Here is a 288,358-nt window from a genome sequence, read left to right on the forward strand (position 1 = left end):
CACACCGATCACACCAAATTGCAGTAACTTTTCAACAAGAAAGAGAAGAGAGAGCTTGCAGAAAAGTACGGGAACGGTTTTGCTTCAACTTCTACCTCTCTCATTGCAGAAGTTCTGCCTGAGAGAAAAGTTACTTTTGTTGCAGAAAAGTACGGGAATGCTCTGCTGCCGTTTTTGTGCAGAATTGCAGAATTCTGCAGTACGGGAATAGACCTATTGTTTTGATTCACAGCATGTTGAACGAACTGTTGTGGATGTACCTAGAACATCGCAGCACGGGGTATTTCTTCTGCACATTTCCAACAACAGTATACTTGTTCGGTAACTTGGCTGAGAATGTAGCACAGTTACCGAATGCTGCTCGTAAACTGGGCTGAACGAAAAATGACGAGGGGACCGATGCATAACATTTTCTCTACAAATGTAAAATGATGGTTGCTTAAATTTCTTTCAGAGCTCACCTTTAATTTTTCCTTAAATTTTGACTTAACATTTCATTAAAACTTAAATATGATTTCTAATTTGCTGAACTTGCTTGTGCATCCAGCTTGTGACCCCTCATCATTCCGGTTTGTTTGGTTATTTTACGTTTGTCTGCTTTTTAAGTGGGCTACAGCCCAAGTAGTTCAGTCAAACAAGCTCAGTTACCGAACCAGTACTGTACTTTAATTTTGCTTCACTCATCTTTCTACTCTTCTTCTCTCATTTCCCAATAAATACTGAAACGTGTTTTCCCTAACCAAAACAGTTTACCTTAATATGTAAACGAAACGATGTTAACTGCTGTTTATCATTGATCTTTCCTTTACTTATTTATTTATTAAAATGTAATTTTCATCGGCTTCTACTCTTCTTTCCTTCAAACTACAATTATTCTTTCAGTATCGAACTTTATGTAGTTTGCTTTCTTTTATTGTCTATTGTTTAAATCTACGCCCTTTTCTTGAAACAAGTATGGTTCGAGTCCTTACTTAATATATTGAATGATCACACACATAAAATTATTGTATTTTTGGTAAACTTTTGAATAACATGCTTAGGTCCAAAACATTGTAACAAAACACCGCGACAGAAGAAATAGCAACAGATTAACACGATTCAACATTAGGGAAGATTTCAGGAGAAAACAGTACACAGTAGAATAACAACTAGTTTTTGAATTGAAACAAAAAATAAAACAGTACTTGCTTTAATGAAAATTGATAGGCACACTATAAATGGTTAGGTGCTTATACTTACATCAAACCCTACGTAATGTACCACCCCCGGCCGAGTTAAAATGCGTAACCGGAAAAGAAGGTGTGCATGCCTGGCACGAACACTCAAAGCGTGTTCTAGCGTGCTGCTCGTACTGACTCAGAGCAAGGGTGAGATGTAGGTGTAAGGGCAGTGCGTGTTCGTCGGGAACCTTGTGCATAAGATCGGTCAAGGCCCGTTCTTACACTGAAAATTGCGAATTGCGAATTGCGAATTGCGACTTTTCAAGGCGAATCTGCATTTGTAAACAAGCAGTCTATCCCACCGCTCGTTACAAAATTTCCAAATAAATTTAAAAAAAGAAATATTAAATTAATGTTTATTCGTCAAGCTTATGTAGACTACTTACAATTTTTAATGTATTTATTTAGTTTCTCTGCAAAACGCTTCGATGCTTAAATTAAAATAAAACTGAGATTTAAAATTTTCTTCCAAACAGTTTTCGACCAAAAAAATTCCACTACCCTGTTTGACAGATCTTTCCCTTTTTGTTTTGCCCTCGTCTTCGTGTGATGTGGAGCTGTTTTTCCTTCCGTACGATTTGAGTGAGCCAGCAGCTGGTCCTGTGATTTTATCCGCAGTTTTTCCAGAATTTCCCAGTGCTAAACGAAGCGAAACCCTTTTTCCACGATGACTTCCGACTGGGACGAAATCAAGCGGCTCGCGTCCGACTTCCAGAAGGCCCAGCTGACGACCAGCTTGCAGAGGTAGGTTCCTGCGATTCTTTTGATGTGGCACTTTCACTTTTGGAATCTTCTTCCGGACAGGTTGTCGGAACGGAACTGCGTCGAGGTTGTGAGCCTGCTGATTGAGAAGGGTCTGCTGGAGGTGATTTACACGACCGATGGCAAGGAGTATTTGACGCAGGTCCATTTGAAGCAGGAGGTGCGGGACGAGATGTTCGTGCGGGGAGGCCGGGTTAATCTGGTCGATTTGGCCAAGGCGTTGAACGTGGACTTTGAGAAGGTGCAGGTTGTGGCGGAGCAGATCGTGGTGGAGGACCGGAGTGTGAAGTTCATTTTGGGTCAGCTGATTGAGCAGTTTTATATGGAGCGGGTGGCGTCGGAGATTAACGAGAAGTTGGCTCAGGTTGGGGAGATTAATGTGGCTGATTTGACGGTGCAGTACGATCTGCCGGCGGATTTCATTTTGAACAATATCATTTTGAGGCACTTGAACAAGACCATTATGGGCAAGCAGGACTCGTCGAATGCGAACATCTTCTTTACGCAATCGTACGTGGCACGGAGCAAGGCCAAGGTCCGAGGTGCCCTGGCGGCGATCACAAAGCCAACGCCGGTGTCGGCCATCCTGGCGCAGTGTGGAATCCCGGACCGGTTGTTTAACCTGCTTGTGAACGAAGTGGCTACGCTGGGAAGTGTCACGTCGAGGACTCCCGGGGCGTTGTACATTCCGCACATTTACACCAAGACCCAGGTCGAGTGGGTTCAGAACTTTTACCGCCAGAACGGCTACTTGGAGCACGATTCCGTCGCCGGACTGGGCGTCACGGACGTGAAGAACTTCATCGTAAACCAACTCCCGAACGAGAAAATTGTCCACCTGAAAAAGTGCAGCGTTGGAGAGAAGCTCATCGATCAGGTGGCCTCCTCGCTGGAAGAGTGCATCTCAACCAGCACGTACTTGGACGTTTCCACGGTCCTCCCCTCAATCATGAGCGACGAAGATGTGGATCAACTGCTCACGATCGTCCTAACGGCGCCCATGCAAAAGCAAGTTCTCATCTTCAACAGCACAATCCTCACCACCAAGTTCGTCGAAGACATGATCAAACCGTGCTACGAAATCGCCGTTGAAAACGCGAAGAAATCCGTCGACAGCGGAACCTACCAGCAGTACATGGCGGAGAAAATGATGAAGCACCAGGACGTGATTCCGGACAAGGAATCGGCGGAAAACAAGGCGGACAAGCGTGACGAACGTCGCAAGAAGGCTGCGGGTGGAAAGGCCGGTGGAGGTGCGCAGGGTCGGGAAACGAAGACCAAGTCGACGAAGAAGCACGCCCGCGGACATCGTGGAAACGTGTCCGATTCGGATGAAGATTTCGGGCCTGCTGAGAAGAGTGCCGGGGGAAAGAAGGGTGCCAAGGAGGCGAGCATTGAGTTGATTACGGTGAAGGACATTTCCAAGGTGCTGCACGGAGGGTTGGAAGAGGAGGGACTGGAGGATTTGGCGAAGCAGCTGGCGCAGCATTACTATCCGTGAGTATGGGTTTGGTGTTGGGTTTTGGTAGATGTCAGTTTACTACTGAAAATTGTCATCGATTTTTTTTTAAGTCGACAGATTTGTTGGTATAGAGTCAACAAGGCTACATCTCAAAAGTGAGTCTTCAGGACACATAACTTCGGTCGGTTGAGAAGTTCTAAAAAAAGAACACCAGCCTAAAATCAATCAATCTTACTCAAAGGTACTGGTGTGCCATTGCGAAAAACTTTGGCGCAGGTCGGCCAGATAATAGTACCTACGTCACTGTACAAATGGTTATATCTCTGTTCAGACAAATCGATCTTTCAAACAAAACGTGCGCTTCCCAAACGCCGACGTGAACTTCAAGTACCTAGAAATGCATAACATTTTGGAGAATAATTAGCAATACGTTACTACCGAACGTGATGTATGACTCTAGTGGCTTTGTTCCATAGCTTACAGTTAGGATAAGCCATGTTATTGCTGAATACGAACTAATATTTGTTTGTGCAATAGTATTCAGTTATGATCGAAGTTGTCGGCTTCTATTTTTGTTACTGGTGGGTCTTCTGGTACCGCTGCGTCTGTGTTGTTTAAATGCACTTGCTTTTGATCACAGCCGCTGCTTCAAATGGCCTTGCTGCTGCTGCGCCGCCACAACGAGTTCAAATCCCAGAGGCTGTTGTTCATGAACGAATGCCTGTGTTTGACTATATAAGTCCGTGGACATTATTGATAACATCCGCCACATGCTTCAGTATCTTGTGCACTGTTGCCGGCAGGTAGTACATACCAGGGATATAATGCAACCAACAACTCAGCAGTGTCTCTACAATACTTCGCAAATTAGTTCGTGTTGATGTTGTTACTTGACGTCAATACTTGTAGAATTACTGAGCATCGCTCTAGCGCATTTTCGTCGTGCAAAAAATAGATTATTTGCAATAATTGTTGAAGTATTAATAATGAATATATTATACAATTTACCTGTGCATTTTGCTGTTTTAGCCGGGCCCGCAAAGGACAATCGTGAAGTATTCGCAGTGTTAAACGATCCAATTCCTGAAGATCGCACCTGGTCGACATGCAGACTCATTTCTGTACGAAATTTTTCTTGAATTTTCGTTTTTCGTTCCTCAACTAGTTTCATCTCTTTTGCATCAACCTTCCACTTTTTGATCTCCAGTTTAAATGCAATGTGGAATGTAGGAAAACATTTCTGAGATCCTCGCCAAAAAACACTTATTCCTTCGAACCACTCAACCGTACAAGCACCTCCTCGGGCCGTTTCATCGAAGCGGTCGATCCTGCTGATCCTCTGGGGCTCTGCTTTGCGCCTGCTTCTGATCTTACCGAGCCGATACAGACCGCTGATACTTGCCGCGCTATCGCCGTACGGCAGCTCACAATTTCCACCGTTGAAGGTGGTCATAACTCCTTTTGTCACCAGCTAACCAGACATACATGAGTTCCTGAAGACAAAAGCAGATCGACTCACCAGAAAATGCCGCTTCCCGCGCCACGAAGTCGATCTGGATGAGGTTCGCGTCCGCTGATGAAAAGTTCTCTCGTTCTTCTCCCCGTCTCGTCCACCCAGAACCGAAGAGTAAAGAATTGTAACGCACAAAAATGATTAGTTCTAAATTGTATGCATTTATTGGCCTATTTGGGGGGGAATATCAAAAAAATCAAATGAAAAAGAAAGTTTTACATATTTGGATCCAATATTTAATGGCGCTCCTTCTTGTGCGACTTTATTTTGCTGCATTGATTAGCAGTCGAAATGCTGTTGGCCAAACTGCATCCGTAGACTCCTTCAAACGGCCCGGTCTTCGTGACCCGCCGTCATTCCAGCATCCCGCCGAAATGAAGGGACCGCACCGGCTCCCAGCCGTTTCTCCAGCCGATTCTCCTGCTGTACCGCTCGTCCAGCGCTGCTCGATCCACTGCTGCAGAAGTTGTACTCCTTTAGCCGCCATTTTGTTGAATGTCTTGAAGTAATGTGGAAAAGAAAAAAGGGCCTGGACATAGTCCAAAAAGGGCATTAGAAAATGAATCGTTAAAAAAAAACTGTCCCAAACATCCAGGGCTGCGGAGTCGGGTCATATTTCAAACGACTCCGACTCCGGCTTTCTCAGATTAGCCGACTCCGACTCCGACTCCGGCTCCGGCTTTCAACAAATGATTGGCTCCGACTCTGGCCTACCAACTCTAGCCGACTCCGACTCCAACTCCGACTCCAGCTTTCAACAAATGGTTGGCTCCGACTCCGACTCCACGTATTTTTAAATGTTTCAAAAGTTAGTTAACTATTATTAGTTAATTATTTTTAAAACATTGATAAATAGGATTATTTAAATACTCTCTAAGCGTCATGTTTTCTCAAGAAAAATAAGTAAAGTAAAGTAAATAAACGGAAAAAAGTTTCTAGTTTACATGTATGTTATGGAAACAGAAATAAAAAAATATCTTCAGTTTTAGAGGCATTTTAAGAAGAACAGTTATGTTAGTAAATTTGGATTTATTTGCTTAACCTCAAATTTGAAAATATTTTTTTTTTCAAAGCTAATAAATTTAAATATTTAATTGTTATTTTTGAATGAATAATTTAAAGAAACCTGGCCTTAACGATCTATTGGACATTACAATTCAATTTGCTCACTTTCAGGCTGACATTTATAAGAAACACAGTGACAGGCACCTTGTTTTTTAAATGACAATTTTAAACGAAACATTTTTTTTGTTTTTTTTTTTTAAGACGTACATGGACATCACGCCATGGCTAAGATGTCCTTTTCAAATATCGGTGACATGAAAAATATTTTACCCTGGAAATTTTTAATTTATTTTAATTTTAAAATTTTATATACTTTAAAAAGGAGGCGCACGATACTTCGTGAATCTTCACCTAAAACGAAGCTTTATGAATGATCTTGCGCCTCCATCAGAATATATGAAAAAAACTTAAAATATTATAAAAAATAAATATCCACAAGTAAAATATTTTCTAGGTCACAAATATTTCATTTTTTTTAATGTACATTGATTTGCAATGATTATCAACTTCCGTTATATTGACGTGGGATATACAGTATGAGGAAATTCGTACCAGTTGATAGTTTGTTAATTTTGTTTTTTTTATAATATTTGAAAAATAAATTAAAATCCTATATTTTGTTCTATACATTTTTTTATTTGTTCATTTTTGTACTGAACTCTTGAGATTTGTTCAACGATAATTTGCAACGATATCAAAATAGTTTACCTAAAATCAACATCAATATCAACAATCAATGATTATTTCAAAATTATTTGCAACTTCTTTTGATATTTTTTGTTAGTTTTAATTATTTTAAATGCAACACTTTGATTTTCTTGTACTCAGTTATAAACAAAATGCGCATGTTGAGTTCCAAGTAAGAGATTCACGCAGAAAAATGTTTTGTAGAATCAGCCTGTACGAGGCTTGATTCAACAAAATATTTTGTTGAATATAATCGACAAAATTATTGGACTGAATCAACCCTCGCATTTTGTTGTTTCAAATGGAGATATTTTGTTGTTTCAAACCTATTTTTTTGTTGAATCTACCCTCATTTTTGTTGATCAAAATTTGACAGAAAGTGCGTTCAAATCAGATTTTTGTTGAAACAAAGTAATGTTTTTGTTGAAATAAGACCTGGAATTTATTTGATACAAAAAAAAACAATGAATTGAAATAAGAATGGTCATTTTCGCAATTTACTTTATTTATTTGACAAAAAATTAACAATTTCAATCGGCACCTCCAAGCGTTAAAGCACGATCTCGAGCACGATCGGTTCGTGTGCAGTTAAGCAGAACTGCACCTGATGCCAATGCTGTCGCCGTCCCGGAAGGAATCAATGACGAGCTGTATCCGCGGGTTGAATGGGTCGTGTTGCCACTCGCATCCATCATATTGAGGTTGTTTCCCGCAGAGGTCTACAAGAGTCAAAATGGGCGTTTAGACGGGGTCATTTGAGATAGAATGCCGAGGCTCTTACCAAGCGTGTTCCGTAGAGGTTATGGACAAAACCGGGACGGTTCTCCGCCGCGGGAGTAACAGACGGTGTAATTGCTGGCACCTGCTGCATCCGTTTCTCAATTGTCAAAACTGGGTCGGCCTGGTGGTTACGGTACTGTTGATCCCACCCATTTCACGCACAAATGTATTGAACATTACGAAATTTGGCCAACAGCGGACAGCCCTTGGATGGGTAGATCACGTGAACGGAACAGACGAAAAATCCGGAAAACAGACTTTAAAGACTGAACCGCAACGTTGAAGAATATTTAAAGCTATATGTTTTGACGGATGGTGGGCACGTGTAAACAACAATTATTTTTATTTAATCAATAAAACGGCTAAGTTGATTCAATGCCGTTTTTTGGTAGAATCAACGCAATAATTTTGTTGTTATTTCTTACAAGGGTTGACACGAGGGGGGTGTCACTCCCGCGTTGACCGAGCGATAAAGCTTCCTTTTCATACCTTTGCAGCGCTAACTTTTGCTTTTCCGCTTTAACGCGCGATAACCGCGTTAACTCGCTTTTTGCCTTACCTTTTCTTGCGTTCACGCATCAGACTGCTCGATTTTTTTTGACAGCGAGAACTGTCAACAGCAAATGACAGATCTCGTTGTCAAATCATTCGAGCAGTTTGTTTTGCTTTTTTTTCTTGAAAAATAAAATCTCCTGCCAACTTTTCGTAAAGAAACAAAAGTTTAAACCAAAAAAGGAGCGGTGTACCAGGAAACATTTGCAGCTGCCTTCAAGGGTCATGTTTCAGAGACTTGAAACGGCCAACCTTGTTGGATGATGACTTTGGCAACAGGTTCAACCTGCAGAAACGGATCCCGGAGTTTGCATTGCGGAGATCAACATTGACGAAACGTTTAAAATCGTACCACCTGGCCCGACACCTGTAAAAGCCCGCTAATCTGAGCTACAGCCGCTAACCAAACCGATCTTCGCAACCTGCTGTTGGTGAGTTTTGATCGTGAAGTGGCTTACTCGAGTTTTAACTCTAGTTATTTCAAACCTGTCCAACAGAACGGCGTGATTAAGCTTCTGGCGCGGGCAACAACAACAAATCGCCGATAGAAACATGCAACGCGGCCAGCTCGACTGCAGCCGGTACAGAATAGAAGCCGCAGTTGTTCCGGAGACCGTCGCGGTTACAAATCAATAACACGGCCACGTTGCTGAACCTGCTGATCGCGGCCAACAAGGAGTTAAGTCGTTCTTCCACTCGCTAAACAAAAGAAGAATCGAAGCCGTCGGGGAAGATCAAGAAGCAACTTTCGTTGGTGGAGGATCGTGAAGAAGGGGAGGAGGTGAAAAGTACACCGACGAGGGTTTCGTAGTGCGGAATATGCCTTCAAGCGGGACAATTCCGTGCTCCGGGTCAACAAGTTCCACAAGTCCCACGCCAAGAAACGAAAAGTGGAGCAGGATGATCCTCCGGAAGACAATAAACCATAAATTTAAATATATTTTTTGATTTATTTCATACTACTCGATCAACTCCAGATTGCCCTTCCAGAATTGATTTCATGAACTTGCCACGGTCAGCTTTTTGATCGACTCGTTGCAATCCTGCAGCTGGTCCCGAATCTCCAAATCGCGACGCATTCAGCCTCCTCCTGCCTCCCATTCTGCTAACTCTTCCTGGTTCGTTGAGCACCTCCTTCTTGTTCTTGTCACCGTGGAACAGCTGCTGAGGAACTTGAACTCTTGAACTTCCGGACCGACAGTCGCTGCTTATTACGGTTAGGTCGCGCTACACGTACGTTCGCGAATGATTTTTTTGGCAGGACCGGAAGGCATTCTGTATCCACGTCCACCTCTTCCTCGTCCAGCGTTTCAACGCTCTCGGAGTCCATTTCGAATCCGTCGCGCCCCCGGATTATGCTACGCTCATCGTCATTGCTGATCTTTAGCCGCATCAGCAGTTCCCTGGCCAAGGCGATGGTTCTCGAGCCCTTGAAGAAATTCGTTAGCTGCTTGGCGAACATTTCGGCGATACACTGGAGGGACGGTAACAATTAAAATCCTAAACTCGACCGCTCAAAAAAATCTTGCCCTCGAAATCTTACCTCCTCCTTGAGTTTGCAGTCAGAAGATTTTCCGTCTTCCCTTCCATGTCCACCCGTCCGTTCCCGTTCACCTCAACAAACCCTGTCGGCATATTCTTCGGCGACCGCATCTGCACCACAATACGAGACGATTTCACCTGCTCCGTGGGGACCACCAGCGAAGCGGCACAAACCAGCACCGATTTCGTCACCGAGGGGGGAAAATAAAACTCACAGATTACTTTGTTTATTTTTCCTGAAACTGCAGGAAAAATAAACCAAAACAAATACCGAGTTGCCAAACCCGATCAAAAACTACTCGACTTAAGACAGCAAGGTTGCAAGATCGATTCGGTTGGTTCAAAAGTCGAGCAGACGCTGGCCGCTTTAACTCGCTTTAACGCGCGTTAACATGCGATAACTTGCTTTAAGGTGGCGTTATGTGAAAACTCGGCACGATGAGAAGCGTTGATGCTTTTCGAGCTCGTTTTTGTGCGTTTTAGTGTGTTATCGCGGAGTGACGTCCCCCTCGGGTTGACAAAATACATCGAGTCAATTCAACGCAAAATTTTGAGTTGTTCCAATTAGAGAGCCTGGATCTTATTAGAGAACGGACATCTCAAACCAAAAGTACCAATCGAAGCACGAGAACTGTCAAACGGAGGTACCAATCGAGCAAAATCCTTTGTCTTTTGCTCGATTGGTACCTCCGTTTGACAGTTCTCGTGCTTCGATTGGTACTTTTGGTTTGAGATGTCCGTTCTCTAATAAGATCCAGGCTCTCTAGTTCCAATTGGTTTTGAGGGTTATTTCAACAAAAAATCGTAAAATTGAAACAACAAAAAATATTGTTAATTCAAACAGGCCTGATTTTTTTGCGTGTAGGGCTCTGTGTGTAAGTGATATTGAACTGCAGGGCTGTGCCCATTTGGACATCTTTTATAAGACCCTTGCCTTATAGTTGGTCTAACGTGTTATAACGACTGAACCAATCGTTCTCAAACTTTGTGGTAGCTGTTTGACACGTGGCGTCGCGGTGTTCATCAAGCATTCATAGCATGCTAAGGGAAATTTGATGCTTTTCTCGGGGAAACCGTTGGTTCCGAAGACCCCAGATGTATTGCCGTTGAGCTCGATGGGGGTTGAACGAATCGACCTGGTCCCCAGGCCTGTAGGAGCGAATGAACGAAAATTCATAAAATCGGGAATTCGAAGAAAACATAAAAACCAAAACGTTTTCATTTCAAAAGCTTTATTCAAAGTTCTTTGTCATATGAATCATATGTAACATAACCACCTGCACCCATTTTGGAACTGTGTCTTCAAATTTATTATATCTCAGTAAGTTTCTGACCAAACGAAGCAAAACTAATATTTTAAGCAACTGAAAATAATTTTACTAATTTGAATTTCATAAATAAGCACAGAGTTCATACCATCACTTACAAATTTGACCTGTTACATGTATGTAACGATGTAACCCCTTTACACGAAGAGTCATCATTAAAATCATGATACAGAAACTAAGTTTAAAATAACCATGTTTTCAATCGACTTCTCATCCCACCCACTTCAGCCAATTCAGCCGACTGGCCCTGGCCAAGGCCCACGAGCTGTACGAGATTTCGCTGCACCAAAACAACCAGAACCGGCGCCAAACGCACGCCAACCTGCAGGACAAGCTCAACAACCTGTTCAACGACATCCGCCTCTACGAGAAGGGCATCAAACTGCTCCCCGCGGACGTGCAGCCCCAGCTGGTCAAGTATCTGCTCAAATCGCTCGGGACGGACTTTTGCAACGAAATTTTCTTCTACGTCGCGGCCGAGTGCAATCTGAACAGCAACGGCACCACGCTGACCGTCGAGCAGCGCAATAAAATCGCCGCGGACTGCGGCCAGGAGTATCGGGGGGCGTTGCAGGCGCTGAACAAGGCGACCGCCAGCAGTGCCGCCGTTGATGATTTCTTGATCGTGGCGGAAAACTCGCTCCAGGCGTGCAGCATGATACTGAAGAAGATTGACAAGAAGAAGGATAGGTAATTAACAATCAACAGTAAACAACGGGGTGGCTCTAATTGACGTCGATTAATTTCAGGAACCTAATTCTTTGCCACAAGCACGGTCTGCTCGAGCAGCTGGCCAACTGTTCCGATCCGGCGCTGGTGCTTCATCTGGCCGTCCTGATTCTCTTCACCATTTCCACCCAGAGCATGCTGCACGCGTCCGGACGGCACGTGTCCGCGATTCTCAGCTTCCTGCAGCCGGCACTGGCTCCGGAGCAGGCCCAAACGCTGACCACGTATCACGGTGAGTTGATTCACTGTTTGGAATAAGTTTAGAGCAATTAAATGATTTGTTTTGTTTGCTTCCGTCAACAGATCTTGTGCTGAAGCTGCTGAGCGTGGAGAATGCATCGGACGACAGCAAGGCGGACGCCGACGAGGTGAAGCAGCAGCTCGAGAAGCTTACGCCGACCGTTAAGGATATTGCCGGGAATTACAAGAAGGCTGGGCTGACCAGTGCGGAGTAGATGGTTGGGGAAATTTTTCAGTGATGTTGCATGCTTGTTGGCGGGAAGGGGTTTGCCGGATGCCTTGACTTAGGGAAATAAACGATTTTTTTCTTTGATTGCGATAAATGTTATTGTTTTGTTTGTTGTCTCCGGAATGTCCTGAATCTCTTTATTTATTTCTGTCTTGCCATTTTTTCTATTTATTTTGTTTTTTTTTTTCATATCTAACATTGTAATTTGGGTGAATTGGTACTACCCTATGAATAGGGAGAGCTATTTTCAAAGCAAATAAAAACTTGAAATTTCCGAAAACGATGCACAAATTTTGTTGATATTTGTCTGTTCTATTCGAAACCATTAAAAACGTTACTTAACCTAGAGGTGGTTGGTCAATTCTTCACATTCATAAAGTATATTAGGTGGCATTTTTAAAGTTTTTTTTTTGAAAAGGTCCTTTAAACATATGAAACACAATAACTTAGTGGTCGTTTTTTTAAACTCTAGATTTATAAAATTGTCTATTCACTTGCAACATATGTCGTGATCGCGGACTTTCTTTTATAATAAAAACACAGATATTTTGCATTTAACAAACACACACCTTATTCCACACAAATCAACCTTAAATCTGATTTGACAATCTTCATTCTCTCTTTCGCCGGCCGCGCGCATCTCGCTGTTTTCTCGCTCGTTGTTCTCTCTCGCAGCTCGCTAGCGCGCTCTCGCACTCAATGCGCAATCTGTCAGCTAACAAGGCAATATTTATGAAGGTGCGCACTTTTTGCGGCGCTCTAAACTCTTATTTATGAATTTTAATCTTATTATTATGATCTTATAATAAGTTCTCATTTAATAATTTATTACATATTCAATCCTGCAACCCATAACCCCCAATCCAACAATAAAAGATCCAACGATAGGTCGCATGGTTGATTCTGACATCATTTTCATCAAAATTTCTAAGATTCGGCCTAAAAATGTGCGTAATTAACACTTAAGTGCTCCTAACTTTTGATAGGGTTGTCAGATCTTCAATCTTTTGGGCTCACACACATACATTTGCTCAGAACATGATTCTGAGGTTTTTTCATAACATCATATCTCGGAATTTTGTAAATGAACTCCAATAATTTTTGAGTTTGTTACGTAAAATTTTCCGAGGAATCCGATAAAAATATTTTCATGCAAAGGCTTTTGGTACAGTTTTCATATTTTTTTTTCAAATGTTTGGCAATATTTCTGGAATTAAAAAAAAAAAACATTTTTTCCTTTCACTTCTTAAATGCAACCCGCTGAATTCGGTTGAAACGGTGCGGAGTTATAATTTTTTGACACTTTTTCGAACCACCCTGACTCGGTGTAGGTCACCGTAAGGGTCAATAAAAAAGAATCGGGTCAAAATATTTCTGCCAGGGAGCTCCCAGTCCAATTTTGGGATCAATCGGAGAACTTTTGTTTGTTGCCGTGCTGAGGTTCACCGAGTGCCCACGTGGTTTATGGATTTTCATATCGATTTGGTGTCTTCGGCAAAGTTGAGAATAAAAAAAATCCTGTTTTTTTTTTTAAATTGACTTTAAATCACTAAAAGTTGAATTCTCAACAGTATTACTCAATATTCTATTTTTATATGTTAAGAGGACTAAAAAAGGCATCTTTTGCGCTAGAGTTCGGGACGGTGCAAAATCTGGTGAGATATGTTTTTTCAATTGTGATTTTTGGAAAAAATTGAAAATTTTGCCAAACAAAACTTTAAAAATCATTTTTAGATGCAAAATCAAATTTCCAATCGAAAATTTACAGTCATCCCCCATATTCGGAACAGTTTACAGTTTTGCCAATGTTCAACAAATCATATAAAATAGATTATTGAACAAAACGATTTTCTTTTTCCTTCATGTGAAAGCTTTTCTTGCGATCTTTCGATTGATGTATAGACCGGCTGTACATTTTTACGTTTTATATCAAGTTTTTAAAGAAAAACATTTAGGGGAGTTTGGGGTAATATGGACAGTGGGGGTAATTTGGACACCCCTTGAAAAATCACGTTTTCTTCGGATATAAAGTGAAAACGGCAATTTAAGTGATAAGGCTAGTACTAGAAATGGCCTAGGAGTATGAACAAATAAAAAAAGTTGGAATAGGTTAAGTAGTTTTGGTATAGTATGTGAAAGTTTCCAAAGGCCGGTTGGCACTGCCTTAAGTTCTAATATTTGAGGGTTGGGAAATAAGGTTTTGCAAAGGTTATATGGCAAAAAAGTGGACATTTTTTGTTTAAGGGGGTTGCTTGGACGATGTCTGAGATATGTACGTATAAAAATTGTGCATTTTATCAATTTTTATCATCAAAAATTGCAATTTATGATAGAACATGCTATGGGGTAATTTGGACATGGCTTGTGGGGTAATTTGGACATACCTGAAAGTCTACCTGTCAGGTAAAAAATAACTTTCATGGTTGGTTGAGTTCTTAAAGGGATTTAGAGGGATTTAAAATGTCAAAACACTCAAAAAGGAATGTGAGCAATCAGAACATTCACAAAACCCCTATTTTTTAATTTAGATAAATTTATTGCAATATTCAAATGGATGAAATTTGATTACTGCACGTTTTGCTTTTAGTCAATTTCTGTTACATTTCTAATTTCTATGCTGGTTTACAAAAATATTAAAATTTGAAGGGCTACATGTAAAATTAAAAAAAAAAGATGGTTTCAGGTGAATTAGTTTTATATAAAGATTGATTTATATAAATCTAAACAATACCTTAATCACTAAAAACTATACTATGCCTAATCCAGAATCAATGTTTAAATCATTTCAGAATTAATGATTGAATTATGTATACAACACTGAACAATTTGTTATCTTCCTATTGAATTATAGTTCTATCACAAAATCATTATTTAAACCAAATTTAAACCTTTGATGAAATATTGTGAGCAAAATAAACACATCAAAATATAAAACAATTACAAAAACATGCTCAAAAAATCAAATGTTAAACTTATTCTTCAACATGCACACTAAAAAATAACTAATATTACATTTTACGTAATCCTTAATTTAACCGAAAATTCAAACGTGTAATGGCATATTGAATGTAATTTTACAACCTACGAGCCGTTTTTATCATCAAAAGATGTAAAGTTAGATCAATGTGAATTCACGCTAAAAATTCTATCAAAAGTAACCTAATTTTACATCAAATTTGATGCACATATTTGGAGCATCAAATTAGACGTAATATTCGATCTATTAACGTGTAATGCTACATGATTCAAACTTACATTAGCGTATCCCTCGTGGCATCAAAAATAAGGCAGCCATCTTTGAAAGTGCAGTGCAAGTTGATGAGTGCAAGTAAATTTTTCATTAAAACTTTATTTTGTGCATAAAATGGTTGAATTTAAGTGCCCAGCGTGCGACTTAGCGTTCGGAGATGTAGAAGCCTGCTTCAGGCACATCCGGATTCACCAGCAACGCACGATTCAGTGCCCTGAATGCCGGGTCGACTTCCGGTCGCTGGAAGCGTTCAAAAAACATTTCCGGCAGCGCCATTTGGCCAAATCCGCTGGCCCAGTTTTCAAGTGTTCCGTTGACGGTTGCGAATTTTTCGAAAACAACATAAACAAAGTGTATAAACATGCATCGTGGCACGTTGCCAAAGGTCAACCCGTGTTCTGTCCGTTTGGATGCAAGACATCCAAGCCACTTCCGACTTCAAACGCGCTGCGCATCCACCAAATGTATTTCCATCGGAACCGGTCCGCCAAAGCAACCAGCGTTGAAACTGAGTGCCATCCAGAACCCGATCAGATACAGCAGGACGAACCCATGGAGCTGGATACTGCAGGAACTGGGGGAATGTGCATCCGGCCGGTCGCAACGGATCTGCATCGAGTAGAAATGGTTTTCGGTGGCTTGTTTCTGAAGCTCTTGTCCAAGAACCATGTTCCGGATTCCGCAATTCAGGAGATAGTTGTAGCATTGGGAGAAGCAGAAACTGCTCAAACTGAGTTACTTCGCAGCGCACTCCGGCAGGCAGCTAGAACCGTGGAAATGAACGAGTCGAGTCGAACCAACCTGGAAAATCTTCTGGGAAAAACAAACGTGATGGGTCGATGCTTCGGGCAGGCCGGAGTGTTTCGCACAGCACACATGCGAAAGAAATACTTCCGGGGAAATTTTCGATTCGTCGAGCCCGTTAATATTCCCCTGCAACGAAATGACGAACACAACCAGTGCAACTACTACTATGTCCCAATTTTGGAAACGCTTAAATCTATGCTGGAAGATGAAAAGTTGTTCAAGGTGTTATTCCGCGAGAGAAACACTAATGCCGGATTTATGTCAGACTACACCGACGGACAAAAATTTCAGAACAGCACCTTTTTCTCGAACAACACCCTGAATATCTTCATCTATCAGGACGCGGCGGAAGTAGTTGTTAATGCCATTGGCAACGCCACTGGTCGCCACAAATTGCTCTGTGTTTACATGGTTTTAGGAAATTTACCGCCACATTTGAGATGCCTAACAGAGAACGTGCAACTGGTTCTACTCTGCAAGAACAAGGACTTTGCGTATTTCGGCCCCAACAAGATCTTCCGGAGACTGATCGAGGACATGAAAGTGCTGGAACAGGAGGGAATTGAAATCAATCGAGGATCTGAAAATATCCGGATCTTTGGGTCCATTTTTACCACGATGAATGACAACCTTGGAGCTCACCAGATTTCCGGCCTCACTGAAAACTTTTCCCGCAGTCCTTATTTTTGCCGAACCTGTTACATTGTTCATGATCAGTTCAGCTCAGACTGTTTGTACCAAGCGAGGCCAAGAACGCCAGTAACCCACGCAGAAGATCTTCGTGTTTTGAGTGAAAACCCTACTGTGCCATATCGGGAAGTCAAATCCACGACAATATTCAACGAGCTGGCCTACTTCAACATGTTCGACTACGGTGCTGCTCCATGCGTGGCACACGATTTGTTTGAAGGATGGGCAAATTTCGACATTTTCTTGATTTTGCGCAGACTGGTACAAGAGCGGTTGGTTACGAAAAATTATCTGCAAATTCGGGCAAACTTTATTCTAAAAAAGCTCAAAATCAAGACACAAATTGCCCTAGATTTCACCCGCAGAACGAAAACGATTAAGGCGAAGGCATGCGATGTGTGGCACCTCATACAAATCATGCCGCTGTTGTTGTTGAAGTGCAACATTGATGATTCTAATCCCATGCTGTCAATGCTATTGTTGATTAAGAACATCTGCGACATCGTTACTTCTCCCGTTATATCGAACGATCAAATTTATCTACTGGCCGCGCTGATAAGAGATTACATGGAAAAGAGAGCAACTGAATTTGACGTCCCACTCAGACCAAAACACCACTTCACAGCTCATTACCCAAAAATGATTTTGTGGCTTGGGCCATTGATGCAGTACTGCACGATGTACTGTGAAAGAAAGCATTGTTTCTTCAAACGAGCTCTTCGCAGCACTCTCAACTTCAAGAATGTGCTGAAGTTCTGCAGTGAGCATCATCAGTACTATCAAGGAGTTCTCAACGTTCAAAACCGCCGATTCGAAGACAAAATCACAATTGAAAAGTTTGTCGAAAAGTACCAAGACCTGCCCGCTTCAACACAAGATCAGTTGAACACATTCTCACTTCTCGAGCCTAACATGATCTACATTGAAACCGGTTGTTATCAGGGACACACATACAGCAAAAACGATTACCTTTACCTGCAACATGACGAGTATTCGAATAGTATTATCTTTTTGAAGCTGAAGTTGGTAATTTTCGATAGTGCACTGAACCGCATTCACGTTCTCGGCGAGAAGTGGATCGTTGTAGATATTCACGAGAGGGGCATCTTAGAAGTTGATCGCACCGGAGGGGAAATCGATTGCAAACTCATTGAAGATTTCGTCGACAAGACTCCGATTACATCATATTTTGAAAACAAAAAGGAGTACCTTTTCATTAAACACGCGATTCCACTGCAGTAACAACAACAACATCGATACAAAATGGAAAAGCCGGAGGAAACCATCGAGAGTGCATTGCTGGAAGATTTTGCGGTGTTCCGAGTATGCGACCTACAACTACACAACAGGCAGTTGATCGGCTGCGCACCCACCGTCCAGAGTGTGTTGTACCATGGTAATGTTGATCAAAATAGTCCTTGCAAAACAATTTCAACAATTTAATTTTTTCTACAGGTGCAATGGCAATGCGTAAAGAAGTTGACAGGATCGTTCTTGCTTCCGATGGCTGCGAAATCTCGTCTGATCTAGTTCTGATGGCGTTGCAAGGCCAGATGATGATTTTGCTGAGTCCCGAAGAAACGTGGATGCCGTACGGCCCTGCCAGCGTACCTTACGACCCCAGCATTAATCCTCCGTACGTCTTCCAACCAAACGGTATGTTTAACTATATTTAACCTTATTTACGAGAATTTAAACAGGTTCTAGATTGATTAAGGTAACTAGCTTAAATTACGAATGTTTTTGTTCCGCACAGTTTGACGTTTGAGGTCGAGTTGAATCAATGTAAACATAAAGTACACTCTTAACGAATAATATCAAAGTGCTGAGGTTACACGTGGGTTACACGCATATTTATATCCCTTAAAAATACTTAAAAAACAAAATAAAAAAAAAACAAAACCAGTTTAACACGATTCAACGCAGGATAGAATAACTTGCCTTTCTTTTACAAGAGGGCTTTTGTTAATTTGATTTGGTTAACCGCGGTGGATTTTCTTGAAATAATTCGAACTGTCAAAAATCCACCAAAGCATCTACCGGTGGATACTTTTCTACCACAGATTTTAGTGCGATCAATGTGGTAGATGCTCTGGTGGATTTTTGACAGTTAAAATTATTTCAAGAAAATCCACCGCGGTTAACCAAATCAAATTAACAAAAGCCCTAAGGTTTATTATTAAAAATTATTGTAATTTAAAAAAGAAAATTTTACACAGCGCAACATTTGCTATTAGTATGAAATTTACCAACACTTTCAAAGTATGTTTACATTGCAGCTGGGGGTTTGTTTGCATTCAGCATAAAAATTAAAATAAAAAGCCTTCCTCCGACGACATGACAAAACACTCGGTGCTAAAATCTAAGTGAAAAATTGTCCCACCGTGAATCCCGTGAAATCACCGTGATTGACAAAAGCCGCGGACCTCCAATACGGAAATTCTGTTGTTGGCAAATAACAATCCCAGCGCAAAAAGCATCCCCACGTTGACTATTACGCCTCTTCCGGAACATCTTCGTATTCAACAGCGACCTTTTGGAAGTTCTGGAACCGGTCCAAAGCGCTAGCAGTTATTGTCGTTAGGATGGTAGAACTAGGAAGTGGACGCCGGCGCTGGCGGAACTAGAACTTAACAACAACGGATCTGTTCCGTTTATGTTGGTAGGACCGCCTGCTAAACAACTAATTCAAACGCAATAATGAGTAGTACTGGTTCTTTGTGTAAGCTGAATGTAATCTTTTTTTGTTTCTTTTTAACGTGTAATGTTTCTGACGTCTCCCGCTTGTATATTTGTCATAGTTTTATTGTAACTTAAAGTAAATCAATGTAGTGATAAGTTTCAGTGTAATTTGTTAGTTAATTGGTAACGAAGTTAGTAACAAATGTCGGTTTTACTAAAATTTTAGGCTGTTTTCTACGCGAAGCAATCTGGTGCCCGAGAAAAATACTCTTCAGATGAACGTACTAAACGTTCCAACATTTCCGTAGAAACGTTTTGTTGTGACAGAAATGAAGTGAAGTAAGCACAACAAAACAAAAGCTTGCGGTTGAAATTCTTCTCCTGCTCGGAATCTGCGGATGTGTTGAACAGCGTCGGTGGCTTCAGCAGGTCCAGCGATGTGCGATGCCGTCTTCCCAGCAGGAGTTCTGCTTAGGTTTTGCTCTGCAACACTCTTCGACAAGAAGTGGATTTTATTCATTGCGCGCTTAAACTTGATCACGAGGCGCTCAACTAGCCCATTCGACTGCGGGTGGTACGACGTTATCTTCAGGTGCCCTCGCGGGTAATTGCGTGCCTTAGTCGGTGACCAGTGTCTCCGGCATGCCATGCAGCGAGGGGTTAAAGTTGTTTTTTTTGCATTTTTGGCACACTCGTTGCACGAATGAATTTTGGCGCTGGGTGATGTGTTCGTTGCACGTGTTGATCAGTGAGGTCGGTTCTTTTTGTCAGCCAACCCGTCTGCACAACTGGATCACCTGCTTGAGCCTATCTAAAGCTTTCCGTCCGGATGTACAGGATCGCAAAGTCGTAGAACACGCTGCCCAACGCTGCAATTTGTTCGCCGTGTACATCGGGATGCCCTTTTTGCTTCCGAAAATCGCCAGCAACCGCCAAATTTTTCTAAATCTGACTGTAGTTTGCTGCAGCGGGAGTGAGACTGCAAGATGCGAAGGATATCGCTTTAACGGTACCGTCTGGCAACTTGTGGGCGATGCGCGCGCTGGTTCTGTATTGTGAAGCGTCCGCCAATGCTAAAATGTCCAGTTCAGGGTCCTTGGTCTATGGGATACTGGAGTTTGCACAATCCGTCCTCACTCGCCATCCTCCTCCGCCTTTTATTCTTCTTAGGATTGGATTTGTGATTAGGCTAACGATAGAAGAAAAATATTTCTCAAAATTTAATTCGATACATTAAATGTTATTCGAGAGAATGATGTTTTTAAAACTATTTTTTTTTGTTCTTTAGATTTAACAAACGTTTTAATTCTCTATTTTGCAGCAAACGAAACCTCAACTAACGCAGAAGAGTCTAGTGAAGATCACATTGCCGGCGCGTCATCATCAAACGGTGAAATTGAAATACTCATCGAAGAAAATCCTGTCAAGACCCCACTGTCCCCTATCAACGATTTGCGTGACGGTCACTCTGCCGGCGCGTCATCATCAAACGGTGAAATTGAAATACTCATCGAAAAAAATCCTGTCAAGACCCCACTCTCCCCTATCAACGATTTGCGTGACGATCAGGGTGATGCATCTGTTGACGGGGAGAACCAATCACCAAATGTGCAACATAAACGACCTGCTGATCCGATAACTGTTGAGAAGAGGAAGCGTAGGGCAACAAATGACATGAAATTTCAGTCCTTTCAAATAAACTGGAGCAAAGTTAGCGACCGCTTGATGCAGCAGCTCGATCTCTTCCAAAGTGCATGTAACATCAGCCCAAAACAACCCGTTCCACGAGAGAAGCGGGTCACCAACGAGGATTTGAATGAACTCGTGGCAGTAGTAGTAGATCAACTGCGTACAATTGACAAAGCCGTATCGGCTGGAATAATGGACACAGTGGCGAAACAAATTACGGCGAGATATCCCTGTCTAGACTTCTCCGACGATGACGGGTTTAAGGACGGGAAAGGTTTCGTTGCCATTAAGTTGAAGCTGATCCACCGGAACTCATATAAGAACCGATTCAAAGAAGAGGGTGAAGCCACCCAATCGCGATCACAAAAGGCAAAGTTGCGCCACGTACAGAGCGGTACCCTTCAAGAATACTGGCAAACCACGTCCCAAGATTGCCCTACCAGCGTGAAATCAGTTCTGCAGAGAGATGAACCCGACCAGTTGACGAACGACTTTCTGATAGAATCCCAACCATACGTGAGATTTTTGTTTGATAATGAAGAGCTGGATGAACTGCTCTCCCGATTCTCAGTCCTACGAAGAACCGTTTTGCTCAATTATCATTTTGAAAAAGCAACTGGTGTAAACATATCCGACTTGAGCAAATACTTTCTGGCCAAAAAACGCAAGATTATTGATTACTCGCGAAAATCAAAGAAGCAAACCCTCGGAGAGGAGGCCTCAACTTTAGAAATTCTCGATTTTTTGGCACATCTTGTCAACGAAAAGCTCGAGAATCTGATCATTCAAAAAGAGGTAATTGGTTACTATCATTTAATTATCAGTTTTTTGACGATCATCTCTATTTTCAGATGGGCACAAACATTTCGGCGATCAAAACAGACGTAACTGGACCTATTCTTGTCTGTATTGGTGAGTAACTATTATTGATCCTCAACAACCTTACCCAGCCTCCGAACAACAAAAAAAAATAGCAAAAAATCCATTTTTTATCAATTTAGTGTCTTAGAAAAACATTTTTAAAAATACAAAATTTCTGAAAAAAATTAGGATTTGTTTCCGCTTATTTCTTGCACACAGAAAAATAAGGCATATTTTCTTGATTAATTATACTCGATTTATTTTTTGGTTCTATTTGTAGTATTTTATATGCATTTTCTTGTTTAAATATTCTGTTTTTAAACGGTTTATTTTACAACGTTCAGCTTATATCTTTTGTCTTTGTTTTTTTTTTTAAATAATAGATTGTATTATTAGCATGATGTTTTAATAAGAGCAATTAAACTGTGTTTCAAAACAAATGCAGGGTTGTTACGGACGGCGCGGATCGCGCGGATGGCGCGGATGGCGCGTATCGCGCGGATCTGGCGCGGATTTGCTGGCTAATTTTGCTCAGGCGCGGATTTCGCGCGGTATGGCGATTGTCCACGATCCATACAAAAAAGATTTTTTTTGTATGGACAATTGTCCACGAAGGGGGGGGGGGGGGGTAAAAGATTCCCAAAAAAGTGGTTTATGGATGGTCCCATACCAATTTTATTAAAATCAAAATAAAAAAATTCGAAAAAATTACAAAATTTTAAAATTTAAAGCTATGAAACTTTTTAGATTTTCTATGTTTTTTCAATATAAAAATTTAATTTTTTAAATTTTTGGTTTATTGAAAAAAATTCTGTTGCCATTCTGAAGCAGGTAGAATTGATTCTACTCCCAATTATCACAACATGACGAAATCCACTTAGAAATCTGCTAAAATCTCCGTCTAAAAGCGAAATGTAATGTTAAAATAAAAATAAATAAGAAATCTGCAGTTCAACAATTAGAAATTTCAGAATTTACATATTCAAATAATAAAAAAATAGAATTCATTATTTGAAATTGTCAAAACTTACAGAACCAAAAAACGTAAAAAAGTACGAATTATTAAATTGAAAAATTACGAAAATATGACAATTGATTTTTTTTTTGTTAATTTTTAATTTTTCAAGAAAGTTCTTAAGTTATCAAATTATTAAATTATTAAATTGTTAAATTATTAAATTATTAAATTATTAAATTATTAAATTATTAAATTATTAAATTATTAAATTATTAAATTATTAAATTATTAAATTATTAAATTATTAAATTATTAAATTATTAAATTATTAAATTATTAAATTATTAAATTATTAAATTATTAAATTATTAAATTATTAAATTATTAAATTGTTAAATTATTAAATTATTAAATTATTAAATTATCAAATTATTAAATTATTAAATTATGAAATTATTTAATTATTAAATTATTAAATTATTAAATAATTAAATAATTAAATTATTAAATTATTAAATTATTTAATTATTAAATTATTAAATTATTAAATTATTAAATTATCAAATTATTAAATTATTTAATTATTAAATTATTAAATTATTAAATTATTTAATTATTTAATTATTTAATTATTTAATTATTTAATTATTTAATTATTTAATTATTAAATTATTGAGTTATTGAGTTATTGAGTTATTAAATTTTTAAACTATTAAATTATTTTTTTGCCGTTTTCTTAGTTTGGATCATTTTTGGAGTCATATTTTAGTTTAGAGAAATTTAGAGAAGAAAATAATAGAAATTTCGTGTTTCGATTTTCCAGAGTAAAGTTTTGGCGGGAATTATCAATACTAAATCCCTAGATTTTATTATTTGGTGATTTATTTTATGGTTTTAAATTATTTTAATTTTCTAATTTTTTTTCTGAATTTGTTTTTAAAGCAACGATATTTAAAGTGTTGCAAAAAATGCTAATATTGTTTCAGAAATGGCAAAAAATGTTCCATTTGATACAGGAGGGATATGAATCCACAACTGATCAACGGTACTGATCCAAATGCCTTCTGTATTATTCTTTTATCGTTTAAAGTTTCATTCATTATGTTACTCTCTTCTATGTTTGTAGCAATTTTTTTATATGGCGCGGATTTCGCGTGGATTGGGTTTTGGGGTCGGCGCGGATCTGGCGCGGATTTTTTCTCGACTTTTCCGTAACAACCCTGCATGGCTTAAAATGCAATTTTTTGATTTTTCTTTCTTTTTTTTCACAGACATGGGCGATGACAACTGTATGTATTACGTCTACGCTGAGAAAACACGTCTGACCGAGGGAACTCCCTGCATCCTTGGTGCCGTCGAAAACTTGATGACCGTGTATTATGTACATAATTTTATGTATGTAGAACGCTGCTCTAAAATTCTTGAATTGATTCAAGAATACTTTCTTAAAATACTGCCAGCCACGGGCTCCAAAAGTCAGGCGACCAGAGTAGGTGGAAGGCAACGGCTTGTTAAGCGAGTGATTCTTGCACTCTCTGCTCATGAAGTGGAAGTTCCCGAATAGCATAGCTAGTAACTGATATTTGTTATATTTTGATAATACAAAAATAATGCTTAGTTCATAAGTGAGTGAGAAACCAAAAGTAAGAATTGAAATGCATTTTTACATAGAAAGATAAGCATTTGTATTAAATATAATTAGTTTGACTAAGTGTATGCTACAGGTAGTATTAGGTGTTCAGTTGAAATAAACAAAAAACGTGTTGAAGTTATAAACATTGTTGTACGTGTTTTAATCCATTACACCGTGCAACAAAAATCGAATAATGTTGAAGAATTAAGTTGAAATTCCTCCTTCATGCTTCTATTTGAAATGTCATGATTCAATTCGTCGCTTACATTTAAAATAGCGCCAAGTACATAACCTTTGCATGAGGCATGGCGCTATTTGAAATGTAAGCGATGAATTGGTGTTGCACGGTAGATTTAAAAAATCCGTTTATTAGTTTTACGTAAAGTATTCATTACATCATTTGATGTTTACATAAATGTAACTTTACAATACTCGATATGAAACGATTCATGTAAAATTACACGAACGTACTTGAAGTTCTGATGTATTTTTACGTCATTTTTGACGCTCCAGTTATGTGCATCAAATAAGACGTAAAATTACACGTTTTTTTTTAGTGTGTGTGTCCATATTACCCCACAAGGTATGTCCATATTACCCCACAAGGTATGTCCATATTACCCCACAAGGCATGTCCAAATTACCCCACAAGGCATGTCCAAATTACCCCATAGGGGTGTTCATATTACCCCCACACAAAAATGTGGGGGTAATTTGGACACCTTTTAATTTTTGCGGTAAAAATGGGGTTTTTATCAAAATTTATCGAAATGAATGACATTTTTCCATCAAATATGGTCTCTATCTAGGACTCTATTATCCTCTGGTGTCATCCACATTCCTTTAAAATATCCATACAGCCCGTGGCAGAGCAATTTCCTTAGGGTGTCCAAATTACCCCACACTCCCTACACAGAAAAAAAAGTGTGAATTTACACGGCACTGAATTGTTGTTTTAAACGTAAACATGCTCAATGTAAATTTGAAATTCACTTTAAAAAGTTGTATCGCATTTAAACAGCCTTAATGTAAAATGAGATTGAATGTAATGCATGTATGTCATGTAAACCGGTTTGATTTTGCTGTCAAATGGATAATTTTAATTCATGAAAGTCATGTAAATGATAATTTCATGTAAAACTTACTTAACGTAAATGTTGGAGACACATAAATTTAATTGTTGCTGTTTGTTTCATTCAATGACAGTTCATTATTGTTGTCGATTGCGGGTGAAGTTGCGGGAGTGTTTTGTTGACAAATGTTGATGTTTTAAGGTATGTTCAAGTATTTAGTGATCACTTACGATGCTCAAGTACAATTCTCGATATTTTTAATAAAGGTTTCCTCAAGTTGGTTTCGTAAGGGCCGAAAAGCGATAAATTCCAAAGCAAAACAACACTCCGCTGGAATTGGACGAAATGTTTAGAATTCAAATGTAAACAACGGAAGCACCAGTTCATTTCTCAGTCCAGTCGATGTCACCCGGCATGTTTTTGCCGGAAGCGAATCTGTCCGGAAGTCTCCTATTCAGGCAGGTTTACCAAGTAAGTTAAATTAAATGATAACAAATATACAGATACCATTAACATAACTTAATTTGATTACCAGGTACGAGGAGGACATTCAAATTCCCGTTCAGTGATGAAACCTTTCCTCGTATAAGTTAATAATTTTCAAAAATTCCGTCTCCAGTGTTAAAAAATGCTGATTCACACTATTTCTTCCGGAAGCCAATCGTGGACCCGAATTTCTCATATTATCACCCTGCGATTAAACGTTACTCCATCGCCCACATCTTACCGAATAATCTGTTGTTAGAACTCGATCGTCCCACGGATACGTGCCCCTCCTCCAGCGATTGTCCCTGAATCTGCTGATCTGTTTTCCGCCACATACTGAGATCGTTGATGGCCATAATCTGGATCAAGCACCGCGCAGTCAACCTGACGAATGGCAAATATCGTCAACCTTGACCTCCTGCAGCCTGAAGGTGCTTCCAGAACTTCTGCTTCCGGCTGGGCATGTCGCTTTCATCCGGCGTCGGAAATGAATCTTTCTCAAAAGGAACAGTTTCCGATTTCGGTTCCTCCAAACTTGTTGTCCTGCATTTGTTTGGTTCGCACACATTTCCGTATCGTTTCTCGTTTTGGGACAACCGCTTCGGTAACTATAATTTTTTGTTGTTTGATTTACAGTTTACAGGTGACAGTTATCTCAACAGAAACCATTCGTGACGAACACTTCAAAAAGCCGTAAGCGTAACGTAAAAAACAGTCTGTCTCACTCTCACACACTCATTCAAATGGTCGAGACATTCGGTGCGAACGAGATAAACAATGTACAACACTGAGCAGTGCCTATTTGGAATGTTTGTCGCGCATTTTCAGGATGACAATAGCGCAAGGTGTGAACTTATAAAGGTATATGTAGTAAGCTGTCGGAGTTGCAAACCATTTTGGATTAGGGTGATCTAAATAAATATTTTAAGATCTTTCAAAAATCGTGCAAAGTGGTTTTGGCAACAACCATTTATTAAATTTATTGAAAATCGATTTTTAATGTTTGTCATTACAGTAAATATTCATAAAACTTTTTTTTAAATTGGGTCCTAAAATGAAGTTTAAATTTGTGATATTATTGCTCATAACGATAAAGCTTATTTTTCTGAGTACAATGACCCTTTGTACGACCACAAAGAGTTTAAAATGGATTTTTAAATCAATTTTGAAAAATTAACCTCACGGTCCTTCTTGACAGAAAAGCTCCTATTTGACAGCTCGTTCCAAGGGGACCATAGTTGATCCATCGAAATAATGTTGTCTTGTCAAAAAAAAAATTTTGCTTTAAAATGAAAAAAAGTAATCAGAAATGGTTTTTAATCGTGTTTTTTACCGTTGTACATAAAAATTGACATAGGGCTTTAGTACCCAATTACTTATTAGATTCATGTTTATTACAAGCCTGTGGTTTTTTCAATGACTTTTTTTGATTGAGTTATTCAATGTTATGCGTTAGCGATTGTCCATACAAATTCTTGTATGGCCAATTTTCCACGACGGGGAGGGGGGTTTAGAATTTCAAAATAGCGAATATAAGACCATTGTTTTTGTATTGAAAATTTACTGGAGTATTTTTAAATGTCCAAATAATCAATTTTTATTTTTTGGTTTTTGGATGTTTTGTAGCTTGGATCCAAAAAACTAAATTTTTATATACCGGATTTTGAGTGTTCTTGAATATCCCTAACACAAGACAGTTTCAAAAACACCCAAAATATAAAAAATATATAATTTTATTTATTTGACCATTTAAAACCAAAAAATACTCCAGTTTTGCAGTGTCATATAAAAAATGTCAATAGGGTTTTAAAATTCCTATGTTATGTTTTATGTATAGCGATAATAGACACGCCTGAAAACAATTTGTGATCACTTTATTATGTAAATACAAGAAATTAAATTTCACAAGATGCCATTTAACGCTGGATCAACCATGAAATGAGTCATTGTGCTCAGAAAAATAAGCTTTATCAAAATGAAAACAAGAAAATTCGCAACTTTAAAAATCGTGTTTCAAAAAGTTAAAAAAAACTCAAGATAGGGGAACAGCATCTAACTCAATCATGCCTATAATGTTGACAAATTAGCACTTTGATGTTTAATTGCAACTAATAAAAAGCGATTTCAACTTAAACCGATTGATAAATAGCTCAATCGAGAAATTAAAAGTGAGAGTGTGTGCAACATGGAGTTAAACTTTCTGTGAAGCTGCCGTGAAGATTACCATGGCACTTTGAAAAGTTTAACTCCATGTTGCACGCACACACTCTCACTTTTAATTTCTCGATAGGATGTGAGCAAGTAAATTTCTATCAACAGTTTTACAAAATTAGTTGTATAAATAGTGAAAATCAGCAAATTGGATGGAGTTAGGAACGAGAGTTTAACTTGCCAAACATACGGGAATTTCCCCTTTATGATAAAATCAGTAATTGAAACTCGAATTGAAACTTAATTTTAGGACCCAATTACAAAATAATTACTACCAACAAAAGTCTGCAAAGGAATGTTGTCTGCATCTGACTCCGACAAGAACTCCGACATTTCATCACCTGCTTGCCCAACCTGTTTTCCAAATCATTGAAACAAAATGACAGTTTTGACTTCTCTTGCAAACCCTTAAATGTAAACATCAAAGGACCAAGCGAGTTGTTTTTGTTTCATGGAAAAGTAAGTATTTGAATTTTGTTATTAAATAGTTTATTTTCTATGAAAATACATTTTGAAATCATTTTTACTTTACAGAGTATGTTCAACTCAATCAGCTGGTCAAGGACAACATCCGTAAGTTCGTTACTGCTTCAAGTTTGGTCTTCTGTGAGTAAATATTTTAGTTATTTTCGTATTTTTTTCACTCAAAATGAGTTTATTTCTAGTTCTAACAAAACGCAAAAGCAGATCGACCAGGAAGAGTTTTATTTTTTTAAATCCGCGATGCCAAGATCGTATTTGTTTGAACTAAATTTACGATATGAAGGTCAAGGAAAATTGTGGCAAGAAATCACTCATGTCAGTTGCTGGGAATCACCGCGCTGCTGGAAACCGACCCAGGATCTGCTGCACAGCCGGTGCTCCTTTCTACGAATGAGTTCTTTATGAAAATTTTCCCTTGGGACCAAATGTTAACCGATGACAGCCGAAATGGATCAAGTACAACATAGGTCAAGTAAGTTTAGCAACATAGTTTTTAAACAGAAACTAGTCAAACTCGACCGCTGAGAGTAAGTTTTACTAGCTCGGTCAGTCATAATCCGAAGATATACAAATGTTTACCCCCAGGAATGGGTTTTCAATCCAGAGGTCATGAAATCGATTTCGGGTTTATGTTTATTCAATTTCCAAACGCTCAGTGAGTCAGTTTCTTTCAACTATCTTCATTTCATTCATTCATTTAGTATAACTCCGTTGAATTTAGAATCTGATACAAATTTTCAAACACTTTAAGTGCCCTGCAGTCTTTGAATCTTTCTTTCCAAACAAAAGCATTTTTTATCCGTAACTTGGTTTTTTAAAACGGCCAATGTGCCACATGTACAAATTCAGTACATCCCGCTCACTTTAATTTGTGTTTAGAAGGTGTGAGCAAGATGAAGTTTACATGTGGCGCATTGAACTTTTTTTAAACAATAAAACCAATCGGTGCTTTGATTAGAAAGAAAATAATAGATTACTGCACACGGGTACACAAGCATTTGAAAATTACATCGGATTCTAGATTCAACGGGGGAATTTTTTTTGGGTAAATTTACGTCGATTTCATCGGAAATTTACATGTTTACGAAGAACTATCGATTCGGCACATTTACATCGGATGGCATTTAAATTTACAATGAAGTTGATGTAAATTCGCATCATTAATGACGTGCACTTTTGGTACATCATTAATGATGTAAATTTACCCGATTTTTTTTTTCTGTGTACCCTTGAAATCCACAAATTCGGAACACTTTTTTCTTACGATGTAAACAAACTTTTTTTTCTCTGCTCTTCTGTACTCCAATTTTTTTACAAAAAAAAAAAAATACTTCACACTATGAAACCAATAAAACTCAAGCTACGTGATGTTTTAAACATGGTCCGATAACTTCATTTGTGAAAATATCAATTAAATTCAGGTGTTCCACAATTGTGGGAGGCACAATAACATCCCACAATTATGGAACAGACAATTTGGAGGCAGTATTTTGCTGCTCTGGAGAAAACAGTCTTAAAATGAAGTTTTGTGTTCAATAAGTACTATTTTTAATAGTGGAATAGCAAGAGAATGTCCAAATAAAGGTGCTAAAATTAGCAGAGACGACAGAAAAGTTGCATTTTGCATCCTACTGACAAATTACCATGAAAGTGTTCCGAATTTGTGGGTGTTTCGAATATGTGGGATGACAGTATCTTCATCTACAATCAAACTTGTCTGACATCGAAGTAACAAAGTTGGGAAAAGGTGACAGACGTAACATTCCGCGATTTGCCATTGTACATCAGGCTTTAATGCATTTTTTTTGATAAAAAGCATCGTTTTAAGGAAAAACACGCCCCCAAAAATATTTTCATAACGCTGCAAAATTTCCTCATTTTTTCGTTGTTTGACTTTGTTGATTGGACTATAAAGACATTCATATCGACTTAGCGGACTGAATACTAATTTTAAACGGGATAAGCAGAAGTATAAGGCGGGAACTCGCGCTCTATAGCAACTTAGGGATCAGCGGCCGAAGCCGCAAATTGAAAATGATTGATTTTTATTCAAAGTTATCGTCCCGAAAAATCTGAAGGTAAATTCAAAATATTGTTAAATTGGGTTGAGACATCAACTATATGACTATATGTTAACTAGGGGAACAGCATCTAATTCCAGCGTGCCTCTAATGTTGGCAGGTCAGTACTTTGACATTCAATTAAGGTGAAGCCGTTGATCATTTTCGAAGAAAATTGATCATCACTATAAAATATTCTGTATTAAATTCAATTTAACGAATTTCAGCACCAAAAGGAATCAGCATGTGCCGGTTGTTGCCTTCTTGAAGCCACTGAAAGATTTTTTTATCTAAATCAATTGTGCTTCAAAATTTATATAATTTTGTGGCACAGTCACTGACGTCTTAGTTGGCAATCATTGATTAATGACGATTTCCATAACTTTACAGGGAACGGGATAATCGTTACCAAAAGGAATCAGCATGTGTAGGGCACTTTTCTAAACAACTTGTTGAAGGAATTTTATCAAAATATTGAAAGCGACGCAAAATTTATATCTTTGAACGAAAAATCATGATAATGATGGAAGTCTTCACGTTTGATAATTAAAAGCGTTTTCATCTGAAATCGAGTGATAAATAGCTCAATAAGAAGTGAGCAAACAAGTTTCTATCAAAAGTTTTGCAAAATTAGTTGTTTGAATAGTGAAAATCAGCAAATGGGATGGACTTAGGAGCGAGTGCTTAACCTGCCAAACATACGAGAATTTCCCCTAACTATTATTTTAATTTTTTTTTTATTTTTTTTTTACGTCACCGGATGTTTCGGCTTTGCGCAAGCTCAGGGTTGAACGGATGACCATGAACCCTTAGAGAAAATGTTCCTTGGACCACCCCCGACACGGCTACCTAGTGTAAGTGTGGGTTAAAGTTTGTCGCTTAGCTTGTAGGAGCGTTTGAAGTAAAATCGCGCATTTCCCATAGTAATTTCCATGTAAACTTTAACCCCCGAGCGACAAGCCAGTTTTCAACCAAATGAGCTCAAATTTGGTATGAGAGTCCCTACACGGAAAGAAGGTTTATCGTGAATCTTACTAATTTTCGGTTAAAACCCTAAAAAAATTGGTTGTTTTTTCAACCACGATTTTTTTTAGCTGGAAATCCTAAAAATAAATCCTGGATTTGACCTCCTGGAATGATAAATCCAGCTAAATTTTTAGTAAATTTTACTAATTTGCAAGCTGGAAAAATGCTGTCAGTCTCAAAAGCTGTATGTTTTGAGAAGGTCTGTTAGCTATTTTAGCTAGATTTTTTGGTATTCTAGGAAGTTTTCTAGTTAGCCCAGCAAGTTTTTAGGCTGTTTCAACTAGTTTTTTTGGAATCATTCTCAAAATTTGCCATTGATGGCTGCGAAGCCAGGTATTTTCACACATCTTTTGAGCTAGTTTAGCTAACTTTGTCACTATTCTTGGTAGGTGTTTTGGTTGGAATAGCTAATTTTTCCACTATTTCTACAAGTTTTCTTTCAAAAGCCTCCGTTGCTGCCTGCAAAGCACGCATTATTCACCCAGCCTTTTGGCTGATTTAGCTCGTTTCTTTTTTGTTCTTGCTTCGTTTTTCGGTAAGTCCAGCTAATTTTTCGACTGTTTTAACTGGTTATTTCGAAATCATTTTAAAAATCCCTTGCTGCCTGTAAAGTTGTTTTTTTTATTTTCAAAAAGACTTTTTGCTGGTGTAGCATGATTTTCCGCTATTCTTGGTACGTTTTTTGGTAGTCCAGCAAGTTTTTTGGATGTTTCAAAAGTTTCCAGGCTTTTTAAACTATGTTATAGTTGATCATCCTTGCGGCTTTGTTATTCTATTGACAAATTTAAAAAAATAAAAACGGTAATACAAAAACACAAAAATACAAAAATACAAAAATACAAAAATACAAAAATACAAAAATACAAAAATACAAAAAAACAAAAATACAAAAATACAAAAATACAAAAATACAAAAATACAAAAATACAAAAATACAAAAATACAAAAATACAAAAATACAAAAATACAAAAATACAAAAATACAAAAATACAAAAATACAAAAATACAAAAATACAAAAATACAAAAATACAAAAATACAAAAATACAAAAATACAAAAATACAAAAATACAAAAATACAAAAATACAAAAATACAAAAAATACAAAAATACAAAAATACAAAAATACAAAAATACAAAAATACAAAAATACAAAAATACAAAAATACAAAAATACAAAAATACAAAAATACAAAAATACAAAAATACAAAAATACAAAAATACAAAAATACAAAAATACAAAAATACAAAAATACAAAAATACAAAAATACAAAAATACAAAAATACAAAAATACAAAAATACAAAAATACAAAAATACAAAAATACAAAAATACAAAAATACAAAAATACAAAAATACAAAAATACAAAAATACAAAAATACAAAAATACAAAAATACAAAAATACAAAAATACAAAAATACAAAAATACAAAAATACAAAAATACAAAAATACAAAAATACAAAAATACAAAAATACAAAAATACAAAAATACAAAAATACAAAAATACAATAAATTTAACTTAATTTAACTTAATTTAACTTAATTTAACTTAATACAACTTATTTTAACCTAATTTATCTTAATTTAACTTAATTTAACTTAATTTAACTGAATTTAACTGAATTTAACTGAATTTAACTGAATTTAACTGAATTTAACTGAATTTAACTGAATTTAACTGAATTTAACTTAATTTAACTTAATTTAACTAAATTTAACTAAATTTAACTAAATTTAACTTAATTTAACTTAATTTAACTTAATTTAACTTAATTTAACTTAATTTAACTTAATTTAACTTAATTTGACTTAATTTAACTTAATTTATCTTAATTTTACTTAATTTAACTTAATTTAACATAATTGACTTTAATTCAACTCAATTTAATTGAATTTAACTTAATTTAACTTAATTTAGCTTAATTTAACTTATGTTAACTTAATTTAACTGAATTTATTTGAATTTAACTGAATTTAACTGAATTTAACTGAATTTAACTTAATTTAGCTTAATTTAACTTAATTTAACTTAATTTTACTTAATTTAACTTAATTTAACTGAATTTAACTGAATTTAACTAAATTCAACTGAATTTAACTAAATTCAACTGAATTTAACTTAATTTAACTTAATTTAACTTAATTTAACTTAATTTAACTTTATTGAATTTAATTTAACTTAATTTGACTTTATTGACTTTTATTTAACTTAATTTAACTTAATTTAACTTAATTTAATTAAATTTAACTTAATTTAACTTTATTGACTTTAATTTAACTTAATTTAACTTAATTTATCTTAATTTAACTTAATTTAACTTAATTTAACTTAATTTAACTTAATTTAACTTAATTTAACTTAATTTAACATAATTTAACTTAATTTAACTTAATTTAACTTAATTTAACTTAATTTTACTTAATTTAACTTAATTTTACTTAATTTAACTTAATTTAACTTAATTTTACCAAACAACTTTTAACAACAATTGAACTAAATTCTACCAAATGTAACAAAATTTCAAAAAATGTATCTTAGTTTAATTAAATTTAACAAAAATTTCTAGATATAACCACATTTGACTAAATTAATTTCTTTTTTACTATGTTCAGTTTAATTATACTGAACTTAACTTTACTTAATTAAACTTGATTTTTAATTAATCATGATTTAACTAAATTTAATTACATTTATCTAAATTTTACTGATTTTAACAAAATTTAATCAATTTAACTTAATTTAACTGAATTCTACTTTTTTCTAAATTCAACCAAATGTAATTCAAATTAACTTTCACTTAATTTAAAGTAATTTAACATTATTTAACTCTATTTTTTGATGTGCTTCAAAGGCATAAAGTGCCCTGCTCGTACGGATCTGTCAAACATTGGCCAGTCTATATCTAGACACTCTGTACCCGCAGCCTCCCCCCACGTAGACAGATGTCCATACAAAAAAAGTGGAGTGTGGATAAACGCCAGCCTCCACCTCCCCCGCCAAAGGGTTCACGACAAAGGGATGCCACCAATCGTCCAAACAAAAATTAGAGGCTCAACTTCTAACCTCTTTCCCTCAACACAAAAAAAAACTTCTCACCTAATCAACTGAACTTTCGACTTTCAAACGCAGAATCGTCACAAAACTCCGCGAACTGAGCGGCTTAAACAGGATCAAACACGATACGAGACGTTCTCATGCCTTGTGTTGGTCTCGAACTGATGATCTGTCAAAAAATCCATGCTGCCGGTTCCAGCTAGTTTTTCGGTAAAAAGTAGGCAAAATTGTGCTGAAACACCATTATTTTTGGTGAAATCTCTCCTGCCATTTTGATTTGGGCTGTCAGTTTTGGATAGCAAATCAGCAATCAGGGTTAGCTGTTTCACCAATCCCAAGTTGGTAAATTTACCTATAATTTTAGCTAATTTAGCCAAAAAAATCACTGTTCCACAAATTTGAAGCCAGCTAATTTGAATTGTTAAATTTAAGATGGAACTCCTTTCCGTGTATGGGTCCCCTCTACAATATGGTCTTTATTTCAGCCGGATCCGAGCACATTCGAAAAAAATGACCCACCCTAATGTTTAATCATTTGTAACACTTCAATAAAATAAATTAAATAAAATTGGATTAATTGGAAAATCGAAAAAAAAACTATAGAAATTTTTTTGGGAAGAATCAATAAACCAAAAAAATTCCTATAGTTTTTCGATTTTCCCATTTTTGACATTAGCATAATTGTAATAATTCTTTGAGCATTTTGTTATACCTTTTGCAATTTTTTCCGATGGTTTAGTGGTAATAAGCGTGGTGTGGTGGACCCTCACGTTAGGTGTTCTGGGTTCAATCCCAGTCGAGCTAGAGACCCTGAATAGACAGACTGATCTAAGTTTGCTAAATCGATATGGCAACGTCTGTTTTAAGCTTGGCAACACTGATAAGTTTTGCTGGGCGTAAAAGCAAATGCTCGTTTGGATACGTCAAACTCCTGTCTGTTTGTGTACGTCAAATTCACTTCGACCAGTCTTTCTAATTAGGATCTCTAAGTCGACCCCGGTTAGCGGTTAGCAACGAGAAATCCCTAATCAATAAAATGTTGGTCCCAGCATGGCTGTAAGGCTAGGACGTTAAGTCATTTCAGATGTAGGTCATCGTATTATTCACCCCACACAAATTTTTTTTTGTAAATTTGGAAAGTATAATTTTGAAAGGTTGAATATTACCTCTTTTATGATGTAATTTTACCTCAATTTGAACTGAAAAAGCGTCATTACAACAGAAAAGTAGTAAAATTATGCATTTTTTCTGACATAAAAGATGTACCCCTTTCCAGATGTAATATTACCATGTTTTTTTTCTGTGCAGCAAAGGTTGATTCACACGTGCTGTAGATCATCCTACTATAGTAGGAGATAAGCACTCTACCATTTGGGCGGAAGTTACTGGTTACTGTACCGTTGACTGACACCAAACATGAATCGTCAAGGAAAACGCACTTTTGATTTACGCAGATCGTTTCCACCCTAACTTCGTGCGTAACCGAAAAACTTCAAGTTCAAGTTTACGTCTACTGCAACGTAAAACACGAAAACTAAAAATAAATGGCGTCTCGTCTCTGAATAACGGAAATAGCGCGCGCAATGGCGTGATTATGAAATCCTGTCTCGTGTCGTAATACTGAAACGGACAGGCAAAGTGAAGGGGGAGGAGGAGGACGACACAGAAAAGTTTAAATTTAGAATAATTTTAGAATGTGGAGGCTCGTTCGCAGAACGAATTTCGGTTTCAAGCAGACAGCGATTTTGTTTGCTTGTAACGATTACTTAATATCCCTTCGGTTTTGTTGTTGCTAAAAAGAGAGAGTTCTACCTCCGGTTCGATGCTCTTGGTTAAGTCGTCTCAAGCTGTGAAATTTACAATTTTGTTATGCACTTTTAACTTGAATTTGCGTTTAAACATGTTAAATAAGATAAACATTCCCTTATCACTGGAATTGCATTATGTCATCAGTCGTTGTTGGTCTGGACAAAAAGACAATTTCTCAAATTTACTGAAGCTATCTTGTTTACCAAACACAGTGCATGCAAATATTCTAAAATAAATTTTAATAAATATTCATAAAGCTTTCACTGAAAACTGGAGCAAAGAGAACTGTGACTGTTATTTGTCAAATTTTAAAATATTGGAGATTAGGGATCCCTGCTTAAAATTATGAGTACGTTTGTAAGTTTTATAAAACATGTTGCATTGTATTACATTGAATAATAAATCTAATTTGGTGATACACCAACGCAATATTATATAAAAATACATTTGCTCACCAAAAACTGTCCAATACTAACCTACGCTAACTATTGTGAACCTTTTCAACTATCCTCATGAATGATCCGGACTACCACGCTTTGTGATCAAATTAGAAACATCTTTATTGAATTGGATCTTCGTCTCAAAAGCAAACTACACGCGAACCAACTGCCAACAATCGTCGAACGTCGACCGACCGCGACGCCAAAGCTGAGTCGTACGAGTAAATTCCAATCAACGCCCGCGTCAAAATATTTGAACTCGCGCCGGGTTCGCCAGCCGTTCCTTAAATTGGCCACTCCCGTTCCGTCCCATCTGGGGCCACGGGACCAGGATGATTCAACCGGCGTCGAATGTTGCGTCAGGTTTTTGCGCGTCGCACTGCGACTGCAGTTTGGCGCCAAGTCCGGACACGTGAGAGAGAAAAGGGAAAATTCGTTTGAGAGAAACTGAGCGGGAGCGACGCTGCTTTTCAATAACAAGTGAGAGTGGGTGGCGTCGGTGGGTGGGATGGCGGTTTTTCATCGCTTGCACTAATAAAAATCGACTACCTCGCGACGATTCCAAACTACCACCACAACAGTCGAAGTGACCACGTTGCTATCCGGTTCGAGGGTGAGAGCAACTGCTGTGAGGGGGAGGTTATGACGTTCTCGCCAGGACTGTAGCGTAGGAGGTTCAGGTTATTTTGTATGGTAGAAATAAATCGATGATGAGGTTTTCCACCTGTCGATATTTTTTAACTTTATGCCGACGAAAACAATTTTCATTTTTTCCGTTGTTTTACCAGAAATAGATCAAATCATCGCTGTCGTGCTAAGTTAAAAACGCCATTTTGTGCAGCTAACAATGCCTCACCTTTTGACCTTCACAGATCCCCAAAATCGATTTCAATCATGAGATATTCAATAAAAATCGAAAAAACTCCGTGCATTGTTTCAATCATGTCGTGCCATCTTTTCACTTCCTGAAAATTGATGTAAGTGCGACAACTGGCCAAAGGGATTCCAGGTCAAAAAGCGTTTGACGCACGTACAAGTTAGACTACCGTAAACATTTATAACTCGGGACTCCAGCAACCAACCTCAACCAAACTTCGATACAATTGGACAATTTTTAATACCCGGCCCTGACTCAAGGCGGTTTCAAAAACACCCAAAAAGCAAAAACTGGAAATTTGGTTTATTAGACATAAAAAAAAACTGAAGAGTATTTCATCAAAAACTATTTATGTCGAAAATAGGTTCACATTCCCACTTCCAATCCTCTGCGATATTACATCAATAGTGACTTTCTCCAGAAGATGGATTTAATTCCCTCTCACATGATGAACAAAGCCTACTCAGATTATTGTTAAAATGATGATGTTTTGTTGAATGAAAAATGAAATTAATCAAATTTTGATGAAATTCATGGAAATTATTTTATATGAATCGTAAAAAATCTCAGTAGGCGGTGATCATTGTGCAAAAGGGATTAAAATTCACAAATTTAGAAGAAAGGCGTGTTTTGTTTTACAAAGTCAGGAATATATTTGATCATTTCGAACCAAAACTGTTACTTTTTTTAGGGAACTCGTGTTGCAAACTGTTCTCTATAATCAAAAATGTTTTAAAATGTAATTCTGTATGACATATAATTGAAGAAATAAATTGTGGGAACCTATTGGGTCATAAGTGGCTTTTTTTTAAAGAAATACTCTAAGTTTATTATTGATTGATTGATTTATTGGTATCCAGGCAATCTTTTGCTGTATTTTCATGAAAAGTTCTAGAGTGCGTACCACTGTAATTAAGACAGGCTCGACAGCGCTGCGTCGAGACTGCATCAAAAATGGGTCGGATTGAAAAATGGTGGAGTTTCCCTCTTGAAAAGATTAGTAGGGAGAAGTGGAATTTTAACGCCGATTAGGGGTCTTTTTCCATTCAGGCGTCCATGTGGTTAGTCGAGTGTCCCAGTGTCAGTCCCGTTTTCGTACTGATCACGCTCTGCATTCCGGAAGAGGAAGTGCTCCGGCGGAAGTCAATAATCCGCAACTCACGGGTTTTGGTCGGTACAGGCCTGTGAGTGTGCAGGGGCCATTGCCTGCACCGAAACTTCAAGGACCATCTTCACCTCTGCACAGTAAAAAAATCTGTGTAAAATCGCATGCAAAAGCTTGCACATCACCTTTGTGAGCAAAAGCATGTAATATTGTATGACAAAACGTGTAAACAAAAAGCATGTACCGAAGAAAAAAACATGTCGGCTCACCCCAAAAATAACATTAATCCGGTGAGTGTCACACTCAGATTACCAAGCCCACGCCCCAACCCTCTCGGCTATCTTGTCGCTGTGTAAATGGTCGGATCAATGCCAATGTAACAGTAGGTTTTCCGTACGTCGTTTACTGTGTTATCTGCATACGATGTATGGGGAACCTACAGCTACATCGGTGAAGATCCAATTGTATTCATAGCGGCGAGATAGCCGAGAGAGTTGGGGCGCGGACTTGGTAATCTGAACATGACTCTCGCGGGATCGATGTTATTTTTGGGGTGAGCAGACCTTATTTTTTTCTTCTGTACATGCTTTTTGTGTACACGTTTTCTCATACAATATTACATGCTTTTGCTCACAAAGGTGATGTGCATGCTTTTGCATGCGATTTTACCATCGGATTTTTTGCTGTGTGGTGCGGAACGCGCCATCATTGTCAAGTTCCCCTCTCGGTTCAACCGGATCAGTCAGGTGCTGGGTTGGCCGAAGACCACGATTCCACAGTCGGAACAAGTCGTTGACCCTATAATCACTTAGATGGTCCGAAACACTTCCTCTGGGCCGGACTAGCTTTCTGAAGTACCAAAAATAAAGAAAAAAAGTAAACAACCTGCCATAGCAACGAATATCTTCGTCATCACTGTGAAGAAAAATCACTGTGATGAAAAAATACTGTGATGAAAATAATTGCGCAAGACTCTAGTAATGTGCAAAATGCGTAATACAAAGAAAAGATTTTTTTCGGTCATCATGGTTCTTTCAGCATTGATTTTGGATTATTTTAAAGAAAGCTAGAAATCTGGGGAATTGAGATTCATTTTTTTTATTGGAGGTTAAATTAATATTGGTCAAATTTGTAAATTAGATTCTCTCGAGGTATATTAAAAAGAAAATTAATGGATGTGTTCATGAATCCATCGATTCCTGATACCTGAAAATTTCTGGAGACAAATCAAACCTTGTTTGTTGTTTGTTGTTTGTTGTTTGTTGTTGTTTGTTGTTTGTTGTTTGTTGTTTGTGAGTGCATAATTGACAAAGGGAGCGCGTGGTCGTAAAAAAATATTCGGAGTGAAAAGTGATTTTTTTGTGTGTGCCTTTTGTTTCATATTTTTGTCGTGTATTGTGCGCTGCGAGGAGAAGATCGCCCTCTGAAAATGCAGCGTCATCAGTGCATAATTGACAAAGGGAGCGGGTGGTCGAAAAAAAATATATTCGGAGTGAAAAGTGATTTTTTTTTGTGTGTGCCTTTTGTTTCGCATTTTTGTCATGAATTGTGATATTGTTTTCGATTAAAACGATCCGAGTTCGTTAGGTTTATCGCGTAACAAAATTATTTTGATTCATCAAGAACGTCGTGTGGTGCGCGAGTCTTTTTTTTTGTGTTGAAAAGACCTTCCCATAGCTCCGTAGCTCGGAGGGCTCGACGTCGGTTGGTTGTGGGTTAAGCCCTCTCCATAGCATCGTAGCTCGAGAGGCAACAAAAAACAATACCTTATCTAGCTAACAGAAAGAAGATCGCAAGGCACTTGATGATTGAGTTCGTCGCGTCTATTCCGTAACAAATTCATGAACTAAATGATTATATAATTAAAAATCAGACTACGCTATCATTGCAGCATTGCGTTTAACACCTCATTTTATAAATAAATATTATTTGGTTTTATCTTTCCACAGCCGGCTGTCTAAGATTATACCATTTCATTAAAAATTTAACAACAGTTAAACGGAAAATGTCTCATCCGCAGCAACCGATTGTTTGCCTTGAGAATAAAATATAATACCTTTCAACAAACACTATGATTTTGGGTCGCATCATCATCTTCTATGATGAATCCTGACCAAAAACCCTATCCTACTAACAAGTTTTCAGGTTCCTGGCGCTCGTGGGGTGTAAGCACAGAGTAAATCAGCTGCCCTAGTAGCAACCTGCGCTAACTAACATTCCCGTCCCTTAAAATCGAGATCTACAAACTGACATGGCGGGCGCCGTTGGTGGCCAATGACTGTTACCTATTCGCAACTGATCTTGTTCTGGAAATCATTATGTTTTATCTTTTCAGCGCATTCATACATGCTGTTGATAAGGGAAATACCAATTGATAGTCGAAGCCTATGATCAGTAGTGCTGAAAGGATATTACGGTTCTGTTCAGCAACGGAGAAGGACAACCATGGGTGGTCTCTCATGCTCATGCTCATGCTCATGCTCATGCTCATGCTGTTGTTTGTTGTTTGTTGTTTGTTTAGTTGACGCAAAGATTCTAGTTTTTTGTTAACACTAAGATTCTACACCCAAAGGAAAAATATATATCAAAATCTTCAACAGTGGATTTGCTGCAGAAAATGTTACATTTTCTAACAGTTTTTGCAGCAAGCTCATAGCTCATTTTTGCCCGCGTGTAAACATGTCAGCGATCTGCAGTTCTCACCAACACATATAATGTCCCCGCGCCCCCGAGCAACACTCCAGAGAGAAGATTTTGTTGGTGCCCTGTCCCTCTCAATTCATCAAGCGTCCATAGCGCGGTGGTAGCGTGTCGGACCAATAACCAAGAAGTTGATGGTTCAATCCTCGTTCTGTTTAGATTTTTTTTCTCCAATACAATCAATCAGCCGTCGGTAATGTCGATAATTGTCGGTAACGGGCAAAAATGTCATACCCCTATATCGCAAAAAATGCATGAGGACAGATTTCATGCAGATTCTGATATACTTTCATGCCGTCATGCATCACAATCATGCGACTGCCAGTTGGGTATAGTTTTTTGTTAACGCATAGTTTTTAGGTTAAAGAAAACCCAAGTTTTTATTCTGAATTAGAATCATTGCTCGATTTTCACTTTGAACTATGAAAATATTGAAGTATCAAGCCATTAGTCCTTCGCAAATTAGATTTCCATATAAAGTTTGCCACACCCAAAGGAAAAATATATCTCAAAATCTGCAACGTTGGATTTGCTGCAGAAAATGTCATATTTTATAACATTTTTTGCAGCAAGCCCGTAGATCATTTTTGCCCGCGTGTAAAAATTTCAGCAATCTGCAGTTCTCACCAACACATATAAAGCTGGCCCGTCCCCGAGCAACACTCCAAAGAGAAGCATATGTTGGTGCTCTTTCACTCACTTTTCATCAAGGTGGTAGCGTGTCGGATCAATAACCAAGAAGTTGGTGGTTCAATCCTCGTTCTGCTAAGTGTTTTTTTGTGAAATACAACCAAAAAGCCGTCGGTAATGTCGATAATTGTCGGTAACGGGCAAAAATGTCATGTGTGTGTGTGGTCCAATCCAATACCCGCTAACCGGTACCGAAAAGGATTTTTTTTTAAAAAGTTGCTCTAGACTCTCGACGAAATATTTCGATTCTCCCAGCAAAATGTCGGGAAGGAACCTCTTTTATGATGTCAATACGACGATACGATATACTTATTATACAATATTCTTTATATATCAATCCTCCCCAGCTACATCTCTGGCGTTCCTCGTGGGAGTTGGTAGAGAACGCTAACCAGATTGGTAGTCATCGCCAGTGCCTTACGCGAGAAAGTATTCGCCGATCCACGTGCTCCGACAAAAATGCTCGTAAATGGTTCGCCGATGAGTATACCGCCCTTCTCGTGATATTAGTGTAATTTTAATGCGTTCTGTGATAAGATAAATGCAATTCGGTGTCGATTCGTTATCAGGTGCTGTACGATGTTCGCGGCATGTTCGGTGGGGTAAATAAATCTTTGCGCGCGTTACACTATCAGTAAACGTGGACCACGCGTCGTCGCTAGTACGAGTTGTGGCACTGATTGTGAACAAAATGTTGGAATTCCCGCGGACCGGAACTCTTGACGGAATTAGCGGGTCGAGAAGTGGCGTCCAGTTACGTTCGGTTGATGCCAAGTGTTGTATAATAGGATTAGCTTCAGTGCGGCGAAGAGTTCCCGGCACCCTTGTTTGATATACGGATTCTCAATTGGAGAGGTACGTGCACACGTGTGTATATTTTTACCTCTACAAAAAATAATACCGCAACCACGATACCGAGCCCATGCCGGCATAGCTAGTGTCCCTGGGCAGAGAGTTCGCCGTCAGCGAAAAAGCTGCGCCACCTGTGTGTATGTTTTTGGGATATTTTCAACACACGGATACCTCGCGATGTTTTTGCTTGCTCTCTGAGCGACATTTGTGGTGACGTTGCAAACTCAATCGATAATGGATTAATGATTGGGCGGCACTTTCCTTTTCGTTGTTTGTTATCAGCAAATAATTGAAATTTGATCGCCAACAAACAACACCTTATGACCGGCTTTACCGGGGAGGGGGGGTTTAATCAAAACAAAGTGCAGGTGGAGGAGCGTGTTGGTTTGTTGAGAGAAATTGATGGATAGTTTCGGTTTGTTAAACAAAAAATAGAAGAATGATAGTAAAATCGTTAGAATTGTTAGAATCGCAATGCTGCAATAGCATTTCAATTCAAAATCTTTAAGTTACAAACCAGTTGTAGATGCTTTTATTGACTTTTTTTTGTTAATTTTTGAAATATTATAGATTAATATTTTTTGCTGCATGCAGAACAAAACGACTGGCTGATGCAATCGAATTCTTATTTTCGTTAGCTAATAGAACGAAACATAATCAGCAAGTGTTACATTATTCAAACTAGGTTGGGTGAGATAACGTATATTATTTCATGCGAGGATTTTGCAACTGGTTCAAAATTCCTTAAGCTGCAAGAGTGGAACCAAATAGAATAAACACATTTTGGCTACGGTTTTCTTTACAGCTGTATTCATCTTTTAAAAAATGCTATCATAGAGTTTAACTCTTTCAGGCCCGTACTAAAATTCGATTATATGAAATTTGTGGAATCATCCTGCTAGGATTCGAGGATTATTTTAATACGCTGAAAGTGTCATGTATTTCTCAATGAAAATGAGTTTGAGTTGGTAAATTTACTGCATTATCGTTTTTTATTTATATACACAAAGAATAGTTAAAATTATTTGCAAAGTTACAAGTTTTCATTCTTATTGAATTTGAATTTAAAAATATTTTCAGATTTGTAGTAATTTTCATTAAAAAACAGGTTTCTTAGTATATTGTTTATTCGTGCTACAAAATGGTTCTTGATGGCTACACAAATTCATAAAATTATTTTCAAATTTATATGATCACTTTCCATTTTTATTTTAAATCAAACTTGTATGTTTTTATTATCTTTTTTCAAATTTGTATACAATTATTTAAAGGTAATAAAAACTTAGATTTACAAAATCAAAAAAAAAGATTTACAAAAAAAAACCCTAAATTTTAGAAATGAAACATTAAATAAAAGTCTTAAAAAGTTCAATTTAACGTGACCAATTCAATTTGCAATTTGGTTTTTATAGAGCGTCCAATTTCCCGGGAATTCCCAAGATTTCCCGAGAAAAAATATTTTCCGTTTCCCAGGAAATTTGTAAATTTCCTGGGAATTCCCAAAATTTAAGCGGAAGTATACATTTTCACCACTTAATCAAACTTTTTGAAATAAAAAGAAAAAGTGAACGAACTCAACTCACTGATAAGTTCAATAAGTTAATAACAGTAAATTGAATTGAACAATTCACTATTCTTATTGAACTTAGAAGTTCGTCTAAAAAAATCATTGTTTCAGATGACATTTATTTCTTAAGCAATCACAACTGTAAATAGATCTTGTTTATTTGTTGGGCAACAAAAATTACGATATTAGGCCGATGCAAATATTTAAAAAAGTTTTTGTCCCTCGGCCCTGGCCGAAGTCAAGGGGGGGGGGGGGGGGCAAAAAAATAAAAAAATATAAAAATTTAAATAACAAGCCAAAGTCTTCACATTTAAATGAAAAAAATGTTTTAAAATGCATTTTACACTAGTTGAGTTGTTTTACAATCATTAGTTTTCAAAAAATCTAAGATCTGACAAAAACAAAAATTGTATCGAAAAAAAAGATTTGGCATCGAAAATTTTCAAAAAATCTCAATAAAACCAAATAATGCTAAAAATGATTTTAAACGCAGAAGAATGTATTTTAATTTGATTTCAGCTGGTTGCACTTGAATTTTCATTGAAATTTTGAAGTTGATTGTAAAAATATTTTTTTTGCCCCCTGATTTTTCGGGCCAATTTTGAAGGGGGGGGAGGGGGGGGGGGGTGACAAAAACTTTTAAAAATATTTGTACCAGCCTTATGGAATTTAAAAAAATATTATTATTTTGGTAGGTTTTTCGAAGGAAAATTGTTGTTATACCAGGTAAAAAAAGTACATCATCTTCTACAGTTCTATGTTTTTGTCAACTATTACCAAATTGGATGAACATTGAATTGGTATCATTAAATGTCTCAAAGAGGGTTGTGCTAGAAGAATTAGGTTAATTTGATTTAAAGTGTACGAGAAATTATAGTTTAAAGTTGAAAATTTATAGAACACTACAGCTTCCAAGGGCGTAAGAGGTTAAAATATGAAACTACTAAACTATTTATTTGCTATGATTTTTTTAAACCGAAGTCATTTATTAGGCTGCATCATAAAAAAATCAATGAAAAACCAAACCTTAAAAAACTCGCTCCAAGTATTTGAAAATTTTGAGTTGTGATTGCATAAAAATGGTATTTCAAGTGAAAAAGATGATTTTTATGCAAATTCAATGCTTATCTATTTATTCATGAGCTCAAACAGGTAAGATTTGGTCTGGACATATCTTCTGCATTATTAACCATTGCTATTAAAATTCTATACAATTTTGTTGCAAAATAATAATCAGAACCAGGATCAGATCAATTTTCGATAAATTTCAAATTTCCCGGGAATTCCCGGGAAATTTGTTAAAAATTTCCCGTTCCCCGAAAATTTTGTAACCCCGGGAAATTGGACGCTCCAGTTTTGAAATAACAATTTCTAACAAAACTATTGAAAAAACCTTTTTTGAATAAAACGTACATTGACACACAGAAAAAAATCCGATGGCAAAATCCCATGCAAAAGCACCTTCGTAAATCACCTTCGTAAAAAAACGCTTGATATTACACACTGCATGTACAATTTTTGCTAACACAAAAAAAAAAGTTGCATCCAATGGGATTCAAACCCAACACCTACAGAAAGGACTGGCGCCTTGGCCCATTCGGCAATCAGACCAATGAAGAATTAATAGGATAAACGCATATATGAACTTGACATTTCGGTCAAGTAGGTTTCCCATATAGGGACTTGGCGTTACATCGTGCTGCCATCTGGATTTTTTAAGTGCAAGAGTGGAAAAGTGCTGAGTCATTGCCTAAAAATAGATGGCGTCCAAAATGAAGTCGATAAAGTAGTCGATTTAGATGGAGAAAAAGTGGAAAACGTGGTCTAAAAATAGCGACGCCATTCCCCTATTGATAAGCTACATATTTCAGGGTGTAATATTACTTAGAATTTCCGCTCTCTCGGACTCGTTACAAAGTGTCTTTTTTGACGAAGGTGATGTGCATGCTTTTGCATGCGATTTTACCATCGCATTTTTTGCTGTGTGCCAACAGGATTCTAACAAAATTTCGATCGTGGTCCTCTGTGTTTGGCATCACTTTTAACTCTTAGAAAAACTTTTGGGATTTCCTCCAGAGTTTCCGAGAATACAGATTATGGAGTTTACCGCCGTCGTTACACGATTCGGTTCGATCATAGGGACGTGGCGTTACATCGTGCTGCCACCTGGTTTTTTAAAGTGCAAGAGTGGAAAAGTGCTGAGTCATCGTCTAAAAATAGACGGCGTCCTATCTCGCCCAGCAAAATGAAGTCGATAAAGTAGTCGGTTTCGATGAGAAAAAGTGGAAAACGTGGTCTAAAAATAGCGACGCCATCCCCCTATGGTTCAAATTCAGTGATGTCCCGGGTCCCTTTGACATCAATTTGAACTTTTGGGATGTTCTGGGTACTCCAAAGAGTCCTGGAATATAAATTCTGGATCGGCAGTAGACTGTTAATAATCGATCTTCTGAAATCTTGAATATCATGTACCGTAAACTGGGGTGACTTTGATAGCCCGGGGTGACATTGATAGAAATTTGATTTGGCCACTAATTTTGATACATCCAATGTAACAGTCATATTTTTGCATATATGTTCGATAATAAGCTATCCCTTAATGTTTGCATACTCAAAATTCTCAAAAATGTTTAGATATTAATCTGACGGGCATTTGAAAAACCTATCAAAGTCACCCCGAGCTATCAAAGTCACCCCAGTTTACGGTACTATAAGCACAAGTTAAATATTTGTTTGCATTATTTTTTATTAAATTACAATTGCACTTTTTAAAATAGGAAACTCGCATACAATAAGTTATCAGAATGCAACAGTTTGTTTCATTTCATCTCGTGTTGGTCGTTAAAATTTCCCCCACGCTTTCACTCCGCTAATAATAGGTTAAAATTTCGCACAACAATTTCTTTTTATTATAGAATCACTTTCTGTCTGGTGACTAAAACATCGAAAGATCGGTGCGTGAAGACTGACCGCAAACTGAGTGGGTGTGTTTACCCCCCTCACCAACACGTGCGTTTGTCTCTTTTCCGAGTTTTGTGGGTGCTCAACAAACATTTTTCCGGCTTCCCACCTACTTGCGGTTTTTGTGTGCGCAGACTCGTTGGATTTGCGAGATTGGTTTAAGGTTTTTACCATCTCTGCAGACATGGTTTCCTTTAAGTCATGTTTTAATTGCAGTCACTTTCGCAACTCAGGTGGTCAAATACCTGGAACCAATTTCAACGGTAATATTGAGTTATTTGATCCAATTCTCTATTGTGACTCAGTGACCTGACTCACCGCACCAAGCACATGGTTTACAAAACGATTCGCAAAACGTAAACATAACGTTACGTTGATAGCTTTAAACTGGCGTTTTTCATCCGCTAACAAATCAACCGAAGACTGTCGAGTGAAGCACGTGTATTCTCAATCGTTTGAACATCTCTCGATTCTCACGAGCCGGCAAATATTTACTCAAAATGTACTACCACAATCCCTGAAACGAATGTGTTAGTAGACTTTTTTGCAATTCCGTCGTGAAACTACTTACTTTTCCTGTCATTCTTGAACGACGAAATAGCCTTCTTTTCTGTACCAAAAATAACAGAATCGAATAGCAACACTTTTCAAAATAAATGCTGAAAAGTTCTACTTTTCAGCACTGAAATGAGTGCTGAAAAGTTGAACTTTTCAGCACTTGTTTCGAAAAGTAACACTTTTCAACATTTTTTTGATTTAAACGATTTATTGACAAAATACATGAAAATTCGACTTAAAATTTCACTCAAATGGTGTTTTTTGAAATTGCAAAAAATTTTGTATGGAACTCGTTGCAAAACTTGATTTTTTCAGCACTCGTCGTATTTATCCAACTCGGTGAACCTCGTTGGATAAATGTACGACTCGTGCTGAAAAAATCCTCTTTTTGCAACTTGTTGCATAAACTACTATTATTGCTCTCTCACGACAACAGAGCGCATAGTTTTTCCGAGGTTGGTCGTGATTTGCTCTCACTCTTTCGCTCTCTGCCAGGGTTTGCCTTGCCCGTTATCAGGCTTTGGCGCGAAACTTTCTCGGGTGTCGATTTTCGGTCCGATTCATGGCGAAGATCAGTCATGCGCTTTGCTGGCGGCAAGAAAAATACACATAAAACGGAAGGTTTACGACGGGCAGTGGGTACAGAACTGACGGAAATAGATTGACTTGTGTTTGATGGGAAAGTTATCAATATAATTTATGTACAGCGATAACAATATCATAGTAAAAATAGTTTTAATGATTCTAGAGAAGATTTATTCGTTGCAGTTATTTTAAAATTTTATGGTCCAAATATGGTTATCTTACAATCCAAAGGTCGTCAGTTTGAATCCCGAGGTGGATGGAAGCTAAGGTGTAAAAAGAGGTTTGCAATTGTCTCAACAATCAAGCCTTCGGACACTTAGTTTCGAATAGGAATCTCGCAATCGAGAACGCCAAGGCAATGCTGTAGAGCGAATAATATGATATGATGGTTATCAACAAATTTGAAACTTTGCTTGAGTTTCAGTCAAATCTAATGAAATTTTAAGTAGGTATAAGTAGGCTGGAAGTTGCAGGCTGGAACGTCAATTGATTTTTGAAGAACTTTGCTATACATTATCGTGTTAAAGATATTGTCAATGTTCTAAAAACTACACATTTTTTTTAAAATTTCATGTACCTGGTATCGAAATATGATTTTTGAAAAATATTCACGATGTGGTCTGTAAGCATTCCTTTTCGATTATTTTTAATTTACAATCTAAAAGGGGGAGAACAGCATGAAAAAAAAAATGCTAAAGAAATCTCGTTTCAAGGATAAATCCTGGTCATTCAAGCAGCTGTCTTAAACTTGAGGTACGTTTTGGCCAAAATAACCTCTCGAACCTCACCCTTTTGTTATATTTTTTGAAATTGCTCGAAAATTACTCCATCTTCTTTTATTACTTTTAGACTTGTTTTCTAAAATGTTTTGTGTTATTTTTCATTGCTTTTTCCACACGGAATTTCTGCGAAACAAAACAATTATAAAATTATAAAGAAAAAAAAAAAACAAAATTAAATTTAATAATTATTCTCGCAAAATAAAATGTTCAATTTAACTTCAATTGTGTCCAATTCACCGCACAAAGGGTGTCATTTTTTTAAGTAATTGGAGAAAAGTGGATTTTAAAAACTGTTTAAATTTCCATATTGCCCAAACATAACCATTAGGCGAGGAAAAAAGTTACGAATTTTTTTAAAAAAATTGGTCCATTTCACTTATGATGATTCATAAACAATTTTTTTATCGCGTTTTGTCAAAAAACAACCCCTATCATAATTTTCCCAAATGTTTATCTACTTTTAAACCATTTTTTTTGAATTGATTTGTTTATTTTTCCTTAAGTATGTTTGAAATGCTGGTTGCAAGTTTCAATTATGATGATGATGATTAGGGCTAGTGATTTTTCGCGATTTCCCGGAAGCCGTCAATTACAGTGAAATGCAGCTCATGGCAGTGCGTGGCCGAATGGGTTCGATTCCCATCTGCTCCAACCTTCCATCGGATGAGGAAGTAAAATGTCGGTCCCGGCATTGGTTGTTAGGCCGTTAAGTCATTCCAGGTGTAGGAGTCGTCTCCATGCCATAAGTACAAACAACACACCAAACCAAGCCTACTCCGGTGGAATCGCTGGCGGCGGTTGAACTCACAATCCAAGGGTCGTCAGTCCAAACACTGGGGTGGAAGGTTCCTTGGAGTAGAAAGAGGTTTGGGTGCTCTCCCCATTCAAGCCTTCGGACTCCTAGGTTCGAGCAGAAACTTGCAATAGAGACCACAAAAGACCCGGGGGTCGTTAATGTGGATGGTTTGTTTTTTTTTTGTTTTTGCCGCTCATCAGTGTATTTAAATTTTAATTTTTGAATTCAAATTAATCACTAGATTTTACAAGCATTATCACAGTAGTTGTTGGGATGGTACAAATTTTATTTTAAGTTCATCCCCCATTTTTCAATGAACATTCAAGTGAAATCATTGTTATATACATTACCCTGCGTTTTGAGTAATTTTTAACAGGTTTTGGTTAATTCAAAAATTCTTTCGAATTTTAGTAAATTTTCGATGTACAAAATTGCAAAAAGTTTTTTTTTCGCATTTTTTTACAACATTTTACAACATTACACCTTAATTGCTTACCAACTGTGCGGGTGTACAATGCTATTTCCAATAGTTTTTTCATTGAAATTTTCCGGCTTGTAATTTCAATTATCATTTTTTTTTGCCCCTCCCTCAACCTCGGCCAGAGTCGAGGACAAAAACTTTGGAAATCTCTGCATCGGCTTTATAATAAAATTCATAACAATGTTCCAACGAAATTAGATTTGATTGTATCGTTGTAATATTTTAAGAACATCATTCCAAACATCAAGAAAGTGCAAATCTCTGTAAAATAAGGATAATAAATTTAGAACGTGGCGAAAATTTGAAAAGAGATTCGAATGTTTTAGCTTCAAAAAGTTGAAAAGGCATTGGAGGGTTGATATTTTATTTTTAATGAATTCCTTGGAAAATTTTCCTATAAAACGCAACCAGAAAAAAGTCTTTTGATCTAATAGTTGTAAAATTAAGAAAAAAAAAGTTTTTTTTGAAAATCGTCATAGAAGAGGGTGGTGCCAAAGAAAGAGAGATCATTGCTCCGGCAGAAGTCTCAGCGGTAAGTCGTGTTTTTTCGCGGTGTGTTTGGCGCGTTTTTCACGGCGATTCCGAGGCGTGTGCGAGCGGACAAGCCCGTTCCGGTGGTCAGAGAGGCCACAATCTGGTCGTCGTGGACACGGCGGCGGTGCAGCAGCGGAAGAGGAACGAGTTCCTGCATCCGAGCAGCAGCAGCAGGAGGAGTGAGCAGCAGCGGCCGCGGAGGCAGCTGAGGCGAGAGACGGTCGTTGGTCGGTGGAATCGGCCCCGGAGAGTCGACTGCGGTCGGCGGACCAGTTTTCGGCCAGGCCAGGTCGGAGACAACCCCGTTGTTTACGTGGCTGGCAGCAGGCAGCACAACAACAACAACAAGCGCGCGAAAACGAGCTTCCCGCGCATCCCGCTGCGGGCGGCAGCCAGTGCGGCCAATTCGGCGGTGAGTGCGAAAGGCGAGTTTTTTGTTAGCGTTTAGTTTTTTTTTTTTTTTTTTTTTCTCATAGTTTTTTTTCGGTTAGTTTTTTTTTTTCTTTCTCCTTTTTTATTTTTGCGATTAGTTTCATCACTTTCATTTTCGTTTAGTTTATCGCGTTTCTTCGCAAACATGGATCCGACCGAGTCGGACCATGAGGAATTCGACTCCGATTCAACCCTTGAGGGTGACGAGGACGTGGAAATGGAGGACTCTGTTTTGGGAGTTCCTTCAAACACCACCAACAGGGACCTCTTCCTGAAGGATAAGGATCCTGGCGGTAAAGGGGGATCCTCGGACGGGTCTAAGAGGACGAAGCGAAAGCGTTCTAAATCAGATCCGAATCCGGTTCCCCCTCAACCACCGATTCCTCCCTTTAATCCAGACCCGATTCCTCCCAATCCAGATCCAATTCCTCCCAATCCAGATCCAATTCCTCCTAAAACACCGGTGCCGAATCCGGATCCAAATCCCCCCCCGCCCCTGAATCCTCATTCCCAAAAACCGATTCCTCGTCCTCGTCAGTATCAAGAGGGATCGCAAACGGAATGGGTGGTCTTCTTCCGGCCCAAACAGAAGCCGTTAAACTTTGTACAGATCACCAAGGATTTGCAGAAGCACTATCCTGGGGTGGTCGAATGTACCAAGCTGAACAAGAGCAAGCTCCGCGTGATCGTGAACTCCGCGGTGCAAGCTAATCAGATCGTAACTGATCTGCGGTTCAGCATTGAGTACCGTGTTTGGATTCCGGCCCACAAAGTCGAGATCGACGGCGTGGTGACCGATGACAGTCTGTCGCTTGTCGACCTCTCAAGGGCGGTGGGACGCTTCAAGAACCCTAAACTTCCAGCTGTGGAGGTACTCGAGTGCCGGCAACTGGGCAACGTCACCACCGAGGGTGGCCAGAAGAAGTTCATTCCTTCTGCCTCGTTCCGGGTGACTTTTGCAGGGTCAGCTCTGCCGGACTACATTGAGCTGTACAAGCTTCGGCTTCCAGTTCGATTGTACGTTCCGCGAGTGATGAGCTGCGAAAACTGCCAGCAGTTGGGACACACCAAGACCTACTGCAGCAACAAGAGCAAGTGCTCAAAGTGCGCCGGCCCCCACAAGGACGTGGATTGCCAAAAGCAGGCTGAAAAATGCCTGCTTTGTGGCGGGGAACCGCACAAAACTCGACAGTGCCCAAAGTACAAGGAGCGCGAGGACAAGATGAAGCGATCCTTGAGGGAACGCTCCAAGAAGTCCTTCGCGGAAATCCTTAGTCAGGTGACCCACCCCAATCGCTTCGCTCCTTTGGCGGACGAAGATTCGGGGGACGAAGATTCCGATGTGGAGGTCCTCTTCCAGAGAGACGAGGAAAGTGACTCTTCCGGGCCAAACCCGAAGCGCAACAAGGCTTCCAAGTCCAAAAAAGCCGCTGGCGTCAAGGGTAAGGAAAGTGACTCGTTGAACTTCGAGGAGGATTTTCCTTTCGGTCCGTCGGGTAAGCCCGCTCCGAAGCCGGCACCGAAGCCCGTTCCCAAGCCGCTGAAGCCCGTTCCCAAGCTGCCAAAGATCCCCCTGAAACCGGTTCCTCAACCGAATCCGATCACCGATGCCTTCAAAGGAGTCCTTCCTTTTTCCACAATCGTGGAATGGCTGTGCTCTTTTGTGAGTGAACCGACACGTTTAATCATAAAGCGGTTTGAGCCTCTCGCTAGACACATCGGGAAACAGCTTGCTAGCACGATGCCCCTCTTGTCGTTCATTTCCTTTGATGGGTAATACACCAAAAACGAAAAACGGCATCTCCTTTCTACAATGGAATTGTAGAAGTTTAACCCCCAAGTTAAACGATTTTCAACAATTCGCATTCGAACGGGACTGTGATGTGTTTGCGCTGAGCGAAACGTTTCTTATCGGAGATGAGACGCCAGCTTTCCGGGGGTACAACATCATCACAGAGAGCAGGGCAGGACCAAATAGAGGTGGAGGCGTACTGATTGGGATCAGGAAATGCCACACTTTTAGAAAGGTCACGCTCCCGAAGCTAGGAGGAATCGAAGCAGTCGCAGTACAGGCCAGGATCAGAGGACTGGACATTTGCATTGTGTCCGTCTACGTTCCTCCACAGGTGTCGTTAACTCGACAAAAGTTGTGGGGTATGCTTGAGCTGTTGCAGGCACCGCGACTGGTTCTGGGTGACTTTAATCTTCACAGCACCGAGTGGGGAAGTCACAAGACAGACCCTCAAGCATACCTGATTCATGAACTGTGCGACGACTTCCAGATGACCCTCCTAAACAGGGACAAGCAAGTTACGCGCATTGCAACACCACCAACGCCAACCACGTCCGGTACGAAGGCGAGTGCCATCGACTTGTCGCTCTGTTCCAACAGTCTGGCAGTTCTCTGTGACTGGAACGTGCTCCAAGATCCTCGTGGCAGTGATCATTTGCCGATCGCTATTCTGGTTAGCCATGGCCCACAGCATTCGACAACGGTGGAGATGCCTTACGATCTGACGCGAAATATCGACTGGAAACAGTACGCGGAGGCAGTCTCCATTGGAGTTGAGTTGCGAGCAGGGTTGGCACCGCTTGAAGAATATGCGTTTTTGGCTAATTTGATCTATGACAGTGCGTTACAAGCTCAGACAAAACCCGTCCCGGGACCATACATCCGAACGCGCCCTCCACTTCCCTGGTGGGACAAGGAGTGTACGGATCTCTCGGCGGCCAGGTCAGAAGCTTATGTGGACTTCTGCAAGTGTGGAATCCGAGCGAACTTCCAAAAGTACAGAGCTCTTGATCGCAGGTACAGTAATACTCTGAAGCGAAAGAAGCGAATGTACTGGCGGGAGTTCGTTGAAGGACTACCAGCAGATACGTCCATGAGCACTCTGTGGCGCGTTGCGAGGGCCATGCGTAGAGGTTCCGTTCCGAACGAGAGTGTGGAAAAATCGGACAAGTGGATATTGGATTTCGCCAAGAAGGTGTGCCCGGACTCGGTGCCGACACAACCATCATTCGACGTTGTTGATGGGAGCGATTCTAATCCTCCCTTCTCGATGGTAGAGCTCTCCATAGCACTATTGACGGGCAACAACACTGCTCCTGGTCCGGACAAGATCAAGTTCAGCTTGCTGAAGAATCTTCCGGACATCGCCAAGCAGCGTCTGTTGAATCTGTTCAACACGTTCGTGGAGCAGAACGTAATTCCACACGAATGGCGACAGGTCCGGGTGGTTGCCATTCAAAAGCCCGGTAAGCCGGCGTCCGACCACAACTCGTATCGTCCAATCAGCTTGCTGTCATGTCTACGAAAGTTGCTGGAGAAGATGATCCTCGACCGCCTCGAACCATGGATGGAACGAGAGCACTTGCTGTCAGACACGCAGTATGGCTTCCGGAGAGGCAAGGGAACAAGCGACTGTCTAGCCTTGCTGGCCACAGGAATCGACATAGCCCGTGGTAAAAAACAGCAAATGGCTTCTGTCTTCCTAGACATCAAGGGTGCATTCGATTCAGTCTCCATCGAGGTGTTGGGAGTAAAGCTGCGGCGGAGCGGTCTCAATCCGACGATGTGCAACTTCCTCATCAACCTGTTGTCTGAAAAACACATGCACTTTGTGCAAGGTGATCTGGCAATCACCCGGATAAGTTACATGGGTTTGGCACAAGGCTCACGCCTTAGTCCATCCATGTATAACTTCTACGTCAGCGATATCGATGATTGCTTGACCGGAGACTGCACCCTTATACAGTACGCAGATGACGCAGTGGTTTCAATCGCTGCCAAGAAGGAAGCCGATCTGCTAGAACCCTTGCAAGATACCCTGAACAACTTGGCCCATTGGGCAGTTGAAAAGGGTATTGAATTCTCTCCGGAGAAGACGGAACTGGTCGTTTTTACGGGGAAGCATGAACCGCCGCAGCTCAATCTTTCTCTTTCGGGAAAGACTATCGAGCAGTCGGACCACTTCATGTACATGGGTACCATCTTTGATCAAAAGGGAACATGGGGGAAGCACATTAACTACCTGAAGCAAAAGTGCCTGCAAAGAACTAATTTTCTGCGCAGCGTCTCTGGCAACCGGTGGGGTGCTCATCCTTCTGACCTGCTTCGACTGTACAAGACAACGATACTCTCGGTGCTGGAATATGGCAATTTCTGCTTCCAAACAGCTGCGAAATCACGCTTGTTGGTTCTCCAGCGGATACAGTACCGAAGTCTTCGCATTGTCTTGGGATGCATGCACTCAACTCACAACATGACCCTCGAGGTCTTGGCGGGAGTGTTGCCTCTGCGAACTCGTTACTACGAACTGTCTTACCGGTTCCTGATCCGGTGTGATTACAGGAATAAACTGGTAATTGACAATTTTGAAACGTTGCTAAACCTTCACGTTGAGTCTCGGCGCATGCTTCTATATTATGACTTTATGTCATCGTGGGAGCGGAACCCGAGCACAACGGTACAGCGCACGCCTCCGTTAACCAGCAGCACCCTGATTGGCTTTGACACGTCCATGAAAGCCGATACTCGCGGTATCCCAAACCATCTTCTGCGGGGAGTTGTACCGTCGATCTTCGCATCAAAGTACAACCATGTTCCTCCAAACAACAGATTCTTCACCGATGGCTCCAAGCTTGACGGCTGTACGGGCTTCGGTGTATATCATGAATCTTATCAGCTGTTCTTTAAGCTGAAGGACCCGAGTTCGGTTTACGTCGCAGAGTTAGCCGCGGTTTACTGCGCACTGCGAATCATCGAGACCATGCCACCTGACCACTACTTCATCTTCACCGATAGCTTTAGCTCTGTTGAGGCTATCCGGACTCTGAAGCCGACCAGGGAGTCTACGTTTTTCCTCACGGAAATACGCAAGACTTTAAACAACCTGGCGGCTCAGTCCTTCAGCATCACGGTGGTATGGGTCCGCGCTCATTGCTCGATTCCGGGTAATGAGAAAGCGGACTTGCTCGCTAAGAAGGGTGCTGAGAGTGGAGACATTTTTGAAAGGCCAATTAGCCTACAAGAATGCTACGGTTTTCCGAGGCAGCGTGCGCTTCTGGATTGGCAAACACAATGGGACGGCGACACCAAGGGACGTTGGATGTATTCCATACGTCCTAAGGTGCAAAGAAAGGCCTGGTTCAAGGGGATGGACTTGACGCGTGGATTCATCAGAACGATGTCCCGCCTTATGTCGAACCATTACTCGTGCAAGGCTCATCTTTACCGTATCAACATGAGTGATACGAACCTTTGCGACTGTGGGCAGGGTTATCAGGACATCGACCATCTCGTATGGGCGTGTCCAGATCACCAGGCTCACAGAATTAAGTTGAAAGATACCCTCAGGGCCCGAGGAAGACCACCAGAAATCCCGATGCGAGACGCGCTATCTCAACTAGACCTTGATGTTCTCTATCCTATCTATCAGTTCCTCTCAGATTCCAAAATATCAGTTTAGTTTTCTTCCAGTTAGTTTTCTTTCAGTTAGTTTTCCTTCAGTTAGAATAACTCGCCTTCACACAAAGCCGTCGTTTCTGGTTTGCACCGGATGCAAAGCAAGATCGCCCCAGCAGCTGGACACCGAGTTGCGGCTGAGGACAAAACGCAAAGGCCAGCAGAGCCAACCAAGACCCCTACACAATCCCCCTTCCCTTCCCACGCCTTGTCTTTAACATCAATCCCTTCCCTACTAACCCCGAGTAGGCCGCGGGTAATCGGCTCCCCTCCCACTAACATTTACACACAAGATCCTCTGTAATTATTAAGTCAAATGTAATTACAAAAGCCGACTCGGTCCTAACCAGGTCCCAGTACCGAAAAGGACCTAATAAAAATAATTTTATGAAAAAAAAAAAAAAAGAAAGAGAGATGGTCCAATCGGCACTAAACTTGGGATTTCTGTTAACTATCGATAGATGAACGTTCCCGAGAAATTCCAAGTCAACTAGGGAATCGGTTGTACCCGACCCTCTCCGATTTCAATGAAACTTTATAAACATGTTATCCTACGCTTATATAAGCCATTTTTGTGTATATGGCGCCAGTTTCACTCGATAATGACATTTAAAAAGGGCGTAAGCATTTTAAATATTTTTGTATTTCGTAAGCTAGCTTCATCGTATCAAAATGTGGTCAAAGACAAACTTGTAGAAAGTTTGACGGGCTTTCCGAAAAAAATACACAGAGAGAAAAAACACTCCACTTTTATGAGATTTTTAGATTTTTAAGATTAAAAGTCAAATTTGAAGGTGAGCCAACGATTTTTTTTCGTTCAATTTTTTTGTGAATATCCAGCTTTTTAAGCGAAAATGGCGTTCGAATGGTGAACGCCCGAAATGTCAAAATCACGCAGTGGTACCAACATTACGAAAAAAGTGTGCCATGGCATGACAGTCGCATTTTTTTTTCTAATGTTGGTGCTACTGCGCGATTTTGACATTTCGGACGTTCAACATTCGAATGCCATCTTCGCTTAAAAACCTGGATAGCCTAAAATGTTACAAAAAGACTCACAAAAAATGCCGGATGGAGCAACTCATCTAAAAAAAAAATGCAAAAATCATTTACTTAAACTTTTTTTTTCAAAAGTGCTCTAAACATCAAAATTTTCAAAAACCGAACACGAGATTCGATTCTCCAGACAATTTTACATAAAAGTCTCCATGTTGACCATTGTCCTAAGTCCAATCCTTGTAAAGTTACAGCGGTTTTAAAAATAAAAATGTTGAAAAAACAGGTTTTTTTCATGGATTTTGGCAATATTTTTACCGGAAAACACGTCTAATTTCCCATAAGATTGTCTTTGAGCACTTATCAAAATAACGCGTTTTTTATGATTTAAGCTAATTTACTATCCAGGTTACAATACTACACTGAAAAAATATTATGTTTTTTCAGTTATGAGCAATGTATTTAGCTTATATCTGTAAGCCAATACATCAAATTGCCTAATCTTTTTGAAATAGTGTTTTATGCTGAAAACTGACAATATTTATTTCACTTCTTTTACGGATTTAATTTTTTGATTTTCAATATTGCGTTTAAAATGTGCTTCGTTTTTGAGGTATTTTAGCATATCCTAGTTTCGTAAAATGTCCGAAAAATTCCAAGCAGATTTAAGTACCGTGAATCTGCCGTCAAATTTAAATGTTTTGAAGTTCATTCAAAAAAATTTTTTTTTTGCCGTACATTCTTGGCAGCACGGAAGCATGAGCGTCGCTCATCGGAAGCTCCTCCGGTCGGGGACCTAGTATACTGACCGAACCGGCAACAACACCCAACACGTTAACGTCTTAGTACACAACCACACTAACTTCTGAGCGGCTCAGCGACTATACTCTCGACCGTCCACCAAACTCTAACTCAGTTTCAATTTCTATTTAAAGCAGCTAGGACGTGCCACCGGCAGCAGCAACAGCACAGAGGCAGCGCGCCAAGACCTCGGGCCGTTTTAGTTTCGGTCAGTTCGGTTTGTTCGTGACGATCACCCAGTCAGTCATTACGGCGGTGACCATTCTCCGGGACGCACGTGTGTGTCACAGGACTTCCCGGACATTCATTTGCCTTGGAGAGCGAGAGAGATCAGAACAACGCCGAGCTGAGTTACAGTGGCCTCTGATGAAGATCAAAGTTAAGGACGCTCTAGATTGCTGTATTGTTGGGGCGTGAATGAACGCACCGTAGACGCGACTCAAGCAGCCCTTTCTTTCGTTCGTTGCCTTGCCTAGTGATAAGAAGTGACGATTCTGGTTGGGGTTTGCTCTCGGCAGACTTCAGTATCGGCTATAGGATTGAATAATAATATTTATACAGCCGATTATCACCCTCCGGGTATCTGTTTGAAGTGGCTGACCCGCGACGACCTGGCGCAGGTTCTCCAAAGCCAATCGGTTCGAACAAGTGTGTGCAAATGGTGTGTGAACTGCTGGCTTCCCACATTTAATCGAGGAAAACGTCCAAAGTGTGAAAGTGCAATGGAAGTCGGCCGATAACCGGTGCATCAATTATTCTTTGTGTAAAAAAATCGAAGCAAAACAAAAACCAACTCAATTAACAGAACTTGAAGACCTTTTCGACAATGGCCGAGCAGGTGAAGATGGTCAACGGGAACGGGGCTCCCGGGACGATCGTGAATGGGTCCGCCGTCAACGGGCACGTCCCGGCGAAGGCCAAGGAACTCTCAGCTCCCAACGGGGAAGTTTCCCACGAGCCACCGGATGGGGGAACTCGCGCGTGGTTGGTCATGGTGGGGGCGTTCCTCTGCAACGGAGTGCTCTTTGGCGTTATCAACACCTACAGTGTGGTGTACCTGACTCTGCGGAAACAGCTGCAGGATGCCGGCGACGATGAAGCGTCCAGCAAGGCAGGTGAGCCAAACTCACTTTTGAAACTTCTTACTATTTTTCCCAAATAGCCAAACTCATCACCTCTCTTTTGCGTCTAAGACAGCAAAAATCGGATGAAATGGGGCGGAGATAAGATTTTTTGAAAAAAAAGGTTTTTGCGAAAAATGACGAAAATTGCCATTTTTTGAACCACCCTAGCACGATGTAGGTCACCCTAATGGCCAAACAAAAAAATACGGGTCTAATTATTTTGGCAAAGGAACCCCCAGAAAAATTTTGAGCCCGATCGGAGAACTTTTTTTGGTTTAGGCTCTTTTCAACTGGAATTGCTGTATATTGGACCTATAAAAAACTCCCAAAATATATTTTCATAGACTCGACGTTTTGTAATAATGTGTGGCTTGTATGGAAATTATGTAAAATTTCATTCAACACGAAAAGAACCAAATTATTTACACTGTTTTTGAATTTATTGCCACAAAAAATTAAAAAGGTTGGACAAATTGAAATTATTATATTTGTTTTTTTTCCTAATCTTACCAAACAGAAACGCATTATTAGTTTTTTCCGTAAAAAAATCATTCGATTAAAATTTGTCTGATTACTGAAAATGTCTTCAGAGTCTTGAATTTCAAATTTTAAAATATCAACATCAGAAATTTCAATAAAGTATCTATACTTTTTATGATAACATAGGGAATATTTTACCTAAGCTAAAGTATACTTTTGTAATGTTTGTCATCTATTTTTCTGAGTTACTTTCTTTTCTATTTAACTGTGTACATGTTTTTCTGCGTCAAAATGAAAAAAATGGCTGGACTTATTCCGACATAATTTTTAAACATTTTATTGCTTTCTTGTTAAACTGTAAAGGCTTGTATTGCATCATTGGTTTTTTTTTATTGCAGGATGCAAGTAGGATGCAGGATTTTCATTAAATTTTGAACAACTTTCCCTAAGAATTTTTAATGCAAAATGTACACAAAATTCTTTATACATTACATAGTTTTGTGTCTTTTTCCGATCTGTAGTATTAAAATTCAAAGTAAAATAAAAATCTAGAATTTCTAATTATGATTAAAATACAACCAAAGTGTTGTTACAATGTTTTTAAAATCATTTACAATCAATTGTACAAGTGCTTTTTTTTTCAGCCCAAAAGAATAAAAAATGACATTGGCCTTGTAATATTTGGCAAGTAACTTTGAACTTTAAGTTTTTTTTAATTCGGCTAACCAGTTTTTGGTTGTTAAACATAGTAAAATTGTGCATTGGTATTATGAATTGCATTTGGGTTTCCGGGTTGTTAATTTAATTCTTAGCATTACGGTTATTCACTCAATTAAAATGCTCCCAAAAATAGAAACATCAAAAACTATAGAAAAAAATACGCCGAAAATCGAATCCTACTCAATTGATGATCAATTGGCATCAATTGAGCCTTAGTCTTCGCTTGTTGTTGTTTCCCCTAAAAAAAATTCACGGCCACATGCCGTTCTCAACCTAAACAGTTCAATTAGTGAAACCCGTCAGACAATCGATCGTGATCGAAAACAGAACGACGCTGCGACTGCAGCGCATATCGCAAACCGAGATGCGTAATAAAAATAGATTAATCTGCGGGCAAATACACTTTCAAATGCAGCGGGACGGGGAGAGTGGGTTGTGGTCACTTGAGTGGAGGGTCACGAGGAGCAAACTTAGACCGAGTCTGGCCACGAGCTTTCCACTTGCTTTCACAGGGGCTTTTCTTCTTTGATGGTTCGTATTTGCATAATTGACCGAGGAAAGAATGAGGAGTGGGATGGATATTTTCAATAAGTTGCTTCAAATTTTAATTAAAGTGTTTGTCACCCCCCCTTCAAAGTTGGCTCGAAAAAATTAAGGGGCAAAAAAATATGTTTTCAAAAAACTTCAAAATTTCAATGGAAATTTCTGTGCAATCAGCCGAAATCAATTTAAAATGCATTCCTCTTCGTTTAGTATCATTTTTAGCATGTTTGGGTTGATTTGAAAATCACCTGAATTTTTGAAAATTTTCGATGTTCAGTATCGCGAAATGTTTTTTTCCTTCGTTAATTTTTTTGTTTTCGTTAAAACTTACATTTTTTGAAAACTCATGTTTGCAGAACAACTGAACTAGTGTAAAATGCATTTTAAAACATTTTTTGCATTCAAATGTTGAGACTTTGCCTTGTTATTTCAATTTTTATATTTTTTTTTATTTTTGCCCCTCCCCCCCCCTACTTGACCCCGGCCAGAGCCAAGGGACAAAAACTTTGAAAAATATTTGCAAAAAAAAATCAAACCATCCACATTAACGACCCCCGGGTCTTTTGTGGTCTCTATTGCAAGTTTCTGCTCGAACCTAGGAGTCCGAAGGCTTGAATGGGGAGAGCACCCAAACCTCTTTTACTCCAAGGAACCTTCCACCCCAGTGTTTGAACTGACGACTTTTGGATTACGAGTCCAACCGTCGCCAGCGATTCCACCGGAGTAGGTTTGGTTTGGTGTGTTGTTTGTACTAATGGCATGGAGACGACTCCTACACCTGGAATGACTTAACGGCCTAACAACCAAGGCCGGGACCGACATTTTACTTCCTCATCCGATGGAAGGTTGGAGCAGATGGGAATCGAACCCAGAATCATCCGCTTACAAAGCGGACAGCGTAACCATTCGGCCACGCACTGCCATCGGCCTTAAATTTTAAAAAAAGTGTAGCAATAACTACAATGACTAAAAAAATGCTTTTAAAATGGTTAATAAATAATCTGATCTTCATCTTCTCAAATGTTTCGTGAACCATTCATCTTCTGCTTTCAACGTAATTGCGTATGGTTCGTATTTTTAAATAGACGTGCCTCCGCGCAAAAACGCAAAACTTCACTACGTAAGACCGTCAAAACGGACGACAGACGTGTTTACGTTACTCACCGAGGGGAAAGTTGAAAATATTTATCAGTTTTTTTCCCTCCCAGCAAACACAAAGCATTTCCATTGCCATCCATCCAACGCGGTTTCGACAGGGAGAAGTTGTCAATCAAGAGCATCGAGAACGGCCCAGTTGGCGACAAACAACAACTCCTCCAAGCCCCCGTCGAAAAAAAAACTGACGCAAATGGAGACGCATGGTCCATCAACGCTGGTGACGACAATTAACCGCGGTTGACTTAAATTTAACCACCCCATTCCAAGCTGACCGCCGTCGTCAAACGTCGTTTGAACGCCATCAAGAGCAAATCGATCACTGAACTGCTGCTACTATATGTGAATGAATGTTTGCCAATTGTGGACCGTCTGGCTTGGAGGCTGGGTTAACCTTTGCGATGCTGGTGGGGTCAACCATAATTTCTTCAATTTGATCGGCTTGATCGTGGGAAATTGGCGGAAACATAATTGAAAGGAATTTAGTTCCTCATAGATATTGTTTGATCAAATTTAATTAATTTCCTTTGAAAAAACGCCAGAGCAAATTGAAATTGGACGAATTAACGAATACTAAGTTTTCCATTTTGAAGCACTGCCGAGTTAGGTAGATACGAGGAGTGCTGAAAAAATCGAATTTTGTAACGAGTTGCATGCAACAGCAAAGCATTTGCTTTCCCTGTAAAGTTTGGCGTCCATGTCAACTGAACAACTTTATATTTTTTTGGTGATTTAGATTACACAGTAAAAAATGTGTAAAATTGGAAGGTGTAAATTTGGAATGTTGAATATTTCCTCTTTTATGATGTAATTTTACCTCATTTTAGACTGATGATAATTTTTACTCTGTAGAAAATCATGACGCCAGAATTGAACTAAAGTTACTAAAAGTTCATTTTGTGTGAGATTTTAACAGTCTGATAGCTATCACGATCACTTTTCCTGTGCGAAAAAAGAGAAGGCAAAGATCACAATCACACCATACCTGGCATAAGTATAAGCCGAAAAAAAGGAAATGTGAGCAATTCTCTTCCAAAACCGTAAATGGATTTTATTTGTATTTTTGATTTGGCTCAAACTTTGGGGGGGGGGGGCCTTCCCTATGACCAAATAAATTATTTTGTGTGATTGGTTCATCCATACAAGTCTCCATACAATTTTGGCTGCTGTCCATACAAAAATGGTATGTAAATATTCAAACAGCTGTAACTTTTGAGTGAATTTTCTGATCAATTTGGTGTCTTCGGCAAAGTTGTAGGTATTGTTGAGGACTTTTGAGAAAAAAAGGTACACGAAAAAAAATTGCAGATTTAAAAAAAAAAATTAAAAAAACTCAATTTCCACTCGTTTTTTTTTGATTTTAGAGATTTTTTGATATGTTTTAGGGGACAAAAATCCGCAACTTTTGAGACATAGAGAAACATGGTCAAAAAATCTGCCGTCGAGTTATAATTTTTTGAAAAAATGGTGATTTTGGAAAAAAATGAAGTTTTATGCGAAAACAAGTTTGACATTATTTTTTAATGCTAAATTGAATTTGCAATCGAAAAGCACTTTATAGATTTTTTGATAAAGGGCTCCGTTTTCAAGATATAGCCACCGAAAGTTTGATTTTAGCGAAATATTTGCAGTTTTTCAATTTTTAAAAACAGTGACCATGAGTGACCATTTCCAAGAATATTTTTTTTTGAAAAGTTCAGAAAATTTGCTATAAAATTGTCTAAGAGACATTAAATATTGGACCTCGGGTTGCTGAGATAGAGCCGCTTTAAGAAAAAGAAACACGAAAATTGAAGTTTCCTTAATCTCACCAAAACAACCCATTATTTTCTAATGTCCATATCTCAGCAAATAATGGTCCGATTTTCAATGTTGAGATATTCAACGAAATCCGAAAAAAACTCCGTGCATTTTTGTCACTTTTCATATGAAAGTAGTTTCAATCTTGTCGTGCTATTTTGTCACTCCCTGAAAATTGATGTAAGTGCGGCAATTGGCCAAAGGGATTTCAGGTCAGAACGCGTTTGACGCACGTACAAGTTAGACTACCGTAAACATTTGTGATTATAACTCGCGATTTTCTCGAAACGTTGAAATGGCGGGTGCGACAAGATAGCACGATGACGTCGAAATCACAACACCGTGACCGTGGTCCGTATAGGGCTTCCCATTCTTGTTGGTGTCAGAAACAGACAGAAAGTGTTAGAATGTTGGTAGCATAACACGCTTTACAGCTTTACAGCTTAATCGTTTGCATATCGAGTTTCATGCACTCATTTCAGAAGAAAGATTTATAATCAAACTTGTTTTGAGAAAAAGACAGACTGTGTTTTCAAGCTTTACAGTTTCTTTCGACGTTTTGTTAATAATTTCTAAACTTGCAACATTGTAACCATTGCAACATGAAGGGTTTCCCTGTCTAGACCGCGCTTCTTCTAGCGAAAAAAAGCACCTGGTAACAGTATCCGGAAAAAACCAACGGAAATGTCATAGATTATGCGAAGTGCGGTGTATACGAGCGGATGCGCCCAAAGTGCCGAAAGCAAACGGTTAAGCTGGCCGCGTTATTATGTTTCATCCAATTAGTGCTGCAATCAATCAACGACTGACTGACGACACTTCATAATTTGCCCCTGGCTGCGTTGGTGGTGGGAGCAACGAAAAAACGAAAAGAAATGTATTTGTGAGTCATTCCGGGTATTGAACTCTCGGGGACTTCGATGCCAAGTTGGTGAAGGAGCAGCTTGGAAAGAGGATTTGCAGCATGTGGAATTTTGTGATCTTAGGACTTGAGTTGGTAGAGCTTCAACAACTCAACATTTTGAACATTTCTATTCATTTATTTCAAGTGATAACAACATTTATAATGTAAGGTCAGTACTTGAATTTCGCAAGAGTCTTTTTTGATAACTATGTCTGTCTATTGTTTGGGTTCATCGCTCTAATCAGAAGACGATGACCTCTACCAAAGTTGCACTCTAATTGGCGATAAGACGCTCAAAATTCTAGAACGAGGAAATTTACTAGCTCATTCAGCGAAATGTGATCATAACTTAGAGTTTAAATCTTGCACTTGAATTTGTTTTTCAAAACATGTTTCTAAGTAAGATTAAGAGTAAATAGCCACCATTTCTGATATCACGAGGCTCTCACCACAAATACTCAAAGTAAACACCTCACTTGAAAAACACCTGTTCAGAGTGCAATTCAGCAAAGTCATACTTCAATCCCGCAGGACACTTTAAACCACCGCGTTGAGGCATGATTAAAGCAAATTCCTCCTGATACTGAAAGCCCCCCGCGAACCGTTTTTAAATGGGCTCATAAGTTAATCTGCATAAGCGTACAAATATGTCACTCAGGTGGCCATGACCGTCTTTTTACAGCCCCCACCCCGGCTGGATTGCCCCGACTCTATCCTTCTCTTATCGGGCACACGTCTTGGGACAGAACTGCAAGCCTGCACGATGTCATGTCTGCGGTGCCGTGAGGTGATAAGGTCGTCGGGGGATATCATCTTCACCGGCGGGGTAGGAAAATTTTCTTAACATTGCTGCAAATTTTGGTTGTTACCAAGCCACGTGTTGTTGGTTTGGCCCCCCGAGGCAACGACGCAGGGGCCATTTGAACCTGTTTTTAAACCGCCGTTCCATCAGCAGTGCAAATAGATCGTATTGTTTTAATGACATGCAAATAGTTGTAATTTCCTGCAGGTTTGCAACTTTGCCGTAGAGTACCGTTGCACCTGGGTGGGACGTCAAGTTTAGTTGCCAATAGGTATTCGAATTTAAATGATGTTTACTTAGAGTACTCGTGAATTCTTAGGTGGGAGGGATAACCTGTTGTGGAAATGAACTAGCCGTGCAATTTATTCTAACATTTGCCGGGGTGGTAACTGTAAACAATTAGCGGGTTATTTGCACTCTTGTTACGGATTAATTACTTCATTAGATATTTTAACTCAACTTTTGTGTCTTTTTTTTTACAATTATAAAAGTCAATCTTTGTTGGAAAATTTTGAAAAAATATTTACAAAAGCTTTTTCCTTTTTTACGATAGTGTCTCAGTTTCCATTAATCATGTTTAGGCTTACTTTTGTCTGATTGTTTTACACATTTTAGCATATTACTCTTGGTTTTAGTCATTTTCGGCCTTTTTGTTGCATCCATGAAATCTTTCTTGCTTGAAATGAAAAATTTTGCTTTTAAATTAAAATCAATAACAAACAAGTTTTGAAATTGCATCACATTGCGCTTTGAAAAATAATCCAGGGCTTAATAAAACATACACTTTTGCAAACAAGAGTGTATCCATCTCACACCTTAGGGACCATCCACAAACCACGTGGACACTATTTTGGAAATCTCAACCCCCCCCCCCCTCGTGGACTTTTTTGTATGGATCGTGGACAATCGCCATATCCCCCCCCCCCCTAAAGTGTCCACGTGGTTTATGGATGGTCCCTTATGCAAACTGTCATTTGAGTGAAAGGGATACACTATTGTTTACAAAAGTTTTGTGCCCTTTTGAAATATTAGGCTCCAATTGTCAATAACACTGTGGCAGTGCGTGGCCGAATGGTTACGCTGTTCGCTTTGTAAGCGGATGATTCTGGGTTCGATTCCCATCTGCTGCAACCTTCCATCGGATGAGGAAGTAAAATGTCGGTCCCGGCCTTGGTTGTTAGGCCGTTAAGTCATTCCAGGTGTAGGAGTCGTCTCCATGCCATAAGTACAAACAACACAACAAACCAAGCCTACTCCGGTGGAATCGCTGGCGGCGGTTGGACTCACAATCCAAAGGTCGTCAGTTCAAACACTGGGGTGGAAGGTTCCTTGGAGTAAAAGAGGTTGGGGCGCTCTCCCCATTCAAGCCTTCGGACTCCTAGGTTCGAGCAGAAACTTGCAATAGAGACCACAAAAGACCCGGGGGTCGTTAATGTGGATGGTTTGATTTTTTTGTCAATAACACTGTCAAAGTTGACCATAATATAAATTACATTTTTTTAAACATTGGAAGGTTACCTGGACCAAGTAAAACTATTAGAACCCCAAATTGATGGGATTCTTTCTTATGCATTTTGAAGTAAAAAAGTAGCTTAGTCCACTCATGTGGTTGATGCCTTCCAAAAACAAACAAACAAACCATCAACATTAACGACCCCCGGGTCTTTTGTGGTCTCTATTGCAAGTTTCTGCTCGAACCGAGGAGTCCGAAGGCTTGAATGGGGAGAGCATTTAAACCTCTTTTACTCCAAGGAACCTTCCACCCCAGTGTTTGAACTGTCGACCTTTGGATTGCGAGTCCAACCGCCGCCAGCGATTCCACCGGAGTAGGCTTGGTTTGGTATGTTGTTTGTACTTATGTCATGGAGACGACTCCTACACCTGGAATGACTTAACGGCCTAACAACCAAGGCCGGGACCGACATTTTACTTCCTCATCCGATGGAAGGTTGCAGCAGATGGGAATCGAACCCAGAATCATGGTGCCTTCCAGTTTACATAAAAAATTCGAAAATATTTTTTTTTTCAATTTATTAACTTCTTGGAAATCAACTTGGTCCAACTTCGATCCGTCCGCATGTCGCATGTCAATTTCAATTATGTGGTTACGACTTGAAACAGTGCACAGTGGGAAAAATCGAGCCAAAAAACGGTAAAAGGAAAAGGTATGTCAAAATAATTAAAATTAAATAAAAAACAGTGAAAACAGGGAAAATCGGCCTTAAACGGGCATTACGCAAATTTCCGCGGGTTCTTCCCATCACCAATCGATTTTTGGAATTTTTCACATAAGAAAAGTCTTGGTTGAAAGTTTTAATTGACCGGCATCATTAAGTCCGTTTTTTGCCTCAATTTTTCCCACTGTGCAGTGTTGCCAAATCTTCAAACTCCTTTAGAACATATTTCGATAACCTATCTAATGATAGGATGGATGATGGATCCGGACATAGTTTTCAGTCTGATAAGAGTGATATGGATTCATATAGAAGGACATAAATATCACATAACTTGTCATAACTTCGAACATGGTTGCCAGATCGTCAAAGTTTTAGAATCGTTAGGAAGGTCGTTACCTATCCAACAATAGGCCGGATGATTGATCCGGACAGAACCTTCACACTGATTAGTGTGAACTGGTTTCAAAAAAGTACATATAATAGGGAAGACTTGATTCCTAGTCTGTATCTCGTCAGCATGTTAGTAAAAAAATAGCTTTGTTCTAGAAAGTTGTGTGAAATTGATTCAAACTCTTTGTGAAAAATAAAGAAAAAAATTAAAATATTTATTTGACTTTCACACATTTTTTTAAAAAGTGCTGCAAAACACCTCCAACAGATCTTTTTTTTGTTTTGAATTGTATAGAAAACACTTAAAATTTATTCAAAAACATATTTTTATACATGAATTGTTTGATAAACTTGTCATCTACAAAACCTCACGGAAACAGCCTCAAGCCTAATGAATTGGTTTGGTATTTCGTACATGGTTTCCTTTAGTATAGTTGTAGATGGCTTACTGCAGTTTGAAACACTTTTCAAATATTTTGTAAATACAAATTACCAGCTTTTGTAAGCATGCTCAAATTTGGGCTTTAATGAATTTTTTAAGTTTTAAAATATTTTACATACTTAACATGTTATATTTTTAACAAAAATTTTCAGAAATAGCTGTAACCGACAGAAAATCAATAGTTTGGATGAATAATGGGATCGTTCTTTTATTACGTAACGCAGTAAGGTTGATAGGTTGATAGGTTTTTCTATCACTCATTTACAACACTAATAATTGAATCAGTTGCTTAAAATCAATGTTTCCAGAAACATCTTGCTTTCTTTTTACTTTTTGTCATGTTTTTTTTTGTGGAATGGAGGAATCTTTTAGCTTTCTTTGGCAATGTTGCTTCCTGGAACACGAACTATAAGCTCACGAGGTTTTTGAAAACCTCCATCATGGTTCAAACAAGAAAAAAAAGTAAATCTTTCCCAGTTCCTGAGGGGAACACTCTTGAAGAGTATCGGGGCCGGCATTTACAAAGCGGATTCAGTGGCAGTTTCTTTCTCAACTTAATGTTAACATGGTAAGGTTAATGTTAACATTCCATAGGTCGCCTCCCTAAGGTGTCGTGATAAGGTCCAGTTTGTGACGATACACTACCTTCCCTTTACTAAGCAATCGAATCCAGAAGGGAAAAAGATCACCAGTTGTGTTGGTCCGAGCCGGGATTTGATCCCCGATCTACCGCTTACGAGGCGGAAGCGTTACCAAGACATCTCATCTAATTCTAGCCAATTTTCTCCTCCACAGCTCTGGTCGGATCGCTCACAATCGGCACAACGTTCCTGCTGTCCCCAGTGTCGGGTATCCTCACCGACAAGATCGGTCTCCGGCGGACAACACTGTGCGGCGGAGTTCTCACCTGTGGTGGAATGTTCCTGTCTTCTTTTTTCACTGAAAACGTTACCGCTCTGTACTTTACCTATGGAATCATGTTCGGACTGGGTGCGGCCTTGGCATACACACCTTCGCTGGCCATTTTGGGACACTACTTCAAGAAGTACTTGGGACTGGTCAGCGGCGTTGTGACAGCCGGGTCGAGCGTCTTTACGGCGATCATGCCAATCTTGTTGGAGAAGTTAGTGGCGAAGACGGGACTGGCCACTTCGTTCCGTGTGTTATCTGTGATATCGAGCTTTGTGATATTCTGTGCGTTGCTGTACAAGCCACTGCAGCCTCCACCACCCCCGCCGAGGGTGAAGCCGGGTCGTTCCAGGTTCAATACGATGATGCGATCGTTCATCAACTTTGACAACTGGAAAAAGAAGAAGTACATCATTTGGGCACTGTCGATCCCGATCGCGCTGTTTGGATACTTTGTGCCTTACGTTCACATGGGCAAGTTCGTGGAGGATTCGTTCCCGGGAGAGGAGAAAAATCTGCCCGTCATGTGTATCGGAATCACTTCCGGACTGGGTCGGTTGTTGTTTGGTTACATTGCGGATCTTCCCCGCGTGAATCGAGTGCTGCTCCAGCAGATGTCGTTTGTGTTGATCGGTACGATGACGATGTGTCTTCCTGCGACTGGTTCTTTCCCACTTTTGCTGGCGATCGCCCTGGCCATGGGTCTCTTCGACGGATGCTTCATTTCGCTGCTGGGTCCGATCGCTTACGACATCTGTGGACCACGTGGTGCGACTCAAGCCATCGGATTCCTGCTGGGGCTGTGCTCGATCCCGTTGACCGTTGGACCTCCGATCGCGGGACGGTTGTACGACCACACCGGCTCGTACATGATACCCTTTGTCCTCGCCGGCATTCCACCACTGTTTGGTGCCTCGACCATGTTCCTCATCAGATGCGTCAAAGACGACGCTCCGGCCACTCCGGAAACAGTATTAAAAGATCCCACTCACCAGCCGCTGGCGCAAACTGCATGGGACAGTGGTAAAGTCGAATGTGATCAGTTCAAATAACCCCCGAATAATATTGTAAACTTTTCGTAGAAAATCCGGCAGACGCGAGGAACGGCAAGCTGAACGGACACATACGGGAAGAACGTCGAGCCACGCTGGCCAGTTCAGGTATAATAGATGTCAAGTCTCCTCTGCTTACTAACGTTGCCGTGTCCTCGCTGGTGGTAGATTCCTTCTATTCGGACTATCCGGGCAGCTTTCGCGAGCGCAAATACAGCTATAGCTATCTGTAGGAATTAACCAAAAGAGTGCTTTCTTGCTTTCATCCTCGTAGTTAGTCACTAATCACCATTCGTTCTTCATTCGTCTAGAGATGCTACTTAATCAGTAGTACAATTTACTTTGGTAGCTTCACATTATTTAATTGCCCCGTTTGGCCGTGCCATGCCCTCCACGCATGTGGCCAGAAGAATAAAAGAGTGTGTACTAGGGCAAAACGCTATTATCATCAACATTACGCTTATGTATTATTTACTGCCTTACTTGGGTCAAAAATGGGTTCGTGAGCGGTTTAATTCCAACGCTTATGCTGAGCAATTGTAAAATACTTTTTTTGTGATCTAGACAACGTCAAGCCTTAGTTTAAAATAAATTTGCTTGTTTTGTCCTTCAAAGTGAGTTTCAAAGCTTTTCCGTATTTTTTATTTTTCTTATTTTTAACATCAAATTCGAGTTCTGTGACCCCATTTTATACAAATTTGAATGATGGGGTAATATTTCATCACCGCCATTTTGGCCGCCATCTTGGATTAAAAAAATCTTAATCACTTTAAAGTTGTTTAGGGGTCATATTAAGGCTCAGCAATAAAAAATAAGACATAGAAAATAGTAGTTTATGCAACATGTTGCAAAAAGAGGATTTTTTCAGCACGAGTCGTACATTTATCCAACGAGGTTCACCGAGTTGGATAAATACGAAGAGTGCTGAAAAAATCAAGTTTTGCAACGAGTTCCATACAACATTTTTTGCAATTCCAAAAAACACACACTGAGTGCAATTTTATGTCAAATTTTCATGTATTTTGTCAATAAATCGTTTAAATCAAAAAAATGTTGAAAAGTGTAACTTTTCGAAACAAGTGCTGAAAAGTTCAACTTTTCAGCACCCATTTGAGTGCTGAAAAGTAGAACTTTTCAGCATTTATTTTGAAAAGTGTTGCTATTCGATTCTGTTATTTTTGGTACAGAAAAGCAGGCTATTTCGTCGTTCAAGAATGACAGGAAAAGTAAGTAGTTTCACGACGGAATTGCAAAAAAAATATTTTTTTGTGATTCGATTATCCGAAGTGAAATTTTGCCAAGACCTTCGGATTATCGAGTCTGGAATGTACAAGCCATGGTAATATTCCAATGAAAAAAGTAATTTGAAATTTAATATACTTTAGTTAAGTTATTTTACAATAATTTCACAAGAAGTTAAAATATGTTCAAACTGGTTTAATCATGTTAAATTGATTATCTCGTCTACTTCCATAGAAATTATAAAGTTTTTGGGAAAAAACTTATCTTTCTCTCGTGAATATTTGAAGTTTACATAAAATACATTATCAAAACAAAAAAATAATACTAAAAATGTGTTAACTTGATAGGTCAACTCCTTTCATATTTTGTTATCCATGGTAAAATATATTCAATATTGTTTTGGAAAATATGCATCCATTATTGACTATTTTTTGTTCAATTTTTAATTAAATATTGAAAATAACATCTTTGAAAATGTAAGCATAATATTTAAAAATAATATCCAGTTGACTTAAAATCCAAGTCGAATATTTCAAAAATCTCAACAGTAAGGTTAAAATTGATATAGCTGATAGCCTTACAGTAAACCAAAACGTGTAGTTTCATTTTAGTCTTTCCTTATGTGTTTAAATAAAATCATTACCCCTCCCTTGTTTGGTAACGATCACAATGCGTTATCTTTGTTTACTTGTTACACACTCTCACTAGCGAGTGTGGGATGTTCCGCTGACGCTGACGCTCAACAAAGAGTTAAGCTTAACGCGCTTCCTATCGCAGCCGTTGCACTCTAGTTGCTGTGGAGTGTCAGTGAAGGATTCTTACTCAATCGCGAATCGGCTCCTCCCTGCGTCCATACTTTGTCGTTGGCCGGTTCCATAAACAATCTGCTCCACGAACCCAGTGACCCGCTTGACTCTCGCACCATCACGCAGTAATGACGGGATTAGTTTCGAACTGATTGCCAGATTGCCAGTCTGGAACTGATAGATTTAACACCATTAATGGTATAGCTAATAGTGATTATTTATTCAACCCATTGTAAATACCTCCTAACGCTTTTAGCTGCTTCGCTGTGTAGTTAACTTTCAATGTAGCTAGAATGAATGTGCTTTGCTTTGAGAAAATAAAGTAAGTATAATCAAAAACCAATGATTCAATTTTCCTTGCAAATTTTTCAGAATCACTTACTGCGGAGAACAATTAAGACAAAAAAAGAGAAGTGTTAGTCGTACTTTAAAACAATGGTCCATGGAAAATAAATGGAGCGATTTCAGTACCAACAAAACCAAAATTATCAGGTATCGGCGTGAACGTAGAGCTTTGTAGAACCTTGGTAACGATGCAGCGTTACGTGAGGAGTGATTTTAAAATGTAGTTTTAGAGCAAACTCAACAACATGCAACACGCAAGTGTGTGTGTTGCGCAGAATATACGATAAGCATAATCAAGACTATTTTCTAAGGAATTAGAAACTCACTCAATTGTGCATTTCATGTAAAATCTGTCGCTAGGAGCAAGTTCAAGCAGGATGTTATTATTTTAGAAGGTTGTACAATATTTATGTTTTAGTAAATAGGTAGTCACTGAATGGATCTTTGAAGTAGATTTCAATTTAGGTAAACAAATATGATACAATTATACATGTACTAAAATAAAAAATATATAAATCTGAATAAAATCTTTTTGTCGAAAGAAAGCCCACATCAATTCTCATGTAGACATGAATTATAGGGTGGGGTAGTCGTCAATGAGATAGAGGAACAATTATTATTATTTTTTTTTTAATTTATATTTATTCAAATTTCTTTTCCATGTACATTCATTCAGTTAAAATATTATTGAGTGTCCAATCACAAACGATGACTTTTCACCTCAATTTTAAATACTAGCAACTTTCATTTATTCATGAAATATTGTAGCTTTCGCTATTCAGTGATTTCAAATGTAGGAGGTCCTACATGTACAAAAGGGAAAAGGGATACCTTAAAACTAACTTATAAACTATATAAAGAGCGGATCAATGCAGCTGAAGACTGCAATGATTTTAGTCGAAATGCATCAATTATCTTATTGGACATAACATCCAAAGTGTCAACTTCGGCTAATTGATGAAGTTCACTGGTGCTGAACCAGGGAGGAAGTTTCAGAATCATTTTCAGAATTTTGTTCTGAATCCTCTGAAGTTTTTTCTTCCTGGTTAAGCAACAGCTTGTCCAGATCGGCACAGCATAAAGCATGGCAGGTCTGAAAATTTGTTTATAAATTAACAGTTTATTCTTGAGACAAAGTCTAGAATTCCTGTTTATAAGTGGATACAAACATTTAATATATTTGTTACATTTAACCTGGATACTTTCAACGTGATCCTTGTAAGTAAGGTTTTTGTCAAAACCAAGTCCAAGATATTTCACTTGATCCTCCCACTTTAAATTTACCTCATTCATCTTTATAATGTGATGACTTTTTGGTTTAAGAAAATCAGCCCTTGGTTTGTGAGGGAAAATAATAAGTTGAGTTTTTGCAGCATTTGTAGTAATTTTCCATTCTTTCAAATAAGAATTGAAAATATCCAAGCTTTTTTGTAATCTTCTTGTGATGACACGAAGGCTTCTGCCTTTGGCGGAGATGCTTGTGTCATCAGCAAAAAGTGATTTCTGACATCCTGGGGGCAAATCAGGCAAGTCAGAAGTAAAAATATTGTATAAAATTGGACCCAAAATGCTTCCTTGAGGGACGCCAGCACGTACAGGTAGTTGATCAGATTTGCTATTCTGATAACATACCTGCAGAGTACGATCCGTCAAATAATTTTGAATAATTTTCACGATATAAATCGGAAAATTAAACCTTTTCAATTTCGCAATCAAACCTTTATGCCAAACACTGTCAAATGCTTTTTCTATGTCTAGAAGAGCAGCGCCAGTAGAATAGCCTTCAGATTTGTTGCTTCGAATTAAATTTGAAACTCTCAACAACTGATGAGTAGTTGAATGCCCAAGGCGAAATCCAAACTGCTCATCAGCGAAAATTGAATTTTCATTAATGTGCGTCATCATTCTATTAAGAATTATTCTTTCGAATAATTTACTAATAGATGAAAGCAAACTAATGGGCCGATAGCTTGAGGCTTCAGCAGGATTTTTATCCGGTTTCAAAATCGGAATTACTTTGGCATTTTTCCAACTACTGGGAAAATATGCCAAATCAAAACATTTGTTGAAAATTTTGACCAAGCAACTTAAAGTTGCTTCTGGTAATTTTTTAATTAAAATGTAAAAAATGCCATCCTCACCAGGGGCTTTCATATTTTTAAATTTTTTGATAATAGATTTTATTTCATTCAGATCCGTATTAAAAACTTCATCTGATGAAAATTCTTGTTCAACAATATTCTGAAATTCTATTGAAATTTGATTTTCAATAGGACTCAAAACATTCAAGTTGAAATTATGAGCACTCTCAAACTGCTGAGCAAGTTTTTGAGCTTTTTCCCCATTAGTTAATAGAATATTATCACCATCTTTTAAAGAAGGGATGGGTTTTTGAGGTTTCTTAAGAACCTTTGAAAGTTTCCAAAAAGGTTTGGAATAAGGTTTAATTTGTTCGACATCTCTTGCGAACTTTTCATTTCGCAGGAGAGTGAATCTGTGGTCAATAACCTTTTGCAAATCTTTTTGAATTCGCTTCAGTGCAGGATCACGAGAACGTTGATACTGTCTTCGGCGAACATTTTTCAGACGAATCAGAAGCTGAAGATCGTCATCAATAATGGGAGAATCAAATTTGACTTGGACTTTAGGAATAGCAATATTCCTAGCATCCAAAATTGCATTAGTTAAAGATTCCAAGGCTGAATCAATATCAGCTTTGGTTTCTAAAACAAAATCATGATTTAAATTATTCTCAATATGATGCTGATACCTGTCCCAATTAGCTTTGTGGGGATTAAACACAGAACTATTGGGTCTGGTAACTGCTTCATGGGAAAGTGAAAAAGTTACTGGAAGGTGATCAGAATCAAAATCAGCATGAGTCACTAAAGGACCACAATACTGACTTTGATTTGTCAAAACCAAATCAATAGTAGATGGATTTCTAACAGAAGAAAAACAAGTTGGCCCATTCGGGTATAAAACCGAATAAAGACCAGAAGTGCAATCTCTGAACAGAATTTTACCATTGGAATTTACTTTTGAATTATTCCAAGATTGGTGTTTGGCATTAAAATCACCGATAATCAAAAATCGAGATCTATGCCGAGTAAGTTTATTCAAATCCCCTTTGAAATAATTTTTATTTTCCCCAGTGCATTGGAAAGGCATATATGCCGCTGCAATCATAATTTTCCCAAAAGAAATTTCAAGTTCAATGCCCAAACTTTCAATAACTTTTAACTTAAAGTCACGTAAAGTGCTGTAAGTCATACTACGGTGGATAACTATTGCAACTCCACCACCATTTCGATTCATTCGGTTATTAGTTATAACTTTATAATCTGGATCACTTTTCAAATAAGTGCCAGTTTTTAAAAATGTTTCGGTTATAACAGCAACATGCACGTTATGAAATCGTAAAAAGTTGAAAAATTCATTTTCTTTCGCTTTTAAAGAGCGAGCATTAAAATTCATAATATTGATGGAATTACTTAGATCCATGATTAAACTTCAGGGTAAGAACAACATCATTCGCAAATTTTAATCCAATCTGGATTGCTTCCATCATGGATGTAGCATTACTCATTGTTTGAATCAAACCAAACAGTGAGTTTTGCAAAAAAGTCATTTTTTCAAACGTAACATCGCCGAGATCAGAAGATCCCAAAGCGTTGCCAGCAGAAAAAATTTCAAATGAGATTTGAGGTACCTGCCCAATTTCAGAAAGATTGGTAGAGGATTTAAAATTCGTGGATGAACCCGAACCCGAAACGACGTTAGCATAAGAAATGCCATTGTTGTTACCTAACTTTTCCACGGTAGGGGTATTTCTAGAATTGTTCGAGTGAGACAGCACGAACGTTTGATTTAAAGATGCAGGTACAACCTGACTTTGAGAAAATTTCGGTTTGGATTTCGGCTGATGCTTAGCACGAGAATCCAAAACCTTTTTTCTGATGGGGCAATCCCAGAAATTTGATTTGTGATTTCCACCACAATTTGCACATTTCAATTGGGTGACTTCTTTCACGGGACAATTGTCCTTGTCGTGAGAAGAATCCCCGCAAACCATGCATTTTGGAACCATGGCGCAATGATCAGTACCGTGACCGAATGCCTGGCAACGCCGGCACTGGGTCAGATTCTGGCCATTGCCGCCATGTTTCTTAAAATGCTCCCACTTTACCCGTACATGGAACAAAAACTGAACTTTGTCCAAAAGTTTCAAATTGTTGATTTCATTTCTGTTGAAATGAATCAGATAAAATTGTGAAGTCAAACCAAAGCGAGGAATATTCCCGTTTGATTTTTTCTTCATTGGTATTACTTGGGATGGGGCAAAGCCAAGCAACACCTTAAGTTCGTTTTTGATCTCATCCACCGACAAGTCGTTGGAGAGACCTTTCAAGACCGCCTTGAATGGCCGAGCATTCTTGGTCTCATACGTGTAGAAATTGTGTTTGTGGTTTTTCAAATAACCAACAAAAGTTTGGTGATCTTGTAAAGATTCCGTCAACAAGCGACATTCTCCTCTTCGACCAAGCTGGAACGAAACCTTCAAATTGCAAGTTTCCTTGCAATTCTTCAGTTGCGTTCGAAAGCTGGCCAAATCGGAGACGGAAGTCACTACAATTGGCGGAGCCTTTACTCGTTTCTCGACGGCAGAAGGCTCAGTACGAGGAGAAGGTGAGGAACAATTATAAAATGGCTCTAACAAATCGTAGTTTCATCTAATCAGGCTAATATTTGGAAGAAAGTTATGTCTACTGGATTCTCTTTTGCCATTAAAGAGGCTTGGGTATGGACGCTCCCTCGCAAAGTTATTCATACATGTTCGATTCTGGGGTGTAAAAGTAAATTATGATTAAAAATTACAGTTTCGCTCATAGGCTGCCATTAAAACAAAATAATAATATTTCTCCAAATTTCTTCAACACATGCATTGGAAGTAATTTCGACAAATTTATCGAGTTTTAAATTAATTTAACCAAAGATATAAAGACTTTTTAAACTTTCCAATGAGAATGTTACAGAACAAATGCCATCGTCCCTCAAAACTGCAACTTTTTGTTGAAGATATTCTGACAGTTTTACCTGATTTCTTGATAGTAACGCTGACTCCAATAATTTCAGCAAAAGTAGCAACTTCTATGACAATGCGTATTAGAGTAGAGTGGGGCAAAGGTGCGCACCTAACGACAATCGTTCTGTCACCGGTGACCATACAATATTTTGGATTCGTTGTATATACCAAATGGTACCCTTATCCATGGCCTTCAAAACGTATTACTAGGATTAACCTCAACTTGCTTACATCTCGAGGACCAGCAGTTTGCTCTAAAAAGTGGCAAAGTGATTGTTGAGTTAATTTTTGTGTAAAATTTAACTATGCATCATGCAGGTCAAGTGCGAATGATGCTGATGATACCTCTTCAGTTGACGCTCAGGCGAGGAACATCCTGGAAGGAGCGTCACTGACTACGTCCGTAGTCCTGTTAGATCATACTTGATCAAGACAGTATAGCTCTGGTTCCTTGCAAGTGTCCTATTTTCTTACCTCCACGTTGGCTTGGTTTTCATGATGACCTAGCTGGTGGCCTGTGGAAACGGATCGTAAACCTTTGACCACCGTGGGTCAAAGTCGAGACGGCTAAAAGAAAGGGGCGCGACAATGTGGGAAAGGGAAGTAATTTGTGATTGTAGACGGTATTGTTTTTGATTCGCAGTATGTTGAGTCAACTGCTGTGGATGTACCTGAAACATCGCACAACGGGGTTTCTCTTCTTTCCATTTCATCTACCACCTATCTTCTGTTTATTTTGTTTCACTGATTTTCTAACGCGGCTCTGTTTACTATCCTCCATTTCGATTGTACTCATTTGATTCTCTTATTTCTCAACGCTTTTTCACTCTATTTTACCAATTGATGCTGCTGTAACATACTTTCTGCTTTCCCCCTTCCCAACCAATCAATCAATCAATCCTTAATTTGGCAGTAAATTTTGTTTATCATGTGCTTTTTCTTTATTTGTCTATTTGAATAATTCAATATTCATTTTGGGCCAATATTCAAATTTGAGCCTATAAATTGCCCTCAATACAATCTAAGCTTGTTTTTTTACCTCTATTTATTAATTATTGTTAATTTCTTTATCTACTTTATAAATTACTATCTTTCTTTTACTATTGATTCTTCAAATAGTATATTTCTTTCACTGTCCATTGTTTTCAATCTTTACCCTTTTCTTCAAACAAATGAGGTTCGAGCCCTTACTCATTTTTTGGAGTGATCAAAGAATTAACACAAATATTACTATTGTACTTTTGAAAAACTTTTATAAAATGCTTAGGACCAAAATTGTAACAAAACACCGCGACAAAAGAAATAGCAACATAAAAACACGACTCAACACTAGGAAAGATTTCAGGAGAAAACAAAACACAGTAAATAACAACTAGTTTTTGAATTCAAACTAAAAATAAAACAGTTTTTGCTTTAATGAAAGTTGTTAGGCACACTATAAATGGTTAGGCGCTTATACTTACATCAAACCCTACGTAATGTACCACCCCCGGCCGAGTTAAAATGCGTAACCGGAAAAGAAGGTGTGCATGCCTGGCACGAACACTCAAAGCGTGTTCTAGCGTGCTGCTCGTACTGACTCAGAGCAAGGGTGAGATGTAGGTGTAAGGGCAGTGCGTGTTTGTTGGGAACCTAGTGCATAAGATCGGTCAAGGCCCGTTCTTACACTGAAAATTGCGAATTGCGAATTGCGAAAAAGTTAACTATGCATCATGTTTTCAATTGGAGATTGTTTTTTATCCCAAATGAAGATAGTTTTATTGTATAGTAACTAATTTAAACAAAGTAGTAGTTGTATAACTAAAGTTTCACTTTTCGGGTTAAAATTCTTCCTATTTTCGCATAAGTTATATTTTTTCATCCTATTTTGGTAGAATTACATTTTTTTGTGATTTGAATCTATTTTATCAGAAATAAAAGTTATCCAATGTGTTTGATTTTTTTCACACAAAAATGTATGAATTTTAGTGCGCAAATGGTTAAAAAATAAGAAGAAGTGGAATTTCAAAAATTCTTTAAGGGTTAGCAAAGTAATTGGCTAGGCTAAACACTAGCTAAATGGTTTTAAAGATTTCGTGAACCTGAAGTTTTGTAGACCTTATTTTGTAAATTTCCAATATTAGATCAAAATGCATGAAATTGACCCTAAGACAAGTCGAAAACCCAAATATGAGCTTTTTAAGTTGAAATTAAGTATTTAAAAGGTCGGTGCGTACTTTTGCCCCATACTACTTTATATCTTAAATTCAGCATAAATGAGTGTTTTCATCAATCTTAATCAAATTTATTGCATTTTTTTTCTACCAATATGCAATATGGCGGTCAATCACATTCAATCAGATCACGCGTTTAGCGCCATATTGCATTGCTATTTGACTAGCAATCACATACAATCCAGACTTGATTATTAAAAGGTTGGTTGTCCAAAGGATTCTTAGGAACTTCGGATAATCGCATAATGAACAAAACATTTTTATCGTATTTTTTGCATGGACAAACTTCAGATTATGTACAAATTGATATAGAACAGTTTCAAGAAGCTTTTCAAATGCGCGAAACCTTAGATGTAAACAAACTGTCTATCTCTTTTGCTTTAGTGACAGCTCACTCTAAGTCTGGAGCAACACGAGAAAAGGGCGGATAAGCATTTTGACAGCTGGAACTAATTTGCAAATTCCGAGCCAACAGGTATTTTTCTCATAAAACTCGATGTGTTAAACAAAAGCTGGCTTTCCCAGCTATCTTCTAACGCTGCGGGTTTTGCTAAAAAGTTACCTGTTGTCTCGGAATTTGCACAATAGTTCTAGCTGGCAAAATGCTTATGCGCCCTTTTCAAATGTTGCTCCAGAAGTGTGAGTGTGATAGGCTTCTAGATAAATCCAAGGTTTCTACGGATCAAAAATAATAATTTAGTTTGCATCAAAAAGAATCAAACTCAATTTTAAACCAATTGCTTTATTTATCTGATAATATTACAAATATCGACATCAACATTTCCATTTGTGCTGCCATCGCCATTAAATCATTTTATTTCAATGAAAACATAAAAAAAAATAAAAAAAAATGAGACGTTGTCATTCATGCGAAATACGAAATAGCGAGTTAAAAAATTATCACGATTTAGCACAAAAAATAATCCTGCAAACGGTTACCAATAAAATTGGAAGTATTAATTTGCATGCGAACGCCCGGTGTTTCATCCCTTTTGAATCCAATCAGGCTTCCCCTTCCGAAGAGTTTTTCTAGCGGCCATTGAAAAGCACGAAAAGCTCTCTCGCTCTTTGCTCTCCTCTCTCGCCGTTGGTAGGACGCACCCGTCACTGAAATCAACTTCGTCGCTTCCACCAGTGATGCCAGATGCACATATTTTGTTGTGTTTTACAGATAATTAAGCTTGTGTCAGAATTTAGTTGAGAAGCATGAGACTTTTCAAAATTAACTTAAAAAAATTGTGAAGACACTGGGCAAAATTTGCTTTGCTAGTATGGGTTAAAGTTTAGTTAAAAAATGTAATTATCTAATTTGTTAGATTTTTTGCATGCTGTTTTTGAATGATGTTCATAGCCTAGCACAGACTTATCAGCCAAGCCTGTCCAAAACCATATGGCATCCCTGGCTGCCGCTCTCACGCACACACTCGCACTCTTCAAACTTCATTCAAACCCGCGACTGACACTTTTGAATGGTTCGTTGTTTTGTGTTTTGTCATTCGCAGTTGAGTGTTCGTCGCGAGCGGTCGTGTATCGTGTGTGCGTTTTCGTTGTTGTGGCTCTCTAAATTTTTGAATTGTCGCATTGAGCAAGCAAAAAGAGAAGCGAAAAAGTCGCAAAAATTAATTCACACCGATTTTGCAGTGGTTTCGCCGTTTCGGGGCATTCGGGTTTGGAAATTATTCCGTCGTCGTTCGTTCCGAGGGGTCGCGAAAGAAGGGAATTTTTCGAAGAAGGGAAAAACCCGAGCTGGTCTCTTCCGGTCAGCAGAGCGCCCGCCGAAGAAGGAGGTGAGAACCAAGAGGGGGGATAGACAGTGAGAGAGAGGAGGAAGTGGTCACCGTCGGTGTCTTGTCCGCAGTCGTCGTCTGCAGTGGCGTATCGTCCGGGGCGCAAAGGGCGAATAGATGGATAGTTTGTCAAATTCGAATAAATTCATTTGAAACCAGAACAAAGAAAAACTGGAAATAAAATATTATTAAAATAAAATAATAGGATACTTTAAAATAATTGAAAAATATAATGTAATCAAAACGACTATTTTTGATAATATTATTCAAGAAACACCTTAAAGAAGTATAACCGGAAGTAGTTTGCCGTCCCTTCTTTTCGCAGTATTTACATCATCAGCGACATAGTGGCGACATAAAAACAGGAAAACAGGTCGCGAGACCACAAGTGCGTGTAAAGAGTGATAAAAAATAAAAAGTAAAAAATTCTAGTGTTTTGCGGATTTTTTCGGACGTTTCTACCTTTCTTCATTCTCTCTCAAAAAACGACAAGAAGTTGCGAGTTTTGTGTGTTTTTGTGTGTTTCTTTTCCTCTCTCATTTTGGTTCAATTCAATCAAACTCTTCAAAATAAAATAAATAATAAGAAATTCGAATCATTAAAAAATTACCCATATGTAGAGATCGCCGCGCTTTTTCAGTCAAATAAATAAATAATACTCACATAGAGGACGCGTGTATTCTCCTCTCTAATAAATACATAAACGAAACCCACACACACTCACAACGTACGGTCGAAATCGGAACGACCTGCCGCCGAGCGATAGAGGGCGAAAGGTAGAGACCTGCCTGAGACCTTCTCTATTTCGTTATTATTGCTGATGTGTGTGGTGGCTCTTTCATGGCATGCCATGACGATGTGAAAGGAAGTTCACAATTCAGCTGGCCTGGCTTGCTGCGTGCGAGTGTGTGTGTTCGCTTAAGGTTTTGCTGAGAAACGAAACACACTCAAGAAAAACAAAATGTGAAGGAAGAGAAAGCCCCGCGACGGCCGAAACAAACACTGCAAGTGGACACAGTAAGGCATCGATGGTTTGAAGATGATTGTTGTCAAACGAGTGGGATCACACCAACGGGGTTCAATTTGAAAAGTGTCAACTAAATGGTGTCGAACAACTGGGGTCTTACTGTAGCACAGCCGGAGCGGAATAATAATGTTTTAATAAATTAAATTATACTTTGTGTGCTAGTTTTGCCTTGCATTCGAGATTGTTTTTGTTCTAGCAGGCTTTGAGTGTGTGCTTAGCTGCAAAGCAGAAGTAAAGTAAGCCTAGCATATGTTTTCACAGTGGCTTAACCAATTTAAAGCCCTTCCTTCCACCTTTATCGGTTGAACCTTCACCCTTTCGGATGATACCTGATATTATTGAAGGTACAAGCGAAGGACCGACGACCGCAGCAAACACAACGTAGTGAAACACACAGAGAGAATTCTAGAACCACCCGTTCAATGATGGTGGTGCATCGGTATGTGTGCGTTCTGAGCAGCTACACAGAATGTTGAATGAAGCGCAGGGTGGCCAGCGCTGTGGTATGCGCGAAGCGATCAGCTGATTTTGGGTTTTCGGGTGGGGTGGAATTTGGGGAGTTGACATTTACAAATTGTGTTTTTGTGTTTGGTTTTTAAAACTGTTGGATTTTCAAACTGCTGGACAGACTTATCCGGTTATCCGGAATCCTTGTTAAAAATTCTCTTCGGATGATAGAACTATTAGTAAAAATCATATATATTTTATTGTTTCTTGCTTAATTAATTTTAGACCAAAAAGTAAAAAAAAAAAAAATCAAAAATGAACTACAAATCGCGACCACACTTATTTGATTATTTTTTTCCTCTGATACAAATAAAAACTTCATAGTTTTTCAGTTTTTCTGAAGAAAAATTCTAAACATTTTTAAATTTGATTATTTGTAGGGCCTTTTGGAAACTAACCCGAAAAAATGTTATTTTAGATAGTGGCCAGTATGGTGGTGATGGAGTATCGAGAATATTCATTCGGCAATGTACAGAGCGGATCTGTTAATTCGAACGTATTCGAGTTTAAACGCGCTCAAACGTCAAAACCAGTTGTCAAACTAATGATGACATTTCAACCCCATTGTTCGACGGTTTCCGAGCACGTGGTTTCAGGGCAATTATCAACTCGAATTTGACTAATTTGGAGTAGCTTATTTTAAAATTAACGATGAAAATAATAAAATTGATTGAATTGATTGATAATGATTCGAATATTCTATGTTTTTTAAGACCTTCGGATGATTGAACTTTGGATTATAGAAACTTCAGGGTTTTGCCTTCCTCACCTTACTGAGGAAAGGCTATAAAATTACTTGAAAAATGAAATTCTTAATTTGACCTCCTAGAGACACCTTCACGTATACCTATCGACTCAGAATCAAAGTCTGATCAAGTGTCTGTGTGTGGGATGTTGATCAAAAACATTTGCACTGGTTGATCTCGGCACTGGCTGAACCGATTTGGACCGTTTTGGTCTCATTCGATTCGTCTTGAGGTCCCATAAGTCGATATTGAAAATTATAAAGTTCAGGTAAGTATTTCAAAAGTTATTTTTGACCAGTTTTTCGATTTTTATACATCAGAATCACATTCTGAGCAAATGTCTGTGTGTGTGGTGGGATGTTGATCAAAAAAATTTGACCTGATTATCTCGGCACTGGCTGAACCGATTTGTTAAAATATTTGTGAACATTTGTGAAATTTTCCGATCTTTTCGAAAACAATATTTTCAAAATTTTCAAATCAAGACTAACATTTTGAAAGGGCGTAATATTGAATGTTTGGCCTTTTTGAAATGTTAGTCTTGATTTGAAAATTTTGAAAATATTTTTTTCGAAAATTTCACAAATGTTTCACATTTTAACATTGAAAATCGGACCATTAGTTGCTGAGATATCGACATTGAAAAATGGTGGGCTGTTTGGGTGAGATTTAGAAAACATCAATTTTCCTGTTTTTAAACCTTTGCATTGCAATATCTCAGCAACTAAGGGTCGTATCAACAAAGTCCCAAGAAGCAATATATAGAGAATTTTTTTTCAAAAGTGGGCAAACATGTGCACTTATTTAAAACAATGAAAAACAGCGACTATTTTGAAAAAAGTTACATAAAAATGGCTATAACTTGAAATCGGTGCACTTTATCAAAATTTCACTAGAGTACTTTTTGATTGCAAATTCAATTTTACATCGAAAAATTAAGTTAAAAAATTTTTGCGACCAAAATTTCGAATTTTTGAAAAAATCATGACTCGGTCAATGATTTTTTGCACAACCTGGAAATTTCTGAAAAGTTGGCATTTTATGTCCTCTAAAACATTTAAAAAAATTAAAAAAATAAATATAGTGTTTTTTTGCATATCAAGTTTTAGTGATGAAAAGTTAAATAAAAAAATCACCATTTTTTTTTACCGTGTATTATTTTTTTCCAGTGTAGTCCGTATCCATACCTACAACTTTGCAGAAGACACCAAATCGATCAAAAAATTCCTTGAAAAGATACAGTTTTTGGAATTTTCATGCATCATTTTTGTATTGACAGTTTCCAAATTTGTATGGAAAATTATATGGACAAACTAATCAGGCAAAATGGCTTCTTTGGGCATACCGAAGGCACCAAAAATGTTTCAGTCGGATAAAAAAATACAAAAATCAAGGGTTTCCAGAAGCGATAATTACTTGCCAGTCTGCCAATTAATTACTGAAATTACTGGTCCAAAATGATTAATTACATAAATTACTTAATTACTATTCACTACGATAAAAAAAAACATTTAATTTAAATTTAAGTATTCATTTCTACGGTTCTAAACCAAATTATTTATAAATTGCTCATTCGATAGCTCTTTCAAAAATTATGCTGTTTACTTTTTTTTGTACCAATCTAGATATTGTGAATTTCGCGTATAATTTTTATTGAAAATAGCTATATAAACTTTGAGTGATGTTTACTGTATCCTACAGCTAGTTAATTGGTTTGAAATTTGGAATTGTTTAATTTTATTATAAAATTGACATTTATATTTAATCATCCCATTATTTTCAAAAAAAAACTCTAGATATGAACAATAATAATTGTTTCATGGCCAATTTAACCTGTTCATTATCTGATTCGAAATTCCATTATGTTTCAAGTTTCATTCAACCGAACCCTTATCAATCAATTGCAAAAGAAGATTATTTAAGTTGACTTACGTTTTTAAAAGTCGTGTAAAAGCAAGAAATGAATTTTAATAATATTTTCAGTTTATTGGAAGTCGAATGGCATTAAAATATAGAAGTTGTTTGAAAAAAGTCCCCCTGCTTTTTCGAGCCAAACACAAACTTTGATGAATCTTTGCAGCGTCTCTTCTTGAAAATTTTGAAATTCATCAAAATAACGTTAAGTGTGACATTATTTTGCATGTTTTTTTCTCAAGCAAATTAATAAAATCTGTTACTGAAAATACGGATAATGTGGAATGTGACATTTACATTGGATTAAATTTCTGCACTTGAATATTAGTCGATTTTAATTTCACTGAGTTTGATTTTTAACATTGAAACATTTGTCTCAGAAATATTTGGAAAATTTACGGGAAAATATCTTAGCTCTTAATAGAGAGATATTACAGGACTGTCAATTTCTACAGCTGATGAAAAAACATAAAAAAAACATATTTTTTTTATTTTTATTGATTTTTAAATGGCTATCACTTACAAACTTTGTTTTTATCAATGATAATTAAGTACCTTTTGGTTTTAAATATTTGATCCACATAAACTTCAAATAAATTTGACTGCCTATTAGAAGGAAATACATAAAAAAAATATTTCTTGCAAAAAAAACATATTTTTCTAATTACTTAATAAAAATGAATAGATTGCGGATTCACAAAACATTTTTCACTGGGTAATATATCGTGGCCTTTTGTTGTTAATCAGCTTCGATAAACAACACGATGAAAATAAATTTTAAGAGAGTTTTAGGAGAGAACAATGATGAAAAATGCCTTCTACATACAGAATCAGGATTTTTTAATCTTTGTGTTTCACTCTTATTTTTATATATTATATATAAAAAGTAAATAGTTTCGTTGAAGAAGTACAATTTAAAAAAAATCAATTACTTTTATTACTCAAAAATTACTTTAATTACCAATTAATTACTTTAAATTACTCTAATTACCATGAATTACTAAGTAATTAAAGAATTAGCTAATTACCAGCTAAAAATCAAAGTAATTATTAATTACTTGCCAGTCTGAGGCATTGCTGGAAACCCTTGACAAAAATTAAAATTGAAGAAAAAGGACCGATTTCGTAGAGAATTGCTCATTTACGTATGATACATTCGCTAGAAAGATGAAATATTTTATTCAAAGTTATGTTTATTACTGGTACTGCTAAATTTCGAAATTGTTATCTTTCCCATCAAAAACGCATCGAATGTGCTATAGGTTATTTCTAATATCATGTAAACTTTCTAGAAAGAAATAAAAAATACTGTCTTCTTCCCTAACCTTCCCTTTTAACGATTAAAGTTTAAACTGATGGTAAACATTGTTTACATTGGGCGCACGTGCCGAACTGTTTGCCTGAGCGGAAAAGAACCTCAATAGCAGCGAGTTAAACTAGCACACAACTAAAAGTTTACTAGCTTCAACAAGCTGGTTCGTGCATATAAAGAATACTAGTTGAGGAAGTTTCCTTCCTCCCATTTCACCTGAAAAGAGGTTTTTTACAAGTTTGTTCTTTTTTATTATCTCTTCCCTTACAGAGCAATCACGGTGTAATCCCCGGTGTTGAAGTTTCGTGCGCGCCAAAATTTGCAGTGAATGTTTAGCAGCATCGTTTAAACTATAACAAAGCAGCAAACGTGCCAGGCAAAGTATTTGATTGAAAAATCAGCAAGGTGCGTGCAAAATTTGAAGAAAAAAAGAAGCTGGTGCGGCGCAGCAGATTGCATCTTGCGCCGCCAGGTGAAAAAAGAGGGTAAAAGGAAGTGAAGCGAAATAAAAAAAAAATCAGTGAATAACAACCACACACGAGAGCGCGGAAGAGGCGCACAACCGGAAGCAAAATTTACAAGTTACATAAAACGTCGTCGGCCATGGCGGTGGTGCGGAAGAAACAGGATGATAAAATTTTGAAAACGCTCCGCGAGCTGGTCAGCATCGGCGGCAACAAGGAGTGCTTCGACTGCGGCCAGAAGGGGCCCACCTACATCAACATGACGATCGGCTCGTTCGTGTGCACCACCTGTTCCGGGATACTGTGAGTATTGGCTGTTTGCATTATTTAGCCAACATTTTGATTCGAGACCCCCACAGAACGTATCCTTCTGTGTTTAACCCTCTACAACACAACTCCGCGGGTGGGCTTCGATCTAAAATTTTGCCAAAACCATTTTTCTAGTAAAGCGTCTTCTATTTACTATTTTTGAAATTTGTTCGCGTAAATTGTACAAACAGTAAGAATATACTGATAAGCACATCCCACAGCACTACTGCTCGGTTGGCACTTTCCTGTGTCTTACCACTGGTCGTGGCCGGCGTCGGTGTTGACCTTTGAAAATTGCGAAGGGGTGATGATTGGTTCCTACTTTTCATCTGTGGTCCATGGAGCAATTTTGGGGGGATCTGATCAATAACGAAGCAGCATCTACGAGTAGACACCAATGCTATGCTATGCTATGCGATGCTTTGAACTGCATAACGGATATTTTAACCTCCAAAACACGGAAAAAATAAGCCGTTAACGCGGGGAGGCTACGCCTTATCCTGCACAGCTATCAGGTCATTGATCATGTCCGTTCAAGGTCACCCGCGATGGACACGAACGACGAACCAAAGAGAAACAAAAAAGGTTGAGATTTCCAAAAAAGTGTCCACGTGGTTTATGGATGGTCCCAAATGAAGAAAATAACCCTCTGGGTTATGCAGATTCAAAAAGAACGAAAAATGGCAGAATTTTAGCTTTTTTTTAATATAAAGAATATGTTTTTTTTCGGAATCATGAGTACGCCATCAAATTGAGCTTCCAATTTTACATAAAAGTCCTTTTGACACCAAATTTCCAAACCATCACCATTTCGGGCTGCAAATAATTGAAAATCACGTCTTTTTTCGAATGTTCAAAAATGGAAGGGGTCGTACCGCCTCTCCGGACCCGGCGTTGCAAACAATAAAATCCTAAATTTGAACTTAATTTTAGGGAATAATTACGTGCTATTCAAGCTTATGTCCCAAATCCCAAATTAATACATCGAAGATTTTAAGTAAGAATTTCTATGCTGGCAAACTATCAGCTCAAAATGAGCCCAACAAGATTGACAGTCACGATTTGTTTCGCTTGAAACTGGCGCGTCGTGCATTGAGCGCCAGCATGGCCAAATCGATATTACTCCATCCCAGCGGATCCAACTCCTAAAAACGTGACATCGTCTTTAGAGTTTTGCCAACGTGAAAGTTACAGATTGATTTTTTGTTGGTCCTAAACACGAATATTTTGCATATTCATCACGCGGAAGGTTGCACAACGAACTAATCGATTTACAAAGTGGAATGAACGGATATTTTGACAAAATATTTTGTTTTGAAAACAACTTTTTTTCTCTACTGATAAGGAGTATGTCAACCCCCAAACACGTGCCTTTTCTAATCGATAGAGATAAGCGTTTGTGACAGGGGCGAGACACCACGCTCAACCAGCCAAAGAAGAAGGCAAAGAAGTCGACAACAACAATCCGTTGCGAGTTTTATGCAATCTTCAACCCCCATTTGCTCAAAAACCCACGCAAACTTCCATTCATTCAAGCGGCAAACTAAAAACGGCATAAAGGAACTGAACTCAGCTAAGCCACTACCACCAGCAAACACAAACGGCAGTCCGCGAAATGGCAGAGTGAGTGTGTTACATGGCGACCGTTTTATAAATAAACCAAAACAATGAAAATGTAAAGCAGCTCGGCCATAAACTCACTCGCGGATCCTTGCTTCTCTTTCACTCGCACGCCGAGTTTTTGATAGGGTTTCCCAACGAAGACAGCGCGGCACTTCCTCCTAACATGCCGTGGTGGTCGGACCCTCGGAACACGTAAACAAACGAGCTCTGCTAACTGACCAACTGACGATTCCAAAGGGGTCGTCCATAATCGAAGTTATCTCATACTAGCCATGCTACTTCTTTGAAAAAAAAAAATTAAACTGAAAAAACATATACCATTTTTCACAAGTATCGCGTAGCTTATGGATGATCCCCCTAAAAGAGACAAACTTATTTGAAAACAACTGCGACGCTGCAACCGGCCAACCTGGCCGGCACTGTAAAATATGGAAATTTGAGAAAGTTTTTATTCATCGCTGTTTTTTCGTCGTTATTTTGCATATTCGGATCTCTCGTGGAAGGAAATTTCGCTATAGATCGCCGACCATGTGAATTTCAAAGTGCCTTGCAACACGACCGACTTGCGGCGACGACTTGTCAACTTTGAGTCAGAAAGAAAGAAGGAAAGTGACTACTGAAAAGTGAATTTCTTTCGCCACCACCGTTTTTATCGCATCCTCCCACGCGTTTCAGCGTTTAACTGCTTATCGTGTTGTGGCTAGTTCGGTTGGGAATTTCCTCAGTGCATGATGCGGATGCGGAATGGAACCCGCCGCGTTTGTGGCGTGACGAGGCGTTTGTTTCGAGAGACCGACCATCGTGTGAGTGCTGCAGCTTCCGTTTGGGAGAAATTCCTGGGAAGTAACGAAACGTAACACGGGGGTTTTGTATGTTTACTGTGGAAGGTCGAATAGACATGCGAAGGGCTACACGAGAAAATCTTTTTCGCACAAACTTAACCCTCTACAACCCAACCCCGCCTTTTAACGGGCTTCGCTTTTAAAAATCGCCAAAATAGTTGTTTATGCAACAAGTTGCAAAAAGAAGATTTTTTTCAGCACGAGTCGTACATTCATCCAACGAGGTACACCGAGTTGGATAAATACGACGAGTGCTGAAAAAATCAAGTTTTGCAACGATTTGCATACAATTTTTTTTGCAATTCCGAAAAACACCCATGGAGTGAAATTATAAGTCAAATCTGGAGTTTTTTTTTAAAAGGTCCAATAAACCAAATTTCCAGTTTTTGATTTAAGGGTGTTTTTAGAACCGCCTTGAGTCAGGGGTATTGAACACTCCCAAAAACCAAAAAATAAAAATTTGGTTTATTGGTCCTTTTCAAAAAAAAAAAAACTCCAGAAATGTTCATGTATTTTGTCAATCAATCGTTCAAATCAAACAAATGTTGAAAAGTATTACTTTTCGAAACAAATGATGAAATGTTAAACTTTTTAGCATCCATTTCAGTGCTGAAAAGTAGAAATTTTCAGCATTTATTTTGAAAGGTGTTGCTATTCGATTCTGTTATTTTTGGTACAGAAAAGTAGGCCATTTCGTCGTTCAAGAATGACAGGAAAAGTAAATAGTTTCACTATAGAATTGCAAAAATCAATTTTTCAATCAATTTTCTATCTATAAAAAGCATTGGAAAGAAGAACTCTTAGAATTTTACAAAATTTGGAAGTTTTACTTGTTTTATGTGTCTTTGCAAATGTTTAGAAAAATTTCATTTCTTTAAGGGTCTACTTTGGCTGTTTTTACTAACATTTTCTATATTTTAAGTAAAAAGAAGTATGCAGTAATTTTACTAGTACCCCAGAATATTCCTCTACGCATTTTTTTACAACTTAAATGATAATGGTGCCATTTTATAGCAGAAAATTTGAAAAAAAAACAAGCAAAAAATTTAAAAAGTGACTGTAAAAACATAAAAAATAGATGAAATGATAGGAGGTGGTAGAATAGGCCAAATACTACATAAAATCAAACATAAACTAAACAAGATAGGGGAATAGGATCTAATTACAGCGCGCCTCTATTGTTGCCATATCAGCACTTTGACATTCAATTACAGCTCATTAAAGGAGTGTTCAACTGATACCTATCGAGTGATCAATAGCTTAATAAGAAGTGAGCAAGCAAGTTTCTATCAAAAGTTTTGCAATATTAGCTGTTTAAATAGTGAAAATCAGCAAATTGGATGGAGTTACACAGAAAAAAACGTTTCTTAATCCACCATTAGGTGGTTGGTGCCTTCCTCACATTAAAAATTTAATTCAATTCCGAAGTTTGCATTGTTTCTAAATCAAGTTTCAGCACCGAAAAAGACTTAATGAAAATTAGTTTATGAGTAAAAAAAATCTTCTACAGACTTTTCCAGAAAACATGCAGACTATCATTTGAAGCAATGTGGCAACCGGGCGTTTCACATCTGGCGCGACTCTCGCAAGTAAACAAAAAGATTTTTTTGAGGTTATGTAAAAATCACCCTTTTTAGAATCTACAAAAAAACTTTTTCATGACATAACTTTAAAAGTACTTCACTAAACAGAATAAAATTTAATAGGGTCTTAGGGGACCCCAAAACGAACAGAATAAGGCGGATCCGGCCAAAATCGGTTCAGCCAGTTCTGAGAAAATCGTGTGGAAAAAAAATCATGTCTAAACACATCCCCACAGACATTTGTTCAGAATTTGATTCTGAGTCGATAGGTACGTGAAGGTATATCTAGGAGGTTTATTTAAGAAGTTCATTTTTCGAGTGATTTTATAGCCTTTCCTCATTGAGGAAGGCAAAAATTATGGTGATATTCATCAGGAAATGGTGACAGATTTTGTGTCAAAAAAAAAAAAAAGATTAATTTTATCTCAGAAAATGATGAATTTTCATTAGTGCAAAATGAAGACTTGATTGAAAATATTTTTTTAGCAGTTCCGTTGCGAAACTAATTACTTTTCCTGTCATTCTCGCATGATGAAAAGGCCTTCTTTTCTCTGCTAAAAATAAAAAAAAAACCGAAAAGTAATGCTTTTCGATACCAGAGCTGAAAAGTTCTACTTTTCATCACTGATATGAGTGCTGAAAATTTGAACTTTTCAGCTCTTATATCGGAAAGTTATACTTTTCAATATTGTTTTGATTTTATCGGTGAATCGACTAAAACATAGACAAGTGTCATAAAAAACGATTCAAAGGAATTTTTAGAAATTGCCAAAAAAAGTTGTATGGAACTCGTTGAAAAACTTGATTTTTTCAGCGCTCGTCGTATTTATTCAACTTGGTAAACCTCGTTGAAAAAATGTAATTTTTGAAATGTTTTTCTTTTTGCAACTTGTTGCATAAACTTCTTTTTGATTTTGAATTTGATTGCATAATCTACTATTTCGTTGTACCTTGGTATGGGAGAGAATCATGACGACCTGATTTTTAAAGCCAAAAAATCGAAAGAACCGTCTAGGAACCATCCATAAACCACGTGCACACTTTTTCAAAATCTCAGACCCCCCCTCAGACTTGAGACAAGGTTGCCTGGTACTTTAAGACTCGTTTGGAAGGTCTATCGATTACCTTTTAAGCAATTTTTTGGATGGTTGATCTGGACATGGTTTTCCTAAAGATATGTGAGATCCGGCTTCATAATGGTACAAAAAGAGTTCCCAAAATCGTGAACAAGCGTTCATGAAAATGGGAACCACGAACAAAGAGTTCAAATTTCATGGTACGTTTTTCAAAATCGTACCATGGGATTTGAACACTTTGTTCGAGGTTCCCATTTTCATGAACGCTTGTTCACGATTTTGGGAACTCTTTTTTCTCCGTGTGAAATGTCATTTAAAATTTAATTAAAATTGAACAGATCTAATAACGCAAACGCTATTTTGAAAATTATTTTACAATTTTTTTCTCTCCTGTTCAATTTGTTCTCCTTAGTACCGTAAAACGGGGTGACTTTGATAGCCGGGGTGACTTTGATAGGTTTGCGATTTTTCCACAAAATGAAGAGTACAATTAAAATACGTAAGGAATGGTTTAGATACATATTGACCGTGGTAGAAAAGTGTTCAAACTACCTTAAGCAGAACTTTTCATAAAATTTTGGCAAGTTTAAAAAGTTAGTTAACTATAGTTAAGAAAATGTTGATGAAAGTCATTATTTTAAACTTTTCAAAGTGTCATGATTTTCTCAATGAACATGATTATTAATCGGAAAACGGAATGCATTTTCGGATTCTTTTGACAATTTTCCACTAGGAGAAGGTTAAAAAAGTTTGAAAATAATAAATAATATGTGTTTTTAAAACACAATATAAAAAAATCTCCAAATTTATAGGCAATTTCAGTTGAACAAATTTCATGTAAAATGTGAAAATTTGTGATTCGTGCTTTGAATTCAGTATAGAATGCAATATAAATCGATAATTTTATAAACAAAACTAGTTTTAACAAATTTTAGGCAAAATTCCGACTTTTTAACAATTTTACCTTAAATTTATATGTATTTTGCTAAAAAGATTATACACTTAGTTAACTAAATATAAACATTGATTTTTTCTTAAAAACTATATCAGCTTCTTTAGTGAAGGTACATTTAACGTACAAATAAAGTTTGAACATCTTAAATATGATTTTATCAAGAAAAAACTATGACTATCAAAGTCACCCCGGAAGTAAAACTAAGAATTTTTAACGTAACTATTTTTCTAAACATTATTGAAAAAACTATTTTCCGAAATAGTGCATGGACTTTGTGTAGTCTACCCCAGTACATGTTTTAAAAATAATAATCTTGAGAAAACCCGTACCTGTTGGAAAATATTCTAAAAACAAATTGAAATCCTATCAAAGTCACCCCGGTTTACGGTACCAGTAAACTCTCTCCCCCACTTCAAACAAATCAGCTGTTGAAAGGTAGTCCATATATCAGCTCAGGATAACAACTGCACCAATGTAATTGTTAAAACAACCTAATTAATGGAATAAAACGAATTAGAATAAAACGAAAAAATAGAAAATACAATTTTTATTGTATTTTTTAATTTTTATTCAGCTGTTTATTTTTTTTTTCAAAATTCAAAATTGGCTTGTAAAATACGTACTTGAAAATGCAAGCTTTTCAAAGGTTGCTGTCTTCCTCAAACATTTGAGGATAGGTAAAATTTTGAAAAAAGCTTTTGTTGAAAATTAGCTGACTCTGGCTTCTGAAGATTGGGTGGCTCAGACTCCAATTTAAGCTTTTCAGTATTTGCTGACTACGACTCCGACTCCGGATCCTGAAAAAGAACTCATTGTTTTAAAATTATTTTTCCTTCAATGATTATGTATCTTAAACTACCTGCTAATTGATTCCATGCAGTTCAACGTTCGTCAAAAACCACGAACGAGGTGTGGGATGTCCGTTACCTTCTCCAAAAAGGTGACTTACAACCAGATCCGTTGCACCGCGTATATCAGATGACCAGTTGGGTGGCTTTCACACGGATGTCGACCGCAGCCGACCGCAGTGGTGACCATGTCTGGGTGTATCTTTCCTCTCTCCACGTACGGTTTGGTGGCGTTCGTCATGTTTACGTATCATTTACTGAAAGCTTTCCGTGGTATTAAGTATGACGGCCAGATTGGATTTAAGTTGAGGGAGCTGGCTATTGGGTATATTTAATATACATTCCACAGAGTAGAATTGCCCCGCGGGACAAAAGGAAACATGCGGAATGTGCGTACCTTAAGTGGACAACCGCGCCGGAGTACGCGTAAACGGCACTTCGGCGAAGATTATGCTAATTACGAGACCCGTACATCAGTGCATCAACAAAGATTACCCTCGAGCGCGCATATGAAAATGCGAGGGGAAATTGCAGCCTCTCTGTTTAGTATCTGCAAACTGGGCTAATGAGATTGGATGCTGCTCGGTGGATGATGATGATAGTTAGTTGCTCTCTCATAGCGGATTCAACAACCGGTTTAAGAGGTGCATGAATGATTGATTCTAAACGGGACTATTATCCGACTATAGACACAGAGAAGCCATACATGTGCTGCAAGTCAACCTCAATTTCAAACGGAATGATAAAGCTGACACCAACCAGCGTGGAACACACTTCATAAAAGTCGAAACATCAAACATTCGTAAATGAAAGAGCAAAACCCTTGCGGAATCCTTCCCTTTTTTCCGCGCCAGAAATGAATCACGAACCCGTTGCAACCTTAACGACATGACACGATCAAAAGGAATTTACAGCCAAGAATCTAAACAAAAGCTCTCGAGCGTTCGTTCCCAGCAGCAGCACTGTGAGCCCGTTTAAAAGAATACCTCTTGGCTGAAAAATACGCAAAACACAACAACTAAGCGAAAAAAAAGTAAGCACATCCAACCGCCGCCGCCGCTGTCAGCAGAAAACCGGTATTTCAATTCCATTTATGAAATTCCTGGCATCTTTTTTCCGCAGCACCATGACGAATACGACGACGGTTGGTGGAGCAGCTAACTAATACATGTAGAACGTGGAGTCTTACGAGGGGACTTGGGGATGCGTCTGCGAGGTTGGGTCTGCTGACTTGGGGCCGTCCGTTGTTGTTGTAACTGCTGTAAGACAAACTATGCGGCTGGCATCGGGTTTGAGCACTTTTTTTTAATACATTGTATCAAGTGGGGACTTGAAGAGCCAACCTTTTGGGCATTCTTTGGTGGAGTCCGGGAAGGCGATGTTTGAAATGTGCGTTGATTTGATATGAAAGGATATCTCCTCTATTTGCGTCAAAACAAGCTTATGAGAAATTGAATTCCAATGCATGAGAATATTATGAAATCACTAATTACAAAAATGTCATATAGAGCAATTCCAGCTTAAATCAGGAATTTTTCTGGTATTATTGTACCCGACCCTCTCCGATTTCAATGAAACTTTGTAGACATGTTATCCTTGGCCTATATATACAATAGAAATCTGAGAGAATAGCTCAACAATGACCATCCTTTATTCATCGAACCATGATGGCTGAACAGTAGGGTGCCCAGAATATGGGAATTTTTTTCAAAACCTTTCTCCACAAGTTGAATATTGTTCCTTGATCTATTTTAGGACTCTGGGCCAAATATGAGCAAAATTGGCCATCATTTACCCATTGATACTCGGAGGTGAACTTTGAATAGAAAAATCGAAAAAATGTGTGGAAAATCAATTTTTTTACGGTTTGGCCTGTACAGTGCGCTACTTCCATCCAAATATTCCCAAAAGTAAGATTCTTATTTCAATGCTCTACAAATTTGTAGAATATACCAAAGCTATAAAGCTTGATCCAGAAAAATTATTAGCGATTTAAAAAAGTAATTTTTGTATGAAAAAAAAGTTTTCATTTGTTTTAGGCTCGGGTATCAATGGGTTAATCTCATCCAATTTCGCTCAAAACTTACACAGATGCTTAAAATAACCCAAAAAACCGTTTTTCGCTTGTGGAGCAGGGGGTCATTTTTCTGGGCACCCTACTGAATAGTCAAAGGCGCAGATTCGATAAGTCAAAGGTCTTGGGTTTGATTCCTTGTAAAAAATGAAAAATGTTGAAAATTTAGTGAAAATACACCCCTTTTCGGCACACTAAGCTATCCGACCAATAGAGTCACAAGAAAAACACTTAAACAAATTGTTATCACTTTTTTTTATTTAAATGCAAAAAAAAATCAAAAAAAAAAAATGACGAGACAAAATTTTAACCTGGATAGAGCTTTGACAGTTAATTTTCAAACATGATTTAAAAATCAATGTTGAACCATTTGTAAGTATACTGATATGGGCTGATAAAAATATGTTTTATCGTTATTATTAAAAAATAAGCTCGATTTTTAGACCCAATTCTCATTACTTTTGTAGTTTTCCGTTACCAAAACACCATTTTTATAGAAATCAACATTTTTATTACTTTGAAATAGTCAATTGTGTGTAAGCTAAAGTTTATGGACAAAGGGCCAAAACCACCGAAACATAATTTTTCACCCATTTTTGTTATGTTAAAAGTATTGGAAAGAAGAACTCTTAAAGTCTTGTAAAAAAATTGGCTTGGAGCGTTCAAATGTTCATATGCGACTTTCACGATGTTTTTAAAAGTATTTTTTCAGGGGTCAACATTAGCTGTGTTGATATTACTAACATTTCCTATGTTTAAAGTAAAACTGAGTATGTAGTATTTTTTGTAATGCTCTAGACTTACCTCTACATTTTTTACTATTTGAATGATAATGGTATCATTTCATAGCAGAAAATGTGAAAAATAAAGCAAAAAGTGACTGTAAAAACATGAAAAAAACCTGTGACTTTAAAAAAACATGGGAAAACAATTTTCAAATTCAAATTCAAATAATTTTTAATTGATGAACATTCAATAATTTTCGATCTGATTTTCAATTTTAAAACAAATAACCCAGTAAGAAATTTTAATTTTCTTCAAGGGTTTTTTTTATTTCAAAATCAAGCCTAATGATTCTAAAGGGGCAAAATTTGTGTGATTTGAACTGATTTGGACACTTTAGAATCGACCGTTTCGCAAACTAGTACATCTTTAACTTTGGGTGTTGATTTAGCATAATAGCCGAATCTTCATTTATGGGCAAAATTTAGCATCTTGAAAATAAATTAACTCGTGATCTCAAAATTCATTTTTGAAATAGTTTTTGAAAATCGCATTGAACTTTTGGTAATTTAAGGTTACTTCATATCGTTTTTAGAGTCAAATTTGTGTTCAACGACTATCAATATTCAAACCAGTAGAAAAAAGCAAGCAATAGTTCAATGTTGTGTATTTCTGTATTAACTCTCTGTATTGACTCTATTTTAAGAAGTTCTTGATTGCACAAGAATCTGGCCTACCCGCCCCTGAATGCCCCTCCAAAGAATAATTTTTGTTACATCCTAATTCTTATATAAATTTTCGCTTCTACCATTTGGTTCTTTAAATTGCTTAGAAGTATTTTTTCGTTAATTTTTGTGTTCAATTTAAACACAAAATTAACCTGCTCTATTGGCAACTCTTGCCGCGATGACTAACAAAAAGCTGTCCGCGCATGCTACGATGCACAACCACAAGTCATCAATACAGCTGAGGTTGACGCTGCTTACTAGATACACCATACCTTCTATATAAAACTGCGCGATGTCCGCAGCTAATGTCTCGGAGATTACCTTCGCCGCTTCTCCCATACACCTTTAAGCCTGTGTGCCTGTGAGTTGAGCAATTCCTTCAAGTATTGAGTTTACTTGAGCACACTTGAACGTAGCTCAGTGTGTGTGTGTGTGTTTGAGAATGGCACAAAATCATCTGGTCAGCAAACAAGTCATTTTTTGTAAAGTCGGCAAAGTCCAGCTGAGCTCATCTATGCTAGCTGGGGCTGCGCAAGTCGCGCACTGTGCACACACCGAGCCGAGATCTATTTGTGCTTATTTGTTGAATTTTCTGCCCATTTTGAAGTATACGGTAAATAGCGTTGACGGACTCTTCGGCCAGAGGGCTCTTTTTGCGACTTGAACAAATTAGTATAATTCCGTCGTCTCGGCTCGGTCTGAAAAGCAGAGCGTTTGTAGGGTGAGAGATCCCCAAGGTGGCGAACAAACCAAACGAATACGAGCACCAGCAGTCATTAATACTGTGCAGCATGGAACACATCCATTCGTGTCCTTGAGTTATCACTTGGTTGAGTTCGCCCTGTCGGAAACGGCAAACCTTAACCGCTGCTGCTCGCCGGCGTTGGTTTTGAATTTGTAAAATCAACAATGAGGCGTGCATAAATATTGATCTTTTGATGGTTGTTGGATTTAACTAGCGTTTGCAAGTTCACCACAATTAGGCTTCTATTTCGTTCTGCGGCCATTGTAATCGAAAATAAGGGCCTATTTTTGGACGTGTCAAATTCAATTCCCAACCGGAATCACTCTTTACGAGTTAAAATTAGCCGTCATTCATCGTTGAATGAAAGCTCCCTGCCTGATTGAGCCGAGTTGACTGCTGACAGGACATCGGCAACCCAACCTAGGTTTGAATATTTCATTCGCAACTCGGGGGAATATTGTGACGATTTCAATTCCGCTTTGATGCCCACCTGACAAACACATACCTTGGACCTTGCTCTAGGCAATGGTCATGTTTCATGCAGGAGTAGAACTGTAATTACTCCCCGGAGAACTATTTTAAATTAGGACAAACCGTTACGCAATGATCCCCAGCTATCAGGCTATTTATGGCTGCGCATATGTATAGAGAGCGAGAGGTGTGTGCATATTTAGGGCCAAGGTTGAATCGATTTCGGTGCCATAATATGCAGATGAGTGCAGTTGTTGTAGGTAGGTTGGAGGTGCAGAAAAAGGATGAGAACCGAACTTCGTTTCTCTTTCAAGACGAATGTTTTAGCACGTTTTGAAATCCTACGATGTTTAGTTACTCTGAACCTAAACCAATTTGAATTTTATTTGACACAAAAAGGCGTTGGCATGAAGGTTTTTCTATTCCTAAAATATATGCCCGCCGACGTGCCTTTCGAGCTACAATAGTATTGGAAGGACTTTCAGATCTTCATTACAAATTTCCAACACACATACGTGTTGTTGAATCGAATGTCAATCTGCGAACCACTTGAAATTATTTGACAAATTTACATGCCGGCGTGTCGAAATCATCTACTTTTTTGTATGTTTTCGCGGATTTTATCGCATTTTGGTCCTTTCCGTGTGTGTCTTATGAAGATTTGAGATGTTTGTTGAAAATTTTCTGGCGAAGATTTAATTAGTGAGGGATTTCCATCATTATCTATTAGATAATTGCATTCTCCTTTATTCTCTTTCTATCTCTTTCCCACTTTCCCATTCCCCAATACAAATTTACCTAATTCTACCTAAAAATAAATTTATTTGCTAAATTTACACTAACATACTACACCTATGAGATTAGGAGAGTTTGGTACGGTATGTCCACGTATCCTTCCTCTCTTGTAGATTCTGTGAAATGTGGTCCGTTCACAGAATCTGTCTCTACGAATAATTCAATGCATTAGGCCTGGCAGGTTTTAATTTTAATATGCACTCTTGGCTTTTATTTTTTTGGTATTTACCACTTATTACTGGGCAACCAATGGTACAATTCTATTCTATTCATCTGATGAGTCCAAGATGTACTCAGCGATATTCTTCGTCACATCGAATACACCAGCGATTCTCAACCTTCTTCTAGGCTGGTACCCCCTACCGTGTAAATCAAGTAGGCCCGGTACCCCCGTTGAGAATCGCTGAAATACACCATTGTCAATGGTAAGGAACATATGTTTGACGTTTCTCTTGACCAAGCAGTTGAACAATCTTTAAATTGAAAAATAAATGTTAGTAAAAGCAAACTAGGCAAAAAAATGGAGTTTAACAAAGAACACTGTTTGTCGGGCATCCAGGGGCTTGTTCCGGTAAGTGTACTGAGCTCTGATCTAATCCCAAATATGACGTAACAATTGTTACAGTTCTTAAGAACTGGCGCTTTGCATTTTTTTTCCAAAGATTTTTTTTCTTCAAAATGTAAATTTTTGAGGCATTTTCAACATTATGTGTAGGCCAGACTCTTGCGCAAGTTTAGGTATTTTCTGAGTACACTAAATCTCGGTAAAGGCCTTCAAAGTTTGTTTTTTTTCGAAAAAATGTCTCTAGCAAAAAAAAACAATATATAGGCGTTGCACCTCGCGACGCCCGCTATTTGATCATAACGAAATTCTAAAAATCTGGATCTGGTCCATGCAGTGCGGGTTTTCAACGGATTGTAATCGCTGGTGTAGAAAACGAAGCTATTCATGTACCATGTTCCGGTAGTTTTATGTGTCTTTTTTCACTGTGCTTTGAACGGGCTTTAAGTACGGTATGCTGATCGGAAGGAACGCGGTCAAGAAATGTTGCGTGTTCTTTTCGTGACCCCCCCCCCCCCCCCCCAAGAAATGTTGACAGTTCGGTATGAGCGCGATTGACGGTGTGCGCGCTTGAGGTTCTTTCGAAGAAAAAATAAAACAATTAAAAATATTCAAAAGTTAAAAATGTTTATTCAAAAACTTTTAACAACAATTATAAACAAAATTAAGAAATCAATAATTGAACATTTCTTTAAAACAAACAGAAAATTAGAAACTCTTAAATTCTAAAACTAGAAAAACTATAATTAAAAAATTATGTAATTATGCAATAAGGAAATTAAAAAATTATGTAATTATGAAATGAGGAAATAAAAAAATTAGGAAATTAGGAAATCAGGGAATTAGGAATTTTGGAAATTATGATATTAGCCAATTTTTAAATTGGGAGACTAGGAAATTAGGAAGTAAGGAAGTTAGGAAATTAAATTGGGAAATGAAGATATTAGGAAGTGAGGAAGTTTGGAAGTTTAAAAAATGGGAAATTAGGATATCAGGAAGCTAGTAAATTAGGAAGTTAAGAAGTTAGGAAGTTAGGAAATTAGTAAGTTAGGAAATTAGGAAATTAGGAAATTAGGAAATTAGGGAATTAGGAAATTAGGAAATAAGAAAATAAGGATATTCGGAAACTAGGAAATTAGGAAGTCAGGAAATTTGGAAATTATTAAATAAGGCTGGTACAAATTGAGTACAAATGTTTAATTTATTTTCTTGAATTCTTAAATTCTTAAATTCTTCATTCGTTCCGAATTTTAACATTTTTGAGCTATTGAATTTATAAAAACTTTAATATTAAAATTATTATTCAATTCGGCATATCTTTAATTTTTAATTACCAAATTTCAGAATTTTGTTGAAATTTTCTTTATTATTTTTTTATATTGTTATTTGAAATTTCTGAAATGTTTGTTTTTTGATATTTTTGAATTTGTTGTTTGGTTGGATTTCAAAATTTCAGATTATTATTGTATTTTCAGTAAGAACATAGATATTTGTATGATTATTTTCAAGTTTAATTTCACTCTGATTTACTTCATTTTGGTCCCGCGAGTGTGGATCTATCGGACAGCGCAGGGGACTCGTAATACAGAGTACTGGTTGGTATAGCAATAAATAGTTGGTGACACGATGGCCGACATATCTATAAAGACATTGTTTTTACTACATTTCGACCAAAAAACTAAATCTGTCCTTTTAATTTCAATATTCTGCATTTAGAGATTCGGCGGGAATTTTAAATATTATTATATCCAATACAAAATCATTTAAAACGTTTGTAATTATCAGTCGTATCAAAAATGAAAATTACAATTCTTTGATTTTTTTTCATTAAAACATACTACAAACAAGCACCGCGCGAAGAAACGTCAAACGCAATTTTTCCGTTTCTGTTACTTTTCAGCTGCGTACCGCTTAAGAAAAATCTTTTCGTGACCCTACGTTTTTAAATACCTGGGCAAAAAGTAAGTTTGATCCACGAGAACAAAAATTACGAAATTCCATACATTTTTGGCAGGTTGCTCAAACGAAACCATAACAACGTTTTTACCTAGGTATTTAAAAACGTAGGTTTTAAAGAAAACCTAGATGTATGGGTATCAAAAGATCGGAAATTTTATGCCTTTTCCGATGCCACATAGGTTGACTTGAATTCCGGGTTGGTACGAAATTCCAACGAAAAATCTATTCTATCGATACAAAGACCCCCAAAACGGTGTAATACCCACTCCAGAATGTTTAAATAGCAATTTTATGGTAGTATATTGACATTTAGTTAAATTGAAAGTTTGCAAAACTAAGTTTAGATAAGTTTTATATAGAATTTCCAGAGTTATATAAACTTTTATACTAAGTAGTTAGTAAACTTTATATTCAATCCAAGTTATTTTTTTTAATCAGTCAAGGATGCCTATTTGGAGTTGGGAGACTAGATTTATGGTGATTTGTCAACAAATAACATTATTTATGTTAATTTTTCGAAAGGTGTACAATTTTTTTTTTGCACATTTTTTATTTTTGTAAAAGTTATTGTTATATAACTTTTTATAGAAAACATCTTTTCATGAGCTTCTTGTAGCAAAATGTTCGGCATGAGTTTATGAACAAAACGTAGTACTAGGTTTTGTGTCAAACTTTAAATTGTTACATGTTTCATCACAAAATGTGCATAGTGCCCATGGGGTGTAAATACTTTTTTTACATACTGTACAATAACAGGTAATAAGTGCTTGTTTAGAAACAAATTAACAAACTAAATACTAAGAAAAAATTAAAACAGGCTAAATATTTGAACGAATTGTTTTGTAGAGCTTGAAGTGACATACAATCTTTGTTGGAGAGGTGGATGGAACTCCCTACAGCCAATACAAAATGTACCTTCACGATTCGTTGGCAATTATTGGCAAAAACGGTCAAATGTAAGGTGAGGTTGAGCGTCAAACCGTTTGCCCTTTCAGGGTTCACTTTGTGTGCAAGGTATAACTGATGTTCCACAAGCAGGTCCAGCAATCTTTAAACCCGACTGAGTCCGACTTAAGGGATATCGAATTATCCAAACTCTGAGGGGCGCCCAAGGTATTTGCAGCCAGCAGTCTTCGCGCCGCCGCCGCCGCCGTGAAGCCAGACGATATCAATTTACTTTTTCTTTCACCGAGGCGCCGAATTGCGCAAAAAAAATGGAAAGGTGAAAAATAAAAGTTTGCACTCTTGCTTTCGTTATGAATCACACGTGGAACGGAACGGAATCAAAGCTTGGTGGAGCATGGTCGGGGCTGCAATTTTCCGGTTACGGACCACTTGGAAGGAGTGTTGCGCATATTCATATGAGCGGAATTATAAAGGAGAGGTCTATTTTTTTTCCACGATCGCGACGTCGGACGCGTCTATTCGCGCTGCCGCAAGAGAGTCAATGAATGAATGATGATAGTTTGTATCCGCCGGAGGCGTCACATTCAGGACTGACGGACACGAGCGCGAACCAATACACAAAGTTATTTTTATTTTTCTTCTATGTTTTTTGTTGTTGCCTCAAAAGACTCACTTTCTTCGGATAGGCCGAGCCAAGCCAAGCTGCTTTCTGGCGTAATAGGGTTGACTCACTCAGTGGCAGCGTGTGTGTGTGTGTGTATGTGTGCGGATTTTAATTATATGCCTCTATGTGATATCTTATGGTTTGGCGGTTTCGATGAAAGTGAAACGCATTTGCGTGGCTTCGTGAGCTAGCACTATCGTTTATGCGATATCACAAACCGAGCTTTCTGGTTTTACGAACGGTTTTAGCTGGCAGTGTTTGCAAATGGCAAAAGTGCAAGCCTATAGTAGGTTTTTTAGGTAGGGATATATGTGAAGACGCTCATTGAATCAACATACAAAGCATTTAAAAATTAACATAAGTTTTAAATGAGTCACAACGACTAAATTGATATGTTCGAACACTTTCCAAACCAATTTACTGTTCATTTGTTAACGCCTCTCACCCTAGTTGGTCTGAGTTCGATCCCAGTCGGCCCCGTGGCTTTTTCAAGACGAGATTTGTTTGATCACGCCTTCCGTCGCATGGAGAAGTAAATGTTGGTCCCAGCCAAACTTAGAGGTTAGGTCGTTAGCTCAGTCTAGGTGTAGAAGTCGTTTCCTTGGGTAAAAACCTGTTTCGGTTGAGTCGCTGGTCGGAAGATGAACTCACAATCCAAAAGTCGTCAGTTCGAATCGCGGTGGATGGTAGCTTAAGTGTAAAAAAAAGTTTGAATTGCCCACTGATTTAAGCCTTCGGACACCTAGTTTCGAGTAGAAATCTCGCAATATGCCAAGGTAATGCTGTTGAGCGAACATTTTGATTTGATTTTTTCATGATTTGTATTTCATAAACATTCAATAAATAATTGTCCTTATCCACCGCAGCTGAGAATATTCTTCATAAGGGACATGAATGAAAAAGATTGTTCCAAATTGGAGCCCGTATCACACCCGTCCGGGCTTCAAAATTGTTCCACATTTCACGCTGAATTTACCCTTGCACAGAGTCACACCAAGTGGCACGAGGGCAAACGACGATAAATTCTTAAAATTGTCTTCCGAGCAGCAAGCAACGTTCATCCCTCGATGGTGCACCGGGGAGCGCTTCCAAAACGATATGGGAGGGTTGATGCTTTGAACATTAATTTTTTTTACTAATATTTGTTTTTTTTTCTTCTTTTCTAGGTAAGTTCAACTCACGATTCAAACTCCTAGTATTAGTAAGTACGAAATCCTTCAGCAAACGCATCAGGATACCCCACCAAAACCTGCCTCCCCTATAATAATGCTCACACTATCAACCGCCGTGACAAATTTATGTCCTCGGTGCAATGGCGCAGCGAAATATGATATGAGCTTGTCAAATATGGTCCAATTTCCGTTCATTCGGTCGCACGTCGATCACATTTTCCATTCCCGGGATATATTTAATCCGACCTCCCCCCCCCGTTGGGGGTGGTCTCGCACGTGTCATAAAAAATCGTTAAACCACCGGTGCCCATTGCAGTTGAGTTTCGAACAAAGCGTAGCATGTTAAATTTGTGAGATATGCACCAATTTATAGGCAACAATGTGTGAACTATTGTGCTCAACTGCAAAAGGTGACAATACGGCACTTTTGTACATGAATCAGTTGGTTGTATGCGGGCTGGTCGTTTACGTCGCTTCTGACTGATGGACGGTTCAACACCGCGCGTGCACTGTTTCCGTTTTTGCAACCGTGACGGTTTGCTAAACAGTAGGAAGGCCTCCCGTTAAGGTGCACTGTAGACAATTGTCATGTTGTACTGTTGGGGAAATTTAGTTAGTGCATTATGAAATTTTGACGTAATCACCATTTCGACATGATCGTGTTATCTTGCCGTGTGTCGCTCAACGCGTTTTAATGTTTCACCTTGAAAACACAATAACTAGAGCCCGCAATGTAAACAATAACAAACACGGTTTGTTTGACTGGCCACTCTGAGCATTGTCCTGAAATTTGGTTGAATTGGTTGCCTTTCTTTGTTTGTTTGCCTGCATTTGTTTGCAGAAACGTTAGCCTGCATCTAGGCCTGCATACATTTGGCTTTGTTTGCGAGTTTGGCCAACTGTCAAATACGAAAAAGCGCGAGTTTGTTTATTTGTTTGTCATAGTCTAATACGTCCTTAACTTAAGTTCCCATATCTAGCAAAACAATGCAAAAGGGCCGTAGTGGATTTGTAAACAAAGAGTGTGTCCTGCTTACGCTAGAGCAGGGGTGCTCAAAGTTTTTGGAGGCCAGGCCAAATTTGAAGCTCAAATGAGCTTGCGGGCCAAATTTACAAAAAAAGGTTATTAAAAAAATAAATTACTTTATTTTAATTTAAAAGATTCAATTTCTGTTATTTGAAAAAAGTGAATTCAAAATAATAGAAACCACAAAATAACGGTTTTCTATCGGTATTGTTGATTTTATTGTTTTAGGTATTTGAAAAAAAAAAGTTTTTAGCTGAATGTATTAGTTTTTAATGTTTAGTTTTTATATTTCGAAAATGGTAACATTACATGTTGAACAATTCTTCTAAAAGCGTAATTTTATGTATAGGTTAAGTGTGGCTAATGAAAAATCGTTGAGAACCAGAATTTCAACATTTATTTCATCGAAAATTCACTAAAATTAAAATTATTTTGAACAAACCCAAACATGCTCAAATGATTCTAAATGGGTAATTCTCCGCCAACTCACACAGCAGTTGCCCCGACCCCTCTTCGATTTGCGTGAAACTTTGTCCTAAGGGGTAACTTTTGTCTCTGATCACGAATCCGAGGTCCATTTTTTAATATCTCGTGACGGAGGGGCGGTACGACCCCTTCCATTTTTGAACATGTGAAAAAAGAGGTGTTTTTCAATAATTTGCAGCCTGAAACGGTGATGAGATAGAAATTTGGTGTGAAAGGGATTTTTGTGTAAAATTTGACGCCCGATTTGATGGCGTACTCAGAATTCCGAATAAACGTATTTTTCATCGAAAAAAACACTAAAAAAGTTTTAAAAATTCTCCCATTTTCCGTTACTCGACTGTAAAAAATTTTGGAACATGTCATTTTATGGGAAATTTAATGTACTTTTCGAATCTACATTGTCCCAGAAGGGTCATTTTTTCATTTAGAACAAAATTTTTCATTTTAAAATTTCGTGTTTTTTCTAACTTTGCAGGGTTATTTTTTAGAGTGTAACAATGTTCTACAAAGTTGTAGAGAAGACAATTACAAAAAGTTTGATATACAGACATAAGGGGTTTGCTTATAAACATAACTAAATATCGCGATTTTACGAAAAAAAGTTTTGAAAAAGTTGGTCGTCATCGATCCACCCGCGACCCGCGACAGACACGGACGACGAAACAAAGAGAAACGCAAAAAGTAACTTTTTCAAAACTTTTTTTCGTAAAATCGCGATAACTCGTGATGTTTATAAGCAAACCCCTTATGTCTATATATCAAAATTTTTCTAATTGTCTGCTCTACAACTTTGTAGAACATTGTTACACTCTAAAAAATAACCCTGCAAAGTTAGAAAAAACACGAAATTTTAAAATGAAAAATTTTGTTCTAAATGAAAAAATGACCCTTCTGGGACAATGTAGATTCGAAAAGTACATTAAATTTCCCATAAAATGACATGTTCCAAAAAATTTTACAGTCGAGTAACGGAAAATGGGAGAATTTTTAAAACTTTTTTAGTGTTTTTTTCGATGAAAAATACGTTTATTCGGAATTCTGAGTACGCCATCAAATCGGGCGTCTAATTTTACATAAAAGTCCCTTTGACACCAAATTTCTATCTCATCACCGTTTCAGGCTGCAAATTATTGAAAAACACCTCTTTTTTCACATGTTCAAAAATGGAAGGGGTCGTACCGCCCCTCCGTCACGAGATATCAAAAAACGAACCTCGGATTCGTGATCAGGGACAAAAGTTACCCCTTAAGACAAAGTTTCACGCAAATCGAAGAGGGGTCTGGGCAACTTTTCCCGATTTCGTGTGAGTTGGTAGAGAATTACCCAAATGCAAAGGAATGCATATTTAATTTATTTCAGCTGATTGCACTTAAATTTATTTTTTTTGAAGTTTTTAAGTTTTTTTTGGAAATTGTTTTTGCTCCTGGTTTTTCGAGCCAATTTTTTAATAGTGTGAGAGGAGTGGGTTGATCGACGAAAGCTATGTAAAATATTTGCAACATCCTCCGATTTCCACATTTTGTCTGCCTGAATCAGTTGGTAGTCAATCAGATTCGTTATCTAACTGTAATGAGTTTGAATCCATTGCACTTCAGTTTGAGGTTCAGTTCATAAAAGGGTCATTATGACTTGCAAATTAATAAAGAAAACTTATATTTTTGCAACTATTACAGAATTCTTCCTAAGTCAAACTTGAACTTTTTTTTTAAATATTTCCAAAATGTTTGATGAAAGTTTTGACGATATTTACTAGTTTCACTCACAAACGTGTGAAAGTGTTTTAATTATAATTTTTTTTGAACAAATTATTTGTATCATAAAGTGGGGATCAAAATATTGATAAATCATAAGTTTTTTTATTAACAAAATATATAAAAAAATAAGCATATAAATATTTAATATAAACCATAATTGTTAAAAAAAAGGATAAAATCGCTTTACAAGGGGTCAACGGGCCATTTTACATGATCATTCAAAATGGGTCCGCGGGCCACAAAATATCACCTCGCGGGCCACGTTTGGCCCGCGGGCCTTACTTTGGTCACCCCTGCGCTAGAGGATGTTTACATCTGACATGAAAGGGACATACTCTTTGTTTACAAACCCATAACGGCCCTTTGGCATTGTTTTGCTAGATATAAATGTTGTCACAATTGCGGTGGCACAAGCTGAGCGGAAGTACATTTCGCATGAAGAATGTCAAGATTGTCCCGAGTCGGTTTTTGTTGAATATCCCAGGATTGGAATCGAGTTGTATGCACTAAATTACGTTCTGAACTCATGTAGCCATAAATGCACGTGTGGCAATTGTGAATGAGCATTTATATACTTTCTCATCTTGGATTAAAGCTTTACTTCAATAAAAAAAAAAAGAAATTACTTTAAACAAACTAAAGAGCTTCTTGAAAACAGTTATTGTCATTTAAAAATATATGAACAGAAGAGTCGAATTTTGAAACTTAATTCATTTCAATGAGGAAAAAAATTACAATTGAACAAATTTCTCATGAAGTTTCATTGAAAACCAACGTTTCCACTGACTTTTCCATGTATGTTTAATGTTGATAAAAATTAGTCAAAGAATCTTCTTTATCACTGTACATCATTAGTGCTTCTGTGCGATTTTACAGCTCGAACATTCAAAATGGTAATGTGAATAGATAACATTTGAAGGGATTTTTGAATTGATTTATTGTCTTATTGACATGGTTTAAATTACGAAAAAGGCTGCATTGTGGTGAAAAATTTAATTCTGTAGATATAAGTTTTTGAAGACCAGATTAAAAAAACAGATAAAAGTATGTTTTTATGATAACGAAATAGTAGTTTATGCAAAAAGTTGCAAAAAGAAGATTTTTTCAGCACGTGTCGTACGTTTAAATCGTTTAAATAAAAAAATGAATTCAAATTACTTTTCAAAACTAGTGCTGAAAAGTTCAACTTTTCAGCATCCATTTCAGTGCTGAAAAGTAGAACTTTTCAGCATTTGTTTTGAAATGTGTTTCTATTCGATTCTGTTATTTTTAGTAGATAAAAGTAGGCTGTTTCGTCACGCAAGAATGACAGGAAAAGTAGGAAGTTTCAAGACGGAATTGAAAAAAAATACATTTAATAGGGTACGTTATCCATTAGTGGACCCCTTTCCTATAGTGGACCCTCTGAAGGGTTTTTGATGAAAAAATCAATAAAATCACAATTTCAAGCGTGTTGTTGTCTACAAATCTTTTATTTAGCATGTTCAGCATCATTTAAAACAATGTTGACTGACATTGAATTGTCATTTTCACCAAAATAAGTGTTTTGAGTTCGACATCTGAAATCAGCCATGGCCACTAGCATTTTCACAACAAAACTGCATTTATATTTTATGATTGGATTAACCATCCAATCATTTTTTGACTGATTATTTAACTTCAGCAAGTCGAAATAATGTAAGTTTAAGGATCTTTACTAAAATATAGCGAAGAACTGCAATTTTCGAGCAAAAATTAGGGGGGTCCAATATAAGACAACGAAAATCCAAACTTTTCCAAAAGTGGACCCCTGTTAATTTAACCTTCAAAAATGAAGAAAACTGTGTATCCAAGCAAAAGTTTCTCTGAAACATACAATAAATGCTTGTTTATATCAACCTAAACGCATATTTTTTCAATTATGAGTATAAATATAGCTGTTTTCATGTTAAAAGCACCAAAAAAAGCTAAAGCCGTAAGAATTTATAATTAATCAAAACTATAGTTAATTGTACTTAACTGAAGCATCATAATTGCAGTTTGAAATGATATTTTATAATAATAAATCAAGAAAAAAAATTATTTTTTTAAATAAACATGCGTGGTTTTATCAGCAACTGTAAACAGATCTATTGTTTAGTTTCGGCCAACCATTTATGTAATTAATATGGAAAAATTTGCATCAAGATTACTTTTTTTAAATTATTTTTATGTTTACAGTGGGTTTTGAAACGTTTTCTCTGATCTTTTTCGGAAATAAATGTGTTTAAATATCTGTTACGTTTTTTGTTGTTTAAAGCCAAATTTGTTAACAAAACATATTTGTTTATGATGAAAAGTGAGCAAAATCTATCTTTTATTCATTATATCTATCATTAGACCTACACTGTGCATCAAAACATCAAATATCGGTTAAATTTGGTATCAAAATAACAGTTTGGAACACTATAGGAAAAGGGGGTTCATAACAGGCAAAAAAAACTTTTTTTTTCAAATGGCTATTTTTCTGCTCAAAAACAAATAAATGATGAAACAAATAGTCAAAATTGTTCAACAGACCTCAGATTTCATTGTTTTGTACAAAAGGTTATAAAAAGTGCTTAAAATATTGAAAATGTGTGAATAATGTGCTTCGGCTCTACTAGGGGGTCCACTAATGGTTAAAATACCCTAATTGGGTAGATGTTCCTATTTTAGACTTACTAGGCATAGCGAACTTATTATTGATTTAATTTCAAAGACTGTTAAAGGCACAGTTTATAATACAAGATTTTTCAGCCTTTAAATACTACAGCTCGTTTAAAATCATTTTTTGATAATATTATCTTTCAACGCTTAGTCGGGTTAAAAAATCATTTTTGGCTCCTATTTTGAGTTTTTGGGAGAAAAGTAAAGGTTTAATTTTGCTTACCGAAATGAAGACATTATGTATCATCACCAATCAACAGATTTCTGAAAATATAGGTACCTACTTGTTTTAAGTGATAAAAAGTGAAATGAATAATTTGTAGTTTTTTTTAGAGCGTAACAGATTTTGTTGTATTTCCGACATTTAGTTTTTTATGTTATCAAATTTAAATTTGAATATTTCAATGTGTGTCAATTGTCAACACTGTTATTTAAATTTGAATTTCTGGCAACCTTGTCTGAAGTTTTGAGAGCTTATAATACGCATATTATTTGTTTTGGACCTCAGCTTTTGATGAAAATGCCATCGAAAATAGTATTTCTGTACTTCTAAGAAACTCGAAAATATTCCAATGTGTTATAAGTTTGACGAACTGGCAACTATGCCATGATCTTAGTTTAATTTATAAATCATTATAAGGTGTGGACTTTGACGATTTTACTCAAAATACTTTTTTTTTAAATATTTAAATATATCATCCATATTTTTTTCAGTCAAATTCAAGTTCACAGTAAAAAAAACCTGGTAATATTACATCTGGGAAGTGGTACATCTTTTATGTCATAAAAAATGTGTAAACATATTCAACCTTCTGTGTACATTAGGGTGTAATATCAAAATCGATTTTCCAGCACAGCACTTTTTCAGTTCCTTTTGGGGTCCTAAACAACTCCCCAAAGTTTGGGACCGATTGGTTTAGTCCTCACTTTGCGCAAAGCGATTCAATTTTCCATATAAATTTGTATGGGGAAAATCATTTTTTTGGATTTTGGTATTTATCAAATCCACGTTTCATGCTATATCAAAACCAGACTCATATTCGGATGCTCTAGAATGTCCTCTTCAACTTTGCCGAAGAGAGTATGGTGCTAACTTGCTCCTGAAAGAAGATATAGCGTCCTCAAAACTCGTCTAAAACGTGATTTTCGAGCAAAAAACACGTTTTAGACGAGTTTTGAACACGTTGTATCTTTTTTTAGGGGCAAGCTAGCACCATACTCTCTTCGGGAAAAATGTAGAGGACATTCCAGAGCATCCGAATATGAGTCCGGTTTTGATATAATATGAAACGTGGATTTGATAAATACCAAAATCCAAAAAAATGGTTTTCCCCATACAAATTTATATGGAAAATTGAATCGCTTTGCGCAAAGTGAGGACTAAACCAATCGGTCCCAAACTTTGGGGAGTTGTTTAGGACCCCAGAAGGAACTAAAAAAGTGCTGTGCTCACTAAATTTGGACAACTTTATTTTTTTCCATACAACCATATTACACCCTAGTGTACATGTCTGGCTGAATTTACCACCCCAATTTTTCTCCGTGCATGATAGGTGTTGCAAATACAACTCCATTCCAACGATACCGGGAAGCAATGACATGCTGCTGTTGCTCCAATCGTTCAGCTGTAAATATGGAGTGATGATGGATCCCACTTACTGGCCTGTCGTCGTCGTCGTCGTTGATGGCTTAACGCCTTTTTCAATTTCGATTCCGGTCGCCCGGGAGTTATGCAATGATTGGCAAATTTGATGGGTTTTCAGCATCATCGACTATTCCATACGTTTGTGAGAGGTGGCTCGGAAATCGCTCGATTTACAGCGCAATGCAGCGCAAATCGATTCCCCCATCACATGCATATTGAGGTATCTCGTTATTAAGTTACCTGAAGGCATATGCTGCGTGCTCGTTTCCGGATGTTATCGATTTAGTAGCGAAAATTGACAATTTGACCGGTTTCGTCGGTGCGTAACGAAGAACGGATTTTTATTGGTTTAAACTGCTGCTGATGGTCACTACTCGCTTCTTCATCGAATTTAGCCAAAGACCAGGTCAATCGAAACGAAATTTTCTTGCACGGTTGACTGCTCGAGCTGATGATTCAGTTGGCCTCAAATTTGGCCCACTAGTTCAACAACTCGCTTTGGCAACCGCTGAACCGCTGTAAATTTATATAAGAGTTGAGTTTGCTATCATCAAAAGTGCCCCCCAAAAATTGATCCAGGCGTGAAATTTGCTTTTTAGATGGCAGGTTAAGAGCTTCTAGAAGTGGGAAAACACACCTTTCAACATCAATCAGTGGGGGAATTATAAATGTCGGGGCTGTGGTTTCCTCTCGAATGATTCTCAGGTAGATGGCAGGTGTTCAGTCCCATCGAACTTTGAACTTTGGGCAGGTTGATGGACAAACCGCAAGGGAAATGCGTAACGTGGAATCTCGAGTTGAGATTTGTCTTAGAGGTTGGATAGAATAACAAAATCTTTCTTTAAAATATGAAAAAATATAACAAGCAGCCCATAAACCTATTAATATGTAAAACTCAGCAACTACAAACGGACATGCAAAAAGTGCACAAAAACCAGCGTTTCACTTTGTAATTTTGGTTTGTCACGTACACGCGACCAAGGAGTGTCATTCATGTCCATCAGCGAAAAAAAAAAAAATGAACCGGTGCACCACGGCAGCGAATGTCGAGCATAGATTACTCGGACATCTCATCGTGGTGGCACTTTCGACCAAGCCGCCGCGAGCGTCATTTCGAATGCAAATCAGTTCTGCGCTCCAAAGTAGGTAATTAAGTTCGTTACCGTGGCTTGGACGCGGGTTGCAGCACTTTCTCGTTTGCGGGTTTTTGCCACTTAGATGACTGTTCCAACGAGGAAGCGAATTTTAAGCCATAACGTCCATTAGAAACTGTTACGTTCGAGCGGTGAGGTTGAGTACTAGAGTGGTTTTCACCATATGTTACAGACCTCAATTGTATGGGTGTACTGATCTCAATTTCCAATTATGAACTAGATCGGGAAAACTCGAGCTCCCAAGGCAAGTACATTTTCTGTACGATTTTGCATGAGAGAAGTAACTTTGTCAGTTATTGCCATTTTTGGGATTTATAGATTTTTTTTTTGATTTTTATTTACATTTCTTGCGAAGTTGAAGTTTTGTGCTATCTGGAACTCTTTACAGGCTCTCCAAAATAATGTATCTGTCTCATCAATAGACAACAGTGTCCTATTGCAAAGCCTATTCTTGCTGCTGGACCCGTACTTTTTTTCTTCGAAGGTCTGTAGGATGATTTGCAAAAATAATTAGTTTGATTCTTTAAAAACTCCAAAATCTATACCGTACACTATGGTGACATTGATATCCCGGGTGATTTTGATAGGCTTTTCAAAGACCGCTTAATTTGCAGCTCAATATTCAATTTTAATTTCAGGTTTTAGATTTGAATTTAGGGCGTTTTTTTTGCATTCGAAATGAATTTATTATAAAAAATTGTTAAGGTTTCAGGGTAAAATATTTGAAAATATAATTAAATAAAATTTATTAAGAAAGCAGCCCTTGAAATCAAGATTTGACATACAATTATTTCGATAACAAGCTTTGTTTTGACAAAGAACTTCGCTCTGAGGGTTCTGTCTGCGGTGTCATTCTAAAAAAGTTCAATAATGTCACGTTAATTTAGCAAGCTTGCTGGTGTGACAATTTAGGTACTCACGTCTCATGAGATGAAGTCTGCAACGCAACCGTTAAAATATTATTTTTTGTATGAATACTCAGACCCAACTGCGTTACGTAATAAAAGAACGCTCCCTTAAAAGGAGTTATGTGAAGCAGAGTTCCGGCAGAACAATTTCGAACAATCGGTTGGGACCAATTTGGTTGAATATTGACTATTGGTCCCTCTCCTCGTGCCATACCTTCACACTTAGGAGACCCGGGAGGCGGAGTCTTGTCGCAAAAAGAACGATACACACCTGTGGAACCGTTGACGAAACCGCAAGGTTTAAGATGGCCACATTATAAGGTGTTACGTCGATTCCGTTTTGTTATTGACTATTGGCCACAACCTGGAACTTTTTTTTTGAAATTTTTTTCGAAGATTTAATGGGATATTTCTTGTTATCACTCAATTTTTTTATGAACATAACTTGCGAGACTATAACTAAATATATTTGAACAATATTTGTCATCCAATAAAAAGTTTTAGAACCAAATTTACCAGATTTCCAGCTTTCTTTGAAATTACCCCAAAATTCAAGCTGGAAACCCCAATACGACCCAAAATAAATCTTTTCTTTGTACAATTTGTCATAAAGATACACATAACCCGGATGCAAATTTGAGCACTAAACAATGCAAAACTTACATTACTCAATTGATGAGCTGTTTATATTACCCAATAGCCAATCCCAAAATTATGTTTTCAATCCTCTGCCATATTACACCATTACATTTTAGAACATTTTGAAATAAATTAAATTTTAGAGATCGGTTTTCTGAACAAGTTCCATAATCAGTTTTGGTTCAATGTAAGCAGAGATATGCCCGATTTCCTGAAATAAATAGTGACTTTCTCCAAAATGTCTGAATTTAAAAACTTCTCACATGATGGACACTGCTTACTGAGTTTTTGATGAATGCTATAGAATAATTTCCATGAATTTTATCAAAACTTGATAAAATTTTAATGTTTCACCCGGAGAACAAAGAGTTCCCAAAATCGTGAACAATCGTTCATGAAAATCGGAACCACGAACAAAGTGTTCAAATCCCATGGTACGTTTTCCGTGCAATAAAATATTATCATCATAAAAATTATTATCGTCATCAGGGGAGAATCGGGATACATGGGGTGAATTGGGACAGCTATTTTAGCAATGTTGCAGCCTTTTGATATTTTTGAATTGTTTCGGGTAGACCAGATTCAGACCAACAAAATGTGCACATCTTTTTCCAAATTTAAAGCTTTTTCAACAGACGGTATAGATCGGAAAATAATTTTAGACTCTATGTAGGGACATTTGGCCTAAAATCCGTTTTTATTATGCCGTGGCCCCCTTGCCAAAACCAGGCCACTTTTGATTCTAGCACAGCCCATCAACTGCCATGAACCTTCTTTGAACCCCCTCTTGATTCACAGAGAAAGTTCTGACCATCAAACAGCGAGTGGTTATTCAGGTGCTTCTGCATCAAAATCACGACAAACTCTCTCTCGCTCGCTCGCACATTGACCGGGCCGCCGCGGCACGTTGACCAAGGTCAGGTCCAGCCCGATTGCTTGCTGTTGGTGTGTGTATGTTTGTTTGGTGCGGGGCGAAAAGAATGAATTTCACCGGCTCTGGTGGGGTTTGTTTATGTGTACAGAAAATCACCATTGCATATACAAAGCACTCTCTTACCGTGTACAATCGAGCGCGCGAACAATGAAAGGAAGAGGCAAATCGAACTGCACCCAAAGAGCCGACCAACAACCGCGTGCAGGGCCAGAATTCTTGCGGTGGTGTTTCAAAAGGGGATATAATTTTAAACATTTCAAAGTCAAACTGAAAAAAAGTTTTTAAGTACTTTTAAAAACATGTTCGCCCAGCAGAACTCAAAAGTACAACCCGGCCTTTGCGCCGTCGCTGCATTGCTGCTGGACATTGCCGTCCAAATTGTGCACGTGTGTTTGCTCTCCCTGCAACTTGCAGCCATGTGTGCAATGCAAAACTTCATGGTCGATAACATGTGCTCGGAAGTAGTGCCACTCCATACCACAGCACACCACTGCTGGATAGTTGGGAAAAATAAGTACATGATTGTTGTACGTGTACCCACAATGGGACAGCATGGTTCGGAGGAATCATGACCGTTCTGCGATGGTGGTGCAGCAGACACTATCGTTGCACGCTAATCGTTGTGTCTGTGCTGTGTGTGGTGGTGCATTGAGACAGCTTCTGCAGACACATGGTACTTGAGAGAGGGTCTGATGAAAAAAGTGAAATTAAATGATGGTGTATTGTTTGCTGATAACAATGCAACAATGAAGGGGGACAACGTTTTAAATGTTTGCATTGTTTTTCATGAGTTCGTACCATAAAGCATTATATTTCTTGGTGACAAAAACCTTGCTGGCTTTTTGAAGGTCGCAGTTTAAATACTCAGAATTCAACGCAAACATTTTAAATAGTCTTGAGTATCACTTAACGTCAATGTTCCTGGCAGACTAAAGGCATGAAAGCAATGGAAATTCAGTTTGTCTCAATAAAAAAAAGAGGTCCAGAGGTCGTCCCGGCTCTAGTTTTTTTTAATAAAATGAAATATCTAAAAAAATATAAATCACGTGGACACCAGTGGAAAATTGTCCAAAGAATCCGAAAATGCATTCCTTTCCGATTTGAAATCATGTTCATTGAGAAAATTATGACACTTTGAAAATATGAAAATAATGCTATTCATCAACGTTTTCTTAATTATAGTAAACTAACTAATTAAAACTTTTCAAAATTTAATAAAAACTTCTTCTTAGAGCGTCCAATTTCGCAGGGTTACAAATTTCCCGGGAAACAGGAAATTTTCAACCAATTTCCCGGGAAATCCTGGAAATTCCCGGGAAATTTTAATTTTTGTGAAATTGTTGTAGTCTCGGTTCTGAATCATATTTTGCTTCAAAATTGAATAGGACAGCGACTTTAATGATTAAAATTAGGGTTAAGGTCAACTAATAGCTTGACTGCATGTGCAACTAAAAAAAATGTATATTTTTTTCTAATTTTATAAGCTCAAATCGTATAATAAAGCAAAAAAAGATCTCTGGTATTTTTTGTTGAGAAGTATTTTTTCATCATGAATCCATACTCCACAATCATAAAATCTTTAAAACTTTCTTCTGTGACCATTTTGAGAGAGTATGGTTTGACACATTAAGTTAAAACGAATAAAATTATTCAGAAATTGTTTGTTTCATTGCAAATAACTTTTCTAAACCAAGTTATACTCGTTTCTACTCTTGAACAAATTTGTTAAACTTTTTAGTTTATCATTAAAATTTAACTTCTCGTGTTTGTTTTACTTCAAACAACTCAATGTTTTCACATATTTGGAGCAAGTTTTAAAACTATGCATTTTTCGGGCACCTCTTAAACAATACAAAGTAGTTTTTCAATGATTTTTTAATTGTTTTTTCGACATGGTTTTCAGGTTTATAATTGACTTCTGTTAAACGTTTTTTCATAGAACGAAAACATGATTTAAATTATAAATTATTGTCATCATCCCACTACCCTCTTCCAATTTTTTCATGTTAAGCCTTCTAAAATTCATTGTTGCACTAGTGCTCCATAATTCTTTTACTTTAATTTTTTTTAGCCGGGTCCGGTGGTTTAGTGGTTAGCGTGGTAGTCTCTAAACCCCAGTATGGCCTGGGTTCAATCCCAGACGGACCCGGTGGCATTTTTCGAGACGAGATTTGCCTGACCACGCCTTCTATCGGATGAGGAAGTAAAACGTCGGTCCATTTGCGTAAAAGAGGTTTTGGGTGACTCACCACTCATAACCTTCGGACGCCTAGAAATGAGCAGAAACTTGCAACAGGGACCACAAAAGACCCGGGGGTCGTTAAAGTGGATTACTTTGCTTTTTTGTTTTTTTTTTTTAAACGAATTGAAGTAATTCTTCTTGCAAAACCCTATTTGAAATATTTAATGAATCCAATTCAATTGTTATCTAATTTGACCATGGTAAACAAAAAAACGTTAACAATCTCAATGTTGCTTTGGCGGCAAAGGGTTTAAATATTCTTTATTCTATATATCCAATTATTCTTTAAAAAGTTTACCTGAATTATAATAGTTTAGGTTAAGGCTACCAACTCTTGCTGAGCAAAAATCCGTATACTTTACCGACATGACACCATGGTATAACAAAAAATGTCAAGGAATTATTTAGATAAATTTGGAATTTTGAAATTAGAAACATTTTTGTTAAACGTTTAAAAGTTTACGAAATGTCAAGATTGCTTTTACGAATAATATAATATTAAACCCGGAAAATTATGCAAGTTATCTCTTTAAAATCAAACTGGCAGTTAAATAAAAATGTCTAATTAGCAAAAGCTTTGACCCAATCAAAAAGCAATGAATTTTTTAAAAAGTTGTTGAAATTCCGTACAAATCGGTATTATGCGAAAAATTCCGTACACAAATTTTGGCCTGTTTAAAATCCGCGGAGAGGGTCGAAGTCCATACGGTAAGGAAAAAAATCCGTACAGTTGGTAGCCTTAGTTTAGGTCTATTTCCAGTTGCTTCGGAAATTAATATTATCAGAAATAAATCTTGATATTAAATTAAATTTCCTCCTTTTTTCTAGAGTATTTTAAAAAATGGGTCCAAAAATTAAGAAAATGTATACTTCCCCTTGAGTTTCGGGAATTCCCGGGAAATATTTTTTACGGGAAATCCCGGGAATTACCAGAATTTTTTTCCCTGGAAGGGAAATTGGACGCCCTACTTCTTATAAGTACCTTGAACCATTCTCTAACCCGGTCAGTATGATTACAGACATTCAGAACGTATTTTATTTGTTCTCTTTATTTTGCAAAAAAAAATCTCAAACCTATCAAATCTCCTCGGCTATCAAAGTAACCTCGTTTTACGGTACGTCTCAGTTCCTTAAAGTTCTTTTTCCATTGAATGTTGATGTTTTTGAAAAAAAAAACTATTTTATTTTCCTCCCTGATTTTTCAGGCCGACTTTGAAGGGGTGGGGGTGGGTACATAAGCTTTGAAAAATATTTGCAACTGCGTCATTTTTTTCCAAATAGTTCTTATTATAACCTAGAACTTTGTCGAAGACGACAAATCGATGATTAAATCCCACTTTAAAGCACAGAATTGTAATATTTGCATAGCACTTTTCAATAGACTGCGCCAAATCAAAGATGCAATGTTTCACCAAATTAAAAAAAAAAACATACTGAAATAAAAACCAGATTTTTTGGCAAAATTCTAGAGAACCGGCAAATTTTCTTTTTTTAGAAAAGTTGTATAGTTATGTGAAAAATTACTTGAAATCAATCTTAGCGTGCTAAAACAACCAATGGGCCTTGGGTTTTCTATGTGCATAGGACCTTTTAAAAAAAGTAAGCGAGAATTGTTTTTCTCAGGGAAAAAATCTCTCCCGATTTATGCAACGATTCACCTACATTTGAGTGTGCTCTTTTGGCGACACCATACATTATGCCCTCGGGGGCGCTAAAGCAGAGCAATTATTATCGCATCAAAATGAATCGAAAAACCCAGAACGAGAAAACGAACAACAACAAAAAGCTGAATCTGTTGGTGTCGGTCGGCACCGTTTGATGTCGGATACGTTGTACCAGGCGAACAGGAGACTACGGCGGCCTGCGTTCCGAAACAGAAAACAGTTTAGCGATTGTGTTGAGCAATGCTGGGGATTATGTCAGTGGGAAAACACCTAACAGGTCAGGATGTTCTGGAGGGGTGTGTTTGTTGATTAGTTTCATTGTCGAGGCTTTGAATGTGACCGACTTAAGAACAATGTCCAGGCAGATTTGATTTCGCAAAGAAAATGAATAAAATCGAAAATCAAGGAACCGAATCACAAATGCAACACTGGCTGCATAAAAGAGAGAAATTCGTGGGAAAAAGCAATAATAACCTAGCCGGTGTCGAAATATTGAATGTGTATTTCAAGAACGAACACCACGGGCGACGACCAAAGATGAATGATGCACAGAGTTTGGAACGAAACCCAAGAAGGGAGGATATCCGTTGCTTTATATTTTGGCACAATATCGAGACGATTCGTTGCATATATGGTCGCCGTTGTACTATCATGTCCCAGGTAGTTTTCCTAAGTTTCAACAATAAGGTTATTTGTGGCAAAGCGATTTTAAACGGAATTTTACATGGTTTGTCGTCAAAATATTTTGCCATAATTTTGGATTTTGAACTATGTTGTGTTAAGGTTATAACTATTAGCAGATTTCAATTTTTAAATTTGTGTCATAATAGTACTACGGCGATGATAAATAATCTATACATAAGGTATCAAGTACACAACGAAAGGGACAAAAAATAAATTAAACCTCACAGCGTTGACCCCATTCAGCAGTTTGATTTGTAGCAGCGTGGGGATCACCCGTCAACCGAAAGTGGAATGTCCACTCAAGTGCAAAGAAAAAGATGAAGAAGATTAAGGAGAAGGTCGGCTCAGCGTGAAATCCGTTCGCCCAAGTCCTTTGGGGTGTTCTAGGAAGTAACGAATGCCGGCCCGAAGAAGGTGTTCGTGCGTCCCAGCGATCACACAACCGAACCAGCAGGGACTTTGGGACTGGGTTTTCTGATTAGCATAATTTTGCTCTGTCGGTGGGGAACGGATGTCCTTCGTGGAAAGGTAGCTGTAATAAATTGGCCGTGTGCCCGGGAGTCGTCGGCGGAGTTCCGAGATTAGGCTGTCAACCGGCTTTCGTCGTGAGGACTGTTTCTAGGGCGGGCCTCCTGAGCAGTGGATTCGTGTTAAATCGATAACAGGTGGAAAATTGGTTGTAGTGGCGAATTAGATATTCATCGAAATGGAGAACCCTTGAGGCACACTCAGCGGGGGAGGCTCGAATTTCCGTAAGATGTGGGAGGTTTGTGGTTTCTTTGATATAACAATTAGTTGGGTTGGCAATCGAAATGAAGACAGAAGCAAAATTCTACCATTTGTTTCCGTTCATTTACTTTCATGCGGAAGTACGTAAAAGTGCATTTGGCGCATAGCATTAAACATTTGTGTTACTGACACGAAATGGCCAAACCCAACACAGGGACAGTAGTCGTCAGCACGGAGGCAATGCCATTGCTGCACGAAACAACCAGGTTATTCGTTAATCACGGGGTTTACCCCCGCCAGCAAAGTGTTACTTTTTAATCGCTAAATTAGGTGCCGTAATCATTCAGTGCTGCCAGATCTGTCATTTTGTAATTATTTATTCGCAAACTGCCAGCCGTCGATGGGTATCGCCAAAAAGGATCACAGCTAATTTAATCAATGATAAATGTGGACCATTTAATCTCTAATTATGCGTTGTGAAAACCTACATAAACCCCTCACACAAAATCATCCACCGATGATATCATCGCCATTAAACAGCACCGCGCGCGGCACAATTACTTCATTGAATTAATTTTGCATGAAGCGATAAATGCAAATCCACGCTGCTGGCTGGGGTGAAATGGATTACAAGAAAAAGTGGGGTGGGGTGGGGGTTGGGAGCGGTACATTTGAGTAATGAATTTGCACTTGGGGTTCGGCTTTGATTTGCTTTGGTGTTTGTCAACAAGAGAAAGCAGTAATAAATTGATGTATCGTACAGTTATGCAATGTGTGAAATTGAACAGCGGTGTTTTTGTTGATGTCATTATTGTTTGTTCTTTTGTTGGACGAGTTGGTTTAAATCCGTATCGATATTTTGTATTCAAATTATTCGCCCTGCAAGCATTGCCTTGGCGTTCTCGATTACGAGATTCCTACTCGAAACTAGGTGTCCGATGGCTTGATTGTTGAGGCAATTGCAAACCTCTTTTTACACCTAAGCTTCCCATCCACCCCGAGATTCGAACTGACGACCTTTGGATTGTGAGTCCAATTGCCTACCAGCGACTCTACGAAATCGGTATTTTTTATTAATTTTATTTTTTGTATTTTTCAATCCGGCTGAAACTTTTTTGGTACCTTTGGTATGTGTCGTTAGTTTGTCCATATAATTTTCCATACAAATTTGGCAGCTGTCCATACAACAATGATGCATGAAAATTCAATAAACTATATCTTTTGAAGGAATTTTTTTTGATCGATTTGGTGTCTTCGGCAAAGTTTTCGGTATAGATGAGGACTACACTGAAAAAAATGATATGCGGTAAATTTTTTTTGGTGATTTCTAATTTCACTTTTTGTCATTAAAACTTGATTTGCAAAAAAACACTATTTTTATTTTTTTTCATTTTCTGATATGTTTTAGGGGACATAAAATGCCAACTTTTCAGAAATTTCCAGAATGGGCAAAAAATCTTCGACCGATTTATGAACTTTTGAATCAATACTGATTTTTTAAAAAAATCGAAATGCTGGGTGCAAACATTTTTCAACTTCATTTTTCAATAAAAAACTGAATTCACAATCAAAAAGTACCGTAGTGAAATTTTTATAAAGTGCATAGTTTTCAAGTTATAGCCATTTTTAGGTAACTTTATAGAAAATAGTCGCAGTTTTTCATTTTTTTTTTGTAAATTAGTGCCCATGTTTGCCCACCTTTGAAAAAATATGTTTGCAAAGCTGAAAAAATTCTATATATTTTGCTTTATTGAACTTTGTTGATATGACCCTTAGTTGCTGAGATATTGACATGCAAAGGTTTAAAAACAGGAAAATTTTCTAAAAAGTTACCTAAAAATGGTTATAACTTGAAAACTATGCATTTTATGAAAATTTCACTAAAGTACTTTTATATTGCAAATTCAATTTTACATCGAAAAAAAAAATGAAGCTGAGAAATTTATGCAACCAGTATTTTGATTTTTCGAAAAAAACAGTATTGATTCAAGAATTCATGACTCGGTCGAAGATTTTTTGCCCATTCTGGATGTTTCTGAAAAATTGGCATTTTATGTCTCCTAACAGCAATTCCATTTGAAAAGAGCCAAAACCGAAAAAAAGTTCACCGATCGGGCTCAAAATTTTTCTGGGGTTCTTTGGCCAAAATAATTAGAGCCGTATTTTTTTTGTTTGGCCATTAGGGTGACCTACATCGTGCTAGGGTGGTTCGAAAAATGACAATTTTCGTCATTTTTCGCAAATACCTCTTTTTTCGAAAAATCATATCTCCACGCCAGTCTTAAACGCAAAAGAAAGGTGATGAGTTTGGCTTTTTGGGAAAAATAGTAAGAAGTTTCAAAAAACCAGCTTAACATTTGAAAAAGTCGCATGAAAACTTAAAATGGCGTTTTGACCGTGTTTGAACGAAAGAGCCTATGTCTGAAAATATTTTTATCGGATTCCTCAGAAAATTTCAAATACCATAACAAAAAAATTGGCGATGTCGAACCGTACGTTTTGGAGATTTGATTTTTTGAAAATAAAAACTGAGTTTTTCGACGCGCCACGCGCAAAAACGGGAAAATGACGAAATCGGCAGAAAATCAAGATTTTTTACTAAAACAGCGATAACTTTGTTGTTTGTTTGTTTGTTTTACCAAAAGTTGCGTCTTTCAATTACGAAAATTTTGATATCCAAACATCTATAGGTCATCACTGAAATTTTAAAGTTTTTTATCATAAATTTATCAATTTTAAAGAAACTTCGGACAATAAAATCATCGAATTTTCAGCATGGCTTTCAATTTTTGCGACACCTCATTAGTAAAATTTTACTAATGCATGTTACATTACCAAGCGCTTCGCCATCTTTAATTATAAATTTTCTTAAAAGCATTTTTGGCGCTTATTCAAAGATGTTCAAGCTCAACGACTTAAAATAAGACTCGTATCTTTAATCCAAATTTTGAATTCCTGGTCGACTTGATTGCCACAATGTTAATTATAAGTTTGAATATTTAAATGTGCGCAAATTTATTTATTTACATCAAATGTACCTTTTCTAAGGCTTAAAATCCCGTTTGAAAAATCACATTTTTTACATTTTTACATTTTTTACATTTTTCACATTTTTACATTGACTTTGACTGTAACAATTTTGTTTACAATTCCGGTTATAATTAATTTCTAGAGTTCTTTTTGAAAAGGTCCTATAAACTATTGTGTTTCATATGTTTATAGGACTTAAAAAAACTCTAGATTTGCAATTGATGTTTAAAGTGCAGCCCAGACTCGATTTTCCGAAGCCTCGATTATCCGCAGTTTCGATTATTTAAAGTTTGACTATACGAAGGTTGTATGGGACTTCGATAATCGAATCACGAACAAAAAAAATGTTTCGTATTTTTTCATTTTCTAATTTTAAACATAAAATTCGAGTTCTGTGACCACATAGCATACCAAATACATTACTTTTTTTGCCATTTTGGCCGCCATCTTGGATTTAAAAAATCTAAATCATTTTAGAGCATGTTTGGGGTCATGGCATAACAATTAAAAACAAGGCAACGAAAAAAATGTATTTCTGGATTTTTTTTTGAAAAGGTCTTATAAACCAAATTTTAATTTTTTGCTTTTTGGGTGTTTTTGAATACCCCTGACTCAAGGCGGTTTTAAAAACACCCAAAAAGCAAAAATTGAAAATTTGGTTTATAGGACCTTTTCAAAAAAAAAAAACTCCAGATTTGTCTTGATTCGATTATCCGAAGTGATTTTTTTCCGAGGCCTTCGGATAATGGAGTCTGGACTGTACAGGGTTATTTGTGTTCAACTTGTGTTTGAGTGTTTGAAATATTGTATCTAAAAAGTTTTAGGTAGCCTTATTAAAATTCTCATAGAGAAGCTATTGAGAATTTTGTTTTGCTTTGCCTACACGTGAAAAGTTATTTTGCCTTTTATACAATTCGCGCAGGGAAGGACTGGAACTTTGCCAACTTGTTCCGTATGAATTCCTTCGCCCCATGTACCTAATCGTCAATTTGCGCACGTCGTTCTGTGATGTGTTCGAGCAATAATTGTTTACAATTGAACCATTTTAGCAAACTTTCCTCAACCGACGCTGTTTGCCCGGCATCAATAACTTGTTCGTCACATGGTAGGGGCAGGTGTTGACGTAGGACGACTCTCTCCGGATCGATGGGACCTTCAAACTCTGCAGTTTGCAAAACAATTTCCATTAACTATGCGTGCGTACATGTGTGTGTGTGTGCCAGTGTTTGAGTTTCGGAAATATGACGTTCGTTCCAGCATTTTCCGGTTGACGCACCACGCCAAAGTCAAAGTCAGGATGTCGAGCAGTTGGAACGAACTGACGGCAGCTGATGCCGGAGCGGCGTTCATTATGGCTCATGGACAACCCGTCACGGTGCGCTGCTACCTTTGAGTTCTTCAGCCCCACAACACCTCGTTTTTCCATGGACGTGACAAATGGTTGAACAACAACAACACAAAAGTGCCTCCAGGAAGTCGTGGAAAGTGTAGTTCCTTCACCGTCACAGAGGAGACTCTTGCTCTTGTTGTCAAGTTGATTTCTTCTGGCGTGCTTCTTGTGCTGGTTATGCGCGACTAAGCGTGCCTTTGAACTTAACCATTCATACTATTGCGCGTATTCCCGAAAAAGACACGCGGCATACCAGCCTCGAAACGACGCGCCGCACTTTCGGCAAATGCGCACTGTCAAATCCCATACTGTGTGTTTTGTTTTTGTTGATCTTCTTCTTCGAATTGCATGGTATTGTTGCCGGGAATGTTTCGGCAATTTCGGTAATTTCACATGTACACTTTCTGACATGTCAAACAACACTGATTTTGACTCAGGAATTCAAATTTGATATCCTCAGTACGTTCTGGTGGCATTTGGCCACCCTGCCATCAACCCGGAATATCCGTAACATGGTTCCGGTGGACCAATTTCGGTAATTTCACAAGTGTACTTTCCGATACGTCAAACAACACTGATTTTTGCTCAGGAACTCAAATATGACATCCTCATTACGATCTGCTGCCATTTGGCCACCCTGCAATTAACCCGGAATATCCGTAACATGGTTCCGATGGACCAATTTCGGTAATTTCACAAGCACACTTTCCGACATGACAAACAACACTGATTTTGGCTCAGAAACTCAAATTTGGCATCCTCAGTACGTTTTGGTGCCATTTAGCCACTCTGCCATCAACCCGGAATATCCGTAACACGGTTCCGATGGACCAATTGCGGTAATTTCACAAGTGTACTTTCCGATATGTCAAACAATACTTATTTCAGGAATTCAAATTTGGTATCCCCAGTAAGATCTGGTGCTATTTGGTCACAATGCCATCAACCCGAAATATTCGGAAAATTGGTTCCGATGGACCAATTTCGGTAACTGACAAATCGGAAAGTATCAGAAAATTGGTCCATCAGAATCATGTTATGGATAATCCGGGTTGGTGGCAGGGTGACCTTATGGCACCAGATCGTACTGAACATGTTAAATTTGAGTTCCTGGGCCAAAATCAGTGTTGTTCGATACATCGGAAAGTGTACTTGTGAAATTACCGAAATTGGTCCATCGGAACCATGTTACGGATATTCCGGGTTGATGGCAGGGTGGCTAAATGGCACCAGATCATAATGAAGATGTCATATTTGTGTTCCTGAGCAAAAATCTGTGTTGTTTGACGTATCGGAAAGTACACTTGTGAAATTACCGAAATTGGTCCTCCGAAACCTTGTCACGGATATTCCGGGTTGGTGGCAGGGTGGCCAAATGGCACCAGATCGTAATGAAGATGTCAAATTTGAGTTCCTAAGCAAAAATCAGTGTTGTTTGACATGTCGGAAGGTGTACTTGTGAAATTACCGAAATTGGTCCATCGGAACCATGTCACAGATATTCCGGGTTGGTGGCAGGGTGGCCAATAGGCACCAGATCGTAATGAAGATGTCAAATTTGAGTTCCCAAGCAAAAATCAGTGTTGTTTGACATGTCGGAAAGTGTACTTGTGAAATTACCGTAATTGGTCCATCGGAACCATGTTACGGATATTCCGGGTTGATGGCAGGGTGGCCAAATGGCACCAGATCGTAATGAAGATGTCAAATTTGAGTTTCTGAGCAAAAATCTGTGTTGTTTGACATGTCGGAAAGTGTACTTGTGAAATTACCGTAGTTGGTCCACCGGAACCATGTTACGGATATTCCGGGTTGGTGGCAGGGTGGCCAAATGGCACCAGTTCGTAATGAGGATGTCAAATTTGAGTTCCTGAGCAAAAATCAGTGTTGTTTGACATGTCGGAAAGTGTACTTGTGAAATTACCGAAATTGGTCCATCGGAACCATATCACGGATATCCCGGGTTGGTGGCAAGGTGGCCAAATGGCAGCAGATCGTAATGAAGATGTCAAATTTGAGTTCCTGAGCAAAAATCTGTGTTGTTTGACGTATCGGAAAGTACACTTGTGAAATTACCGAAATTGGTCCTCCGAAACCTTGTCACGGATATTCCGGGTTGGTGGCAGGGTGGCCAAATGGCACCAGATCGTAATGAAGATGTCAAATTTGAGTTCCTAAGCAAAAATCAGTGTTGTTTGACATGTCGGAAGGTGTACTTGTGAAATTACCGAAATTGGTCCACCGGAACCATGTTACGGATATTCCGGGTTGGTGGCAGGGTGGCCAAATGGCACCAGTTCGTAATGAGGATGTCAAATTTGAGTTCCTGAGCAAAAATCAGTGTTGTTTGACATGTCGGAAAGTGTACTTGTGAAATTACCGAAATTGGTCCATCGGAACCATGTCACGGATATTCAGGGTTGATGGCAGGGTGGCTAAATGGCACCAGATCATAATGAAGATGTCATATTTGTGTTCCTGAGCAAAAATCTGTGTTGTTTGACTATCGGAAAGTACACTTGTGAAATTACCGAAATTGGTCCATCGGAACCATGTCACGGATATTCAGGGTTGGTGGCAGGGTGGCCAATAGGCACCAGATCGTAATAAAGATGTCAAATTTGAGTTCCTGAGCAAAAATCAGTGTTGTTTGACATGTCGGAAAGTGTACTTGTGAAATTACCGTAATTGGTCCACCGGAACCATGTTACGGATATTCCGGGTTGGTGGCAGGGTGGCCAAATGCCACCAGATCGTAATGAAGATGTCAAATTTGAGTTTCTGAGCAAAAATCAGTGTTGTTTGACATGTCGGAAAGTGTACTTGTGAAATTACCGAAATTGGTCCATCGGAACCATGTCACGGATATTCCGGGTTGGTGGCAGGGTGGCCAAATGGCACCAGTTCGTAATGAGGATGTCAAATTTGTGTTCATGAGCAAAAATCAGTGTGGTTTGACATGTCGGAAAGTGTACTTGTGAAATTACCGTAATTGGTCCACCGGAACCATGTTACGGATATTCCGGGTTGGTGGCAGGGTGGCCAAATGGCACCGGAACGTACTGAGGATGTCAAATTTGATTTCCTGATCCAAAATTAGTGTCGTTTGACATGTCGGAAGCCATATTAGAATTGGTGAAGAATTCGACATCCGTTCCTGTGTAGTCGGTTCCGGAAGGGTGGCCAATTCATATCCGTAGGTCCGGGATCAAAGGAATATGCCTAATATGTCCAGAACAGGTCTTGGAGCAAATTGAGATGGTTTTTCTGAAGAATTTATGATAATAATCATGATTTGTAGATTGGGTTGCATACCCGGACAAAAACCTACCCCACTAGGTTCCGGAATATCTCCGTGGCCAAGTGTCCAATTCCGGATTTCTTTGTAGATTCTGAAAATAGACATTTGTCCGGTTCTTTTGAGGAGTGAACGAACTTATTTGGTCAAAAGAGGCCAAAGATACAGCATTTATAAGGTTTTTTCGGTATCTCGCATCAGACGTTCGGACTGTAAGGGTTAACTATGCGTGCGTACATGTGTGTGTGTGCGCCAGTGTTTGAGTTTCGGAAATATGACGTTCGTTCCAGCATTTTCCGGTTGACGCACCACGCCAAAGTCAAAGTCAGGATGTCGAGCAGTTGGAACGAACTGACGGCAGCTGATGCCGGAGCGGCGTTCATTATGGCTCATGGACGACCCGTCACGGTGCGCTGCTACCTTTGAGTTCTTCAGCCCCACAACACCTCGTTTTTCCATGGACGTGACAAATGGTTGAACAACAACAACAACAACAACACAAAAGCGCCTCCAGGAAGTCGTGGAAAGTGTAGTTCCTTCACCGTCACAGAGGAGACTCTTGCTCTTGTTGTCAAGTTGATTTCTTCTGGCGTGCTTCTTGTGCTGGTTATGCGCGACTAAGCGTGCCTTTGAACTTAACCATTCATACTATACAGAAGACATGAACGAGTTGCTGGTGGTGCTATCTCTTGGCCGTGTAATTGGGAATAATTACCGGAATTAGTGAATGGAAGTAGGAGGGTTTGAATAGAATTGCCATCAGTTGGAAGGAATCAGAATGAAATTGCTAGCCACTTTTTTGCAGCACGCGATCAAAGGGACGCAAAAATTCAAACTCGTTAAATCGGAATAAGTTTCCGTCGAATTCAACAACTATTTCAAAGCGTCGGAGGTACTTTCAAAATTGTAACAAGTTATCAAGTCCTTCGCACGATTGCGATATAACTGTAAAAAAAAACTATTGCAGTAAAGCGATACATTCTCAATAGCCTGTCCCATTTTGAGGTCATGTCGAGGAATTTCAGGTGCTCACTTCTTAAATGATAGATTATGATGTTAGGAACAATGTTTTCTTAGACAAGAAAAAATAATAAAATACTTTCTCGCACCCCCTAGTCGATTTACTGAAAAAAGTCACTTTTTTGAACAAATTTTCTAAAATCGCTTGGAATCAATACAAAAACTGTTTCGATCAGGTGTGTATTATCTTCAAACGATAGGTTTTTGTCCATAGATTAAGATGCACTATCAATATTGGACCAAAATTTAAGTTTTTGGACTCTCCCAGGCGGATTTGTGTCGAAAAAATCGCATTTTTTCGAAACTTTTTTCAGAAATGTTCATTTAATTTAGGGTAGCCTATTTTTCCCAGTAAAACCAATACATGCAGCTTGTAGGAAATTTCATGGCGAACATTTTTCCCTCTGAGAAAATGCAATTTCGACACTCCAGAGCCGAGATATTTGAGTTTTAGTGAGGAAAAAAGTGCCAATTTTCAAAATTTCTCAGAATTCAGAAGCAAGGCCTACTAATTACACGATGTAGCAAGCATATGTCTCAAAGGTCAAGGTATGCTTTTTTATAGTAATTTTGGCGGCTGAATCCAAATCTGAAATCAAATTTCGTGTAAACAGTGATGTTTTGGAGCTACACCCTTTTGGAATGTTATTTGCGTGTTTAAGAGGCAGTTTTTGTAAATATTACTCGGTTTGTTCTAGAGGTCGTATCGAGGTGCTCCGATTTGGATGAAACTTTCAGCGTTTGTTTGTCTATACATGAGATGAACTCATGCCAAATATGAGCCCTCTACGACAAAGGGAAGTGGGGTAAAACGGGCATTGAAGTTTGAGATCCAAAAACATAAAAAATCTTAAAATTGCTCGCATTTTAGTAAAACTTCATCATTTCAAAACACTCTTAGATGCATTCGAAAGGTCTTTAGAAGCACTTCAAAATGAGCCATAGACATCCAGGATTAGTTTAACTTTTTCTCATAGCTTTTGCGGGTTTCGCCTCGTAAGCGGAAGGTGATGGGTTCGATTCCTGTCTGGCTCGGCAAAGTCAGATCCCTTAAAAGAGTAAATATGCTCACTGGGAATACTGACCGGTAGGGGATGGGTTTCGACTAGCGGCGTGCTGGGTTTCCAATCCAGAGGTCGTGAGTTCGATTCTCGTACCGGGATGATGAAAAAAAAAAAATTACTGTTAAAAATGGATTTTTTTAAAACCTCAAAATCTTTTTGCAACAGCCTCCAACACCCATACTCTTTTAGCTCAAAAGTTAGGGAATTTCATGGACTATAATCCTACGGTAATAACTTTTTGGCCAATCGCAGTTTTTCTCATAGTTTTTCGATTTTTCTATAAAAAACATTTTACAACGTTAGTTATTGTCCCTACAGCATCCATAGCGGCACTTTTTAGTCTCAATTTTGTCATATTCGAAATCCTTGGAAACTTCAAACTTCAATGCCCGTTTTACCCCACTTCCCTCATCTCATCTCATCTCATCCAAATCGGAGCACCTCGATACGACCTCTAGAACAAACCGAGTAATATTTACAAAAACTGCCTCTTAAACACGCAAATAACATTCCAAAAGGGTGTAGCTCCAAAACATCACTGTTTACACGAAATTTGATTTCAGATTTGGATTCAGCCGCCAAAATTACTATAAAAAAGCATACCTTGACCTTTGAGACATATGCTTGCTATATCGTGTAATTAGTAGGCCTTGCTTCTGAATTCTGAGAAATTTTGAAAATTGGCACTTTTTTCCTCACTAAAACTCAAATATCTCGGCTCTGGAGTGTCGAAATTGCATTTTCTCAGAGGGAAAAATGTTCGCCATGAAATTTCCTACAAGCTGCATGTATTGGTTTTACTGGGAAAAATAGGCTACCCTAAATTAAATGAACATTTCTGAAAAAAGTTTCGAAAAAATGCGATTTTTTCGACACAAATCCGCCTGGGAGAGTCCAAAAACTTAAATTTTGGTCCAATATTGATAGTGCATCTTAATCTATGGACAAAAACCTATCGTTTGAAGATAATACACACCTGATCGAAACAGTTTTTGTATTGATTCCAAGCGATTTTAGAAAATTTGTTCAAAAAAGTGACTTTTTTCAGTAAATCGACTAGGGGGTGCGAGAAAGTATTTTATTATTTTTTCTTGTCTAAGAAAACATTGTTCCTAACATCATAATCTATCATTTAAGAAGTGAGCACCTGAAATTCCTCGACATGACCTCAAAATGGGACAGGCTAATTCTCAATCATAACTCAATATTGCAGAATGGCTTAGCAAAAAAATTGTTCGATTTGGAGGCCACAATGTCCCAAAGTCCTCGGGCTGGGAACCGTGGTGTAGGGGTAGCGTGGTTGCCTCTCACCCAGTCGGCTTGGGTTCGATCCCAGAAGGTCCCGGTGGCATTTTTCGAGACGAGATTTGTCTGATCAAGCCTTCCGTCGGACGGGGTAGTAAATGTTGGCCCCGGTCTAACCTAGAGGGTTAGGTCCTGCCTCGCTGGATTCGCTGGTAGGCAGTTGAACTCACAATCCAAAGGTCGTCATTTTGAATCCCGGGCTGGATGGAAGCTTAGGTGTAAAAAGAGGTTTGCAATTGCCTCAACAATCAAGCCTTCGGACACCTAGTTTCGAGTAGGAATCTCGCAATCGAGAACGCCAAGGCAATGCTGTAGAGCGAATAATTTGATTTGATTTTTGAATGTCTCAAAATAAGGAAAATAATGTTGACACATTCTCCGGCAATGTACACCTTAGGATGAAATTTTGAAAAGCGTGTATGAGCTATTTGGATATTTTTCCTCGATTCTAGACTACTTGAAGCTTCAAAAATCATGGTTTTCATTAATTGATCATTTGAATATCATTTTGTACAAGTTGGTTAGGTTATGCATCAATTCGTGATAAAATCATCGTTTTAAAACATTTTTCTAAAAACTCCTGCTTTTCAGCGAAATAAAATCCAAAAAATATTCTTTTGATTGCATTTTGTAGGTTTTTAGTTGTTCTAAACGGAAATGTCATGGGTTTGCAGTTTATCTTAAGTTAAGTATTTTTTCAAACTAGTGTAAATTTACCATTTTATTGCGTTGCAACGTCACGAAAAAGGGACATTTGTTTATGTCAACAAAAAACTAAACATTCAATCATTTTGATATTTCGGATGCTCTTTGTACTTGGAAAGAGCTTTCAAATGCAATCTAGAGCGACTTAATTGGTTGTCTAGATCCAAAGTTACAACAGGTTTAAGTTTGCGTTGCAACGTCACGAAATTTTAAATCATATTGGCCACATGGTAAAAAAAGTGAATGCGTAGTTGGTTGTTGAAGATAAAAGGATACTAAATATTATATATTTTTTATATAATGTTTCCGAGCATATTTACAAAAGAATTGTACATGGGTCATTCACAAATTCCGTCACTTAAGTTTGTATGCAACTCGAAAAAAGTAGTATTTTATGAAACTTGTTGAACAAATCAAAATATACCGATGTTCAAAAGGGGGAAAAAATCTAAAACTTTCAAAAAAGTAATCACGTGGTTACTGAATGGCCCCTTTATGATTAACTGATTTACGTGAGGGTTCATTCTAATACAACGCAACGATTTTTTTTATCCCACACCCTTAAGTAGGCCAAATTACAGTGAAATTCACTTAACAATGAAAATCACGTGATTCGATTGTTTTTTTTTACAAACTTTTGTCACTCTGTTGTTGGACAAACCCTTGCCTAAATAAGTTGTATGCAACGTTTAGTTGTTCGCAATTAAAAATGTTATGTTGCGCAGGTAAACAGTTTTATTATTTCCTCAAATTTAAATCAAAAAGCACAAAAGTCAACAAAATAAGTTACGTTGTTTGCAGATCACCCCTTAGGGGCCATCAACAAACGTTATGGGCCCTTTATTTATAAATTCAAAATAAGCCCTCCTGAAAACTTGAAGCTCCTCACCTCCCTTCTAAAACTTCCACGTGTTTTGTAAGTTTCCCAAAACCATTAAAATATTAAGGGAGCGTTCTTGCATTACGTAACAAAACATTTATATTTTTAGACCCCTTCCACCCCCTGGAAATACATTTCCGATACACTTTTTTTGTATAAATCCTCGAACCCTCCTCCCTCCCCCTTGATATTACGCCGTTACGTAATGCATGGACGTCCCGTTACATGGATAGAGGACGGGAGAGGGGGGGGGGGGTTTCCTTCGTGATAATGGAATAATACAAAAAAAAAGGTGCAGGTGGTTATGTTACACATGACCAGTATGACAAAGAACTTAGCAGAAAAGCTTTTAAAATTAAGCAATTTTGTTGAATTATGCGTCAGATAAAATCAAAACATTATTGGATTTATATTTTCGTTTAATTTCTCTTTAAGCTCCGTATTAAAAAACCATGATATCTCTATAATTCGATGTTTGTCCCCCAATCGGAACAATCGTGAGGTAGCGGCCTCTCCAGATTGTTGCCACCTTTTTCGAAATGGCCAGTATTGTAAACCATGAGTTGTGATACCCATATTGCCAAAACTCGTTGGTTCAATAGATGTCTTCCCGGGAAAACTTTCCTTTAGGGCACCGGCCACTGCAGCTTTTGGTTAACTTTTTCTAAATTGCCATTTTCATTACCAATATCAAAAACCATGAAATTTGATACCAATATTGCCCAAAATCGTATGGTTCGGTAAATGTCCTCCCGGGAGAACCTCCCTGACCGGCACCGGCCACTCCAGGTTGTGGCCAATACTGTCAAATTGGCCATTTTCATCACCAGTATCAAAATCCAAGAAGTTTGATACCCATGTTGTCCAGTCTCGTATGGCCTTCCATCGGAACACCCCTGAGGAATCTGGCCACTCCGGGTCTTGTGGCCAGAATATTCCGGTGGCTCTCAATTATTCTGGCTGGCCTGCCTCCGCTTGGTCTGCTCCTAGCTCCGGGCTAGCTGCTTTTCGGCCAACTGCTTCTGGGCCTCCAGGCCATCTGCTTCCAGGTCCAGGTTGATGTTTACTCCTCGGCGTCCAGCGATAGAATGATTTCACTGGACTGACCGAGCCGGGTTATATTGGCTTAGAATGGTGACGGATGCCCCGCCCCTTTGCGCCGGTTATCCCATTCCTACGTCATTCGCTTTTTGATGCACTGGTGGGGATAAGAAGTCGTGAAGGCAGCATTTTTGCCAACGATTTTCATTCCATCGTAATCGTTCGAACCGACAACATCGTAGCAGCAGCAGCAGAAGCAGCAGCGGAAAAAACAACGACTGAAGGAAATCAAGAGTGAGCTCCGAGAAGAAGAAACACGCCAGCGTGTGCGTGAGATTGCTGCCAAGATGACGTTGAAGGAGAAAAACAAGGCCTACTTGGATGGACGCTCGAGGAGATGGCCACAAGAATCAACTTCTGCTGCAATTTAACAAAATGGCGCTTTTCAGCGCCAACGAAAAGTTCACGAAAGAGTTATTGTTTCAAATGATTCATGCACTGCTCCTGGTGCATTTTTAAAGCTTTTGACGCTTGGCGTTTAATTTAATTTAAATATTTCCCCCAAAATTTTCATTTTAAAAAAAACTTACGAATATTACCAATTTTCGCTTGCAAGTGTCAACGGTCAATCGATCGCAGTTGGCCTTGAACAAGCAAGCGCGGGCTTTGACCCACGCAAAAAATCTTTCCGCTCTCTGATTGGCTGTTTTGTTTTGCCGTGGAGTCGTGAAGGCAGCATTTTTGCTAACGATTTTCATTCCATCGTCATCGTTCGAACCGACAACATCGTAGCAGCAGCAGCAGCAGCGGAAAAAAAACAACAACTGGAGGAAATCAAGTGCGAGCTCCGAGAAGAAGAAACACGCCAGCGTGTGCGTGAAATTGCTGCCAAAATGACGTCGAAGGAGAAAAACAAGGCCTACTTGGATGGACGCTCGAGAAGATGGCCACAAGAAGAAACTTCTGCTGCAATTTAACAAAATGGCGCTTTTCAGCGCCAACGAAAAATTTACGAAAGAGTTATTGTTTTAAATGATTCATGCACTGCTTCTGGTGCATTTTTAAAGCTTTTGACGCTTGGCGTTTAATTTAATTTAAATACTTCCCCCAAAATTTTCATTTGAAAAAAAAATGAACGAATATTACCAATTTTCGCTTGCAAGTGTCAACGGTCAATCGATCGCAGTTGGCCTTGAACAAGGCAACCGCGTGCTTTGACCCACGCAAAAAATCTTTCCGCTCTCTGATTGGCTGTTTTGTTTTGCCGTGGAGTCGTGAAGGCAGCATTTTTGCCAACGATTTTCATTCCATCGTCATCGTTCGAAACGACAACATCGTAGCACCAGCAGCAACAGCGGAAAAAAAAATCAACGACTGGAGGAAATCAAGAGCGAGCTCCGAGAAGAAGAAACACGCCAGCGTGTGCGTGAAATTGCTGCCAAAACAACGTCGAAGGAGAAAAACAAGGCCTACTTGGATGGACGCTCGAGAAGATGGCCACCAGAATCAACTTCTGCTGCAATTTAACAAAATGGCGCTTTTCAGCGCCAACGAAAAATTCACGAAAGAGTTATTGTTTCAAATGATTCATGCACTGCTTCTGGTGCATTTTTAAGCTTTTGACCTGGGTGCGGAATAGTTGTCCGCAAAGCGGCCTCAATTTTGAACTGTCAAAGTGGAACCAATTTACTGTTCGCCAAAAGCTAGGAAAAAGTAGCAAGTATTGTAATCGATCTTTTTTTTTTGTCCGAAATAAAAAATCGATGGCGTCAAGCTTTTGAGGAATTATTCAAAGTTAACAAATCTAGAGTTTTTTTTTAAAAGGTCCAAAAAAACTATTGTATTTATAGGACTTTATAAAAATACTCCTTGGCATAATAGAATAGACATTGTTTTTGGATTCGTTTGGGTCTTATGTTTGGAGAAGCTGGAGCAGGATGATATTTTTTTTAAAAAAGGACAAAATTTAATGAAATTAAACATGCTGAACTGAAATACATAAAAAAAGATCTAGTTCACTCATCAACATTTATGTCCATCCGGAAGCTTTCTTCGTCTATTGATTCCGCACTATTGGTAGGCACTGCATCCTTCTTCTTATACAAAACTTGCTCCTTGTTTTTCCAGACGGTGTGTTTGGACTCAAAATGAGCATTACACAGCCTCGAACGTCCATTCAGTGGCTCCTCAGATTCACAAAACTCCACCCACTTCCAACGCAATTTTTTGTCACGCGGAAAACGATTTTTTTTATTTTTTTTTTTATTTATATTTATTCAGATTTTCTTTTCCATATACATTCATTCAGTTAAAATATTATTGAGTGTCCAATCACAATCGATGACTTTTCACCTCAATTTTAAATACTAGCAACTTTCATTTATTCATGAAATATTGTAGCTTTCGCTATTCAGTGATTTCAAATGTAGGAGGTCCTACATGTACAAAAGGGAAAAGGGACACGCGGAAAACGATAAAGCCCTCTTTTGGCCGCCCATCGTTAAGAGTAAGAACAAAAATGCGCGAAACACTTCATTTTTCAACGAAAAGTTTAGCTCAACAGACCTACAATGTTTGAAAACAAATCACTTTAGCTACAAAAAATAAGTCACGCTTGAGCTTGAACACAGCATTCTACTTTGTTTACGTTCACAGCTCTTTCGCAGCTGGAGCAGTGGGGAGCATTCGAAAATAACGTTACGCATTTCGTCTATTCAGCACCCAGCTTTTGACGCTTGGCGTTTAATTTAATTTAAATGCTTCCCCCAAAATTTTCATTTAAAAAAAAAAATTGAACGAATATTAACAATTTTCGCTTGCAAGTGTCAACGGTCAATCGATCGAAGTTGGCCTTGAACAAGCAAGCGCGGGATTTGACCCACGCAAAAAATCTTTCCGCTCTCTGATTGGCTGTTTTGTTTTGCCGTGGAGTCGTGAAGGCAACATTTTTGCCAACGATTTTCATTCCATCGTCATCGTCAACGATCGCAGTTGAGCCTTGAACAATTGCTCAAAATCATATGGTTCGGTAAATGTCCTCCCGGAAGAACCTCCCTGAGGGCACCGGCCACTCCAGGTTGTTGCCAATACTGTAAAAATGGTCTTTTTCATTACCAGTATTTAAAAACATGAATTTTGATACCCATATTGTCAAAAATCGTATGGTCCGGTATATGTCCTCCCGAGAGTACCTCCTTGAGAGCACCGGCCACTCCAGGTTGTGGCCTACACTGTCAAAATGGTCATTTTCATTACCAGTATTGAAAAACATGAATTTTGATACCAATATTGCCCAAAATCGTATGGTTCGGTAAATGTCCTTCCGGGAGAACCTCCCTGAGGGCACCGGCCACTCCAGGTTGTGGCCAATACTGTCATAATGGCCATATTCATTACCAGTATTGAAAACCAAGAAGTTTGATACCCATATTGCCCAAAATCGTATGGTTCTGTTAATGTCCTCCCGGGAGAACCTCCCTGAGGGCACCGGCCACTCCAGGTTGTTGCCAATACTGTCAAAATGGCCATTTTCATCACCAGTATCAAAATCCAAGAAGTTTGATACCCATATTGTCCAGTCTCGTATGGCCTTCCATCGGAACACCCCTGAGGGTTCTGGCCACTCCGGGTCTTGTGGCCAGAATATTCCGGCTGGCCTGACTCCGCTTGGGCTGCTCCTTGCTTCAGGCCAGCTGCTTTTCGGCCAATTGCTTCTGGGCCTCCAGGCCATCTGCTTCCAGGTCCAGGTTGTTGTTCACTCCTCGGCGTCCAGCGATAGAATGATTTCCTTGGGCTGATCGAGCGGGGTTTATATTGGCTCGAAATGGTGACGCAACAGTGCCTTGTTGCGTCGCAGACCTCTTCCCCAGTACCAAGCATGCAACATTTTCGTAACGCGCGACATTTTTCGTTTTTCTGGATTGACACCTCACCAGAATAGAGCCCTTAGGACAAAGTTCTTTGTCAAAATATTTTGAAAACCCTTTGGAAAACTTCGTAATTCGTACTGCAACTGTGAAAGCAGAATAGAGGGAGGGGGGGGGGGGGGGTCTAACATGGGCAGGCCAATCAATTCACATGTCCTTGTACTGTCTATTAATGTCTTATAATCAAATCTTAACCTACAGTTGTTCAGCCTAACATAAACTATGATTTATTTTGAAACTATAATTTCGTGACGTTGCAACGCAACGAAAAACCCTGTTTTCAAAAACAGAGCGTTGCAACGTCACGAAATGTAAGCGGTCTTCAAAAATCGAGGTTTAATTTTTTCGAAAAACTAATGATTGCATTCGATTTGTTGGCCAATTTTACACTAAAAATGGAAGAAGAACTCCAAATTTGCCGTTTAACAAAGCAGAGTTAATGGCGAAACATGAATTGGGCCAGGATTGAGAAAAAGTCACGCGTTGCAACGTCACGCTACATATCCCCCTCTCAAAAATAGAATATTCGCTTAAAATAAAGTTTCAACATTGATTCTTATAGGAAATTTAATGTACTTTCCGAATCTGTAATAACATATGTACCTTTTCAATGTAATTTTTGAGTTACAGCCGAAATACTGAAAAAAGAAAAGTCAAAGCGTTTCAACGTCACGGCGGAATGTGTCTGTTATATATTTAAATATAGTAATAACATGTGTTAAGAATGCATCGTCAATTTGCAGGTGGATAAGGAAAAAAAAAGAATATCAATTTAACGAACTTTTCAAAGAGTATTGAGTTTGTCATAAAGTCAAATTTGATAAACCAATGCAATCAATTTCCTGTGCAGCTGGCGCTAAAATTATATTATTGCGCTGGGACCTTTCTACGTAGAGCAATTCAGCTCTCCATCGATCGCACATACACCCAGGGTACTTAATGGTATTATTATAGTTTAATTAAAATAACTTTGCACGTATCATAAAATACACGTGCAGTACTCTAGTAGTAGTACCAAGCCAGCCGTTCACTTGGTTGGTGGCCCCAGTATCGTCGAATACTTCTCTCCTCCTCTAGCGTCAATTATCAAGAGTACACTAAAGAGCGCAAAACTTTCTTCATCAGTGTGGAAAAGGAAGCAAAAGCTGCTGTCGTCTTGTCGACATTGTTCTACACTGCAGTCCTTTTGCTCTTTGGTCCAAGAAACATATCGGGAGCCCGCTCTGGAGCATACGGGATTATGAACAAGTTTTCCCAACTCGCTAGTATTAGTAGTGCTTAATTAGCGAAGACCCAGGATGTGATTTTAATTGTGTTTTGCTGCAGCAAAAATGTTGTTTTGACAGGATTTATAAGCTAGAAGAAACACACCAAATCATAAATTAATCAAAACTTTCAATTTGTGGTAAACCACAACAATAATCACCGTGAGTCACCAACCTGAACTATCCCCCTCAAGAATGCATTAAAAATGTACCACCAATGCAACGGCCGAGTCCATATTTTGCATATCTTAAAACGAAAACAGCCATATATTTCATTTAAACCATGAAGTAAGTTTTCTGTCCCCTTTTTTCCTTGCCAAATATGTCAGCCAGCAAGCAACGGGGGGCGAAGACAGATATTGCACGCCACACCTGGGTGAATTCAAGAGTGGTGGCCAGCTACTGGTCAGAAAAGTGAAAATTGTTCCTCAATGTTTCGCCCTCGCTGGTGGCCGGCAAAAAATGAGTCAGCGAAACAAAAAACAGCCGTCGTCATCGAGGTTGTATGTGCACTTACTAAATGTGGGCAAAAGTTGTGGCTCTACATTTTGCGAGACGCAGAGAAAATGCCAGCTAAACCAGCTTGCAACTGTTAGCATTGTGTGTGCACAAAGGTTGGGAAAATCTAGCAGGGAAACGTGTCATGTTCTTTAGAAAGGTTAGCTTAAGGTTGGAAAAGATTTTAGAAGAGGTTTTTTTTTAATTTGTTGTGGTTTAGTAAAAATCAGTAAAATTGTACTTTAAAAATATTTATTTGAATACACACATTTTTATTCATTTTTTTCTGTGATATAGATACAAAAAATTCAACATTAGAGAAATTAGGGAATTCGGGGGTAATATGCACCCCAGTAGCAAAATGCATCCCCTGTGTCTCCCATATATTATTTTTTGATTTTAAAAAAAGTATGTAGATGTGTAAAGGAAATCATTAAAGATTTGTTATTAAAAACCGGGGACAATAGTTGACATTAGCACGGTTGTCGATAACGATAAACGTTAAATTCCTGAAAAAACACGTCAATTGTGTTGCGGATGGCAAATTTCATAATTGAATGGAGATTCCATCCCAATATTGACTGAAAATTCATAGTGATTTTTGAGTTTGACTTTTTTTGTTTTTTTTTTTCTTTTGGTCGATCAAACAGCCCAAGTAACTTTTTTTTCCAGGAGTTCTACAAGAGCTCTTCAAGATAGCTACAGCATAGCAGTTTGGACCGCAGTAGGATAAAACTCTCTTCAAGTATCTTCCAAACTCCCCCGAACAGACGGTAATAACTAAATTCATGCCATTTCAATAACAAATACTGTTAAAATAACAGTAAGTGTTATGGAATAATCTTGAAAAATCCATTTTTGCATAAGAGTTCAATAACAGTTTATGTTATCATAACAAAAATTGTTATTGGTCTGATATTGAGTGACAGCAAAAACAACTTGAGAATAACATTTTTTGTTATGGAAGAATAACTCCAAACGTTATTGGGATGATCGGATTAGTTGTTAAGAGGCAGTATTTGTAGATTCTGCTCGGTTTGTTCTAGAGGTCGTATCGAGTTGCTCCGATTTGGATGAAACTTTCAGCGTTTGTTTGTCTATGCATGATTTGAACTCATGCCAAATATGAGCCCTCTACGACAAAGGGAAGTGGGGTAAAACGGGCATTGAAGTTTGAGGTCCAAAACACATGAAAATTCTTAAAATTGCTCGCATTTCCGTAAAACTTCATCAATTCCAACTCTCTTAGATGCATTCGAAAGGTCTTTTGAAGCCCTTCAAAATGTGCTATAGACATCCAGGATTGGTTTGACTTTTTCTCATAGCTTTTGCTAATTACTGTTAAAAATTGATTTTTTTAAAACCTTAATAACTTTTGGCAACAGCCTCCAACACCCATACTCCCATAGGTCAAAAGTTAGGGAATTTCATGGACTATAAGCCTACGGTATTAACTTTTTGGCCAATCGCAGTTTTTCTCATAGTTTTTCGATTTTTCTAGAACAAACATTTTACAACGTTAGTTTTTGCTCTGTAGGCCTCCATAGCGGCACTTTTTGGTCTCAATTTTGACATATTCGGAATCCTCAGAAAATTTTACATTAGATTGAGGTGTTGGAATTTTGAATTTGATTGGAAAAAATGCCATTTAGAATTAATTAAAATATTATTTAGAATTTTGTCGGATTAGGGGTAAACAAGTTTTCGCCTACTTGATACAGCATTTGACGTATTGATCATAGGGTAAATAAGATCTATTTCTTTTTTCAAAAATGTTTTATTTAATTATTTTTTAAATCAAAATTACAACTCCAATAGAAGTACTTACGTGAAATTGACCGAGGATTCCGAATATGACAAAATTGAGACCAAAAAGTGCAGTCTTCTTGGGCTACAGGGCAAAAACTAACGTTGTAAAATGTTTGTTCTAGAAAAATTGAAGAACTATGAGAAAAACTGCGATTGGCCAAAAAGTTAATACCGTAGGCTTATAGTCCATGAAATTCCCTAACTTTTGACCTATGGGAGTATGGGTGTTGGAGGCTGTTGACAAAAGTTATTAAGGTTTAAAAAAAAAACAATTTTTAACAGTAATTAGCAAAAGCTATGAGAAAAAGTCAAACCAATCCTGGATGTCTATAGTACATTTTGAAGGGCTTCAAAAGACCTTTCGAATGCATCTAAGAGAGTTGGAATTGATGAAGTTTTACGGAAATGCGAGCAATTTTAAGATTTTTCATGTGTTTTGGACCTCAAACTTCAATGCCCGATTTACCCCACTTCCCTTTGTCGTAGAGGGCTCATATTTGGCATGAGTTCATCTCATGCATAGACAAACAAACGCTGAAAGTTTCATCCAAATCGGAGCACCTCGATACTACCTGTTTCACATCGGTGAAAAACTCTAACAAAAAATAATAACAAAGATTTGTTCGAAAAATAACGTAAAATGTTATTAGTCTGTTATTACAATAACAATCCAATAACAAAAAAATCATAACGGCGAATAACAAATCTTGTTATAAATAACATAAAATGTTATTGGCTTAGTATTTTCAAATAACAAAGAATGTTATTCCCAAGTTATTTCCGTCTGCTCGGGCCTGAAGAAGTTTTGAAGAGAATTTTTTCCTACCGCGGTCCAAACTGCTATGCTGTAGCTATCTTGAAGAGCTCTTGTAGAACTCCTGGAAAAAATGTTACTTGGGAGTGCTTCCGTACACTGAGAATGGGCATTACACATTTTTTAATTTGTTTTTACACAATTGCATAGGACTTTTGAGTTCAACCAGGACAACACACTTCGTGTTACCATTGTAATATGTATAATACTGATTCTCAGTGTTTGTTTTCTGAACTTACAAGATGGCAGTTTCTTCGCTACCCCCCGCTAAAAACATAAAATCCTACATTCAATCAAGTAGAGTTAAATTTGCTTAAGGAGTGTTTAAAAATACGTCTTTTGATTTTGGAAATCACCCATATACTTGCCCCACCATCCTACAGGTGATCTACTTTCTCACTTAAGGAGGTATTAGATTGTGCCAAACAAACAAACAAACTCGCCTTTTTTGACAGATTGTCAGTTTGCTTGCTTTGTTTGTTTGCAGAAACGTCAGCCTGCATACATTTTGAGTTGTTTGCAAACTGTCAGACACGAAAAGGTGCGAGTTTGTTTGTATGGCATAGTCTAATACCTCCTTTTATCTCTAACTATTGACTCACTCATTCGCTTAATAATTTATTCTCTCACTCAGCTTCTTGAAAAAAAGTGAAATGGGCACTAGTTTTAAAAATTTAAAGGTTGATAATTTTTTCTCAAAATTTAACATTGAAACTTGAAAACGGCGCACTTTTCGCAAAAAAATGTAGAGTAGTTTTCGGAATTTAAAAAAAATAACTGTGTCTTCAGAAATGTATAACTTCGCGATAAATTTGCCCATATGCCTTGGCTCAAAAGATGGCTCGTTTGGTTTCCTGAAACATATAGACAAATTTCGAAAATCTTAATGTTCGGACGATGGGAATTCAAATTTTAGGAATAAAAACATAATTAAAAATGTGTACTTTTTTCGAGCATTTTTTTGACTACCTAATATGTAAAATACCTATAATTTTGCCCAGGACACCAAATCAGAAAATTCCTTCCAACGATACATATTTTCGAATATTTACTTACTATTTCTGCTGTTTATTCTTTTTGGAGGTTTCACAGCAAAAATAGTAGTAATCCAGCTGCGTGTAAGAGGACTGGGTGTACAATAAATTTTGCATTAACACCCTGAAATATGTAGCCCATCAGTATGGGAAACCTATTTGACCGAAATGTCAAGCTCAAATATGTATTTATCCTTACCATTTTTCATCGGTCTGATGGCCGAGCGGGCTAAGGCGCCAGTCCTTACTATTGGTGCTGGGTTTGAATCCCGTCGGTTGCGACTTTTTTTTGTGTTTATAAAAATTGTACATGCAGTGTGTAATATCAAGTGTCTTCTTTGACGAAGGTGATGTGCATGCGATTTTGCCATCGATTTTTTTGCTGTGTTGTGTTGTGATTTTTTGCAGGAACTTTGCTAGAAAAATTACGTTCCTAGAATAAAACGTGTCGGTGTGACTAATTATGTGCTGCTTAAAATCTACTTTTGGAAAAAAAAATCAGGCTATTGAAAATATTTTTCAAATTGAAGTTCTCAGTTTCACAACCAGAATAAATAGTATGAAATTCTCATTTTTTTAGCTAAATTTCGATCAATTTTGACTTGCTATACTCCAAGTTAAAGTCCATGCGGATAGTCATATCAAAAAGAAACGAGAGGAGAGTACTATTTGGCGAGAGTAAAGACCTCTCGCGCCACAACAACAACAAATCATGTTCATTCGTGCATCAAAACACTTCATCCCATGGAGTGACTTAATTTAATTTTTGGATTTATCCTCTCCGTCCGTTAGGGACCATCCATAAACCACGTGGACACTTTTTGGGAATCTGTTACCCCCCCCCCCCCCCCTCGTGGACAATTGTCTATACAAAAAAAAACTTTTTTTGTATGGATCGTGGACAATCGCCATACACCCCCCCCCCCCCTAAAGTGTTCACGTGGTTTATGGATGGTCCCTTAACAGTTCCATTTTGATACCGAACCATGCTCTTTATCCTCTCATATACCGCTCATATACGCAACATTAATGCGTCGCAAATTTCAAAATCACAGCTTCAATCATAACCGGGAAAACCACCCGCTCAAAATTGATTAAACGCCTATTTGCCCACGACCGAAATGGTAAACAAACTTCTAATATTAGAACTTTTCATTCCACGAAGAGGGCGCGCAACTCTGAAGGCCAACCGCCTCGCCCATATGTTAGTAAGTATAGTCCAATTCCAAAACCACTAACCTATATATTCAGAACGAACTGCTGCTGCCGTCGGTCATTGATTGAAATTGAAACTGATAGGAATAAACAAACACTTAAACCTAGAGTCCAGCAGCAGCTGTTTTGCTGGTTTCACGTGGTGGACTCATTTGAATCGAAATCAGTTCACGGTCGGAATATCAATGAAGACACATTTTTATTCGTTGGCAATTTTGCGAGTGTAGGTTAGTTTCAATCAATTTGGTTTGAATGCTGATTGTGGTGTGGAAATTTTAAAGTTTTGATCGAAATTGCCAAATGCTATAAAAGTTGGAATGTTTCACTTTCTCGACCGGTGACTACACCCCAAAGGAATTCGGAGCATCTCGTTTGTTTTTTGTTTACCGAGCCCGGGTTCTGATCGGAAAATTCAGATAAAATAGTTGTATCGTATAACCCTCCAGACCTTAATTTCCCATTGATTGTTCGTCGTGTTGTTTCACTCGGATGTGTGAAAAACTTTCAGCTCAGCGGTCGTCTGACTAATTGCAGTCTTCAAACACCGTTTTTGCTCGTGTGTCTGGAGGAATTTTCCCACGCTCCGTGATTGATGTTGGTACGACACGCGGTCGGAGCAGGTGTCCCTATTTTGGACCTAGGCCCAATTTTCGTTCGGTCGAGGTTCTAGCAAAGTGGGAAAGGAATTTTACTTAATGAGAATAAGTGGTAGTCCCAAAATAGGGTTGTCTACCCTACAACAGTAGCAGTGTTACGTTTTCCATTGGGGATTCCATCAGTAACCTGTTTGTTGATGGAAATTCTCAGCTGGGGGTATCCGACAAACGATAAATGCGTGCCAAGTGCGAAGTGTTGTCTGTTGTGAAATAATTATGGTATTGATTAAGCGATTCGTTACAGATATTAGATTCCATTCAGATTTCATTTAGGTTGGGAGAAAGTTTGCTTTTTGTGTTATTTTATTTGAAGATTGATTGATTTTGACAGTCTCATGAAAATCATAAAAAGATTATCGAAAATGATTTCTTTTCTCGATTTTTTTCAAGCAAAATTACTTCTCAGATCACAATTCACTGAGCAAGCAATCAAAACCAGACTCTAATGGCTTCAGGCCATTTGAGCAGAATCGCACTAGGACGCGGGGTGATAGATGAAATGACTGCATTTGACTGCGCGCGATTGATGCTTGAAACGTGATCGAGCAAATTTATATGCGGCGTTCGCAAAAGGGCAGCTGCTGCCTCCAGAGGTTGGTACTCACCCCCCGCTTAAAAGCTTCAAAGGCTTGCAAATGAGCGGTGGTTTTGGGCACTAGAATTATGGGGGGTGTGTGGTGCAATTTAAATGTCGAAGCGTGTGCAAATTGCACTTCGGGGTGCATCCCACTGTGTGTCCAAAGCGGTGGGAACTTCGAGGTGGGTGTGGAATTTGAGGCACATTGACACACGAGTGCAGTTCAGTGAAATGATTGACCTTTAATAATTGTATTTTTTTTTCTTCTTTTTTCCAGGTAAGTTTCAACTGACGAAATATCCACGAATTCGTAAGTCGCCGTTCATCATTTAGTTGGCAGTTCTAAGCTGCTGACCTGAAAAGAATTTTAAAAACTTTTTGCATTTCACCCAGAAAGCCACCGAGAACAAAAGCAGTCATGATGCTATTGTTCGTACAAGAAAAATATATAGCCCAAACTTGGTTCGATGTTGCTGAACGGTTATTTTTATGGCCGGACTTATTCAATTGCGCTTATCAGTCACGTACGGGAAGGTCATAAATTTTATTCCTTTGGCCACTGGTCTAAACTCAAGCGTCGCGTTGTGCGGTGGACCAGGGGCACCGTCAAGTGGTCAGGCGGTGCGTGACGAAGAGCTGATATTTTATGCTTTTCAATTTCGTTTTTTAAAGTTTTTTTTTATCATTTATCTTACGTTATTCGCAAGAAGTAAGAAATGCCATTTAATTGCACCAGAAAGAATAAAAAAAAACATTAAAATAATTATTTGCGATAGAGTTGAAGCAACATTATATTTTAGTTGTATTACATCGAAATCATTTATCGATTTTATAACGAGTCGCTATGGAAAATATATATGAAAAAAAATTATTCACCCAATTATTGTATACTTAGAATTAATTTCACAACGTTTTTTTTCCATTTGGGTAACTCTCTACAAAATCACACGAAATCGGGAAAAGTTGCCACGACCCCTCTTCGATTCGCGTGAAACTTTGTCCTAAGGGGTAACTTTTATCCCTGATCACGAATCCGAGGTCCGTTTTTTGATATCTCGTGACGGAAAGGCGGTACGACCCCTTCAGTTCTTAACATGCGAAAAAAGAGGTGTTTTCAATAATTTGCAGCCAGAAACGGTGATGAGATAGAAATTTGGTGTCAAAGAAACTTTTATGTAAAATTAGACGCCCGATTTAATGGCGTACTCAGAATTCCGGAAAAACGTATTTTTCATCGTAAAAAACACTAAAAAAGATTTAAAAACTCTCCCATTTTCCATTACTCGACTGTAAAAATTTTTGGAACATGTAATTTTATGGGAAATTTAATGTACTTTTCAAATCTACATTGTCCCAGAAGGGTAATTTTTTCATTTAGAACGAAATTTTTCATTTTAAAATTTCGTGTTTCTTCTAACTTTGCAGGGTTATTTTTTAGAGTGTAACAATGTTCTACAAAGTTTTAGAGCAGACAATTACAAAAAAAATGTTATAAAAACATATGGGATTTGCTTCCAAACATCACGAGTTATAGCGATTTTACGCAAAAAAGTTTTTTTTTAATTTTATGTCGCTCCCTTATTATAAGTATAATACCGGATCGGAAAATCATAGAGAATGAATATGTTTTGCAAAAAACTTGAAAATTTTAAAAGAAGTAATCGTGCAATCAACAGAAAAAAATGTTGATAATGTTTAGCATGATTAAACCAGTTAAAGATATTGTTATAGCATCGCAAATTATTTGCTGTTGGAAAATGAACAATTATCTGCGAAATTTTCTGATTTTGAACCTTATTTTTTGTGTATTTTTTTTTGTTTTGGCTCAAACATTGTGGGGGACCAAAGTAGCCATTTTGTGTTGGTTCACCCATATTATGCAATTTTGCCAGCTGTTTATTCAAAAATGATAGGAAAATATTTGAAAAGCTGTAACTTTTGAAGGAATTTTCTGATCGATTTGGTGTCTTCGGCAAATTTGAATGTATTGGTGAGGAATTTTCAAAAAAATGATGATTTTTAAATTTAAATCTATATTTTTTCCTTTTTTTATGTATTAGGGGACAAAAAACCGCAACTATTGAGCCATTGAGAAGTATGGTCAAAAATTTTGCCGCCGAGTCATGATTTATTTTAAATTGTATTTGTTAGAAAAGATTAAAAAAATGTTTTAATATACAATAAAATTTGCGGTTGAAAAATACTTCACCTATTTTTTGATAAAATCCCTACATCAAGTATTAAAATAATTTTCTCGGAAATATTTTTTTTTCGAAAAATTTCAATGCAACAAGACAATTGATGTATTTTAAGTCTCATCCAACAGCCTTTTATTTTTCTAGTACCGATATCTCAGAAACTAAAGGTTCAACATTTGAGAAATATTCTGTTTTTTTTTCGAAAAAACAAATATTTGAAAAGTTTTTAAAATGTTAGTATTAGTCAAAATCAAAAGTAGTTAGTATTGGTATTGATCCAAAATTCAAAAAAATATGTTTTTGAAAGAATCAGAAAATTTTAGAAATGTTTGACCATTGACCATTATACGGATAGAAAGCCTGAGAGCTAACCCGGTAATTCTTTGTTGTTGAATTTATAAATTTTGAGCCATAGAAAATTACGGTCAAAAATTTTCCCGCCTAGTCACATTAAAAAAAGGGGAAAATAAAAATCTCCTAATTTTTTTTGACTGCAGTTTTTGATGTAATTTGTAATTGAAAAGCGCTTTGAAGACATTTCGATAAAGTGGACTATTTTCAAGATATGGCCACCAAATAATTTATATTAACTAAAAATTTGCTGTTTTGGATTTTATAAAAAAATCCGATGAATGACAATTTTGACAATCCTTTGTGACACTTTCTGGCTCGATCCCTTAGGCAAAATTAAGTACTTATCTGGGCCAATTTTAAACCAAGTCGGTTATGGTTTAGGGGTCACTTTTGAAAGTAGAAACGGTTATAGGAACTTTGTAAATCCGAGTTGATTATAAATGAATTCAAGCTTTTTTAAAAAGACATTTGTGTATGATTTTTTTTTGATATTTTTTTACCAACTTTATTGTTCTAAAGCGACACCTAAACCTTGACCGATTTGGCTCAAAATTGGCACAGTTTCTTGAGTTTGCCTAAGAAATCGAGCCAGGAGATGTCCCTAAAATCATTTTGTTGTCACCCTAGTGACCATCTCTGAAAATATTTTATTCTAAAAGTTCAGAAAATACTCTTGAATTTCGTCTTAGAAACATTGAAGTTTGGACCTCTGGTTGCTGGATAAAACAAAATTTAGTTTTCAAAATATCTCCAAAGTCGGACCCAAACATCCCCCTTTTTCTAATGCTGATATACCTCAGCAACTTTTCGCTGTCGTGCTATCTTCTCGCATGTGCATTTTTTGACCAAAGTAAGGTCAACCAAACAAAACGTGTTAGTCCTTTTTTTACATTGCGTGCTCCTAGGTATTCTAGGTTAAACATTAAAACGCGTTTTCTCGGAACGTCAAAAAGCTACATGCGACCAGATAGCACGACAGCGTCGAAGGTATGTATGTATGTATGTATGTATGATCCCCATACCCGCAGGCAACTTGGTCCTGGAACACATGTGAGCGCTAGGTGAACAATTCGATCATCTTTTACTCCGTAATCTGTACACCCACGTGCATAAGTTTTTTTGCACGAATTTTAGTGCTACAAATACCAGCGCATAGAACAAAATGGTTTCCCGCTTCCCTCCCCAAGCGCCGGAAATTTGTAGCGGGTGTAGGGACACTTTGCATAGACGCCCTTGTTCCCATCACGTCACTGAGGGTATGGAGCGACGAGAAATTAATAAGCATGCCCCCCAGTCGAACCTTCATTAGAGAAGCAGGCAATCCACAACTCACAGCGAACGACCAAAGGAACACCCTACCGCGTATTTAGTGGAAATTGGCGTAGTTAGTCTTGATTGGAATGAGTGAATGTTAGCGTATAAGTGAAAGTTTTTTTTGTATTATAACAAGAACGGGCTCACCAAATTATGTATCTTCAATACCAGCTTCATCTTCAGTATCAGGAGTGGTCCGATTTGATTAACTTGAGATCCGTCGACAAACTTGAAACAGCCAGATGGTTGATGATTCGAATTTCCGCCGAGTTTGAAAACGTCACGACGGGAAGCACGACAGCGTCGAAGGTATGGTCCAATATTCAATATTATAAATTGAAACGTTAAGAAATTTTCAGATCTTTTTGTTTTTTAACTGTTCAAAGTACATACCCGGGACCGTGGTGTAGGGGTTAGCGTGATTGCCTCTCACCCAGTCGGCCTGGGTTCGATCCCAAACGGTCCCGGTGGCATTTTTCGAGACGAGATTTGTCTGATCACGCCTTCCGTTGGAAGGGAAGTAAATGTTGGTCCCGGACTAACCTAAAAAAGGTTAGGTCGTTAGCTCAGTCCAGGTGTAGGAGTCGTCTCCCTGGGTCCTGTCCTGGTGGAGTCGCTGGTAGGCAGTTGGACTAACAATCCAAAGGTCGTCAGTTCGAATCCCGGGGTGGATGGAAGCTAAGGTGTAAAAAGAGGTTTGCAATTGCCTCAACAATCAAGCCTTTGAACACCTAGTTTCGAGTAGGAATCTCGCAATCGAGAACGCCAAGGCAATGCTGTAGAGCGAATAATTTGATTTTTTTTTTGATCGTTTTCAAAAGTACAACTAGATTCAGATGAATTCACGTTGTTTAGCAACTTTTCTAAAATGAACTTTTCAAAACTGCTTAAATTTGTAAAGGATAAATTTGCCATTAAATTTGATATTAAATTTGTAAAACTTGCGTAGAATCTTGACGGCGATCAAAACTCAAATTTCGCTACCGTCTTGTTAATAAACTCAAATTTCCAATCTTCTTATTAATTTATGGAAAGTTCTAGAAATGTCAATCTTTTACACGCACTCCCCTCTTCTTATCACCAAGTCGTCGTCTGCGTTTCGGGCCAAAAGAACCATTTATCTTCTACCGAGCTTTCTTTTTCATTCCGAGATCGTTTGTGCTGCTTTCGAAACGCAGCATTCATTCTTTCTTTTTCTTGTCTTAGCATTCCAACGACACGTTCGCAATTCGGAGTCAAATAAAATCCAAGCAAGCCTTGAAATGACATTTTCTCCGCTCGTTCGTTGGTTCAGACGGACTTCTGAAAGAGAAAACGATATTGAACTGCAGAATGAATAATGAATTCACAATCGAAAGCGAACAAATGGTATTAGTTGAATAAATTTGCCGTTCGCAGATGGATCAGTTTAAGTTTGTTGAATTGATTTAATTTCAAAAAGTAGCAGGAGCTGTAATTTTCTTGAAATTTACACAATCGCTCCTCTGACTTTTGACATCCTAATTTCTTCTTTCCCCTGAGAAAATGAGCAAAACGACATAAATTCTTCCATCGTGAACAATTTCTGTTGTAACATCTCTCACAACAAAACCTGGGACAGAAGTGTGTCGACAAGTCTGACGCGCTCTTCCCATTTTTGTACTGCAAAGAGGTCACGCCGCGCTGACGAGATGAGACGAAAACGGCTCTTATTACTCGTGATGAGTCGAAAGCTGCTTCTGCTAGCTCCCCACCAGCTCCATACAAAATGCCATGCAATATAATCTGTAGCAGCGGCAGCAATTTATACGTCACGACAAGTTTCAACGAGGTCTGAGGAAATCTTGATTGCAACATTACACTCCTTCTACTACGGTAGAACACTGCTGGTTTGGCAATCATTGTACCATTTTTTGTTTGTGTTCGTAAAAGCTAATCCGAAGGCATGAAAAGCATAATTTTCTCAGTCAAATTCGTGCCCGTTTTACCCTCGGCCTGCTATGATTGTCTCATCGGTGTAACACAGGTAAAAGTGAGAGATTTTAAAGCTAAGAACAAGATTGTCCGTTCGACGCAGTGGTGAACGCAGAACGCTTTGCCAGTTCGATTTTTCCATCAACTGTCAGTCGAACAATCTGCAGGGGTTGCTTTGTTCAATGGTCGATGACTGGCAGGCTATGATGACAGGCGCAAAATTTTGCGTTTGCGTTCAGGCCTGACGGACAATCTTGTTCTTAGCTTAAGTGTCCAACTATCGGAGCTCAACTGTACCGTCAACATCGAATAAAACACCTTCCAGCATGGTTTCGACTGCTTCTCGTCTTCGCTCTATCACGCTGTTACACACTTCAGCGCAGTGAGTCTTGATTGATGGCCGGACTGAAAACTTGCCCATTTCCGAAAACTAGGAAGTTCGATTTATCATCATGTCGTCGGTGGAAACTTCCGACGACCTGCGCCGACAGGTTGGTTGCCATCTCTCTAAAACAACCGGTTCTACGACGGGTGGTGGCGTGAATACGTAACATTATTTTTTTCTGTCCCAGCTGGGCCAAAGGCAGAAGTTTAGATCGACGACGACGACGTAACTTGATCGCTAAAGTGATGCTAAAAATAGCGCCCGCGCAAAAGTAAAGCGACTTTCACTATCATCGTCCATCAATCTTGTCCTAAAGTTGCATGATGGTGGGCTCGACTGACGAAAAAGTTGTTTAGAAATATGTGATGAATGTCTTCTTTGGTCGTATTACCACCGACTGTGTGGGACACCCAGCTGATTCCCGGTCAATGAACTATGCAAACTCAAGCTTGGGTGGTGATATTTGAGCCCCCCGTTGTTATGTGTGTGGCTTTGATACACACATAGAGAATAAAAACAAACAAAACTGGAAACCAGCTGAAAATGTCGTGAGACCTCCACTGTGTGTGTTATCTATGTTACGATCACCGGTTTCAGTTGACTGCCTTTTTTGTTTTTGGCTGATAAAAACATAAAATGCATCATAAAAGATGCAGTGCCGTTTTTGTGAAAAGAATCGCGAGTGAAAACAATTCTTTCCAAGTGAGATCTAACGAATATCATTCTGTAACTTTTACACAAAAATATTAAATCTCTAAAAATAAGCGCCAACGGTTCCACATTTTCGCCGACATCAATTTTCCTACCTCAATCACATCTCGCGTCAGAGCTTTTCCACATCACACCTACTTAAATTTTCATCTTCGTTGACCTTTGTCAGCATCATCCCACGCATCTCGAGAGGACCCCGGACAAGCACGCACGCACGAACGCCCCATCTCCATGGAATTTTTTTTCCGCTCGTCGGCGTTGTCGTGCAAACGCGTGGGGGTTTCTGCATCAAAATCCCTCCCACGATGAGGCCCATGTGCTACCGGCTGTAATTAACCTCGGGTCGAAAGCTAAATGTGGACACGCGTGGAAATTGCTGCAGTTCGACCTTTTCCTAGCACGCGCAAATTACTTTGGGAAAAAGGGGTTGCAGTTAACTCTTCTATCAACTTCATAACTGTTATCACAAAAGTGAATTTCAACGTGACATTTGAGTTTGAGCGAAGAAACTAGTAAAATTGTGTAGAAACATGGCGATTTATATACTACAAATATGTATGTTGTAATGAAGTCACTCGATAAATCTGTTGCTGAACTGACATCAAGTTCAGGACTGAGAATTTAGAATTCAGCTTTTCAACTTGTTGATAATTTGTACCTCAATCAAAGTGTCTACTGAAATTCCCCAAATGCAGGACACTCTTCTCCCTTTCTACCAAATTTGTGGCTTGAGGTTATGCAAAGCCACTGGCCAAAAGTTAATCAAACATGGTGCTACTGCATCTACCGGCTACCTACTAAAAGGACACACATGGTTCGTCAAGTTGTGAGGCCGCAACCGAAAACCCACACTCCGGAATGATGGTTACAGTTTTCTCCAACAGCAACTCAATTAATATTCATTAGTCGAGAGATCCAATTTCGCAAATTTAATTACATTAGCAAGATTGTTTCACACACTCCCACACCGTGACTGGCAGACCATGCGGCTAGTTGGCCAATGTTCCACGGAACTATGATGACCTGAAAGAAGACATTGTTTACACACTTTGATAGCCTGGCCGACCCACCCCCGTGGGGAAGAAGGCCTTCCGGAGGAACCCCCCTGGAGCGGGAGCCATGTTGACCAATTTATGCCTTCGCTTGTGGGCAGACGTCGTTTTGACCTTTTGGGGCAGTCGGGCAAAGTTTACTTTTAGTAAATATTTGAGCACACGTCAAACCCGCCAGACATTGTTCCAATTTTCCACTCAAAGTGTTGAAAAAATTACCCCCCGAATGCAGGAGTTTACGAGCCCAATCATCGACGGGTGCAAAATCAGGGCACTCGGCAGCGCTGTTTGTGTGGTAAACACAGCTCGAAATCGGGGACCCATCTCACAGCAGCAGCAGCAGCAGCAACGTTGTCGGTTGGGTGTTTGATTGACGCCATCAACATTCATTTCCTGGCAATCCAAAAATCAGCAAATTTACACGAAAACCGGCGCGAATGCTCCAGCAGAGCTTGAAAATAATAAACCTGCCAATCTACCTCAATGAGATTTTTGTGGCCTGACTTATATCAAATCAACTGGTTCGTCTGCAAAATAAAATTTGATATTAAATAGTACATCTGCAATAACAAATGATACATTTTTCGAATGCAAAAACCAACCATGAATTTTGTCAACAGCTAGAAAAAATATCTAAAATTATTGTCTCTTACAGGGATTGAAATCCTGTAAGCTTATCCGGTAACTCTATGTTGACGAATTTGTAAACAGTGAAATATTTTCAAAATCGTCAACATTTTTTTCCAATTTTTAACTATTGTAGTTGTCGGTTTTGAAAACATTACAATTTTGATTTGGCTCAAACTTTGTGGGGGCCAAATATGCTATTTTGTGTCATTGGTTCACCCATACAAGTCTCCATACAATTTTGGCAGCTGTCCATACAAAAATGGTATGTAAATATTCAAACAGCTGTAACTTTTGAGTGAATTTTCTGATCAATTTGGTGTCTTCGGCAAAGTTGTAGATATTGTTGAGGACTTTTGAGAAAAAAATAGGTACACGGAAAAAAAAAATTGCAGATTTTTTTTATCAATTTTTTTTCACTAAAACTCAATTTCCCAAAATACGTATTTTTTGATTTTCGAGATTTTTTTTATATGTTTTAGGGGACAAAAATCCGCAACTTTTGAGCCATAGTGAAACATGGTCAAAAAATCTGCCGCCGAGTTATAAATTTTTGAAAAAATAGTGATCTTTGGAAAAAAATCGAAGTTTTATGCAAAAACAAGTTTGACGTTACTTTTTAATGCAAAATTGAATTTGCAATCGAAAAGTACTTTACAGAGTTTTCAAGATATAGCCACCGAAAGTTTGATTTTAGTGAAATATTTGCAGTTTTTCAATTTTCAAAAATAGTGACCATGAGTGACCATTTCTAAAAATATTTTTTTTGAAAAGTTCAGAAAATTTGCTATAAAATTGTCTAAGAGACATTGAAGATTGGACCTCTGGTTGCTGAAATACAGCGGCTTAAAGAAAAAGAAACACGAAAATTGAAGTTTTCTAAGTCTCACCCAATCAGCCCACCATTTTCTAATGACGATATCTCAGCAATTAATGGTCCGATTTTCAATGTTAACACATGAAACATTCGTGAAATTTGTAACAGTTGGCCTGTTTGGCAAAATTATTTATTTATTTGTTTGAATGTTAAATGTTATTTATTTACATTTTGCAATAAAATCCGTTTAGTCAAACTCCGCTTGCACTTTTCTGTAATATCTCTGTTGTATTCACCACGGTAACTCAACCTGTTTTGGACCGATTGCGTTAAGACCCGGAGAGAGACTCTTGAGAGAGATGAGCCGATCTTGAACTACCTCAGTGAGAGAACACCACAGCTAGACCCGAGAACACAGTTGCTAAAAAGGGATGGGGAGTTCGCTACTTCTGTCGCACGCAGTTACCCAGAGAGCATCTCAAGGAATGACGTAATTCCGGTCAAACCGCTTGAGCGTCCGTTGCGACCTTCCCTATTCTGAGGACTCCAGGGCTCGTTCACTTTGTCCCCAGCTATCAACGAGAGTGGAAGTGCGCATTTTGTACCGCGAGTTTTTGGCTTTTTGTACAAAATGTAATGTAGTATAGTGACGTGTTCCTTATTTGGTCTTCTAATTAAATTTCCGTTTTTCGTAGTTTCCCGTTTAGTAATTTTGTGTGTGCGCTAGTGCTAATAGTTTTTGAATTGTGTGCGAACCAGGAGCTAAGGTAATTGTGCTCATTACCAACCCGTGCATGTGCTCATGTAGTTTCTTCGAACAGAAGTTCGCCCGTTAGCAACAGCGCTAACCATCCCGCAGCAGCACCAGCCCAGCAGCAGCGCGAACACACGAGCAGCAGAGCAGAGGAAAACGGAGACGAAGTTCCCCGCGCACCGCACTTCTCGTTGTCGCCGCACGTCACCAGGCGAAGCACGAGGACGAAGAGCGTGAGCGCACGCTAGGCGGCGATCCGTCACCACATCGCCCCGGTGAAGAAGGGAGGGTCCCTGAACCACCACACGAGGACAGCGGAGATCGTTAGTCCCGGCCGGAGTCAACCCTAAGGCCGGAGCTTCCTGTCCGGTTGCGAACGCTGACAGCCGCGGAACCGGGAAAAGTCCAAAACCGGCCCGAGCCACCCCGTAAGGCCGAGTCCCGCATTCCGGTCAGCTGTTCATCAGCTGACGGCCACGTGTCGTCCCTGAGCTGAGCAACCAGCCACAAGCAGCAGAGAACAACAGCAGCAACAAGATCATCATTCGGTGAGTCCGTTCTTTTTGCACTTGGTGGAAGAAGCACGTCCCTAGCTGACGTAGCGAAGTTTTGCCGGCCTAGTGCCGAGGCGGCAGAAGCGAGACCGCCCTTGACGGACGCGTCCAAAGTTTGAGGTTCGAACTTTAATTCCACGCGTTTCTACGCCACACGTGGATGACCCCTGAAATCTAAACGCGCGCGCGCGCAATTTGAAGAAGCAGTAGCCGATTTGATCAGCTGATTGCTGGAAGATGGGAAGAGCACATGAGCACGGTTAGGGAAACAGACAGAAGTAAAGATCAAACGCACACACGCAAAGTAGGTAGAAGTTAGAAAACTTGAAGATGGCCACTAACACTATTGTACAAAAATAAAGCATGCTAACCAAACGAACACAAGAGAACTCGACTTTGTTTTTGGAGTTTATGAAATAAAACTACCCTAGATCTTTTCCTGATGAATAAAACGTTCGTTTAACTGTTATTTAAAACCTACTTGTGGAGTTTCTTTAGTTGATTTGATTTGGAGTTATGTCACTTTTCGTCGTCTTTTTTTTTTGTTCTGTTTCTGAATGACAGAGCTTGGCGTCGAATGGAGTTCTGATCAAAAAGATTCGAAAAAGAGTTTTTTTTTGGGAAATTATTTCGGATACTGAGGTCATTCAGGCATATTTATTTGTGGAAGTCACTATCGGTGTTATTTATTTATTTATTTATTTATTTATTTATTTATTTATGAATATTTATTAGAGTTTATGTGGTATTTATTAACTGTCCTGATTACAGAGTGCTTGTGTCATAGTAGTATTTGATTGCGAGTGTGTCCAGTTTCGTTTTAGGGAGATTTATTACAATAATAAAATTGATTCAAAATGAGTTTCAAATTTCCTTACGCGAAACATCTGCTCAATGATGAGGTGGACTATGAGTTAAGGGTGAGAAGTCTTGATGATGCGCTTAACTTAGACACAGAGACTAAAGTTGAAATTTTGCAAAAACATTACCAAGAGGACAGTCAAGAGAAACGCGAATATCTGTCAATTTACACGATCGAACAGGACTACGACTTCATTCTTTCGCGAGTGTCTTCGATTGAACTAGCCCTACGAGAGAAAAAGGATCCAAAATTGATCTCACGTCTTAAGTATTACTATCTGCGTACTAAAAACAGTCAGATTACGCCTCAAACGAAGGAAATGAGGGATGTTTTGGTACAGGATATTTGTGATCTTATGAAGCACGTTGGGGTTCAGTTGCAGCCGATTAGCGAAGAAGTACACCAGGATGAGGGAGCAGCTGCTCTTCCGGTGGAACAGAACCAGTCGGGGAACCTGTCTGTCAACCAAACTGCTGGCCGGAATACCAGCGTACGATCGAACCTTGTCGTCGATACGGTGACTGACTTGCTTGGAGACTTAAATGGAAGTAACCAGAATCAGCACAACTTGACTTTTGGCGATTTTGGGATCGACCTTAGTCCAGTTCGAGTCAACCCAAGTTACACTGGTGCGATTCCCAAAGTTCCCGCGAGTAAACGTCTTGGTATCGTTCCATCCAGGGAACAGTTACAAGCCGAAATGGAACAAATGCGCAAGGATAACAAGGAACTTAGGCAGACGTGTAGGGACTTAACCGATCGCTTGCAGAATATCAACTTAGCTGAGTTACGGAAGAAGGCAATTAATCCTCAAAACAACTCGGAAGTACCTTCGCGACAGCCGGAACCTCCGCTGAACAAATCTTCACCGAGAACGAATCAGTTTCCACCGTCGGCGCAGAACCAGGGACCGCCGCCATTGCCGGACAATCGACAGAACCCGCAGTTCAGTCAAGGTTCACCACTCCCTCCAAATCCATCAAACCAAACCTCTCAGTCGTACCAGTGGCCGAGACCGATGAAATGGCCGAACCCTCAACAGAATCGCGGAGTTCCACCACCTCCAAATGAAACTCCCCAGTTGTACCAGTGGCCGAGGTCAAACCCTCAGCAAGAGCGGGGAGCTCCACCACAATCGAGCCAAACCCCCCAGTTGTACCAGTGGCCACAACAGGAGCAGGGTTACCGGTTTGGTCTATCAGGACAGAATAACCGTTTTCAACCAACAGGACAAGTCAACTCGGTAAAAGGGAACCAAACGCCGTCGCAGAGAAATCAATTTCAACAGCAGAACGCGCAGAACAACCTGTCGCAGGGACTGACTTTGCGCTTGCATCGACCGCCGTTTGGAAATGAAGCTTCCGGAAGTCACGGTGGCTACGAGAACTATGACCACGGAGATGAGGATGACGACTCTGAAGATGATGGCGATTACGGTCAAGGAAATTTCATACCGTTTGAAAGGACCAGACGCCGCCGAACGGAGCAGTACGACAGACGGATTGAGAAATGGAACATTTCTTTTTCTGGGGAACCGCGCTCGACCACGTTGGAAGACTTCATCTTCAAGGTGAAAAGACTGGCCATGATGAACTCGATCTCTGAGAGTAGTATGCTTAGTCACATCCATCTACTACTAAGAGGCGAGGCATCAGATTGGTTCTTCACCTACTACGAGGAGGATTGGGATTGGCTTACCTTCGAAACGAAGATTCGCTTCCGGTTCGGTAATCCAAACGAGAACCAGAGTATTCGTCAACGAATCGCAGACCGCAAACAACAGAGAGGAGAAAAATTCTCAGCTTTCCTGTCGGACATCGAGCGTTTGAACAAACTTCTGACGAGACCGTTGTCGGAAAGAAGGATGTTCCGCATAATTTATGAAAATATGCAACAACGTTACCGTTCCAAGTTATTATACTTTAACATAGACAGCAAGGACCTGCTCGCAGCCTTGTGTCAACGCATCGACGCTAACGATCCTTCTCTTAATCCGATAAATACGCGTCACGGTGTCAACAATCTCGAGGCAGATCAACCGGAAACGGATAGCGAAGAAGAGTTGAACGCCATTGATAGACGGAACCAGCGTCAACCGGAGAACCGGTCATGGAGACGGGACCGTCCCGCTGAGGGGTACAGAGGCAATCCTTCACAGGAAACGACGAGACTTCCGTTGTGTTGGAACTGCAGACAGCATGGACATTTCTGGAGACAATGTCAAGCAGAAAAGACGACGTTCTGTTACGTGTGTGGAAATGCAGGGACTGTTGCTGCGACCTGCAACGTCCATCCAAGAAGGAGCGCGCCCGCACAGGCTGCTCAGACAACACAAGGTCAAGGAAACCCACACCCTCAGTCTGGACAAAATCCGGGAAACTAAACTCGGAGTGCCGCAACGGGAACTCGAGCATTCCAAGCCAGAACAATGTTCCCAGTTCTACACCTTTTTTCGACCCTTTTCAGAACCTACTGGAGATCAAAATCCACACCAACCTGTGTCCACACGTGAAGATCCGCGTGTTCGAAACTGAATTCGAGGCCCTGTTAGACTCGGGTGCCAGCGTAAGCGTTACCAATTCGAGAGACGTAGCCGATCGTTACGGTTTGAAGATTTTTCCGTCACCGATTCGAATCTGTACCGCCGACCACACACAGTACTCATGCGTGGGGTACGTCAACATGCCGGTTACGTTTCGAAACGTGACGAAAGTCGTAGCAGTAGTAATTGTACCGGAAATCACACGAAGCTTCATCCTAGGCATCAACTTCTGGACAACCTTCGGGATTAAACCGATGATGCAGGGTGAAACGGGACTAGAAGAGATCGCTGAGATCACCGCAGGAAGTCAGGACGTTCCGGAAGAGTTGTTCCACTTCTTCATACATCCGGTCGAAGCACTTCCGGTCATCGAGCAACCACCACCGGACGATTCCCTTGACATTCCGGGCATCGACCTGCCAGAACCGTCGGTGACCACGCCGGAAACGATCAAGACCGAGCATGACCTGACGGAAGCAGAGAGAGGAAGTCTGGCCGACGTCATCAGGACATTCCCGTGTACAACGGAAGGTCGTTTAGGAAGAACAGCGCTTCTGCAGCACGAGATCGTACTTCGAGAGGACGCGAAACCCCGCCGAATGCCACTCTACCGCTGCTCACCTTCCATCCAAGCGGAAATGGACAAGGAGATCGAACGCTACAGGCAGATGGATGCCATCGAGGAGTGCACGAGTGAGTGGGCGAACCCATTGGTTCCCGTCCGCAAGTCGAATGGTAAGCTAAGGGTTTGTTTGGACTCGAGAAGGATCAATGCCATGACGAAGAAGGATTCCTACCCGATGCGCGACATGAAAGGGATATTCCATCGGTTGCAGAGTGCGTGCTACTTCTCCGTAATCGACCTGAAAGACGCGTACTTCCAGATACCGCTCAAAGAAGATTGTCGCGACTTCACGGCGTTCCGGACGTCAAAGGGACTGTTCCGCTTTAAGGTGTGTCCATTCGGACTCACAAACGCTCCTTTCACGATGTGCAGACTGATGGATAAGGTCATTGGGTTTGATCTGGAGCCCCATGTATTTGTCTACTTGGACGACATTGTGGTGGCGACCAAGGACCTGTCCGAGCACCTTCGACTACTGGGAATCGTGGCGGAACGTTTGGAAAAGGCGAACCTTACGATTTCGCTCGACAAGTCGCAGTTTTGTAAGAAGCAGGTGAACTATTTGGGGTATTTGTTAACCGGACAGGGCGTCGCGATCGACAGCAAGCGGATTGATCCGATCCTGAACTACAGCCGCCCTAAGAGCGTTAAGGACATTCGCCGTCTGCTCGGCCTGGCGGGCTTTTACCAACGGTTCATTTCCAATTACAGCAAGATCGTCGCGCCAATTTCGGACCTGCTACGGAAGGAGAAGAACAAGTTCCAGTGGACGGAGGCCGCGGAAGAAGGATTCCAAGAGTTGAAAGCCGCACTGGTGTCGGCACCGATTCTGGCCAACCCGGATTTTGCCGAGCCGTTTGTGATCGAGTCAGACGCATCTGATAATGCTGTCGGAGCCGCGCTGATCCAGAAGCTGGATGGCGAGCCACGAATCATCGCTTACTTCAGTAAGAAGTTAAGCAGCACCCAGAAGCGATACGCCAGCGTGGAGAAGGAATGCCTAGGCGTTCTGCTCGCGATCGAGCACTTCCGGCACTACGTGGAAGGAAGCCGTTTCAAAGTCGTCACGGACGCGCGTAGTCTCCTCTGGCTGTTCACGATAGGTGTCGAGTCTGGTAACTCTAAGCTGCTCAGGTGGGCTCTTAAGATCCAATCATACGATATCGAGTTGGAGTATCGAAAGGGGAAGCAAAACATCACCGCAGATTGTTTGTCTCGCTCGTTAGATGCCATCAGCGTAGCGCAAGTCGATCCGGAGTACCAGGACCTGGTCAAGCAGATCACGATGGACCCGCAGGCCTACACGGACTTCCGAGTAGTCGACGGCAGCGTTTACAAGTTCGTCAAGAACAAAGGAAAGGTCGAGGATAGTCGTTTCTGCTGGAAAGTCTACCCGCCGAAGTCGGAACGAGAAGAGATTCTCCGGAAAACTCACGGAACCGCTCACCTCGGGTTCGAGAAGACTCTGGCCACGCTTCGGGAAAGATATTTCTGGCCGTTGATGAACACCGAAACGAAACGTTTCTGCCAGGATTGTCTCGTCTGTCAAACCAGCAAAGCGACCAACGTCAACACCACAGCTCCACTGAAAGTGCAGCGGAAGATTGCGGAATACCCGTGGCAATTTGTGACGATGGACTACGTTGGACCGCTTCCGGCATCGGGGAAAGGGAGAAGCACCTGTCTGCTGGTACTAACAGACGTTTTCAGCAAGTTCGTACTAGTACAACCATTTCGGCAAGCCACGGCGGATTCGCTCGTTCCGTTCGTTGAGAATATGCTGTTTTTGCTGTTCGGGGTTCCGGAAGTAATCCTCACAGATAACGGGACACAATTCACGTCCAAACTGTTCCAAGATCTGCTGAGTCGATATCACGTAACCCACTGGAGAACGCCGAGTTACCATCCGCAGATCAACGATTCGGAGAGAGCCAACCGGGTGATAACAACCGCCATCCGGGCCACGATCAAAAAGGACCACAAGGATTGGGCGAACAACATCCAGACGATCGCCAACGCCATCCGGAACTCGGTGCATGACGCGACGAAGTACACGCCCTACTTTGTCCTGTTCGGGCGAAACATGGTCTCGGACGGAAGAGAGTACCGTTGCATGAGGGACACGTCGATTGATAGTGGGAGTCTGAACAACGCTGAGAGGGAGAAACTGTACGCCGACGTCAAGGAGAACCTCAAGAAGGCCTTCGAGAGGCACTCGAAGTACTACAACCTCAGGTCAAACGCGAAATGTCCACAGTACACGGTCAACGAGAAGGTTCTGAAGAAGAACACCGAACTTTCCGACAAGGGTAAGGGTTACTGTGCCAAACTTGCGCCTAAATACGTTCCTGCGCTGGTCAAAAGGGTAGTGGGCGAACACTGCTACGAACTAGAAGACGAAAAAGGTAAACGTCTGGGCGTTTTCAACTGCAAGTACCTTAAAAAGTTTCACCAACCTCCCTCGCGTTCGGTCGACTAACACCGCGGTAGAATCGATCAGTTTCAGTTAGGATTTTGCAATTCAGGATTTTCAAATTTAGATTTCTCGAGCTATGTACCCTCTAATCGTTAGAGAGGCAACCAAGCATAAAATTATGCTCCAAAACACTCTTTAGGCATCAACAACTACAACTACATGCCACACCTGTCCAGCTTCAGATGAGAGTATTGATGGTTCATGAGCTTTTGCGGACGAGACCGAAAGATCAACTCCCCTAGCCAACATGAAAATCTATGCTCGAACCTGCTGACTGTCGACAAAATATGCTAGGCAAACTATGACCCAACCAGCTATGTCCCTTTCACCCAATCGAAAGCAACAAGATCTCACAAAACCTCTAACCTTCAAGTCGCCTCGATCAAAGAGTTGAGCGTCCCACAATAACATAAACTACTGGCGACTAAAACGAAGAACTAGAGCAAAACTACCACGAACACCCTCAAACTAGACAATCGTGATCTCGGACATCGTAAATAGACCGTCCAACGAGACAAAATTAGATTTAGGATAGGAATAGGATCAAGGATGGGAGCAAATACCCTACCTAGTGTAAATAAAACTTGTTAGTTGTTAGTCGCGCCTAATCTTATAAAAACTATGTGAGTAATTACCGTTATTGTTAGTATTCTTCTTGGTTTTCTTCGGTTTATGTTGATGTTGAGTCCCACGAAGTGATGTTGTCGTAGCATGGTCGATGATGTATGTTGTCTTCAGTTATGTCGTCTGGAGCATATTTTTCGGGAACCTGAGATGACTGGAGTAGTCAGGAAGCATAATTCAGCATCTCGCAGCATAAATGTCGTCGTGTTGAGTAGGTTAGGTTTTCCAATTAGAAGTCGTCGCAGCTTCCAATCAGAAACGAAGTTGATGACGTCACAGCACATTCAGCCTTCAGCAACATATTTCCGTCGTAATTTTCAGCCTTCCGCAACATATTTTTCCATCCAGTAGTAGATTTTGGCCTTCAGCACATGATTTTGTAGTTCAGCAGCATAATTGATTCAGCCTTCCGCATAATTATTAGTGAATTCTCGTCAGCCTTCAGCACCCAGAGTTGTTTTCGTCCCACGACGCAGCTCCTACAAAAGAACACACAAAGCACATCAATTTTGGTTTTTGTGGGAGAAAGTGAATACTCCCCCCGTAAATGAGCAGCAAGCAAAAACGTTTTCTCGTAGTTTCAGGCACTTTTCACTACATTTTGGCACACATTTTGAAAATCACACGCGAGTTAAAATTACGGACAGCCACGTTTGTTTACGTTTTCGTTTGACGTCCTCGGCGAAGCTTTTTGACGAAGCTTTTGGTTTGACAGTTCCAGTTAGTTAGGTAGAGTGAAATTTTTTCAGTGTTTATTTGGGAAAACCCTTGTGGCGAATTTCTGTTGTCTTGTTGAATTTCGGGTGACCAGAGTCGATTCTGGGGTGGAAATTCAATACAGATATTTTAATTAGGCTGCGTTCTGTTAGAGTGAAGGACAATTTGCCTGAAGTAAAGCTTTGGGGTGGGCCTAAACTCTGCAGAACAGATGATTTCGGTGAATTAGGACGAAGTTTCATTTGCTCAACGTAATGATTGGGGTAGATTCTGAGTCTTAATGAGCCAGTAGTATTTCGGGAACATAAAGTTTGGAGACTTTAGGTTGTATTTTCATTAAATATGGAATATTATTTATTTGAAAGTATATTTTAGTTTGGGGTATTGATTGGGATTTGAGTGTTAGGATGAATGAATGAGGAATGTCAACCACTAGTCATAGTCGAACTGCTAGTCCTGGACTGTTCAAACAAGTAGTTTTTCTGGGAGAAATTTAGAGATGATAGCCTGTAATGTAAATGACCGAAAAAGAAAGTATCTGTGATTAGGTTATAAAATTTTTGCACTAGCATTTTGTTGAGGATTTCTGAACGTTCGCTGGAGACCGGAGTGAAGACGTTGATGGTCAGTAACAAGCATTTTCTGTGATGGATCATGACTTGGAAATAGAGATGGAGGTTACTTGTAACCGATGATCATATATGACCCCGAACTGTTGAAGAATCTTTCGCAATTTGTTTTAGTGAAATGTAAATAAATGTGTAGTTGTTAGTTTTCGATTTTTCGTAAGATTTCCCCCTTACGAAAATTCAGTTTACACTGAATTTTCGTAATTTAAGCATGGAGTGATGTAACAGTTGGCCTGTTTGGCAAAATTATTTATTTATTTGTTTGAATGTTAAATGTTATTTATTTACATTTTGCAATAAAATCCGTTTAGTCAAACTCCGCTTGCACTTTTCTGTAATATCTCTGTTGTATTCACCACGGTAACTCAACCTGTTTTGGACCGATTGCGTTAAGACCCGGAGAGAGACTCTTGAGAGAGATGAGCCGATCTTGAACTACCTCAGTGAGAGAACACCACAGCTAGACCCGAGAACACAGTTGCTAAAAAGGGATGGGGAGTTCGCTACTTCTGTCGCACGCAGTTACCCAGAGAGCATCTCAAGGAATGACGTAATTCCGGTCAAACCGCTTGAGCGTCCGTTGCGACCTTCCCTATTCTGAGGACTCCAGGGCTCGTTCACTTTGTCCCCAGCTATCAACGAGAGTGGAAGTGCGCATTTTGTACCGCGAGTTTTTGGCTTTTTGTACAAAATGTAATGTAGTATAGTGACGTGTTCCTTATTTGGTCTTCTAATTAAATTTCCGTTTTTCGTAGTTTCCCGTTTAGTAATTTTGTGTGTGCGCTAGTGCTAATAGTTTTTGAATTGTGTGCGAACCAGGAGCTAAGGTAATTGTGCTCATTACCAACCCGTGCATGTGCTCATGTAGTTTCTTCGAACAGAAGTTCGCCCGTTAGCAACAGCGCTAACCATCCCGCAGCAGCACCAGCCCAGCAGCAGCGCGAACACACGAGCAGCAGAGCAGAGGAAAACGGAGACGAAGTTCCCCGCGCACCGCACTTCTCGTTGTCGCCGCACGTCACCAGGCGAAGCACGAGGACGAAGAGCGTGAGCGCACGCTAGGCGGCGATCCGTCACCACATCGCCCGGTGAAGAAGGGAGGGTCCCTGAACCACCACACGAGGACAGCGGAGATCGTTAGTCCCGGCCGGAGTCAACCCTAAGGCCGGAGCTTCCTGTCCGGTTGCGAACGCTGACAGCCGCGGAACCGGGAAAAGTCCAAAACCGGCCCGAGCCACCCCGTAAGGCCGAGTCCCGCATTCCGGTCAGCTGTTCATCAGCTGACGGCCACGTGTCGTCCCTGAGCTGAGCAACCAGCCACAAGCAGCAGAGAACAACAGCAGCAACAAGATCATCATTCGGTGAGTCCGTTCTTTTTGCACTTGGTGGAAGAGCACGTCCCTAGCTGACGTAGCGAAGTTTTGCCGGCCTAGTGCCGAGGCGGCAGACGCGAGTCCGCCCTTGACGGACGCGTCCAAAGTTTGAGGTTCGAACTTTAATCCCACGCGTTTCTACGCCACACGTGGATGACCCCTGAAATCTAAACGCGCGCGCGCGCAATTTGAAGAAGCAGTAGCCGATTTGATCAGCTGATTGCTGGAAGATGGGAAGAGCACATGAGCACGGTTAGGGAAACAGACAGAAGTAAAGATCAAACGCACACACGCAAAGTAGGTAGAAGTTAGAAAACTTGAAGATGGCCACTAACACTATTGTACAAATATAAAAGCATGCTAACCAAACGAACACAAGAGAACTCGACTTTGTTTTTGGAGTTTATGAAATAAAACTACCCTAGATCTTTTCCTGATGAATAAAACGTTCGTTTAACTGTTATTTAAAACCTACTTGTGGAGTTTCTTTAGTTGATTTGATTTGGAGTTATGTCACTTTTCGTCGTCTTTTTTTTTGTTCTGTTTCTGAATGACAGAGCTTGGCGTCGAATGCACTGCCACGATCGAAGCGCTGCCTGGTGGCAGGTGGCGGCACTGCCGATGATGAGCTTTTAGGCATGGGAAGCAACACACTGGAGTAAGTTGTCTGGGTAATTTCTTGTGGTTGGCGTGACGGATTCTCGGTTTCGTTTAGTGGCAGTTCTCGGTGATCTAGCTGGTTCGATCCTGAATCCTCCGATGAGGATCAGTACAAAATGGGCTCGTCTTTCTAAAGAGTCTCGACCGGGCAAACAAACATGGCGTGCGATCTCCCTTTGGGAGTGGCGCATAAATCTCACGCTCACCAGATCGACTAGCAACGGTTACAAATTTTCCGATCTTTTCGAAAAAAATATTTTGAAAATTTTTAGATCAAGACTAGCATTTTAAATCGGCGTAATATTCAATATTTGGCCCTTTTAAAATGTTAGTCTTGTTTTAAAAATTCTCAAAATATTTTTTTCGAAAAGATCGGAAAATTTCACGAATGTTTCATATATTAACATTGAAAATCGGACATTGAAAATCGGACCATTTTTCATTGCTGAGATATCGTCATTAGAAAAAGGTGGGTTGTTTTGGTGAGATTTACTGCCCACCATTGAAAAAACGGCTAATATCCACTTTTGGCAAAAACGAGATATTAGCACCAGGTGGTAGAGGACGTTCCAACGCATCTTCTGGAACTTGAATTTTACTGAAATAGTGTCTAGACTTGGCTGCCGATGCGAAAAACCAAACGGCTAATATGCCACTCTTATGGGAAATTAACTTGACGGAGATTTTGTGTCAAACACTAAAACGCGTTTTCTCAGAATACTTGATTTGGCATAATAGCCGAATTTTCAATTATGGGCAGTTTAGAAAACTTCAATTTTCGTGTTTCTTTTTCTTAAAGCGGCTCTATCTCAGCAACCCGAGGTCCAATCTTCAATGTCGCTTAGACAATTTTATGGCAAATTTTCTGAACTTTTCTGAACTGAATTTTTAAATATTGATAAACTGCAAATATTTCGCTAAAATCAAACTTTCGGTGGCTATATCTTGAAAACGGAGCCCTTTATCAAAAAATCTGTAAAGTACTTTTCGATTGCAAATTCAATTTTGCATTAAAAAGTAATGTCAAACTTGTTTTTGCATGAAACTCAATTTTTTTCCAAAAATCACTATTTTTTCAATAATTCATGACTCGGCGGCAGATTTTTTGACCATGTTTCTCTATGGCTCAAAAGTTGCGGATTTTTGTCTCCTAAAACATATAAAAAAATCTCGAAAATCAAAAAATACGTATATTGGGAAATTGAGTTTTAGTAAAAACAAATGTTGATAAAAAAATCTGCAATTTTTTTTCCGTGTACCTATTTTTTTCTCAAAAGTCCTCAACAATACCTACAACTTTGCCGAAGACACCAAATTGATCAGAAAATTCACTTAAAAGTTACAGCTGTTTGAATATTTACATACCATTTTTGTATGGACAGCAGCCAAAATTGTATGGAGACTTGTATGAGTGAACCAATGACGCAAAATAGCTTATTTGGTCATAGGGAAGGCCCCCACAAAGTTTGAGTCAAATAAAAAAATACAAAAAATAAAAATGGTCGAAATCGGCCGATTTCGTAGAGAGTTGCTCTACTAACAAAAAAAAAAACGGATCATACCAAATATCCGGACATCTTCTTGATAATCAGCTTATTGGAAACCAAGTGCGCCGAAACTCGGTATGGAACCAACGAAGACTGATCTCATGAGATATGATTTCAAAAAGAATTTCAATATCACTCAACCCAAGTAGAGGATTCATACAAAATTGGAAACAAAACATTGAACTCCTGAAAGCCGCATTAAACAAGAGTTAAACCTGCGTTAAGTACAAAGTGGACCCGTTAAGGAAGTTATCAAGATTATTATTCAAGATCAGTTTAAAATGTCAAGGTTTTATGTTGTCCGCAAAAAATCTCTCAAATCGCAGCAAAACTTATTCAAAACCAAGAAGCATTCAGTCTAACGTTCAGTCTTGCATCATGTCAAATTAACCAAATTGAGAGCCAAAAGCACTTAATATATTTTATTTTGTAAGCCATTCGGTTTTGTCAGTTAATCTTTGTAATTATATGATTTTCAGAGTTACACAAAAAATAAATATGATATCATAACATTCTAAAGAAATTCATTAAAATTTCATCAATGATATACCCCGTAAGTCCTATGCCACGGAAATTTCACTGATTAATTTTGTACATTGTACAAACAATTATCCGCTTTGATATTTATCTCAAAATTACATAGATTTTTGAAATAGAAATATATTTTATTTGGCTTCATCCTCGTAAATTCAACATGGCTGCTTTTTTCAGCCGATTTTCTACATGTCGAAAGAAATCAAAACTCTATTTACTCGAATAAAACTGCTTTAAATGTGTTGAACCTTGTAATGCCATGTAATTTAATAAAACAGCTCGCCTCTTGAAAGTATTTCACTGCGGCGTTCGTCACGGACAACTAAATGTGTCAAAGTGACAGCACAAATCAAACAAGAATGATAAAATGCTTGCTGAAGAGTAAACAGATTTAAAACAGACTTTGTTAAGTTATTCAGGCTGCACCAAGAATACTTCTGGCGTTCTTAAAGTAAAAAGTTGAAAACTGAATTAAACCTTCTGAGCACAATTTTTAGCATATCTTGAGGAATTCTTGAAAATATCTGTCACATTTTATGACGATAAAACTTGTTGGGTTTGGTTAAAAATGTAATTAATATATTTTTTGCATTTAATAAAACTACATGGTTTTCAGATCTTGAAATTTTCAGATTTGTTTGGAAGTTATTTGATTACCTACCTAATGATAGGCCAGATTATAGCTCCGGACATAGTTGCCATGCAGATAAGTGAGATTCAAAAAGTACATAATTATCACTTAAGTTGGTTAAACCTGAGATAGGGTTGCCAGATCATCAATTAAATTAAATAGTGTTCTATGTGACAGCACACCGAATCAAATGAAACCTCTCGAACTTAAATTGGGCAACTCAGTGCTGAGAAAACGTCCAAAAATACATACACACAGACTTTTGTTTAGTTTTTGAATCTGAGTCGATAGATATACATTAAGATGGGTCTACGAGGTTTCTGTGAAACGTTCATTTTTAGAGCAGGATTATTTTTCCACCTCAGTGAGGAAGTAAAAACCACACAAAATGAATGTCCTCCCAAACCTTTGAGTGTTGCTGAGCTCACAGTTCAATATTTCTTTAATCTTTTTTAAATACAAGATGGCGTCCAAAATTTCGGTGATGAAATATAGAAAAATGCATGTTCATTACTCGAAATTGATGTTAAAAGCAAGAAAATTTTGAAAATACAAAACAATAATGGTTTGTTCTTGGTTCGATTTTTCCGGATTTCTATACAAACTTTCGAATAATCGAGGCTTCGGATAATCGAGTCTTGACTGTATAGCAATGCTGCAGTACCAATTTTTGGGTCTAGTAGCTCCTAAAAAATGTGTGTAATTGAATGTCAAAACTTTTCTCAAAAACCCAACAGTCACAATACGATAAAGCACCGAAAGAGTAAAGAGTTCTTCGTTAAAAGCAAACCAGCCATAACTTTCAAGCAGCGGGGTGCCATAAAAATTTCGTCAAAAGATACACTCTCAACCGGAGTAACTCCTTTTTTACGACCCTTTTCATTCTGCACGTCGGACGCAAGAAAAAGATGCCTATTTTCATCCCAGACTCGTAAAAATTGCGTTTCGTTTCCTTTTGGAATTAATCCCAGCTCTCTCCCAAAACGTCAAATTACGGTTGATAAGAGGAAGCGTGCGTCGCCGCCGCCGAGCTTGCTTGGATTGTTTGGACATATTGTTTGGATCGTGATCGGACGCTGATTGTGTAAAATTCTACCGAACAAACAGTGTGTACCAAGTACTCCCGGGCATTCGTCGGAATTTGCCCAGCCAAAGGAGGCTATGAGGTGAAGAAAAATGGTTTGTTTTGATGGGCAAGCAAAACAACAAGCTGTGGCACTGCAGTCGGAAATCGTCGGGTATTCCTGGTTGAGTCACAAACTGCGCAAAACTTTCTTGCCCGGCGAATCAAAATTCATCTCAGCACGCTTTGGGCGCCGCCGCCTGTCGGCATCGTATACGAGTGGACTCTTTGTGGCGTCTACGAGGAATAGGGTGTTATCAGCGGCGTATTGAATACCAATTAATTCGCAGCAGTCGGTTTCAATCGGCGGTGATACTTGAACTAGTGATTGATTAAGTGAGCAATTCAAGTCGAGTTGATTATTACTTCTGGTTGGGCGAGTTAACATGATGTTTTTCAGGGTCAAAGTTGTAGATGGGAACAAGACGAGAAACGCAACTTGTTTCAATGTTCGATTTTTTGAGCACTCGTCGTATTTTTTCAACTCGTCAAGCCCAGTTCGTTTTATCGCGATTTTGATTGAAAAAAACTTCTTGTAAATCTTGTTAAACAATTTTAAAATTGTCTCCTCACTGATGAAAAGCTATTAAATAAGAATTTCTAAGGGAAAGTAGACCCATATTGAAAAAAAAAAACGTTTCTTAATCTAGACTTATTCCACCTATAGGTGGTTGATGCCTTCCTCTCATTTATAGAGTGATTCCAACCCCCATAAAGAGTCTCCATGATTTATGAATCGCCCCTAACGTGATCTCAGCACCTAGGGGAACGGCATCTAATTCCAGCGTGCCTCTAATGTTGGCAGGTCAGAACTTTGACATTCAATTAAAGCTAATTAAAAGCGTTTTCAACTGAAATCGAGTGATAAATAGCTCAATGAGAAGCGAGCAAGCAAGTTTCTATCAAAAGTTTTGCAAAATTAGTTGTTTAAATAGTGAAAATCAGCAAATTGGATGGAATTAGGAACGAGTGCTTAACCTGCCAAACATACGAGAATTTCCCTTAAGTCCTAATAAAAATAAGTGATGAGTAAAAAAACAGACTACCTAGATTTGCCTAGATTATACAGACTCCGCCTTTGAGAAAAATGGCATCCCTCCCCTCAGTGAGGAAGGCAAAAACCTGTGGAGAAATTGATTGAGGTCATGTAAATTCAGGGCATTTTTCAACTTCTTGTAATTTTAGATTAGAGCGTCCAACAGTAGATTGCAATGAATAAAATAAATCAAGTTTAATAATCATTATTTTTTGTATAATTTCAAAACATTGGTGCAGAAAGGTAGGAAAATGTATAACTCCGCTTACATTTCGGGAATTCCCGGGATTTCCCGGGACGGAAAATTGGACGCTCTATTTTAGATATGTAATTCAGATCTTGAAAATTCTTCATCCACAAGAAAGATCATTTCAGAACCTTTCTAAAAATATATGATAAGGCAGGTTTCCATGCAAAAACCCACCCTTTTTTTGCAAATTGTGTAATTTATATGCAGCAGTTTTTTAAGCATTACTTTTGATGTGCTAAATCTTGTAAATTTTAATAGGGACTTATGGGACCCCAAGACGAATCGAATGAGGCCTACACGGTCAAAATTGGCCCAGCCAGTGACGAGATATTCCAGTGACATTGAGACGGTACACATGTTTACATACAGCCAAACACACAGACATTCGCTCAGCTGGTGATTCTGAGTCGATATGTACAAATGAAGGTAGGTCTCGGAGGTCTAATTAAAAATTTCATTTTTTCGAGTGATTTTATAGCCTTTCCTCAGTAAGGTGAGGAAGGCAAAAATGTAGCAAAACGGCCTATTCTAATCACTTTTGTAGTTTTTAGCAAATATATAATGGTCCTTAAAAAATCTCAAAAGCGATTTAAAGTAAGAGAGTTCCAGAAGTAGTCCTCATCCAAAAGCATTAAGTATTGCACATTAATATTCGCAACTTTTGTCAGAGCTGCCAGATCTTTGTTACGTTTGTTACACAAACAGACTTTTGAGCGAGCTTTTAGGAATGTTCGATTGTTTCGAAATGCTAGCGTGTAGTTGTTTCAGGAAGTTTATTTAAGAAGTTCCACACTGCTAAAAGATACCGAAAAAGATACTTTATCTAAAAATTTAACCAAAAGTATATTTTCCCATAATTATCGACTGCCACTGCACACTGCACGAGTTGTCATATGTTTACTTCCATTCAAGGTGGCTAGGGCAACCCAAGGCTGTATATCAAAGGTACTCGTCATCTTGCTTTGCATTAGTGTGAGTGCATGACTCCGTGCCACTAAAACCAAAACAATAACAAAAGAACAAAGGACCGTGCCAGGAAAACCAAAACATAAACAATGTCAATGTCAGTGGAGTGAGAGAGTCAGAGATAGCGATTTTGACAACCGCACTACTACACACTCAATCGCGAGTACCTTAGGTAGAAAGCCATGAGGGCAACCTTCACCCACTGCTGCTGCTGCTGCGTGTTCCGGTGAAATTAATTTCGCTCAAATTAACCGAAGAGTCAAGGCCGTCAGCACACTTTCACAGATTTAACGCAATTCTATAGCATCAGTCGGTATAACGAATGGCCAAAGGTCAGCAAATTTTAGTTTGAATGGGCAACGTTAGCCTCGCTGGGGCTTGTTTGGAAAAGCAAAAGATGGAAAAATAAAGCTCGGATTTCCGGGAAAAAGGTGGACAAAAGCTGCAAAAGGAAAACAAAACGAAAGATTCGATATAAGGTGCCTTTAGTCGGCGGAACGACAACGACGGAGGTTGAAACCTTGAGCCTTACAATAAATTTGCAGATGAAGGAGGAAATGAACACAGTAAAAAATAATGTAATTTTGGAAGGTTGAATATTACTTCTTTAATGTTGTAATTTTACCTCAATTTAGACTGAAAATGTGGCATTACACCAGAAAAGCGGTAAAATGACACATTTTCAGAGGTAAAATTACACATTTTGTCTGACATAAAAAATGTACTCCTTCCCAGATGTAATATTACCATGATTTTTTTGACAAAGAACTTTTTTCTGTGAAGGTTCTGTTTGGCTTATGTTCGGTGAAATAAAGGTTTTCCACAAAACAAATAAACAGGAAAAAACCCTGCCTTTCTACGGTTTAGCCAAAGCACATAAACTTCTTCAGCAAAGACCGTAAATTGTACCACCAAATTTGATTATCTGCTGAATTATGGATGAAATCAATTTGTTTGCAATACAACCAAAAGCACTCCTGCGAGGGACATTGAACATAACGACGATGACGACGACGTGGTGCAATAAAAAACATAAAAATACGGAAATTGTGCAACCGCTAACGGGCCAGGATTTCGTTTCGACTCTCCGCAACGTCCGGGTTCGAAATGGGACAAGAATTCCCAGAACCGGGGCATAATGATGACATTATGTGCCAGGACGCAATCTTCACACATACACAGTGAGAGAGAGACACACACATACAAGCACAAGAACTAACCCGAGGCATCAGTTCGTTAAGCAGAAAAGGCGATTAAAAGTTTAAATTGCAAGGATAAGTTGTTTTTGTGGGTGGGGAAGGGGGAGGAATACGAGTCAGTCAGCAGCACTTTGTTGATTTTAAGCATAACTTGAAGAGCTTTCGAGAAGGATGAGCTTTTTACTCATCAACATAAAAGCGAAGTCGGCGTTGGTGGAGGCGAGCGTTACGGTGATGACGATGATTAATATGAAGTAAGACTGCCGTCAACACATTATTCTGGTTGGGTGGTGCTGTGCTGGTTGTTTCTGCTTGAGGAATCTTCGTCCTTCTTCGTTTGTCGTGTCTACAGTGTTTGGAAGAACAGAGATGGAAGGGAACGAAATTTAATTAAATTTGAATTCTTTCTTGAGCACTGATTGACATAAGCAGCTTCTGCTTGGCTGAAGACGTTTTGCAATCTTTGCCAATTATCATCAACTAAATTGCTCTGCTAGTTGAAATCATTTGAATGAGCTCAAGCCCAAAACGTTGGAAAAACCTGAATGCCCACTCTAGACTTGGAATGTGGTTTAAAATTTTAAAAAGACTGAAGATTTTTTAGACAATTCGGTTAGTTATATAAGATAATAGCAGATTAATTGTAAAAAATCTAATCATACTCTGGAATCCATCGAAATTATATATTTTTTTCACTTAGATTGCAGCATTATTCAAAATTATAATTAGAAATGGTACGGAATTTACCACAACTTGGAGTTGGTAGACTTATTTTTGCTTCTATTTGACTTTTGTACTATCAACGCGATTTGTTTTCTTTCGAGTAATTAACAATACTCAAAATGTACAAAACAAACATACCATCAATCAAAATCATAATGGAAAAAAATAAATGTTTGCGTTGCATCGAAATGTTATAATGATCCAAAATTATTTTTTTTGCTATTCCGACGTGAAACTACTTACTTTTCCTGTCATTCTTGAACGATGAAATAGCCTACTTTTCTGTATCAAAAAAGGAAAAAAAAACAGAATCTGTAACTTGATCTGTAACCTGTGTTTTCACAGTTCCAATAAAAAAATACACACTGAATCAAAGACCAGCATGATTTGACTAAAAGGAAGATTGTAAATTTTTAATTTGTTGTCTGTAAATGTTTAAATATATTTAAATGTATGTCTTCATGTTTATCGTGTGCCACATGCATTTATTTTATATTTATTAGCGCTTGGTTGGTGTCAAACTAGGAGATTTTATTATTTTTTTAAATCCTATTTATTAAAACCTATTCATGCATGATAAAAAAAAACAATTAGAAAACAAGCACAGTAAAAATCAATTAAAAGTAGGCGACTCTATTAAGTCGAGAAAATTCATAAGAAAAATTCAAAGACACCAACCCCATATGAAATGTAAGTTTCAGCCTGTTCCAGCTGACAGTGATAGATGTCACTGTCAACCAACTGTCATCGTCGCAAGCGGAAGTGAGCTGGCGGGAACGGATTTTCTGGGGTATAAAAGCGGACCCAAACGAAGGCCCGCTCTCTGATTTTACCATCGTCCGGAGGAGTGAAGATCGGCAATCGCGCCGGTGTCACCCGTCAACATGTGACCCGGTTTGAAAGTTCGCGTGCAATTTAAAACCCTAATTAAAATTCACACACTAAACAGTGATAAAACAGTGACGTACCACAAGATTAAAATCACTTAAAGTTAACAGTACGGACTGAGGAAGGACAGCACTACAAACGGTTAGTGGACACCACGGACAAGTTAAAAACCCTAGCCGCGTTAAGTCCCCTCGGTCAAAATCGTACCCCCGAGCGAGTGTAGTGCAAAGAAACTGCAGTGAATTGAAAAGTGGTCGGGACTGGTCGCACGAAGTACCGCGGTACTAAGTGCATTGTGGTACACGTCAAATTCTGTGGACCAGTCCCCAAAGAACAGTGGTGTGCCTCGCTCGGGATGGACCACTCTTTTGTGCGCACGGTACCACTCCCCGGACAGCGAACTGGCCATCCGTCACCATATGGCCCGCGAAACGCCGAAGGAGAAAATTCCCCCCCCCCCCCCCTCGTGGCCCTCTTGGGCGAAGCATCGAACCCCGGCGGCCTTTGAGGCATTGCCGACGTTCCCGCCGAGTTCCGGAACCAGCCACCAGCAGCGGATCAACAGCAGCAGCAAGTCGACCAACGAGCAACAACGATACTAACCTAAAAGCATGCAAGTACAGAAACAAATACACGTGAACAAGTTAAAAGGTCTTTAAATTCCCCCCCCCCCTCTTGCCCCTTCCCCCCCCCCCTAAGCCCCCTTAAGTAAAGTGGTTAAAATTATTGAAAATAAAAATGTAGGTCAAGATCAATCATGCTGTGTCGTCTTAAATTATTTATAATATCTGGTCTTTTGCTTGTTTTCCCCTGTAAAGTGTGTGATTCAGTGTAAGTATTTTAAAGTGTAATTATTCGTTATTTATTAGAAGTTATTGTTATGTCCCGTGGAGTACCGTATGCCGACCCTAAGGAGCAATCCACCTAGCTGGACTCCTTGTGCACTTCTCCCCTTTTCTAATTTGCTAGAAAGAAAACCCAATACAAAAGATTTCTTCTAGATTCTCATTTCTGATATCTTATTACTACTTCTTACAAAGTCTTACATTGTCTTACAAATCGAATAGCAAAACTTTTCAAAATAAATGCTGAAAAGTTCTACTTTACAGCACTTGTTTCGAAAAGTAACACTTTTCAAAAAAATTGATTCAAACGTTTCATTGACAGAACACATGGACATTTGACTTATAATTTCACTTAATGGGTGTTTTTTCTGAAATGCAAAAAAAGTTGTATGGAACTCGTTGCAAAACTTGATTTTTTCAGCACTCGTCGTATTTATCCAACTCGGTGAACCACGTTGCATGACTGTACGATTCGTGTTGAAAAAATCCTCTTTTGCAACTTGTTGCGAGCAATTCCATGCCAAATAGAGAATCGGTTGTACCAGACCCTCTCCGATTTCAATGTAACTTTGTAGACATGTTATCCTTCGCTTATATAAGCCATTTTTGTGTATATGGAGCCAGTTCCACTCGATAATGACATTTGAGAAGGGCGTAAGTGTTTTAAATATTTTTGTAATTCGGAATTTAAATATTTCTGTATTTTGAAGCCGTTGCATCGTATCAAAAAGTGGTCAAAGACAGACTTGTAGGAAATTTGACGGGCTTTTCGATAAAAATACACTGAAAGAAAAAAACACTCAACTTTTATGAGATTTTTTGATTTTTAAGTTTAAAAGTCAAATTTGAGGGGGAGCCCACGATTTTTTTTCGTTCAAAATTTTTGTGAAGATAGCCTAACATGTTACAAAAAAAAATCACGAAAAATGCAGGATGGAGCATCTCACCTAAAAAAATACAAAAATCATTTGCTGAAACTGTTTTTTTGAAAAGTGCTCTAAACGTCAAAATTTTCAAAAACCGAATACGGGAATCGATTCTCCAGACAATTTTACATGAATGTCTCCATATCGACTACTATCCTAAGTCCAATCCTTGTGAAGTTACAGCGGGTTTAAAAATAAAAATGTTGAAAAAATTGGTTTTTTGATGGTTTTTGGCAATTCCTATATGACAGACTTGATTTTTCAGTCTCGTAAATATTTTTACCGGAAAGCTCGTCCAATTTCCCATAAGTTTGTCTTTGACCACATTTCAATTGGATGTATGGGCTTACAGATATAAGCGGATATAAGGGCGTAATAATGAATGTTTGGCCTTTTTGAAATGTTAGTTTTGATTTGAAAATTATGAAAATATTGTTTTCGAAAAGATCGGAAAACTTCACAAATGTTTCATATTTTAACATTGAAAATCGGACCATTAGTTGCTGAGATATCGACATTGAAAAATGGTGGGCTGTTTGGGTGAGACTTAGAAAACATCAATTTTCTTGTTTTTAAACCTTTGCATTGTAATATCTCAGCAACTAAAGGTCGTATCAACGTCCGAAGAAGCAAAATATAGAGAATTTTCTCAGCTTTTCAAAAATATTTTTTTCAAAGGTGGGGAAACATGTGCACTAATTAAAAAAAAGGAAACATGCGACTATTTTCAAAAAAGTTACATAAAATGGCTATAACTTAAAAACGGTGCACTTTATCAAAATTTCACTAAAGTACTTTTTGATTGCAAATTTGATTTTACATCGAAAAATGAAGTTTAAAAATTTTTGCTACCAAAATTTCGATTTTTTGAAAAAAATCAGTATTGACTAAAAAATTCATAACTCGATCAATAATTTTTTCACAACCTGGAAATTTCTGAAAAGTTGGCATTTTATGTCCTCTTAAATATATCAAAAAATAAAAAAAATTAAAAATATTGTTTTTTTGCAAATCAAGTTTTAGTAATAAAAAGTTAAATAAAAAAATCACCAATTTTTTTTAATCGTGTATTTTTTTCCAGTGTAGTCCGTATCCATACCTAAACTTTGCCGAAGACACCAAATCGATCAAAAAATTCCTTCAAAAGATACAGATTTTTGAATTTTCATGCATTTTCATTTTTGTATGGACAGCTGCCAAATTTGTATGGAAAATTATATAGACAAACTAATGATGCAAAATGGCTTCTTTGGGCATACCGAAGGCACCAAAAAAGTTTCAGTCGGATGAAAAAAAATACAAAAATTAAAATTGAAGAAAAAAGACCGATTTCGTAGAGAATTGCTCAGGGCGAAAAATATTTGCAAGTTTTTTCAATAAAAAATCAAATTTTCAGCAATAATTTTTTTTCCCTTAAAAACTCACTACAAAAACTTCCAATAAATTATCAAGAAGGAGAGGGGGAATGGGAAGGGCGTCATCATCTTTGAAAAATATTTGCAACAGCCACGGAGTTGAAATTGATTTAAATATTTAAAAAAAAGATTGATTTTAAATGTTTATTTATTTCATTGAACTATGAATTTTCTAATTTTGTGAAATGTTTTTTCAATGGTGCGATTGTTGTACTGAAGATGCCCAGAAATTTCAAGTCAACGAAAATAATTGATATTGCATGTTAATTGCTGTTATAAAACCTTGCAAGAGGTTTGATAACCTGATGGCCTGATGGCAGTACTATCCACTTTTGACAAAATCGAGGTTTTTTGCTCCAGGTGCTAGAGGATATTCCAACACATCTTCTGAAACTTGAATTTCACTGAAATGTTTTGGCTGTCGATACGAAAAACCAAACGGCTAATATCCAATTCACCTTTAAAATTGCCGTGGCGAAGGTTTGGTGACAAACACAAAACGCGTTTTTCTCCGAATACTTTATTTGGCATATTAGCCGAATCTTCAATTATGGGCAGAGTAGCTGGAACATTGATGTTTATGATATAATTGAGTTTGCATAAAGAGTTTTGAAAATATGGCGACTGAAGTGACAAAAGTAATGCAAAATTGTTCATGAAAAAGTTGGTATTGGTTTTGTAGCCAAAGTATTCAATTAGTTTTCAAAGAGAAATTCGTAACGAAATCAGGCAAAAACATCATTATTGAGCGAGTTGTGGCGCTATAACCACGGCAAATAGTGTCCACGGCATTTTTGGAAATACAATGTCCCATCCTCGAGGGTCCCGGTGCACCAAAACTTCTTAGCATGGTGCAATTTACAATTTATCGTCCCAACGATAAATTGCAAAATCAAACAGGAACGTGAGCGGGGGATCCCTACGTTTCTTCCTCCCCTGTAGATTCAGAACTGTATTGCTGTTTTAACATTCGTGTTCAAACTCAATCCAATTCAACGAATCATCTTTGCGGTCAACTTTACACAGTTGGCCTGGCCGCTTCAACGTTTATGATGTTTCAAAGCAATTTATTGAATTGGGGCACTGCAATTGTTAATAATGACAAGAGGATGCTAGGCGTTAATCAACCTAAGACATTTTCCAGGATGCCCTCGAAAGACTGGATGCGATAGGGTTAGATTCGATTAGATTAGATTAGATTAGAAATCAGGCAAAAACATCATTATTTAACTAGAACTTGTTGCCAATAACAAATAACAACTTGTTGAATCCATATGAATACAGAACGTTATTTGTAGTACCTCTAGCTATGATTTAAAGTGACATACGGGGCAATTGAAATGCATATTTTAACACTGGAACGCCCAACGCACGTCCAACTTACACGAACGCCCAAGCTTCCCAAAAAAGGTGGAACGGTAACTTCAACTCGCTGGTTCTCGGGCATTACTCAACCAATCGGGACGATTCTTGTTTCCAGTGATTTGTAAGAATGTCTAGATGATCCTAAAAATTTTCAGAACTTGATTTGATCAAATCTGTAATTTCTGCGACCAAAAACATCGTTCCACCTTTTTTTAAAACGACTGCCTCCGCGGAATTTTTGGCGATTTTTTTCTTACACGCGAGAAAAAAGGTTGGAACGATGTTTTTGATCGCAAAAATTACAGATTTGATCAAATTAAGTTCTGCAAAGTTTTAGAATCATCTAGACATCCTAACAAATCACTTTAAAGAAGAATAATCTTGATTGGTTGAGTTATGCCCGAGAACCATTGTGTTGAAGTTACCGTTCCAACTTTTTTGGAGCCTTGGGCGTTGGAATGTTAAGGTAAATCGTAAATCGCAAGTTCTAAACGATTTTTGGGAACTTTTCGTTGTAACGAAATCCAGGTGAGCCCGAAGGTTTTCTTCGAACATCTAAACTTTACTTTACTTTATTCTAAGCAAGCCTCACTTTCGTAGGAAGTTCAAGTTACTGCAATATTAAAATAAACATATGGAATCCCCAAATGACTCATTGTATGAGTGATAACGCTCTATTTTATTTTATAATATAAACAAATTTGTTATCAAATTTCTTCGGAAATTATATGAAACCAGACGAAACAATAACTCCAAACGGTATATCACCGTTCGATTGTTATTCCAGCTAAATTAGTTAATAATCGTGACTGGACCAAACGCACCCGTTCCAATTAAGAAACACACGAAACAAACGCGGCCACAAAAACTTGATGCGTGCGTGCGTGACTGGAACTGGCCGGAACTGGCAGCAATTTCGTGACTCGCGCGACGAATAATTTCCCCGATCGAATAAATTAACTCAGTCTCATGTTTTTTTCTCTCTCTCCACTATTATTTTCAGGCGCGGAATCACACCCCCACATCGCGTCAAATCGATCTCGATGGCCACATTCACACAGGAAGAGATTGACTTTGTGCGGCAGAACGGCAACGACGCCTGCAGCAGAACCTGGCTCGGCCTGTGGGACCCCAAGCGGGCCATCAAGCAGGAGCATCGAGATTTCATGATCGACAAGTACGAGAGGAAACGGTAAGGGGCATTTTTTTAATATTCTGGGCATGTCTTCTTAAGGGCAAAGGTTCTTCGTAAAAATGTCACCACCTTAATAGAGTTTTAAGGCCAAGTGTCATCGTGCATTATTTAACCAAGCTGTCGTCTGCCTGTCGGTCAACTGCAAATGGTGCGAGAACCATGAAAATAGAAACTTTATTGCAGAGCTTGCCATTCAGATGGAAACAATTTCCAATGTGGTTGTTGAGTATTGTGGTCACGTTTAGGGGTGCTAGGTTTAATTAGTCACCATATTAAGAAGCTGCAAAAAATTATCCTTAAATTAGTGATAAATTCCAATTTGCGAAATTTTCGCATTCAGTTTTTACTTTTTTGGCAATGTTAAAGGTAAAAGCTATTTAAAAAAAAGTCCGTTGCAAATATTGTTTTTTTTGTATACCATAAAAATAAGAGGCAAAATATTAGTCATTCCATCTTAATCGTACAATATGGTGCAAATTTGAAATTAACATTTTCTGATTATGCTTAAATAAGGTGGAGCTGTTATTGATAGCACCAAAAACATGCCCAAAGTTTTGTCGTTTTTAGTGCATATTTAATCTAATAAATTACCTTAGTATCGTGTTTCTATGAACATTTTAAATAGGTTTTCTCATTTTCGTAAACACTTTAAAGGTTAGAGCAAGAGGAAGCAAGGCAGACTAACACAGAAAAAAAAATCTTAAAATATGTTACAAATACAGAAAAAGGTAGTTCGGGATCATCCCTAAACCACGTGAATAAACCCCCCTCCCCCCTCGTGGATAATTGTCCATAGAAATAAAATCGATTTTGTATGGTGCGTGAACAATCGCTGGACCCCGCCCCCCGTGTGTCAACATAGTTTATGGGTGATTCCTTCTTTATGATCTGGCAAATCGACTCTTCTATGTGTTAGAAAAAGACTATTTTTAAAATAGTCTTGAAATGAGTTTTTTTTGTTCAAAAAGTACTACTTTTATTAGTGAAATAGCTAGAGAATGTCCAAATAGAGGTCCTTAAAATATTAGGGCCGACAGAAAAGCTGCATTTGGCATGCTATTGACAAATTATCACAAAAGTGTTCCGAATTTGTGAGTGTTCCGAGTATGTATACATTTTCGAATTCCCTTGTTTTTTTCATTTTTAAAATACTTCTCGAAAGTAAAGACTCATCCCAAATAAATGTTTTTAAAAAGCTTAGAAAATTTCCTACACTTTTCTCCCTAGAACTTTCAAAATCGGGCAGTTAGAAAAAAGAATTCGAATCAATGGAAATGAATTTTAATAAGTGTCACCTAATTATCCTGCAATCTGCATCTGAGCAAACGTTCAAAAATCAGTTTTTTGAACGTGGCAATTCAGGGTTAAGTTTAAGAGAAAAGTGACATTCGGAGCAATTTTAGAGCTCTAAAAAAACGAACATTTTTATTTGTTGACATGTCTATTTGGACTTAAGGGTCAAAAGTAACAGCCATTTTAAGGTAAAAAAGATGCAAATTTAAAACTGAAATATCTCGAAAAGGCGCAAGCCGAATTTTAAGCAGCTGAAAAATGTTGACAAAATGTCATCTCGCCTTTTACGACTAAATGTACAAAAATTCTAATGCCAATATCTCAGCAACTAATGGTAAAATTTTCAATGTCGATAAAAACTTCAATTTTCCTGTTTCTTTTTTTTAAGCTGCTCTATTCCAGCAACCAAAAGTCCGATCTTCCAGCAACCAAAGGTCCGATCTTCAATGGCTCTTGAAAAACATTATAGCAAATTTTCTGAACCTTAACAAAAATATTTCCAGAAATGGTTGCTATTTTTAAAACTCGAAAAACTGCAAACATTTCGCTGAAATCAAACTTTTGGTGGCTGTATCTTGAAAACGGGGCACTTTATCAAAAAAAAATTGTTTAGTTCTTTTCGATTCTACTTATTAATATTAGGGCAAATTCAATTCTACTTATAAATATTTGGTCGAAAAAACGTATTCCAAAAATCCATATTTTTTCTGAAAATTGAGTTTTTGTGAACCAAAAATTAAACATTTTTCCGTTTACCCATTTTTTTTAACAGTGAAGATATAAAATTGACCAGAAAATTGCTTAAATAATTTCATATTTTTGAATTAATTACGTGCCATTTTTGTATGGACAGCTGCCAAAATTGTATGGAGACTTGAATGGGTGAACAAATGACACAAAATGGCTTCTGTAACCTTTTTAATACTTCACGAATCTTTTCGCACTCTTCGGCAAAGTTGTTCCCTGGAACACAAACTATAAGCTCGTGAGGTTTTTGAAAAATGCAAAAATCGTTAAGGGGCTCAAAACTGGTAAAAACCGATACGCACTGATTTTTCGGGTTTAATCCCATTTAAACATCAAAGTCAAAGCTCCAGGTCCTGTCGCAACCAATTAAGCTCATATTTGGGATTTGGGCTCAGTACGCCTAGGGAATCCTGATGTCCTGAAATGCCCGCTAAATTGACCCAATTTGTTACATTCTAATAGGGATGCTTCCAAAAACCAGCCTTTATAAGTTACTATAGTATACGGATTTGGAATTTTTTAAAGAAATTTACCGATAGTTGTTGTTTTTTTTTCTCAACAGGCATTTCTTGCCCAAATCAACTTTAAACTAAAACAATCGTCTTAACACTGATAAAAATTTATAACTTATTACACTGATAAAAAGTTATAATCAATTTTCCCTGAGAACGTTGGGCGGGTTCACCTTAAGGATGATTTCAGTGATTGAAAATTTCAGGATGTCGTTTCGATCGCTCTATTTTAAACATTTATTTGTGTCAATGACTTAACAAAAAATATCAACAACACGTAAATTTGTTGCATTCAAATGTCTTAGATTCCAAGCTGCTACTAAATCTTAATACGTCCGTTGGTTCCACATATATTTATGTCTGATGTCCGTCCTGCATGGTCAGACCAGAATGCGGCCCCCCAGCTGCCGGTCTATTCTAATTAACAGAGGGAAATTGGACAACACCCTGATTCTGTTTGCTGCCCTGAAAGCGAGGGAGAAATTAAGATGAAGCTTGGCGCTAGCCAACTTTCGATCTCTGTGGCTTGATACCACCACCATGAGAGGTGTTTGTATAACAAACGAACGTTGGTCAAGAGAGGTGGTAATTTCATTAATGTTGCTGCTGGTGTACGAAACAACAAACGCTTAGGGCTTAATTGGATGAATAAAAGTGCTGTTTATTGTTCCGACGGAGATGCGGAGATGTAGCGCGATTATAGTTTGGCCTTTCTCCTGTCCCTGCCTCTCTTTGCCCATATGGCGCCCCCTCCGCACATTAAGTGTACTAATTAGGTTTGTGTTTGTTTGTTTCAGATATTACCTGGAACCTGCTAGTCCGCTCAAATCCCTCCCAACAAATGGCACAACTTCGGCGACAACGGCGGCTTCGTCGTCATCGTCGTCCTCGTCCACGCTGGCCTCAGCTACCAACGGCAATGGGAGCAGCACAAACATCAACGGTAGCACATCCAGCAACAACAGCAGCAGCAGTAAAAATGGTGCCGAGAATCTAGTGCCACTCAAGACGATCACGCTGACTCCGCCAACGTCACTCCGGCTCAGCCGAACCAGCTCAAACTCCAGCGGCGGGCTGGCCAACGGAAGTCACACCGGTTCCAGCACAAATCTCAAGTTCCAGCAGCAGTTCACGCCCGACGACAGCAACTTCTTCAGCAGTGACCCGCCAAAAATCTTGCCACCGACGCCGCAGAAACACTCGAGCAATCATCACCAGCGGTTGAACGGGTCGGCGACCGTGAACGGAACCAACTTTGAGCGAAACCAGAAGAATGGTCTACTCACCAGCACAATCACCAACGGCATCAACAAGTTCACCCCAGATACGGACTTTGTGGCCGATTTCAGCAACGCAAACATCATTGTCAACGCTGCGACGACGACGACGACGACGACAGCCAACGGACTGAAGAATGGCGGCAGCAGCAATCATCGCCGGCTAAGCAACGGGTTCAGCGAAAACGGGAACGGGCTCATCCCTAACGGACACCGGAACGGCGAGACGGAGAACTTTGCCGACTTTGAGCACAATACCATCTACAATGCGGCAGGTGAGTTGAAATGAGCAAATTAGTTGAGCAGTTCTCTAGGATTTCGGTCATTCGATTTTTTTTGTATTTTTTAATCCGACTGAAACTTTTTTGGTGCCTTCGGTATGCCCAAAGAAGCCATTTTGCATCATTAGTTTGTCCATATAATTTTCCATACAAATTTGGCAGCTGTCCATACAAAAATGATGTATGAAAATTCAAAAATCTGTATCTTTTGAAGGAATTTTTTGATCGATTTGGTGTCTTCGGCAAAGTTGTAGGTATCGATACGGACTACACTAGAAAAAAATAATACACGGTAAAAAAAAATTGGTGATTTTTTATTTAACTTTTTGTCACTAAAACTTGATTTACAAAAAAACACTATTTTTAATTTTTTTTATTTTTTGATATGTTTTAGAGGACATAAAATGCCAACTTTTCAGAAATTTCCAGGTTGTGCAAAAAATCATTGACCGAGTTATGAATTTTTTAATCAATACTGATTTTTTCAAAAAATCGAAATTTTGGTCGTAAAAATTTTTCAACTTCATTTTTCGATGTAAAATTAAATTTGTAATCAAAAAGTACTTTAGTGAAATTTTGATAAAGTGCACCGTTTTCAAGTTATAGCCATATTTAAGTGACTTTTTTGAAAATAGTCGCAGTTTTTCATTTTTTAAAATTAGTGCACATGTTTGCCCAGTTTTGAAAAAAATATTTTTTGAAAAGCTGAGAAAATTCTCTATATTTTGCTTATTCGGACTTTGTTGATACGACCTTTAGTTGCTGAGATATTGCAATGCAAAGGTTTAAAAACAGGAAAATTGATGATTTCTAAGTCTCACTCAAACAACCCACCATTTTCTATCGTCAATATCTTAGCAACTAATGGTCCGATTTTCAATGTTAATATATGAAACATTTGTGAAATTTTCCGATCTTTTCGAAAAAAATATTTTCAAAATTTTCAAATCAAGACTAACATTTCAAAAAGGCCAAACATTCAATATTACGCCCTTAAATCTTAGGCAGCCGGCTGCGGAAAGATAAATAATTGATTATTTAAAAAGTTTGTTTTAATCGAACGCGTGCCAACCGAGCGGTAGTGCTATGGGCTGGACTTATCAGTATATTTTTACTGTTGGTACAATTAAGATAACGCGAGCAAATGTCAAAAATAGTAGATGAGTTAATACTAAAGCTGCCAGTTGGAATAAATTATTACGATCAACGAATATAAACGAAAAGAAAACAGGACACCACGTAACCGATTGTAATGAAATTAAAACAATAACTTAAACGAACTTAACCGGCGGCGTGCCTTCCTATCAACGATGATAAAAGAAGGACTTATAAATTTAAAATATAAAAAGACTCCAAAAATACGTTGCATAGTAACCGCGAAGCCCCGCTACTCACAATCGAATCCGAAAGATAGCTATCTAGAATTTTAAATATAGTATTAATTCGACCGCGATCCTCCAGAAATTCTTCGTCGGCGTGCCTTCCGATCAACGGTGATGTAAGAAGGGCTTTATTCAATAAAATGATTTTATATCATAAGCCTTAAAACATATTCGTCGACGTGCCTTCCGATCATCGATGATATAGAAAGGACTTAATCCAGCAATACGACTTGCTTGTCTCGAAAAAAAAAGAATTCGGATCGTTTCTATCGAAAACTATGTAAAGAGAACAAAAATAAACTCATTGGCCAACGAACGCGCGAACTAAAAATAAAGAAAAAAGAAGAAGAAGAAGACCAATCACCCCATGCACACAAACAGCGACACAAAAAAGATGAAAACAACACGAATCAGAAGAAATCCAATCACCCCATGTACACAAATAGCGACACAAAAGAGATGGAAAATAACACGAAAAAACAGGACTGAGCGTCCACACAGGCACCGCACTACTGATGCCATTATTTAATTTTAATGACCAATCACCCCATGCACTCGAACAGCGACACAAAAGAGACGGAAAATAACACGAAAAAACAGGACTGAGCGTCCACACAGGCACCGCACTACTGATGCCATTATTTAATTATAATGACCAATCACCCCATGCACTCGAACAGCGACATAAAAGAGACGGAAAATAACACGAAAAAACAAGACTGAGCGTCCACACAGGCACCGCACTACTGATGCCATTATTTAATTTTAATGACCAATCACCCCATGCACTCGAACAGCGACACAAAAGAGACGGAAAATAACACGAAAAAACAGGACTGAGCGTCCACACAGGCACCGCACTACTGATGCCATTATTTAATTATAATGACCAATCACCCCATGCACTCGAACAGCGACATAAAAGAGACGGAAAATAACACGAAAAAACAAGACTGAGCGTCCACACAGGCACCGCACTACTGATGCCATTATTTAATTATAATGACCAATCACCCCATGCACTCGAACAGCGACACAAAAGAGACGGAAAATAACACGAAAAAACAAGACTGAGCGTCCACACAGGCATCGCACTACTCAAAACGGTGCACTTTATCAAAATTTCAAGTACTTTTTGATTGCAAATTTGATTTTACATCGAAAAATGAAGTTGAAAAATTTTACGACCAAAATTTCGATTTTTTGAAAAAATCAGTATTGATTAAAAAATTCATAACTCGGTCAATGATTTTTTGCACAACCTGGAAATTTCTGAAAAGTTGGCATTTTATGTCCTCTAAAACATATCAAAAAAATAAAAAAATTAAAAATAGTGTTTTTTTGTAAATCAAGTTTTAGTGATAAAAAGTTAAATAAAAAAATCACCAAATTTTTTTTACCGTGTATTATTTTTTTCCAGTATAGTCCGTATCCATACCTACAACTTTGCCGAAGACACCAAATCGATCAAAAAATTCCTTCAAAAGATACAGATTTTTGAATTTTCATACATCATTTTTGTATGGACAGCTGCCAAATTTGTATGGAAAATTATATGGACAAACTAATGATGCAAAATGGCTTCTTTGGGCATACCGAAGGCACCAAAAAAGTTTCAGTCGGATTAAAAAATACAAAAATTAAAATTGAAGAAAAAAGACCGATTTCGTAGAGAATTGCTCAGTTGCTTCTTTTACGATTCTTGATTTTTTGCTTTGATCGCGCGCGCATTGTCATCATCATCATTGCAGCGAGAGCGATTCATCTATCTAGTACAATGCTAGAAATCATTTCCATTTGTTAGAAAACCCACACATAAATCTGAATTGAAAAACACGCTTTTACCTACGTCAGTGCTGGTGCAGTGACAGGGTGGGCACTTTAACGACGGTACATTGTTGATGTATGAAGTAACTTTGAATTATTTGCGAATTTTAACACAATTTTAACAGATTTGATCTGTATAAAAAATAATAAAAAATTTAAAGCAAAACTATCTAGGTATTATTCGTACTGATCGTCAGCAGATGGTGAAAGTGGGCCGGGGGTGAGATTATACCATACAAATGATTATAAATATATATGGGCCAATTTTTTGCTGACGATACACAACTCTCGATAAAATTTTCCCATTTTTAACTTTCTTTTTTTAACACAAAAAAAAGAAAAAAAAATCTTATTTTGAGATATCGATGCCCGTGTGTTCTCTTGTATTATCTAGATAGAAATCCCAGCAAGCAGAGTACAAGAGAGTACACCGGCATCGATTCGGTAATTAGGTAATTCGGTAATTTCGTAATACACTACAAGAGAGTACACCGGCATCGATATACAAAAAATACAAATGTTATCGGTTCCGTGGCAAATGGTTGTGTCTATCTTTCTATCTTACAAACAGAAGGTTCAAGGGTCAAATCCCGGTCGGTCCTCCTCGCATTCGAAATTAGGAACTGAACTTAGAACATAAACAAAAAACTAATTAAATCAGAGCATATAAGTCTCCATACAATTTTAACAGCTATCCATATAAATTGGTACGTAAAAATCTGTAACTTTTGAAAAATCAATCCGCAAAGTTGTAGGTATAGGGACATGGCGTTACATCGTGCTGCCGTCTGTTTTTTTTAGTGCAAAAGTGGAAAAGTGCTAAGACGGCGTCCTATCTCGCCCAGCAAAATGAACTCGATAAAGTCGGTTTCGATGGAGAAAACGTGGTCTAAAAATAGTGACGCCATCCCCCAATTGAAAAGGACTATTCAGAAAAAGAGGTACAGTCATCCCTCATATTCGGAACAGTTTACAGAACGGCCAATGTTCAAAAAATCATGGAAAATCGATAATTGAACTTAATGATTCGCTTAAACCTTCATTTGAAAGCTTTTCTTGCGATCTTTCGAATGTTGTATCGAAAAATTGCAAGTTTTTACTTTTATATCAATTTTTTGAAGGAAATCCCTTGAAATCCACAAATTTGGAACACCTTTTTCTTTGGTTCTCTCCATGAGTACATAAGTTTTACAAAATAATGACTTCACGCACTGAAACCAACTAAACTCAAGCTTAGTTATGTTTTATAAATGGTCTGATAACATTTTTTGTAAAAATATCAGTTAAATTCCACAATTGTGGGAGGCACAATAACATCCCACAACTATGGAACAGGCAATTTGGAGGCAGTGTTTTGTTGATCTGAATGAAATTGTCTTGAGATGCAGTTTTTTGTTTTAAAAGTTCTACTTTTACTAGTGAAATAGCAAGAGAATGTCCAAATAAAGGTCCTAAAAATAGTAGGGTCGACAGAAACGATGCATTTGGCATACTAGTGACAAATTATCACAAAAGTGTTCCGAATTTGTGGGTGTTCCGAATATGTGGGATGACTGTATACGGTAAACAATATTTTGCCGATTTTTCATTACATTTTTTTTTAACAAAAACTCAATACCCCAAAATTGGTATTTTTTAATATGCCTTGCGACTTATTAAGGTCTTCTGTGCGGCCCGCGGGCTGGTTTGAAATTATTATGAGACCCGGCTCACTCAGGATTCCTTATGTATCTTTCAAAAACAAATTTATAGAAATATATAAAATTTCATAAAAAAACGTTACTTAATTTACCTTAACCCTTTCAGGCCTGATAAGTCATATATGACCCAAATATCAAAATTTTCAAAACTAGCCTATAATTTTCGTATGGTCATAAGAATCATTTTCCCATCATAAACTAAAAAAATATGGTTGGTGCCTTCCTCTCATTAACAAACTCTTAAAAGGGTTGTCAGATTTCCAATCATTTGTACTCATTGAAAAGGTCTTTTGATTACACAAAAAAACACCCTTTTTACAATCTTGCGGACTTTTGTCAATATCGTTTATTAGCATAACTTTTCAAGTATTTTACTAAACTTTTTAATTTTCAATGGTGACTTATGGGACTCCAAGACGAATCGAATGAGACCAAAACGGACAAAACTGGTTCAGCCAGTGCCGAGATAACCGAGTGACAATTTTTTGATAAACATCCCACAACACGCACAGACATTTGCTTAGAATTCGATTCAGAGTCAATATCCGGAGTTTTTTTTTGAAAAATGGTTTGAAAAACACCCAAAAAGCAAAAACTGGAAATTTGGTTTATTTGACCTTTTCAAAAAAAAAAAAAAAAACAAAAACTCTAGATATGTATACGTGAAGTCTAAGAGGTCTTATTGAGAAGTTCATTTTTCAAGTGATTTTATTATCAAATCTGGGCGAAATTTTAACATCATAGGTCAAGGGAAAGTTCAATCAAACGATGCTTAAAGCTAATAGCTCTAATTACAAATTTTAATTGAAATCCCGATAGTATTTCATTTTTATGATGTTTAATTTTAAATGTAATCGCATGAGTATCGAGAAAATCGCAAAAACAACAAGGCATTTCTTGTAATTTCTTAACGGTTGCGTATCAACCAGAACTTTTGCACCCAGATGTTTGCTACAGATATTTTAGTACCTTTAAAATTACGGGTACTATCGAAATATTTTTTATTCATCTCCTAAAGTACTGTCCACAAAGTAATTTACAACAAAGTTTGACTAATTTTACAATCCCGTTGTTGCAGGAATGGTCCGTAAGTTTGACAATGTTGGAATAAGAAGACAACAACTTTCTTCGTTGCTGTGCACCCTTAAAAGCAATCATAATTTAAAAAATTACCGATTTGTATTTCTCACTTTTTAGATAACTAGTAAATATAAAACTGTTGAAAAAGCTTGTGTTGAAAAAAAATAACATGAAACACGGTTTTTACAAACTAAATTTTTATTACTATAAATTGATTTAATCAAAACATATTTGTAAAACTAAAAAAGAGATTGCTTTCAAAAAATCGTAAAATTTGGTGAAGTTACTGCTAAAAGAATAAAAGTATCGAATTTGATGATTTTTTTGTGCTTTAAATTTTATTTGAAGAGATTGGTGCGGAAGCATGTTTTGTTAAAATTTTAAATTTGGAAAACATAAATTGCCATTCTACGCAAAATTGTCCCATGTCATTTTTGGTAGATTCTGACTTTTAGTCATTTCTAGGGTTAGTTTGACGTTTACTTTTCTAAAAACACATAAAATCTAATACTTTGTTTGGAAATTCATTGAAAACAACACCAAGCCTGTTTGTCCCATCGTTGTACTTCTACGCATAATTGTTCCAGAAAGTATTTACTTTCACGAAATTATCAGTTTGACGAAGTATTGTGTCTTGTTAACCTATTGTATAGCAAGAGGATTACAAATAAGAGTGATAGACGCCTAACTGGGATGATTAGGGACATATGGGGTGAATAGGGACCCACGGGACAATTATGCGTAGAAACACACAAAAAGCGGTCGAAAAATTTCAATCGCGTTTTTCTCAGTTGCACTTTTTTTTACATGGGACAATTATTCGTGGAACGACAGTTTAGGTTTCATATTTAGATTTCACAAATTTTAATCATTTTTATTTGGGTTTTACATGCGATGCTATGGCAAATTTCCAAAATGGCCCTCGAGGTTTAACTGGCTGAGGACCACTGTCCTAGGAAACTCCATTGCATCAGCAAAGTAGCTTACCATGCTGAATGAAGCTATGTGGTTATGGTTTGGGGTCAAAATCCACAAACCTCTTGTTTTAACGGCTGTAGACACTTAGGCTATAACTCCAGGCAGTCTTTGTATGTTCTAAGCATCCTTTGGGGTCACGTAGAACATAACAAATACATTTTAGTTTAACAAAAAACAACATAAGAAACTACTTAAATGGTTACATTTGGTAGTACAAACACAAATTTTGTAAAAGATTTCCAATGGAGGCGCTAGGTTTCCTACAATAGCTTACAATGAATCCATGGAAGCGCTTGGTAATCAGAAAGAAACCTTTAGCATTTGAACAGAAAATTTAAATAACTAAAATTTAATTTTGTTGTATGAAATCGGGAAGCTCCAGGGAGGCCAACTCTAACAGTCTAAGTCGAAAAATCAGTCATTATTGATGTTGATTTTCAAAATGTAGAGTTGTGTAATTGGCGGAGACCAGTCACCCTGTGCTCCGCAAATCGCGCGTCTACAAGTACCTATCCAAAACTATTCTACACCCACATTCGTCTCCGGGGGGAGACATACAAATGAACGAAGGAACAATTTTAGACCAGGAAGGGGGCGGGCAAACATTTCTCCACCATCGTCGTCGTGGGACACTTCAGTCACTGGATTTATCGTTTAATTATAAGCTCCCGAGCGCTTCATTTATTTCCGCCAACCGAACCGCCACCCGGTGTGCATCTGCACTTCTGCAGGTATAATGGAGTGTCCCAGTCCCAACGCCGATGCCGTGGTGAAATGTTCCGAGGATTATTATACCTTCTTGCGGGAGGGAGGAATCTCTGGCGCAGGTGCACCGGTTACGGTCCCGGCTTATTCTGCTAATGCCGTCATAAGTTTGCCGATCGCAAACTGTGACTGCGTGGGTGGTTGAATGTTCACTTCAAATCATTCCGTGGTATGTGTTTGGCTTTCGACTTGTCGGTAATTTAATTATTCAACGAGCGCAAAGTCTTTCTGCGGTGTATTATTAAATCATTTTGGATTATTTGGATTAGAAAGCGATTTTCGAGCAGTCATTTGGGGCGTGATTGATTAAGTCAAGCTCATCATAAACATAATTTAACTGACACAGCTCAAATTAAATAAAAGACATTTTCAAACAAGAATCAATCAGTCATCCCATTTTTTATGTTCGCTACTGTTTTAGAATTGCTCAGTTTAGTTCAACTCGATCGCCATTCAACAAAGATCTTTTCACGGTTTTCACCTGATGGCATTATAATTATCCCCGTAACTTTTTCTCTGATTTCTCCTCTTTCTCTCTCTCACCCTCTATCTGTCTGTCTCAACCCTTGCCGGTCTCTTCCACAATCCGTCCCGGTTGATGAAAAACAATACCTGCCTCCTCTTCGCTGAAACCTTAATCTTACGAAATTGCACGAAAAGTAGAACAACACTCGAGTGGATCGCTCAACTTGAGCATCGACAGCGGCAACAGTACGACGGCCAGCAGCAGCAGCACGACCAGCGTCAACAGCTTAAATAACGACCTATTCATCAACAATTACAGTCTGTTGAACAATAACAATGGTCCAGCGGTGGGCGGAGGTGCAGCCGCCCTAGGGGGAGATGCGCCCACCTTTGGGAGTCCCCAGTTTGTGGCGTTTAGTGGCGGGGGTGTCTTTGGTCCCCAGCCACAGCGGCCACCCTCGAACGGTAACGGTTACAGCTACTTCCAGAACTGCCCTCAGCATCAGCAGCAGCAGGCGGTAGCAAGCAGTGGAAGTAGTAGTCTAAACTTTGTCACCTCGGCCAACGGTCAGTGGAATCTGGGCTGGCCGCAGTGGGCACCACATGACCAACAGCAGTATCAACAGCAGCAGCAGCAACAGCAAAAACAGCACAATTGCACAAATCAGAACCGATGGAGTAAGTGACGAAGAGATGAACTCATCAAGCCAAAGTTGTTGGTTTTTTCTTGTCTCTGTTGATCGTTGCCTTTTTAGTCTGTCTTCGGTTTGTTCGCTCGATTTGTGCATTTTTAATTAATCTTTGCTTGGTTTATCTGCATGCTTATTTTTTGTTTTGTTGAAAGGAGAAGAGTTCCTGATCCCACTTTTTTAGTATCGTGCTTATCTTTGTTTGTTGATTTAGCTGCTTCCACAGTGTTCGGAATGTCAAAATTAAGTGGAATACATTTTTAACTCCTTTATTTGACGTCCTAGCCATATGGTGTCTTCGGAAGAGTTGTTGTACTTGATAAGGGCTACCTTTTGAAGTTATTGACATACAGGGTGACAACCTTCCAGGGTGTCAACCAAAAACTAACTTTGTTTGATGACGTTGTAGGGCATTGGTGTCTTCGGCAAAGTTGTAGAGGAGAAAATTTCATGGAAGTTTGTCGAAGTCGCCAAACTTGTAGCTTTTAATCTACTCGAGTAATACGCCATTTTTGCAAAAAGTGTCCAAAAAAGCGCTTTTTTGGTGATAACTCAAAATGTTAGCATTTTAGCGGCCTACTATGTTCTAAAGAGTTGTTTATGAAAAAAAAACTACACATCTTTGCCGAAAACAGCAAAATATTTTGAGCCTTTATTGAGGAGTTATAAAAATTTTTGAGTGATTTTGAGCCTATTTTCAAGTTGCTATATTTTCAAATGCACCTGAAAGTACACACTTTCAACTACATTTACTGTAAATATCTCCATGTCTATCGATGTCTATTTTTAGAAATCTCAATTTAAATTTGTCTGTTTTAATCAATCTATATACAGTAGTTGTTCGGTAACTGGGCGTTGTTTAACTGGACTGCTTTTTAAATGGGCGCTCGATAACTGGGCCGTAGCCCAGTTAAAAAGCATACAAACGTCAAAAAACCAAAAAAACGAAATGACCAAGGGGTTGGTAGACGTAAAAATCAAATTCAATAACAAAAATCTACTTTTTTCAAGCATTTAACAAATTTCAAGTCAACATGGTAAACAAATTTGAGCAACCTTTGTTTTTTTTTGCTTCATCAAAAAAATATTATGCATCGGTGGTCGCCTCGTAATTTTTTGTTCAGCCCAGTTAGCGAGCTGCATTCGGTAACTGGGCTACGTTCTCAGCCCAGTTACCGAACAAGCACTGTATATAAAAAATTTCGATGGTTTTGTTCGAACGCGAATCAGTTCAACACGGAACGTCGGATCGAGGCGCTTTTTGTTGCGATAGGTTCGTGTAAGCCCAAGGAAGGTTTATACGGTAAAAAATTACCACTTTGGCCACTCTGGGATCGATTCCGGAGCATCTGCTGATTGTATGAAAAATTACGTAAACTCAAATTTTCATCACAGAAGGCTGAATAAGCAAACAAGCTATACGTCAAGACGAAGTTTGTCGGGTTAAGCTTGTTTATTTATAAATGTTAATCGAAATCATATTGAATACGAGTTGAAAATCGGTAAATTGATCGATTTTTATGGAAATATGAAAAAATATGGCAACCTTTCTAAAGTGACCAAATATTATTCCCCCATCCTGAATTTTAAATACGAACAATTATTTAAAATTTTTACTCAAATTATTTTTGGGCTAAACATGTTTTTATTCATAATTTTAGAATGTGTGTCATAATTTCAAGCATAAAAAATGTACCCAAGTAACCGCGAAGCACTAAATAGCAGCATTAAATCAGCATTATATTGGCATTTAAAACCAGCAAATAATGCTTCAAAACATTTAATCAGCACTTTTCCCTTGAGAAATATTTCAAGTGGCGCACAGTGATGCCGGTTTAATGCTTCGCCGAAAGCTCGAACAAAAACAAACTGCTTTATCGACATCAAGGCTGGGGGAAAAAAAGAACAGCTGCTCCACTCACACTTGGTGGTGGGCCTCCTTTGTTTTTTTTTTTCCTGTTCCATTTCATGTGTGAGTGTGATACTTTGATGTTATTCTTGCATTTTCCTCGTCGATCTCCAGGATGCGCGCAAGCCAACTGATGTATTCTGAAATGGGTGTTTGTTTTGAAAGTTTTAATCCAGTGTTTCTCAACCGGTGAGGAATTCCCCCCCCCCCCCGGGGGGAATTTGGCCATTCTAGGGGGGAATGAGGGTTCAATAGAAATTCAATGTCTTAAATCATTATGTGACACATTCTTTGCAACTTTCAGTTCCTTTGATTAGTAATAAAAATATTTGTTTTTTTTCCCAAAAAATAATTATTAATGTTGAAAAAATGAAATGATTTTTTAAATATTTCTCAGGCATTTGTATTTTTTTAGACACAAGCAGATTTGTTTGTGACCAATTTGTGACCGATTTTTTTTTTGTTGGTTTCTGTGAGATTTTTGTACACATTTTAACAAGAACAACTTTTTTCAAATATTATTTTAGATTGTTTGAATTCTTCACATCTTTTGTCTTTTGCCGCAGATAATTATTAATTTTATTTAATATTTGTACATATTTTATAATTGTATTTTTTTATTGTAATTTAAGCGAAAAGAAATCCTAGAATAGTGGCTTTTCTTGTTCAAGAAAAAAAAATCAAATAAACAAGCAATTAATCAAAATCAAACCTGCGTTGTCTGTTAGTTATTTTAAAATTAAAATAAAAAGTTTTCAAATACCTACTATAGTTTATTGCGTAATTTACACTTTAATTTGCTAAGAAAATTTTAAAATAAAAATAATGGGAGGGGGGGAATGAAGTTCTTGCCAACCAGTCAAGGGGGAAATGGATCGCAAAAGGTTGAGAAACACAGTTTTAATCGATGTGGTTGATGCATCGAACATTAATTAAGACTTTCTTTCTGCTGTTTCGAGTTTCCGTTGTCATTTCGTTGGACGGAAATTATCGATTATCACTCACCAAATTGCGGCCATCCAGTCAAGTGCAGTACAATTAATTACGGGTTAAAAGGGACAAGCACTGGCTAACGGCTAACGGGAACTGCTTTTCCGAGGAGTGCTAGGTCCACGGTTGGCAAAATTTCACAAAGTGTATCATACTTCCGGAAAGCAGCTTTTTGCTTGTGAGAAAAGTCATTCAATTTATCAGAGAACTTTTGATAATGTCCTTTGTGCTATGGGAATATGTTTTGAAAAATTTGGCTTCATTACAAGCTGCAGTTTCCCACGAAAAAAAAAAAAAAAAACAAACAAACAAAAAAACACTTCAATCAGCGGGAATTGAACCCAGTCCATGCAAAAATAAAACTGATGCACACTTGAGAAACTGCGCCTTAGCCCGCAAGCTTATTGGAACGGTATGACGGGAGAAGGATTAAAGTCAATAAGAGCGTGCCTGGTTGAAATGTTTCCCGTATCGATGGGTTACTTTGTTGATAAACATCAAATGCTTTGAAGCACATTTTCAAGGTCGTAAATGGTGATTTAATACCAGTTGTAATGCTGCAAAGTTTTGGTACTTTGAAGCATTCGCAAAGCTTATTTACTACTTCAAAACATTCCAGTGCTGCACAGCTAAAAATCCGATGGTAAAATCGCATGCAAAAGCATGCACATCACCTTCGTCAAAATTAACACTTAATATTACACACTGCATGTACAATTTTTGACAACACAAAAAAAAGTTGCAACCGACGGGATTCAAACCCAGCACCAACAGTAAGGACTGGCGCCTTAGCCCACTCGGCCATCAGACCAATGAAAAACTGTAAGGATAAACGCATATATCAGCTTGAAATTTCGGTCAAGTAGGTTTCCCATACTGATGGGCTACATATTTCAGGGAGTAAAATCACATAAAATTACATAAAATAATGCAATATTTATTTTACACCCAGGCCTTTTACACGCAGCAGGATTACTACTTTTTTAGCTGTGTGATTTAGTACTGAATTAATACTTCAATTTAGTGCTTGTGGTTACTTGGGTATTTTCCATAAAAATCGATTAATTCACCCTTCAATTTACGGATTATTACCACGTTTTCAATAAGATTCCGCATAAAAATGATAAATAAATTGATTAAAAACAGACAAATTCAAATTGAGATATCTTAAAATAAAGATCGATAGACACGGAGATATTTTCAGTAATTGTAGTTGAAAGTGTGTAGTTGCAGTATGTTTTGCTACCAATTCTTCAAATGGTTCGTTAGGGTGTAATAACAAAATCGATTTTCCAGCACAGCATTTTTCAGCTCATTTTGGGGTCCTAGACAACTCCCCAAAGTTTGAGAGCGATTGGTTCAGTCCTCACTTTGCGCAAAAGGCGCAAAGCGATTGAATTTTCCATATAAATTTGTATGGGAAAAATCATTTTTTGAATTTTAATATTTAAAAAATCCACGTTTCACGCTATATCAAAACCGGACTCATATTCGGATACTCTAGAATGTGCTCTACAACTTTCCCGAAGAGAGTATGGTGATAACTTGCTCCAGAAAGAAGATAAAGCGTCCTCAAAACTCGTCTAAAACGAGTCTTTCGAGCAAAAACACGTGTATGAATCTGGTTTTGATATAACGTGAAACCTGATTTTTTTTTAATATTAAAATTAAAAAAAAAGGTTTTCCCCATACTAATTCCAATACTAAATTGAACCGCTTTGCACAAAGTGAGGACTTGACCAATTGATCCCAAACTTTGGGGAGTTGTTTAGGACGGTAGAATTTAATGACAAAGTATTTTTTACGGTGTGCAAATTGCTTAGAAGCAGACATGCATCAGCCAAATCTAAGCACAAATAATGAGATTTATCGATGCAACTCCCATACTAAATTCAATCGTTTTGCGAGAAATGTGGGGCTTAACCAATTGCTCCTAAATTTTTATACAGATATGCCTCGGTTTAGCACCGCATATGGGGGATTCAAAACCGAGGCGTGCATAACCAAGGCACAGAGCTTATGGGATTTTGGCTATATGGGAGACATTGACTATAATCTTATGAAAAATCATGCAAACATCGAAAAATTATAGTGTTTTGGAATCGGGATGATGTCAACTATCCATTAAAATTATAATTTCATGCAAATTTTCTCAAAAATACTTTTTTTTGAAAATGCATTTTTTTCTCTAAAGAAACCAAAAATATATTGTTATCGCAATATGGGTATCAAATGATCAGTTTTTTCATACATTGCGAATGTTAAATCTTTTTTTTTTTAAATGATTAAAATTTTCACAAAACTACGTATTTTTGAAAAAAAAACACTTCAAATTTCAGTTTTTACAATATGGGTATCAAACGATCAGGATTTTTCATACATTTCGAATGTAATAACAATTTTTTTTGATAATACTCAAAATTTTCACAAAACTACGTACTTTCGAAAAAAATATTCAAAATTCAAGTTTTGAGAAAATTTGGAGATCTTTCAAAAAAGATTATTACATTCGAAATGTATGAACAAAAAAATCCCGATAATTTGATACCCATATTGTGAAAAACTAAAATGTTGAATAGTTTTTCGAAAATACCTAGTTTTGTAAAAAAAATGGAGTATTTTATTTTTTAATAACTTTCGAAATGAACGAAAAATATCAGATCGTTTGATACCCATATTGTAAAAAACTTAAATTTTGAGTAGTTTTTCGAAAATACGTAGTTTTGTGAAAATTTTGAGTATTTTTCAAAAAAAATTGTTATTATATTCGAAATGTATGAAAAAATTCCAATCATTTGATACCTATATTGCAATAACAATGATTTTGATTATTTTTTTTTTCGAGAAACATTGCATTTTCAAAATACAGGAAAAATACGTATTTTTGTGAAAATTTTCATGAAATTAGCTGAAATAGGGTGGCCCCAAGAATTGCTTTTTACGTCGATTTTTGCTATTAATATAATCATACTATAATCATTTATTTATTTGAATCCTGCTTGTTTGACGTGGAATGGCTGAATGATGATTATTAGATTGGCTCAATTTTCAAATGCCAATATCTAAGAAAGCAATTGTACAATAAACATTCGTGAAATTTTCTGATCATTCGGAAAAAATAGTTTGAAACTTTTTAAACCAGGAATAACATTTCAAAAAGAGTTGAAGTGAAGTTATTTGATTTTTTATGCACGTGCTGCTCTGTGGCACAAAAGATGTCTTTTTGTCCCCTGAAACTTATTTAATTTTCGAAAAAAGATTTGGAAAGGTAGCACATGATGCAATGATGTTTGATTTTTTAGGTTTGACCAGTTGCGATGGTTAACCCTTGAGACTAATTCAAATATTGTTTAAAGTTTTTGTCATCAGAAATAATTTTAACTTTTAAAACAACGTCAAATTGTGGTTGCTGTTACTGTTGCATTACAATGGATTGCAACATCACAAACGTTGAAGCGGCCACAGTTTGCTGCAAAGATGATTTGTTGAAATGGGTTTAAAGTTTGAGCAGAAATGTTCAAACAGCTATACATTTCTGAATCTATAAAAAAGGAAAACCTAAAAATCGTTGAGAAGCCACTCATTGGGCGAGATTTTTATGCTTTGTCGATAAAATGTGTAAATCAAAATTAATTTTTAAAAAATTATGTACAACAGGTCAGTAAATTGTTACTGTTGAAAATAGTCGATGTTATAAGAAGTAGAGCTCTGCTAACGACGCGCGCGCTTTAGAGGAACCGGAATGCTAATGTTTACTCTTTTAACTTTGAATAGAATTCTTCGATTACTTGCAGGAATTTTAAATTCGACACTGTTTAGGAATTTCATCAAAGCTAACAGAAACTTTTCTTTTTCTTATCTTTCAGGTCTTCCCATATCTGCCAGCTCGAGGTCTTCATCCGCGCTCAGTTCAGCGACTCCGTCCGTAGATAGATATGCCGCCCTCAAAGATCTGGACGATCAGTTCCGGGAGATCAAGTTCGAAAGTGAAACAAACAACAACAACGTGATCAGCAGTAGTGCCAGCACGAACGGGCTCAGCAATGGACTGATGAATGGAAACCACACCAACGATGTCCACCAAGGTGGGTTATTGAAGTGTTTCAAAGCAGTTCAAAAAGACTAATATTTGTATTCTCCCAGTGTCCACAGCGAATCCGTTCAAAACAGCAAATCCGTTCCAACAACAGCCTCAGCAGCAGCAAACGCTGAGCTGGGCCATTCCGGGATCGACGCCACCGACGGCCACCAACGGTTTCTACGCGTCCTCGTCGTCGCCCTACCAGAACGGGTTTGTCCACCCGGCGGCGGCTGCGGCGAATCTGCTCAACGGGAACGGTGTCAACGGTTTCACCAACGCCTTCCACCACCATCCGAGCAGTAACGGCAGCACCGGAAGTATCAACAACAACAACGGATACGGGCACATCCAGGCCGGCGTTGTGCCGCCGTACGGTGTCCATCACGGTGGTGCGGTGAACCACTTTGGGCACTTTGGCAATCCGTTCATGGTAAGTCGGAATTTTACAGAGTCTATTTTTTGTATTTTTCCAGATCATCCTCCGCCTGGTTCAACAATCGTGCAGTACAGACATATACAATCGATGTAAATTATGTAGGTTTAGGTTACGTTTAATAACGTTTTTATGTATTTTTTAATCAAATAAGGAATTTTATGGCTCATACAAATTTTGAATGTTGAGACCACGCATCAAAAATACAACGCAACACATGACGAATAAAAACATATTTTCATGAATTTATTGAAATTTTGAAAGTTTTGAAAATGCCTATAACTGTTTGAAAAAATAATGAAAAAAAAAGGCTTGAAATTTTAAAAATAGTTTTTTTTTGCTTCCTCAAACATAAAACAAATATAACTCGTAAATTTAATACCTTTTAGGACAATGCAAATATCTTTCTGGGGAGTCAAGTCCAAAAGTATTGACGAAAAATTTATTTTTGTGAGGAAAAAAGGTTTTTGCGGTGCTAAACATTGTAATTTCATAAAAGTTCAAATTATTTTTAAACAAGCCCACATAAGCTAAACAATGATTGTCAATGCAGAAAAGAGTTGAGTTGAGTTGTTTTTCAGTTTTAGGAAAAAAATTGCCTCCTGATTTTTTGAACCAATTTTGAAAGGGGGCGACATACACTTTGAAAAATATTTGCAACGGCCTTAACCGCAAAAAAAACTGATCTTTCTACAATTTTCACCACGTAATATGAAACTTATTTTATTTAAAATGAAGCTGAATTAAAAAAATTATGTTATAATACACTGAAGGAGGTATTAGTCTACGGTTAATAAAAAAACAAACTCGCACTTTTACGTGTTTGACAGTTTACCAAACTCGCAAACAAGGCAAACAATATGCAGCATGACGTTTCTGCAAAAAATGCAGGCAAACTGTCAAAAAGTGTGAGTTTGTTTGTTTATTTCCCATAGTGTAATACCTCCTTGAAAAGTAATTTTTAACTGATCATTAAAAACTTCACGGTATTAACCAAATTTCACGGCCAAGGGCAAATTTCACGGATTACGCGGCTTCCGCGAAATCGCGAAAAATCACTAGCCCTACCTATGGGGAATGGTCTGGAGAACTATCACGGACGAACGGACATGACACCAGGAACAAATTTTCTTCAAATTTCTGAAGCAAACTATCACATGCGCCATCTACGTTCAAGTTGTCGAAGTAGCATCGCGTGATTAAGCATGATTTCTCAAAATGTCTTATGCAGCAATTAATTAAAACATTTAGCTTTAGTATGGTGCTAGAAAAAGTTTTTTTGGTATTAAGTTTTGTCTTTATTATTCTATGGAGATGGAGCCACACGTTGCCGTCGTTTCAGGGCTACTTGCAAAGATGGTTTCCGATGTTGATATACATCACACATTTATTTTATATTTATATACTTGTGTTGATAGAAATCACAGCTTTAATAATGTGTAAAATTGCAAGATATTGAATTTTTTTATTTGAGTCTCAATATTCTTGTTCGTAAAATCTGTTAGGAACAGATTTAAACTGTTTGATAATGGGGAGGAATAGTTAGTTGTTTTTGTAACTTTTTTTTAGGTTGTTTTATAATTCCAGACTCCAGTTATGTGTAAGCCAGTTTAGTAATGCTATCAGAATCTCTGATTTCAATTGAAGTGGTACACTACCAATTTTGAATTGTCAAAAAATCCATAGAGTCTCGATCAATCAATAATGAAATGATATCGGACAAAATTCGTTAATCTGTTGAACTAACGGTTTTCGGATTATGGTTGTATCGACCATTGTTGCGAATCGAGGATCTACTGGAGATTTGACGGTCAAATAGAGCCTAACATTTCAAAAGGTCACACAGGTGTGAACAGGATTTTGTCTCTTTCACTCAAATGATAGTTTACATAAGGTGTGAGAGGGATACACTCTTGTTTGCAAAGCTTGTGTGTCCTAATGAAATGGAAGCACGAAATAGTCGTATTAACAACGAGTGTTCAACTTGTAAAATATGAACGTTTCATTAATGTTTAGTGTTTTTGGAAGCAGCAAAACAGGTTTAAAAAATAGGTAAAGGAATGTTTGGCTTTGTAATTAAAATTTCGTTGATTTAAGGTTCATGTTACTTTCAGACAGTTTAGTTGAGGTTGTTGATTCAAGTTATTGTGAAGGCAGACAAAAATCAAAATACGAGCGCAACCTGTCAAAGCCTGTTGCGCCACAGGCTGATGTACACGCTTACGACAAACCACTCCATTTTTGTACGGCGCAACAGATTTTTTCGCGCAACAGAAGAGATGCGCACTTCGGATTGGTGGTGTGCGGATAATAGTTAGTTTTCCTGAAATGATTAGTTAAATTAAAGTTAGTTGCAATGTACGACAAGACTACTGACGGACGCGACAGGACGAAGCCCAGAAAAAATGCCCTTGACAAGTTAGTTTTCATCTTTCATTTTCCAGTAAATTTATTTGATTTCCTTTAAATTTGAAATACATCATAGGTTCCCTTTGTATAAATCTCAAATTAGTTTTTGATTGAATCATAATTTCAGATTTCCTTTATTCAGTTTTAAAGTTAAATTAACGTAACTGCTCATGTCATCCTAGTTCTTACTACTCACACCTACACTAATTTTCTTTCACCTTCCCCCTCCCGATCCCCTATATCTTCCGGTGGTGTTCATTTTGTATGCAATACTAGTTCGGCCACTACCCTTTTTTCCACAACCGGACTTGGATTGACTTGAGGCCGCGTCCCCCACCTTGCTCCGTAAAACGAAAACGAAAACGAAGTTTGTCTTTATTATTCTATGTAATTTATCATGGACCCTATTATTGAGGAAAAAAACGACTATTTCAAAAAATGCTAATGAATTTGTATCATCAGCTGGCTATGTTTACGTTTTAAACCACGTGACGCAAAGATTTTGGCACAAGCGATCTCGCTTGCGCAGGTCGCCAAGAAGAAGTAAAAGAAACCCTGCTTCACTTTTTAAAACCCCGTCTCATGTCCGTTCGTCCGTGCAACACTTTTCCCGAAGAAAGCAAATGGTCCCTAGACCTGGCGCATCGGCAAAACATCCGATGTCTCCGGAGTCAACGGATTTCCCTCAAAAAGCATCAAATTTTCCTTAGCATGCTATGAAAGCTGTCAAAATTTAAAAAATGCATGGTTCAAAAAATTTAAGCAAAAATAAAATAAAATAAGGCCAATTTTTGAAAGTGTTTGTCCCTGGGCTCTGGCTGTGGTCAAGGGTGAAGGGGGGAGGGGTCTCAACATTTGAATGAAAATAGTGTTTACAAATGCTTTTTATACTAGTTCAGTTGTTTTTCAATCATTAGTTTTCAAAAAATGTACGATTTGACGAAGGCAAGAATTTTAGCAAAAAAAAAAAAAAACTATTTGCGATACTAAACATCGAAAATTTTAAAAAATTCAAAAGAAATTTAAATCAACCCAAAACATGCTAAATATGATTATTAAGATTATTAATTATAATTGTGGGGTCGTGCATAAACCACGTGGCCTTTTTTTCGAGAATTTTTGACCCCCCCTCCCCCCTCATGGTTTTTCGTGGTTTCACGCCAACCCCCCCCCCCCTTCCCCCTATATGGCCACGTGGCTTTTTTCTCACAGCAAAAAATCTTTTAAAAAACAAATTATATCGAAATAAACAATGTTGTGGAATGTTCTTGAATGATTTACCAATATTTATCCAGAACATGGCTAAGTATAGTCACACCGTTCATAAATGCCAATCGATTTAAAATTTACCCAATCTCAACCCTTAGAAGGGATGACATTCGGTCAAATAGAAAACATTTTAATTTATTGTTGTTTAGCTTTTTGAATTATTGCATTATAAAAAAATTCTATAAGAAATTGTTTGTATGGGCTGTTAAACCATTAAAACCAATTTAATAAAAAAAAACAGAAATTCACTTAAAAGTATGAAAAAAATATAATATTACAAAGTTTGAGGTAAATTTAAATTTGTGTTTAGGTGCATAAACTATCCATAAATCATTTATGTAAATCAAGCATTTTAGATATCATTGAATTCATTTTAAAAAAATCATATAATAACAGTAATTTATCGATATCGTACAGAAAGTTAAAAAAATCTCTCAACAATACAAGAAATTAAGCAAAACATATGTATCCAAACAGTTACTCGGTTATAAACTAAAGCCAAAATTATGAAATAGCAATGTAATTAATTGCATTCAAAATAAATATGCTTTAAAGTTTTGTTTCAGGATTTTTTAATTTTTTTTATGAAAAGCTCCTAAGTAATATTTATTTTATTCCAAACATCCAATCTAAGGCAACTTTTCTTTTTAAATTGAACATGATTGATTCCATTGATTCATTGTGTCCATAAAAGTCGAGCTGTGACATTTATTTCTCCATACAAGACTCTATACAAATTTAGAGGCTGTACATACAGAAGTTATGTGAAAATAATCGAATAAATCGATTTCGAGTCTTTGGCGAAGTTGTAGACAACGCGCTAAAAATCATTATTTTAGTCGTGGACGGCCAAATTGTTTAAGTGTATGATTTGCAAACATTTTTATAATTTCATAAAACTCTTACTTTTAATTGAATATGCTATTGAAACGTAGTTTTGATAAATCTAATCTAATCAGATCTAATCTAATCAGACCCTAGCGCAGCCAATCTTTCGAAGGGATCCTGGAGAGTGCCTTAGGTTAGATGACGCCTAGCACTCTTCTTGTCATTTATTAACATTTGTAGTGCGCCATTGCATTGAAATGCATTGAAACATCACAAGCGTTAAAGCGGCCAGGCCTACTGCGTAAAGCCGTATCGCAGAGATGACTCGTAATTGGGTTGAGTTCGAGCACAGAGTGTTCGAACAGCAACACAATTCTGAATCGACAGGGGAGGAAGAAGCGTGGGGACACACCACCATACGCTCCGAGATTTGGTTGTATTCGTTGGGAGCACCATGCTAAGAAGGTTTGGTACTCCGGGACCATCTGGGATGGGACATTGTATTTCCACGAATGCCCTGGACACTATTTGCCGTGGTTATAGCGCCACAACTCGCTCTCTGTAACAGTATTCCTAATTCCAGTCCAAGCTCGCCAAAGTCGTCATGGCCTAGTGGTTAGCATTTTTGCTTACCAATCCAAAGTTCGGAGGATCGAACCCCGCCTCGAGCGACTTTGATTTTTCGTTCATATTCATCATTTCAAATTTATATGTTCTTAACTTTCTCGTTGGGAGCAGATGGGCATCGAACCCAGAACCATTCGCTTACAAAGCGAACACCGTAACCAGTCAGCCACGGCCGCTCCTCTATTGAAACGTAGTTTTGATAAAATTAAAAAAAAAAGATTAAGTTAAAATTTTGAATTGATTTATAATTATTTTTTCAATCAGGATCAGAATCAGGAAATTATCTACACCCAAAGGAAAAATACATTACATTTTAGGCAGCAACCTCGTGGATCATTTTTGCCCTCTTGTAAACATGTCAGCGATCTGCAGTTCTCACCAACACAATGCTAGCGCGTCCCCGAGCAAAACTTCACAGAATATTCTTTTCTTGGTGCTCTGTCCCTCACAATTCATGAAGCGTCCATGGGGCGGTGGTAGCGTGTCGGATCAACAAATAAGAAGTTGATGGTTCAATCCTTGAGTTCTGCTAAGTTTTAGGATCATCTAGACATCTTTATAACTCACTAAAAAAAAGAATTGCCCCTATTGGTTGAGTTATGCCCGAGAACCAGCGAGTAGAAATTACCGTTCCATTTTTTTAAAAGGAGTTGGGAGTTGAAATGTTAATTTATGTTGATCTTTAACGGCATGGTTTTGAAATTTGTTTCAAAAATTGGCATTTAAAATTTAAGTAACTCTTTAAAACTTAAATTATTTTAATGTGCCTATATATTTAAGTGGTTTTATTGTAGGTATGAAGTTGAAGTTATAGAACATTTTCGCAGCTTAAAGGAAAACAAATATTTTCAGGGCACCTTTGGTCCCTTTTTTAATTTTTAAATTAAATAATTTAGAAAGAAAAACAACTTTTGCTTGAAGTTTGTTTTTTTTTTCTAAAAATCCTTACAGCAAAATGTTTTCCTATGTTTTTTTTTGGCTCAAGCTAACATTATAAAAAATACCTACAACATTGCCGAAGATACACGTTTACGAGTATTTACACACACAGATTTTTTTTTTGATAGTACTACATGTATTTTATGAAAGGTTTTGTAATATAACAATCCAAATTATGTTACCCATGGAGTACCTTTTAGACCAAAATATTCATCCAATTTTTCGGTGAATCTCAAAGTAAGCATTGTTCGTTTTTTCGTAACGGGTTATTTTCAAATGTCAGACGTTTTTGTAGCAGTAGCAGAAACTAAAATTCCGCGCGATAATCCTGAAATTGGGTTTTGAGTTTCTTTTTACTAAAAAATCTTGCATGAGTGAGGAGAGACAAGATATCTTGAGTTTGTTTTTAGTGTCAAAAGGAAATCTTTCGATGAAAATTCTTCGATTACTTATAGAACCAATTACCGTAGCTAAGATCTAAGATTTTGAAAAAAAAATTTCAGAGAATCATGTTTAGACACTACATTTACAATACATATTTAGTCTTTTGCCCTGTTACGAAAATCTTATTTAAATTGCAAGCAATATATTTTTTTTTTAAATTGTTCGAAAATAGAAATATTGAAGACTACATTTACTTTCAATGTAAATTTTCAAGCACATTTTTAGCTGCAAGATACCATCAACATCAAAAGGAAATTTTGTGCGCATTTTTTAGGGTTTATTAACTTTGGATACTGTCACTTTATTTTTCAACAACTTTTTTGCTTTTGTAGGAAGTATGTAAAAAGTGATTACTAAATAACAGGTATTGAATTTGCCGAAAGATATAATTAAATAACAAAAAAAGCATGCATATAAGTAAACTTAATGAGCATATTTTTTATGTTTTTATATAGAAAATATTTTTTTTGAAAGGCCACGTGGTCAGCCGTCGACCCCCCCCCCCCCTCCCCCCCATGGCTTTTCATGGTTTTTTCGGTAGGATTTCGGACCCCCTCCCCCCCCCCCTTACGAGGCCACGTGGTTTATGCACGACCCCTGTTTGCTCCCTGATTTTTCGGGCCAACTTTTAAGGGGGGTGACAAAAACATTAAACAAAATTTGTTCCAGCCTAATTGTTAAATGGAATTGATGTAGAAATTTTGAAAATGACAAAATGCAAAAATACATAGAATTATTTTTTTGTTTAAAAAAATGAAATTTTAAAAGGCTCCTTAAACACTAGAAAATACAGAAATTTAAAGAATAAGTATGACATTAATTTTAATATTTTGAAAATTTAATAAACAAAAAAACTTAAAATTAAATTTTACAATACTAAAATTAAAAATTCTAGAATTAGAAAAATTGATTTCGTGTGCGTTCGTTGGTTGTCGGCTTCGAAATGAAGATTTTTGTAAGCATTAAAATATCATTGCCGACGATTTAAATTTAAATACCGTGTCTTTAAAAAACGCTATCTTAGTATTTTGCAATAGCGAAACTTTGTCCACTTTCATCATCAACTGTAGAAAAAATAAAAATTCATTATTCAAAGGTTTATAAAAGATTAATGTTTTCTCTCTCTCTCTCTGTTTTTTCCTTCAAATCCACAGGCCGCCGGCGCAACCACAGCAACGTCCAACTCGAACAATCCGTTCTTATGAGTATCCTCGTAGACAACACCACGCACCACCGCCGTGGGGGAGCGAGCGCAGCCAAAATCCAGCCAGGCCACCAATTTCAGCGAACCGTGCAAATGATGGTGGGAGTGTATGTAAATTTTAAAATGCTATAGCGAAGGGATTTCATTACAAACAAACTACAAACTACGAGTGATATGGTTTTAGCGCGCAGAGCAAGTTGCGGGAGTGAGTGTAAATTGATTTTATAAATATAATAAAAATGCAAGACATAAAAAAAAGAGTGAGGTTTGCCGAGGTTGAGTGATCAAAGAAGAAGGAGAAGAATAAAAAAAACAGTCACGAGAGTATTGCCAATGTGCCGAAAATTGAAGTGATAAATTCCATTACACAAATTGATTGTAGGGAGAGAGAATATATTATATGATGATGTACATAGCGATTTTATTTGTATCTTTGTTTCTACCCCTTTGACGTTTTTTTTGTCGTCTGGATGAATGTGGGACACGTGACGCATCGCACCAGCCTTTTTGGTTGACCTTTTTCAACATTCATTAAAATTCGATAAAAAAGGCATAAAATTGTTTGTCGGTGGACGGTGGCAGCGAAGCTGCTAAAGAGAGATTTTCAAACAAACTTTCTAATTTTCTCATTTCAAAATCTTCAAATTCGAACAAAAAAAAAATGGTTAGCACGTGGGCGATTTTCCCCGCCGGAGGAAAATTCGCCATCACTCGAGCCCCTTTTTCCCAAGGGACATCTTTCGCGCTTTTCTCGGTGGCTCGACAACTTGTTTGCTGGGACAAATTGCATTTAAATTGAGCTACTTTGCTATTGTTCTCTTCTGCACAGCAGCACAAACGACTCCTTTGGCTGGCTTTCGAATGTCGCCGCTCTACCGATTTTTTAACATTTTAGTTGTAAATAGTTTTTTTGCGGAGGATTTTATCATTTTAGAAACATCTTAAACCAAAAAAATTAAGACAAAAAACAATCGCAATGGAAAAGGAAAAGTCACATTCATCTCTACAGAAAAACGTCGGTTGTTCACCGCAAACTGAACCTAGAAGGAAAGAAACTGATAAAAATAGACATAAAACAAAAAGTTTACATTAACACACACACTACCTAGCAATTTCTACGTCAGTACGGTGTTTTATTGTAGGAATTACAACACTAGAAACAAAAACAAAAATGCGAATAAAGGAACGGCAAAAAATCGCGACATTCATGTTCTTATGCAAGCCAAACCAATTATTTATCGAATGTTGCGACATTGTCCACCCAAATCATTCATAATCGTCGTGAATGCTCAATTTCACTATATTTAGCCATTTTATTCACACTCTTACAAAGAAAAAAACAAAATCGACTACCTATCTTGAACGAACAAAGATCTTCAAAAAAAAAAAACAACCAGAACAAATCCATATTTTACGGTGCGCGAAAATCGTTGTAACATTACACACTACTGCAACACTAAAAAAACGCTTGTGGGGCCTTATAATCAAAGATGAAGAGAGTTTTATCACACCTAAAATCGTTAAACGAAATGAGATTTAACACGTTGAACAAAGCTGAAAAAGTTTAACCAGTTTTATGACATTCAGAGCCTGCATACGAAGGATTTAGAGGGTGAGAGAAAAAAAAAAGAGTTTCTTGTTAAAAGTAGCTACTGCATAGTTTATTCTACAAATTTTCTGAAACGAGGTTCGCAAAGAGAGGGAGATTTTGTTGCTGCTTTTGCACGCAAAAAACACACAAACTCACATTTTTAAGCAATTTTTCGCCAGCCCCATTCGAAATAGCTACGACCTCTTCTTCTAGCGCGCGTGATGGAGAGTTTAGTGAAACAATCAGTGAAAAGTGCTAGTAAACCACAGTTAAATTGGATTTCTGTAAATAGTGCAACTAATTTGTAGAAAGTAACGTAGACGAATTTCATGCAAGCCACGGCACTAACAAAGACTCGAAAGAAAACGGTCAAGCTTACTCCAAAAGTAGAACTATTCTCTAAAAAAAATATCAAACTCCAATTTTTTCGTCCAAGCAAAAACAAACAAAAACGGTTCATCTGCTCCATTTACCAGAAACAAAATACAAATTAAAGGTTAGCTCTTAAGGTGGGTTCGCGCGTACACAGAAGAAAAAAAACAGCAAATTCTACGATAAATAAACTACTAACTGAACAAAAAACTAAGAACAAAAAAAATCAAGTGACTAGAGCATGGTTTGAGCAGTTTTAAATGTTAATTAAAAAGAAAATATTACTCTCAACGTAATTATGAGAATAATGTTTAGAAGTATTGATTAAACAAATGGGGAAGATAATATCTACTATACGTATGTAAACAGTTTAACTAATGATTATTACAACAAAAACAACAAAATGTTTCAAATGCCCTAAATAAACTAAAAAAAAGTTAATATTTAATATTTATAACGTCAGCTGCTGTGTTTTGAATTGAAAAGTCCGAAATATCCTGATTGATTTCTTTCCTCTTATCTTAGAAGCGTATTCAAGAGCATCAGATTTCTTCTCGATTTTCATTGGATCCTCGTTCTACTTGCAATGCGATTGCTAAATTGAAAAGTAACAGAATGAACAAATGCACTCAGATAAACAAACAATTTTTACTCAGACAACTCAAAACCGCACGTCACTACGCACTACCCCAGTCTTGATCCCAGTAAAATGTTCATCGCGAAGGTGCATTACAAATTCCAATAATTCGAACTGTAAAAAATCCACCAAAGCATCTACCACATTGATCGCACAAAAATCTGTGGTAGAAAAATATCCACCGGTAGATGCTTTGGTGGATTTTTGACAGTTCGAATTATTTCAAGAAAATCCACCGCGGTTAACCAAATCAAATCAACAAAAGCCCTCAGCTTTAAAATCGAAATGCTGCTGTCATGTCCGTTCGTCCGTGTTTTCCATACAAATTCGGCATCTGTCCATACTAAAAGGATGTATGAAAATTCAAAAATCTGTATCTTTCGAATGAATTTTTGATCGATTTGGTGTCTTCGGCAAAGTTGCAGGTATGGATACGGACTACACGGGAAAAAAATAATTGATTTGCAAAAAAAACACTATTTTTATTTTTTTCATGTTTTGATATGTTTAAGAGGACGTCAAATGCAAACAGAAATTACCGGCTCCGTGGCTTTATGGTTACGGCTTCTGCCTCACAAGCAGAAGGTTCAGGGATCAATTCCTGGTTGGTACCTTTGAAATTTGGATTCATGAATTTGAACTTTGAATATGAACAAAAACGAAAATGAATCAGGCGGGATTCGAATTCACGCCTCTGGATTAGTGGTCTGGGACGCTAAGCATTCGGCCATCAGAAGGTTTACACTCAATCAGTGAAATGATCCGTAGTGTTGAAACATGTTATCTTCTAATATTAAATACGCGCTGATCCTTGATTTGCCTGACGGGATTGGAAGTCTAAATATAGATCGAGTTTCCTTCAGATGCTTGCTTCTATGTTTAGGCGGGGCCGAACAATAGAGTTATCTAAGCCCGAGCTCACGCACACTAGCACCCCATTTGTTTTGCTGGCGGGTACAAAATTTAACCTCAATCTTTTTCGTGTACGTACACGCAATACATGCGCACGTAGATAACTCTATGCCCAGCGACCTCGGAATTGGACCGCAAGAAGCTCTGTCATTCTGAAACGGGTCGTTGGAAGCAGCGCGAGGGCTATCACCACCTATTACCCGGGACTGAGATAAGTTCTGGAGTTTTTTTTTGAAAAGGTCCAATAAACCAAATTTCCAGTTTTTGCTTTTTGGGTGTTTTTAGAACCGCCTTGAGTCAGGGGTATTGAAAAACACCCAAAAAGCAAAAACTGAAAATTTGGTTTATTGGTCCTTTTCAAAAAAAAACTCCAGAGTTGTATCAGCATTCGGCATATACAACGTCTGATACAAACTATACTTTCCCATAATATCGCTACCGGTTAGACATTGGACGGATTGGACACACACACACACACACACACACACACACACACACACGTCAAATGCAAACAGAAATTTCCAGGTTGCGCAAAAAATCTTGGACCGAGTTATGAATTTTTTAATCAACAATGATTTTTTCAATAAGGCTGGTACAAATATTTTTAAAAGTTTTTGTCACCCCCCCCCCTTCAAAATTGGCCCGAAAAATCAGGGGGCAAAAAAAATATTTTTACAATAAACTTCAAAATTTCAATGAAAATTCAAGTGCAACCAGCTGAAATCAAATTAAAATACATTCTTCTGCGTTTAAAATCATTTTTAGCATGTTTGGGCTTATTAAAAAATCTTAAATTTTTTTGAAAATTTTCGATGCAAAATCTTTTTTTTCGATACAATTTTTATTTTTGTCAGATCTTAGATTTTTTGAAAACTAGAGATTGCAAAACAACTGAACTAGTGTAAAATGTATTTTAAAACACTTTTTTCATTTAAATGTGAAGACTATGGCTTGTTATTTAAATTTTTATATTTTTTTATTTTTTTGCCCCCCCTTGACCTCGGCCAGGGCCGAGGGACAAAAACTTTTTTAAATATTTGCATCGGCCTAAATCGAAATATTGGTAACAAAAACTTTTCAACTTCATTTTTCGATGTAAAATTAAATTTGCAATCAAAAAGTACTCCAGTGAAATTTTGATAAAGTGCACCGTTTTCAAGTTAAATCCATTTTTAAGGTGACTTTTTTGAAAATAGGCGCAGTTTTTCATTTTTTAAAATTAGTGCACATGTTTGTCCACCTTTGACATTTTTTTTTGAAAAGCTGAGAAAATTCTCTATATTTTGCATTTTTACACTTTGTTGATACGACCCTTAGTTGCTGAGATATTGCCATGCAAAGGTTTAAAAACAGGAAAATTGATGTTTTCTAAGTCTCACCCAAATAACCCACCATTTTCTAATGTCGATATCTCAGCAACTAATGGTCCGATTTACAATGTTAAAATATGAAACATTCAAGAAATTTTCCGATCTTTTTTAAAACAATATTTTCATTTTTTTTAAATCAAGACTAACATTTCAAAAGGGTCAAACATTCAATATTACGCCCTTTTGTAATGTTAGCAAATTCGATTTTTTTTTTCAGTTTATGCTGGTACAAATTTTATTTAAAGTTTTTGTCACCCCCCTTAAAATTGGCCCGAAAAATCATTTTTTTCCGAGGCCGAGTTTGACAATTTTGGAATAAAAAGACAACAACTTCCTTAGCTGCTGTGCACCCTCAAGTTGATATTGAAATACATAATAAAGGAAAAATAAATTGTTTATTGTGCTTATGAAATTCAATACTTATTGAAATTAGACTTGAAAAATCATAGCACTGAGTAAATTTTCTATTGAACCGCAAACTTGATCGGAAAAATTGCAGCTTATCAAACATTTGTTTTTAAAACCGGGTCCGGTGGTGTAGGTGCTGGTAATCGTAGTTGCTCTCCCCCCTCGCCAAAGAAATATATCAAGGAATACTAAACAGAAAAAAAAAAACATTCAAAGCCTAGTAGCTTGTGTCTATTACACAAATTGAAACATTATTTTCCCGAATCATTCATTTGGAATAACTAGAATAATAGAGAAAAGTATACGTTGAAGTCATTTAAGAGGAATTAGTCGAATTTTTACTATACTTAAAATATTTTCCCGGTTTTTTCAGTCGAATTCCCGAGTTTTTACCGGTTTTCTCCCGGTGGAATAAATTTCCGGGGTTTTCCCTGTTTTTTCCCGAGGTGGCCACCCTGTATTATTCTGATTTTTGTTCAACAAGAGCTAGTAGCCTTACCTTGCCTTAAAATTGGTATAAATCTATTCAAAAGCCAAACACCAAGGGTGGCCCATATTGCCCCCCTGGACCATTTAGCCCCATCCCCCTGCACCTAAAACGTGTTCTTTCAAACCAAAAGAGAAAAAAACAGCTTCATCTGATAGTAATCCTAGCTTTATTTCAAATATTACTTCAGTATGTACCTGGCTAGTTTGTAACTATTCCATTCGTTTTTTGTTTGTTTTTAATAATAGCAATGATTTTTATTTGTTGTTTTACCTAGGCAATGTTTTCTTTTTTACTTCTCCTACCTTCTTCCGTCCACTCTCTTCCTGTCGCGCGCACTTAAAATTTATTATCAATTTGTCAGTTATTCGGTACTCATTTGTTGAAGCATATTGTTTGTTTGTTTTCTGTTCCATATAGTTTGTAAATGTTGTTGTATCTAATTTGTTGCTACTAGTGGTTACGGTTTTGCTTTGCTTGCTTGTTTGTTTTCTTTGCTGCTGTTTTTTTTCACTCTTATCTCAAGGAAAAATCGTAAAGTGATAACGTTAAAAAGAAAAAGAGAAAATGAAACTGCGCAAAAATGGGAACGCCAGCACTGCTGAAGAGGTTGCTCGAACACACACACGCACGCAACTCGCGCGGGGTGGTCTATTCTTAGTAGATTTGGATGATGCCCGATTCGAGCAGCTTCTGGATCTTGGATGCCACCTGCGGGTTTTTGAGGTGCCTGTTTTTGGAGAGAGGAGAGTTAGAGAAGAGGAAAGAAATTTTTTATGAAAATCGAGCTTACTCTTGCACGGCTTTGGGGTCGTTCTGCATCTGCTCCAGGATCAAACGCATGGCCGGATCCTTGAGGATTTGCTGCACTTCCGGGTCGTGCATGGCCTTTTTCCAGACCTCTTTCGGGTCGGAATGCACGGCCATCGTGCAAGCTCGGTATCCTTCCAGGGCTTCGGCGTTCTTGGGGTCGATCTCGAGCGCCTTCTGGTACGCGGTTTGCGCTTCCGAGGACTTTTGCATGACCTGCAGGATTTTACCCTTGCGGATCCAGCCCTTGATGAACGTTTCGTCCAGTTTGCAGCACGTTTCGCAGTCTTTAAGGCCAAGGTCAAACGCGGCCAGTTTGGTGTAGCAGGCCGCCCTGTTGCTGTACAGTTTCGCGTCATCCGGATTGCGGGCGATGGCCTCCGTGTAGTGTTTCACGGCGTTGCTGTAGTCGCCCTTTTTGAAGAAGTCGTTGCCCTTTTCCTTTTCCTCGTCGGCCTTGGCCGGATCGATGTACGCTAGCCGTTCCTGCTCCTTGATCTTCTTCTCGGTTTCACTGAGCAACGCCTTCACGTCCGGTGTCCGATGTTCCGACAGACTCTTCTCGAAGTACGTCTTGGCCGATTTGTAGTCCTCCAGCTTCCGGTACGCGTTACCGATCCGCGTAAACGCCTTCGCAATCAGTTTGTAATCGGCCCGGTTCTCGCGACCCACCTCCACGGCCTTTTCACACTCGGCGATGCATTGCTGGAACTCTTTCTGCTCAAAATACACCGCGGAAATGTTGTTGTGGAATGTGATGTCCGTCGGGTCATGGCCCAGGGCCGCGTTGTAATGGGCCAAGGCGCTCGCAAAGTCCTTCTTTTTGTACGCCTCGTTTCCCTGCTCCTTTTCCTTCCGCGCGAGCTTCTTGTTCTCTGGAAGATTCTCTTCTTCCCGGGAGGCCATTTTTGCACACGAACGAGACGGGGGCGAATGAATCAGCAAACTTCCACGAAAAACTCACCGAAATTCCGCGTTCCGACCACAACTTCCGGTAGCCTGCTTTGTTCTGCAAGAAAAAAAAAACGAACCGTCGTTAGGGAAAACTTCTACCCAGCTGCTTTGCTTTTAGTGGCACACACCGTAAAATCGAGAAACTACTCCGACGATTGAACTGACTGACTGAACTGATTCGAACAATCGAGAATGAAAACATGCGCTGTCTTTTCTGCCTGTGTGCCGTAAAAGCAAACCCGCAAAGCCGAAGAAACGCCGGCGGAGGAAGAGAGACCGCGCGCCGTAACGATGACAGAACTGTCAAAACTTTCGCCCCACTCCCTCGGTTTTCGCCCGTGCACGGTGAAATGAAAGAGGGGAAAAATATATCATTTTACCCAGTTTTGCAGAATACACAGTGGAACTCAAGAATGAGGTTTGAGGGACTCGAGTTTTTTAAAGCAGTTTCTTGAAAATAACGTAAATAAATGACAAATGTTATAAATGTGTGTTGCATACGAAAAATAGGACGATATTAAGCAATATGTCGAGTTCAGAAATGGATTTGAGTTGCCAGGGAGTTTTGTATGAACTTAAGTCACGAACGAACCGACAGGACACCGGGAACAATTTTTATTAACTTGGTTGAAGTTGGTTGCTGGAGTCCCGAGTTATAATTACAAATGTTTATGGTAGTCTAGCTTGTACGTGCGACAAACGCATCCTGACTTTCCTGGCCTGAAATCCCTTTGGCCTTTTGTCGCACTTACATCAATTTTCATGGAGTGACAAGATAGCACGACAAGATTGAAACTACTTTCATATGTAAAGTGACAAAAATGCACGGAGTTTTTTCGGTTTTTGTTGAATATCTCAGGATTGAAATCAAATTTTGGGGATCTGTGAAGGTCAAAAGGTGAGGCATTGTGAGCTGCACAAAATGGCGTTCTTAACTCAATTTGGCCCAAAATGCACGTACGACAAGTTAGCACGATGGCGACGATTTTGAGTCATTTCGATCCTAATGATAATGTTATGTTAAACTACTTTCAATTCCTTTTTTTTTATTTTAGAGCAAAAAAAAAAAAACAAAAAATAAAGCAAAGCAATTTACCCTAGATCCACTACAATACATGTTCGATAAATGGGTGTTGTTTAACATGGCTGCTTTCTAACTGGGCGCTCGATAGCTCGACAGACGTGAAAAAACAATACAAAAAAAAAATGATCGAGGAGTCACCAGATGCAAATATTATTATGAAATGAAAATTAATTTTCAAGTTTTCGTGAAATTTCATAAAATATGCCGAATCCCGAAAATCTCTGGACGTAATATTTAACAAACCCTAAGCTTATCGAGGTAGGTTTTAAAATAAGCAATCTAAGCTTAATCTTTTAGGACACAATTCTGTTTAACTTTCTAGAACGATAAGTTAAGTGCCGTTGCTACAATTTAGTCAAATATTTTGGATAAGAGTAAAGTGATAAATTATTAAGAAAAAAATTAAGCGTGTACTTGTTCTCCATAAAACGGGCGAAAACCAAGGGGTAGGTTAGTGTTGTCAAAAGTCACCTTCATTTTCTTTAAGAAAAAAAAACAATTTATTTCATTTTAAATTGTTTTGAGCCAAACATTGTCCCCATTAATTAGAAATATATATTTGTTGAAAAATTGCGGGTCGTATTGAGCAATGTTTCATCACTTTTAGTCAGAATTTGCTGAATTATATCAGACAACTTTCATGAACTACATTCTTGTCAAGCAAAAACGTCACTCGAAAACACGCGTAGTTTTCTTTGTCCGGTAAAATGTTTCCACGATATTAATTGATTTTAGTATTCGATCGCAATCTAAACTGCTGAATTACCTTGTAGTTAATTACTCAACTGATTAATTCTTCAATAAATTTGATTATTCAACTGCACTTCACTTATTCACGTCTGCTTTTCCTGATGGTTTCTCGAACTCTGACTTCTGCGGCCAAGAATAGGCAATCAAACGTCAAAATTACTCCCCACTAGAGGGCGCTGAAACTTGGGGTGATGTTTTCATTATATCCTACAGCGAGTAAATTGGTTTTAAATTTGAAATTGTTTTATTTCATCATAAAATCGACATTAAAAGCAAATTATACCATTTTTGGGTAAGAAATAAATAGCTTAATTGATATAAACGAAAATATTTTTGTGATGGCCGTTTTAACCAGTTAATTACCTGATTCAAAATAAGGGAATGTTTTAATCAACCAAAACCTAACTAATCAATTGAGAATGTAGATTATTCATGTGGACAAATATTTTTTAAAGTCACTTCTACCATAAAAGCAAAGCTCTGCTTGAAAAATGATAATTGAAATGATTTTCAAAATTAGCAATCTAACCTCTTTCTCGCGTTTTCAATCCGGGTCTCAGAATTTTCAATGAAAAAGGCAACTTAACAAAAAAATCAAAAAGTCAGTCGATAGAACTTTTTATTTCTTACCTCCTGTTAGTTTTTTTTATTCCATAAGATCAATTTTCTTATAAAAAACCTTAAAATAGTTTTCACTCGCCTTTGCGCTTATCGCGCAAAAACGTAAACGTAACCTTGCACCAAAGTTCTTCTACTCGAATGTAGGTGGCGAATCGAGTTTTTAGCTTTGGTTTTGGGGGCCTATGACAAAACAACAACTTGGCGAGCCGCACATGACATTTCCAGCTTTTTCTAGACGATTCTTTTGTTTGTGCTTGTTTATGTTTACCTGGGATGCAAACAATAAAAATGTAATGCTCGCCACCAGATGGTGCTTTCAAGCTATGGTTGGAGTCATGGCTAGAAGGTATCTAGACAAGTTTGGACGAAGCTTTTGAAAATGATGGAGGCGCATTATGGTTTTGTTAATTTATGGAGTTGGATGGTTTTTGAACTCTGGATGATTAGAAAGGATATTTATTGAGCAACTTGACATAATTAAAAAACAGTTACTTAATCCACCTTTAAGTGGTTGATGCCTTCCTCACATTCAAAAAGTGAACACACGGCCTCAAAAAAGTCTAAGATAATACTTGAGGGCTTATAACTTTTGATAGGGTTGACCGATTTTCAATCTTTTTGACTCTTTGAAAAGGTCTTTCTTTTGATTGCCTATCCAACAATCGGTCGCACGGTAGATCAACAACAATCGGACAACGTTTTCATCAAAATATTTGAGTTCTGGTCTCAAAAAAGTGTATAAATAACACTTAAGTGCTTATTACTTTTGATAAGGTTGTCAGATCTTCAATGTTGTGCTCGTTGGAAAGGTCTTTTAAATGCCTTTGATAAAATGTATAGGACTTTGGCCGGAATCATTTTTTTAGCATAACTTTTAAAGTACTGTACTAAACTTCACATTTTATAGACAACATCCAACCACACACAGACATTTGCTCAGAATTTGATTCTGAGTCGATATGTATACGTGAAGGTGGGTCCGTGGTCAAATAACGAAGTTCATGTTTCGAGTGATTTTATGGCCTTTCCTCATTGAGCTGAGGATTGCAGAAAAAAACTTGAATAGTTGGCAGCTATAAAAGGTAAAGGTTTGATCTTCTGAATCGTGTTTAAATTTCAAAGTTTCTGGTAAATTTAAAATTCGTGGTACAAAATCCATTAATACTTATAAAGTGGTGTAGGGGTAAGCGTGATTGCCTCTCACCCAGTCGGCCTGGGTTCGATCCCAGAAGGTCCCGGTGGCAAATTTTGAGACGAGATTTGTCTGATCACGCCTTCCGTCGGACGGGAAGTAAAAGTTGGCCCCGGACTAACCTAAAAAGGTTAGGTCGTTAGCTCAGTCCAGGTGTAGGAGTCGTCTCCCTGGGTCCTGTCCTGGTGGAGTCGCTGGTAGGCAGTTGGACTCACAATCCAAAGGTCGTCAGATCGAATCCCGGGTTGGATGGAAACTAAGGTGTAAAAAGAGGTTTGCAATTGCCTCAATAATCAAGCCTTCGGATACCTAGTTTCGAGTAGGAATCTCGCAATCGAGAACGCCAAGGCAATGCTGTAGAGCGAATAATTTGATTTGATTTTTTTGAGATTTTGAATTTATGAGCCGCAGATCAGTACACAACAATTGTAAATCTTCAAGGCAGGCAACAAACGTTTACTCAACAAGGATTCAGGTAACGGCTCAACGTGGCTGTTTAAGCTGTTACCTATACAGGCACAAAAGAAGAACGAGGAGGTAGTACCTACAGTAACTACAAATATGGATACACCAGCGATGAACCTTCAGTCGAGAACAGAACACTGATGAAGTCTGCAAGTAGTAGACGAAATACGTATCTGTCAAGATATTAAAATATATAGCGGAATTAAAAGGAACAACTCGTCTCTTTGTATTCACAACAATTGTATGTATAGAGGATTTTGTGTTAATTTTTGTTCCAAAATTTCGAAAATCATGCTTCATATGGATGACTTGAGTAAGAACAAGAACTGATATTCAAATAAATGCCTATTTGCTATAACGGCATTGAAAAGCTTTAAATAGTGCTTTTTTCTAATATAAATTGCGTCACTAAATCCGTTATTGATTCGTCTGAAACTAAACAAAGCGGTAATTAAACTATATATAGCGTAGAGCGATGCATACAATCCATCATTGGAGGGAATGCAAACAAATAATGCACCAGCGAGCGTGAAACAATTAGTTCACAGATTGAGTGCACTGACTGTTTAAAATTGTCAGCAAATCCATCCTGCTCCACCAAATCCATTCCAGTCCACCCGGAATGCAACTGTATTAGAAATTTCCATTTAATTTCGATGAAATATTAAAACCGAGCGCTTAATTATTGCAAACGGCCAAATCAAACATTCATCGTGTGATAAATAAAAGCCGGCGGCGATGCCCTCCTGCGGGAGTCACTTCCGGCTTAGCCTCATAGTTGAGCAGCAGCAATTTTCATTTCGTCGTTATTATCGGAATTGGCCTGCAGTTGCACCAGTTCCGTTGTGAGTTGAACTAGAATTGCGAATTTATTGGCGGGGCGGAAAACCTCGAACGTTAATAAATGTGAGTGAACTGGTATGAAGTTGTATGTTTTATAGCAAATAGTAAACTGAGCGCCTAATATATTACAAAATGGCGTAATCAATCCCAAGCAATATGAAAAGTAAATTTATTGATATTCGCCACGCATGAATCGATAGTAACACAATTCAATTTCAAATTGGTCCCCTTCCCTTGAGGCCTACCATATCGAAACTCAAAATCTAAATTTATGTCAATAAAATACGGACAGGGCAGGTGGTAAAAGTGTCCAACCCCCGTCACGTGGCGCCCACGGAACCGACACGTGGTGGTAGTGCTGCATGTACCAATCTCACCAAATTGCATTTCGTACTCACTCTGTCAATGTATCATATTTTTTGCCCTCCGCCCCGAAGCCTCCAGCTTGGGCCATCGAATGCGGTTTTCGCAAATATTTTTATTTCAATAACAAATTGTGGTGCAACTGTTCACTGTTAAAAATACTAACTGAAATAAGGGAAGTAAAAATCCAATCAATTAAAACAAATCCGTAGTTTCATTTCAATAGGGCGAATCTGTATTTGTAAACAAGCAGTCTATCCCTTTCGCTCAAGTGACAGTTCACGTTAAGTAAGAGGGGGATAGACTGCTTGTTTACAAACGCATATTCGCCCTACCCGGGCAGACGGTAATAACTTAATTCATGCCATTTCAATAACAAATACTGTTAAAATAACAAAAAGTGTTATGGGATATTCTTGAAAAATCCATTTTTGCATAAGAGTTTAATAACAGTTAATGTTATAATAACAAAATTTGTTATTTGTCTGATATTGGTTGAAAGCCAACACAACTTTGGAATAACATTTTTTGTTATGGAAGAATAACTCCAACTGTTATTGGGATGATCGAATTAGTTGTTAAAATAACAAAAAACAATAACAAAGATTTGTTCGAAGAATAACTAAAATCGTTATTAGTCTGTTATTACAATAACATTCGAATAACAAAAAAATCATAACGACGAATAACAAATCTTGTTATAAATAACATAAAATGTTATTGGCCTAGTATTTTCAAATATCCAAAAATGTTATTCCCACGTTATTTCCATCTGCTCGGGTATTGAACTGTTACTACGGAAATAAAAATTCTTGTTATATGAATGATATAAACAATCCTAATATTATTTAAGATCTTTTTACTCTTGTAATGTTCTTAAATAGTTTACCAATTTTTATGCAAAATAAAGTAAAGGTTATAACAAATATATTTCAAATATGGTTAAAATTATTCATACACCAGCTTAGTTTTCAAAGGAGAATCATATTACCCCCTAATCTTCAAGCTAACGAAAATGGTGGAAATTTGTAGAGGATCTCTGATTTGGTTGCCATTGTCGTTCATCGGTTTTACCACAAATTTATACAGTGAACCTTCAAAAAAAAAGTTATAGCAATGAGTTAAATGAAATGATTTTTTGCATGATCATGTATGAGCAAAAGCTTTCTTCAACTAACTTCAACACTTCTAAAGGTTGAAGGGAGTGTCAGAGTATAAGTAAAGGTTCTTACTAATTATTACAATAATTGAAGGTAATGCTCACAAATATATCTGCAAAATAATTTCAAACGGAACATCGATAAAAATAAGATTATTAGAAACATAAGCTACAAAAACCTGATAAACGTAGTTTAAATATGAGTTCTATAGCGTAAACGATTCATGAATGAATGATTCAACAATATTTATTTTTCTAAGCATTTCAGTAGAAGAAATTTTTCTGTAAAGTTGAGAATGGTGAACCTTCAAAATCAGTTTAATTAGCATTAGATCGTGATATTTCGTCGCTTGTGTGTTATCTTGTGACAAGTCCTATATTTTTACAGCAGACAACGTGTTACAAAACAGAACACAAACGGCGATTTGCTAAGCAGTTATTTTTGTGCAACATAGCCTTTTTTATGTATAAATTTTGCACACTAATTTGAAAAATAAACAATGTGAGATAATTCTCGTAGCTTAAAGGACATAAAAAACGGAACATTTTTGGTGAGGCAATGATTTTGAAATTAAAATGATGATTCAAGTCTAACTTGTTGGAACTATTTTGATATTAAAAAAAATCATATTAAGGTAACTCACACTTTACGGTTTTCAAGAGTTTTGCTTTGAAACGTAATCAAACAATTAAGACAGCTTCTGGATGTATAAAACCGCTTCGACTCCATAAACAAAACAACTTCCATTCCTTATTATAAAAAAGTGAAGATCTCGCCTTCAACTTTCATAACATGTCTTGACTCCAGGTCTTCAAAAGCCACAAATTTGTCTTTCTTGCCAAAAGAAAAAAATAATGATCGATAACAATACTCTCTACTTTTGGCGAACAGTAAATTGGTTCCACTTTGACAGTTCAAAATTGAGGCCGTTTTGCGAATCAGCACCCAGTTTAAGAACAATAAAATGGATTTAAGTTGAAGAATTCTTTATTTTTCTAAACAAAATTTTCACTGTTTTTACTTGCTAGATATCCCCAAATTTTCCATTGGCACATGGCGAGATTTATTTAAATTTTTATCTGGCAACCCTGGCCAAACAGATCAATGAGTTTTTTTTGGAGGTTTTGGGCATTGAAAAGTGATAAAATTTCGTAAGAAACATCTATGAAATTATGGGCAGTTAAGGGAAAATTGAAGATTAATTTTTTTTAATGGCATTGAAATTTTTGATGAAGAAAATTTTCAGACCTTTGGACATAGTTGGAAAGGTATCGCTGTCGAATGATATCGTGTCATAAAGGTCAACAAACTATGGGACATTTTTTTAAATTTGGCAAACATTTGTTTTTTTTTTTTAGTTTAAGAATAGAGCAACTTTTTACGAAATCGGCCAATTTCGATCATTTTTATTTTTTGTATTTTTTTATTTGGCTCAAACTTTGTGGGGGCCTTCCCTATGACCAAAGAAGCTATTTTGTGTCATTGGTTCACCCATACAAAACTCCATACAGTTTTGACTGGCTGGCTTTTGAGCCATGGGGAAACATGGGCAGAAATTCTGCCGCCGAGTTATGATTTTTTGAAAAAAATGTGTTTTATCACACGAAATTTTATGCAAAAACAAATTTGACTCAATGTTTTAATGTCAAATTGAATTTGCAATCGAAAAGTAATTAATAATTTTTTGATAAAGGGCTCCGTTTTCAAGATATAGCCACACGGTGGGTAAGAAGGGGATTATTATGCAACTTGCATGCACCTTGGAAATTCCTTCTGGAGGTTGTTGGGGAGACTATTCTGAGTCAGAAAAATCGATTTCCAAAATATTCTGTCGGTGAAAACTGAATTTATCTCGATTTGAAGTTAAAAAATCTAATATTTCACCTAAAACCTCAAAAATACGTCTAAAATCTCAGTCTAACTCTGGACAAAGATGTAGATTTTCATCAAAATATCAATTCTTAGTTCCCAAAACATATTCTTGACATAGTACACCTTAAATCGGTCCATTACTTGAGTCCCAGCGTCATGAGAAGGTGTAAAATAGTGTTTTTTCTTAAAATATATTGCTCTGGTAAATAATGGCCTATCTACAATCACTTAGCTTAGAAAATTTCACTTAGCTTAGGAATTTGAATCAATGGAAATGAATCTGAGTTTCTACAATGGAAAAGTAATCAAATTAGAAACTGACGTTTGGTTTGGAAAATTTCAAAATCTACGGTAAGTTGACGTTTCCATATCAAAGGTAAACAAACAACTGCATAGCAACGTATATCAGCCCAGCAAGTTTTCTAAAATGATTGTGGATGACGAACGTAAGTTGCAGACTTTCCTAAGTAACTACTTTACTTAGATGTTCTAAGCTAAGTGATTGTAGATAGGCCATAAACTGTCATGTCTGAATTCAAAACTAATGTTGTAGCATTGTTACAAACAAAATGAAGAACAATTTTGCAGAAAAAAGCATGAAATTTTATCCATTTTCAGTAAAATTGTCCACTTTAGTGGGAAAATTGTTGCCAATTTTCAAAATTCTTCGATATTTAACTCATTCCTGTTATTAACAGCTACTAAGATCATACTCAGTAGGATGTAACAAAAATTACTTTTTGGTGGGCATTCAGGGGCTAGTTCCGGTGGGCATACTGAGCTCAAATCACAAATATGAGCTTGATTGAACTTAATAGGAGCTGTCGCTTTGCATTTTAATTTTAAATGTGATTTAACCAATAAAAAACATGGATTTTCAAAATGTAGATTTTCAGGCACTTTAGCCACTAAAGCATTTATCTTCGACATCATTGGCATGTAGGACAGATCCTTGCGCATGTTTTGGTATATATAACATTGATGTTTTGAGCAAAATGAAATGGCGCGTCGCCTAACTTTTCTGCTGAGCCGTTTTTTGAAAAAAAAAATCAAGACATTGAAGGCCTGAGCTCCAGAGTGCTTCAATTCAATGTTATATATACCAAAATATGCGCAAGGATCTGTCCTACATGCCAATGATGTTGAAGATAAATGCTTTAGTGGCTAAAGTGCCTAAAAATCTACATTTTGAAAATCCATGTTTTTTATTGGTTAAATTTAAAATTAAAATGCAAAGCGACAGCTCCTATTAAGTTCAATCAAGCTCATATTTGAGAAGTGAGCTCAGTACGCCCACCGAAACCAGCCTCTGAATGCCCACCAAAAAAGTAATTTTTGTTACATCCTACTGAGTATGATCGTAGTAGCCTATTATAACAGGAATGAGTTAAATATCGAAGAATTTTGAAAATTGGCAACAATTTTCCCACTAAAATGGACATAACATTATTGAAAATGGATAAAATTTCATTCTTTTTTCTGTAAAATTGTTCTTTATTTTGTTTGTAACAATGCTACAACATTAGTTTTGAATTCAGACATGACAGTTTATTTACCAGAGCAATACATTTTAAGAAAAAACACTATTTTACACCTTCTCATGACGCTGGGACTCAAGTAATGGACCGATTTAAGGTGTACTATGTCGCCGAGCTTCCATGGCCGTGAGGTTACGGGTTTCGCCTTGTAAGCGGAAGGTGATGGGTTCGATTCCTGTCTGGCTCGTCAAAGTCAGATCCCTTAAAAGAGTAAATATGCTCACTGGGAATACTGACCGGTAGGGGATGGGTTTCGACTAGCGGCGTGCTGGGTTTCCAATCCAGAGGTCGTGAGTTCGATTCTCGAACCGGGATGATGAAGTTTTTAAAGAATATGTTTTGGGAACTAAGAATTGATATTTTGATGAAAATCTACATCTTTGTCCAGAGTTAGACTGAGATTTTAGACGTATTTTTGAGGTTTCAGGTGAAATATTAGATTTTTTAACTTCAAATCGAGATAAAATCAGTTTTCACCGACAGAATATTTTGGAAATCGATTTTTCTGACTCAGAATAGTCTCCCCAACAACCTCCAGGAGGAATTTCCGAGGTGCATGCAAGTTGCATAATAATCCCCTTCTTACCCACCGTGAGCCACCGAATGTTTGATTTTAGTGAAATTTTTTGCAGGTTTTTGACTTTTTAAAATAGTTGCTATGAATATTTTTTTGAAAAGTTCAGAAAATTTGCTATAAAATTGTCTAAGAGACATTGAAGATTGGACCTCGGGTTGCTGAGATACAGCGGCTTAAAGAAAAAGAAACATGAAAATTGAAGTTTTCTAAGTCTCAACCAAACAACCCATCATTTTCTAATGTCGATATCTCAGCAACTAATGGTCCGTGTTAAAACATGAAACATTTGTGAAATTTTCCGATCTTTTCGGAGACAATATTTTAATTGTTATAATCGAGACTAACAATTTAAGAGGGTGTAATATTGAATGTTTGGCCCTTTTGGAATGTTAGTTTTGGTTCAAAAATTTAAAAAGTATTGTTTTTGAAGAGATCGGAAAATTTCACAAATGCTTCATGTTTTAATATTGAAAATCGGACTATTAGTTGTTGAGATATCGAATTAGAGAATGGTGGGTTGTTGACAGGGTGTGTCTTAAAAAACTTCAATTTTCGTGTTTCTTTTTCTTTAAGCTGTTGTATCTCAGCAATCTTCAAAGTCTCTGAGACAATTTTGTAGCAAAATTTAAAAAAAAAATTGGAGACGGTCATCCATGGTCACTATTTAAAAAAAATCGAAAATCTGCAAAAATTTCGCTAAAATCAAACTTTTCGTGGCTATATCTTGAAAACGGGACCCTATATCACAAAATCTGTAAAGTACTTTTCGATTTCAAATTCATTTTTTTTAAATAAAGACAGATTTGTTAAAATTTAATTTTTTTCCAAAAATCACTAATTTTTCAAAAATTCATAACTCGGCGGCAAATTTTTTGCCCATGTTTCTCTATGGCTCAAAAGTTGCGGGTTTTTGTCCCTAAAACATATAAAAAATCTCGAAAATCAAAAAATATGTATTTCGAAAAATTGAGTTTTGTGAGAAAAAGCTGTTAAAAAAATCTGCAATTTTTTTCAGAAGTCCTCCTTGGAAACCTTGGAGTTTAATGAACATTTCGTTATCGGATGCTGCTTAAATTTTTTTTGTCACATTTAGTAATTTTTTTAGCTGTGTCCCGTTGACGATAACCATTGGGGAGAAGGGGTTCGCGAAACCACACATACGGTTGATGCCCCACAGACCCCGTTCCGGTGGGTTCCTAAACCGGAACCGAATCCACCACCCAGTCGTGTGCGGTTCCTAGCGTGGTGCGTTGTCAGGTGGGAGGCGTTTTCTCTAAATTGGGAATAGTTTTCCACTGTGGGGATTTGGGTTAATAAATAAAAAAACAGGATCTAGTCCATTCAGTAAGTGCGGTTAGTTGGGTTGATGCAATCGCTTGGGACACGTGTTTAACTAGTTCGGGGAGATGCTTTTAAATTTTGGAGAGAATGAAATATTGATTTTAATAATGCCATTTTTTTAAAGTTATCAAATGTGTACCTTCAAATTTATTCAAATAAAAATTCAAAGAACTGAGTCAAAACACAATTATTCATGAAGATATTTTTTAAAATACGCTTTCGTAAAGACATATTAAATATGTATTTTTCTATTCCTGCAATAAAAATATAAAAATAATTTAACAATAAATAATATTGAAAAATTAGCGTTGATTGGAAAAAAGTGGGATCAGTTCATTTAAGTTCGGATCTTGCGGTTTTACAAATGCCACTATAACGAGGGCACTGAACGTGTCAATTCGATACGTGGATGTTGGTTGGCTCTTTTTTTCACATGCTCACCAGTTTGTGGTGGTTGACCATTGACCAGGGATTAAACACACTGTAGGTATTCAGAAATCCACAAGGGCTAAATTATTATGACACTGGATGAGTTGGATTTTGTGAAATTTTTCTTTAGCAATGTTTAATGTTTTCGAAACAATAAACCTTAACTGAAATAACTTTTTTTATTTGTTAATGAGCAAGAATAAAAAATAGCAAATTTAATTGATATTTTAATGATAATAAAACAATTACATTTAAAAAATCTTTCACCAGTCTTTTCAGAGCTGAAAAAATGTAAAATTGTTGCATATTATTCAGAACTCTTTTCAAAAAGGATTTTTCCAGCATTGAATTAAATAAGACATTTGATGAGTTATTTAAAATAACTTCCACTGCCAACTTACTATCCTAAAAATGTTGAACATTTTTCTCCGATGTGGTATATACCAATTATATTAATTTGTTTAGATCTTACTACAAGTGTCAAATCTGATAATAAATGTAAAATTTGTTGATACATCAATCGATTTTACATTTTTTTTTGAAGAAAATTTCTTTCCAAAAATAGAATCCCGAATCCACAAACTTCTGTAGGAGAAAAAAACATTATAAATTAGTTTGCTTTGAAATAGTAATAGAAATTATTACAAATATTTAACAAAATCAAAGCTGCAAATTTATTAAATGGAATAATGTTAAATTAATCGTGCATTACAAAGGATTATTGACAGTTTTTTTTTGTAAAATTAAAACAAACAAAAAAAGTTACAATAAAAATTCAACAATTTTAGTAGTCTTTGATGGGCCAGCCAAAACCTGTTAGTAGTTGCTTGAAATGATCTATGTTGGAACTGCAATTTTTCACTTTTGCTAGTAATAGTTTTGTTCAAAATAATCAATATAAATGCAATATAAATATGCATTTATGTCACAAGCACAAGCACATCCTCAGAAACCAAATTTCTCCATCTCCACAAGCCAAATATCGTGCTGCATATGGACCGGATCTCCCAATCAACAGAGCGATTGTCGAGCGACATTCACCGGAAGCTGGTGATGAAATGTAACAAAGTTCTACAAGTCGTGTGCCACATCTTGCTGCTGGCTGCAAGTCTGTGCCAATCATTTTAGCATTACAAGCTGCTAATCCCAATCCCATTCCAGAGAGCCCAGAAGCCTGACAACAACCAGAGTGTCAATCTGAGAGGCAGATGGACAAATTTTCATCTGATTTATTTTATGACCTGCTACTGCTTCGGTCTTGGAAAGCTGCTCTGCTCTGCTCTGGGTTTTCCAGAACCAGATTACACACATCAAAAGGTCCTTCTGTGGAATTGTCCCGGCCAGGCAAAACCAAGTCAGGGGAAAGAGATACCGGAGATCATCGGACTGGTCGTTTCCTGTCCTGGTTGGTGCCAGAACAACTCCAACCCGGTTCGGGTCGGGGGCACCAAGCCCTGAAAGAGAGATGTGTATAATTTCGGATGCTGTACATTAATCTTTTGCAACCGAAGTTAACATTCACACACAATATTGTCCGTCCATTTGGCAGTTGAGTTCAGAACTGGCAGATGATACTGGGGATGAACAGTTCTCTGTGTAGTATCAAGTATTTTGTTTTGTTTAAAATTATGTATATAGACTCTGACCAATTTCGAGGCATGTTTCAACATTTTCTAAATTTTACGTAAATACATAAATACATCAATGTTACCTTTACTTTTCCTAAAATCTAAGGTTTCAATTTTCTTCGAAAATGATCAACGGCTTCACACAACGGTTGGTGAAAAAAATCATAAAAACGACTTCTTTAAATCACAGTGATCCGACACGTTTAACGTTACCTTTTGTGGGATATTGATTTGTTTTTGCTTTTCGCATTACATTTATGCGAATTTTAAATTTGTAACTCTAACCACCTGTAACCTTGCATAATAGACAAAAATAAACAGAAAAAATGGGCAGTTAACTATTTGATAAAATAAATAAAAGTGATCTTATACAGATCTTTCAATTTTTCGAATTAAAAATATATGGCTAATGCATAATCGATCACTAAAAGGTTAAATCTAGAGTTTTTTTGCCTTTCTTACTAAAGATAGGTATAGGTTTTACTTTATGGCTGGACGTCATTTTCAGCTGGCGCATATATCTTTTGGCTCGACTTATACTCGTTTGTAGTAGCTTGTCTACCGATGTTTCCTTCAACATGTAAGATATCGTAGCTTTTCGGTTTCTTTTTCCCTGTCCGTTTTTGCATAGCTGTCCAATGTTTATGCAAAAACTTTTGTGACATAGGACATTCATCTGAGTACAAACAATTTGTTTCCCGTGTGCTCCTAAAATCGATTTTAGGTAGGCTTCATTTTGTCGTGATTTCGTAATTATTTAACAGAGTTCATTGGATTCCAATAGGAGCTTTCTAAGCTTCTAAGCTTTATATCGTTTTCAAAGTTTTCAATGTTCGCAACGCCAATGGCTATCTACCTAAGGTTCTCGCGGTTGAGTGTGTAGTGGTGCGGTTGTAAAAATAGCTATCTCTGACTCTCTTACTTTCGTAGATGCTGAATGGTAAGCTTCCCACTGTGCGGTTAGCTCGGTTTTGCTTTGCGCCTGCTTTGTTCGGTTTTTGGGCTCGTACCAAAACTAGAAAACCAAAACCGCAGTGTGCGTCGTCACTGGCGCATGGGAATTTTTCTATGCTCGCGTTTGTCATAAACGCTTGTTTGATTAAGAATTTGTACGATTAAAAATATTCTTTTGGTGAAAATTGTGTTTTCAATTTCTTTTCATCATAAGATTTTTTGTATCAAGTCGATGTTATGAATTGGAAGAAGTTAAATTCTTTAGTAATAAAGGCTCTATCTCACCCCTGGTGGGATTAAATCGGGTTTTTTTTAATAAGGCCCAATAAACTTTTGTGTTTTATATGTTTACAGGATCTATTAAAAAAAAAACTATGCAAACTATACAATTTTGAAATGTTTTTAAAAAGTCAACAAAGCTAATTAAAAAACGTGAAAACAAAGCTAATTAAAAACGTGAAAATGTATTAAGTTTTCTTGAAAATTGGTAACGGTAAAATAGGGTAAAATATTTTTCTTGGAATTCCAGAATTAACTAACAAAATTGGTTATAATTTGATTGAAAACTGCTTTATTGATTGGAACTCAATAAAACTGGATAATTCTTCTTCTCTGACATTTTTAATGTTGTGTTGTTTGATTTGAATAAAATTGTACCTAAAAATCTTAAGTATTTTTTATTGAAAAAAATAGAAAAAATCCCAAAAGTTACGTTTTTTAATGTACTGTCAGACTATGGGTCAAAAAACGATATACCTCTAGTATTTTCTTAATAACAAAAACAATTAAAATAACATCGGGAATCTTTCAACGTAGATTTGTTCTTAGATAGTTTACTAACATTTTCCCAAAATATGGTGGATTTTGATGAACACTACGTTAATTGCCAATTGTTTAAAAATTGACCCAATCTCACCCCTTAGAGGGGGTGACATTAGGTCAAATGAAACTAAAATGATGCTCAAATACAACGATATGGTAAAAACAAGTCATCCAACGGTGTTTCTTGTTCGAGGGAATCGTATTGACATGCTACAATGTTTGAAGTGGAGATTTTCAAACATTTGGGTAGTTTTCGAGCAATTCTAACAAAAATATTAGAAAAATGATTTTTCGAGATGTCATTTATGGCCAAAAACGTACTCCAACTTTAGACAGCTGCCAAAATAACAGGATTTGTTCTAGGAACGAGATTTTTTCAGCGAAGTCATCTTAAGATGTCCCCTACACAACCCTTTCAACAGAATTCATTTTCATTGAGAAGAACCTGAGAAATGGTAAAATCCGTAAAAAATCACTTTGACCCAATCTCACCCCCCAGACCCAATGTCACCCCCACTGACGGTATGCTTTAAGAAGCGGTATCCCAGCAACCAGTACTCCGATCAATAAAGCCAAAAAAGAAAAGTTCTAGGAAGTTTTTCTTTCAATTTCTCAAAATAGTAGGGTACCGTAAACCGGGGTGACTTTGATAGGATTTTAATTTGTTTTTGGAATATTTTCCAACTGGTAAGGTTTCTCTCAAGATTTTTATTTTTAACACATGTACTGGGGTAGGCTACACAAAGTCCATGCACTATTTCTGAAAAAAAGTTTTTTTTCTATAATGTTTAGAAAAATAGTTACGTTAAAAATTCTCATTTTAAATTCCGGGGTAACTTTGATAGTCATAGTTTTCCTTGTTAAAATCAGATTGAAGGTATTCAAAATGTATTTGTACGTTAAATGTATCATCGCTAAAGTCGCTGATATAGATTTTAAGAAAAAAAAAATCAATGTTTATATTTAGTTTACTAAGTTTAAAAGCTTTTCAACAAAATACATATAAATTTTAGGTCAAATTATTAAAAAACGGAATTTGGCGTGAAATTTGTTAAAACTGGTTTTGTTTTATGTTTTGTTAATAAAATTACTGATACTGAATTCGAAGCACCAATCAAATGTTTTCACATTTTACATGAAATTAGTTCAACTGAAATTGCCTTTAAATTTAGAGATTTTTTTCAATTGTGTTTCAAAAACACATATTATTTATTATTTGATAACTTATTTTCCCTTCTCCTAGTGGAAAATTGTCCAAAGAATCCAAAAATTAATTCCGTTTTCCGATTCAAAATCATGTTCATTAAGAAAATCATGACACTTTGAGAAGATTAAAATAATGACTTTCATCAACATTTTCTTAACAATAGTTAACTAACTTTTTAAACCTTTCAAAATTTTGTGAAAAGTTCTTTTTGAGGTACTTTGCACACTTCTCAACCACGGTCAGTATGATTCTAAACAATTCCGTACGTATTTTAATTGTACTCTTCATTTTGTGGAAAAATCATCATATCAAAGTCACCTCGTTTTATGGTATATTTCCTTCAAAAACAATTTTTAAACTGAAAAAACTGAACATTTATCGAAAAAAATACATAAAAATGCCTTTAAGTTGACATTGTTGCACAAAATCAAAAATGTGTTATTTTCGAACGTAAAAAAGTAGAGGTGCATAAACTACACCCAAAGTTAAAGAACAAGGGGATAGTCCTCACGAAAAGAAACGTGAGGAAAGTGCTATATTGCGAGAGTATAGTCCTCTCGCGTGTTCATTCGTTCATTGGAACAGTTCATCCTATGAGTGGCTTATATGGACAAACAACCGCCACTTAGTCACCGAACCATGGTGGCCCATACGGCAAAGGCACGGTTCAATATGCCGAAGGTCTTGGGTTCGAGTCTCGGTACCGGTACTTTTTTTTTTGATAGATGAACTTTTTTGGAAAATGAACCATGAGTAAAGTACTCTCGGTAATTTCGAGATTTATCCTCTCCGTCCGCACACAGTACCATTTTACTACCGAATCGTGCTCTTTATCCTCTCGTATGCCGATGCCCAGTTCTGGGTGTAGTTGTGGCAAAAAGAAGATTTTTCAGCACGAGTCGTACATTTAGCCAACGCCAAGAGTTGGATAAATACGATGAAATTGCAAGTTTTGCAACGAGTTGCTTACAACATGTTTTTCAATTCCAAAAAAACGCCTTTTGAAAGGAATTTTCTGACAAACATTCATGTGCTACACCCAAAACTGGGCATCGGCATACGAGAGGATAAAGAGCACGACTCGGTAGTAAAATGGTACTGTGTTCATGAGGACTATCCCCTCGTTTTTTAACTTTGGGTGTAGATAAATTCACCGTAGAAAACACAAAATATTGAAAAATGTTTCTTTTCGATACTAGTGCTGAAAAGTTCAACTAAAGTAGAACTTTTTAGCACTGATATTGAAGGTAATAATTTTACATTCTGTTATTTTTGGTAGAGAAAAGTTAGACGTCCCAAGTAGCAAGACAAATGCCTTTGATTCTTAAGCATTTTTAAGATAGTTTTATCAAATGCAATAAAGTTTTGTTACATCTTTCACTAAATCCAACAGGTTTTACCATTCCATAAACTTGAACATATTTTAAAGAATTCTTCAAGATAACATTAAGAATTTTGTTTAGAAGTTTTAACTAAGCTTTCAACTTTACACTTTAAGTACGCCTGAAGAATTCATGATGCAGCTAGATTAGTTTAACAAATGCTGCTTTAAATCTGTTAAGTCTTCAGTAAGCATTTTATCAATCTTGTTAGATTTGTACTTTCACTTTGACATATTCAGTTGTACGTGAGCAGCGCAGTGAAATACATCAAGAGGCGAGCTGATTTTTTTGAAAAACGTAATTACTAGTGAATTTTCGGTTAAAGTTTTTAAATTACAAATTACTTAATAACTATGTGTTGATAATAATAAAATATTTTTTAATTGGTGGTTTTTTATCGTGTTTGAATTGTGATAGAATTGTGAGAAAACGGAACATTTCCCCGAACCAGAAATTCGTTTGCTTTGCTATTGATGTATGTACTGGTGCTGTACATTATCATTATTGTGTCAAAGTGGATATACATCATGTTATTTTGCAATTTATCGTTACTAAACGAGGCATTTTATCAAATTGTTTTCGTTTTAGTGTTCTTCGTCCTGCCCCTTTTATCAAAGCCTTTCAGTCTTGATTAGAACTTCTTTAAATACATATGGTTTTCAAAAAGTAGTTGATAAAACTTTTCATCCTTAGAGTTACCTTGTTTAAAACTATCAAGATTTTATTATGTGTATTGCTACGCGCTGTCATTTACAGTTTTGCTTATGCTGATTGCAGCGGTTTTTTGTCCACTAATATGTTTAATTTGAAAAAGAGAGTGATAATCGTTTTAAAATATCATTGTTTGTGGTGTGCAGTATATATTGTGGTTGAGTTAAAGATTGTAATAGCAACAGGAAGTAAAATAGTGAAAGCAGCTGATTTTTAAGGCAGTGTCCAACCCACCTTCGCTGTTTAAAGTTTGGTCATTGAACTGTGTTGAATGACCAAGTTTGTGCTTTTTTAGTTGTTATTTAATAAATAAACCCCATGCAAACTAACAAAAATGTGTTGTTTTTTATTGAATTATTGCCAAATTCAAATCCGTTGTCCAAGTCGATCTATTTGCAGTTGATGAAACCCGCATGCGCTACGTTCCCAGCCGTGTGCAATTTAATCTTGGTTAAGACCACGATTAAGCACAGTGAGCCTGTTTTTAACCCTAATAAATCCTTTTATTCCTAGCTAGTTTTGGGAAAGAGTCTTTGAAGAAGCATTGATTTTAAAATAGACTTGAAAAAGAATATCAATACTTATACATTTTCGCCATATTGCCAAACAAATCGAGGTGCTAAAAATCGTAGCCATGTTGAATTTTGGAGCAACAACCGGCGAAAAAGATTTGTTTTTTGAAAAAAGTTTAGCCTTTTTGTGATATTTTTAAAGGCGCGTTCCATTTTTTCGAGCTATCTTGAAAAAAAGTTTCGGTATTTTTTTTTGGCACTACTGTTACGGTACATTTTACTGGAAAAAAGGCAAGTGCTTAAATATATTTATACAATTATTATCAGATGAATTATCAACTACCATAAACCTTTTAGAATTCCATTTCGCATAAGAATATTTGTCTTTAATCAAGTAAATCAGCATGCTGTTCCCTTCTGTACAGGCTTTTGGTTCTATTTGAGAGAACATTCTTAAATGCTTCATGCTTTGTTATAACTTTCAGGAGTTCCTACAGGTTGCTACACAAATCTTTTCCAATCTAGAAAGTTTTATTCGAGCATTGAAGAGCTTTATAAAGTTTTTATCAGGTAAACAATAAAATTATAATGTCTTATGATACTCTTAATTTTTACTCTGGCTAACCTTCTAAAGTAGTCCATTTTAGCTTTATTGCTGATTTAACACTTATTTAACACAGCATGTGGGACTAAAAGGGATCTCGCATACATTTTCTCAGGAATTCTACATAACTTCTCCAAAACTGCAATAAAACTAAAATTGTTACTTGGGGTACCCTCGCTCAAGAATGACAGGAAAAGTAAGTTTTTCACGACGGAATTGCAAGAAGTCATTTTTTTTAATATAGTTCGTCATTTTATTTGGAAATTTTCGAAAAATCTTTTTTTTTTGCTAAATCGCTAAAACTAATACCTTTGTTTTTAACAGGGTATACAAGGGTAAGGTTTCATCTAAATCAAAAACTACTTTGCTTTTGAAACTTCTTAATGCTCTATTTTAATAAAAAAAATTTCTTTAGATTGGTCTTTACAATAAGTAAAAACTATTTTTTCTTATAATGAGCAGTTATTAAGCATATGTGTTTTCCAAAAGGGTTGTTGTAAGTTAAGCGTGTTTCAAAATTTGGAATTTCTTTGAAGGTTAATACAGTCGACTCTCTGGTTGTCAAGATCCAAGGGACCGTCGAGGAAGAGAATTATCAGTTTACAGAACGATGCAAAAGGAAGACTCGATTGCAATTTTTTTTCTTGATACCCAGCTATGGGAGAGAATCATGGCAACTTCCAGCAAACAAAAACAAACTTATGTCAAACACCCCTCAAAGCTTCGTTTCGTGAAGAAAAATGTCTATGCAAGCCATGAGAAAGTGAAATTATTGACAACCGGAAGAGATTTTTAAAGCAAACAGAATCCAAGGGACCGTCGAGGAAGAGATCCTTCAAGCAAGAGAAAATATCGAGGAATGAAGAGAATTGGAGTATGCAGATTGAAGGGACTGAAGAATTCATCGATAGATGGAGCAATATTGATATCGAGAAGATCGACAGCCAGGGAGTCGACTGTATTGCCAATCTAAGCAGCTGTGTCTAAGTCACCAAAATTTAATCTTGAAATCCATGCCATCTGCGATCAAAAAGTCAAAAGTGTTAGAGCTAATCACCTAAAATTAGACTGAAGATAAGTTTTAAGAGTGATGGGCTGTATTGATTTTTCTGGCAGTAGTTTTATTTCGATTTTGTATAAGCATTAAGCAAAATAAATTTGAGCTTCTCACCTCTCGTCCTTTTATAATTTATGTCAAATACTATTTTGGTTTAAAACGCGAATTTCCTCGAGAATTTTCCTCGGTTGTAAAATATACACTCTGTATCTGCCATTTTCGGCCCCCGTTCGGATGCTCTCTCCATGGGAAAATAATAGTGTGTGGTAAAATTTGATGCTTGGCTTCATTTTATTAGGATAACAGAGTTGTTGCCTTTCTTCATCACAATTTGAGGGCTGGTGCGTGTCATCGTCATCGTCGTCATGCGAAGGTCCAGGAAATAAAATAAAACAGACGCACTCTCTCTAACTGTGTGAATACGATTCGATGTTGTTTTGTTAGTCTCCACAACTCTGCGTTGGAGCTTTGGACGTGTTGAAGGACGAGATAATGGATATTTGCCTGACATGATGTGTGTGTGTGGGCGAGTGAGGGGTGCTTTTTGTTGCTGGTGAATATCAAATTTAGGGAAATTGGCCACATTGTAACAACTTTAGAACTTGATGAGTGAAATGAAAGCATGCTAAAGTAAACCGACAGATGTACATTTTTACTCTGGAGATGGTTGGATAGATGAAACTTGTTTAGTTATTCTGCCAGCTATTCTGAGTGAATCGTGGAAACTTATGTGGAATTTTTTAACTGTAAACTTGACAATGACAATAAGTGTTACACATTTCAAGAAATCTTGAAGCAAAATTCTAAATACTGGGTTAAGGTGCAACATTTAGCACCATAAAGGGAATTAAAGAAGCTGAAATCGATCCGCAAAAGTTATTCCTAACCTGGTTGATCCAACGAGACAAGACTTCAACGTTTCCCAGACAGGAGGAAAATCCTTAGTTTCTAATCATAAAACTTCCGCCAAACTTGGGAATCGTAAAATTTCGCTTTGAAAATTACTTTCCTGGTGGCGTTATTGTTCCTCAGAGATTGCACCTTTCCGGAGTCTCTTTACGAGTTTTGCTGGTGTCTCTGAACAACATCAGCATAAAACACCAGCTCCAACATGCAGCATTATTTGTCACGAAAATCCGCGAGGGTTCGTCCCAAATGAAGTCAAAGCAAATATTTGGCGCCAAATTGTGCTAGGTCGGAATTCATTGAAGCATGATTTATTCGCCAATCGAAATCAGACCGACATGAAAAACAGGAACAAGTGTTCGGGCTTAGATTACGAAACGTGCAAAAAATATGAAATATATGAGCGTCATTTACTCCATTCAGCACTACAATGTACTGCTCAATAGTTGATTTCTTCGAACGGCGTTTCCGCATTTGTGTATGGCACAATAAAGTTGAACTGCAGAATTTTTTGTTCTCTCACGTAAATTTTATTGAAAAATAAAATCACCCGTTCTTAATTGATGCGGCTTCAGCGAACATGAATAAATTTTAAAACAAAAAAAAAAAAAATATCATGAGGCGTAAAATTGTGATAGCAAAATAAAATCCAATCAAGGCACGGCCAAACATCCACCCATCCGGAAAAAAGCTAGGCCCGAGCGAAAAAAAAGCTCTCATAAAATGTACTTCACATACCTCTCTATCTATACATTTATACATTTTAATTTATGTTTATGGCAACTTTTGTGCGCGCGAGAAAGTCGAAATATGAAAAAAATAAAAACGCATTTTCAATTGCCTTGTTTGCCCCCCGCCGGAATGCCAAGTGGGGTGCACGAACGCGTTGATTCGGGGCTTAATTTGTCGGAAAAATCCACACAGAAAGGAAAATAATTGATTTCAAAGGTCGGTCCAAATTAAGGCGCAAATTCAACTTGCTGGTGCGGGTGTTTACTTGTTGAGTGATTGCCAGGATATTTCTGATTAAATTTAAGCTTGATTTTGATCAAATGAATCAAAAGAATCAAAAGAATCAAAAGAATCAAAAGAATCAAAAGAATCAAAAGAATCAAAAGAATCAAAAGAATCAAAAGAATCAAAAGAATCAAAAGAATCAAAAGAATCAAAAGAATCAAAAGAATCAAAAGAATCAAAAGAATCAAAAGAATCAAAAGAATCAAAAGAATCAAAAGAATCAAAAGAATCAAAAGAATCAAAAGAATCAAAAGAATCAAAAGAATCAAAAGAATCAAAAGAATTTAAAGAATCAAAAGAATCAAAAGAATCAAATGAATTAAAAGAATCAAAAGAATCAAAAGAATCAAAAGAATCAAAAGAATCAAAAGAATCAAAAGAATCAAAAGAATCAAAAGAATCAAAAGAATCAAAAGAATCAAAAGAATCAAAAGAATCAAAAGAATCAAAAGAATCAAAAGAATCAAAAGAATCAAAAGAATCAAAAGAATCAAAAGAATCAAAAGAATCAAAAGAATCAAAAGAAAGACAAATAAAGTCATAGGGTTTTCGATGGTTTTTTGCAATTTGCAAATAACAGACTTGATTTTTTAGTCTGGAAAATATTTTTACCGGAAAGCTCGTCCAATTTCCAATAAATTTGCCCTTGACAGCATTGGAATTGTATGTATGGGCTTACAGATATAAGCTTATTTACAATCCAGGTTTCTACCACACTGAAAAAAAATATTCTATTTTCAGTTATGAGCAATGTAATTAAGCTTATATCTGTGAGCCTTTACATCCAATTGAAATGCTGTTCAAGACAAACTTATGGGAAATTGGACGAGCTTTCCGGTAAAAACATTTACGAGACTGTAAAATCAAGTGTGTCGTATATAAATTGCCAAAAACCACCAAAAAAGCTATTTTTTAACATTTTTATTTTTAAAATCGCTACATATTCACAAGGATTGGACATAGGACAATGGTCAATACGGAGACTTTAATGTAAAATTGTCTGGGGAATCGATTCCCATTATCGGTTTTTGAAAATGTTGACGTTTAGACCAGTTTTCAAAAATACAGCTTTAGTAAATGATTTTTGTTTTTTTTTAGAAGAGACATGCCACCATGCATTTTTCGTGAGTCTTTTTGTAACATTTTAGGCTATTTCCTCAAAATTTTTGAAAAAAAAAATCGTTTTAAAGTTAAGAATTGAAAAATCTCATACAAGCCGCTGTATTTTTCTTTCAGTGTATTTTTTCAGAAAGCCCGTCCAATTTCCTAAAAGTTCGTCTTTGACCACTTTTTGATACGATGCAACGGCTTTAATTTACAGTAATTTTTAAATCACAAAATACAACAATATTTAAATAGCTTACGCCCATCTCAAATATTATTTTCGAGTTCAATCGGCTCCATGTACACAAAAATGGCTTATATAGGCCTAGGATAACATATCTATAAAGTTTCATTGAAATCGGAGAGGGACGGGTACAAAAGTACCAGGAAAATTCCCGATTTGAGCTGGAATTGCTCACCTACAAATACAAAAAGGATAAAGAATGACCTAGAACTACAAAAAAGAAAAGACAAAGATAGAAAAAGAAAGACAAAGAAAGACAAAGAAAGACAAAGAAAGACAAAGAAAGACAAAGAAAGACAAAGAAAGACAAAGAAAGACAAAGAAAGACAAAGAAAGACAAAGAAAGACAAAGAAAGACAAAGAAAGACAAAGAAAGACAAAGAAAGACAAAGAAAGACAAAGAAAGACAAAGAAAGACAAAGAAAGACAAAGAAAGACAAAGAAAGACAAAGAAAGACAAAGAAAGACAAAGAAAGACAAAGAAAGACAAAGAAAGACAAAGAAAGACAAAGAAAGACAAAGAAAGACAAAGAAAGACAAAGAAAGACAAAGAAAGACAAAGAAAGACAAAGAAAGACAAAGAAAGACAAAGAAAGACAAAGAAAGACAAAGAAAGACAAAGAAAGACAAAGAAAGACAAAGAAAGACAAAGAAAGACAAAGAAAGTATGTACACAAAAATGGCTTATATAGGACTAGGATAACATGTCTATAAAGTTTCATTGAAATCGGAGAGGGACGGGTACAAAAGTACCAGGAAAATTCCCGATTTGAGCTGGAATTGCTCACCTACAAATACAAAAAGGATAAAGAATGACCTAGAACTACAAAAAAGAAAAGACAAAGATAGACAAAGAAAGACAAAGAAAGACAAAGAAAGACAAAGAAAGACAAAGAAAGACAAAGAAAGACAAAGAAAGACAAAGAAAGACAAAGAAAGACAAAGAAAGACAAAGAAAGACAAAGAAAGACAAAGAAAGACAAAGAAAGACAAAGAAAGACAAAGTACCAGGAAAATTCCCGATTTGAGCTGGAATTGCTCACCTACAAATACAAAAAGGATAAAGAATGACCTAGAACTACAAAAAAGAAAAGACAAAGATAGACAAAGAAAGACAAAGAAAGACAAAGAAAGACAAAGAAAGACAAAGAAAGACAAAGAAAGACAAAGAAAGACAAAGAAAGACAAAGAAAGACAAAGAAAGACAAAGAAAGACAAAGAAAGACAAAGAAAGACAAAGAAAGACAAAGAAAGACAAAGAAAGACAAAGAAAGACAAAGAAAGACAAAGAAAGACAAAGAAAGACAAAGAAAGACAAAGAAAGACAAAGAAAGACAAAGAAAGACAAAGAAAGACAAAGAAAGACAAAGAAAGACAAAGAAAGACAAAGAAAGACAAAGAAAGACAAAGAAAGACAAAGAAAGACAAAGAAAGACAAAGAAAGACAAAGAAAGACAAAGAAAGACAAAGAAAGACAAAGAAAGACAAAGAAAGACAAAGAAAGACAAAGAAAGACAAAGAAAGACAAAGAAAGACAAAGAAAGTATGTACACAAAAATGGCTTATATAGGACTAGGATAACATGTCTATAAAGTTTCATTGAAATCGGAGAGGGACGGGTACAAAAGTACCAGGAAAATTCCCCGTTTGAGCTGGAATTGCTCACCTACAAATACAAAAAGGATAAAGAATGACCTAGAACTACAAAAAAGAAAAGACAAAGATAGACAAAGAAAGACAAAGAAAGACAAAGAAAAACAAAGAAAGACAAAGAAAGACAAAGAAAGACAAAGAAAGACAAAGAAAGACAAAGAAAGACAAAGAAAGACAAAGAAAGACAAAGAAAGACAAAGAAAGACAAAGAAAGACAAAGAAAGACAAAGAAAGACAAAGAAAGACAAAGAAAGACAAAGAAAGACAAAGAAAGACAAAGAAAGACAAAGAAAGACAAAGAAAGACAAAGAAAGACAAAGAAAGACAAAGAAAGACAAAGAAAGACAAAGAAAGACAAAGAAAGACAAAGAAAGACAAAGAAAGACAAAGAAAGACAAAGAAAGACAAAGAAAGACAAAGAAAGACAAAGAAAGACAAAAATGAACGAAAATGAACGAAAATGAACGAAATGACAGAAATGACGAAATAGGCCATGGAAGGAAAACAAGGATAGAGAAGGTTAAATAGGACAAGGACGGACAAAAAGGGAAAAGGGACAAGGATGGGTGAAGATGGATAAAAAAATGCCAAAGCGAAGGATACCGAAAGACAAAAGACTACAAAGGTGTACACAAAATTACATAAAACAAGATTAATGAAAAAGAAAAAAAAAAGAAAAAGATCAGCAAAGACAGACAATTAAGGACATACAAAACCTGCTAAGGACTAACAAGGACAAAAAGATAAATAACAAAAAGAAAGAAAAATACAAAAAGTCAAATGAGGGCTAAGATGGCAAGAAGAATGACAAGAAATAAACAAACAAAAACAAATAATAATTAAATCCAAAGAAAATCTAGAAAGACGAAGAAGGACAAATGAGGATTCAGAATAGCAATATAAGAAGAGGAAAAAAAGAAAGAATAATTCACAATGAAGAACAGATAAGTAAATATTCTGAGTGCTGCTTTAAGTAACACACTTTTTACCTGCCTACACAGCAAAAAAAGTGTAAATTTGGATGGTATAATTTTAGAAGGTTGAATATTGCCTCATTTATGATGTAATTTTACCTCAATTTAGACTAAAAATGTGACCAGAATAGTGGTAAAATTAAACATTTTCAGAGGTTAAATTACACATTTTTTCTGCCTATAAAGATGTACCCCTTTCCAGATAAACTATTACCATGATTTTTTTTCTGTGTACACATTGAAACGGTCATTGCTGTCTGAACCAAATTTCTTCATGCGTTGCAAAGTTCCAAGAATCTAGAAACTCTTCAATATCATACAAAGTAACAATTTTTCCACAACTTTAGATCCAATCTTACTGGGCGAACAAGTCCTATTTTGTACTTTGTCGTTTTCGAAAACTGACAATGAAGGCACATCTCTCTATCTCTATCGGTTGACGACGACACTCCGCACTGTTGCCTCAGACTGAGCTGCTCTATTGTGCAATGGTCGATTCAATTTTCGACCCCCACTTGGAAGTTGCAAGTGGCTTCTTCTTCTGTGACTGAGCTGACTTCCGTGGATGGCACCAAACACCCCCGGAAGCGTGACAGGGACATGCCGCCAAGATTCATCGTTCCTGAAGGGAATCCCCGCTGAGTTGGTTGACGATGGCGAATTCTGTCGAGCAGGAATAAGGTTCATTTTTCAGTGCAGGCAGGCAGGCAGGCAGACTCCGAATGCAGATAACATATTTTGCCCTTGTTGGCCCTCGGGAAATGTGGAAGACATGATGCCACACCACTGCTGCAGTCAGTTTCAGTCCTGTGCTGAAGATGAGGACGGAAACGGAAATTGAATAATTTCACCTCGTGTCATTTATTAAACCAACATTAATATTGCGAATCCCGCGTGTGTGTGTGTGTGTGGTTGTCACACTGTGGCAGGCGAAAACCGGGTTTGTCCCTTGAGATGGGAAAGGATTCAACTTGAAGCGATAAATTTATGAAAAGTTCAGCGTCATTCCACGAAAAATGAAAAATAAAATAAAGAGTGCATTGAAGCATGGAAAAGAAAATTTAAATTTCAAATTGCTCTATCAGCGTGAGAGGCGGTGTCGTCGCTTCAAACGAATTTATAACTTTTTAACGCCTTGCAACGTTCCTTGCTAATCCTGGGTTATAAATAAAACATTCTCAGCGTGTAGTCATCGGCGCGTGGCATTTAGCAGAACGTTAAATGAAAATGAAGCAATTTTCCATGCAGTTTGTAACGGTGAGAGAATGTGACCTGGTTTTAAATCAGTTTTAATTTGCATTGATGGCACAGCCTCTTTATTGGTTTATTTTTCTGAAAACCGGGTGACATTGACAGGATTTCAACTTAGTTTTGGGATATTTTTCAACTGATAAAGTTTTTCTCAAGATTATTATTTTTTAAACATGTCACAAAGTCAATGCACCTTTTTGAAAATAAGTTTTTTCAATAGTTTTTAGAAAAAGTAGCGCTAAAATTCTTAGTTTGAATTCCGGGGTGATTTTGATAGTTATAGTTTTTCTTGTTAAAATCAAATTTAAGGTGTTCTTACTTTATTTTTACGTCAAATGTACCACTACTAAAGTTGCTGATAGGCTTCATCCATAAAGTACGTCACGCTAAAATCAGCCAAAGTTTACCCCCCCTCCCCCCCTTTGTCACGCTTTTCCTATACACGCAATGTCACACTTGCTCAGACCCCCCCTCCCCCCCTAGCACGTGACATACTTTATGGATGACGCCATATAGCTTCTTTTTTTTTAAACTCAATGTTTAAATTCAGTTAACTAAGTTTATAAGCTTTTTAACAAATTATATAAGAAATTTAAGTAAAATTGTTAAAAATTCAGAATTTTGACTGAAATTCGATTACTATTTTGGTTTATATAATCGATTTATATTGCATTTTGAACTGAATTCGAAGATCGAATCAAAAGTTTTCACATTTAGATGAAATTGGTTAAGCTGAAAATTTTATTACAAACTTATTTTATCTTCTTCTAGTGAAAAATTTATCAAAGAATCTGAAAATGCATTCCGTTTTCCGATTCAAAATAATGTGCAATGTTCTACCACGGTCAGTGATCAATGATTACATACCATTCCGTACGAATTTAATTTGTACTTTTTATTTTGCGTAATAATCTCAAACCTATTAAAGTCACCCCGTTTTACGGTATACATCAAAGTAGAAGGTGTCCTGCACGAATATAATTTAAGGGGTTATATAAAAGTAGAAAATCACAAAATTTCATATTACAGAAAATTCATAGAATCCACTAAAAAGATACGAATTTAAGCTCAAAATTTTGCCGTGCGCAAAGCGTGCTGTCAACCTTTCTGAGCGTTTTTCTCGAAACACCGAGTTCATTTACGGGTGCCACGATATCTCGAGATGGAATGGACGAAATTGGCTAAAATTCGGGGTGAAGACTCTTAAGACATATCCCGTGTGCATGACGAAGCCTGGTTTTGAAATTTTGGTTTTAAAAAATAAAAAAAACTCAAAAACTTACGATATGAAAAACATAAAAAACATAAACTATTTGAAAATCGGCCTTCGTCATGCACACAGGACTGGTTTAACGAGTCTTCACAAAAATTTTGAGCCGATTTGGTCAAGGCAGTGTTAAGATATCGTGGCACCCGTTTTTTGAAAATGCTAACTTCATATAGCTGTATCTCGGCAATGATGCAACCAAATGTCTTCAAATTTATTTTGTTAATGGTTGAAAATGTATATTTTAATGTCCTGAAAACAGATTTTAAATAAAATTAAAAGTGTGCCCACACCAACCTCTGACTTTTTTGTCGATTTACATGTATGTAACCCCTTAAGGGCAGCAATACAATATAAAATGCAAGAGAAGATATACAATAGGAAGTAACAAAAAACTTTTTGTGCTTACCAAAAAACGTCCATAGAAAAACAAACAAACAAACGCTGGAAGTTTCATCCAAATCGGAGCACCTGGATACGACCTCTAGAACCAACCGAGCAATATTTACAAAAAAACTGCCTCTTAAACACGCAAATAACATTCCAAAAGGGTGTAGCTCCAAAACATCACTGTTTACACGAAATTTGATTTCAGATTCGGATTCAGCGGCCAAAATTACTATAAAAAAGCATACCTGACCTTTGAAACATATGCTTGCTACATCGTGTAATTAGTAGGCCTTGCTTCTGAATTCTGAGAAATTTTGAAAATTGGAACTTTTTTTCTCACTAAAACTCAAATATCTCGGCTCTGGAGTGTCAAAATTGCATTTTCTTAAAAGGAAAAATGTTTGCCATGAAATTTCCTACAAGCTGCATGCATTGGTTTTACTGGGAAAAATATGCTACCCTAAATTAAATGAACATTTCTGAAAAAAGTTTCGAAAAAATGCGAATTTTTCGACACAAATCCGCCTGGGAGAGTCCAAAAACTTAAATTTTGGTCCAATATTGATAGTGCATCTTAATCTATGGACAAAAATCTATCGTTTGAAGATAATACACACCTGATCGAAACAGTTTTTGTATTGATTCCAAGCGATTTTAGCAAATTTGTTCAAAAAAGTGACTTTTTTCAGTAAATCGACTAGGGGGTACGAGAAAGTATTTTATTATTTTTTCTTGTCTAAGAAAACATTGTTCCTAACATCATAATCTATCATTTAAGAAGTGAAACCTTTATTTTTTTTACTTATTGTATTGTATTTTTTTTGTTTAAAGAAAGAGCAATATAATATAATCGGTTATCCATAAAATGATTACAGTGAGATTTTGCAGTTTGTCAAGCATGGGCAGTCACAGGATTTTTTTTCAATAAATAAAACCTTCCTGAATTTTGCATATTAGATTTGCATTTATAGATTTTCATGGTTTTGTTCTATCTGTAAGTTTTTTTTTTATATTTTTATATTTAGAAAAAAAACTCTTACTTAGAACAGACAACATTTTGAATAATTTGTGCTTATTGCATTCCTTAGGGCAGGATAAGTTCTTCAAACTTATTTGAATTTCCAGCACAAAAAATAATCACAATTAAGTTAAAGCATGCTTTAAAACCGGAACAGTTTTTTATTCATGTTTTTGGTTGTGAAAACAAGACTCCACAGACCAACTTTGAGACTCTTTGAAAGTTTACTGCAGTCATTTTTTAAGAAGCAGCACTTAGAAAAAAAAAAGAAAAAAATGTAAGTTTTACATTTTAAGACTCTATCCACATATTTTGGAATACTTTTTAACTAGTAAATCCATCACTGCACAGTGGTTCGAAACTGGAATCTAGCGTGATAAAATTGATAGCGGCCACACGGTAAGATCTAGAGCTTTGGTGTCTTGAGGACAAATGATAGGGTGGTCCAAATTTAAGGGTGGTTCAGAATTTTTATTTTGGTGGGATGACGAGATAGCACTTCGGTGTCTTTAGAAAAGTTGCTTAAGAACACAAAGCTCTCTCTAATCTCAATTTGAAAATGAGCTTTTTGCCCATAACTTTTGATAGAATTGACCAAAAATAATTTTTAAATAATAAAAATGTTTAATTTGACAAGCTTAAAATTGTGTAGAAGGTCCCAAAAATGTACAAAATGATCTAGTGGTTGTAAAAGAAGCAATAAGTATTAGCTTAAATATTTCAGGAATCAACAAAATTATGAAAATATATTCCCCCTAATTCCACCCTGATTTCAAATTCATGCATAATTTCGAAAAAATGTGCAACAGGTATTTCGAAATTTTTTTTTTTTATATTTTATGAAAATTATACTACTGTTAATGGGTGCAGTTTAATGAATAATTGCCTTATTAATTTGTTTTTTGTTAATTCGGTCAAAAATCGAAGAAGGCGATGCAAATAGTTTTTTTCAAAGAAAGTTGGTCTTCAAAAAATTGCTATTTTTTAAACAATTGTATTTTTCATTTAAAATGTCTAAGGATCTGCTCACAAAAAAATAACAAAATCTAGAAAATTGTTAACGATTTTTTTCAAAAAACAATTGTACAAATAATGTTACAATTAAGTTTTAAATATTATTTTGAAAATTTCCTGATAATTTTTATTGCCGTGACCCTCATTGTCATCGTCCCTGCACTGGATGATCAAAAATTAACGTCCTTTTGCCCTTATTTCGGGTAGAAATCCACTTTTTTGCCTGCCTAAACATTGGGTATTTCGGGTAAAAAATTCATTTTTAAGTTTTTTTTTCTTCTTGACCCCAAATAAAAGATACAGTATGTAAAAAAAGTATGTACACCCCTTGGACACTATGCATGTGATGAAACATCCAAATTTAATGTTGACAGAAACCTAGTACTACGTTTTGTTCAAAAACTCATGCCAAACATTTTGCTACAAAAAGCTCATGAAAAGATGATTTCTTTAAAAAAGTTATATAACAAATACTATTACGAAAATAAAAAAGGTGCAACACCTTTTGTACACCTTTCGAAAAATTAACATAAATAATGTTATTTGTTGACAAATCACCATAAATCCAGTCTCCCAACCCCAAATAGGCATCCTTGACTGATTAAAAATATAATTGGGATTGAATATAAAGTATACTAGCTACTTAGTATACAAGTTTATATAACTCTGGAAATTCTATATAAAACATATCTAAACTTAATTTTGCAAACTTTAATTTCAACTTAATGTCAATATATTACCATAGAATTGCTAAATAAACATTTTGGAGTGGGTATAAAACCGTTTTGGGGGTCTTTGTATCGATAGAATAGATTTTACGTTGGAATTTCGTACCAACCCGGAATTACGTCGTCGGAAAATCCGCCGGCATCCGAACTGGTCCACACTTCACAGGTTAACCTATATGGCATCGGAAAGGGCATAAAATTTCCGATCTTTTGATACAAAGACATCTAGGTTTTCTATAAAACCCACGTTTTTTAATACTACATATTAAATTCTATAGTAATATATTGCCATTTTGTTGAATTAAAAGTTTGCCATATTAAGTTTAGATAAGTTTTATATAGAATTTCCAGAGTTATATAAACTTGTATACTAAGTAGTTAGTAAACTTTATATTCAATCCCAATTATTTTTTTAATCAATCAAGGATGCCTATTTGGAGTTGGGAGACTGGATTGTCAACAAATAACTTTATTTATGTTAATTTTTCAAAAGGTGTACAAACTTTGCATGCACCTTTTTCGATTTTTGTAATAGTATTTGTTATATAACTTTTTATATAAATCATTTTTTCATGAGATTTTTGTAACAAAATGTTTGGCATGAGTTTCTGAACAAAACGTAGTACTAAGTTTCTGTCAAACTCTAAATAGTTTCCATGTATCATCACAAAATGTGCATAGTGTCCAAGGGGTGTTAATACTTTTTTTACATACTTTACCAAAAATTGTCAATTTATTCGCTGAGTGTCACCCACGCGTAAGCTTAGACACCACGAAAGTTTGGTGAGAAAGCAGGTTGACTTCCTCGTTCAATACAACAAATGCTACACCCACCATCACTAGCTTTGTGAAAGCTTTTTTTTCGATCAGGGGGAAAACGGATCGAAAACTCAAGTGAATTTAAATGTACATCAGTCAACCAAAGAATTCCCGGTGGTGCAACTCTTTTTGAATGCTCAAATTAAATCGAATTGTTTGGGGTGATTTGAGATTTATTTGTACATTGTTATAATTTATTTTATATCCTAATAACTTTGATAAATCGATAAATTTGTTGCTCATGTGATCAACAACTGACAAACTACCCTCCGGGTGTGCGAGATGACATGTTCTCCTTGTACAAAAGCTACAATCTAACTTGTTCTTCACCGCAGCCTCTCCGCCGGCACATAGTCAAATGCAGTGCAGATGTAGTCTGTCTATGGCCAAAAGAGTGTGGTTTTGGCTTTTTCACATACCTACCTATCTACACCTCTTTCCTTCCTCGAGAGCCGAGCTTTTTGGACTGCAATCACACTCTAGTGAAAGCTTCGCATCACATGCCGATGGAGGCGGGAGGACGATATGCAAAAGTTTTCGGGAAATGTTTGAAATGGAGGGAAGGTGGTGAGGAGGCTGGGAAAATATCATTTTGCTCTCAACTCAGGCGATAAAAGGGGGTATGATTTGTTTTTCGGGAAATTGAATTTATTCTTCTGTGATCAAACAGAATCCATTATTTTAGTGTTTTCCTACGGATTGCAATATTGTCGGTGGTTGAGCTCAATGCCGAAAACTGCACGGATGAAAATGGAGTTTTGATTGTTTTCTGGGGCATGATGGTGTACCGGAAAGAAAATATGTTTGCTGTAATGAAATTTGTATGGTTTTATTTTGCGAACAAACTCGTGTCAGCTGAAATGTAATCAACAATTTTATTTTGTGTAAAAATATTTAATAAAGTATCTGCCTGTGCGTTTTCTATGAGCTTTTGCCATTATTCAATAACTAGATAAATGTCCTCCTAAAAGCTTCAACCAAGCCCGTTCAATAATATTTATGATTTTAATTAAACGACCTGATTTCGGATTCAGCACGTATGCCAACAGCAACGTTGCTCTGGCAGCGAATCTAATTGGTCTAAAATCAAAACCAATATCCTTTGCTGCAGGTCTGGATTGTGCTGCTGGATGAATTCGCCCCTCGCAATTACCATTATTGTCGTCAGCATGGCGCGGAATGGAGAATCGGTGTTATATGGTTCGATATTGAAAGCCACTTTGCCGGGAATTAAATTTATCATTTGGCTCGCCAGCTTGACCTGACGAGAGAGAGTCATACAAATTCATGTTTCAGTCTATACAGGTAAGTGCCTTCTTCTGTGGGGAATATGAATCATTATATTCAATTAAAATATTGGAAACTAATATAATGCTCTTGCTCAAATCAAATAAGACTAGTCTGGGCTCTACACAGCAAAAAATCTGATGGTAAAATCGCATGCAAAAGCATGCACATCACCTTCGCAAAATAAACACTTAATATTACACACTGCATGTACAATTTTTGCAAACACAAAAAAAAGTTGCAACCGACGGGATTCAAACCAAACACCAACAGTAAGGACTGGTGCCTTAGCCCACTCGGCCGTCAGACCAATGAAAAGCTGTTAGGATAAACGCATATATGAGCTTTACATTTCGGTCAAGTAGGTTTTCCATACTGATGGGCTACATATCTCAGGGTGTGAAATTATATAAAATTGCATGAAATAATGCAATATTTATTTTACATCCAGGCCTTTTACATGCAGCTGGATGACTACATTTTTAGCTGTGTAGACTCCTATTAATAATTTATACCAGCGATTCTCAACCTTCTTCTAGGCCGGTACCCCCTGCCATGTATATCTAGTTGGCTCGGTACCCCCGTTGAGAATCGCTGATTTATACCATTCTCCATCAATCTTACACACCGGCCTCGATTCCTCTTCGATTTTCGTAAAACGTTGTCCTTAGAAGTAATTTTGGTCTCTGGTTACATATTTTAGAGAATAAATTTTTGTAATCTCGAAACAGAACCCAAGTAGCAAGAAAAACATCGCTCTTTATTTTGTTGTTCAACAATTGCTGCATAAGTGTTTTTATTCGTTAATTATTGAACAAGTTTCAACAAATTTGGTCAATTGTTCAGATTTTGACCAAAAAACCATTGTTCAACATGGCTGTGTAACACAAATGCCAAATCTAGCAACGGATTACGAACAGTTCATTTTGAAGTTTATTCTGACTTAAATGAAACATGCTTGTAGAACTCGGAGAGCCATTTGCAGACATGATGTTTTATTTCAGTTTGCTAAACATGATAGCATAGTAGATTTGAACTTTGGCTTCGGCTGGGATTTCTCGTAAACAAGTTGTTAATGTATAGTTTGTCTTCGTGTTTTAAAAACCGAGAAAGAATATGTTGACGAAACAAGCACAGATAGTTCTAAAAATAGAAACAGCTTATGTTCAAGGGAAGTTTTAGCAAACTGTTAGTGAACTTGGTAAAAGCTAGATGACCGCAGGCTTCTAATTAACGTTTAGGCCAGCTCATCCAACATAACCCCTCGTGGAAAGATGCATACGCGCGCCCGGACTTAACATTTGGAGTAATCGAGGGTTCGATACTCGCCGTGAGGATTCTTCATCAAAAAGGAAAACTGAAAATGCAGCCACCGAGGGAACCAGCAGCAGAGTGTATATAGCAGCAAGCGATACTCAGAAATTGAAAAAAAATTATCTCCAAACGCATAATAATGAAATTGAATGATTTTTTTGCTAATATTTTTTATTATCCATCGTATCCCTATCAAAACTGATAAATCACAAAACTAGTAGTTAGAGTATCGTAAAGTGACATTACTTACAAATAAAGTTTAAAATAAAGATAAATATATTTAAAGCGAAAACTTGGGACGTATACTATGAAAAGCCTCTTTAAATTTCTTGTCTGCCACGATATGTTCTTGGACGGTTCTCAAAACGTTTTCCTAACTCACTTATGAATCTTAAAGGCAGGATGTTGTTAAACGATTCTTACAACGTTCACCAAACCCAATTCAGAATCTTATAGTCAAGAGTTCTTATGACATGTTTATCAAACGGTCTCTATGCAAGGATGATTTGCATTTGCAAAACTAACTTAAACCACGCACATTTCTGACGGATGAAGAGATGTTCAACAACAGAAAAACGTGCGCTTTTTCCAGCGTTCATGAGTCCTCAGGGACGTTGGGAAAACATAGTAAACGAGTTCAACAAGCAGTTTGAAAATCTCTTGGCGAATAAAGTGTGCTACTTGGGTAGCATATTTGGCCATAGGGAAGGCCCCCACAAAGTTTGAGCCAAATCAAAAAATACAAATAATATCCATTTCCGGTTTTGGTAGAGAATTGCTCACATATCAAATTTTTTGTAATTTTCTGCTCTACAACTTTGTAGAACATTGTTGCACTCTCTGCAAAGTTAGAAAAAAAAATGTATACTGTAAAAAGTCTTCATCTGATTTTTAATTTATTCAAATTACTTTGGAAACAATGCTGAAAGTGAAAACTTTTTTATGCGTTTGAAAAAGGAAAATTGGAGTATTTCGTCCGTCATAAAAAGACTGAATCCTCCCGATTATACTGTTGCATTGTTGTTCTTAATCGATCGAAAAGCTTTAAAAACTTTAGGATATTTTGACGATATGTAATTCAAAAATCTGTGATCAAAATTGTAGTACGAAACACCCAACCAAACAATCGCACCAGGAAAAGTGCTCCGCAGCACAGCAACACACCGGAAACAACTTCCACACTAGCCCTGGAGCGTGCATTTCCACATATAGTTGGAGAGCATCATCATCAGCAACAGCAGCAGCCGTGGAAAGTAGTCGTGAGTCGTGGTGTAGCTGCATCATGTCGGCGTGAGAGAGGAAAACTTTTACGAGTGCAGCATAAGTGATATTATATTGTTTATATGTTCATTTACGCCACGACCGCCGTCAACAGCAGCAGCACCAGCAAAATCCAAGAGTTGGAGTGTGGAAGAGTTTTAGAGCAGTACCTACTACATGATGATGCACACGGCTCCTTATTTTAGGTGTGCTGTTATGGGCGACAAAGCGGTTGGTAAGTGAAATTGAAGAGCCTTGGAGCGCGCGCGACGTACAACTCAGACTCCGACTCAGAACTCAGAAACATCGTCGCTCACCTACCTCCGATCGTAAGCCATCTAATCTCCAAGTGAAGACACAGACACAGACTTTATGTGTATGCGAGCGAGGAAACTTGCTGACTCGGATTAGCCGTGTAGGGAACATTATGTCGCAGAGTTATGAAATTATAACAACACTAAACTTGGGCTTATGCTTAAGGGGGAAGGCGTTGGATGGATTTTACTTTACCCCTGGTGTGGTTCAGGTAGCGTGACGAGATGCTGGCAATTTGCATGCAATATCAACACTTAATGGGTACTTGGGTTGGCAAAGACGTGGGAATGAATTTTTACATTATTGATGGAAGTTTTCGGTGGGCTTCTGGTTGGAGAAATTGGTTAGTGCAACTTACAGCGACATCAAAACCGTCTCGTGGCTTTAATAGTTACTGTAATTTTCACGATAATATTCACGGCTCAATTAGGTTCTGAGCGTGAAATTTGTACATTGTGTTACATTATTTTCCTTCCCGCCGGAGCCGTACCTAATGTCCGAGGCTCATCTGGGGAATGGGCAAATGATTCCCTCACAATTTATTTAAACTATTTTCAAGCGTTATATTAAACAACTTTTGTTATTGTAGTGTTTTAGAAATTGGATCAATACCTTAATACGAAGTCGGAGTTAAAATAGCTAAATCTTCAAAAGCCAGAGTCAGACTCGAAGTCAACTAATTATTATTTTTTTAATGGGAGTTGTTATTGGAGTTGGAGTCGGGGAAATCATGGTTTTTAGAGAGTCGTCAAATCTGTAAAAGCTTGAGAAGGAATCAGATTCACTTTATTTTTCAAAGCTGGAGTTACTAAAAATACTGTTTTTTATCTCACATAAGTCAAACTGCGAAAAAATACAATTCAAGGTATTTTTTAAATAATTGGAAATCTAGACTAAATTTTTAAAACAACCTATCTGAGGGACAAATAAAAAAAAAAAGGTTTTTCAAAATACATTTTTGCGTTATACGCCTGTCAAGTTGTTTTGCAATCGTTATTTCCTAAACATTCAAGTAACGACGAAAGTTTATGCAGTGCTGTACATTAGAATTTTATGAAAATTCAAAATATTTTCAACCGAGCCCAAACATGCTTAATATGATTTTCGATGTAGGAAAATGCATTTAAGATTGATTTCAGTGGATTAGACTGCTATTTATATGAAATTTAAAATTATTGTTTTTTTTTTCTAATTCACTTTGAATTCCATTCAAAGTAGAGGTGGGCAAAACCGCTCTTTTTTAGGAGCCGCTCATTTTTGTTCGCTCACTAAAAAGAGCCGCTCTTTTGAATGGCTCTTTCGCTCTTTTTCAAAATTTTTGTAAAAAGGTTATATTTAAGAATTGTGTGATTTTGTGAACTCTTTTCTAAATTCTGATTTAATCGATGAAGTCTATAATCACTGAAGTTAAATCAGGCAAGAGAATTATTTTTTTTCCATAATCTCTCAGCATATTGTTCGGTGGAATCGAGCGAATTGAAAAGGTTCAACGGAAATTCATTAGCTACCCACTAAATCCACCTAGCTACGCAGATCGCTGCAATTCCCTCGGTCTTGACCTTTTATCTGTTTGTCGTGAAGTAGCTAGAGCAATCTTCGTGTCTGATTTGTTGAAGTGTTCAATTGACTGTCCTGAGATTCTTGAGCATGACAATTTCTACATTCAACGCCGTACGATCAGATCTCACCAATTCATTAGAATTCCACGCGCATTGGCCAACTACGGTCGCAACGCAGTCGTGTCGAGCATGTGTAGAGTCTTTAACGATTGCTACGAGCACTTTGACTTCCATTAGTCTCGCAACGTACTCCGGAAACTATTCCTAAACCATTTTAAAACTTGACCCATCGCTACCAGAAGCTTTCTACTTGTGATATCCAACTGTGATCTAAGTTTAGGTTAGGATTAGGAATGTTTTATTTGTATTCTATGTATTAGTTTAAGAAATCTTGTATCATTGGAGTTTGTAAATTAGTTGATGCGTTAAGATCAGGTGGTTTTTATGCCTTCTTGAGAATGTGTCTGACACAGCTCAAGGGGGCTTTTTGCCCACCATTATGATTAAAAAAATGAAAAAAAAAAAAAAAATAATAAAGCTATTAAGTAGATATTTGGTAATATTTTACAAGCTATGCTATGCAATGGTAATATTTTACAAGCTAAAATGCTCAAATTTGTATTCGGATAATACTTTAATGTACGATCAACTATATAAAGAAAAGCTATTTCATTTTGTTTAGAAAATCATTTACTATTGGAATTTCAAAGAAAAGTAGGACACTGAAAATAAGTTTGAAAATTTTAAAGTGGTGTTTGGCAGCAATGCTATTTTGGGATTATTTTTATAAGCAACTATTTTTCAATTGAGAAGCATTTTCAATTTAAAAAATAAATGTCGTGATGCAATTTGTTCGAAATTCGATAAATTATATTTATAACAAGTTTAAAAATCATTCTATCTTGGAACGGTTCTTTCAAAAGATCGGAGTTTAAAAAAGAACCGCGTTTCTTTTTTTGTGAGCTCTTTTTGTGAACCGGCTCTTTGAGCAGCTCGCTCTTTTTTGCCTGCCTCTAATTCAAAGGGTGTTTTTCGGAACTGCAACAAAAATTATATTGAACTTGTTGCAAAACTTGAATTTTTCAGATCTCTGCATATTTATCCAACTTGGTAATCCTCGCTGGATAAATTTACAACTCGTGCTGAAAAATCTTTTTTATGTAACTTGTTGCATAAGGTATTATATTCCCTTTTGATTTTCGGACTTATTTTGGAGAGGGACAAAAACTTTGAAAAATATTTACAAAGGACTAAGCCCTTAGCCTTTTTTTCATTTTGGGCCAAATTGAGTTAAGAACGCCATTTTGTGCAGCTCACAATGCCTCACCTTTTGACCTTCACAGATCCCCAAAATTCGATTTCAATCCTGAGATATTCAATAAAAACCGAAAAAGCTCCGCGGATTTTTGTCACTTTTCATATGAAATTAGTTTCAATCTTGTCGTGCTATCTTGTCACTGTGTGTGTGTGTGTGCAACCAACCAAACGGGACCACGCGGTCACTTCTTACAAATTGAGTTGTTTCCATGTATTTTTAGATCTACATTCTATACATGCAAATAACTCGCATAGGCATTTGGAAGGTGTTAGCTCTGCCGAGCTTCGGTGACCCATTTCTACGCTGGCTAGCCGAGCGCGAGGTACTTCAGCTTTATCGACAAGCCCCGCCCTGAAGAACGTTTGGACCAATCGGATTCAAACGTTATTTAGAACTTCCGAACCCTTGTCAAATGGACAAGGACCCAGCGCGTATATAGTTTATAGTAACAGTATTCCTAATTCCAGTCATGGCTCACCAAGTCGCGAAGGCATAGTGGTTAGCATTTTTGCTTACCAATCCAAAGGACGGGGGATCGAACCCCGGCTCGAGTGACTTTGATTTTTCGTTCATGTTCAGAGTTTCAAGATTTATATTTCCTCTACTTTCTCGTTGGGAGCAGATGGGAATCGAACCCAGGATCATTCGCTTACAAAGCGAACACCGTGACCAGTCAGCCACGGCCTCTCCTTTGTCGTGCTATCTTGTCACTCCCTGAAAATTAATGGAAGTGCGACAATTGGCCAAAGGGATTTCAGGTCAGAATACGTTTGACGCACGTACAAGTTAGAACACCGTAAATATTTGTAATTATAACTCGGGACTCCAGCAACCAAATACAACCAAACTTCGGGACAATGCACAGAATGGTCAACCAAACAAAACGTGTTTTTCATTGTTTACATTGCGTGCTCTCGTTTTTGTTTATTCAAGGTCAAACATTAAAACGCGTTTTTCTCGGAACGTCGAAATGGCGGGTGCGACATGATAGCACGACAGCGTCGATTTGAAATCTGAGAAGCAATGACTGAAGCAAAGATGTCGCTATGCTAACTGTCCGGACATGGCGTTATATATGCTATAGTCTTTTTCTTATCAACATATTTTTTCTTGAATAACAAAATTTTTTACATCGCTATACTAAATGACTTAGTATTTGGATGTATATTTTCTTTTTTTATAGTTTCTAATTGTTTTTTTTTATTTCAAAGCTTAACAGTTTTTTTTAATAATTGCTGGAATTTACCAAGCTACAGTGACTGTGAGGCTACGGATTTCGCCTTGTACGCGGAAGGTGATGGGATCGATTCCTGTCTGACCAGGAAAAGTCAAAAAGTAAATAATGCTCAATCCTGAGGGGTAGGGGATGGATTTCACCGTCCCGAGCCACCCTATTAGTCATATTTAGAACATCCAAAAGGAATGAGTTACAGCTTCTTATTTAAATTGTGTAAATGGTGTAAATGGATGGAATCAGGACCAACACTTTAAACGGTCAAACATATTAGAATTTTCCCTATATGATTTCAGTCAATCATGAATCAATCGTAACAAGATGCTTAAAGCAAGCCACTTTCCTCCCAACTAACGCAACACTCTTACTAACGAAGACGTTCAGCTGGTCCGCACACAAGTTGGACAGAACTTTTCCAATAAATGCTGAAACTGGAAGCTTTCTCGGGAATCAAGTTGTCGTCGTAACACGCCGGGACCAGGCCAGCCAGCCAGCCAACTAGCCAACCGTGGTGCCGGCCGGCCAGGGCACAAGCCATTAATAATGTTTTATGGTGACACTTTAAAGACCGAGGAAGCATATTTCATCGGCTATTAATAGACTGTGTGTCTGATGTGACTTATGGGGGGCACCCGCGGTGGCCCACTCACCAGTATAGTGTGTGCCAACTGGTCGACCATTTAACCCCGTGCCACCTCCCATCGGCAGCAGTGATTGCTCGAGACAAAAAGTTTTCCTCGGAACTCGGTCTGTACTGATGGTGCAGCTGGTTTGGAACGATGAAGATGTTCTCAACTGCAGTTGGAGATTCCAACCAACCCCGGTGGCATTTCCATCACCGATTCCACACTTAATCCATTTATCCTCGCCGGGATTCAATTGTGGCTTTCGCTTCCCAATTTCTGACCTCCTTTGAAGAACAACATAAATCATATTGTATTTTCAATTATTCCGAACGGCCTTTGTCCACATAATCAAGTTAATTGTTTTGAGATTAGCAGTAGTTTAATTTGCCTCGTGGCTTAAGGCATGGTTTTAGTCGCAAGTCGAAGCACATGTTCCAGACTCCACACTGAGTCCAGAGTCGAACAGCAGTGCCTTTTGACACACACGCTCACAGGACAGATTAATTGAATTTCGTTTCCCGTTGTCCTGCAACTCAGCCCCAAGAGGAAGATGCACCACTTCATCAAAGTCATTGCCGAAAGCAACCGGAACGGGGTTCCTGGCAGTAGCAGCACAAGTGGTCAATTCCGGCGGGACGTCTAAAATCGTGCTCCTCCTCGTCATCGCAGGAGATTTGGAAGATTTCGGATGCGGATAAAGTTTTGAGGCCCCTCCTTCTCGACCGCAGCCATAATTATGTGGTCTGGCCACAGCAAGAGTCCCTCGGGGATGATTGTCTCCTCGGTGCGATGTGTGGTTTTGGGTAATTCGGAACATGATGCAGAGGGTTTAAGCGAGTATCAGGTACAAAGATGGTGGTCAATTGATGTGGCTGAAGGTGGATTTGTGTGAGTGTGTGGGATAATCAATTTGATTGTTTATCAATCTATGACAGGTGGTTTATGCATGCGGTTGGTACTGTATTATGTGGCCTGGGGACAGGAGTGTAGCCCGAATTTTGGGTCGGGAGAGGGGGGGGGGGTTTTGGTGATTTTTGGTGATTAAAAAAAAGTATTTTCTTATATACTTCCTATATACCCTTTATATTCTTTATATACTTTCAAGTATATAAGCCGATTTCTTTGCATCGCATTGCTAATAACTCATCATGATCAACTCGGATCTTCTTACACCCTTCAACAAAGTTGTAGGAAATTGAATTCCCTACAAGAAGCGAGAGCGAGACCCCCCTGCTGCCAACATCCTAAAGTGATGTTTTTCTCCATACATTTCACGATTTTCCCCATATAAACTTCAACGATAGAAGGCGACCCTTAAATATTAACCGATTTGGCTAAAAAATGTCCTAGTTACTTATTATTGCCTGAAAAAAAAACGAGCCAGGGAATATCTCTTGAGATTTTTCAAAATTTTAAATTTTTCTTGTCACTCTAGTGTACCATCGAATTGGGGCAGCTGTTTTAGCCTTGTTACTTCAGAATATTTGGCTATTTTAGATTAGGTTTGGATAGAACAGACGCAGAGCAACAAAATTGTGCATCGTTTTCCAAATTGCATGCTTATACTCTACAAACTGCTGTCCCTGTTCAGACTGTAGTTCCAATTCGCCCCCGGTATTGGTATTTCCGAGCCCTTTCGTAGTATGGTACCATCTATTACTGGGAAACCAAGGGCACATTGTTATCTGCCCAAGTAATACAGTAATACAATTCCTTAGTCCAGAAATTTATGCATGCGCCAGTTGGGGAATAGCATTTAACTCCATAGTACATCTAATGTTGCTCATAAAAAGGGTTTTCAATTGAAATTGAGTGATAAATAGCTTAATCGAACGTGAGCAAGCAAGTTTCAAGAGTTTGACAAAAAAAGTAGCTAAATTAGTAAAAACAGCAAATTGGATGGAGTTAGGAGCGAGTGCTTAACCTGCCAAACAAACGATAATTTCCCCTAAAAATCTATAAATCAGAAATGATGCCATAAAGTGCCTTATAAATCAACCAAAATACTCACCTGATAATTCAATAAAGTATCAAGTGATATTCTTCACCATGTCAAATTTATCTGGCATTAGTAAACGGCACATATGTGAAGTCCTTACTTGACCAATCATCTGGAAATTATTAAGATTGAAAAATATAAAACAATCATGTTGACTTTCTCGATATTACTCCATCAGTCAAATATTTTTTCACTCTTAGTATACCTCCCACTCACGACAGTCCCTTCAATATCGACAGAGAGAGAGAGAGTCCACTGTATTTTTAACAATTCAAAGTAACTTCCTTAATTTAAAAAAAAAAACATTGAAATTTTCGATTTTCAACGAAAGCATTCGTTTTGAGACATCATGTTTGTGCAAAATTAATGACCTTGTCAAAATTGGCCACAATTTTCCCATAGTTCCAGGAGAATTGATTAAATCACTGTAATACAAAAAAATACCAAACTGTGGTATCCGATCATCGACACATTTTGCAATTCTATAATAACAAAACAACTCGGATCTTCTTGCACCCTTCGATAAAGTTGTAGGAAATTGAATTTTTTAGAAGAATCTCACAATTAAGCAATTTTTGGTGAGACCTGCGCCACCTAGCTTTAAGGAACAATATTCAGCTTGTAAAGCGAAGCTTTGAAAAAAAAGTCCCATATTCTGGGCACTTTAACGTACATTTAGACTTTGTTAATTTTGAGTGTCTCAGTGAGCTCAGACAAACTTGTAGGAAATTTGACGAGCTTTCCGAAAAAATACACTGAAAGATAAAAACACGCCACTTTCAGGAGATTTTTTGATTTTGAAGTTTAAAAGTCAAATTTACAGGTGAGCCCACAATTTTTTTTTCGTTCAAAATTTTTGTGAGAATAGTCTAAGATATTACAAAAAGATTCACGAAAAATATAGAATGGAGCAACTCTCCTTAATAATACAAAAAAAAACATTTATTAACACTGTTTTTTTGTATAATGCTCTAAACGTCAAAATTTTCAAAAACTGAATACGGGTAATTCTCTACCAACTCACACGAAATCGGGAAAAGTTGCCCCGACCCCTCTTTGATTTGCGTGAAACTATGTCCTAAGGGGTAACTTTTGTCCCAGAGACCCCTTAAATTTTTGAACATGCGAAAAAAGAAGTGTTTTTAAATGATTTGCAGCCTGAAACGGCGATGAGATAGAAATTTGGTGTCAAAGGGACTTTTATGTAAAATTAGAAGCCCGATTTGATGGCGTACTCAGAATTCCGAAAAAACGTATTTTTTATCGAGGAAACACTAAAAAAGTTAAAAAAAAACTCTAACATTTTCCGTTAACAATGTTCTACAAAGTTGTAGAACAGACAATTACAAAAATTTTGATATATAAACATAAGGGGTTTACTTAGAAACATCACGAGTTATCGCGATTTTACGAAAAATAGTTTAGAAAAAGTTGGTTGTCGTTGATCATGGCCGTTTATGGTCACCAGTGACAAACACGGACGATAAAACAAAGAAAAACGCAAAAAGTAACTTTTTCAAAAACAAAATTTCGTAAAACCGCAATAACTCGTCATGTTTGTTAGCAAACCCCTTATGTATAATATATACATATATATATATATATATACATTGTATATATATTAAAATTTTTGTAATTGTCTGCTCTACAACTTTGTAGAACACTCTACAACTTTGTAGAACACTCTAAAAAATAATCCTGCAAAGTTAGAAAAAACATGAAATTTTAAAATGATTTTTTTATTCTAAATGAAAAAATACCCTTCTGGTCAATGTAGATTCGAAAAGAACATTAAATTTCCCATAAATTTACTTGTTCCAATTTTTTTTACAGTTGAATAACGGAAAATGGCAGAATTTTTAAAACTTTTTTTGTGTTTTTTTCGATGAAAAATATGTTTTTTCGGAATTCTGAGTACGCAATCAAATCGGGCGTCTAGTTTTACATAAAAGTCCCTTTGACACCAAATTTCTATCTCATCACCGTTTCAGGCTGCAAATTATTCAAAAAGACCTCTTTTTTCGCATGTTCGAAAATGAAAGGGGTCGTACCGCCCCTCCGTCACGAGATATCGAAAAACGGACCTCGGATTCGTGATCAGGGACAAAAGTTATCCCTTAGGACAAAGTTTCACGCAAATCGAAGAGGGGTCGGGCAACTGCTGTGTGAGTTGGCGGAGAATTACCAGGAATCGATTTTCCAGACAATTCTACATAAAAGTCTCCATACTGACCACTTTTCTTAGTCCAGTTCGTGTGAAGTTACAACGGTTTAAAAAATACATTTTTTTTGGCAATTTCTATAAGACAGACTTCATTTTTCAGTCTCGAAAACTTTTTTACCGGAAAGCTCGTCCAATTTCCCATAAGGTTGTCTTTGACCACTACAAAGTTTCATTGAAATTGGAGAGGGTCGAGAAAAAAGTACTTAAAAATGTCCTGTTTTGGGCTGGAATTGCTCGTTTTCGATTAGAAAGAGCTTACTCAATTTGATGATTTCTTTAAAATTTTGATAGATTTAGATAAAGTAAAAATTTAATAAGACAGTGATTATAAAATTGAGTATGCTCTACAAGCATTTAAAATTATCAATTGGTAAGGTTATGTTGAGTGGAAAATATACAGTTTGCTTTTCTTTATCGCGGTGAACAAACTACATTTGAAATGATTGGAATTTTTTTTTTTTTAACTCAGATTCAAATCAAACGAAAAAAAAATCAAAACCAAATTTCAGTTTAATTAAAGTAATGCATGTGCATTTACTACAGCATTATATAAACAAAATAAATCAGATTGAAGTTTTCAACAATTGAATTAATAACACGATTTTGCAATAATGATGAGATTCAATGAACTCTTCGTTCAGGGTCACCTGAAATCAAATTAATTATTCATTATTTTGATTCGTGTCAGTATTAAGCAAAAACTGACAAAATCCTACGCCTCACCACTTTAATTAATTCCAATAAATCACGATTATTCCAGGCAGCAGCAAACACGTGCAATGATCAAACATAATGCAATTACAGTCAATCAAATGATTACCATATATTTGTTCCAATCACTTTCATCAAGTTCTGATTTGGCGGATTTACGAGTGAGTGTCATGCAATCCTTTCCTCCTTTACTTTTTTTTCCTCACAAGTGCAGGAGCCAGGTACATTTACATCACGAACACTCAACCCCTCCTGTAGAAAAAAAAAGCTCCAACTCAAACTGCCAAGTTCGTCAAACCTGGTGCTTTTTTATAGGTTTTATTCTGCAACAACGAAATTGCTAGCCAACTGACTGACTGTCTCGCTGATGTACTGATTTGAGGTTCTGTGCCCGTTGTCAAACCAGATTAGACTCGTAAAATTTCAAATTTCATGATTGGCAGTCGTAAAATTTCCAATTAAACAAGTTTAACTTCTCCGTAATTAGGTTCGAGTCTCTCTTTCTCTGACATATCACGATTTAGCTCAGGACAAAAACGAAAAAAAATGTGCCACCCAGCTCCGACTGGTCGGGGGTCGTCCTGATTGATAGGAAAATTACTAAGTTGACTCCGGCGTCAACCGTGGGACGTGTGGAGGGGAGCTGGAATACGTGCAACATGTCACTGACATCGCATGTCGATTAGCCGTGCCGGAGGAACCTGGAACCATCATGGCCGGCCTGGCCACCGATGGTCGTAACGGTTTTCGGGGACGACGACGACGACGACACAAAAACTTCAAAGTTTAATAAGGAATTTTATACGACCGGGTCGTGTCGCGCAGGATAGCGCCGTGGCGTACATAAAAAAGCTCCCAGCGCTGACTGAAAGCACGAAATTTGGTGAGCCTACCAGCGCGGGGAAGAGACTCCGACTCCTTCGAATGGTTTTGACCTTATGGCTGAGCGCGCCCGGATGGGAAACTTTTACGAACCACCTTGGTATAGCTCCGCTCCACCTACCGACTGGAAAAAGCGAAAAAAGTCATTATTATTCGCCTAACAAACAACGGAAAAGTGGTCGTAAAACGTACGTTACGTAGCTGTTTATGTCTCGCAAATAATGTGGGCATGCATCTTCGTCAACCGTGTCGAAAAGAACAACGACGAAGAGGGTGGAGGGACTCGGGAACCTGCCTCTCCTCATCGTGATCATCCGTCAGGACATCCATCGAAGAGCACCAAGCCATCTCACGGTGTGCATCTTGCTGCTCGTGGTGTCGTGTTGCAGCATGCTCGCATGGTACACTCAGATGTAAGGAATCAGACTTTGGCTGTTTTAATCTTATTCGATCCGTGTTGGGTTTCCATAAGTATCTATGCAAAATCAGCAAGTTTAGTTAAGTACTTTAAAAGTTTTTTAGCAACATGTAAACTAAGTTCCAGAAGATTGTTAAAAGGGTGGTTTTCGTCTCATTATACATTTTTGAATCTTCGATTAGTTCTATGACCTGTTGCTGATAAAGTAAAGTAGAGTAAAGTAAGTATACCTTTTTGTAAAGATGCAGTGAAACCTCATTTTACGCGAAGCGTTACGTAATTTTTCTAATTTGTTTGGAATGACACAACATTTTTGCAATCTTTTAAAAGCAATTTGCAGGTTTTGTTCAGATCTACAAAACGCTTCTTGAAGCATGCAAAAATATTGGGCACGGGCTGATTTTGAAATTATTATTATGAAATCCGCCCCACTAAGGATTTATGTAGTTTATGTAAGGTTCTCTGGAAAAATAAATAAACAAGTTTTTATTTGCATCGAAAATGATAAAAAAATATTAAATTTTATCAAGTTATGGGAAATCACATTTCAATTTAATTATCTACAACCTACAATACAATTATTAAATAACCGATATCTCATTATTAGAAAGTGGTATGAAACCATAGTCGTTCTAGAAGTTAATTGATTAAAAATTATAAAAATATGCATTTCCTGTGCAAAAATTCAAATTCTAATTATAATTGTAATCCTCTTATTTATTTGAAAACTGACGATAATATCAACAAAATATCCAACAGTTCTAAACATCAGGATGGATTCTGTGGACCACCTAGGATTTTCCGGTAAATTTTAAAAATTAAATTCAAATCAAATCTCGACCAAATTCGACAATAATATGTTAAGAGAAAATTTTATTAATCGATGATAAAATGAAAGAACAACAAGAAAACTTCATTCTGAGAAATTCATTTTCAAAAAGATCAAAATAAGAAGGTTACATTCAAATTGAAAATAAAAACTTACGTATAATAGATTGATTTCGCGAAAAAAACTCAACATACCGTCAGTAGGGGTGACATTGGGTCTGGGGGGTGATATTGGGTCTGGGGGGTGAGATTGGGTCAAAGTGATTTTTTACGGATTTTACCATTTCTCAGGTTCTTCTCAATGAAAATGAATTCGGTTGAAATGGTTGTGTAGGGGACATCTTAAGATGACTTCGCTGAAAAAATCTCGTTCCTAGAACAAATCCTGTTATTTTGGCAGCTGTCTAAAATTGGGGTACGTTTTTGGCCAAAAATGACCTCTCGAAAAATCATTTTTCTAATATTTTGGTTAGAATTGCTCGAAAACTACCCAAATGTTTGAAAATCTCCACTTCAAACTTTGTAGCGTGTCAATACGATTCCCTCGAACAAGAAACACTGAATAATGAGTCAAATTGATAAAACACTGAAAAACACCGCCTTTTGTGTCTGTTTTGGATTTCACCCTTCAAATGTGAGGAAGGCACCAACCACCTAAGGGTGGATTAAGTAACTTTTTTTTTCATTTTAGTAAAAACTTACATATTTGCAAAACAGCTGGATTTGTGTTTAATGCATTTTAAAACATTGTTTCCTCCAAACAAAATTTTAGAAAAGTTTCAATAACTATTTAGCGACCATGACAAAACATGTTAAACCTAAATTAGTCTTTGAGTGTATCCTAAAAGCAAGCTTGTACATCCAAACATGTGTGAGCGAGTGTGTGTGTACGTACGAGTACGAGTTTGTGAAGCTGTTGCGAAGTTCGCTAAGCTCGCTTCCCCACCCCACCCACCAACTCCGTTCCGGCCATCATCCCCGGAGCTTTTGGAAAAACTTCAGGTGAAGCGTTTACGACATCGTTTAGTTTCAGAATCGCATAAGTTATACATGTGAGGATGGTCGTCGTCGTCGCTGGAGCCAAAGACACAGGATAGCATTTTTGCCATTTTCGCCCATCAACGCTCCAGGACAAAGAAGCGTCGTAAAATAAATTTTGAATTGTGTCATCAAAATTCCATAAAAATTCTAATGTTATCGGACCGCCAAAGCATTCTCTCCTCATGGGTGTGGATCTCGACGAATGTTTTGCCTCAGACAGAGGACGGCGATGATGTGAGGGGAGAAAGTGAAAATGGCCAATTTTGTGGGTTTGCGGTGAAATGGTGAGCTATGGATGGAAATGGAAATTCGTATAAATATTGATTGCTTCCCTCCTGACAAGATCAATCGATGACGGATGTTATGGTCTAGTTTATCACTTATCAAGTTTAGTTTATAAAAATGAGTTTTGATGTCAGCCTTGACAATTTAAGAAATTCTTTTGATCTCTATCGATCAAATTGAAATAACACTGACCAAAAATAAACCTGCATATTCTCAAATCAAGAGGAAGCATAAAATTGAAGAATTTATAAACAAATAAAGTAATAAAATAGCTACCGTCAACTGGGACGAATCCTGACTTAAGTCTAAGTAGGTATATTAGTTTTTGGCGCCTTTGAAAACTTCAAATTTGAGAACCGATATAGTATTTTGTGGTTTTGTGTCTGTTTTTACCGAAACCAATAACAAATATCTAAATTTTGAGCAAAAGCATGGCTCAATTCACCACATGTGTCCCAATTCGCTCCAGAAGACGGAACACTGTATAATATGTCATGGTTATATTACATCTGGAATGGGTACATCTTTTATTCAAGAAAAAATGTGTAAGTTTAACACTTTTCTAGTGGAAAGCCACTTTTTCACTTTAAATTGAGGTAAAATTACAACATAAAAGAGGTAATATTCATCTTTAAAATAACACCTTCTACAACTACACCTTCCAAATTTGCACATTTTTTACTGAGCAATTCTATCAGATTTCGATCATTCGAATTTTATTTTGTATTTTTTAATCAGGCTGAAGCTTTTCTGATGCCTTCGGTATGCCCAAAGAATCCATTTTGCATCATTAGTTTGTCCATATAATTTTCCATACAAGCATTCAATATTACGCCATTTTGAAATGTAAGTACTGATTTGAAAATTTTGAAAATATTGTTTTCAAAAAAATATTTTAACATTGTAAATCGGACCATTAGTGGCTGAGATATCGACGTTAGAAAATGGTGGGTTGTTTGGGTAAGACTAAGACAACATCAATTTTCCTGTTTTTAAGACTTTGCTTGGTAATATCTCAGCAACTAGTGGGTCTCGTGGCGCAGGGGTAGCGGCTTCGGCTGCCGATCCCGATGATGCTATGAGACGCGGGTTCGATTCCCGCCTTATCCACTGAGCTTCTATCGGATGGTGAAGTAAAACGTCGGTCCCGGTTTCTCCTGTCTCGTTAGAGGCGCTGGAGCAGAAATCCCACGTTAGAGGAAGGCCATGCCCCGGGGGGCGTAGTGCCAATAGTTTCGTTTATCTCAGCAACTAAAGGTCGTATCAATAAAGTTGATAAAAGCAAAATATAGAGAATTTTCTTAGCACTAATTTAAAAAAAAAATGAAAAACTGTGACTATTTTCAAAAAAGTTACCTAAAAATGGCTATAACTTGAAAACGGTGCACCTAATCAAAATTTCACTAAAGTACTTTTTGATTTCAAATTTGATTTTACATCGAAAAATGGAGTTGAAAAATTTGTGTGACCAATATTTTGTTTTTTTTAATCTGTTTTGATTCATAAATTCATAACTCGGTCAAAGATTTTTGCACAACCTGGAAATTTCAGAAAAGTTGGCATTTGTCCCCTAAAACATATAAAAAATAATGGTTTTCGCAAAGCAAGTTTTAGTTACAAAAAGTTAAATTAAAAATCAACAATTTTATTTACCAAGTATCATTTTTTTCAGTGTAGTCCTTATCCAAACCTACAACTTTGCAGAAGACACCAAATCGATTAAAAAAATCCTTCAAAAGATACAGTTTTTTGAATTTTCACATATCATTTTTGTATGGACAGCTGCCAAATTTGTATGGAAAATTATATGGACAAACTAATGATGCATAATGGCTCCTTTGGGCATACCGAAAGCATAATGAAAGTTTCAGCCGCATTAAAAAATACAAAAATTAAAATTTAAAAAAAGATCGATTTCGTAGAGAACTGCTCTGCTGTGTATTTGCAGTACAAGATTGCGATATTTTTCAATTTTGAAGACTAATTTTTAAAGTCTTCATAATTTCTGGTTTTCAAGTCCCGTCTTGAGCATGAGCATGAGCATGAGCATGGTTGACTGCCAATGAGCTGCTACTCCGTTATTGACGGATCAGCTGAAGTTAAACAATGAATCAAAAATGATCAGTGGGAGCCAACCATCCGTTCACTGTTTAACCTCTGAAGATCCCTACTTTATTAGTCAATACCGGCGCCCTCCCAAGAAGCCTGCAGTTCAACGAAAGGGAGGAATGTTAGTCCGATAGTTGAAGTTGCAGACTCATCAAGCACATAGTTTTTCGCTATATACTTGTTGATACCGCTTGAGACCGTTGAATCCACAGCATCTCCTTCAAGCATCACGTGATTATTTTTTTTTTGGTTAGTAGGATAAGGTATTGGCTTTTCGATGCCTCCCGAGCTACGACGCTATGTGGAGGACTTTCATAACAGACCCGTTGGCGAGCCTTCCGAGCAACGATGCTATGGGAAGGTCTTTCTGGTTAACACACAAAATCACACAGTTATTTTGCTCCACAATTAACTCGACGATCCAAATTGTCAGTGCGTCTTTCGATCATTATATAGAAATAGCTTTTTCACCGCAAAAAAAATAAAACCTTAATCGAAAAATTTAAACACAATCCACCCGACGCCGTGCCTTCCGATCAACGATGATATAGGAAGGGCTTTGAAAAAAAAAAAAAAAAACAAAACACAAAACATCACTTTTCACTCTGAATATTTTTTTACGACCACGTGCTCCCTTTGCCAATTACGCACTGATGACGCTGCATTTTCAGAGGGTAATCTTCTCCTCGCAGCACACAATTCACGACAAAAATGCGAAACAAAAGGCACACACAAAAAAAAATCACTTTTCACTCCGAATATTTTTTACGACCACGCGCTCCCTTTGCCAATTATGCACTCACCCGAACAGCGACACAAAAGAGACGGAAAATAACACGAAAAAACAGGATTGCGCGTCCACACAGGCACCGCACTACTGATCTCTGGATTTCAAGTCCCGTCTTATACAAAAACTGCCGTATTTATATAGCTCATAAAATTTCTGAAATGGAACACACTGTTGTCACAGTTCACTTTTTGTCTTGCCATAATTTGTTTTCAAAAAGAGTTAAGGCGGAACAAAAAAATGTGCTTAACATCTATTATTATAAAACAATCTAAATATTTAAGAATGAACATCTTAAAATTATAATGAATGCTGAAAAACGTACTTTCTCAATTCTTCAGTTTTTTTGCAGTGTTATATTAAAAATGTAAAAATTATGGATCACCCAAATAAGTCATATAATGTTGATATTTGGCTTTGGTAAAATGAATTCAAAAACACCCAAAAAGCAACAAAAAAAGGTTTGTTGGATCTATAACAAAAACTCAATTTCAAATAAGAAAAATCAGGGCTGTGGAGTCGGATTCGGAGCCGGAGTCGGTGGAGTCGGGTCTTTTTGGGAAGCCTGGAGCCGGAGTCGGAGTCGGAGTCGGAGACGTCAAAACTCGAACAGCTGGAGTCGGAGTCGGAGCCGGAGTCGGCTAAATTTTATTAGCTGTAGTCGGAGCCGAAAATTTCAAATTACCCGGAGTTGGAGTCGGAGTCGGAGTTATCTTGAATTCAACAAAAAATATGTTTTTTATTTATCAGTATTTGCTATAAAACAGCTTAATTTACAAAACTTCTAATATTTTTAATTATTTTTCGAGTCGCATGCACTACGTTGCCATTTTTAATTTTTTTTTTTAGAGATCTAATGATCACTAAATGATAACCTAATAATCAGCTCTTACCCAAGTATGTTGTATCATCATAACTCAAAAAATTAAAAACTATATTGGTTTTAATATTTAATTGCTTATGGGTAATTCTCTACCAACTCACACGAAATCGGGAAAAGTTGCCCCGACCCCTCTTCGATTTGCGTGAAACTTTGTCCTAAGGGGTAACTTTTGTCCCTGATCACGAAACCGAGGTCCGTTTTTTGATATCTCGTGACGGAGGGGCGGTACGACCCCTTCCATTTTTGAACATGCAAAAAAAGAGGTGTTTTTCAACAATTTGCAGCCTGAAACGGTGATGAGATAGAAATTTGGTGTCAAAGGGACTTTTATGTAAAATTAGACGCCCGATTTGATGGCGTACTCAGAATTCCGAAAAAACGTATTTTTCATCGAAAAAAACACTAAAAACGTTTTAAAAATTCTTCCATTTTCCGTTACTCGACTGTAAAAAATTTTGGAACATGTCATTTTATGGAAAATTTAATGTACTTTTCGAATCTACATTGTCCCAGAAGGGTCATTTTTTCATTTAGAACAATATTTTTCATTTTAAAATTTCGTGTTTTTTCTAACTTTGGAGGGTTATTTTTTAGAGTGTATTAATGATCTACAAAGTTGTAGAGCAGACCATTACAAAAATTTTGATATATATACATAAGGGGTTTGCTTATAAACATCACGAGTTATCGCGATTTTACGAAAAAAAGTTTTGAAAAAGTTACTTTTTGCGTTTCTCTTTGTTTCGTTGTCCGTGTCTGTCGCGGGTGACCATGAACGGCCATGATCGATGACGACCAACTTTTTCAAAACTTTTTTTCGTAAAATCGCAATAACTCGTGATGTTTACAAGCAAACCCCTTATGTCTATATATCAAAATTTTTGTAATTGTCTGCTCTACAACTTTGTAGATCATTAATACACTCTAAAAAATAACCCTCCAAAGTTAGAAAAAACACGAAATTTTAAAATGAAAAATATTGTTCTAAATGAAAAAATGACCCTTCTGGGACAATGTAGATTCGAAAAGTACATTAAATTTTCCATAAAATGACATGTTCCAAAATTTTTTACAGTCGAGTAACGGAAAATGGAAGAATTTTTAAAACGTTTTTAGTGTTTTTTTCGATGAAAAATACGTTTTTTCGGAATCCTGAGTACGCCATCAAATCGGGCGTCTAATTTTACATAAAAGTCCGTTTGACACCAAATTTCTATCTCATCACCGTTTCAGGCTGCAAATTGTTGAAAAACACCTCTTTTTTCACATGTTCAAAAATGGAAGGGGTCGTACCGCCCCTCCGTCACGAGATATCAAAAAACGGACCTCGGATTCGTGATCAGGGACAAAAGTTACCCCTTAGGACAAAGTTTCACGCAAATCGAAGAGGGGTCGGGGCAACTGCTGTGTGAGTTGGCGGAGAATTACCCTTATATTTATGTACCCTTTAAATTCAAATTTGACCAAATTAAATCCAGTTCTTTCTGAAAAAAGTACATACACCGATAGCAAATGTCTTGGAAGTTGATTATCATTGCAACTAAATGTATCTAAAAAATCTTCTTAGAAAGGTAGCTTAAGGATCCTTTTGAAATATCCGTGACCTAGAAAATATTTAACCTGTGAATTTTTGTTATTTATACAATTCTTAGTTTTTTCATATATTCTGATGGAGGCGCACGCCCATTCATAAGTTTCGTTTAGAAGTATCGCGCACCTCCTTTTGAAAATATAAAAAAATAAAAAAATTCAAATAAATCCAATATTCCTAGGTAAAATATTTTCTAAGTCACTGATATTTGAAAAGGACCCCTTATGAGCCCTTCCCACGAGGATTTTTTTTAGATACATTGATTTGTAATAATAATCTTCTTCAGCCATGGCGTGATGTCCATGTACGTCTTAAAAATATCAATGGAGCTTTTAAAAAATAGTTTGTTTGAAACTGTGATTAAAAAAAACAAAAACAAGGTGACTATGATAATCACTGTTTTTCTTATAAATGTCAATCTAAAATAGAGCAATTTGAATTTATATGTTAAATCGATCATTAAAAGATCGATCATTTAGTGGTCATTCCAAAAATAACAATTTAATATTTAAGCTTTAATACATTTTATGAAAATTTGAGGTTAAGTAAATAAATCCAAATTTACTTACCAAACTGATCTTCTGAAAATGCCTTCAAAACTGGAGTTTTTTTTAATTGCTGTTTCAATAACGTCTAAAACTTGTAAAACTAGAAACTTTTTTCCGTTTATTTCCATTTAGAGAGTTTTTTTTTTTAAATAATCCTATTTGTCAATGTTTTCGAAATAATATAGTTAACTAACTTTTGAAACTCTTAAAAATATGTGGAGTCGGAGTCAGAGCCAACCAGTTTTTAAAAGCTGGAGTCGGAGTCTGAGTCGGCTAGAGTTGGTAGGCCGGAGTTGGAGTCGGAGTCCCAACCCTATTAGCCAATCAGAATTTATGTTAGACACATTCCGCCGTGACGTTGCAACGCTTTGACTTTTCTTTTTTCAGTATTTCGGCTGTAACTCAAAAATTACATTGAAAAGTTACATATGTTATTACAGATTCGGAAAGTACATAAAATTTCCTATAAGAAACCATGTTGAAACATTATTTTAAGCGAATATTCTATTATTGAGAGGGGAATATGTAGCGTGACGTTGCAACGCGTGACTTTTTCTCAACCCTGACCCAATTCATGTTTCCCCATTAACTCTGCTCTGTTAAACTGCAAATTTGGAGTTCTTCTTCCATTTTTAGTGTAAAATTGGCCAACAAATCGAATGCAATCATTAGTTTTTCGAAAAAATTAAACCTCGATTTTTAAAGACCACTTACATTTCGTGACGTTGCAACGCTCTGTTTTTGAAAACAGGGTTTTTCGTTGCGTTGCAACGTCACGAAATTTTAGTTTCAAATTAAATCATAGTTTTTGTTAGCCTGGACAACTGTAGGTTAAGATTTGAATATACATTAATAGACAGTACAAGGACATGTAAATTGATTGGCCCGCCCATTTTAGATCCCCCCCCCCACCCCCCGCCACCCCCTATACCGCTTTCACAGTAGCAGTACGATTTACGAAGTTTTCCAAAGCGTTTTCAAAATATTTTTTTTGTATTATTCCATTATCACTAAGGACAAACCTCTCCCCCCCCCTCTCCCGTCCTCTATCCATGTAACGGGACGTCCATACATTACGTAACGGCGTAATATCAAGGGGGAGGGGGGAGGGTTCGAGGATTTATACAAAAAAAGTGTATCGGAAATGTATTAGGGTGGAGGGGGTCTAAAAATATAAATGTTTTGTTACGTAATGCAAGAACGCTCCCTTAATATTTTAATGGTTTTGGGCAATTTACAGAACACGTGGAAGTTTTCGAAGGGAGGTAAGGAGCTTCAAGTTTTCAGGAGGGCTGAAATTTATAAATAAAGTGCCCATATCGTTTGTTCATGGCCCCTAAGGGGTGATCTGCAAACAACGTAACTTATTTTGTTGATTTTTGTGCTTTTTAAATTAAATTTGAGGAAATAATAAAACTGTTTACCTGCGCAACATAACATTTTTAATTGCGGACAACGAAACGTTGCATACAACTTATTTAAGTAAGGATTCGTCCATCAACAGAGTGACAAAAGTTTGTAAAAAAAAACAATCGTATCACGTGATTTTTATTGTTTAATGAAATTCACTGTAATTTGACTTACATAAGGGTGTGGGATAAAAAAAATCTTTGCGTTGTATTAGAATGCACCCTCACGTAAATCAGTTTATCATAAAGGGGCCATCCAGTAACCACGTGATTACTTTTTTGAAAGTTTTAGAATTTTTCCCCCTTGTGAACATCGGTCTATTTTGATTTGTTCAACAAGTTTCATAAAATACTTTTTTTTCGAGTTGCATACAAACTTAAGTGACGGAATTTGTGAATGACCCATGTACAATTCTTCTGTAAATATGCTCGGAAAAATTATATAAAAAATATAAAATAATTAGTACCCTTTTATCTGCAACAAACAACTACGCATACACCTTTTTTGCCATGTGACCAATATGATTTAAAATTTCGTGACGTTGCAACGCAAACTTAAACCTGTTGTAACTTTGGATCTAGACAACCAATTAAGTCGCTCTAGGTTGCATTTGAAAGCTCTTTCCAAGTACAAAGAGCATCTGAAATATCAAAATGATTGAATGTTTAGTTTTTTGTTGACATAAACAAATGTCCCTTTTTCGTGACGTTGCAACGCAATAAAATGGTAAACTTACACTAGTTTGAAAAAATACTTAACTTAAGATAAACTGCAAACCCATGACATTTCCGTTTAGTACAACTAAAAACCTACAAAATGCAATCAAAAGAATAATTTTTGGATTTTATTTCGCTGAAAGCCAGGAGTTTTTAGAAAAATGTTTTAAAACGATGATTTTATCACGAATTGATGCATCACTTAACGAACTTGTACAAAATGATATTCAAATGATCAATTAATGAAAACCATGATTTTTGAAGCTTCAAGTAGTCTAGAATCGAGGAAAAATATCCAAGTAGCTCATACACGCTTTTCAAAATTTTATCCTAAGGTGTACATTGCCGGAGAATGTGTCGTTAGCACTTCATCATAACGCCTGCACGTATGCAACGCCCAGCATAAAAAAAGCTCAACCGGTAAAGCTCTGCCATCGAAGAAAAGGGAAGGTGAGAAAGCAAACATGGCGAAAGAAAATCAACTGTGCGCATTGCAGCAGCATAAAAAGAGTAAAACTTGGCGGAGGGTATTATCCCGTGGAGACTTGATGAAAAATAAAAAAAAAAAGACAGGAAAAAAGCACTCGGCGCTGAGCCGAGCTAAGCTGATGGTGATTCATGGGTGGCTGACAAAGGCCTTTTGTTCTGAAGGAATTAATTCAGCACTGTCGTGGTGCCTTTTTCCAAGTTGTGGTGGTGTCTTTTTAATGTTTATTTTTCACCAATTCAATTCAAATTTTTAAGTTCGTTCGTCTCCGTCGGACACGGTTGAATCTTAATGAATTAATTGGATAAGATTTTCCCACCATTCATTGCGGGGGTGGCTGCAGCGAAAAAAAAACACCTCACCTGTCGGAGTGAGGGTTCCCCGTTTGTATCATGTGGTGCGAAGAGCATTAGCTTTTTGCCCTTTGCCACCACTCTCCAACAAGTCAAGTTCAAGACAATTGCGCCGAGACACATTTTTAATATTTAATTTCCCGGTGAAAAGCTCACTCCCACCCCCACCTACACCGGCCACATGTGCTAAAAGCCCAACCAAGACCGACTGACAGAGAATCAACTGATGAATGATGATTATACAGACAGGCTTTGGATTCAAGGGGTAGAGCAATCAACTTTTTTGGGAGACACAATCAACCTGTCAGGTTTTTTGGGGAAGAATCACAAATTATGTGCAGAATGATTTAATTCTGCGGGACGCTGCAATTATTCACTTGCGAGTTGATTGTTTGTGTGAGAATTGTAGGAGGAGCATTGTTTGAAGATTTTTTACAAACGTTTGCAAGTAGTTTGTGTTGTTTTTGATTAAGTGTGACATTTTATTAATTTAATTTGGTTTGCAATTCCAGCGCTTTATTTTTTTTAGTTTTATTTTCATAATGTTTTGAAACTAACCATTGCACAGTGGTCCAGATCGCAAAATTAGGCGGAAAATAGATTTTCCGAAAAATGATGACGTTTTGGAGCTCTGGTGTCTTCAGAAGAGTTGTTGTAAATGGAAAGGGACAACTTCTGGTTTGGTTGAAAATTAGGATGAATCACGATTAGGGTGATTTTGAAAATCAAACTTTACAGGAATATTTTTGGGATTTTGTCGTCTTCTAGAAAATTGTTGGGCTAGCAACTTTGTTCAAGACACAACAATTTTTTCTCGAAATCTATGCCTTCTATGACCAAATCTATAGAAAGCATCTGAGCAAACCTTCAACAATCAGTTTTGTGAACGTGGCATTTCAGGGTTAAGCTTTAGAGAAAAGTAATATTGTGAGAACTTTTGGAACTCTCGAAAAGGTGCAAGCCAAATTTTAAGCACCAGGCTGCATTTGAAAGAAAAAATCTCAGGGGTGTTTTTCTTTGAACTCGAGATATCTTCATTTGAAAAAGTATAATTTTCAAGGGAAAACCATATGGAACCACCTTAATGAAATTCGAAAATAGTTTAAATAAATGTTTTTTCATGTAATTTTGCCCACTGAATCTGAATTTGCCCTCAGAATTGAGCAAAAGTGTCGAAAAGCCGAAATTTTGGTCATATTTTGGGTTTCCTTGTAAAATTATCATGTAACCCAAATTACCACTGGACCACTGTGTATTGTTGCGTAAGATTGATATTTATAAGATGAAAAAATACCGAAAATATGAAAGGAAAATGTTTCTGATAGAATATACAGCGTGATTAGAATTGGACAAAAACCAAATTTTTCGTTTGGAGAACTGAGAAAGGCGTTTTAGTTCATGCAATACTCATGATGATATCTGTTCAGTTGCCACACCAAATAAATAAATTTTGATTTGATTTGATTTGATTTGATGTGATAGGATGACCTATGTAGCGGTTGCCTAGAATTACAGTGGCTCAGACTTAAAAGGAGCATTTTCAAATTACTGTCGTATGAAGGGCCAAAAGGGGTGGTTGGACTCGAACAAGCAAAATCACTCACGGTGTCCTCAGGGGAAAAGAATCTCCTTCCGACAGTAACCTCCAATAACTCCGAAAAAAGTCTGACAAAGCTGAAAAACAGGGCTCGCACCCTGTTGGGGGCCTAAAAGGGCGCGGCAGACAGCTGGAGACTGACAGAAGTCAATAGATGTAATAATTGGACAATCCTTGAGAATTGTACAAATAATAAACTATTTTCCCCTTTTGACGTAGTTCTGGTCTTCCACTATCCACATCCAGTCTCCGCCATTACAGCATGCTGTCCACTGCCCTGATGCTCCCTCCCCAATCCCCGGCTTTGATTCTAACTACTGATGAAAAGGAAAATCATAGATGAGAAAAGGTTAATGCGGATGGAGAGCAAATCGAGCTCACTATCCCCTCACAAAGACTGGTAGTAAGTGTGAAAAAGACAGTGAAAATATGAAGAAAGGCAGAAAAATGAAAAGATAGTATGTCAATGCGGATGGATCGATGATCCCCTCACAATGACAAAAAAGAGACAGATGATTCGGAGAGTGAAAGAAGAACAGAAAATTAGGAATAAGAAATAGTCAATGCAGATGAATAGCAAATTTAGTTTAGTTTCTCACAAGTTTAATACTTTAATTACTTTAAATACTTGAAATACTTGAAATACTTCAAGTACTTGAAATACTTGAAATACTTGAAATTCTTTAAATACTTTAAATACTTTGAATACTTTAAATACTTTATATAATTTAAATACTTAAAATAATTTAAAAACTTTATATGCTTTAAAAACTTTAAATGCTTTAAATACTTTAAATAGTTTAAAAACTTTAAATACTTTAAAAACTTTAAATACTTTAAATTCTTTAAATTCTTTAAATTCTTTAAATTCTTTAAATTCTTTAAATTCTTTAAATTCTTTAAATTCTTTAAATACTTTAAATACTTTAAGTACGTTAAATACTTTAAAAATTTTAAATACTTTAAATACTTTAAGTTCTATAAATACTTTAAATGCTTTATATACATTAAATACTTTAAATGCTTGAAAAAATTTAAAAACTTCTAATAAACATTTTTAATATTTAAATATTTTAAACACTTTAAATACAAACATGTTTCTATTTGACTACATAAAATTCGCAATGTTGCTCCTAAACTCAAAAATAAAATCTAAATTAAAATCAAACGAATAACCAAATCTATTCAACTGGTCAATCAATGCCCAATACATACAATTTCCATCCATATTCATTTTCTTTATACGCAAATTTACATTATTTTCAAAGCAAGCTGCAAAATATAATTGATCCAAACCTACAACTGAATGACTAATAATATTATTTGAATCACACAAATCAGTTACAGGAAGAACCGAAACATCAGATACCAAATCAAAACGTTCCTTTGCATCAGGTAGAATGCTTAAAACACTATGAAAATGAAAACTATCTCTTTCAATCAGAACAAATAATCTCCAGTAATCACCATTGTCAAATTCACTCGACCTGTATACTTTAGGTGGAGCATCTTTAGAATTAACTATAATACATTTCTTAAACATTGCAGCAATTATCCACAACATATCCATACTCAACAAAATATCACAATTCAAAATTTTACAAAACAAGTCTTTGAGAGTTGAAAAAACAATACCGAACTTAAAAAGTACATCATACACAGAATCATTAAATGATACAAAAGATGCTAAATCCTTTCTTAACTGAGAAACGTCATTCGAAGAAAACTTTATTCTTTCTTCCATGAATTTGATACAGCAAAGCTTTAATTAAAGTATCATTCCCAAATTCAATGAACTTTACCTTCACCCTATTCTCCAAGCCAAAAACATAAGCCCAAAACCACTAATATTAACGACAAATTTTATTGTCAAAAAGGCAAACATTTGAAGAACATTCTTGAAACTCAAAAGTAACGTCCTCTTTCGTTGAATCATTAGTTAAACCATAAAACTTAATGTCCAAAATACTACCAAAAATCAGACTGCCCGCTTTATGCTGTGTGAAAAGTATCAAGTATATATCAATTTTTTTTGCAAAAATCAACACCAAGTTTTATCTGTGCTGGAAATTTGCCAACTTGATAAATAAATAAATCAGCTTTAAAAATAATAGCAACTATCTGAAGCGTTAAAATTATATCATCATATAACCCAAAACCCTTAAAATTGTAACAATTTTCCCTTTTAATATCAGATACGTTCTCATCACCATAAAAAACCATCGATAGTAAATTTCCAAACCAATAAATAGATAAATTTGCAAGACGAAAAGCTTCACTGTTACGACTAATTTGGTCAATCAACGAACTGTATAAAGAGTTTACATAAAATAATTTGACAACCACCTCCAAGTTATTAAAAATTTTCGTTACAATTTCCATTTTAATCAACCCAAAACTTTAAAACCTAGTATCAAAAATATAGCCCAATAATCGGAACGAACTCACCAAAATTTTGCTTCAACCTCTTCAAAACCAGGAACGCTCGAGTTAATAACAATCCCAACAGTAGGCACCTGCAATAACAATCCAAAACTAGAAAAAATAAAGTTGCTAAGCAACCTCCAAGCAACTTAAACTTTCGCAAAAAGAAAAAAAACCAAGTAAAACCAAAACACATAAAAAAATTAACCTTCCTAGCACTAGAACAATTCGACAAATCCACAAAATTGCCAAAATTATCTTGAAACACTTCCTTACAAAAGTTTTTCCTTTCACTCCAGTTTGCTACAGATTCTTCCTTCTTCTCAAAATTGAACTTCACCCCCCCGCCACACCAAATAAATAAATTTTGCGACATAAAAAAAATGTAGCACTATAATTTCGAAAAAATAAGCCATTCTAAAATAACTCCTGTCAATGCAAAGAAGTAATTTAGTTCGATATTCAAGGTCTGAAAAAAAAACGATATATATTCTATCGAAAAAAGGAGAACTTTTCTTTTACTAATAAGATGGGTGTATACCTTTTATAAAAAAAAAATTGTACAGGCTTTTACTAAGTTTTAAAAATCCTTATTCTCTAAAACAAAATATTTTTTTTTGGGAATATAAAATTTGTCAAACCAAAATTAAAATGAAGGGTGTTTAGGAGTGTAACTTTTTTTTTGTTTTTTTCCTTATCATAACCAACAATTTTGCTAAAGACGCCAATTTGATTAGAAAATTCCTTCTTGGTTTTCCAATTTTTACATACCGTTTTTGTTTGGAAAGCTGCCAGAAGTGTATGGAAATCGAGCAAAATTTACTTTTTGTTTCCGTATTTCGAGGAGAACTTTTCATGCAAGAATTGACTTAGTAAAAAACAACGAGTCTTAAGATTTTTGCAACAGTGCCTGACTACCGAATGGCAATTGTTTAATATAAGATAGTAATGAAATGGGGTTGTAAATTAATTTAGAGCCATAGTAAATGTTAGCCTTAAATATTTATTTTTAAATTTTATCAAAGTGAGTTGTGAACGATAATATCAGCAATTGAAGCTTAGTTTTAAAACTCAATTGTAGTTACTTCAGAGATTAACCTTGTTTTGTTTAGCGTTTATCACAAATTTGAATTTATGGCTGTTGCCTGCCCCATTGACAAGAATTCAGTATAAATTTCCAATAAAACTGTTCACCGCGTAACGCCCATAATTGTTCCACCCATGTGCGTTGAATAGGCAAAACTCGATTCAAATTTATTAAACCAATTTATTGGCTGTACAGTTCGACCAACCAATTCCAGTAGCAGATCGTGGAATACATTCAGCATGCAAATTTGCGTGTTTATTTTACCTAAATCACGTCTGGCCACCGCAACAAGAAAACCAGTCAGTGACGATCAAAACTGTTCCACGCACACCCGGTGGGTACAAAACAGCCCCCCTCGAGCAAGCAAGCAAGTGTCTCCGATTTACGAGTTCGTCGTCCGGACGCCAATCAGCTCACTTGTCGCCCCGGTTCCCAAATAAAAGGCCCAAGTTGGGCTGTGAGTGTGTGTGGACAGGTTCGAGGTTTGACATACGCTCCTCCGTGTTCGGATCGGATTAGCTCGTTTTTATCGATTTTGGCGTTTACGGTGACTTGACTGCGTAAATTCAGTCCAAACACCAAACTCCAAGCCAAAACCAGACCATCGCGCGGAGGGTAATTAAAATTCCTAGCATGAACTCGTTTTTCAGAGAGTGTGTGTCTGTTTTTGCCGTGCCATCGCTGAAATCCGTCCGGCGAGAGGCCATTTCTTTGGCCGGTCGTCTTCGTGGACGTCTTGGCCTGGGTTGCGGACAAGAAGTCGGGCCGAGAAACGCCGCAGTAGCAGCAGAATTTAACTCGCAGTCATCCATCTTAATGGCCCTAATAGTTGTGGTAATGGTAGGTTTCGCGTGATCGTCATTCTAGATGTCCGCGGCCATTCCGAGTTATGTTGTTGCCGTGGCTGCGTAGCGAAGATAGAAGCCTTAATCTGGCTGGAGGTTGTGGGTTGATAATAAAATGACTCGTGTTCTGCTACTGATTGCTACTAATATGAGCATTTCTAACAATTCAAACCATTATTATAATTGTTGATGAATCATTAGGCGTAGGCAGGCAAGCCCATCGATGTGCATAAGATTTACTGCGATGGCCTTTTTTCTCTTGGAAAATAATTTAAAATATGCTCCAAGGTTGCGAGCGAGTATCCAGAAGCTACAAGTCATTAGGCGTAATCAGGAGCATAATTGTTATTAGTTGTTCAGCCTGGGACAAAGCATGAAATGCCTCCTCATCGAGTGTTATAGGGCTAATTTGAACTCCCACTTCAAAGAAATATTCAGGGCACTTTGAATCTTGAAGATGATTGGACCCAGGTGTTATAGTTACTTTGAACTGTGTGTGTAGGTTGTCAATTGTACAAATCTGGAATATCCATGCATAATCGGTTTGAACCCAGCACAAAATCGTATGATCTTTCAGAAAAGCCTTCAACGTCCAGTACTTTGTTCTAGAAATCAGGAGAAAATCTTGTTTTTTTTTTTGCAAAAACTGTGTGGGGCAAACTTCAAACGCGTTTTTCTCAGCTTGCTGTTTTTGCTTATGAGACGTTTATGTGAACAGGGGCAGCAGCTGCCCCAACCCTAGCCCCAACCCCTCATCGATTTGTGTGAAACTTTGTCATTAGGTTATCGTGATTTTACGAGATTTTTTAAAAGGATTTTTTAAGGAATTGGGGCAACTTTTTCCGACCATCCTATTCAAAATTTACGTGCGTTCAAAATTAACATATTTTTCAAAACTGTTTTAAAAATCAATTTTTAACCTTTTGTGGTCATACAAAATGTCATTGCGCTCTGATAAATAACTTGTATTTACGAGGGCATAAACATAAATCAATAGGTTTTAATAGTCGGTATGTCTTTATTTTGCAAATATATTGAGCCAAACCTCTTTAACTTCTACAAACATTTCTAATAAAATGCCGGTGATAGCAGGATGTTGTTATACAATGAAATAACATAAAAAGGTACAAATCAAATTTCACGAAACATGTCTTATCAATGTATGCCGATGACGATTTCAACTTTTACAAATTTTATCGAAATCTGACTGTTTAACAACCCTACAGGAACTGGGAAAAATTTACTTTTTTATTGATATAGTTTAGTCTTAGACAGGTATAACAATAAGCAAACGAGTAAGTAAACAAGGCACCGTTTCAAAAGAAATCAGAAAATTGTTGACAAGGTCTTTTCCAATTTTCCGTAGGGACCTACATAGGGAAATGAAATGTTCTGGGAGAAATTTCAAACACCCAAAGTAATTCAAATTTAAGGTTGAAAAACTTGTAGTTTTTCTTTCGTGCTTCACTTTTTTTATACCGAACAAGCACAAACATACAATACTTGTAATTGTTATAAGTCTCGTTTTTTAGCCAAAACTATTTTAAATTGATTCCAACCTTGTTCTTGCATGATCTTGTTGCTCGATTGGAACCCCGATTTGACAGTTCGATTGGAACCCTGAGAGTG

General features: G+C 37.4%; 6 protein-coding genes and 1 long non-coding RNA gene across 11 annotated transcripts; 6 read left to right on the top strand and 1 right to left on the bottom strand.

The window, feature by feature from the left end:
* The first annotated feature begins 1,779 nt into the window (after positions 1-1,779).
* On the top strand, positions 1,780-12,392 carry LOC120415676 (E3 UFM1-protein ligase 1 homolog). The gene is made up of 5 exons (XM_039577263.2): positions 1,780-1,964; positions 2,025-3,479; positions 11,140-11,601; positions 11,661-11,872; positions 11,944-12,392. The coding sequence occupies exons 1-5, from the start codon at positions 1,888-1,890 to the stop codon at positions 12,093-12,095; spliced, it is 2,358 nt and encodes a 785-aa protein (XP_039433197.1). The 5' UTR covers positions 1,780-1,887; the 3' UTR covers positions 12,096-12,392.
* A 2,759-nt stretch (positions 12,393-15,151) lies between these two features.
* On the top strand, positions 15,152-18,098 carry LOC120415666 (uncharacterized). The gene has a single exon (XM_039577246.2). The coding sequence runs from the start codon at positions 15,474-15,476 to the stop codon at positions 18,096-18,098; it is 2,625 nt and encodes an 874-aa protein (XP_039433180.1). The 5' UTR covers positions 15,152-15,473.
* Positions 18,099-18,119: 21 nt separating this feature from the next.
* LOC120415667 (uncharacterized) lies at positions 18,120-24,803 on the top strand. Its single transcript, XM_039577247.2, has 5 exons — positions 18,120-18,252; positions 18,312-18,512; positions 20,860-22,022; positions 22,079-22,139; positions 24,318-24,803. The coding sequence occupies exons 1-5, from the start codon at positions 18,120-18,122 to the stop codon at positions 24,608-24,610; spliced, it is 1,851 nt and encodes a 616-aa protein (XP_039433181.1). The 3' UTR covers positions 24,611-24,803.
* A 790-nt stretch (positions 24,804-25,593) lies between these two features.
* Positions 25,594-29,967, top strand: LOC120415671 (uncharacterized). 2 transcript variants are annotated; one of them, XR_005605242.2, is made up of 3 exons: positions 25,594-28,908; positions 28,984-29,055; positions 29,115-29,967. It is a non-coding gene; the product is annotated as an uncharacterized LOC120415671 (long non-coding RNA). The 2 variants fall into 2 exon arrangements; XR_005605241.2 differs by having other exon boundaries at positions 25,594-29,055.
* Positions 29,968-43,135: 13,168 nt separating this feature from the next.
* Positions 43,136-74,734, top strand: LOC120415669 (monocarboxylate transporter 10). 3 transcript variants are annotated; one of them, XR_008212007.1, is made up of 5 exons: positions 43,136-43,555; positions 59,647-60,627; positions 70,845-71,981; positions 72,041-74,256; positions 74,431-74,734. XR_008212007.1 is itself a non-coding variant. In XM_039577254.2 (5 exons), the coding sequence occupies exons 2-5, from the start codon at positions 60,339-60,341 to the stop codon at positions 74,454-74,456; spliced, it is 1,530 nt and encodes a 509-aa protein (XP_039433188.1). In that variant the 5' UTR covers positions 43,140-43,555; positions 59,647-60,338; the 3' UTR covers positions 74,457-74,734. The 3 variants fall into 3 exon arrangements, 1 of the variants encoding a protein (XP_039433188.1); XR_008212008.1 differs by having other exon boundaries at positions 59,650-60,627; XM_039577254.2 differs by having other exon boundaries at positions 43,140-43,555; positions 72,041-72,118.
* An 8,462-nt stretch (positions 74,735-83,196) lies between these two features.
* Positions 83,197-215,978, top strand: LOC120415693 (arf-GAP domain and FG repeat-containing protein 1). The gene is made up of 8 exons (XM_039577288.2): positions 83,197-83,489; positions 89,266-89,762; positions 185,233-185,421; positions 188,774-189,528; positions 197,930-198,409; positions 205,186-205,404; positions 205,463-205,830; positions 213,504-215,978. Exons 2-8 carry the CDS (start codon positions 89,599-89,601, stop codon positions 213,552-213,554), a joined length of 2,226 nt encoding a protein of 741 aa, XP_039433222.1. The 5' UTR covers positions 83,197-83,489; positions 89,266-89,598; the 3' UTR covers positions 213,555-215,978.
* Positions 215,979-219,480: 3,502 nt separating this feature from the next.
* LOC120415677 (stress-induced-phosphoprotein 1) lies at positions 219,481-223,065 on the bottom strand. Of its 2 annotated transcripts, none has more exons than XM_039577265.1 (3): positions 222,945-223,065; positions 220,124-221,149; positions 219,481-220,060 (listed from the first exon to the last, which is right to left on the bottom strand). In XM_039577265.1, the coding sequence occupies exons 2-3, from the start codon at positions 221,044-221,046 to the stop codon at positions 219,988-219,990; spliced, it is 996 nt and encodes a 331-aa protein (XP_039433199.1). In that variant the 5' UTR covers positions 221,047-221,149; positions 222,945-223,065; the 3' UTR covers positions 219,481-219,987. The 2 variants fall into 2 exon arrangements, with proteins under 2 accessions (XP_039433199.1, XP_039433198.1); XM_039577264.2 differs by lacking the exon at positions 222,945-223,065 and adding an exon at positions 221,223-221,383.
* Between the last annotated feature and the right edge of the window lie 65,293 nt (positions 223,066-288,358).

Source organism: Culex pipiens, chromosome 2 (genome assembly GCF_016801865.2).
Source record: "Culex pipiens pallens isolate TS chromosome 2, TS_CPP_V2, whole genome shotgun sequence".
NCBI classification, from domain to species: domain Eukaryota; kingdom Metazoa; phylum Arthropoda; class Insecta; order Diptera; family Culicidae; genus Culex; species Culex pipiens.

What these genes read in the sequence shown, in the direction of transcription:
- LOC120415677 (XM_039577265.1), bottom strand. Translation starts at nt 221,046, where the DNA reads ATGGCCTCCCGGGAAGAAGAGAATCTTCCAGAGAACAAGAAGCTCGCG. An exon ending in GACCCCAAAGCCGTGCAAGA is followed by an intron (nt 220,061 to 220,123) that starts GTAAGCTCGATT and finishes CTCCAAAAACAG; the next exon opens with GCACCTCAAAAACCCGCAGG.
- LOC120415676 (XM_039577263.2), top strand. Translation starts at nt 1,888, where the DNA reads ATGACTTCCGACTGGGACGAAATCAAGCGGCTCGCGTCCGACTTCCAG. An exon ending in ATTGACAAGAAGAAGGATAG is followed by an intron (nt 11,602 to 11,660) that starts GTAATTAACAAT and finishes GATTAATTTCAG; the next exon opens with GAACCTAATTCTTTGCCACA. An exon ending in AACGCTGACCACGTATCACG is followed by an intron (nt 11,873 to 11,943) that starts GTGAGTTGATTC and finishes TTCCGTCAACAG; the next exon opens with ATCTTGTGCTGAAGCTGCTG.
- LOC120415666 (XM_039577246.2), top strand. Translation starts at nt 15,474, where the DNA reads ATGGTTGAATTTAAGTGCCCAGCGTGCGACTTAGCGTTCGGAGATGTA.
- LOC120415667 (XM_039577247.2), top strand. Translation starts at nt 18,120, where the DNA reads ATGGAAAAGCCGGAGGAAACCATCGAGAGTGCATTGCTGGAAGATTTT. An exon ending in GTACGTCTTCCAACCAAACG is followed by an intron (nt 18,513 to 20,859) that starts GTATGTTTAACT and finishes TCTATTTTGCAG; the next exon opens with CAAACGAAACCTCAACTAAC. An exon ending in ACCTATTCTTGTCTGTATTG is followed by an intron (nt 22,140 to 24,317) that starts GTGAGTAACTAT and finishes TTTTTTTCACAG; the next exon opens with ACATGGGCGATGACAACTGT.
- LOC120415669 (XM_039577254.2), top strand. Translation starts at nt 60,339, where the DNA reads ATGGCCGAGCAGGTGAAGATGGTCAACGGGAACGGGGCTCCCGGGACG. An exon ending in TGAAGCGTCCAGCAAGGCAG is followed by an intron (nt 60,628 to 70,844) that starts GTGAGCCAAACT and finishes TCTCCTCCACAG; the next exon opens with CTCTGGTCGGATCGCTCACA. An exon ending in AGCCACGCTGGCCAGTTCAG is followed by an intron (nt 72,119 to 74,430) that starts GTATAATAGATG and finishes CAAATTTTTCAG; the next exon opens with AATCACTTACTGCGGAGAAC.
- LOC120415693 (XM_039577288.2), top strand. Translation starts at nt 89,599, where the DNA reads ATGGCGGTGGTGCGGAAGAAACAGGATGATAAAATTTTGAAAACGCTC. An exon ending in CACCAACGATGTCCACCAAG is followed by an intron (nt 205,405 to 205,462) that starts GTGGGTTATTGA and finishes GTATTCTCCCAG; the next exon opens with TGTCCACAGCGAATCCGTTC. An exon ending in ACTTTGGCAATCCGTTCATG is followed by an intron (nt 205,831 to 213,503) that starts GTAAGTCGGAAT and finishes TCAAATCCACAG; the next exon opens with GCCGCCGGCGCAACCACAGC.